Consider the following 250,362-nt stretch of genomic DNA (forward strand, 5'->3'; position numbering starts at 1 on the left):
TGTTTTGTCCTTTAACTTATCATTTTAATTTGGGTAATTTCCCTTTTTGTACAAAAAAATTATAACTGCTTATAATAAACCTCTCAAGACTGGATCACTTCGTATTAATCCATGTCAAATGTGTAGGGTTTATATTTATTTTAACTAACATTTATTTTAAGGTTAAACTATCTTTCCTGTCAAGCCTTACTTTCCCCTGGAACTGCCAATGCCAGAATATGTAAATTTTAGTAGAACGTGCAAGCATTCAAATTATCAGCGGAAGTATTCTGATTTAAATAGAAGGAAACGAGTTCGGTGTGATATTCTTACTTAGCGAGCGCGGAGGTAGTTAGCGAGAATTGAAGAACCCCGCGTTGCGGCCTATGTGCTTGGCGGGAAGTAGTGGTAATTGTTCCAGTGAGCTTCAAGTCTGCTGAATTAGCAGCGGTATTGTAAAACGCGGTGAGTTAGTTATTTTAGAGAGCCTCGTAGTTAGAATCTTGTCTTTACTTTCTTTTCAGGTTATTATTTTTATTTGACTGCCGAGTTGGCACCGTCTGTAAGCGTCAGGAGGACGCAATTGTAATTTTATTACGTTGAATAAAAAGGGACTTAAACCCTTCACAAGGCTCTATCTTTTATACAAGATTTCACAGTCACCTCTTGGTTGCGTGCAAGTTGGAGGCGCGCAACGTTATATTGGCGCCCGAACACTTATCGAACTGAAATGGCCGAAAATTGGATGGAAGCCGCTGGACAACACCAAGAAATGACAACTCAGTTAGAAGGATTTGGATACCTGGTCCAGACTTTGAGAGCATCAATCAAGCCAAACGTCTATTTTGACGGAAAAAATTCGGTGGCGGTATTTTTAGAAGGTCTAGAAAAGCACTTTCAGCTCTACCCTGTGCCTGAAAGACAAAAAGTTGCCATCGCCACATCAGCACTAAGAGGACAGGCCGCGCTATGGTGGAAAATATAGGCAAATTTCTTCTAGGTGAATTTGGAAGCCCGACGTATACATTTGAAAATTTCAAAAAATCGTTAGTAAAGGCCTTCCCCATAGTGAAAGATCGCGCACGGCTGGAAGCCGAGCTATATAGTTTCTATCAACGGGATACAGCACAACTGACGGACTTTATTTTACGAAAAATCAAGCTAACGGATATGCTATATGGGAAAAAACCCGATGCGGAGATAATTGAAATAATATTACCAAGATTGTTACCCGCTGTCCAAGACTACTTTGAAATTAGAAACCCAAGCACATTGCAGGAACTTTTCGAATCGGCGGTGAAGTTTCAAAATCGCAGAATAGCGGAAAAAGCGAGAGGGGAAACATATTCTCAACATACCCGAAGGAAGGAGGAAACCAGAAATGGAAATCGCTCATATGGGGGAAAGAACTGTCAAGCTAACGCATCGAAACTCGAAGGTCAAGGTCCAAAAAGAAAATTTGAAAATAAACATCCGCGTACCCAGAAGACACAGATTGAAAGGAAAGCTTTAAACGAGTAGAGGGGCCTGTGAAAGGGAGGGTCCAGACCCCGGAAGTTTTAAAAAAAAACCTCAAATAGACATTTAAACACGGTCATCGTAAAAAACTCACAGCTACCAAAAATACAAGTCCTGGTTGGCGATGTACCAGTAGAAGCCCTCATCGATACAGGAGCAGAAGGAAATTTTATGAGTGAAAAGTTCTTCAAAAAGAATTTTTATAGGATACGACTATTTAAAACCAGAAATACGGAAATTATAGCGGCGCAAGGAAAAACATGTCACTGCATCGGGAAATTATCATTAAACTTACAGGTAAAAGAGGAAAATCTCAAAGTATTAATTTTTGTGGTGAAAGACCTACAACACTCTCTTATTTTAGGTATGGACTTTTTAAGGGCCGCGAGGGCCAAATTAAATTTTCAAGATAGTTCCGTGGTGTTGGAGATGGACCAGAGGGTGGTGGAACCTGTGGAGACACCTGAATTGGACCTTAGCCATCTGAATGACCAGGAAAGTAAAGCAATACAGCAAGTGGTGAGTAATTTTTCTCATTTGTTTTCAGAAAAACCAGGAAACTGCCAAATCGTGAATCATAAGATTCAATTAAATGCCGAAAAACCTTGTAGGACTAAACCGTATCGTTATGATAAACAAAAAGACCTAATCATCGAAGAACATATTCAGGAGATGTTAAAGAATAAAATAATAACGCCCATAAATAGTGAGTACGCGAGTCCAGTCGTACTATGTAGGAAAAAGAACGAGATTCCTCCTTCGGATAAAAGGGCTTGGAGGTTTGCTATTGATTACAGAAAACTAAATAGCATTACTAAATTTCCAGTTTACACTTTGCCGGTTATAGACGAGATCATTAGACAGATCAAATCGACAAGATATATGTCTACTTTGGACTTAACGTCTGGCTACTATCAAATAGCTATGAGACCCGAAGATATACATAAAACCGCGTTTATAACAAAATCGGGCACTTATGCATTTTTACGCATGCCCTTTGGGTTGTGTGGGGCCCCATCAACATTCCAGAGAGCTATGGACATTGTTCTAAAGCCTGTCCTAGGAAAATCAACTTTAATTTATCTAGATGATATAATTATAACGAGTAGTACGTTGGAACAACACATTAATGACCTCGAACAAGTTTTTAAATTATTAAAAGAGGCCGCTCTTACAATTAACGCCTCAAAATGCAAGTTCGCAACTAAAGAACTTAAATATCTCGGTTATAAAATTTCGCAAAAGGGTATAGAAACGCAAGATTCAAAAATAAAAGCTATTAAGAATTTCCCACCGCCCAACACCGCCAAGAAACTTTCATCTTTCCTTGGATTATGTTCTTACTATCGATCTTTCATAAAAGATTTCGCTAATATTGTTGAACCACTCTTAGTAATCAAAAGAAAAAAGAGTAGATTTACGTGGACAGCGGAAGCTAACACAGCTTTTGAAAGATTAAAAGAAGCGCTTATTAATGCCCCTGTTTTAAAATTCCCTGAGGGGGACGAAAACCTGGAAATTGCAGCAGATGCGTCAGACTATGCGGTGGGTGCGGTTCTTATGCAAAATAACCATCCGCTGGCATTTTTTAGTAAAACATTGAATCAGACACAAAGGAATTATACAGCTACAGAAAGAGAAACATTAGCCGTATTAATGGCTGTACACAAATTTCGAGTTTATTTCGGCAAATCGCCAGTAACAGTCTTTTCGGATCATGCGGCTGTTGGTAGACTTTACTCGGGAAAAAACTTAACGCCCAGGTTAATAAGATGGGCTTTAAAACTCCAAGAATATAATATCACAAGAAAATATAAACCGGGTAAGGAAAACAATGTAGCTGACGCACTTTCTCGTATAAAACTGGACGATGAAGGAAATGAACTTAAATGCGCTGTGTTGACTTCAAAAATTTTAGATTCTAGAGATACGGTTATTACTGAACTGAAAGCTGATCCTGAATTTGGAAATATCTATGCTTATTTGAAAGACCCCGAAAGCTTTGAGCATACAGATATCGATGCGATAAGAAATAGAGCAAAAAACTATGAAATAATAGATAATTTATTATTCTATACGAAAACAACAAACGAAAATCTTGAGTATAAGCCAGTCATCCCAGCCTCGCTTCGATTAAGCATTTTGAAGGAGTTGCACAAAGAAAAAACAGCGGGCCACCTCGGGGTCAGAAAGACTATAAAAAGGGTACGCGAGGCAGTATATTTCCCGCAATTATACAAAATAGTAACGGCGTATGTCAGGTCCTGCAATCAATGTCAGTTAATAAATGATATTAATTACAGCCCGGCCGGGTACTTAAATAGCATTCGCGCTACATTTCCGAATGAAATTTTAGGCATAGATCTCCTTGGTCCCTTCCCCCAGAGCGAGTTAAATAAAAATCGTTTTCTTTTAGTAATAGTAGATCATTTTTCAAAATGGATAGAAATTGTTCCACTTAAACGCGCGTCAGCCAAAACAGTCGCAGATGCATTCTTACACAGATACTTTTTAAAATACGGTGCACCGATAAAAGTCATTAGCGATAACGGAAAACAATTCATTAGTCAAATATTTGGAAACATATGCAATGGACTTGGCATACGCCATATCAAAATGGTTCCGTATAGACCACAGGCTAACATAGCAGAAAGAGCTAATAAAAACATAGTAAAAATAATTCGCAGTTACGTGAGCACACATCACAAGCGCTGGGATGGCTACATAAATGAATTAGCTTATGCTTTAAGAACGGCACATCATGATACTACGGGAAAAACTCCAGCAGAATTATTTTTAGGCAGAAAGTTAATTACTCCTTTAGATAAATTATTCTTTGTGCAACAAAGAGAGCAGGAGTTTAAACAACAAGATGTGCAAAAGTTGATTGATCAGGCGCTTAAAACCTCGGATACGGCAAGAAATAGACAAAAGTTATATTATGACAGAAAACGCCGTGAAGCAGATTTTAAAGTTGGGGATAAAGTATTGAAGCGGAAATTTTCTTTATCAAGTGCCCCAGACAATTTTATGGCAAAGCTAGCTCCAAAGTTTGAAGGCCCCTGTGTAATTCAGGAAATCAAAGGGGTAGTATTATATCTTAAGAACGACAGAGGGGAAATCTGTAAAGCAAGTCCCAACCAGGTGAAAAAATACTATAATCCAAATGATTTTGAAATCCTTAAAAGTTTCTTGCAGGACTCAAGTCTAAACGAAATAGAAGGGCCAGAGACTACAACAACTATTCCACCACCCAAGAAACAGAGAACTGAAGAGAGACCTAGCACTTCTACAACCCGGACGTCGGTATCAAAAAGAAAAAATAATTTTCAAACTCCAGCGTTTAAGAAAAACAAAAATACAGATGCACCGGGTAAAGAAACCGTGGTAAAGAGAAAAACACCACCTACAAAGGATAGCAGGAGAAATTACACATCAAGGAGAACGCGCACACGGCCACAGTGTCAGGTGCCAGCAAGGCCGCCGTTCCGGAAACTGAAACGCCAGCAGGAGGCACAAAAATACGAGGAACAGAAGAAATTCAAGAAAGACTCCAGACCGGAGGACGTCAAGACCAGCCGTCTCAGGCAGAAACGGAAAGGCCAACAACCAGACGATTACTCCGTCAAGAGGCCAGCATGTAGAGGACGCAAAAGAAAAAGCAACGTGGACGACACTCGGAGATCAATAAGGAGAAGATTGACATCCATGAAACCTCTAACTTGGGATCAATTTTGCCAAAAACGGATGACGGAGTTTCAAGCATCGAAAACTCAAAGATAAGTTAAAACCTTCTATAAATTTTTTTCTCTTTTGTTCCGAAATGTTATGCATAAGTACGAAGTTCTATGTTTTGACGAAAGTCAATATGTCTCGGTTGAGACTTAGTTTTATTTTACTTTATTTAGCTAAGGCAAAAGTATTATTTTCTTTAAGTGTAAAAGCTAAAAACAAGCATTTTCTGTTGGTCGAAAGACTAATTCTGTTATGTTAAAGCCAAAATTTGGCCGAAGATAAAAATAACTTCGTATTCTTGTATTAATAAGAATTTTACTTTCAGTGCCGCCAGCTTGGCGAAGAATGAGTAAAGTAAAACGTTATTTTCTCTTATTCATTTTATGGTAAATTGTAAAAAGCATATGTATTAAAAATTTGTAAATGTATGTAAATACTTGAAGGTTATGTAAAAGTAGAATTTAGTCTAGAAGCATAAAAATTGTAGATGCTAAAAGTGAATGCTTAAAAGCAAGGAAGTCAAAATTTAAGTATTAAATTGTAGATAAAGTCATGCTTTAGAGCGAAAGCCTGCATGTTTAAAGATGAATGAGGGGGAAGTTAGAATGAATGTGTTTTGTAGGGTTCTCCACCTACATTTGAATTTTTAAGAATATTAAAGTAGCTCATTGAGTTGGAGAATGTCGAGTAATGTGTCTATTTGGTCGTTGAATTCTAACAAATCATGGTGGTTAGGGGAAGTGTTGTAAGACTAAAACACGAATATTCCCGTTTGACACCACACACGGTGGAGAGCCAGGGTAAAGTTAAATTAATGCTTGAAAAATTGAATGAATGTGAAGTAAGCAATAACTAAGAAAAACGAATCGTTTAAAAACAAAAATTTATTGTGTCAAGAAAGTGTAAATTATAATGTATGTAGAAAGATACTGATACTTATTCCTTCCAGATGCTGGAAGGAAAGACCAAGATTGATTGATGAAGTCCAGGAAAAGTTGCTGTAAGAAGAAAGCTTTGTAACGAGCAACAGAATTTTAGTATATAATTGTTACATAAGATTTTTTTTTTGTGTAAACGAGGTTCTCGCCAGTTAGTTCAGAATTAGAGAAACTTACAACAGGTCGTTTGTAGGACCTGCTTCCAAGTTTTCCAAATTCTGGCAGCAGCAAATGTAGGGTTTATATTTATTTTAACTAACATTTATTTTAAGTTTAAACTATCTTTCCTGTCAAGCCTTACTTTCCCCTGGAACTGCCAATGCCAGAATATGTAAATTTTAGTAGAACGCGCAAGCATTCAAATTATCAGCGGAAGTATTCTGATTTAAATAGAAGGAAACGAGTTCGGTGTGATATTCTTACTTAGCGAGCGCGGAGGTAGTTAGCGAGAATTGAAGAACCCCGCGTTGCGGCCTATGTGCTTGGCTGGAAGTAGTGGTAATTGTTCCAGTGAGCTTCAAGTCTGCTGAATTAGCAGCGGTATTGTAAAATGCGGTGAGTTAGTTATTTTAGAGAGCCTCGTAGTTAGAATCTTGTCTTTACTTTCTTTTCAGGTTATTATTTTTATTTGACTGCCGAGTTGGCACCGTCTGTAAGCGTCAGGAGGACGCAATTGTAATTTTATTACGTTGAATAAAAAGGGACTTAAACCCTTCACAAGGCTCTATCTTTTATACAAGATTTCACAGTCACCTCTTGGTTGCGTGCAAGTTGGAGGCGCGCAACGTTATAAATGATTTCCACATAATGCTGGTGACTTTTTGTGATCTGTAGCTTAACCAGCCAATAATAATTTTAGAGCGCTATTAATCAGTCAATCGAATGGCATCGAAATCGAAATTAATTCACTTTGAATTAAAATTTCGTCCTGATCACATCGTACTTGCTTTCAGCTTCTGTTGCTCGTTATACCTATTAACGACTTCTCTCTCCAAAAATACAAAAAAGATCTTAAACAGGTTCGCTTGCGGCAATTTCATTTATGTTCGTTTATTATGAATATGTTTGTCAACCATAAATAAAAAGGAAATATTATTAGTTTGGCCACAACGCATCATCATGATTTTAGGCATTTCTATAGTATGCTTTAGCTTCTGCGCCATCAGGAACATTTCTAAATTATTACATACATTCATACATATATAGTAAAAAAGAGAATATGTTTTATATTAGAAATCCATTGAAACATTAGATTTTTTTTCTTTCAACAAGTTGGGCTATTAATTTCTCCAACATTATATTTCAACATTATCCTTCATTTATTTTATATGGGCGCACATAAGCATCAAGGATGTCATCTCTATAAACATGAGCATTCACGGTTGCCCTTGGAAAAACACGGAGGTCTGTGCGTCCGCCTAAAGAGATGCCACCCCAAACACAGACACTGCCTCTTCCGTATGCATTTCTTATTACAAGTCCATTCATTATACACTTCTTTATATTACCCTTAATCAATTTTAGTTTTGAAAATTTTCTGCCCTAACAACATTTATAAGAATTTTCGGGAATACAAGAAGAGGTTGTAAATAAATTTAGGTATATTTCACTATGTTTTCATTAATAATCATTTTTAATATTATTCGAGGCCTATTTCCTTGTATATAAAGACTTATCTCTTTTTAAATTTACCTTTAATTTTATACGATTAATATCAGATTTATTACTACGTGACACTATCTTTCCCAAAGTTTAAAAACACTGTTTAATTTTCTGAAGATAAATTTCATATATTCTACCATATAACAGTTTTATGTATAACATATCAACTGGTAAAGGCAGTTGTAGGTTAAGTTAATTGATAAGCACCCGTGCATTCCTGAAAGTACATTACGTATCACGGTCCTTGTTAACTAGTATGCTGCGTCCCAGTTCTTAATGGAACCCCCCCCCTCCCGGGGGTGTTCTGAGGATCCCCAACGTTTCTTCCTCTACTATCACCCTCTCGAGAGAATTTCGGATCGCTATGTATTTTGAGTGCCCGGGTGCTTCACACATGGAGAAGGCACGGATGTTTGTAAATTTATAATGTCTTCGCCTTATAAGCTTTCAGACATCCATGCGTGTGGTGGCTTTTAATGCGAAGAGATTATAAGCTTACAAATATCCCTTTCCGGGATCCCTTTCCGGGATTCGAAGCTAGACCCTTCGATACAGTATTCAGCATATACCAACAGCATAAAAACACAAAATCCATACATAACCCAAGTGGTTTGGGTTTTATTCCTTAAAATACACTATAGGTCGAACTAGGAATCTAGTGGTCTTTTGCATGCGCGCATCTCACACTTAACATAACTGGGCCTGAATATGAGATGGATTCTGATATAAAGATGCAGATATCGACGGTTCAAAAAATTAGATTGTAGTAGAGATTCATAAGAAGATAACAAATACGGTGCTGACCATTAAAATTTCTACACCTTTGGAAGGAAAGCAAACAGCAGAATCTTATTTGTTGTGCGTATTATATTTATTAATATAATGAGAGAAAGATATGATTAAATTAACATGTGGGTTTGGGGTTCATAACATGCGGAATTCAGTACATAAATCTGACACCTCTGGCAGCAGCAACATCTGTAATCCGGCTGGGCATCTAAATCGAACTACGCTCGGATGACAGATACAGGTAGTTCTTTCCATGCAGCTTTAGTTCTATTTTCTGGCGAGTGATGGCATGGCAACCTTCCGATATTCTCAATGATGAGAGATTTGAAGAATGTGCCGATCAGGGCAACAACTCGAAAACATTCTGTCTCAAGGAAGATCAGGACCGCATAGGCAGCAAAAGATCGTGCATCATCTTGTTGAAAGATGGCGTCAAGCAGGCCTTGAAGACAGTGCAAAAGCATTAAGACATCACAAATGTAACGACGTTTGCCCACATTACCGGTCAAGGGAACAAGAGGTGATCAGGATGAGGGCGGAATGGCACCTCATGCCAGCACGCCATCTGCTGGGCCCATATGACTTTCACGAATGCAAGCTGGCAAAGTTTGTTCTTCTTTCATGAATGCAAGTTGGCAAAGCTCGTTCTCCTCGGATTCATTCGTCATCATGCTGTACGCAGAATGGGTTTCGTCTGAATCACGACATGGTGCATTCTTGTGCCCAGTGTCGTCAATAACGTCGACTGTAAATTCACCTGTATCTGTTGTAGCTACAGTGGACGTTATCGACGATACTGGGCACAGGAATGCACCATGTCGTGACGATAACATCCACAGTAGGTGCGCCTGTCTCTGTTGTAGCAGTGGGGCAATACCATTTTTGTCTATGACGATGTTGTGGTGCCCCCTGCACATTTTCCTATCCTGTCTCTGTCGTAGCGTCATGAAAAGCAGCAACAGTGGTTCAGTGGTGCTGCAGACATCGTCGTACTGCCCGCAACGTTCTCTCGGGTTTTAATGCCCCAAGGCCGCTGATATTTTACACGACATTCAGTATGGCTCTCTTGGACCCATTTATCTCATATTCATCTGACAGTTTGATTTTGGACTCTATAAAAGCTGATTTTTGCATTAAAAAATTCTTAGTTACTTCTTGTTTCTTGAAAGGATAATATTTCAGAGATAAACACTATTGCTTAATGTAAGAAAAAATTTGAAAACTTATATTGTCAGTTTATTTATGAACATTTGAAAATCTATTGAAATAATGAATTTAACGTTTACTTTATTTAAAACTTTGCTATCCTGTCTTATTTTCCATTTCCGGCTAGAATAAACACGAACAGATTTGGTTATGCAAATTGAGCTTGCAAACTGCTAAGTTGTGGCTTTCAGCCAACAGAGAAAGAGACTTCTCGCTGCCTTACCACGCGTGCACTTTTCAGTTAGTTCCTCTCTGCCTTTAAGGCCAGAACTTAGTTATCTTTGATACTTCAAGACATACTGTAGTTTCCCGCGACGCGCCGTGGACGCCGAGAGTGAAGGTGGTTACCACGCAGCTCCAATTTAAGCTTTTATAGCAGCGGAAGTTTTAATTTTAGAGCTCCAAAAGCAGTTGCACCGGATAACCAACGTTTAGAGGATTACGAGGATAATCATTTGTGTTTCTACGTGCCTTGGTTTACTAATTACGAGCTAATTAAGCGCTGACCATTGTGTATCCCATTGTTAGCACTGAAGGATGTCTTCTCACGCCCGCCGAGCAGCCGCCGCCACCCGACGTGCCTAGTAATTGGTATCATCGGAGAGGACATTGTCTCAGGACTCTAAGGATACCAGTTTTAAGACATTCCGACAGCTGGATCAAGAGATATGAATTTTTAGATAATTTTCATTTTTTAACCACGAGGTAACAGTGACCTCTGACCTTTCGCGAATCTTAACGGTCGCCCGGAAGCAACAACCCCCTGCTGAGCGACATTCGAAGGGCGACAACAAAAGGATACTTAACGAGAGTGGGGCTTTTTTTTCCAGAGTGCTATCCCCGGATCTAATTGAGTCAGCTAATTAATTCCAGCAGCATTGTCCCTGTCATTAAGAGGGGATTATGAGTATCTAAATTTGGAACTGATCGGACTGGTAGTTAAAGAGTTCTAAATTTCTAGCATATTTATTTTCCATTTCCAACTTAGTGCAAGTGTCAACATCGATCCCAGTGCTACGGTTCATGCTAATGACTAATTAGCGTAGTGTCTTAATTTTGCAATTGTGAAGTGCGTGTGCAGTGTTTAAGCTCTTGTGTTTCCGTAATCTCTGTGCAAATGTTTTACCAATGCTGAGTACAGAAGAACAGAGCCGAGCAAGAGGGTAAGCTCTCTAATTAACTTTCATAATTCGGCTTAATTATCAGGTTAGAAGTCACTAGATTATTTGAATTTGTATGCAGCACATTCTAAGTTGATTCATGTATTCGTTATATATGTCCTGTCACGTTGCTTAGTAATTTGGTTGTTACATGGGCAGGCTTTAAATGTAATTAATTATAAGACAATTCATTGGTCCAACTGACCACTGTATACTGCGCATGAATAACGTGTGTTTCAGCATAAGATTATCTTATTTATCCTAACTGGCACGAGTGGTAAAGCAGCAATAACTGTCAATAACTGTTGGCTAATTACAGACAATGAATTGTTGAATGCAGCTACTGATTAATTGATTTCGGAGATATTGATTACATAATGTGCCTTCATATGTGTTTTTCATCTGATTTTTCTCCCTAATTTGTCTAGCTGATCTTACAAGTTGCAACTACTTGTGTTTTGGTATTTTTAATTAGGTTAATTGCATATACAGACATTTAAAAATACCTTGTGTGTTTTCATATAAGTGTCTTTCAGCATTTGATAACTTTCAACTCTAATCGGTATGAGCATCTCAATTGCAGTAACTGAATTTGTAAATTAATTAGATTAATTACAGATGCGATTCTTATTGAACACAGGTTCTGTTGTTATTGAATGCTTATATTTTATTGAATGTATAGTATGCTTACATTATGTTTTAATTTTTGTGGATTCCCTTGTATACTTACTCTGTATTTGCAATAATTTTTCATAGTGATACTTCTCAGTGTTAATGTGCTCTTGTTTGGTTCAACTACTCAGTGTATATCCATTACTCAGGGTTCAGCACAATTATTTGTATTTTAAGTCTGTATTGTGTTATTGAGGTGCTAATAAGAGAAGTGCAATAAGTGTACGAGCAAATAATGCACAAATGAAGTGCAGTCAGTGAAGTGCAACAAGTGCTTACGTGATATAGTGAAGTGGAAGTTAATCGCGAAGTGTGCAATCTGCCTTTGTGAATTGCGCATAGTGAATAAGCCTTTAAGTGAATTGTACAAATTATGTTAAATGCAAATAGTGCATAAGTGATATAGTGAGTGCAAGTGATAAGTGCAACAAGCGCATAAGCGTTATTGTGAAAGTTAAAATTAGTCGCGAAATGTGCAAATTTGCCTTTGTGAAGTGCACATAGTGATTGAGTTTTGAAGTGAATTGTGCAATTATGTTAAAGGCCTTTTAAGCGATAGTGAAGTGAATTTCTAACATATAAAGTGCTACTGTGCATAGTGGTTTCCGTGAACCACCATTTTTGTGTTTTGTGCATAGTGCCTTAATATTTCTACAGGTGCGTGCTACCGTGCATTGTGCTTCATATGTGAAACAGCATATTCTGTGTGTTCCCATGTATAGTGCATATTAATGCTAAGCGTATTAGTGCTGTGCATCAGTAACATAATCCAGTGCAGTAGTGATAAGTGCAATTGAATGAACCAGTGTTTTTGTGTGTTCCGTGTATAGTGTATTTCAGTACTAAGTACTATATTATCACGTACTCAGTGTCTCTAAGTGGCAACAGAGACTACCTGAGAGACAACGCCAGTGAATACAGGCCAATTAAATGCATCATGCCACGTCAAGCTGTACTACCAATTGACGGGGACGTAACTCTCAGCTGCACAAATTTAACAGTGTTACTGACCTCTGACCTTACCTACGAGAGTAAAGTGGATACAGTTCACGAACATATCAAAAGCGGAGTACTTACGTATAGAGGTGGTAAGTACTGTCTGCCCACCAATCTTAGAGAGGACTTACTACAGGCGTTAGAAGCTCTGCGAAAGTTAGCCCTCGAGGGTCCAACCCCTATAGTCAAGCCACCAACAACCGAAGCAAGTACAAACACTTCAACAGTGCTGTGTTGTGATCTCGCACACGGCAGCAGTCCGAGCACAGTGCAACAGGACAACAGCATACACGAGGAGTCGCAGCAACGGCACGTACAGCAGCAGAAAACCTACGCGGCAGTTACAGCGAAGATAAAAAGTCAACACCAAGTGGCAGCGCCAAGTCACACGCTACTAATATATCCGAAGGAGGCCACCTGCTCTACGAGCCAGGAACTCAAAACTAAACTCAGCGAGGTGTTCCCACTGCCAAAGCTAGGAGTAAAGGTCGCGGCTATAAGAAACATATAAAAAGGAGGACTGGCAGTTGACTGCCACTCAGAGAACGATCTTAATAAGCTGCAAAGCTCACTGACAAGTGATAAAGGCCAAGAGTTAGTGGACATAAAAGTTCCGGCCACACGCCTACCAAGAATTGCCATACACGGAGTCTCAGTTGATATACAGGAGACAGAATTGGAACGTACTTTAGCATCAGAATTCAATGCCACCAAAGCGACAGCCAGAATCCTCTACAAACTCCGGGACAGATGGAACACTGTTAAGTGGGTCATTGAGTGTCAACCATCTATCTTCAAACGCCTCCTGCAGACCCCAAGACTTTACATTGGCTGGCGAGTCTATAGAATCTCGGAGGTTTTTAACACCAAGCGGTGTTATAAGTGTCAGGAATTTGGCCACGTCCAGAAAAACTGCAAAAATAGAAACTACTGCGCGTTCTGTACAGACGACCACGAAGTGCGAAACTGCCGTGCACAACGACCTGCTTGCATTAACTGCGCGGACTACAACTACAGGACCGGCAGAAGCATCTCTTGTAACCACCCTGCCTACGATGTCAACTGCCCGTCGTACGGCAGGTACGTCGCTACAATCAGAAGAGGCACAAAATATGACTGAGCCACAACCGCCTGATCAACAACTGACAGCATCGAGGAACCCCAGGAGACTCTATAAAATGTATTCAAATAAACCAGCAGAAGGCAGAAGCCGCAACGGCGCATCTTGCACAGCACGCAGTAACCCATAAGCCAGATATACTCTTAATACAGGAGCCGTACTGCAGAACTGGAGAGGTGGCATGCCTATCAATTGCCTGGAAGATTTACCAGTGCAAAGCCGCAGCAAATGAACCTGCACCAAGAACTGCAATAGTTTGCTGCAACACAGCCTGGTCGCCTCTCATTATAAAGCAACAGCGAGACCACGTAGCAATACTATTAAGTTTTGCGAGGATGCAGTTAATTATCTCTTCAATTTACAGCCCCCCTCCAGATGACATTCAAGAGACTATTTCAAGCATTGAGGACATTAGCTTTAAGTACCCATCGATCCCGCACTTACTCGGTGGTGATTTCAATGCCCATAGTACCATATGGGGGTATCCCACCACCACCCCTAAAGGGCAACTGCTAGAAGATTTCCTGAATTCTAACGGCCTTCAAATTATCAATGCACCTCATGCACAGCCAACCTTTGATAATACCTACCATCAGGGCTGGCCGGATATCACTATCACTACCCAGGACATCGCCAATAATGTCCATGACTGGCAGGTGGCCGAAGACGAAATTTGTTCGGACCACCGATATATTTACTTCAATATAGAAGGTGATACGAGCATTAGCATACTCAGGAGATTTAAGTTACCAAAGAATAGAATACAGGCACTCACAAGGGCCTTTTCGCAGGCGCTTCAACAAAAGGAGCAAGCGTTGGATTTATGCAATAATCAGAATGACCTTAATGACCATACAGAACAACTTCTAGACACCATTCGATGCATATGTGATCAATACCTGCCCACCAGGACTGCAAAACGACTACAGGGTATTGCGTGGTGGACGAAAGAACTGCGCCAACAACGGCAGAAGTGCAGGGCGTTAAGACGCCGTCTACGCTCTACGACAGACGAGGAAGCAAAGATTACAATCCTCGCAGCATTCAGAAAGGAAAGAGCAGCGTACAAGATTAACCTCCTAAAGGCGAAGATCGCCAGCTGGCGGAAGTTCTGTACGGAGAACTCAAATCCATATGGAATACTGCACAAACTAGCAACCTCCAAAGTCTTCAAGCCGGATCATCTGTACGCCAAGACCACAAATCCACCCTCCACCGGCAACATAGCAGAAGATACTGCTACCACATATCTGAATGCAGCCTTCAGGGAAGATAACCCAGAGGATGACACGCCACAACAAAGACTAACAAGAGACTGTCAAGACGTCCCAGATACCCCGGATGATATCCCTTTCGAAACGGAGGAGATTAAGCAAGTCTTCAAATATCTTCCGCTCAAGAAAGCGCCAGGCCCTGACGGACTGGACTATGCAATCATCAGGGTCGCATACACTGCCTGCCCAACATACTTCAAGGCCTTCTTTAATAAATTGCTAAGACAGCAGATGTTTCCATCGGCCTTCAAAAAGGGCCAAGTCGTATTCTTTCTTAAAAAGAATAAATCACCAGAAGACCCCAGCTCCTACAGACCGATATGTTTATTGTCTGCGCTGGGGAAGGTTTACGAGAAACTTCTGGTGAATAGGCTAAAGTACCACCTTCACCGTACCAAATTCCTTAGCAATAACCAATATGGGTTCAGAACTGGTCTCTCCACAGTACACGCTCTAGATAAGATCAGAAGCCACATTAACGATAATAGAGCCAATAACCGGCACACGGCATTTATATCACTAGATCTTCAGAGTGCCTTTGACTCCCTCTGGTGGCCTGCAATCAAGCAGGCCCTCAGGGAGGCAAAGTGCCCCAGGAATCTATATAACATCTTCAACGATTATCTGGACTCAAGAAGTCTCATAATCGCAAACAATAGTGGTGTCTATACAAAGAAGCAGGAGAGGGGTTGCCCACAAGGCTCTTGCGCGGGGCCCCTGCTTTGGATAATTACGTTCAATGCGCTACTGCAACTCAATTGGCCTGACCACACCAAAGTAGTGGCGTATGGCGATGATGCGGCACTACTAGTTACTGGCCGTACGCGAGACGAACTGGAGAGGAACGGCTCCGCCACTTGCTCCAAATTCTATGACACGTGCCAAAAGCTGAAACTCGTTATCTCAGCCCAGAAATCTACGGCCATGGTCATACCGCGTCCAGGTACAAACCCCACGAGACGACCTTGTATTAAGCTAATGGGCAGAAACTTGAAAATCACCAAAACGTTGAAATACCTTGGAGTCACGTGGGACCAAGGCTTGACCTGGCTACCACATCTACAAGAAGTCAAAGTCAGAACAGCTAACATTGCAAAGAAAGCCAGGCAGTTTCGGGGACAAAACTGGGGGCAGAACCCTTACATTCAAAAACTGCTCTACTTGACGGTTGCAGAAAGGATTGTACTCTATGCCTCAGCTATTTGGGCACTACCAATGAGCAGCCGTAAAATAAAAGCCCTGTCAGCAATTCAAAGACCTTTTGCTCTCAACATTAGCAAGGCATATAGAACAACCGCGACAAATGCAGCACTTGTGCTTACCGGGCTCACACCCCTTCACATCAGGGCCAAGTTAGAAGCAATATATGAGCGGGTAATAAGATTAAAGGAGAATGCTGCACTCGACACCACAGTCTTCAGCACGCTGCAGTACGAAACACCAGGCAGCACACAGCACGTGCACCCAGCACATAAAAACTCGGGCATACACGTCAAAATAGCAAAGAGATCTACGCCGCGAATAGAGGATGTACCAGTCGCCTCGCAATTCTACACAGATGGCTCCAAACATGATAACGGAGTGGGTTGTGCTTATGCTTATTATGAGCATGGTACACTTCACAGTCAATGGAAAGGTCATCTTGCAACTCACAATAGTATCTTCCAGGCGGAGGCCATAGCAATTGAAGCGGCAATACAGTACGCACATGACATACAACTTGCACGAACAGAAATCTGCACAGACAGCATGTCAGTGCTGCAGGCATTAAAGAATCATCATCACACATCTCCCATAATCCTGCAAATCCAACAGACATTGCATAGCAACCAGCAATCTAACATCAAGCTAAAATGGGTAAGAGGCCACTCTGGGATCGCAGGCAATGAGATGGCAGATCAACTGGCCAATGAGGCAGCAATCAACAATAATGCACAGGCTGTCTCAGCACTAATCCCGCCGTCATTTTTAAAAAGACAACTAAGAGACATAGGGAATAAACAATGGCAACACGAATGGGAGAATGGAGATACCGGCAGAAGGACTTTCGAGTTCTACCCTGTAGTAGATAAAGAACGCTTACAGGCCATACCCCCTTTAGTAAACTATATCACGGGGCATGGCCCTTTTCCCACCTTCTTTTATAAGCGTGCTATTTCCATGACAGAAGCGTGTGTGTGTGGGGGAAATTGGCTCCCCCGACCACTACGTGTTCAACTGTAGCCTCACGACGAGCCATCACCTACCATATCCCACTACGGATATAGTACCTTACAAGAGGTTCATCATCAAACACGCACCTGCGATAAGAAATATATGTAAAATTATACAGCAGCTGAGCGCTCTAGGGCAGGATGTCTGCCAACCATCATAGGAATAATAACATACACAGCGCAATAATTCTATGTCTCTATTGTAACTTAGCAGGTGTTATGTCTAAAATTGTAAATATGTAAGTGTATAAGTAACTGTGTAATGTAAGTAATAGTGTAATGTAAGTAATTTAATCAATGAGTGTAATACGTCATACTATGTGTACTTTTAACATAACGTAATCGGTAATGTAGTCATTAGCGCGTGCCCCATGTGTATTATTTTAAGTAACGCATATATGATTATAAGGCAAAGTATGTGTGCCTATCTTGTTATATATCATAATGTCATTTAAGAAGTAATAGCAATAATGTAAACTATAAGTAATCCAGTTATAAAGTAACTTAGCAAGTTCGCAATACCATTAGCTTAACGTAGTATACAGTCAGGTTATAACTCTAATAAGTGTAGATTAATGTCATGCATTATGTATGTGTAGTCTAATGTCATGTGAAGTGTAAGTATGTATGTACTAATTCATGCAAGTATTATGTATAAGTTTAATGTCATGTCATATCATGTATGTAATGTTATGTTTCATGTATGCATTATGGCCTATGAACACCCAGGTCAACCATTAACATAAGAATCTGTACAGAACCAATGTCAAACTGGAATAGCCCTTGTATGGCATACAAGCCTTCATAAAAATGTAAACTTTTTTATGAAGGCTCAGTAACTCCCGGTGCGCCCTTGTGGGACCCCAGGGAGTTCTTGTATCTATATAGGGGAGGGCGTGGGACATATGCCTGTTTACCTCCGTTAAACACCAGGCGTCCCCGTCCTCCGTCACCTGTCACCTGTAGTTTCCCGCATTTTGCTCACTACATACGTAGAGATTGAAAGGCCAATCTTCGTGTTACTAGGCTTTGTAAAGTATCTGAGTTTAGTTCTTATTTAATTTAATTTCTTTTTATTTTTTAAGTTTCAGACTTTAAGTGCTGGTCTTTGTGTCCCGAAGTGCGCGATCGTCTGTACTCTGTAAAAAATAAAGGGTGAACCCTTCCCACTTTAGTCGCTCCTGTTACTACTCAGGCCAATGTAACTGATTTCCGCAGAAATGACGTTCAATTCCGTACGGCAAGAACTAGGACGGATGTCATCTTCGCGGTGTACTCAGGACTCCAGTGATATTCCCAAAGGCAATGAGAAGAAACAGAAGTCCTGACAAGTTCTCGTACGAGTTTTTCACTTTAGATGTACTTCGCCCTGAATTGTGTTGAACGTTCTTAGTAATTTAAAGCGGTAACTATTGATTGCGCTTCGTTGTACTTAGAAGAGCTGTACGAGTACTTTTGTGAAAATTTCCAGAACTGAAAAGTGTTTCTTTTAAGAAAACAAATTTTATCATGGTATTATCGATTTTGTGTGAATTCAGTCTATTAAGAATCCATATACACCTAACAATATTAGTACTAAGCACGTTCATGGTTATCTCAAAAGCACGGCTAATCGAAATCTATTTAAAACTGCAAATGAGAAATAACCCATATTATGGTTTATAGACAACCAGTATTAACAGTTTACTTGGATTTTGAAGCTATTTAATATCGCTACGTAAATTAAATCAGTATTTTAAACAAACAAACAAACAAAAAGAATGGCTTGGTAATAACGGAAGAATAACAATTCGCGTCATTTAGAGCTTCTTGTCATGCTTATATGTTGCGGACTATATACTATTATGCATAATACTATAGCATAAACTTCTGATACTATTGTTATCCCAAGCATTTTTCAACCCACCAGCAAATGAGTAGTAAAGTTGCTGAACACTGGTATTTTGATCCGGGACTCGAATCTCAGAGCACTACATGAGCATTTTCGTAGTTTTCCCCCATGTGTAACATGTATACGTGTGTGTGATTATGGCAAAGCCTCAAGGGATATCTGCCTAAGGGGAGGGATGCCTTCGTGGAAGACTTTCTAAGGGAAACTGGCTCGTATACACGTTACACATGGGGTAAACCACGAAAACGCCCATGCAGCCAACCCGTTCGCGGGATTCGAACCTCGGACTGAACTACCAGTGTTCAGCGACTTTACCGCTCGGCCGCTGGTGGGCCCAACATGTATACGAGCCTGTTTCCTTTAGAAAGTACTCCACGAAGGCATCCTTTCCCATAGGCAGACAGTCCTTCCCTCGAGTGCTTTGCTAGACTCAAATAAAAGAAATCTTTTTTTTTTTTTTTTTTTTTTTTTTTTTTTTTTTTTTACTGTTTTGTACTTTACGAATAGAGTTTTCTTTTGTGATTTGTGTCTATTGCTTTAACCAGATTTATCCGTCTTTTCGCAATAAACAAAAAACTTGACTCATATGCTTCTGGTTAACAGAGAATCGACATTTATAAAAGTATTGTTACGGATTTGGTATTTAAATAGCTTATGCTAGTTGAATTGTAAATTAAATGGTTTTTATTTCACGCGCAGTGCAGCGCGTGGCGAATATTAAAAGAAAGCTAAGCCGGAAAATTGAAAATACAAGAGCGCGTGCATGTAACATTTAATAAATATCTCTTTGTGATTTCGAGAAAGTACTAGAAAATTCTCGCTCGCGATTTTAAAATTTTATAAAAGGAGGAAAAACTCTCAGTTCGTGGTAGTTACTTAGTTTGTTGTTGTTTAGAAAACTGCTCTTGTTGATTGTAGCGAATTCGCGGATTAGCTTTCTTTAGCTGTTTTGAATTACGTTCTATTGGACATTAGAGTAGTTAGAAGATAACTACTGTGAGATATTATAATACTGCATGATAATTTGAGGAAATTTAAGCATTTTTGTTGTGATAATACTAAATTTTTGTTCATTTTTCATCGGACTTGTGCATTCATTTCATAACGAACCCGTACGCACGCAACAGTATTATATTTTTACATATTGTGTACATTTATAAAAGTATTACGTTTTTAACTTAGCATGTTTAACGTATTATAACGTACTGTACGCATTTACCAAAGTATCACTTTTTTATCAAAATGTCATGTTTCTCTTAACGTTATTTGATTTCTTTATCAGGTAATCTGCTTAAGCATGCTGACAAAAGCAAAGATTAGGGGAATAATCATATTTTTTCCACTTTTTTTTTATTTAAACAAACAACGAAATAATATTAATAATGTTATTAAATATGTAGAGCCATTAAGTATTTTTAGAAGCAGGAGACATGAAAAATGTGCAATGCCCTCTCCGGTATTCGAACATGAACCTCTCGAGTGTGCTACCGTTACATCACGAAGGCATGCAGAAAGGAGGGAGAAAATACCTTATATACTCCCCCCTTTTAAAAGGCGACTGGGGGTTAAGGGACTCAATCGCCAAATCCTGGTAGTGAAAAATCATCATCCACCACCTTTTAGCTCGGGCGCCACTGTTGAGACATTAGGATTTTTTAAAGCAGGACTACATGACAAATGAGCATTGCCCTCGCCGGGACTCGAACCTGGACCTCTCGAGTGTGCTACCGTTACATCAAAAGGGCATGCAGAAAGGAAGAAGAAAACACCTTATATTCTTCCTCTTTTAAAAGGCGACTGGGGATTAAGGGACCCAATCGCCAAATGCTGGGAGTGAAGAATCATCATCCATCACCTTTTAGCTCGGGCGCCACTGTTGAGACATTAGGATTTTTTAAAGCAGGACTACATGACAAATGAGCATTGCCATCGCTGGGAATCGAACCTGAACCTCTCCGTTACGTTAACCGTTACACCCTGAAGGCATGCTGAAGGGAGGGAGAAAATACCTCATAACCAAACAACAAAATAATGTTAAAGAAACAAGAGAAAAAGACTGAAATTTGTTGTCGTAATAAATATAAAATTCTACTACAATGAATATTAGTTTTTCCGCTACTATTAAAGAATTATTAGCAACAATTTTTCAGCAACAGTTTTAAGATTTACAATGAGCCATGAATTGTTTTAAGTCTATTTACAATAGAAGATAATACTTTTTTAAGATTATTAATAGATCTGATCAAAGTGCCTGAAAAAAATGCTGCAAATAATTAACGCAAATTATTCGTATTACCCGGTAAATTCTCATACATGTTTGTATAAACCACATCTGTGCAGAGAGTTAGATAATGTTCACTAAGGAATATTCATGTTTTAATAAAATGCATCTGCTACAAGAAAAATGTATGCTAAGCACTTATTGAAAGCATGGCAGCCGAATTTAAAACTATTGTTTATTGTAAATGGCGAAAATGAGTTCTGTTTTGTTTTTAAATGCCGTACCTACACGTAGAATCTGAAAATTCAACACTATACATGCAGTGGAGGGAAGAGTTGTTATAATGTTCCCGTAAACAAAGACTTCTTTGTGTGTCCGTTGCTTTAACTAGTTAATAAACTGGCATCCACCCAGAAAAATGTCGTCCATCTTCTGTCACCTTACCCATCCGATGTGGAGCGCGATGAACGACCGTGTTTTGTCGGCGACCTGACTGTAAACGAATTGGACCACTCTATTTGTCACGTCTGTAACCCCAATTGCAGTGGGTGCTTCTAGACAGCCTGTCGACGTTTATACTCGTGTAACGATGACGTAAAACTTGGAGTAAAATGCGGTTTTATAACACCGCGCCCGCAAAAGTCCTTACCCAGCTTTTATTTCCGCAACCATTTGGTGACAGACATATACTTCCAGTTACAAAAATGTTTTAAATGATGCAAGGATTCCTGTTTTGTGTTTTCAAATTAAAAAAAAAATTAAAAAATCTGAAAGGTTTTTTGAAAGATTTAAACTACGTCCAAAGGGGCGTTTTTTTCTAACATTTTGTGCGCTACCTTTATTTATCAAATATCATGTTCTTCGCACTTAAACCATAAAATTCACTTTAAAAGCAATATCGCAAAAAATTTTTAAAACGAGCGTATGTTTAGAATTTCCGGGCCCACCAGCGGCCGAGCGGTAAAGACGCTGAACACTGGTAGTTCGGTCCAAGGTTCAAATCCCGCAAATGGGCTGGCTATATGGGCGTTCCCCCCCCGGGGGTCGACGTAGAGAACTCTGCGAAGCTACTGGCTAGGATCTGTACCTAGGCAGTCTCGGCCACGGGGGTATAAAATTTATGAACTTGGTGGTTCTGAAGGCTCTGGGAAAGGTCACTTATTGGCCGGCCCCGGAGTCTGGCACGTCTTAGCGCGGCGTGGTTCTAGTAACCCGGGGGTCTTACCCGAGGTCGCTGGGTAATGTCCCGCTGCGACGGGCTCGCCCAAGCGACCAAGCGACTGGTAGGAGCATTAGACGACCGGTGCTGCCTGGGGCCTGACCCCAGGTGGTGCGCTGCTCTCCTGGAGGGTAATAGTGGAGGTTGAACCTCCACGAAGTGCCCAAAGGGAGAGTGGACCTGTAGTGGGCTAAAGTTCCCGGAGCAGGGCAGCCAAAATCGTCTCTCTCTCCTCTATATGGGCGTTTTCGTGGGTTTCTCCATGTGTAACGTGTATACAAGCCAGTTTCCTTAGAAAGTCCTCCACGAAAGGCATCCCTCCGTTTAGGCAGGTAGCCCTCATGTGCTTTGCCATAATTGAATAATCCAATTAGAATTACCGATTCAGAGTCTCGCGCGCAGTTGAATTTCACAGTATGAGGACAGGCACTGAGCTAGTACAAAGGCTTCGTTAAATTTTTGTTGGGTGAATCAGGCATCTTCAACGCATAAAGCATATTCAGTGCGCCGCGCTGAACGCTATTTGCATTTAATAAGCGTTAAAGCTGAAAAATTGTATTATTCGAAATAAATATATTGTTATTTTTTCTTTGAACTCACAAGCTGAGATTGTTTAATTTCTCAAAAATATCTGACAAAAAGCACAGATTTGACAATCATAGGTGACTTGGAAAAAGAGCACCAAAATCAGATTTTCGTTTTAATTTAAATTATACGAATATTGTATTTTAATAAAAATAATACTAAACTTTGTTTGCGTGAAATCTATTTTACTTCTGCGTGTAATAATAAATTTTTGTACTTGGAGTCCCTGGCTTTACAGAGATCTGGAAATAAAAACCTTTTTGTGCAAATTTTATAATTTTGACAGCATCCTGAAGGATATCTTCCAATTCTCTTGCTAAATGTTTTGTTGCAAAGGCGTCTCTACTTAAAAATATATTAGTAAAAGATCCGTTTGTTCTGATAACTTTAAATGGATATGTATTTAGTCTAAGCACTTAAGTTAATTGCTAATTTTATTGACTGTAAATTTAGTTGCAGGCGAAAACATCGCAGGCGAAAATGTCTAGGAGAAAACATCGCCAGGCAAAAACGTCTTTGAACAAAACATCGTGGGATAAAAAGGAAGCAAACTGAAAACATCGCAGTTCTATATAATATCGTGATACAAAGCATCTTCGTCGAAAATAAAGACATTCAAAAACTTCGCAGTTTGAAAACATGCTGGTAAGAAACAAATTACCTACAAATCGTAATTGTTTTGTATTAGCTGAGAAATGCTTGGCGCCAGAGCGGAATCTTAGCTAATGGCGCATGCGCCGCCGGATTTGGCACTGAAATGTATTCTGTGAGAAACTTGATTTTGTGGTACATTGGAAGTTGCGATTCATATGTTACGCTGTAAGGTGAAACCTAGCGCCTGAGTGTCGCTATGGAAAATAAATGTATTGAAACTGTGTAATGTGTGTGGAGTTATTTTATTATGATATACAGCTATCGACAGGAAATAGAATAAGGCAATTCAGTAATCAATACCTAAGGTCGGAAGTGGTGGCCATTTTATTGTGGAGGCACTTAAAAGACAGCCACAGTTGCCTCCTGTGAAGGGATGGGACAATTACAACCATGCAATTTCCGAGATTCGAACCCAGGGTTTCGTACCGTAGTAAGCTTCCCTAACCACTGTACCATTGTGGTCGGTTATTAGAACTTTACATTCTTAAAGTAATCATTGCTCTCAGTGAACATAATCTGGACCAAACAGTGCAGTTTTGAAAGTAGAACTTGCTAAAATTTGAAAAAGATGTATATTTTCAAGGAAAGAATGTTTGCAGCTATGAGTTTGCATTTAAAAACAGGCACTGAAAACAGTAATTACAAATCTCTACAGATTATTTTAAATTTTGAATATAAATCATATGTTAATAAACACTGACTTTATGATGATTTTAAAATTGATGATAACTAAGATAAAACACTATGTGCAATCAATATACATTGAATGGAAATATGAGAAATAATTTTTTCCGTCAGACTGAGAAACTGGAGATATAATGATTCGATCTTGTATCAGAAAGTACCAGAGCAGGGAATATGCAACGAATACACAATAACGGTGCAAAAGTTTTACCTCATCACGAAAGCAAAGCACTTTTCTGGAACTTTTCGAAAGTTTGTAACCGAAATGTCATAGATCGAAAAAACAATTGTCACTAATGCACATAGGAAAGTAGTTTGAACATTCTTATACCTCTCTACCTCTCTCTCCAGAAAGGAGCTTAGATACAAAATATTGCAAAGAATCTAAAAGAATATGAAAGCAACACTGGTCAATTGAGACAACTGGTGGTTCGGTTGCGTGTTCTAAATTATGAACACTTGCAACATTGAACTTTAGCATATTTATTGAAAATCTGCTAAGAATTACTAATATTACGAAAATCCCGAACAATTAAATTAACAATCGAGCATTATTCTGATTAAGGCAGTTCACCTATGGGCTTTCCAAGCTAAATACAGAACTGCCTTCATTGCGCAAAAGCAGTTCTTGCAAGCAGCAACTGAGAGTTTCAGATTGTTCTCCGTGCTTGCTTTGTCTGGTACACTTTGTAAACTAAATTAATGAAGATCCTTTAATTCTTCTATCGCATTTCAAGTCTTCTTATTCGATATGATTAAAAACGATATCGGAGGAGATGTAGAAACATTGATAAATGATCTCTTTGAAATTGAGCCGTTTCGACGACAGACACATATCAGATCATTAGGGCCCCCTGACACTGGTCATGAAGTTATGACTTTCGTGATGTAAAATGGAGACACTGCTGGTGAAGTTTGTAGTGTCAGATCATGCCATCTCACACTTCTTCGTGTGCCTCGACTATCTGGCATCGGTCTTCAAAGTGGTAATCATAAGGTAATTCTCACCTGCTTGTGTATTTGGCGTAATTGGATCACATAAATGTCTGTGTTTATTGAAACGATCGGTTTTGTCTCTCTGCGCCTTTTCTCCTTCTGGTGGCTTAAGTATAAATTTGATAGAATGATTGGGAATTTAGAAGTCTCAGTTCCTTGGGTATAGGACTGGAAAAATAATTAAGTCAACGATGCCTCAAATTAGTACCACTGGTCTTTCGCTAGTGAGGAAACTTCATAGTCAGGCACAAAATCACTGATATATTGTCTACGATTACCGCGATAACCAGAAATTTTATTACTGTTTTGGTTAACGACAAACACTTTTTGATTCTGAAAAATCCCACTGAAACATGGACCTTTTAATAATTTGCTCTGAAATTAATTCGCTGTTCAGAATCTGGCACGAAAGGTACATTTTTTAGATTAATTCAAGCAACACTGGATATTTTGTCAAAACTCTAGCCCAGATCTTTAACATTTGAAGTAGGTGAACGCGAAGCACCCTACTTTAAATGTTCACACTTCCTGGCTCAACTTTTAATCATTTAATTAAATTAATCTCTTTTCTTATTTCTCCCATTCTTCCTCTCTTAATGAACATATCGGCTTACAATCTTTTGCATAATACTTCTTACGTTATCCCGCATCTTTTGATTACCTATCATTTGGCCGGTAAAGTGCAGAATCGCTACTTATTTGTTTGCCGCTTTTTACAAGGGTAAAAACAATTGGATTTTTGTCAATTTTCTTTTACTTTTTAAGTGAAAATAGGTCGATGTGTACATAGATAAAGTCAAGGGTGTGCGCAGTGCCATTTTTGTGCAATTCTAGGATTTTTTTTGAAGTGAAAATAGGTCGATGTGCACATGGATACCGAGTATGCGCAATTCTTAAAAACGCGTCAAGCAGTGGGTGATTCTGCACTTTACCCAAAATTCTATTGCCGAGTTTTCGTCATGGGCAATTCCCAAATTGTTAAATCCATAGGATATCAAAAAAGGATTTAAAAATTAAACTAGTATTTTAATGGCGTCTTAAAAAATATAGAAATATATAAACTTACGCAATCTGAAATCAGCGCGTACGCTAGACTTGGCGCTCTGTTAAATGGGCACGTTTGCTAGATTTGGCGCTTTTGCGCGTACATTTTCGCTGCAATTTTTTTTACGGCCCTCAAAACCGAATAGTACCCATCTCTGTTATATTTGTAACAAAATTTTTTACTTCACAGAAAACTCTTGGTAAATTGTCACATTCTTTGTAAGAGTGTATTAGTTTAACATTCGTTGTAACAGCGTAAAATTTTTGGAACAGTAATTAACATTCTTTGTAAAAGTGTAACAAATTATCTGTAATATTTGTATCGTCACTTATCATCACTATATCGAAATTTTGTATTCAAAGAAATTTTTTTAATACGAGCCACTAAATGAGCAGAAAAAGCTGAAAGTCCTTCAGGCGGAATAGCTGCTCATTCGGTAGTTTGATCCATAAATATTTTGTATTCTTTCATTTTCATAAAATTTTTCATCTCTTTTACCATAACTCAGTTTAATGAAGTACTAGATTGAGTCCAAATCTCTTCCAATTAAGTTTTAATAGACTCGTGTTCCGTTAACTATAAGGAGCTTTATTAATACCTGTTCAATTTTTAATGCAATTAATAATTTTTAATGCTAATTTTTTAACAAATACTAGATAGTCAACAATTGGTTTCAAATCTCTGGTTCCAGTTGATCGCTAATCTGAGACCTTAGGTTCTAAGTGGAGTCAACCTTAATTGCTGTCCATTAGATTAAAGAAAATGGAATTTTTAACTATGAACTTATAATAAATAAATGATAAACTATTATCCAATGATAATAGGGGTCAGAGGTTCCATAGCTGGGCCGTGCATTCTAAGCAAAGAGATTCCTAATGCATTAACTTGATCATCAGGCAATATCATATGTTCAAGCGAGTGAGAATTAAACATAAGAGGATTCCACGAATTTTAGAACTCCCCAGCTGGCATTAGACAGTAAAAAATGTCGTTACATATATCCTTATAATAAAAAATCTGATGTGTACACGGCATGACTTCCTTGTGCGGAATATTAAATTATAAGCATTTTTTCTTGCATTTCATTTAACTTATTAGATTGAATTAAACCTACTTCGCCGACAGCGTATAAACTACAATAGAATAAATGCATTCTTTAAAATTCACTTTGTTTACCATAGCGACACTCTGGCGCTAGGTTTACTTAACAGTATTATATTTCGTTCATATTATAACTCAGAATGCACAAAATTTATATCATTTAAAGAATTATCTAATCGTTGCCACATGTTCTATTCAAATACTATAACAAAGCTAGAACGATGTGTAAAAGAAATTAAGCAAACAAAACAAAAAAGAAACAGTTTTTCACAGACGATTGAGTATTTCTCATTCAATTTATTCAGTTTTCACTTCGCGACAAGGCAAATATAAAAAAAACTCAAAATATCTGTATTAAAAATTACGAAGTAAATCTTAAGTACTTATTTCCTCGAAAAAATTCCAGAAAGGATTAAGCATGATTTAATTCGCAATAATAAATGAAGGCGTTATTTTTGTGTTGCGAAGCTTAGTCTCTCTAGATTGGCAACAAGTCTACAATTCTGCTGTTTCAAATGTAAGCAAATATGTCCGCCATGTTATGTAAAACTTAACCGCACTTAAACAACTTTTAAATTGTTGATAATTGTACAAATATTGCTTCCAGAATTACGAAAGGCATAAAAACTTTAACCGGAAGATAAAAACAACATAATTCAATCATTTTTAAAGCAAAAAATGTACAATTTACAAACATATAAGAGTAAAGAAACTGAGATCACTGAGCCGGGTAACAGAGTGGATATATTTATAAATATATTTATATAAGTTTGCTGCGGCCGATTGAAACCAAAATACGAGGTGCACATCTACATGTTATAGTAGTCTTATATACAAAATTTCAACGTTCTGAGGCTACTCGTTTTTGAGTTATGGGAGATAGTACGTACGCACGTCCGTACATACGTTCGTACAGACGCCACGAAAAATTCTCTTCAGAATTCATTTTAAAGCAGTTTTTTAGTTTTTTGGAGGAAAAGAGTCTTTTATTCTGTCCTTACGTAGAGATATCACGCAAAAACATCGTTAAATTGCATTCGAAAGCGGTCAAAGTGGATATTTTCGTTGAAATATGCTGCCTGAAGCTTTTCGCGATTACAGTACTTCCTTTTTACGTCGTACAAGGAAGTAAAAAGAATGGACAAAAAATTTAATCTAAGGAAAGTCAAACATATTAATTGATTTGTAACTTTTAAAGTTTCAGAAATTCTCGAGGAACACATGGTTAGGAAATTACTAACCTGTATGTTTTTGAACTCAAAAAGATATTTTAATCAAATCAAGAAGTAGTTTCTTTAATTAGAAGCTTATTTAATGCCTTCATCATAGGTGAAGATCCAGCTGTTGAAAGTCATGCAGAGCTCAAATAGATATGTTTAACAAAACTCTCGCTTTTCTGAGTTCATTAGGCTGTTCGCCAGCTCGGCGTTCTAGGAAATATTTCGTTTCTGTTTAAACTTCTGATGCGATACAGCATTTCTTCAACAGATTAGAAACACTTGGTGGCTCGGGTAAACAAATCGATGTCAAAGTACTCTTCCTGTATGTCTGCTTTAAAAAAAACTGCAGCATTACATCTGCCGCATCATCGAGAAAGAGATATTTTGAACAAGTTATGATGTGGCGTTGACCCGAATCCAACATTAGTATTTCTAAAATGAATAACGTATAAAGGAAATAAGCTAAGAGAAGGAAAAGAGACCGAAACGGTTTAATCCTAGTATACGGTGCACAAGGGAGTTGGCTACTTTTGGCGACTTTATGATGAGCACAGGCAGTACCTCCAAGACATATACGATGAGTAGTTAAACGGGACATTTTGGTGTTGGCGATAATTTTAAAAACCGCGCCAAGGCTGCACCGTATACTAGGATTTTACCAAAGAAACTAAACCAAATACCATATTAGAATAGATTTTAATTATTCTGTAGTAATCAAGATTAACAGGTGACGGTTTTTATATTGCTAACGATATCAGAGTCCTCAGTCGCGACATACCGAACTTAATACTGTTATTGGCTGCCCATCGGCGTGAGAAGAGAACAATATACAAGGCGTTTCTAAATGAATATAGGATTTTAGCGATTTGTAGTATTTATTGCGCAAAACTTAAAATTATAATGGCTAATCTTTGGAATTATGGTAACACGTAGTTTGGCGACATTTTGGAGGCGATAAAGGTTACTACCTAGGACTTTGGGAATAATGTGAGAGGTACTCAGTTCCGATTACGCATTATTTTGTGTGAGGGAAATGAGAGATCATGAGATATGTCATGTGACATTAATGGACGAATTACAGTTCTTTAATCGGAAAAGGGGGTAAATTTGGAAAAATATCTGCAGTACTAAGCTTCATTGTGTGTTGTGTGAAATAGTGTTGATTAATTTTTGGATCACATGGCGCTATCTAAAGTGAATTCTAAATTTTTAATGCGTTTATCTGATAATTCAAAAGAATTGGTTGAATGGTGTACGAGTGTAGGATTAATTGCGGATAAGTATGAATGTCCAACATGTGAGAATGAAATGAGATTGTGTGAAAGGAAGGATATTACGGATAAGTTTGAATGGCGGTGCAAGAAATCTGGTGAAAATGGACATTTTGTGATCCGCCATGCACTCAAGATTCTGTAGAAGATTAGGTAAGTTAGTATTTTTAATCATTTCAGGATATTATTTTTATGCATTGTTCTAAACGTAAGGAGTAAATAAATTAATATGGTATTAATGGAAAATTGTTATTAGCAATGATTTAGTTTAAAATAATTAGGATTGTAAGCTAATTTTTTATTAATTTAATGTATGTGCTTATTTATATTTTAAGTAGTGTTATTTAATTTAATTATATTTTAATTTAATGATCGTGATTTTGTGACTTATATGTTTGTAGTATTTTGGAATACGTTTGAGTAGAAGTAAATGTGCATGGTAAGAATTTAAATATTTGACACTAAGTATTTGGAACCATTTTTAATGTTTGCGTTATAAATTGGCAGGTGAGGTTTATAATAGATAATTTAGAGGGAAACGTTTTTGGATATTTTATTTATTTTATACGTGGAAATGTTCATCCTTGGAAAGGGTATATACTTTTTCGCGATCAGGTAATTTCATATATGTCCTTTTTACTGAATTTAAAGATTCACAAAATTTTCATGCATTTTCGTGAAATTTTTGTAATTTATGAGAAAAAAGCAGTGTACATGGATATAGTGAAGAGTGTGCGCAATGCCATTTTTGTGCAATTCTGGGATGGTTTTTTAAGTAAAAATAAATCGACGTGTACATGGTTACTGTGTATGTGCGAATCTGAAAAACGCGGCAAGGAGTTTGCGATTTTGCACTTTTTCCCAATTTTGCAGTTAATATTTGTCATGATTAAGCAGTTATGTTCCATGAAATTTCTAGCATAAGTGTAATTCGGCTAGCAGATTGTTGAAAAAGTGTTGAGTAAATAAAAAGAAAAGAAACATGTCTTTACTTCGTGAAGACAAAATGGCGGCGAAAAAAAAAATAGAGGTTTGCTGTAGCAGAGTTGGTCGCCAGATTTTCGCCAAAAAATCGCCAAGTTACCATAATCCAAAGATTAACCATTATAATTAATGCATGAAATGAAAGAGCAGATCAAGCAGTTATACCTACAAGCTTACAGGTGTTCAATGTGAGCATCTTTCGTCACACGACACACATCAAGTCGATAGTCCAGTTCTTCCCAAACGTTGATTAGTATTTGTGGTATAATTGTTGCAACAGCTGCCTCAATCCTGTTTCTTAGGTTGGGTAGGTCAGCTAGTAGAAAAAGGCACATACACACTATCTTTTATGAACTAACTCACACGATCCTTTATAAACTCAACACTCTCTTGACTAAGCCTTGGTCGTCCCGTACTCTTCCCTTTGCAAAGACAGCGGGTATTTTCAAACTAATGATACCATCTACGGATGTTATTACCACTTGGGGGATTACATCTGAACTTAATTCGGAACGCACGTTGAACAGTAGCTATAGATTCGGTTTCTGCAAAGTGCAGAACACAAAAATGTTTCTGTCAACCAGTCCCATTTTTGCTACTATTGTACGCGCATGCGCCACAACAGAATTGTTTGAGTTGCTCTTTCGTTTCATGTATTAATTATGATTTTAAGTTTTATGTAATAAATACTACAAAACATTAAAACCCCGACATTCATTTATAAACACCCTGTAGGATTAAGAAGGGTTTTCTGTATGGAACAGTACAACTTTATTTTCTTCTGTAAATGTTTCTGTTGAAAACTCTCGCCGTTGAAAGTCTTGCCGAATGATTCACATCACGTGATCCGCGCATGCGCGTCGCCTCGAAACCGGAACTAAACTAGTAATGGCAGAATAGATGTAACCAATAACTTTTCTTCTGTTCTTTTGTGTGTTGTATATATAATTAGTTAGTAATATGTTGTGAATTAAAAATATGTTATTATTGTATAAGTGCCATACATTGCCTTCAGTTAATAAAAAATAATCCCGGTTTCTTTTCGATTAGAAGAAAAGATCTTCTGACAAGGTAAGATTTTTACCTTTTCTTGATATATAAGCAACCGATACTTTCCTCCCCCCTTTTTTTCGAGGGGGGAATAGCTTCCTATTAATCATTTTGCCGGAGCAAACATATTTCACCTTGAATCCAAATGTATTGTTATGCGCGCTCGGGTTCATAATGGATTAAATGCACTAGCTACACAAAATTTATTTTCCCAAAAGCTAAAAAAATTTTATTCTCCACTTTAGAGTTCTGAAATTTTGATGACAACTGATGCTGACTCCGGTTTTATATAGTTCTCCTCCGGCCGAAGAGAAATTTCCAGTACCTTCGATTTCTCGAAACTGCTGGAAAATATATACAGTTGCAGTTTCATATAGGACTGAATACAGTTACATATAGGGATCAGACCAAGTACAGTTATACAGGAATCAGGCCAAAATGCCGCCAAATGGTCGCCTTTATGCGACTTTTGGTGATTTCTCATCAAATTTGGAAGCAAAAATTAGTTGCGAAATCCACTGTCAGCTTGGCGCTACGTCGCCAAATTGGGGAGATAGTTATTTACCTGAATATTAAATGGTTTTGCCCCTGTAACCTTATTTTTTCGGCGAAGCTTCGTGCTCTTGAGGTTTTCCGTGTTACATTATATATTACAATTTCACATGTAAAAATTATTTACATATATTCAAAATTCGTAACAACATGTTTAACATTAGTATTTAGATATAAACTTTTACTTAGTTCACACATGGTATTTATGGCTATGGTCAAAACTCTGCATTTGAGTTTTAAACTATTTCCCGATAAATTATGGGAGTTCAAATTTTGCACACATGTTACCCTCGTTGTGAATGACAATTCAGTGTGAGGAAATGATTTTCTTTTCAGAGATTTGAAAATACCAGAGACTGTATTTTAGTCGTGGGAAAAAAAAGGGAGGAGGTTGTAAAGGAGAAGTTATATCCTTATCCTTGAGTTTGTTACGTCTGAATTATGCTGATTTTGAGCATACATATTTTAGGCAAGGAAAAAAAAAATATCTGGAGGTATTTTTGAAACACTTCGTCTATTTCGTAGACATAACTTTGCAACATGATGCAATACTAAAAGTGCTTTTCTCAACGAAATCTGTTTTATTTTTTCCACGTAAATACCAGTTTAAACTGTAAGAAAATATTACACCATTTATCTGTGATGAATCTTTTGAATCATTAAAATGCTTACAGGATAAATTTCACAACTGTGGCTGGAATCAAACCTTGTGCAGGGGAAGGACCTTATTGACTTTATCTTTTCTCTCAGACTGCTAATTAAGACCCCGATATAATGCTGAAACGAATAAGCCGATCAAATATTAACAAAATAAAAAAAAGGAGGGCTGAAAGGGTTAGATTTTAACGTTTGCCCAAAAGGCTTTGTTAACGTTTTTCAACGCTCTCACTAACCTCGCAGCCCACAAGTCTACTGTTAAATTCATTCCTCTTAATCGATTTCTTTTTGTTACTTAAGCTTTATTAAAAAGCATAATTTTCTTCGCTCATACGCCATATTCGATTCAACAGCAAAATTACAAAAATTTTAAAAGCAACATAGCAGCGTATGTTTAGAATTCCCAATGCAGCGTTAAGTGTTGGCGTAAAAGAAACATTTTTCTATAATTTCACTGTTTTCTCAGTTCATCATAGAGCACTGGTAGTTCGGTCCGAGGTTCGAATCCCGCGAACGGGCTGGCTGCATGGGCATTTTCATGGTTTTCTCCATGTGTAACGTGTTAATACGAGCCAGTTTCCCTTAGAAAGTCCTCCACGAAGGCATTCCTTCCTTTAGGAAGATAGCCCTCGAGGCTTTGCCATATTCACACACACATTGAGTTCATCATATCAGTCTTCAGTTCTCATGGTAAGATGGCTTGCAAAACTTTTTTTATGTCTTTTAATTATAAACATTTTGTGTGTTAACTTTATTTATGAAAAATCCCGTTCTCCGTCCTTACACCTCATAAAATTCAATTCGAAAGGAAAATCACAAAATATTTAAAAGCAGCATATCTTCTGAATTTCCGGGAGACAATCTCGAACGCTGGAGATAAAAATGTTTAATTCCCTACAGTGTTGCCACTACTCGCTTTCAAATCATTGAGTTTGTTAATCAAATACTGAAATTTTATAAAATATGAAATATAAAATTCAAATTATTCAAAATTTGATGTCTCTATGTGCCTTTGTTTTTAGTCCAAAGGGGCTTTGCCCCTGAAGGACTATTGTTTTCGTTTTTCGATTTTGCGTTGAAAACTTTAAAAGTCTATATCACTTTTCAAATCGTTGCCACCCAATACTATCGCCCTGTATTATATTTGAAGAAATTAAATAATGAAGAATCTGCATAAATGTATGTTTATTTCTCGCATTGTGATAAAACAACGGTACCTAGAGCCATCCAATGTTGAATGACGTAAACCTACTGCGAATGTGGGAATCTGAAAGCCCAAATTTGAAATTTGGAATTTGTTTTATCATCGATTTCATATTTCGTAAAACTTTAACGAATTTTTGATTAACAAACTCAACGATTTAAAAGCGAGCAATTGCAACACTCTACGGGGGTGGGGGGGGGAACCTTTTGATCTCCAAAGCGCGGAACTGTGTATCGGAAATTCTAAAGATAGGCTCATTTTAAATTTATTTTGCGACATTGCTGTTGAACTGAATGTTATGGTTTAAGTGCAAAGAACATGATATTTAATAAATAAAGGTAACACACAAAACGTTAAAAAAAAAAAAAAAAAAAAAAAAAAAAAAAAAAAAAAAAAAAACGCCTTTTTGGACGTAATTTTAAAATCTGAAACCTTTCAGATTTTTTTTTTTTTTTTTTTTTATTATTATTTATTTTTTCCAATCCGAGAAACATACATTCATGCCGGTTCTTTATGATTGAATTTCTTTAAAAATAATACAGGGCGATAATATTTGGTGGCAGCAATTAAAAAGTGATTCAACGCTTTTAGTGATTCGACGAAAAATGCCGATTTAGTGATTAGAGAATAATAGGCTTTCTGGGCTAACGCCCCTTTGCGCTAAAAAGAAACTTTACATTTTGTAATAAATGGAAATCCAGTGCGCTTAAATTATTTCAAATATTTAAGGAAATAATAGTAAATTTAAAGTTTAAGTGTTGAGAATTAAATTAAATTAGAGTGAAAAATTTTTACTTTGCTAAGTGTTCTTTGCTGTATCAATTGTAATTTGCCGGCGTTTAAAGGACTGTATCCGGCTCACTAAGGGAAAGCGGCAAAATTGTTTAACACTAATAATTCGAGTTTGGTTTGTGTGTGTGTGTGTGTGTGTGTGTGTGTGTGTGTGATTATGGCAAAGCCTCGAGGGCTATCTGCCTAAGAGGAGGAGTGCCTTCGTGGAGGACTTTCTAAGGGAAACTGGCTCATATACACGTTACACATGGGGAAAACCACCGAGTTTGGCTTTATCCTAGGCGAAAGATATTTGGCTGCATGAATCTTTTTGGTGGTTTTCTTCACGCGTAATGTGGATACAAGCCTTTTTTCCCTCAGAAAGTCCTCCATGAAGGTATCGCTCAGGCAAACAGCCTTGCATGCTTTGCCATAATCAGATAAAGTAAAACAAATCTGAGATAAGTGTCTTATTGTAACTGATCAAATGCCGTATTTCGCCCCTTCTTTTGATAATTTTATCGTCCGAAAATCGAAGAGGGAGATTATGCCAATAATTTAAATTCCCAAGAATGCGGTTACAGTAAGTACATAACAAATGATTAAAATAGTCATTGATAAATTGCAGTTAATTATCACAATAATTATTTCTTCAAAAGAAACCTGTATCCTAAGAAAAAATACATATTGATATTAACATCACAATATCTTATAAGATATCTTCATTTCAACTTCTCTGTAACTTGAATCTTGCTCGTTCATACTTATTGTTATCTCTGTTACTTTTTAAGACTCAAATCATCCATAAGTAATTAGAAAAGATGAATGTTCAGCTGACTCCGCGAAATCGTGGCCTGGATACTGCTGCAAAGATGTGTAGTGAAAGCAAGGTTTACAGAACGGAAGCTGGTTGAAAATTCCGCTCATTCCTTTTTATGTAGTCGATTTATTTACGTTTAGTGTGAAAAGATTGTGCTGGTAGAATCCTGTCAACTGCAACTAGGAATGAAACATTATAGAACTGCCAACTGGAATAATTACAAGCGTTTTTATTATTGATACATTTGTATGGTTGCTAGTTCTATCAGCTCTTAGATTTCGGACCAACATTTGCGTTTGGTTCCAAGTGGTTTGTTTATTAAATTTAATAATTTCCTTCATGGGATATATCTTATAGATTTTTCTAAGCCTAAAGGGCTATTTGCTGAAGGGGAGGGATGGCTTCATGGAGGACTTTCCAAGGAAAATTGGTTCGTATATACGTTACACATACGGTAAACCAAGAAAATGCCCATGCATGCAGATCGTACACGAAATTCGAACCTCGGACCGAACTGCCAGTGTTCAGCGAACTACCACTGCTCGGCCGCTGGTGGCCGCTGGTTGCAACTGGAGTCACGTAAACCGGTAAATAGCCTTATTTACTTATAAATCCATTTTGCACAACACGACAAATGAGCATATTTTACCTATTTCCACACACGTTTTGACCAATTAATTTGGTCACCGTTTGTCAGTTTAACTTGCTTTTTTATGAAAGAACTGATTACAGTCTAATTATGTTAGTTGACACAATGCCAAATCTACTAGATGAGAATGTAAGGGGGGAACACTACGGAGTTTTACTGTACAATAGAACTTCTAAATTATCGGGGAAGCACCGTCGACAACGTGAAAAGTTAACTCAAAATCATGTTTAATCCAGCAGCATTTGTGTGTATGTGTGTGTGTGTGTGTGGGGGGAGATAATAATCCATATTATAATTAACAGAAAAATATGTCTAATAATTTAACTGTATTTTTGAGTAGTTTTAATTTGTAGAATAATTTGACTTAATTATATAAATTAAATCGGCATTTAAAACAAGAACACACTTCAAAACAGAAAGAAAAAAGTATTTGTTTATATTGTTATATTATTTTATTTATATTATTTCGACGGTGATCAATGAAAAACAGAGAGTTATTGGTTATTAGAGCTGTACGCTTAATTTATCATTTAGCAATTTATTTTTAACGGATCTTTTAACAATATTTTTGTACACCAGATAATATATGTTACAGGCAAAATATGCAATCCGGCTTTATATAGAATACCCAGGCATTTTATAGAATGACGAAAACTGGCCAGCAATGTATGAAACGATTAAACATTTCACACATTGCCTACGATTCTGTAAAATGCCAAATGACAATCCGGTATCGTATGAAATACATCTCCGATTCGTTTGGAATAACCGAAACTATTTACCAGAAGTCAATAAAGAATGAAAAACCAAAATGAGTGCTAAGAAGGAACCACGGGACTATTGGTTGCTGAATTGCTAGGATGTGATGCATGTGGAAAACAAAAGTAAGCTCATTTATCATGTTAAAGAAGGCGTCAGTACTATACAGTATTACGTCAGGGACACTTAAGTTATTTCACGTATTTCCATAAAACTCATTCTGCTGTTGGACACGGAGTACGTGACAGAGTGTTGAAAGAAATGAATTTATTGGGGTGTACAAGATTATCTTACTATCCTTTTACGTATATTTGAATAAAAGTTTTTCAATGGAGGTCTTTTATTATTTTCGAAAAAAAAAAATTTTTTTTTGAAGAATGAACGTCTTTTAAATAATAGCCTTATCGTGACTTTTGTTTTCATGCTTTGCCTTTTGCATACTTTGTCATTCTATAGAATGTCTTATACACAATGCCAAGGTAAAGTGTATAGTATATCTCATATTTGCCTAAAAGCGCCACACATTCTACAAAATGGCTAGGTATTCTATAAATTGCTGGCGTTTCGTATATATCCGGTGACAAATACAATTAAATTACGAACTGTTATTGATAAAAATAATTCCTAAATACGGTTCCATCATCTGCTATCACTGCTAGCTTCAAAAATTCATTGCTAGCTTATTCAAAGCGCTTTTTTTTTTTTTTTTTTTTTTTTTACGATTTTCCGTAAAAAATTGCTTTATTCTTGATGGTTTGCGGTATTAGTTTTTTCATCATTCCGGATTAAACAAACTTAACGTTTCTAAAATGTGTCCCGGTTATTTTCCATTTAATCGATAGATGACTTTATCAATATTAGACCGCGGTATTGCTGATAAAACTATCGTAGATTGGAAAAAATTAAATTCAAGAACCTTACATTAAAAAAATAATGAAGGAAGGTACCCGAAGCCATCAGCCCAACAGCTCCTCAGGCAACAACCAAGTCACTGTGCTCCCTTCGAAGCTTTTGACGGCAGACAATACATTAAGTATTACAAGTAAAATGTTTGTACAAAAACTCATAATGACTTTTTGGTACTTGTAATCCATATTGAAGAGGAAAAATAATAACACTCTGTACGAAAATGATTCTTTCACTATTGTATTTATTAGACTTCTTTGCTGTACAGAAACTCATCTGTTTGACACATTCATCTCTGCTATGGCGCGCCTATTGCCTAAATAAGCAAGTTTATGGAAAACTTTTTTTTTGTTTTGTTTTAATGTGATACATATACATATACAAGCAAAGTTTGTTTATTGTTGCAATATGTTAAATTATAAGTTATAATATGATAAACTATAAGAATTTTTGGAAGCAGGGCACTATATATGACGCAAGTTTTGGATGTTCTTGTTTTGCACAGACGGCGGATTTCTTGTCGAACTTTGTGAGAATAACGGTACCCTTCTGTGGTGTGGCTTTTGCTGATACTGCAGTCACTGTATCATCCATTCATTACCAATCCATCGACTAATATAACAGAAGGTAGGGTACGAACTGCGCCAAATTTGATCGAAGACACCCGTTCCCCTCTTATTTAACCCACGAACTGCGCGACGTTTCCTGTCCCCTATTTCTTTCCAAAAAGATTGGGTACTTCAAAAAGTCATTTAACCCCATTAATGAGACATTCTATTGAGACTGCAAGCCTTTATTTTCGTTTAAATATTGTAAAAATTGTGCATGCAAAACAAATATTAATTTAAAGTTTGGCGTGTGCTAAAGTAAAAATAAATTTCTTTTACACTCATTTTAAAGTTTTATGATGCTTAAAGGAATGATGAGCCAGATCTTTTTTATTCTCTGTAAGAATTAAAAACTTTCCAAGTTGTAGATTTTAGTCGCTGATATATATATATCAATCAGTTTTGAACGATAAAATTGATAGACTAATGACATACACAAAACTGATACATAATCAGCGTATCAAATATCGGATTTGTAGCTCAGCTTAAATAAGTTTCTTGTCTAGATAAATATTAACAAATCTTCTTAGATAGCAGAATGGTTTTAACTTTCAAATTTACCAATTTAGGTAAACAGTTCTAATTTAATTTAAAAAATTCTCTTTATTAAATAAAAAAATTGGACTTCTTAAGTCGTTCTAAATTCACACTAATATTATTGCAATATACTCCCGTATTAAGCTTTCCATTTTTAGTCATTGAAGTTATTTTAAGGTTATTTTAAGGTTACAAATTCCATGTTTTAATACTAGAAACGTTTAAAAATTTATTCTGTTTTCCACCTGATGTACTTTGGCATACATTTAATTTCTAATACACATTTAATTAATAAACTAATAATTATGAGCATCAGCAGAATTTTCATAATTAACCCCCCCCCAAAAAAAAAAAAAATCTAACTCCCTTATATTTATATCCTGGAATTTTCAGTTCCCTTTTAGTCCATTCCTTTTTCTCATATTGTTGCACTGTACTCAAGTTTTTCATGTATGTAGAATTTATATACTACTTTGTATTGTATTAATGCGAATTCATATTTAAATGATAATTTTTACAAATTCTTGCATCACAACTCTAGTTAACAGAAGATGTTTCTAACACCTTGGCAAAGCTTAATCTTCAGCATGTAGCTCATTTTCTAGCCTAGTTTCAGGCTGAATTATTTGTAAAATTAATTACTTGAAATTATTTGTTAACAATGATGGTCGCTATGTTGTAATTTATAATGCAACGAGTTCGTGTGATTTATAATATTATTCATTTATAATTTTTTCAGCAGTATTGAAATTAATAGCATATACTGATAATATTATACATTTAAATTACAGTGTTTTAGATTTCCATTGCCTTCTTCATTGATGCTTTTATGCTACATTCCTAATATTTCATTGCCCACCAGCGGCCGAGCGGTAAAGTCGCTGAACACTGGTAGTTCGGTCCGAGGTTCGAATCCCGCGAACGGGCTGGCTGCATGGGTGTTTTCGTGGTTTTCCCCATGTGTAACGTGTATACGAGCCAGTTTCCCTTAGAAAGTCCTCCACGAAGGCATCCCTCCCCTTAGGCGGATAGCCCTAGTGTGCGTTGCCATAATTAAATACACCAACACCTAATATTTCATAATGCCATACTTATTTGTATGGCATACTTATCTATGTTTAACTCATTCACCAAACATGTAAATCTATAATTCAGCCCACTTTTGTTTTTACATGTGCTGTATCTCCTACTTTCTTTAATATATTGTTCAGCTTAATTTCGAAAGATCTTACGATCAAGCGGAAAAGTCACTGAACATTGGTAGTTCGATCAAAGTTTCTAATCCCAGAGATCTTCCAGTTTTTTTTTTTTTTTTTTTTTTACTCTGTAAAAATTTCAGTTCATGAAGTAAAAATACTTTTTAAATTTATTCTTTAACAATATTGCAAAAATTTTCACCTTTACCTTAGCATATCTTTTTACAAATCCCTCTAATAAGAAATAATAAGGAAAGAAATTAACTCGGTTTCGGTGATTGATACCTCGGTGCAAATTATATGTAACATTTTTCCAAAAGCATAGAGTTTATATGGATATCAATAAATTAAGGATTATTTCTCCATCTAATTTTCTTAACATGTTTATTCCAGAATTTTCTTTTCACACTGTAGCGCTTAACTTTATGAGTTTTCTATAACCATTCAATTTCTCTAGCCATAGCAACTTTGCATACCTTCTGACAAGTAGTTATATTTTTAACCACTGTATTTTAATTCCTTTTGACTATCAGTACATTATTCACTTGTTTCACAAGTGCAACTTTTATTTTATACGCAAATCTACGCAAAATAGCATTAAAACTTCAGTTATGCTGAGCTCCTCATCGACTGCTTGTTTTAGATTGAATGAAATTAAGCTTAATGTTACTGTTAATTAGCTTGTCATTAATTTAATTATACATTTCTAATTAATTATATGTTCAGATATTTCCAAGTATATTACTCAAAATTTTGCATCCCAATTTTTAATTTTTGGTTAAAAAAATAAACTTATTGAGAGGCCTGACTGATTATATTAATTTGCAGTATTGTTTAGCTAATTCCTTTCTTCTAGATAAATTTTAGAAAAACTTCTGAGCATAATAATTTAAATTTATTTACAATTTGTACGCCAGTGTTCCAAATGCATAGTAATATTGTTATAATAGATTTCATGCTAAGCTTTTTTTAAATTTAACAAAATTTAATTGCTGCAAACATTTACACGCTTACTTTAATTAACAAAAAATATTTTTAGCACACTTTAACACACTTTGATACGAAATAATTTTTTGCACGCTATTCAACTCTGTTAAATTTTCCAGTCTAGTTCAGACATCTTGACTATTATTGATGTAATTTATTAAAAATATAATTTGTATGCTTTATAATTATTTAATTTATGATATTATTATAATAAATGAAAGATGTTTGTAATGCTAATATGTATGTTTACCAACACCTTTTATTTTCTTTGCTAGCTCTCGCATTTATTACTGTTATTCAAGTAATTAGCCTGCTTGTTAGATAGTTTTTTACTTGGTCTTGTGATATGTAATTCTATTTATTTATTTTTATTTTCCTCTTGGCTACAATTGGCTTCGAAAAGTTAAATTGTAACCCTGTAGGCAGCAGGGGGAAGAAATTCTGGTTGGCGCAGTTTGACTATAGCTCGACCCGGGGGGGGGATTTTCATTAGCGCAGTTGGAGTACACCCATAACGGAAAATAAGAGCTTGAAAGCTGCACGCAGTTTCGTTGCTAGAGTTTAGCAAAGAACGAATGATTTCCTAGAGGAAACATATCTGCGGTTTTTTGTCCATCGATTTTAATGTACAACACAGGCATTAGACATTGTCATATTGGAACGCAGGAGAATAAATTTTCCGTACCATTTTAATGTATTCCTCGATGGCGAGTAGTCAGCTGATCAAGTCTATTGATTCCACAAGCGTACTTGTAATACAAGACACAATGTTGTTTGGGAAAAGATTCGCCTTTTCAATTTCTTCTTTAATTACATTATTCAGTAAACCACAGGCGCACCCTGAAGTAATATGAAAAGACATATTGCAGAACGCGATATCTCATCCGTAACCACATACAAAGTAAATCTTGGGCTAATCTTTGGAATATGGTAACAGGTAGTTTGGCGACATTTTGGTAAGGCGATAAAGGTTACTTGCTAGGACTTTAGCAGTGTACATGGATAAAGTCAAGAGTGTGCGCAATGCCATTTTTGTGCAATTCTGGGATGTGTTTTTAAGTGAAAATAGGTCGACGTGTACATGGATGATACCGTGTATGTACAATTCTTAAAAACGTGGCAAGCAGTTTGCGATTCTGCACTTTCTCCCAATTTCGCACCTAATCTTCGTCATGATTAAGCATTTTTGTTCCATAAAAGTTCTAGTATAAGAGTAATTCGGATAGCAGATTCTTGGAAAAAATGGTGAGAAGGAAAAAAAAAAAAAAAAGCCTTTACTTTGTGAAAACAAAATGGCGTCCCAAAACAAAACTAGCAGATTGCTGTAGCAGGGTTGGTTGCCAAATTTTCGCCAAAAAATCGCCAAGTTACCATAATCTAAAGATTAACCAAATCTTGTTCTGGTCCAAAGCCACCTTTCGAAGATTTCGGTTGATCTTTTTACATTATGGTAACTTGGCGTATTTTTGGCGAAAATTTGGCGACCAACTCTCCTACAGCAACCCTCTATTTTTTTTTCCCGCCGCCATTTTGTCTTCATGAAGTAAAGACATGTTTCTTTTCTTTTTATCTACTGATAACTTCTTCCAATAATCTACTAGCCGAATTACACTTATGCTAGAAATTTTATCTAACAAAACTGCTTAATCATGACAAATATTCACTGCAAAATTGGGAAAAAGTGCACAATACCATACTCCTTACGCGTTTTTCAAAATAACACATACACATAAACCATGTACACGCCGACTTATTTTTACTTAAAAAAACATTCCAGAATTGCACAAAAATGGCATTGCTCACACTCTTCACTATATCCATGTACACTGCTTTTTTCTCATAAATTAGAAAAATTTAACTAAAATACATGACAATTTTCTCAATCTTTAAACCCGGTAAAAAGAACATATATGAAATTACCTGATCGCGAAAAAGTATTTACCCTTTCCAAATATGAACATTTCCACATATAAAATAAATAAAATATCCAAAAACTTTTACCTCTAAATCATCTATTACATTATACACATTACCAACGAATTCATACCGCAACCATTACAAATACTTAGTGTCAGATATTTAAATTATTTCCATGCACGTTTACTTCAACTAAAACGTATACCAAATTCCTACAAACATAAAATTCACAAAATAACTATCATTTAATTAAAATATAATTAAATTCAAAAACACTACTTAAAATATAAATGAGCACATACATTAAATTAATACATACATAAATACCCATTTCGAATTCACTTTAGTTACGGCCATGGGATCCAAAAATTCACGAACACCGTTTCACACAACACAGAATAAAGCCAAATACAAAACTTCCAGATTTTTCCCGATTTCCCCCCTTTTCCGATTAAAGAACCGTAATTCGTCCATTAATATCACATGACATATCCCATGATCTCTCATTTCCCTCACACAAAATAATGCGTAATCGGAACTGAGTACTGCTCACATTATTACCAAAGTCCCAAGTAGTAACCTTTATCGCCTCCAAAATGTCGCCAAACTACCAGTTACCATATTGTAAAGATCAACCAAGATTTCTACCATTTACCTATCATAGCTTCCTACCATTTTTTAAACAGATCAATGTTTCTGAGAACATAAGCAAATATCTTTACTGAACATCACCTTTGTAAGAAGACTATTTCATTAAACAAAGTCTTCTAGAATCGTAGATGGTCATCTTAAAGAAGGTTCACAGTAATTTGTCGACATAAATGGACTTAACGAAATATAAAACTGTTAATACTTCATTCATGTTTCTAGAAAATTACATTTTGGATATATGATACCAAAATGTTCTGATTTATATGTGTCTTAATTCAGAGGAAATTATACTTTCAATGGAATATAGTAGAAATTCTAGTTATCAGGACTCCGTATATCTCAAGACCCAATTAGTTATCCGAAATGCTTCATTTTTACGCCAAATAAAATGTTCTTGTTCATTTATTTGAGCGTTTCTAATTTTTTCATTGAGTTAAAAAGTATAAAAATGTTTCACAAGGAAATATTTCTTGAAAAGTTATTAAATTTAATTTAGATAAATGTTAAGACATGTTAATTAGTTACAAATGTTTGGTAAATACATACCTGTAAAGATTAACGGAAAGAAATAATATACTGTATATATAAGGTTGTTCTTTGTTGTCTCTATGAATCACTGAACTCTTTCAGATGCTGATTTAAAAAAAAATGGACTAAACGAATGTGGTAATGTTATGGCAATTTTGCCTCTGAACAAGAAATTTTTGCCTTACAGTAGGCAGCGTAGTTGCAGTCTCACTTCTTATAACCTAGTGGTCTTTAAATTGAGTTTTGCGAAACCCTGGTATCCATCCAGTGACTCTGTAGTTTCAGCAAATTAAGATGAAAATTCGAAAGAATTTTTATTACCAAGTGGATGGCAATGCTAAACAGCTAAGATTATTAATTAATAATACTTTATTATTTCTGTTGTTATTATTAATTCAAATAATACGAAGATGTTTTATTTTACGAATAAAATTATGGTGAAATGAGATTTCACTTACATTTACCTTTCTGGAAGATAATAAAGATTCCGCAAAACAGTATGTCATAAGTTATACATTACCTGAGCCATCAGTGTTTGAAGGTTAATGTTGTAGCCTTTTAGACGACATTTGTTTCGCTTACATAATTATGTAAATTAATTTTTACTTCCTTGTACGAAGTCGAATGCAATTTAATGATGTTTTTGAGTGACATTTGTGTGTAAGGACAGAATAAAATACAACTTTCCCTCAAAAGAATAATAAAACTGTTTTAAAATGGATTCAGAAGAAAGTGTTTTCGTGGCAATGTACGTAAGTATGCATGTATCTCGCATAACTCAAAAACGAGTAGCCTCAGAACGCTGAAATTTTGTATATAGAACTTCTATTACATGTAGTTGTGCACCTCCCTTTTCGGTTCCAATCGGGCGCACTAAATATATATATATATATAATTATCTTACTTTGCAGCTTTTGCGCAAGTATTAGAAAAACTTGTTTTCGATATCAATGAAATTTAGTTCATTCTCTCTCTCTGTATATATACATGTATACCGACTCTGTTGCTCTTTTTTTATGCCTTTAGTCAATCTTCATGCAATAGTTGCAGAATTATCAACAATATAAAAGTTGTTTAAGTGCGGCTAAGCCTGATTTCTCTTACTATAGCAGCCATATTTGTTTACATTTGAAACTTAACAGAATAGGGAATTAAGTCTTTCTGCACCTCCAGTGTCTTTTTGCCAATTGGTATCAAAAAGAAACTTTTGATTTTGTGCACCGAAAAATCATCCTTCTTGCCTGCTGCCCGAATTGCTTATTTTTGCGTAGAAACTCTAATTTTAATTGTAAAAATTGTTTTAACTGTATTTGGTGTTTTGTGTTTTTCTATATCTTTCAATTGTTAATGAAGATGTTTTGAGTTTTTACATATTTTTGCCTGTCCGCGAAGTGAGAACTGAATTAATTGAATGAGAAATATATCTCTAATGAAATTCGAGGAAATAAGTTTAAATGAAATGCAGGAAAAATGCGTATAATTTAATAATCCGTACAAGGAAGTCATGTGGTATACATAACAGATTTTTTGGTACTATTCGGTTTCGAGGGCCGTAAAAAAATTGCAACGAAAATGTACACGCAAAAGCGCCAAATCTAGCAAACGCGCCTATTTAACACCGCGCCAAATCTAGCATACGCGCTGATTTCAGATTGCGTAAGTTTATATAGTTCTGTATTTCTTAAGACGCCATTGAAATACTAGTTTAATTTTTAAATCCTTTTCTGATATCCTTTGGATTTAACAATTTGGGAATTGCCCATGACGAAAACTCGGCAATAGAGTTTTGGGTAAAGTGCAGAATCACCCACTGCTTGACGCGTTTTTAAGAATTGCACATACTCGGTATCCATGTGCACATCGACCTATTTTCACTTAAAAAAAAAAAAAAAAATGCGAGAATTGCACAAAAATGGCACTGCGCACACCCTTGACTTTATGTATGTGCACATCGATCTATTTTCACTCAAAAAGTAAAAGAAAATTGACAAAAATCCAATTGTTTTGACCCTTGTAAAAAGCGGCAAACAAATAAGTGAGCGATTCTGCACTTTACCGAGAATATTTTCAAAGAAAAGGCCTCATTCATTATAGTAATTACTTTTGAATAACCAACGAGATAAAATTATTCTTTAGCGATACGTCGGTAGCGAAATAGCGATGCAGGCATCCATTCAGTTATGTTCAGCAATTTTTATATAAATTATAATAATGATCTGAAATAGTTATTTACTCTTATGCTTCCATTCATTCACGTTTAGCCTTTTTCATATAAATTATAATAAAGAAAAGTATTACATGAAATTAACCTTTCATCTAAATTAAAACATCAATCTTAAATACTTATTTACTATTATACTTCCTTTCTTGCCGCAATTATTTTTGGCAACATTGTCATCAACATTAGTTTGGCGATTTTTTACGGCCCTCGAAACCGAATACTACTGATATTTTTAATTTAAAATGAAGAATTTAATTTAAAATTAGAAAAATATGCATATTCCATACTTCCCATTATAAGTCAGAAATATTTATGTCAATAAAACAAATCTTAGAAGAAAGTAGAGCATTAAACACGCGCAACAGATAAGTTTTCATGCCGTTAAATCTAAATTGTTTTTCATTCGCTTCAGAAACGTCCTTTTTTAAAAAAGGACCTGTTAGCTGGCACCCAGTTCCGAAAGCAAAACTTCGCAAAATAGAGCAAAAGTTAGCTAAAGAAACATTAATTGTACGATTGATCGATGGTGAAATAACAACACGAAAGTTTACGCGTCATCTCCTTTTTGTTAAAATACAACAAACTCATTGTTATTAAGTTGGCCTCATGTGCAAAGTAATCCTTTTGTTGAAATAACTCTTATACAAGATGATACCGAAGTTTTAGCCTCGGCTGGAAGCTCAGCGAACATTGCGTTAATTTCAAAATATCGTTTTCTGGTAGCGCGAACGTTTGTGTTGCCAAACAGAAAAACGTTATAAAACTTAGAGTTTGCCATAGGAGAATCTCAATAAAATAAAATTTAGCAACGGAACAATCGAGTCCAAGAACTTGAAAGATTGCCGATACAATCGGATACGGCGGCGTGGAGGTTGGGAAAAGTTCTAAAATAGCATCTGCGGGGTGAGCCCCGGCAATCACTCTTATTTTAGCATAGGTGTGGGTGCGCTCACTTTTTAGACGGTGTTCTTTCTTTAAAGAAAGTCAGCGATATGGTAAATGCTTAGTTGGAGACGGAGTAACAATCGTGACATAACCGTGTGCACGTGGCACTCGAAAATTGTGGAAAACAGAAGGTAAGTGCATACATACATCCTACGACATAAGAGACTTGCATTGCTTATGAAAAACAAAATAATGTTTTTATGCATTAACTTTAAAAATAGTACGATTATTTTCTAGGATCTATATGTGATTAATCTCTGCATTTTAATAGCAAAATGCTTTGACAACGAAACACTACATAAAGGTTTTGCAAGCAATTATTTTATAAATTCAGGTTTTTGAAAGTAAACTTGCAACTTCTTTTGTTTTGTAAAATGAGCAGAACTTTCTTATTGTTTTACCATCCCTTTCTTAAGAATTTTATTTCTACATTAGAAAATTATTGCATGCATTTCAGCATGTAATGCAGTATTTATTTATGTAAACATACGAATGCAGCTATATACACCACGTTAAGATGAGCAGGTCGCAAAACAGCAAAAATCCTTTTCAAATTGAACTGTCAGAATGTAAAAATAAATCATCATTTCCAAAAAAGAAGCATTTTATCATTTCATTCAAGTAAATAACTCATTCATTTTATCTGTTAATGTAGGAGCTGAAAAAGTAAAAACATTTAATCTTCCCTTTTTAATCATTTTACTTGAACATTTATACATTTAATACTTCAAATTCTGGACACGTATGCATTATTATAATTTTGCCGCCAATATTTGTTGCAGGGTTCGTGAATATTACTGACATATTTATAAAAAGCGTAAGCTGACTGTTTATATGAATAAAAAGTACTAATGCTTCATCAGATTTCATTACGCAGAATTGCTTAAACAGTAACTTGAACAAAATATATAAATGCGATCTCTGACTTTTTTCCGTCTGGACAACAAGCATCAAACAACATTTACAGACATATATACGAGCCAGTTTCATACATCTAGCGAGAAAACATTATTTTCGCAATCGGCTCATTTCGTCTGTGATGAGATTTCTTTAAACTTAAGAAATGTATCTCCTACACTAGTTACTTTGATCAGCAAAAGACGACATGCTAGAAATAGAGTGACACACTTAAAAAATTTAGACGTTATTTTTACTTGAAAACAGAACTACTGTTATAATTGATAAGAATGCCAAACGTACGCAAAAAGATTTTTAATTCCATTAAAAACTTTCTTCTTTAGCTAACATTTTAATTTAATATAATTTATGTTAACGTTGGTTACGGCTATACAATGAACTCTGAATTCTCCAGGAGTCTTTTCGTGTTATTTTATCTTCTTTAAATACATTCATAACTTCGTGTCTGCCTCTTACTAACTATTACCAGGAAAAAAGGTTTTCAAAAAATAATAAAGGAGGATTAGATAAAATATGTCAGTTCAAAACTTAAAAAATTCTCACTTCAAAAATTTCAAAATTTTTATACATTTCTGAGCTAAGCTGCAATATTAATGGGCTAATTTTTCACAAATATGATAGATATGTGCGGAATTTTATTAGTCCAAGGGGGCAATTTGTCCTGAAGGACTATTAATTTCATTTTAGCGTTTTGCGTTGAAAACTATAAACGGCGAATCACTTTTCAAATTGATGCTACCAAATAATATCGACCTGTATTATATTTAAAGAAATTAAATGATGAAGAATCTGCATGAATGTATGTATGTTTCTCGCATTGTGATAAAACAACGGTACCCAGAGCCATCAAAATTTGAATAAAGTAATCTTTCATAGAATATGGGCATGTGGAAGCCCTAATTTAAATTTGAAATTTATTTTATTATCGATTTCATACTTTGTAAGATGTCCGTTTTTTCTTTGGATACTTGTTTGGAATTTTTGTCCCACTTGAGGCTCCAATTTGACGGTTTTTTTTCCTTTCTTGTTGATGATATTACCTATCGACGCTTTAGATATCACAAAACCATGACTCTCACATCGTTTTTGGATAACTGAGTATGCATATTTCTCTTCGGAAAGAGCGTAAATGTAGTCTTCGAATTACTTTTTTGTTAAATTCGCCATTTTGAATAAAAACAAAACTTTCGAGCCACAGACGATAATTTTGACTTTTAAAAACATAGTACAATTGCAATTACTTCTTTTACAGCAAACGATTTTTTATTACCGCTTACCAAAATCGTCTAAAAAATGTGCAAACAGCTTCTGTACAAGATGATACGGAAGTTTTATCCTCGGCTGGGAAGTCAGCGAACATTGCGTTTATTTCAAAATATCGTTTTCTGGTAGCGCGAATGTTTGTATCCAAACAGAAAAACGTTATAAGACTTCAAGTTTTGTAACGCTTCAACGAATTTTTCATTAAAAATCTAAACGATACCAAAGCGAGCAATGGCAACACTGTACGAAAAATAAAAAAAAAAAAAAAAAAAAAAAAAAATCTGAAATGTTTCAGATTTTAAATTACGTCCAAAGGGGCGTTTTTTAACATTTTGTGTGTTACCTTTCTTTATTAAATATCAAGTTCCTCGCACTTAAACCATAAGATCCAGTGCAACAGCAATATCGCAAAATAGTTTTAAAACGAGCATATCTTTAGAATTTCCGATACAGAGACTCACGCGCTGGAGATAAAAATGTTTTTTCTGCACAACGTTGCCATTGCTCGCTTTGAAATCCTTGAGTTTGTTAATCAAAAATTCGTCAAAGTTTTAAAAAATAGGAAATCGATCATAAAACAAATTTCAAATTTCAAATTTCAAGTTTGGTCTTCCACATGCTCATATTCGTTGGAGGATTACGTTATTCAAAATTCGATGACTCTATGTACCGTTGTTTTATCACAATACGAGAAATATACATACATTTATGCAGATTTTTCATTATTTAATTTCTTCAAATATAATGCAGGACTCTAACATTTTGTGGCAACAGTTTGAAAAGTGAACCGACATTTATGAGTCCGACGCAAAATGCCAAAACGAAACTAATAGTCCTTCGGGATTCAAATCCCTTTGGACTAAAAAAAAGATTTTCATCTCTAGCGCGCGAGACTCTGTATCGGAAATTCTAAAGATATGCTCATTTTAAAATTATTTTGCGATAGTGCTGTTGAACTGAATTTTATGGTTTGAGTGCGTAGAACATGATATTTAATAAGTAAAGATAACGCACAAAATGTTGAAAAAACGCCCCTTTGGACGTAATTTATAATCTGAAACCTTTCATATTAAAACAAAATTTTAAGTGGATTTTTCATCTTTTATGCTTTTTTTTTTAAACTCGTAGCTTTTTCTTACCTTTAAGAATGTTACTTTTCGTACTGAAATCGATGATCCATAACTTCGAGCCAAAATAACCCTCAGTTAGATAAGAATACGGTGATGTATCACATGCAGACCACTGCGAAGAAAATTTTAGTGAGGCAGTCTTAAATTAGTATACATCATCATAATACCTGTGAGATTTAACTATGACTTACTGCGCAATCATTTATATAGTAATAGTTTCTTGTATAACGATTTTTGAACCAGAAAGTAAGATATAACGAAAGCTTTGTGTATTTTCTTAAATTCCTGGTTTTCAATGCCTCATTTTTAAGCTTACCTGTTCAAAAATTTAATTTTAATAAAAATGTTCTTTGATATGACCTCAAATCACATTTTATCTTTTGTAGTTCCCCTTTATTTTCAGGAACATTACGAACATGTAGATTTTGTGTTATTTGAGCTATACTTCATTGACTATCAAAACATACTATCTTTGAAAATATCGAATTCATTATATTCTTTGTTTAGCGAAATGACAAGTTCTACTATGGTTGAATAAATGGAAATGATAATTTTTTTACTTCTTTTGTAATACATATGTAAAACAAATACACTGTAGCCTTGACTGTTCAAATCTCTGGTTTTCTTCAACTAGGAATGCAAAGGAACTATATAACTATACTTTCATTGAGGGTTTTTCTTTCGGATGAAATCCGAAGTTCATACAAAACTTGAAGCTTTAATTAAGGCAACGAATGAACTTTAGAACACTTGAGGATAAAAGTTCAGAAGGTTTCAAAGAAAATTGAGTCATATTCACTTTTTACATCGGAAAATCAATGAAAATAGTCCATGCAGCCATCTCACTTTCTGTAAATTCAACACGGCCGAGCGGTAAAGACGCTGAACACTGGTAGTTATTTTTTATTTTAATATTGTTTAAAATTTTGTAAAAAAGCCAATAAATAAACACAATAAATTTGCAAAAAGACATTAATTTAGCAATTTACTAAAATTGCTAAATTAATAAACTGCTTTCGTGGTTCAACATCCTGATTCGCCGGTTCGTATCACGTGACCCTAAGTGATCTCATCTCACGTAAACTACGCTACAAAAATCTAATTCTCTCAACTACATTAATTTCAAGTTAAATCTTAATTTGGAATACAAGTTTAAATGCGAGAATTATATCAATTCATACGAATAGCTCACTCAGAAATTGTGAATAGCTCACTCAGTGAATAGCTCACTCAGAAAAGAATTGATGAATTTAAGCCTTAATTTTGCCTTTTCTGTATTTTCGCCTTCGGATGAGCCATATGATTGCATCCTAATTGACTTAATTATCGCGAATAGTTTTAGGGCATAAAATTGAACTATCTGATAAAAATTCTATGTAATTGTATGCCAGTATTGAAAGAAACAATCAATATGATAAGAAATAGCTGCGAATTGTTTTGAAAACGAGGCGTAAAGTTTAACCATAATATTAATATTCCGTTTAGCATCAATTTTACCAATACTGGCGATTTTATCGTCTGCGCTGGCAAAATGGAAAAGTTCTTCTCAAAAAAATATCTCTAGAATATGTATGAGCAGCTAAGTTACCCATTTGGATGTATTTCTCCACGCAGATGGTTATTTGCCTCTAGTTCATGTATGATGTTTGGACTATGAGCGATTGAAATAAGAAACATGTTGTTGGCATTATTGTGTACTTTTAGTAAACGTATGCTCAACAAACAGGAATGCAAAGGAACTATATAACTATACTTTCATTGAGGGTTTTTCTTTCGGATGAAATCCGAAGTTCATACAAAACTTGAAGCTTTAATTAAGGCAACGAATGAACTTGAGAACACTTGAGGATGAAAGTTCAGAAGGTTTCAAAGAAAACTGAGTCATATTCACTTTTTACATCGGAAAATCAATGAAAATGGTCCATGCAGCCATTCCAGAGAAGCGTATTCCTCTTTTGTATCTTAATTATATCTCTCTGCGCAACTTGCATACCAAGATGATTTAATGGTACATAAGTTTAGAGGATGAGAAGGGGTATATATTTCATTCCCTTCCACTAAATTTTGGATATCTATTATTCGGCGTTTCTTGTTACTTTATTTATAAATGCGTTGTTCATGATCTTGCAGAATTGTTCCAAATTGTGAGAACAGTTGAGTAATTTAAACATCTGGAAGACTCTACCTATTTGATATCTTATAAAAAATACACTGCAGATTTTAAAAGAAATATAATATACATTTTAAATTGGAGGCTTGAACTGCGAATAAAATGTTTTATCACGTCGATAAAAAAGATACTGTAATTTCTTCGCATGCATCAAAAATCGCTAAGCATATTACTGAAAATTGTAATAATCTCTGGTTTAGGAAAAAGCAGTATTAACCCTAGAAATGTATGCAGTCGAGGCGCACAATTCTAACGCTTTTTAAATTTGACGCTTGTTTCACGGCTTTGATGTACGCAGCTGTCCAAAGTTAAGATTGCAAACACAAAGCAATCTTAACTTTACGAGCCAGTTCCATTAGAAAATCCTCCACCAAGGCATCCCTTTCCTTAGGCAGACTGCCCTCGAGGCTTTGCCATAATCACATAAACCAAAGCATGCGATATCTCAGGAAATAATTGGTTCATTGCAATGAAATTTTGTTCACAGATGCCCAATATTATGAGACAGCTAATAGTGTCATAACAAAATAATCAAAGGAAAAGGTTTTGCGATATGCAAATGACTTACAGAACGGCCAAAAACATGACACCTTATATTTTTGGAACGGTCCGGCTGATAAAAAGTGTGAATATCCAGCACAAATTTACATGCCTAACAATGGACCCTAATAATTAAAAATGAAATTGAAAATTAGGTTATCGATCACAGCTTGTGGCAGCAAATCCTTTCGTTCTAAAAGCGAAGATTTTAATGCGTGGAGGATCCTGGGAGGGTATTGACATCATGTAAGTTTCCTTCGTATGGATTTAGTTCCGTTGACTTCTCTGGCCAACCCACATAGAGAAGGAAGGACCCTCTTCATTCATAAAATCCTCGACCAGTTGAGTTTTTTGTAGTCTGTCGTATCATAAGAAGACCCACCAGCGGCTGAGCGGTAAAGTCGCTAAATACTGGTAGTTTGCTCTGAGGTTCGAATACCGGAAAACGGGTTGGCTGTATGCGCGTTTACGGGTTTTTTCAAGTGTATAACGTGTATACGACACAGTTTCCCTTAGAAAATCTCCCACGAAGACATTCCTCTTCTTAGGCAGATAGCCCTCGAGCCTTTTGCCGTAATCAAATAAACCAAAACAAACCAAACGTATCATTAGAATAAAGTCCTCTTCAACAGACTCATAAAAACAAATTCCTCTTTGAAAAGCCTCACACAAGTTTCAAGAACCACTTCTGGCCTTTGTAGTGGCCAAAGCCTAAAATGGCTAGTACCCCCCTGACATAAAAATAATAGTAATGTCGTGTGGTCATAGTGCCCCACATTGGCCATCAGTGATGATGCCTCCCCACTCACAGTCATGATGGCTCTGGCTACGAGCAATGCTAGAAGAAACGAATTTCTCCTACCATTGAGTTTAAACGGGAGGATTCATAGACCAAATAGTTCCGTTGGAAGCTATGTTCCGGCTACGTACGCGGAACATTCTACGAGGCAGGCGAAGATATTCCACTTGCAGCTCTGTCCCGAATAGGTTTTTGAGTTTAGTCAACTAACTGATCGGATATCCCGAAAGCGAAAATTCTCGAAGATGTCCTTTGGACGCACAGTCATAGATAGCTTGCAGATCTCGCAACGGTTTTACGTTAGAGGGAGACCCGGGCTTGTCTTCAGGTGGAAACACGTCGAGCATCCCTCTGTGTACTGAATCTCGACTCATCACTGAACAGGGCATGGTCCCAATCTTGCTGTGTTCAAGAATGGTGTGTCTGGTTCCACGGGAAATGTGTTCTGTTTTGTGATCTCCTCAGGGGAACATATCACCGCGCATCGATTCTTCGCAAGTGTCGTGATTCTTGAATGGGCTCGCCGAGACACTCGTTGATAGTACCCTTAGTTTAGAATTGGTATTATCCTGTATATTACCAGAGACACTCCTAACTATCGAGCGACATGAGCATCGAAAGGCCATCCTCAAGTATACCTGGGACTCTCCATCTCAATCCATTGTCTAAACATTTGTGAGAACTTATTTTAACTGAAATTACATAATAAACACCATTCAGAAAACGGAGTTCTTGCAAGAAATACTATTCGAATAAACGTTACTTTTTTGTTTTCCTAAATTAACTAAATAATTAACCCCTTGGGTACATTTGACGTCTGAGACACGTCATTTACTTTTTTTCCCCTAGGAGCGGTTGACGTGTCTAAGACGTCAAACCAAAAAATAAACTCTTGGGTACATTTGACGTCTGAGAGACGACATTCACTTGTTTTCCCTAGGAGCGGATGACATGTCTAAAACGTTATTTGAGGTTATGCACAGTTCTGTTCATTTCATTGTAGCTTGTCAGTCATGATAGAAGAGGCAATTACAGTATTTCGGTGAACATTTTTTGCGATACACTGCCCCATTACGTCAAAAACAAGGAATATATTTTATGATAGTGATAGCGAAAGTGACTTTGAGAAATCTAAAGAAGAATTGTTTAGTGAACCTGAAATTGACAATTACAATGAAATACAAAGCGAAGGTGACGAAGACGATATTGAACTAGAAAATGATGACAAGTGTACTATAATATCAAGGTTTCGAAGACGCACAAGACGTCTATCGAGCAGTGATAGTGAATCTTCTCGTGAACCAGTATCAGAGGAATAGACTTGGGAAGAAGAAGAAAACGTAGCCGATATAAAAAGATTTTCTGAAATATCTGGAATTAATCATTTAAGCCTGCGTAGACTAGGTAGTAATCCTACGCCCTTAGATGTTTTGAAAGAAGATTTTTGGGACACTATAATAGAAGAGACGAATAGATATGCCAGACAAGGGATAGAAAAAGATGGTTGTGTAAAAAAAAAAGGTGGTTTCCTGAAAGTTCTGATGAAATGAAAGCTTATATTGCATTATGCATCTTGATGTCGCACATAAAGAAGCCAAAAATGCATATGTATTGGTCAAAACGATATGCAATAAGTACTCCAATTTTTGCCAGCACTATGGCACGCGATAGGCTATTGATATTTCAAGCTTTCTACATTTTACCGGTAATGAAGAGGAAAATAAAGAAGACAGAATAAGAAAGATTAGAAATATAGTGGATTACCTAAATACTAAATTTTGTTACATTTATACTCCTAAAGTGAAGTAGCTATTGATGAATCGCAACTAAAAATTAGTATATCCGTTTCACATGCAAAAAGTTTCTCAAATAAATCCGTACCCAAGGAGTTAAAAAGGGGAGAATCCTTTTAACCATTCTCGACATTACGTACGATATCAATTTTTAAAATACTAGAAGTAACTATTTTTAAGTATTGCAGAAGTTGTTCTAGGAGATTTAATTTTGGGTATTGGTGTACGTAAAAATAAAACAAACAAGAAAAACGACATTTTTATGCTGTTTGATTTTTACTTCCTTGTACGAAGTAAAAAGGAAGTACTGTAATCGCGAAAAGTTTCAGGCAGCATATTTCAACGAAAATATCCATTTTGACCGCTATCGAATGCAATTTAACGATGTTTTTGCGTGATATCTGTACGTAAGGACAGAATAAAATACTCTTTTCCTTCAAAAAAATTATAAAACTGCTTTAAAATGAATTCTGAAGAGAATTTTTCGTGGCGTCTGTACGAACGTATGTGCGTACGTACGTATCTCGCATAACTCAAAAACGAGTAGCCTCAGAACGTTGAAATTTTGTATATAGGACTGCTATAACATGTAGATGTGCACCTCGTATTTTGGTTGCAATCGGCCGCACCAAACGTATATAAATATATTTATATATATATATATCCACTCTGTTACCCGGCTCAGTGATCTCAGTTTCTTTACTCTTATATGTTTGTAAATTGTGCATTTTTTGCTTTAAAAATGATTGTATTATATGTTTGTTTTTATCTTCCGGTTAAGGTTTTTATGCCTTAACCGGAAGATAAAAATAAACAAACATAATTCTAAAAATATTGCATACATGTAAATCTGTATGCAATATTTTTAGAATTATCAACAATTTTAAAGTTGTGTAAGTGCCGCTAAGCCTTTTTTTTATGGCGGCCATTGATGTTTACATTTGAAACAGGAGACTAGTGGATTTGTTGCCAATCTAGAGAAACTTAGCTTCGCAACGACAAAGATAACGCATTCATTTATTATTGCCAATTAAATCATGCTTAATTCTTTCTGGAATTTTTTCGAGGAAATAAGTGTTTAAGATTTACTTCGTAATTTTTAATATATATATTTTGAGTTTTTATGTATTTTTGCCTTCTCGCGAAGTGAGAACTGAAGTAATTAAATGAGAAATACTCAATCGTCTGTAAAAAAACTGTTTCTTTTTTGTTTTGTTTGCTTAATTTCTTTTATACATCGTTTTAGCTTTATTATAGTATTTGAATAGAAGATGTGGCAACGATTAGATAATTCTATTCTTTAAATGATATAAATTTTGTGCATTATGAGTTATAATATGAACGAAGTATATAAGTTAACTGTTATATAATTATTGGATTATATAACAGTTAACTTTTTCCGTTATATAATTATTATATAAGTTAACTGTTATATAATTATTAATACTGTTAAGTGAATCTAGCGCCAGAGTGTCCTATGTTAAACAAATACTAGAGTGAATTTTAAAGAATGCATTTATTCTATTGTGGTTTATGCGCTGTCGGCGAAGTAGATTTAATTCAATCCAATAAGTTTAAATGAATTGCAAGAAAAAATGCGTATAATTTAATATTCCAATACAAGGAAGTCATGGGGTGTACACATCAGATTTTTTATAATGGAATAGCTGACTGTCCCATGCTTTGTAGCTGACTGCCCCGTTCCTGAATGGAAAATATCTATATCACTCTAATAATTCTAAAACTTTGTGCAAGCTTCACAAAAGCTAAAATGGCTTAGATTAAGTGAAGTTCCCCAAATTAGCTATTGGCATGTAAAATTACATACTTTACCTAACTTACATTCGCAGGGTAATTTTATTGAGTGTCACTGTACATTTATTTGCCTTTTTCATCCTTACTGCTCTAATTCGCTTAGTTAGGATGTTGTTTTACTTTTCAATATTTTTACAAATCAATATATAGAATATTTAGGTTACCAAACGAGGAGAAAAATTGGTGGCTTTAGTTGCGGAATAACAGACGTAATTGAATAACTGTTCGAGCTCTGATAATATAAGAAATCTCCTAAATGCGATGTGACTTATGTCCTAAAATATCTGCATAGCCTTTAAAAAGAAAGTAAAAACAAATAAATTCCGTTTAAGAAGATTAGTGGCTCAAATGATAACCTCTTTGTCGTTAGAAATGGAGCATAACAATGGTGTCTCGTATTCTTAATTTAGGTTAGCGTCGAAGACAGACTGTTTATTTCTTCACCTTCTGGTTTGGATCATAATGTGAAACCGACGGGAAAAAATATAATCGACTTATATTTTTTCTAGCTCGACGCTAGAAAGAGAGAAGAGCAATTAGTTAAATAAATAGAAGGGTTAATTTGATGAGCTCTTTTGTTGCTATTTTACTCGAGTTGTGACGCAGTTCTCAGTTATAAATAGCTTTATAGAACTTTCGCGCAGACAATGAGAAGTTTATCAAGCTGTAAATATTGTTACTTTAACAAAAGATTCTAATATATGAACGCATTCAAATACGTTCTCAAATTATATTTGATTTTACTTCAAATTATTTAAAATAATAATTAAAATATTTTACTAAATTGCACAATAAGCAAACAAACAAGAACAACCAAAAAAAAAAAAAAAAAACTTAAAGCTTTTAGATTTTGTATTACTCTCCAAAGGGACGTATATTTTTAATGTTTTGTGCGTTAGCTTTATTTATTAGGTATCATGTTCTTTGCATTTAAGCCATAAAATTCAATTCGACACCAAATCATAAAAATAATTTAAAAAGAGCATATCTTTAGAATTTCCGATACACAGTCTCACTCGCTGGAGATATTTTTTTTTTTTTTTTTTTTTTTTTTTCCGTACAGTGATGCCATGGCTCGCTTTGAAATCGCTGAGTTTGTTGATCAAAAATTCGTTAACATTTTACAAATTATGAAATACATAATAAAACAAATTCCAAGTTCAGACTTCTAGACGCCCATATTTTAGTATTTCAAATATACAATTTGAAAAAGTGAACCTGCTTTTATAATGAACCAACGCAAAATGCCAAAACGAAATTAATAGGCTTTCTGGGCTAACGCCCTTTCGGCTAAATAATGAAGATTGTCTACTGTCCTTTTTTCACGTACAATGTTGCCATTGCTCGCTTTGAAATCTTTGAGTTTTTTAATCAAAGGTTAATTAACGTTTACAAAGTATGATATACATAATAAAACTAATTCAAATTTGGGCTTCCAGACACCCATATTTTACGTAATACGTTATTCAAAAATTGACGGCTCTAGGTACCGTTGCTTTTTCATAGTGCGAGAAAAATACATACATTCATTCAGATTCTTCATTATTTAATTTTTTTAAACATAATACAGGACTCTAATATTTGGTGGCAGCAATTGGAAAAGTGAAACGCCGTTTACAATGAACCGGCGCAAAATGTCAAAACGAAATTAATAGCCCTTTTGGGCAAATTGCCCCTTTGGGCTAATAACTGAATTTTCATTCTAGGAGAATAAGCTAACAGTGAATGATTTCAGAATTTTGATAAAAATTAAAGCGATGTGTTGTACAGGCTTATTCAAAACAGCAGACCTTATATCAGATTACCACCAGGCGGATTTTTACTAACATAGTACAAGATGCTCCAGTTAACTTCTGCAGAGAGATACTATATGCCTCAATGTTGCTCGTTGGCAATCCGTAAATTAAATAAATATCTTGTCTGTTACAACAATATTAATTTTTTTCACAATAAATACTGTCACTAAAAAGAGATTTTAAACGTGTCATTATATTTCGTTCTTTCATTATTGAAATAATTAATATAAAAAAGGTATTTCTTATATTTCGAAATATTTTACCACAGTCGAAATGATGTAGTACCTTTTTCTTGTCCAAGTTTCGTTATCTTGTACTAGTTACCTTTTCTCGTCCAAGCTAGAGCCCTGTTATAGAAATTATTGACATGCGCTTTTATATACAATATAATGGGAGATATCCCCGTAGTTCTGTACCTTCTAATAATATATTATTTTGTGTATTTGAATATTAAACCAGCTTATTAGGTGTTCTGCTATTAGGTGCTTCATTCAGCTTATTAGGTGTGTTATTAGGTGTTCTTAGGCACTACACGAAAAGGAAGGATGTTCCGTGAATGCCTTTTTAAGGGAAACTGGCTAGTATCCACGTTGCATCCAAAAAGCTACGGAAACGCCCAGGCAGCCAGCCTCTGTGCCGGAAATCGAACCCCAGACCGAACTACCACTCTTTCGATATTTTGGTCGTGTGGCAAGGAGCAGAATCCTGCTGAAAAATAAACGAAGCATTGTTGGGAAAGAGATCTCTGATGGAAGGTAGAAGGTTTGGTTCTCGAATAGTGTCAATGTATTTTCTGGCATTCAGTGTCCCATCGATGAGATCAAGGCGAACAATACCATCTGCTGACATGCATGACTAAATCATAACATTAACTGGGTTCTTCATAGTTGCTTGAATGCAGTCAGGATGTAGCTCTTCTCCTATTCTACGTCTTACATATTTTCCCCCATCACTACCGAATAACGATATCTTAGTTTCATCACTCCATATAACTTGTGACCACTGATCATCTGTCCAATTAATGTGTTCCTTTGCCCACTGTAGTCCTTTTTTTCCGTTGCTGAAAATTAAGATAAGGCTTTTTTCGTGGAATTCTACCTCTCAGTCCAATATCTGTTAATCTCCTGATTGTTCTTGAACTGACAGAAACGCCAGCATCATTCAGATCACTTCTGATGGCCGCTGATGACATTTTTCTATCTTGGAGACATAGTCGTTTTATTCTTCTGTCATTAATATATGTGGTGCACCTTTTTCGGCCTTTTCCTTCTTTGTTTTTTACTGAATTTGTCTCCTGATATAGTAAACAAAACTTTCGCACTCCAGATGTAGTCACTGAACCACCCACCTGTCTTGCAATTTCAGCATAGGAAAGTCCACTTTCTCGTAACACAATAATATTACATCTCTTTCGAGGTGTCCAATCTACTCTTTTATTTGATGTCATTGCTTCTTGCCTAAATATTAAAAATTTTACAAAAATTCCTACTTGTAATTGCAGTGTATAAGAAACAGGTCCTCCTTCTACAGAACAAAGCAAAATAATTGTTTTAAGTGTAAACATGATGTCAGCTTCTACTGGCAGTTACTAACATTTGATTGGTTCTCAGAACAAGAACAGTGATTGGCCAGGAAAGCTAGACATTACAAACCACTTCATAACTGTGTTTTTTATTTATATTAAAGTACATATAACTTTTTTTGTATTGCAAATAATTTAATTTTGTGTTTTGTATTGAATTTATTAATAAATTCTCTTTAAAATGATATATACAAGTTTGCATTTTGCGAAACGTAACATTTTCTATAAGTATACAAATTTCAAAAACATAAAAATTTCCAAAAGTGTCCACAATTTTGTCGAGCACTGTATATATGAACTCTGCTAAATAAATGTGAGAGTGACTTCTCTCTAACAATGTTCATATTTTCTATTTTCTGGCAATTTCTTGGCAGTTATTTCAACACTACGTTTCCATGGCATACCTTGCGTCATATACAGCTCATTTGTGGGAGATTTGAGACACCCGAGAGTTTTTGGCAAAATACCACTAGCTTTTAGAAATAAAGCATCGCTTTTATTTAATTTTTGGCAAATATATTAAATGCAAGATGCAAAATGCAGTAAAAGTTATCAGAGAACTAAAAAATAAATAAATAAATAAATAAATAATAAAAATAAAAAAAAAAAAACCCGGAAAGGTGACCCTTTTCTCGTGAAGTGTCGAAACAAAAACTTTCGGCAAAACAAAAGTATAAAAAAGAAAAGACAAGAGAAGCAAAGCAGATTTGCAGTGGTTCTAACTGGTCTGAAGTTGACGTCGAATACAAACGAATATGGATGGCTTTTTCCGTCCTTTCTTAACCCTTCTGTCCCCCCCACAAAAGTCGCATCCTTCTAGAGAAACTGAGAATACTTTCTATGTTTGCCGCAGCCACTGATATTGAAGTAAATCAAATATAAATGTAAAATATATATTGAAGTAAATCAAATATAAAAGGGTTTTACACTGGCTATTTTAGTCACGTGATATATTTGAGCAAAAATGCTGTGAACCCTTCTCTAAGACATCTACAAAAGTTTCAGATGCTTCTGGTCTTCTACGAAGGTGTCTTAGAAAGGTGATGGTTCAACTCTAATGTTAATTAATGGTCTCAGAAATGCTAGTCATATTTAAAGATGATCCTGATCATCTTAGAGAAATGGCCTGTACGAAAAGGTTCATGGCATACAAAAATTAATTTTTTATACGAATTGTGTGGGGTACAAACAAATTTAATTAAACGAGGACTGAAAAGGAGAAAGGTATTATAAGGAACGTATTGCTCCCATGCTTTTATTTTAAATAACCATTTCTTCGGTTAAAAAAATTATACAAAACGGATAGCAGTCATCTGAATGAAATATTATTATATTCCTGTGGAAATTTCCTAAGCTTCTTTGACCATAAAATGTAGATATACGAAGGTCACTGAAGCTTTTTAAATGCAGCTAAATGGTACAATTTAAACTTGCCAAATCTTATGAGTGTTTAAAGTAGTTCTCTTCCATATCAGTGGATTGTAGTAGATGAATTCTCTTAAGGATAAGGATAAGGAACGGGGGACGTGGGCACTATGCCTCTACCATACGGTTAATTAGTATAGCACCACGTCCACCATGATCTAGAGAACCCTTAAGACAACATTAATTCAAATACGTGAGTACATTATTGAAAATGAATGATTGATTACAAACAATTGTGGTATACCTTGGCAGTAAAATTGTTGCATTTGTGTAAATAACAAGTTGCATTTGTGTAAATAACAAGTTACGATAAAGACAAAGATGTAGTGATAGTCTGTAAAGTGCTAACGATTAGTATTCCAGTTGTTACCATTAAAAGAGGATACTTCCTGTTGTAATGGTCACTCCAGGGTCATTTATTCTGCTGCGCAGAGGTCCGTGCCGAGACTGGCTAGCTTCTCCATAATTTTGATGAGCTGCCGGCAGAGGTGTTTCTGTTTGACCATGAGCTTACAGAATGCCTGTGTGTTTGTAGTGGGAATACGTATGTGCATGAATTCTCTTAAGATTAAAAGCCATCCATTTCTTGGAACTGATGAAAAATATGCTTTTAGAGCCTTAGCAAACTCATCTTCGGAATAAAAACGGCGGCCAAGTAAATTTGGGTTAAAAAATAGCCAATAAGTCACACGTAGCAAGAGGGGGAAAATAGGATGGATGGTGCTATCACTTTGAAATATTTTATTCAGGAAATTCGACTATCAGTCTTGTTGAATGAGATGATGCATTACGATGGTGGAACACGAGTCTCCTAGTATTTACTTGATGAATTTCTGTAAGATACTTAATGAAGACTCAATGGTGGCAGAAAGTGGACGAAAATGCAACGAGTTACTCCTTCTGGAGCAAGACAGAAGAAGGGTAGACGTACATATCTGTTTTATTTGTTTGGTTCAAGAACTGAATGCATATTTTCTACAGTTTCAGTATAGTCTAATATGAGATCTGTCAATGTTCTATTTGAAAAGTTATCACTCTGTTACACAGGATGGCTAAATAAGACTTTATTGTTGTTATTATTAAATGGTTAGAGATTTGCAACATGATTTGTCAGGATTGGCTGAATCCATTGGTCATTTATCTATCTCATTGCTGAGGGCGTTGCTTGGGGCAAACGGATAGAAGACCACCGGAAATACACCCACGAGGAAAGGCATATGCAAATAACCAAGACTTACTCGGGATTCGAGCCCGAGTCTTTAGCAACAGCCTTGGGCACCATACAGGAGACAGTACGGCTTTTTTTTTTTTTTGGCCAGTTTTATTTATTATTTTTTTTTCGCCAAGATCCGAGGGTTTCCCATCCCTCATCTCGTATCACCAACCTCTCCAGAGGACTTTCGGCTCGCCGCATGCTTTGAGTGCCCCATGCTGCACAGACTGTACATTTACAAACATCCATGCCTTCTCCGGAATTTGAACCCGCGTCCTTCGATACGATAGTCAAAGCAAAGTTACTAATCACTATCCCGGTTGGCCGGACAACAGTACTAAAATACCATATCAACTAGTCTTTAAATGTTCTGCTCAGGTCATAATTTACTCATGTCAAAGATTGGAATGAATTATTATACCAAGAAGTATTTAAAAATATATGGGGCACTATTCTTTTATGTAAATATCTGGAATGTTTTCCTACTTCAAAATAGTATCTGAAGTTAGAATATAAATTAAACCTTCTACCTGTTGTGGAATTTATGGGTATCTCTAGAAAAAGAAAACAGTTTTCATGTTTTCATAAAAAAATATTGTAATATCTGGTTATCAGTGTGCTAGAAAGTGTTTTACTTAAATGTTTCAAAGAGATAAATTTGAATACTAAAATGAATTTTTCTAGAAATAATCTATATACTTCAGAATAACATAAATTAATTTAGTCCAAACTAAAACTCGTATGTAACAGTATGTGGTGACTATGAAAGCTATTGAAGTATTTAGGGCAAACGTATGAAATTTAACTCGGAGATGAAAATCGATGATATATCATTAAAAATATCGAAGTTTTTTAAAGTGTTAATCAGATATCAAAATGTGAAATTTTTCCAAGGATCTTTAGTAAGATATGCTTCATTTTTTTAATAAAAATGTTTTCCTTTCTGATGAAAGTAGTCTACATCTTCAGAAGGATGAAACATTCTGATTTTCGCCTGCTAGGAGAATTATGTGTGCCTTCACATAGCAAAAAATGAGGGTTTAACTGAATTTTCTTAGTACAAAGAAGGGATTTAGGAAAAAAAAAAAAAAAAAAAAAGAAAGAAATTTTCTCAGAAAAAAAAAGGGGGGGGGGCTGAGAAAGGAAAAAAATTCTGAAAGGTTTCAGATTTTAAATTACGTCCAAAGAGGCGTTTTTTAAAAAAATTTTGTGAGTTACCTTTATTTATTAAATATCATGTTCTTTGCGCTTAAACCATAAAATTCAGTTCAACAGCAATGTCGCAAAATAAATTTAAAATGAGCCTATCTTTAGAATTTCCTACCCACAGTCTCGCGCTGGAGGTAAATATGTTTTTTCTGTATAACGTTGCCAATGCTCACTTTGATATCCTTGAGTTTATTAACCAAAAATTCGTTAAAGTTTTATAAAATATAATGCAGGGCTCTAATATTTTGTGGCAACAATTTGAAAAGTGAAACCCGTTTTATAGTGAACGACGCAAAATGCCAAAACGAAATAAACAGCCCTTCTGGGCAAATTGCTCCTTTAAGCTAATAATAAATAAACAATGCATATATAAATAATTAGGCTTGTAAAATATAACAAGTTTAAAAAAAAATTCGAAATAACGACTTAAATTAAATAAACGTCTTGCGAATCAATGATTAAACTCAGAGCTGAAATTGTTAAATGCAGATACAAATAGGAATTCGAAGTAAAATATAAAAGGTAAATATCCTAAAATTTAAGTTAAAGAAAGTTAACGCTTAAGTAGAAGTAAAAGCTAATCACTTTTCAAAGTGTGACTCCATTTCCCTCTTTTTTCGTTGGTGCTGTCTTTTCTCTTATCAGTTCATTCGCAATCCGCCTGTGGGCTCTTGCACATTGCGCCTCCTGTTGGCGAACCTTCCGTTTTATACTATTATTTAAATTTGCTTTGGTTCACTCTCTTCAGAGCATTTTACATTATTTTTATCTCATTGTCATAGATGTAAGAATATATTAGAGATAGAAGTAATTAAAACATTTCTAACCGCAGCAAATTATTCCCCAGTAGTTGGACAGTTGCCTCACAGCATTGGTCAGGAATGACTGAGTCCATGGGCCACTTAGCTGTCTCATCACCGAGAACGTCACCCAGAGTGCACAGCAGGGGATAGTTAAATAGTTCTCGGTAGCTTAACTGTTATTTAGTAATCCAATAGAATCTGTGGCAGAATTTGTTTGTTTCAGTTGGTTATTGCAAAGCACATAAAGGCCATCACGCCGCTAGAGCCGTTACTAAAATAAACATATCAAAGTTGTAACGACCGCCCCCTGAATTATAACCGTAACATGTGTCATGATTACCGCACAAAAGGGTATTAAGGGATTTTAGTAAGGTACAGGATTCGAATACTTTCCGAAGCAATCGTTACCATAGCTATGAAGCAAGCCAGAAGGCAAAAATGGTCTTAAAGTATTTATTCTGAAGTAGCATACTATAATATTCTACTATGAAATCGAAAAACAAGTACAGTAAGACCCCGCTTAACACGGGGGGGGGGAGGACTACGTTCCAGTGAGTTACAGCGATAAACGAAACAGCGTTAAACGAGATCACATTTTAACATGTAAATAATTGGGATAAATAAAATAGAAAAGAAGATAAGAAAATTTATCAGTTTTCTTTTTGATTTATATTGTACGAGGGTAAGTTGAAAAATAAGTTTTCCCTGTCGACTGTGGTCAGAGTTGTGTATGAAAGTCAAAAAATAGAATGAGACATTAAAGATATGACATACCTTTATTTTTCCACATAGGTACCAAGTACATTGAGACATTTGTCATATCGCTTGATAAGCTTCAAAAAGCCCTCCAGGAAAAAATCAGGGCTTTGCATATGGAAGAAGCGTTGAACGGCTTGTTTCACTTCAGTATTGCTTCCAAAGCGCCTTCCCCCGAGATTTTTCTTCAAAGCCGGAAACAGATGGAAGTCGCTTGGTGCGAGATCAGGACTGTATGGCGGATGGTGTAGGCGCTCCCAACCAAGAGTTGCAATATGGTTTTGCGTTGCCGTCGCCGAATGTGGTCTGGCATTGTCATCCAACAGCAGAACGCCAGATGTGAGTCGAGATCAATTGTCGGGGCACCCATCGTGCTGACACTTTTCTGTATCGAAGAATGTCGTGGATGATGTTCTGAGCTCGCTCATGTGAGATTTTAAGTTCTTCCGCTACTTCATCGATGGTGATACGCCGGTTCGCTCTAATCATGTCATCCACCGTCCTGACATTTGCATCTGTAGTGGCCGTGCGCGTCCGTCCAGCTCTCGGTATGTCCTCCACTTGCTGACGTCCATCACTGAATGTGCGACACCATCTCCGCACCATTTGCTTCGACATCACACCTGGCCCATAGACTTCCACGAGGCGGTTATGAATTTCTGTTCCTGATACTCCACGTGCCCATTCATAGCGGATAAATCTCGGGGGAAGGCGCTTTGGAAGCAATACTGAAGTGAAACAAGCCGTTCAACGCTTCTTCCATATGCAAAGCCCTGATTTTTTTCTGGAGGGCTTTTTGAAGAGCTTATCAAGCGATATGACAAATGTCTTAATATACTTGGTACCTATGTGGAAAAATAAAGGTATGTAATATCTTTAATGTCTCATTCTATTTTTTGACTTTCATACACAACTCTGACCACAGTCGACAGGGGAAACTTATTTTTCAACTTACCTACGTAGCATTTATTGTTAAATACTCTTTATTACATTAATCATAGACTTATGTATTGCCAATATCGATTTGTATTTATAAAACATTTATGAATGTAAAAAAAATGTTCGAATAAAGAAGCTATGTTTGTGATTAGAAAGGTTCTTCCTCATTTGACACTTTCTTTTTAGTCCAAAGGTCTTTGTCCTTGAGGGACTATTGGTTTCGTTTTGCGATTTTGCGTCCACTCACTCTGAATGTCCGTTTCACTTTTCAAACTGTTGCCACCAAATATTATCGCCCTGTATTATATTTGAAGGAATTAAATAATCAAGAATCTTCATAAATGTGTGTATGTTTCTTGCACTGTGATAAAACAACGGTACCTAGAGCCATTCAATTTTGAATGATGTAATCCTACTGCGAATATGGGAATCTGGAAGCCGAAATTTGGAATTTGTTTTATGATCGATTTCATATTTTGTAAACCTTTAACGAATTTTTGGTTAATAAACTCAAGGATTTCAAAGTGAGCAATGGCAACGTTGTACAGGAAAAACACATTTATCTCCAGCGCGCGAGACTGTGTATAGGAAATTTTAAAGATATGCTCATTTTAAAACTGTATTGCTGTAGAATTTAATTTTATGGTTCAAGTGCGAAGAACATATTAAATAAATAAAGGTAACACATAAAATGTAACCTTTCAGATTTTCTTTTTGTTTGTTTGTTTTGTTTTGTTTTGAAAAATTCATTTAGCGTCGTTTGCCTTTTGTTTCGCTCAACAAGTGATTGTCGACAGGAGGACATCTCACCACTTCCATCAAAATGTATCAAAATGGACATGTACTTCTATCAAAATTTAACTGTACAAATACGTAATTTTCATTACAGTGGCTAATCGTTTTTTTTAGAAAATCTGTTGAAAGTTCCTTATGCTCCTCATTTTCAGAAACGCTAATTTCGTTACTTTTGTGCACTTGTTGTTCTACTGATTCTTCAAAATCGTCGTTGAAAAGACTTCCACCAGCTGTAACTTGCAGTAATTCTTTGGCATCGTGCATTTATGTTATCTAAATCTGTTTCATTAGCTAGCTCCTCAATATCGCCGACATAAACAATGGATTTTTCTAGCGGCAACAATCTTACAGCCAGCCCATTCGCAGGTATCCAAACTCCGAGTCGAAGTACCAATATTCAGCGATTTATTACTTGGCCTCCGGTAAGCCATGAAGTTGTGTTTGACAGTCTTCCATACCTCTAGTTGGTTTAGGCTTAACGTATATTCTGAGTGCCCCTATGCGAAGCAGACACAAACGTTTACAAACAGCCATGCCTTCTCCGAGATTCGAAGCCGGGCACTTATGTACAGTATACTGACTATAGTCAGCGTCCCGTTTTTGCATCTAATGGTTCTGTGTGTCTAAAAGTGCATCAAAGAAGCTTTCAAAAACAATAACAACATTTATTTACAGGAAAATATATAAAAAATTCAAATAGACGGAGATATTGTTACGAATTTGGTATTTAAAAAAGCTAATGTTAGTTCAATTATAAATTAAATGGTTTTATTTCTCGCGCAGTGCAGCGCGTGACGAATATTAAAAGAAAGCTAAGCCGGAAAATTGAAAATACAAGAGCGCGTGCATTAAATAAATAAATATGTCTTTTTGATTTCGAGAAAGTACTAGAAAATTCTAGCGCGTGATTTTTAAAATCTTATAAAAGGAGGAAAACATCTCAGTTCGTGGTAGTTGCTTAGTTTGTTGTTGTTTAGAAAACTGCTCTTGTTGATTGTAGCGAATTCGCGGATTAGCGTTCTTTAGCTGTTTTGAATTACGTTCTATTGGACATTTGAGTAGTTAAAAGATAACTACTGTGAGATATTGTAATACTGCATGATAATTTGAGAAAATTTAAGCATTTTTGTTATGATAATAATAAATTTTTTGTTCATTTTTCATCGGACTAGTGCATTCATTTCATAACGAACCCGCACGCAACAATATATTATTAGACATCTCTGCCTTCCATGTCCTACACCTTTTAGTATCCTGCCTGCCACTGGCTATTGGAACGCATACAGCGCCCTCCAGCCGAATGGCGCCAGAAATACGTAACACCCGTCTTTGCGGCTTTTTAATTGCTTGATCGCTTTTAAGTTTTCATAAATGCCACTTCGACATTTAAAGAATATTTCTTCCTGAAAAATTATGAATGAAGAGGATTTTAGCATTTCATCTTAGATTGTTGTAACTGACGGAAACTATGTTGTAAATAGTACGTTTATTTTTCCCACACACGATAGTATTTTATTCCAAATAAATCTCAACGTTTATTCAACTTTCACCGAAGTGAATTCTTTTTTAAAATTTAAAACCAATATTTGAAAAAAAAAAAAATAGCAATCGAGCAGATAAAGTCTTGCTACGGCTACCTTAGACAAATATGATAGATTGCTTTCTTTATCAGATTCTGTTTACGAAAAAAATGGTAGCATTCTTCTGTTATCAGATGATATTTGTAGGGATGGGAGAAGAGGTCTACCGGAATTTGAACAGCATTTATTTATGACGCAGTGTTAAACCCGCTCTATATAATTTTATTATACAAAACCTAGTATCGATGGCTGTTACACGCGAGGATCTTCAACCAAACGAGGAAGACCTTTTAAAACAAAATTGTGTGTTCTTTTTTATAGTGTTGTGTGGGAAAACACCGCAATTTCACGCAACCATGGGACTCACAAAGATTGGAATCTTTCAGTTTACAGGAAAACATGCGCCAAACATTTTTCTGCAGAAAGATATATGCGCCAACATTGTCTACTAGACATATATAAATTATATTATCTCTAAAAGCATTGTTTCGCTTTTCAAAATGTATCGTCAACAAAACATTTTAAAGAATTCCCTTCGGTTTTTTCCTTTGGCGATACTTCCTTTTGCGAAGTAAAGGAAGTACTGTAATCGCGAAAAATTTCGAGTATCATATCTCAAAGAAAATATCCATTTTGACCACTCTTGAATCCACTTGAATAATTTTTTTGCGTGTATTCTGTATATGTATGGACGGAATAAAGGACTTTTTTCTCCAAAACGGATTTTAAAATGGAATGGCAAGATTTGTTTTTTAATAACATCTCTACGCACGAATATATCTCGCATAACTAAAAATGCGTACTCATAAAAAGTTGAAATTTTGTATATGGGACTGCTATAACATGTAGTTGTGCACCTCCCGTTTTCGTTGCAATCTGCCCCTACCCAATATATATTCCCACCCTGTTATCCGGCTCGGTGAGTTCAGTATTTTTATTCTTATATGTTGGTAAACTGTGCATTTTTTCCTTTAAAAGTAGTTGAATTCTGTTGTTCTTATGTTCCAGTTAAGGTTTTTATGCCTTTAACTAACCTACATGCAATAGTCACAGAATTATCAACAATTTAAAAGTTCTCGTGGCGCTATGTCTAACGAAGCTCCATTTTATTTACATTTGAAATTCTTAGTAGAATAGCGAATTATGCCAGTTCGTGCAGAACTTCTGTGTCTTTTTGCTCAGTGGGACAGAAAGTTAACTTTAAATTTTTTCACCAAAAATTTCGTCTTCTTGCCCGTTGGCAAGTTCCCGAGTTCCTATGCAAAAACCAGGAATTCCGTCGGCGGGCAGGAAGACAAAATTTTCGGTAACTGGGCAGAACTTATGACAGCTTTGATAAAATTTATTTTCCCAAAGGAAAGATTTTAATTTTCTGGAACTTTCCACAAAAGTATTCCTTCAGCTTTGCTCAACATGGCGGAACATAATCGGTAGTTACCACTTCAAACTGCTCAGAAATGTTAAACGCAAGTCAATGCAAAGTTCATCTGAAGAGCGAAACGCGCACGGAGATCTATCAGCACTCTGGAGTCAAATTTGAACTAAAAAACTAGGAACTCATGCTCACTTTGGTCTTATATAGTTTATTAGTATTATAGTTTTAAATTAATTTTTAATAGCAACAATGGCAGCGTTGTTAGCAACAGGATATGTTAACTTCCTTAATTTTTACATGTAAAATACCTGTTGATATCAATAACATACAGGGTGAATCTGAACAAGTGAGTCAAACTTTAGGGGGGTAGAAGGCAACTAACGAGCAGTATTCGTCATAGAATGTATGTTCGGAACGTAAACGGAGAGCCACTTGGTGGCATTGTAAATAAATGGTATAAAAAGGGATCGGTCCTCGCACTCAACGGCATTTTCTACCATAGATTGCAAAGAGGATTGCTGGTTATACGAACCACGGAATTTCCAGGGCGATGGATGGGTCGAAGTGATCCCATAGCTTGGCCACTAAGATTACCGGATCTCTTGTGTTTGAGCTTTTTACTGTGGGGCCATATGAAAAGCCTAAGGATCGCCTTTGCTGCCGGCAATATTCGGGAAATGCCTGACGTCTTTGCAAATGTATTTCAATCCTATCTCGCAGGTGTGGAGCCTGCATTACAGCTGGCGAAAGGTCTTTTGAACAATTTCTACGAGCATGTTCTGTTAATAAAATGTTTTCTGGTGTAGCTCCTCTCATTCTTGTGTAATTTCTTTAAATGTGACAGTGGGAAAAAAAAAAAAAAACAACTACCTTTTAACTTATCACCGCTTGTGTTCCGACCATAGATTCTACGACGAATATTGCTCGTATAGCTAACTGCCCTCTTTACTCCCCCAAAGTTTTGTTCACTTGTTCAGATTCACCCTGTATACACAGTATACATACTGATGACTCTTCATGACTCCTAATTCGCACTTTTGATTATGCACATTAAGTATTTTGCACTTGTCTTGGCATTATAACAAAATCTAGTATTTTTACATAAAAAATACACTGGTTATCATAAATTAAGGAAAAATCACAAAAATAGCGATAACTCCCTCAAAAATAAGCCAAACCGTGTAAAATTTGAATATGTTACCAAGTAAGAGTAGCTGAGTAAAACTGCGATATGCAAATTACTGGCGCTGCTTTCGGAATACGTCATCCGCGAGGAGCATAAAAGTCCATGTTTGAGAGTAAGCCCACATATTTCACTGTGACAGTGACATCAGAAATCTGAGATAGCCAATTCATAGCAGTGACCTCCAGGCATCATTTGCCTGCAGAACTGCGATGGAGAGCCATTGGGAGACTAGAGGCAGGACAAAGTCGAACAGAAGTGGCCAGATGGCTAAATGTGAGTCCTTCTGTGGTTCATAGGCTTTGGAGGCAATTTCAAACCACAGATTCGGCATCTAGGAGGTTCAGCCAAGGACGGCCAACTGCTAAGACGAGCGCCGAAGACCGATATTCGACATTATGTGCACGCAGGAATAGAACCGCTACTCCGACTCTTCTTAGATCCTCCCTTGCTGTAGCCACCGGAAGGTTCGTCTCAACGTCAACTGTGCGTAGAAGGCTTCACGAAAGCGGTCTGTATGCGAGGCGACCATCCATTTGTGTGCCACTCACGTCACGCCATAGGAGGGACTGTTTGCAGTGGGCACGACAACATGTCCACTGCACGCCTGATCAATAGAGGGCAGTTTTTCTTTACGAATAAGTTAAGGTTTAGTCTAGAAAGGGATAGCAGGCGTTATTTGATATGCAGAGAACCTAGAACCCGTTATCATCCGTCAAACATCCGTGAAAGAGATGCATACGAAAGGGGCAGTGTCTGTGTTTGGATACGAAAAGCATATACGATGCATACGAAATACGATGCATACGAAAGGCATCTCTTTGGCTGGACGCACAGACCTCCATGTCTTTCCAAGGGGAACCGTGAATGCTCAAGTTTACAGAGATGACATCCTTGATGTTTATGTGCGCCCATATGCCGGGGCAATAGTGGGGTGCTTTCCTGTTACAGGACGACATCGCAAGACCACACAGGGCTCGCATCGTACATGATTATATCTTCAACGAGAAAGAACTATGCGCATGGAGTGGCTAGCTCGATCCCCGGACTTGAATCCTATCGAGCACGTTTGAGATGCTTTAGGGAGACGTCTAGCTGCTCTCAGTCTGCCCCCTCAGACCCTTGTCGCACTTGCAACTGCTTTGCAAGAGCAATGGCTCTCGCTTCCTATTGAATTGATAGAACGCATAATTGAAAGCATCACACATCGCTGGTATGTGCTGTATTGCTTCTAGAGGCGATCATATTCCATATTGAAGGTACTTTTCCTATAGCAAACTGACACCTTCGATTTGTTCATTTTATACATGTGCTAATTTCTATACTACCATATTTGTCTGGTAATTTCTTTTTATGTTATTTGATACCTTACTATGTGTTGTATATTGTGGGTAAGTTTCATTAAATTCTACATGTAACTTTTTCAGTAATCGTAATTTTTGTGATTTTTCCTTAATTTATGATAACCAGTGTATATTTCTAATCAAGCTAATTGGATCAGATTATTGGAACTTACCGAACAGTAAATACTTCGCTGATTTAGAAGAATGGAGGAATTTCACTCGGCTGTCTGAATTTTTCGAATATTTGGATAAGTTGTGATTAGGCCAGCAATTTGATCGCGGAAGAAAGAAAAATTTCGCGTGAATGTTGCGAGTGAGTACAGAACATTCGCGAAATTTTTCGCGACTTGGGAGTTACGCTAACAATTTCGTGGTCAGTGATTCATGTGAACATTCCGAGGAAGGATGCGTATGAGAAATTAAGCAATAATTCGTACACCTAATATGCAACTAAATATTTATAGTATATATTTTTAACTGAAATTTACAAACCAACATATTCAACAACGTTATTTACTTGTGTATTCATATTATCATTTAATGTCATTGTTGTTTCATCAGATGTGTATACATCATTATTTACATCAAGATTACCATTTTAATTCGATAACGTAGTATAATGAATAAAACACCGTAATTGTTTTATACATTATTAGCCCCAGTCCCGAATGGGATATTAGTCTTGAAACAGCATTTTGCGTTGAATCACTATAAACGGCATATCCCTTTTCAAAGTGTTGCCACCAAATGTTATCACCCTGTATTATATTTAAAGAAATTAAATAATGAAGAATCTGCATGAATGTATGCATGTGAAAAAACAACGGTACCTACATCCATCAAATTCTGAAGAACGTAGTCCGTCACCCGAACATGAGTACCTTTAAACCCGAATTTTATATTTCGCAAAACTTTAATGAATTTTTGAGTAACAAACTCAAAGATTTTGAAAGCGAACATTGGCAACACTGTACGGAATAAAAACATTTTACCTCCAGCGCGAGAGACTGTTTATCGAAAATTCTAAGGATATACTGTTTTTTAAATTTTGTGAGTTTCATATGGCGTAACCGCCAAGAAAGGTATATTTAATAAATAAAATGGACACCCAAAACGTTTATAATAAAAGAAAAAAACAAAAGTTTTGTAAAGTCATCTTAGTAAAACGGAAAATTGATATGTTAAACTGCGAAAAGACCTAAAAAAACAGAAAAATGAATGCCAACACTTAACACTGCATCGAGAATTCTAACGTATTCTGCTATGCTACTTTTAAAATTTTTGTAATTTTGCTGTTGAATATTGTATATGGCATAAATGCGAAGAAAATAATACTTAACCAGTCAACTGTGGCACCCTCGTTTAAGAGCGTGCACCGTTTTGTATCGCCAGAAACGAGCCATGACAAGTATATTCGTCCATCACAGAGGAAGTTGCGCTGGTAAGATATTGGATGAAAAAGATGGGTTTATTTTACAAAATTGCAAATTTTATTATTCATATTGACTTATTTGGTTAACGTAAGCATATATTACATACATATTAAACTAAAAACGCAATCAATTAAATTAAATATTATACATATAAAAGTAAGAATTTAAATTCCTGCTGTGGAGTGATATTCGGCGAACTAGGGTACTATACAAAATGGGACTTTGCAAATCGAACACCAGTAACGCGATTCCTTCTTATGTTTGTAGCAATGCGAACACCTTTGCGTAGTTTTTTTTTTCCTTCGATATTCCGGGTATATAATCCGGAACATGATTCCCGCCTAATTGGCTTATTATATTAGGTCTAAATGGCCGGGTTTGTGTCGCTTTATTTCTTTCAATTGCAAAAGTGTCTTCAATAAATTTGAGCAAAAAGTTGATACGCGATAATTTTCCATTATTTTTTTTTTTGTATAATATGAATGCATTCGGATACATAATGCCTAAGAAAAGGAGAAATATCTTTTTGTAGTACTTTTTGAGTCGTTTTCTTGCTGTGGAGTACGCTATGATAATTCCATCGCTCATATCCACTCCATCCATTTTTTTATTATAATCAATCACTAGCTCCGGCTTCTTTGTTATTAATTTTCTTTTTCTCTGTTTCTATTACGTTGTTTTACACGCGCGTTGCTTACACTGCTTTATACGGATGACGAATATACTCGTCAATACACAAAATCGTGCCGCTTTTCCATGACGAGTATACTCGCCAATCACAGTTAACTAGTTAATAATAAAGTTTAGAAAGGGGAGAAAGGGTTAGTAGGAGCGAGATTAACAGCAGGCTGATAGACTACGAGCTCAGCGAGAGAGTAAAACACCATAACAAACCCTTTTGAGTGACCGTTACAATCTGAAACCTTTCCGGGTTTTATTTAGGCCCACCAGCGGCCGAGCGGTAAAGTCGCTGAACACTGGTAGTTCGGTCCGAGGTTCGAATCCCGCGAACGGGCTGGCTGCATGGGCGTTTTCGTGGTTTTCCCCATGTGTAACGTGTATACGAGCCAGTTTCACTTAGAAAGTCCTCCACGAAGGCATCCCTCCTCTTAGGCAGATAGCCCTCGAGGCTTTGCCATAATCACACACGCACGCCCGGGTTTTATTTATCTATTTATTTTTGTATATATAGGCTCACTAGCTGCCGAGCGGTAAAGTCGCTGAACACTGGTAGTTCGGTCCGAGGTTCGAATGCCGCGAACCCGCTGGCTGCATGGGTGTTTTCGTGGTTTTCCCCATGTGTAACGTGTATACGAGCCAGTTTCCCTTATAAAGTCCTCCACGAAGGCATCCCTCCCCTTAGGCAGATAGCCCTAGTGTGCTTTGCCATAATTAAATACACCACTACTTTTGTATATATAGAGCTTCTTCAGTACGCAATTCAGTTTTGTATATATAGAGCACGTTTTTGAAATAGGATTCTTCGGCAACGAAATTGTTTGTTAGTACAGACGTCCATCGAAAGGCCGTTTTATGTAACTTCGGGAAACGAGTTTTTCTTATTGCCAGAAGTTCAGGAAAATTTAGCGTAATTAAATTTTCAATCCTTTTATTTGGATTTACGAATAGAATCATTCTGCGTTATATTTTTGTGCGAGTTAGAGCAGGAAGTATCCAAAACATATTAAAATATAGAAACAGTCTAACAACTGTGATAAAAATTTAAAATAAAAATTTAAAAAAAAAAAAAAAAAAAAAGAACATTTTGAAATTCCCTGATTTGTTAAAAATTTCCGGAAAAAAATCTGTTATCCTCGAAACCTTAGAAAATCTTCTAAATTTCCGAAAGTAACTGCGTTAAAATTACTAGAGTAGCCATAGTCCAGTAAGTCCGGTCATTCGGAATTATGTTTGAGAAAAGTGGAGCATTAGCTTTTCGTCTGTCTTCTGCTACTAAAAATTTATCATCACATAAATTCGCGATCTTCAGAAGGCCATAGTTAAAGAATAATTTTTATCTTTTTTAAGCCAATATTTATTGGTTTTAGACAAACACAAGCATTCTTTCCTTCAGCCGTAAAAGATTTGTAAAGAAAATGATGCTTTCTGTCATCCCTGTCATCCTTCAATTGAGTGATAACGCTCAATTGAAGGTTGTTTTCTGCCAATGGCGATAAGCCATGAGCTACAATTACTGCGATTAGGTTTAATATACCCGCGTCTCGAAGGCAAAAAGCTTAATATTCTCCATCAGAGATTACAACTTGATGTTTGGGTAAATCGAGTACTTCGACGGAAACGGAATTAAGTAAGAAATTCTTTGATTTTTCCTTTTCCTGTGCAGTTTGTGTTAGGAAAGTGTGTTTAGTCCAAAGGGGCTTTGTCTCTGAGGACTATTGTTTTCGTTTTGCGATTTTGCCTTGGTTCACTATAAATGTCCGTTTCAAACTGTTGCCACCAAATGTTAGAGTTCTGCATTATATTTGAAGAAATTAAATAATGAAAAATCTGCATAAATGTATGTATATTTCTCGCACTGTGATAAAACAAAGGTACATCGAATTTTGAATGACGTAATCCTCCTATGAATATGGGCATGTGGAAGACCAAATTTGAAATTTGTTTTATTATCGATTTCATATTTTGTAAAACTTTCACGATTTTTTTTCCAAGTCCAAATGGGTCCCTGAAGGACTATTGTTTTCGTTTTGCGATTTTGCGTTGGAACTCTATAAACGACGTATGACTTTTTAAATCGTTGCCACCAAATAATATCGCCCTGTATTAAATTTGAAGAAATTAAATGATGAAGAATCAACAAATAATTTTATCTCCAACGTCCGAGACTGTTGCCACACGGAAAAATGAGTGCAAAAATTAGCGCTTTAAAGAGTTTTTAATTAATATTTCGGTTGATTAAAGTCGTACGAAGATGGGAATATTTGAAATAGCTTCTTATGAATTTTTGGAATCTGGAATAATGTACTTAATGTTTACCAATGCTATATTTTATTTCATCGTAAAACCTAGGAATTTTTTATTAACAAACTCTAGGATTTGAAAGCGAGCAGTGGCAACAACTTTCGAAATAAAGCAGATTTTCATATGCAGCTTGCGAGACTGTTGCCACTCGAAAAAAATGAGAGCGAAAATTATCGTTTTTCCGTGTTTTTAATTAATATCTCTGATTTTAGCTACTTTTTTTTTTTTTTTTTTTGGAAAAATGTGGATGTGAACCTTTTTCAGGATCCAGAAAAGAATTGTAGAAAGTTTGGTGACGATAGCTATAGTAGTGAAATGCGTAAAAAAAAGTGAATGCGAATGTACATTTGAAATGAATTTGAAATTACAGCTTTAGTCGGCGTGGATTACTAGTATCATTTCGTGGCGGCCCAACTCTTATTTTTCCAGAAAACCTTTAGTGCAGATCTACTTTAATTCTTCAAAGAATTTTCTTCCCTATAGATAAGATAGCTTAGATAGCTCACAAAATGTAAAAAGATTAAACTGCTATTAAAATATTTTTGCTTAATGATAATACTTATATTGAGAAAATTATCCTCAAAACTCCAGAATTTTAACTACGCATTTTATTTGTAAGGACTTACCGCACGCTGTTTCGTGTGCGCCACCAGTGGCCAAATGGTAAAATCGCTGAACGCTGGTAGTTCTGACCTGGCTTCGATTTGGTGGTTTTCCCTATGTGTATATGAGCCAGTTTCTCCCTTTAGAGAGTTTAGTTTAGTTCTAAAGTGCTTCACCATAATCAACTAAACCAAACCCTCTTACGCGCTCTCCTAATGGAAGTGAGTAACACGTCCAACTAAAAAGAGAGGACTTTTTATTTCTACTTTTCTGGGAAGTCTAAAATTATTTACACATTTACTAATTTTTATTCGCATCTTTTAGCAAATACAGGTGCATTTTTTAATTTGTTTTCTCTTAAATAAAGATTTTAAATTTTCTTTAAACAAAAACTTTTGATATAAAGGAAGTTTTCCGCCAAATATTCTTTTTTTTCTTTTTATCCTTATATAAAGGATTTCATTGATTCGACAGATTCGAAAACGTTCTAGAATTCGGATCCAAGAAATGTTGAGAGTCTTGCCATTTCTTTTCTGAAGAAAGCTGTTTCATTAATTACTATGCTATGCTAGAGAAAAAGCATGAAAATTCAGTCTATCTAAAAATCGGAACGAGTCAATAATGCTGAAAATGAGCATGCTTGATTTATACATGCTCCAAGTTTTACACATGACAAATAGAGGAATTTAACATGCAACTGGAAAGAGAAACTGCACTGAGATTCCAACAATGTATAAAGAATTTTTGTGTTTGTATATTTTTAAGCATTTATAATAACATTCGTAACAATTTTAGTGGCAGCGGTGGGATTACGTTACAGCTAACATAGTGGTAAATTACATTTATTCAATTTCAAAACATATTACGATGATAAAGGGACCGTATTTTTTGCGATTTCTTGCTAAATTTGGTGACACCATAATTCGCTAAAACTGTTGTTAGCTTGGCGATATCTCGCCCAATTACTCAATGTTAAATGTACGTGCCCGTACAAAATTCGTAACATTAAGTGAATACATACTCATTCGTTGCTATTTAATTGTCTTCGCGTGGTTCAATACAGGAAATAAGAATTTGAAATTACAGGTATGATAATTCTTTCGAAATGTACGGTCCCCTGGAATGGCTTCGTCGAGGAGGGGATATCAGTTTTAAATACTAGTACAAGTAAATGAAAAAGTCTTTTGAAAAAAAAAAAATAATTTCTCAAAACTAGAGGCCACCAACGGCTGAGGATACGAGATCTCTTACACTGATCTTTCGTTTCGGATTCCAGTCGTGGCGAACGAGATATGTACATTTCATGGTTTTCCCCGTGCGTAACATGAATATCAGTCAATTTCCTTTAAAACGTTCTCCACGAAGGCAGCCCTTTCGTTTAACAAACGCCACGATTTGCCTTGTCATAATCTAACTTAATCCTAATTCTAAGGACTAAATTAAATAACTATCTGCCTCAATAAATGTTGCTTCCTTAACGTAGGCCTGTTTGAAAGAACTTGGATCCTATTTCCATTGTAGATGCGAAAGGCATGAAAAATCAGTCAGTACGTTTGTAGATTTGTAGGTACATTAGGATTTTTTGGAAGCACGAAAGATGAAAAAGGAGCAATGGCCTCGACGGGACTCGAACCACGGACCTCTCGAAATTCGCTTCGAGCGTGCTGACCAGTACACCACGAAGGCATGCTAAGAAGGGGGAAGAAATACCTTATATACTCCCCCTTTTAAAGGACGACTGGGGTTTAGGAGACCTAGTCACCAAATCCTGGTGGTTGAGAATCATCATCCACCACCTTTTTTTTAGTTCGGGCGCCACTGTTAAAACATTAGATATTTTTTTAAGGCAGGAGGTGTGAAAAAGGAGCAATGCCTTCGCCAGGACTCGAACCACGGACCTCTCGAATACGCGTCGAGCGTGCTGACCTTTACACCACGAAGGCATGCTAAGAAGACGGGAGAAATACCTTATACATTCAGTTGCCGCGAATCGAACCCAGGACGAAAACTTCTGTGGCATTGTTTTAATCTTTTGTCCACTGATGGGCCGCGTTCTTCCAAAGATAAATTTCGAACATTTTTTAGTACCAAATACGTAATTGATTGCAGCTCAAAAACAATAAGACGACCAAAAAACAATTCGCGTACTTCAGAAGCCCACCCCTAATGGACAAATGGCTAAAACTGCGGAACCATGCTGGTTTATTATGAGTATAGGTCATACGATGATGTTTGTGTAGTGTTTTCATGATTTTGCTTATGTATAACAAAAATACGAGCAGCACTTTGCTCACAAAAGACTGTATTCTGGCATCCAATTTATTAGAAATCAGCTGTCAAGTACTTTGTCATAATTAAATAACAATAAACGAATAAAAAAAAATTGCAGGTTTTAGCCCAAAAGGGGTATTAATTTCGTTTTGGCATTTTGCGATGGTTCACTAGAAACGGCATTTCATTTTTCAAATTGTTGCCACCAATTATTAGAGTCCTGCATTATATTTAAAGAAATTAAATAATGAAGAATCTGCATGAATGTATGTATGTTTCTCGCCCTGAGAAAAAACAACGGTACCTAGAGATATCTGATTTTGAATAACGTAGTCTTCCACTCGAATATGGGCCTCTGGAAGCCTAAATTTGGAATTTGTTTAATTATCTATTTCCTATTTTGTAAATCTTTAACGAATTTTTGATTAACAAACTCAAGGATTTCAGAGCGAGCAATGGCAACACTGTACGGAAAAAAAAAAAAAAAATGCATTTTTATCTCCAGCGCAGGAGATTGTGTATCGGAAGTTCTAAAGATATGTTTTTTCTAATACTGTAATTTCATGTACTGTAATTACTTATAATTTTATGTACTGTAATTTCTAATACTGTAATATTTTGTGATACTGCTGTTGAATTGAATTCTTTGCTTTGATTTCAAACCATCGAATTGTATTTTATAATTATATTTGATGTTTAGTTATTAACTTGCTGTTTAATTATTAACTTGTTGTTTATTTATTAATAGCGCCCAAACCCGTGTTCATTTCTGAATTAGCTTTTGACGGTCGCTAGTCTTAAAGGTGTTTTTCCTCCCCTCCTTTTTTTTAATGCTGTTTTCAAAGTGAATAAAAGCATCTTAATATGTACCTGTGGGGAGCCCCCGAAATGCCTGTAACGTGCCAGTTAGGTTTGCCAGCTCTGGTCTCGATATTAAAAGAGAGTTATATAATATTCCTTATAGAAAGTCAAAGAGTACACTGGTGTGCAAAAATTAAGAACGAGACGGTTTTTTCAATATAACTTTGTAGATAAGCTTTCCAAATCAACACATTTAATACCGTAAGATCCGCAATACGTAAGGACATGAGTAATGTAAGCAACACTTACTAAAAGAGAAATCAGAGGGATAAAAAGAAGCTTTATTGAAAAAGTAGCATGGAGCGCAATGCGACTGAAGGCCGAAACATCCCTGTGATGGGTATCCAGCGAGAAACATCCGGTCTTTAATAGGGGATATGATCTCCCCTGACTGCTAGGCAGGTTTCACAGCGTCTGCCCATGCTGAGAATGAGGGTGTCAATTAGTTGTTGAGGCATTGCTGCCCATTCGTCTTGCAGCGCCAATCGAAGCTCCGGAATCGTTACTGGTGGTAAAGTACGAGCTGCCAAGCGTCTGCCTAGAAAATCCCATACATGCTCGATGGGATTGAGATCCGGAGATCGTGCCGGCCAATCCATACGTTCAATATCCTCACTCTCTAAGAGCTGTTCGGCAGCTACTGTGCGATGACATGGTGCATTATCGTCCATGAAAAGGAACTGCGAACCCATAGCGCCTCTAAAGAGACGCATATATGGAAGAAGAATCTCTTTAGAATAACGGGTCCCGTTGAATGAACCTGCGTCGAAGATGTGAAGGTCTGTACGACTACCAAGCATGATGCCTCCCCAAACAAGAACACCGCCACCTCCATACCTGTCCCTTTCAATGATGTTCGAGGGATGATTGCGGCTTCCGCGCTCTCTCCAGATGAGTATGCAATGAGAATCGCTACTCAGACTGAATCTGTTCTCATCTGTAAAGAGTACTCGTCCCCATTCATTGTCTCTCCAATTCCGGTGTTCCCGGCACCACAGAGAACGCCTTCTCCGATGGGCAGGCGTTAGAGGTACACACCGTACAGGGCGTCGTGCAAACAGACCACCACCGTGGAGTCTTCTGGCCACGATAAAACGCGATATCGGTCGTTCAGTCACCAGTGTCTTGTGTCTAGCGATTTCTACCGCTGTCTGCCGCCTGTTTTTTCTGGCCTGTAATGCAATATACCGGTCATCTGCGGGTGTGGTTCCTCGTGGACGACCACTATTAAACCCCCGGATAGCTGTTCCTGTAGTTTGAAATTGTCTCGAAAGTCGTGAAACGATGCTGTGAGCAATTCCGAACTCTGCAGCCACACTTGTCACACTGCGACCTTCCTCCAACTACCCAATGATTCGACCTCGGGTAAAAGCATCCAGATGTCGTCTAACAGATTGATTATTCTCCATTTCTCCCTGAGGCAGCAACTCGGTGTGATTTTAACGGCGTGCAATATCTTTGCCAAAAATACTGATCTTACACCGACAACATGCTTTATACTACTCGGACACTCCCCCATTACGTCTACCTGCATATCTGCGCATGTGCTACCGTACATCACCTTACTTAATCTCCTGATTGGTCTTTCTGTCCGCTCTGCCTCTTCGTTCAGCTGATATGCTAATTTTTCGACTTCGTCCTTAATTTTTGCACACCAGTGTATATTCTGCCATTATTGCGTTAATTTTTCTACCATAAAAATCACATTGCCATTAAAAAATCGCATGTTTAACCTTTAAATTCTGCGTTTGTTTATACACTGGTCATCAAAATTAAAGTATAATGACAAAAAATATGCTCACTAATTTAATGTTACAACCATTGCTTATTGCTGCAATTATTTATGCTAATTAAATGCAACTGAACACAAAATTGTACTTCCGCGCATATGTTAGCGCCGGAAATGTTCCAATTCGATGATTGATAATGTGGAGCGCAATGCACTCATTTTCGAATTTCGGTCTTTAGTGCTGTTTAAAATGAATATGGTTTCTGAGAGGAATCAGTATTCAGCAGTTATGGTCCAAAGACATCCTTTAAGTGAAGGCCAAATGTGGGGAATAATTGGAGGTCAAGTACAAATGGAGGTCATACAAGATTTGAATATCTCTCAAAGTGTCATATCAAGAGTTTGAAGCCGCTTTTTAAGCATTGGATTAGAATGAAGAATTTGTCAAAGGACGAATTGGATTAGTTGTCCTGTTCAAGGGACGATCAAGAGCAATAACTGCATCAGAAAACCGGTTTATGTCGCTGTTGGCTCGAAGAAACCACGAAACGACTACAAGAGATTTGGTTTAGACCAGGGGTTCTCAACTGGTGGTACGCAAAAGAAAAATAGGTGATATGCAAAGAAGTAAGATTTAACTATTAAATTCAAAAATTAAAACCCCCAACCTCCTGTTTGAGTTTTTTCTCCAACACTCGTAAATTTCTGCGATCTGAGCTTTCTTCAAGCGTGGTGGTGATAGTAGTACTTTGTAGTGGTGGTACTAAAGGTTTTCAATTTTTGTTTAGATGGTACGTGTTAGTCGAAAGGTTGAGAACCCCTGGTTTAGACGTTCGGGCTGCCAAAGGAACTCTAAGTAGTCGTTCTACTTGTGTATCAAAGCTTAACGAAGTTGGACTCTGTGCGAGAAAACTAATGGTTTGTGTCCCACTCACTCCATCCTCCAGAAGGGACAGTTTAAACTGGTGCCGTCTTCATGTTCAATGGAACCAAGACGACTGGTCTACAGTATTGTTTATTGACGAGTACAGATTATAGTCTAAACAGTGATTCTAAAAGTGTTTTGATCTGCAGAGAAGAAAGAACACGCAATTTGCCTTACCTTGTCTGTAAAATATCCCGTTTCGCGACAGTGGTTTAATGCTTTAAGGAGGAATCGTGTCAAATGCCCGCATATTTTTCAAGGAGCTTCTGTAACCGCTCGGAGATTGTGGACCACGTGGTACTGGAACCACCAAGTTAGACTATTTAGGAGTGTTGTTGGTTCAGAGCTTTTGCTCATGGATGGCAACGCTCGGCCTCATCGAGCGTGTTTGGTGTCAGAATACTTGCAAACAGAAGATGTCAGTCAAACAGACTGGCCACCTTATTCACCCGACTTGAATCCGATTCCCCCCCCCGGGGATCGTCGACGTAGAGTACTCTGCGCAGTACTGGCTAGGATCTGTACCTAGACAGTCTCGGCCACGGGGGTATAATATTTTTGAACTTGGCGGTTCCCGATGGTCCATGGGGTAAGTCTATACTTGCTCTTCATGGGCCGGGAGGTGTTAGTCCCCTCCACCAGAGTATTGGTAGCTAAATAGCAAACTGGACCATTGAGAGTATGGTCACTGCTGTCCTTGGTATTCCATGTAAAGCCTAAGGAGAGGGGCATCCCGTGTAGTGCTGGCAGGTAGCCTCAATCAACGGCCAGTCATCGCACTCTCCAAGTTGTCATCGCACACCCCACCGTGGTCTCGGTCCAGCCGAGACGGTGGTCTTGACTGGTCCGTGTTTAGCGGTGGGTCGGCTGAACGTTGAGCGTTTAGCAGAGGGAGCTTAAAAAGTGTTGGTGACTCGGGGATGTGGGACCCCGGACCCAGCAGGAGTGCTCTATCCATCCTTAGGGTGGTTTCTGACTGATTTTTCAGTCCCTGTAGTGCTAATAATTTAGCGAGGCAGGTAGAAAGTTAGTTAGTTAGTTGAATCCGATTGAGCATGTGTAGGATGCCTTAGGACACCGAATTCCTCCTCGGACCTTACGGAGCTGAAGAGTGCACTTTTCTGAGTGGTGTGCAATTTCACAAAACTTGATCAACACTTTGGTAAAATCTATGAAATCAAGATGTGAGGTATGCATATCTGTCCGAGGTGACCATGCACAATACTAAAGAAAAATTATTTTCAAAAGAGGTGACTTAATGTTTCCATCATTTCCCAGTTTCCATAAATTTTTGTTCTAATTTCAATATTTTGCCAATAATCAGCTACCAATCATGATAATTTATGTAAACTAATGCTTTTGTACGAATTCATATTAATAATTTTTCATTAAGTTGTAAAGTTGCGCGCTTCTAACCTGCACGCAACAAAGTGGTGACTGCTGAAAACTGGAAATTAGACAGAGTCTTGAGAAGGGTTTAAGTTCCTTTTTATTCAACTTTAGAAGTTACAAATGCGTGCTCTTGACGCTCACAAACTACGCCGACCCGGCGGTAAAATAAAAATAAGAAACTGAAAAGAGATACTAACAAGTAACTAACTACGAGGCTCTCTAAACGTAACTAACCTCACCGCATTTTACAATACCGCTGATAATTCAGCAAACTCTGAATATTACGTTGAAAGATTAACAATTTGCCGAGGCAAGCACACAGGCCGAAACGCGTGGTTCTTCAATTTCTAACTAGCCACCTCCACACTCGTGAAGCAAGAAAGCACACCTTGGAACTCGTTTCCTTTCTATTTAACTCAGAATACTTCCGCTGATAATTTTAATCCTTGCGCGTTCTACTAAAATTTACATACTCTGGCATTGGCAGTTCCAGGGGAAAGTAAGGCTTGACAGGAAAGATAGTTTAAACTTAAAATAAATGTTAGTTAAAATAAATATAAACCCTACAAAATAGCAGTTTACGTTTTATTTCTATCATTATCCTTTAATTTTGGTGACCAGTGTATAAACTACTATGGTTACGTTAGTGTGCGTGTGTGTGTTTTAAGATCGCAGTAATGTAAACTTGCAGCTCTTAATTTCTGAACCTTGGAAAGGATTCCAAATGCACACTATGGCTCGTTTCACAATAAGGAAGATTACAGTAATCACGTGTTGCATGGTGTCATCTGAGACTTTTCAGGATGAAAAGTTATCTTTCTAAGAGATGGTTGTGGGCGGTGGGGACGGGTATTAATAGAAAACGCAGCTTGCTCCAACTCGCTGGACCGTATCCAAGTAAGCTCAACGAAGAATACGACAGATGCTAGAGCAATCTGTACGTTATTTTTAAAGTTAAAAAAAAAAAAAAAAAAAAAAAAAAAACTCTAATAATTTTTGTGTTGTTGCTGTTGCTTCCAAGCTGAACTATTTCCAGGTTTTTCTGTCTCAACAAAGCAGTTTCTTGGAGCAGCTTCCTAGCGGAAGCTCAACGCATTTTGACATCTCCTGATTACATAAATTTTTTCTGCAAGATTTACTTTTCTTTGACTTGCTTGTTTTTTTTTAAAAAAAAAGCCTGCCGTAAACAGCTTTAAAAAGCTTTACTAAAGAAGTATCGAATCTAGTTTTTTTTTTTTTTTTTTTTTCCCAACGCTTTAAGCTTGTGCATCACCTAATGCTAGAAACATAAAAGAACTAAACTTGCCGTCCTATGGTTTTCTAATGGTTCCCGTCGCCGTATCGTTGGATTTGCATTCTAATCCAGGAGAAGTCATGGATTCACATTTGTACAGAATCTTTGCTGCAGGGGTGGGAGGGGCATATTCTTATTTACATTAATCTCGTATTATTTCAATATAAATCAATGTGCCGTCCAGACGGTGGTTAGTGACAAGTATCGAACCAATGGCCCCAGGTCTGAATCCAGAAGAAGGCATAGATATTTGTATGTGTATAGTACCTGTGCGGTGCGGGTGCACTGAAAATATACAGGGAGCCGAAAATCCTCTCGAGTGGTTGGTTTTATGAGAAGAGGTGAGGAAGACTTTCGGACGGCCCCACTGGGTGTTTCACCTCAAAACTGAGATATAATTACACAGTTACGATGGTGAAACTATACCTGTACAACTATGGTGAAATTCTAGTGTCTTGCCCACTTATACCTGTTAATCAATGTGAAATAGAAAATAATGGTTGAACATTTGATTTAGTTTCATGACTTAAGCAATTATGTTTAACAGAGATTTAATTACGCTGATAGGGGAAGGTAGCCTAATTTGGACCGCTATGATATACAAAGACTGATGATATCTGCGAGATTTGAGATAGGGTATTTTGTTATACGTATATGTACAAGAGGTTAATGCAATTGTGTTTGTTAAGAAACGCCTCGTGGTTACATTGAGAGAAGTGTTATTCGTTTGGCTAAGAAGAAAATCTGTTATTTCGACATAAGTGTGAAAGCAGTTCATTCGTCTAAACGTAAGTAATTACATGTCTTATTATACCACTACAAAACTTGCTTATTTATCTGCAATTTGCAATTACAATTTTGCGAGGTTATGTTAGTTTGACGTTTCTGTACAATATCAAGCCTTAAATATTCAAGTTTCCCAAGTTGAACCGAAAACAGTTGCCGAAATTGAACCGGTCCAATTTCGGCAACGACATTTTTTTTCATGGATAAATTATAATTAACCCTAGAATGCTACCCTTCGAAAAACTTACGGGAATGGCAACCATTCGTCTCCGAGACGAAGTATGCGTAAGCGTGCTTAAAACTTATTTTAAAAGCTAATTACAGAAATATTTCCGCAAGAAGAAAAATTCTTATCTGTAGTAGCCAAGGTTATACCAAAACTTAAAAAAAAAAAAAAAAAAAAAAAAAAAAAAAAAAAAAAATCCACCAAAGTTTAACAAAATGGCAGAAACATAAAAGAGAAACTGGTGATTCATGGTTTTGTATATTATGTGAAGAAGCCAAGGAAGAAGAAATGATATAATGCATGAAATGTGACGTTTAAATACATACTCGGTGTGCTGGTGCTAGTGCTGCAAAAGGTTCTTTTGTTGTAATTGCCGTTAAGAAAGCTCATGGTCCAATTTAAGAAACTAGCGGTCCAATCAATGAAAAGTTTTTAATTTTGTATATATGTAAATAATCCTAGCGAAATTTTATGTGAAATTGTAGTAGCTTTTGTATAAGGCGATAAGGAAATGCTTCAAAAAGCGAAGCTCTGTCGGAAAAATAAGGTTACAGGCGCAAGTCTATATAACATTGAGGTAAATGGCTATCTCGCTAAATTCGCGAGATATCGCCAAGATGGCGATGGTTTTTGGCAACTTATTTTTGTCACTAAATGTGGCGAGAAAACGCCAATATCCGTTAAAGTTGGCGACATTTTAGTCCGGTCCCTGTATAATTATAATTGCTACTGTAACAATAACTGTTAGTTAATCAAAACAATATTGTCTATTTTAAAATAAAGAATTTTATTATTACTATTTTTATTATTATTGTTTATTTTTCAAAAGTGTGTTTTTGTTTTATTATTGCGTGAAGTTTGTAACTATATTTCTTTTCTTGTGTGGCAACAACGCTTGTGTAATTCTTCGATTTGTTCTTTTGGATGTGTACCAAAGTAGATGGAGTAATGCTTTGAGATTAGGTTAGGTTATTCAATTACGGCAAAGCCTCGAGGGATATCTGCCTAAGGGGAGGGATGCCTTCGTGGAGGACTTTCTAAGGGAAACTGGCTCGCATACACGTTACACATGGAAAAAACCACGAAAACAAAACCACGAAAACACCCATGCAGCCAGCCCGTTCGCGGGACTCGAACCTCGGACCGAACTACCAGTGTTCAGCGACTTTACCGCTCGGCCGCTGGTGGGCGAGTAATGGTTTGATGAGAGCGTCGGTTGATTGTGTAGATGAAACATGATGTTTCAGAATGTTATTTCTTTAAAAGTATGTAAAATAAATGTTTTGTTTTCTGAACTCGTATTATGCAAACGTTATTTAGTTTCAACAATAATTGATCCCTATATGTAACTATAACCATATCCGGCATTCATATGTAACTTTAATCGTATATGTCTTCCAGTTATTTCAATAAATGTAAAGTACTGAAGGAGATTACGAGATCTCATCTCCTTATTTAATTAATGGTAATGAAAACAATGTATGCTCGGACTTGAAATAATTAAAATATTGAAATCTGTGTAATAGTGCATTTGTAACAAATTCATAATTCAAATGTAATCGCAGGCCGCATAAAATTTCTCCAGGAGCCGCCATTTTGAAACAGTGTCCTAGACATTTGTTTTATACGACTGGTCTGTGACTCATTTTTCTGGCCGTCTGCAACAAACCTTTCTTAAGACAGCGTCCGGCTAATCCGCAGTTGGTTAACTCGGCCCCGGTTAATCGGAAGTTGACTATATTTGCAGTAATAACAATCAAAAATAAATACTGAATTAATTTAGTTTTTCAATCATGCGACATAGCGTTATTTTAAAAGAGAGAACCTTGCCAACCTACAGCGGTAAGTACCTCTTTTCCGAAGTCATTTAATCCTTAAGCACAGAGTACGAAAACAATGAGCAGTCTGAAGGAAATACCACAAACACAAGCAGCATGGAAAGCGCGAATAGAAAAAGCAAACATTACTTTTTAAGACCACCTTTATCAGATATCCATTGTGATATGACGTCATTTTAAGAACACACATGGCCAGTTTCAATCATTCCAAGGAGAGTTCTAATCGTGTTCCTGGGTCAAGGCTACTTATCGTCTGCGGCGTGGATGCTCATCAACGCGGTCCTCCAAACTACGCGATGTGGTTTTACTCGTAACATTAAAATAGGAGATGGAGATGGTAACTTGTTTAACTGCTGGATGTCAACAAATTCGACAGCATTTCCGGGATTGTAAAGTTTTATTTTTGTATGAGAGAAGTAAAGCGAAGTTTGCAAGAAGTTTATAACGTCTGTTTATTTTTTTTTTTCTGCACCGTAAGGTAAGAATGTGTTTTCGTTATTTTTTATATGGTTTGCGTTTACGTACATTATGTATAAGGTTTGTGTTTTTTTATACGGAATGTGTTTTCCTTATTAGCCCAAAGAGCCATATTAGCTCAGAAGAGTTATTAATTTCGTTTTGGAATTTTGCGTTGGTTCTCTTTTCAAATTGTTGCCACCAAATATTTGAGCCCTGTGTTATGTCTAAAGAAATTAAATAATGAAGAATCGACTAAAGTGCAGAATCGCCCACTTATCTGATTGGCGTGTGTTTGGCGCTTTTTACAAGAGTAAGAAGAATAGGATTTGGGGAAAGTGCAGAATCGCCCACTGCTTGGCACGTTTTTAAGAATTGCACTAACTCGGTATCCATGTGCACATAGACCTATTTTCACTTAAAAAAAATCCCAGAATTGCACAAAAATGGCATTGCGCACTCCCTTGACTTTATCCCTGTACACATCGAACTATTTTCACTTAAAAAGTCAAAGAATATTGAGAAAAATCCAATTCTTCTTACTCTTGTAAAAAGCGCCAAACAAAGAAGTGGACGATTCTGCACTTTAGCCGAATCGAAGAATCTGCATAAATGTATGCATGTTTTTCGCACTGGGATAAAACAACGGTACCTAGAGCCATTTATAATTTTCCTAAAAGTAATGTGAAACTTCACTCGTGTTCCTAAAGAGAATTATATCCGAAACTCATTAATATTTGTGAGATATATTTACGGAATTTTACTGACAGTCAAAATCTCTATTAACTTTAACATTTTACGCTAGAAGACCCAGCCTGATTTATAAAAATGAAGGCCCCTAAATTTTTGAATGGAATAAATATCTCTGGTTTAAATTATCTTTGCTTTCAAGGTGGTGTGGTGGTGTATTTAATTACGGCAAAGCACATTAGAGCTATCTACCTAAGGGGAGGGATGCCTTCGTGGAGAACTTTCTAAGGGAAACTGGCTCGTATACACGTTACACATGGGGAAAACCACGAAAACACCCATGCAGCCAGCCCGTTCGCGGGATTCGAACCTCGGACCGAACTACCAGTGTTCAGCGACTTTACAGCTCGGCCGCTGGTGGGCCTTTGCTTTCAAGGAAATTTTATGTAAAGCGTTTTGTAAAATTATCTTACATTCCAACATTTTTCATTCAAAATTATTTAAACAAAAAGGTGCATTTCACTTTTTTGTATATTATGTTTTCCTAATTTCAATTCAGTGTGATTTGTGTTAAACTTGCATGCTTTACATACAGATTTTGTTCCCCTGCAGGAAAGGGCCGTAAGAAAATTGAAGCGAAAATGTATGCGCAAAAACGCCAAATCTAGCAAACGCGCCCATTTAACAGCGCGCCAAATCTAGCGTACGCGTTGATTTCAGATTGCGTAAGTTTATATAGTTCTATATTTCTTAAGACGCCATTGACAAACTAGTTTAATTTTTAAATCCTTTTTTGATATCCTATGGATTTAACAATTTGGGAATTGCCCATGACGAAAAGTCGGCAGTAGAATTTTAGGTAAAGTGCAGAATCACCCACTGCTTGACGCGTTTTTAAGAATTACACATGCTCGGTATATGTGCACATCGATCTAATTTCACTTAAAAAAAAAAAATCCTAGAATTGCACAAAAATGGCACTGCGCACACCCTTGACTTTATCTATGTACACATCGACCTATTTTCACTTAAAAAGTAAAAGAAAATTGACAAAAATTCAATTGTTTTGACCCTTGTAAAAAGCGGCAAACAAATAAGTGAGCGATTCTGCACTTTACCGAGAATATTTTCAAAGAAAAGGCATCATTCATTATAGAAAATTACGTTTGAACAACCAACGAGATGAAATTATGCTTTAGCGATAAGTCGGTTGCGAAGTAGCGATGCAGGCATCCATTCCGTTATGTTTAGCAATTTTTATATAAATTATAATAATGATCTGAAATAGTTATTTACTCTTATGCTTCCATTCAGTTATGTTTAACCTTTTTCATATAAATTATAATAATAAAAAAGTATTATATGAAATTAACCTTTCATCTAAATTTAAACATCAATCTTAAATAGTTATTTACTATTATACTTCCTTTCTTGCCGCAATTATTAGGGTTGCCGCAATTCTTTTTGGCAGCATTGGCACCAACGATAATTTGGCGATTTTTTACGGCCCTCGAAACAGAACAGTACCATTATACACAGTATTGTTACCTTTCATTTAAACTTATTTCCTCGAATTATTCTAACTTAATTAACCGATTTCTCAAAAGAAATTGAAAATTACATAAAAATCAAAAATTTTGAAATTAAATATCCCGGTCAATTTTTGTCATACGGGAGTCAAACTTCTTATAATTTTATTTTTTCATAATGAGTATGAAACTTTCTGAATTATAAATATAGGAAACGGGCGACATAACTAAAAGCTGATTTCGTTTATTTGTTGAAAATTATTTTTTAAATTTAAGCATTGCCTGAACGTGAATATTTTTGAAATTTAAAACACTTCTGTAACTTAAAGTATATGACTACGACCAACGATTGCGAATACAAAGGCTGGGTAAGGGGGGTTGGAACGTAATTATGTGTTTGTTCTGTTGATTGATATAAAAAAGGGAAGTGCACAAATACTAGATGTTATAACAGTACCATATACAAAATTTCGACGTTCTACGGCTAATTGGTTTTAAGTTATACGATATATATATATATATATATATATATATATATATGTTACGGTGAAACACCGAAATCTGGAGAATGTGGACTTTCACCGGTAAATGTCAACATTCACATAATCTCTTGACGTATGTCCGAAATATTTTCCAAATACTCTTATTTCTGACTTACACCGGTCAATGTCGACATTCACCATGTACTAATGGTGAATGTTAAACATATCACAATATTATATTTTCTTCTCCGTAATTCAGTCGCGAATAAACGCACTTGAAACTTGAAATAAGAACTTAAGAACATGAGAACCTAAAACACACAATGCATTCAAAATGAGGAAGGAAAATAATAGAAGTTAAAAACTTGTTTAATTACACAGTACGTTCTAAATGAGAAAATAAAATAACAGTAATAAAAAACTTACTAAATTATGCGATTCAAATCTTATTTATTGCAAGAACTTAAACTATTATGGCACTTTATGACCTCTCTTTTCGACTTTCACCGGAGCATATCTGTGATTGTCGACATACACCGGTGAGAGTCCGAATATACAAGAATGTAGTGAAATATTCGGTCTTTCACCGAGGTATTTGGTGAATGTTCATATTCTCCGGTGAAAGTCGACATTCTCCAATTTCGGTCTTTCACGGTAACATATACATATATGTGATGTATCAGCTTTAGTCGTAGCTTAAATAATCAGACGATAAGTTAAAAAAAAAAAAAAAAAAAAAAAAAACAGGATCCATTTATTATTATTCAGGAGAAATAGCAGTTACAAAATCAGATATCCGGAGTAAATAAAAAGAATTACTAATAACTTTTTGTATGAAGTTTACTGCATCGTGACATTTAAGAAAAAGCCCCGATACTCCCCTTGCGAGTACTTTTATAGCCTCTGGAAAGGTGGAGCTTCAAAGAAATGACGTCAGCCTCGTCAGCCAATCCAGTTCGTTTTAAATACTTCCAGAACATTCTACAACTGCACGTGTAGAAAAGGCGGGAAAAACAACCCGACCACGGGGCTGTGGATTTAATTCCACGTACTTTCAAATAAGAGAACGTCGCTATTAAAAATGAAAAGACATACAGTTAGAAATTTAAGCGTATTCTTGACTATGGAATTTTATTATTACAAATATTCCCCCCATCTGAAAAGGCTTGAAGCCGGGCGCCTCGACCACAAGACATAAGGAATTTTATTATTACAAATATATATATATATATATATATATACACGTACGTAACATACTCACAAAAGAAATCCCTTTTGAATCTATTTTAAATCCGTTTTGGAAAAAGAGACCTTTATGCTGTCCATAGGTACAGATGTCAAACAACGTAGAAATCATCTAAATAGATTCCGGAAGGTGAAAGTGGATATTTCCGTTGAAATATGATACCCGATATTTTTCGCGTTCTTTTACTTCGAACGGTGAAGTAAAATTTAAACTCAAAAGTTTTATTTGGTTTATTTGATTATTACAAAGCACTCTAGAGCTAGCTGCCTAAAGGGAGGAATGCCTTCGTGGAGACCTTTCTAAGGGAAACTGCCTCGTATACACGTTACACCACTAATATAGCCATGAAGCCAGTCCGTTGGCCGATTAGAGCCTCGGACCGAAGTACCAGTATTCAGCAGCTCAAAGCTGTAGTTTTATTTACTAGAATTTGACAACGGAAGTTACAAGCTAATTTTTCACCATGCAAACTAAAAGGTCCTAAATGAGCCTGAAGAAAAGGTGTACGCATTCGAATCAGAAAGTTCACAAAAATGCTTTTAAAATTTACGTATTTTTAAAAGTCTGAAACAAAATTATATGTATTCCAGCAGAATAAGGCCATTAATAAGGCTGAGAAGCGAAAACTGCTTGAGAATGGTAGTTCATCGCGAGTTCCAGTCTAGGCAAACCGCCTGGCTGCATAGGGTTTCATGATTTTCTCATCTAATAGGCAAATACAAGCCTCTTTCTTTTCAAATGTATAACAACAGTTACCACAATAGCATCTCCCCTTTATCAGATAATAACAGGTATAGGATTTGTGCATCACTGGTATGGTGTGGTCATCAGCCTGTTAAATAATAGCATATTCTATGCTTTTTTTTTTCAAGCATTTAACAAATATTTAATACGTTAGACATTAAAATGACTGATAATTTTATTTTAAAGGAAAATCACTAAATTTTTGACTGAATTCTGAAAAATGTCGATTTTCTAAAAATTTGTTATAAGGAAAAAAAAGGTGGGATATTTTTAATTAACTTTTTTACTGGTGTCAATAATGCTAAGCTTTTCAAAATTTTCAGTTAAATGTCTAATTTTTTTAACATGGAATTTGATTGGAGTGGCAAAAAAACCGTAACACGTGAATTTCTGAATTTCGAACATTTTGCAAGATCCTTTGGAAAAGATTGGAATGCCAATCCTAGTTAATTTATTAGTGTTTAATGTTTGATATTTATCGTCTTGCACAGTTTCAGCCGCGAAATTGCATTTTCTGTTTGGTTAGGTAAGATTATTTGAATATAGCAAAGCAATATATACCTTAGCAAATATCATAGCATATAAACCTTAGCATTTCATATAGGAATTTTCAAGAGAAAACAGGATCGTATTCATATAACATTCGAGCAAAACGATGCCGATTCAGCGCTGTAATATCGATCACCGTTAATTAAATTGCAATAAAGCACATTAGAGCTACCTGCCCAAAAAAGATGACTTTCTGCAAGATTTTGTAATGGAAACTGCCGGCTCACTAAAATACGAAACTCGTTAAATTGACCGTCCAGTGCCGGATTTACACTGCACAAGCTATAGCTTAGGGCCCCCTCTTTCTTAGAGCCACCCCCAAAAATTGTGCTATATCCCATATAAAAAAATTGACTTGTATATCCCTCATAAAGGGCCCCATATCGCGAATAGCTTAGCATCTCGTCAAATCTAAACCCGGTCCTGTGCCCGTCTGACTGTAGGCCGTTCACCGAGATTTGAAACCGAGTCGAAATGAGTCGGTAATCAAAGTTCTTTTACGTTTTTATTTACCAAGGACCAAACGCGGGACGAATATACAGTGCTCATCAATTTTAGCTGCTTAGATATTGTTACGAAATGCCCAGCTGCGGTAAGATAGCTTTCCCGCAAAGCATATTTAAGGTTGCCAGAGAATAGGGATAAAGGCAGTGTTGCCATATTTGGCGCAAAATCTCTCACTTGGCGACATTTGGTAACAAAATTGGTGATATGCCCTAGACGGAGCGAGAACATCCTAGAATGAATTCTTGCCAGTTTTCTCGAGAATGTTCTCGAACGTAGGTCAAAAGCAATAGATATCCTGCCTGTACGCGGAGTAGGAGAGTATCTTGAGTATTTTGAGTTCAATAGTAGTATTTTGAGTTCAGAGATTAGCTCGAGTGAAACCGAAACGAGTCGGGAGCTGTACTTTAGTGCTTCACCGTTGTAGCGTGAAGGTTGTGTTGTTGATTGTTTCACCCTGTTTTATCATAGTTTCTCGACGACTGTAAATGTGTCTTTAGAACTCTCCTGTGTAATACTGGTGAATAAATTGTGTTTTGATTCTTTACCAAGTGTTGTCATCCAACGAACCACATCCACGAACCCGTAGAACGCCACAATATTATTAGATGATTCAGATGCATTCAGATTGAAAAAGAAGACAAAAAGAAAATGAGAGTTCAAGTGTTTATTTCTTTAAAGCGGTTTAATATAACTTTAAGAATTGAAACAGCATTTGGAATTATTATTTGAAGATACAAATGTTGTTCTCCAGCAAATAAAATTCTCGAGCTCGTAAAAACTTCCAGTTTCGCAAAATGTGTTTTGCCAGGAGTAAAATGAACGTAAGTAATGAACCTCTAAACATTTCGTCTCCTTTTAAAAATGGTAGAAAAAAAGTCAAGAAGGACGCATATTTTTTTTTCAACTCAAACCGTGTATTTCTGAAAGTTTTGGCTAAGTTTAATGAAAATGTCAGCGAGGGAGAGATTTCTCGCTTCTGTGCCCTTCTAAATCAAGGTTGAAAAACTTCAAAATACTACACACCGAACGATTCGGTCTGAAACGGAAACTTTTTAAGTGAAACCACGCAACGGTAAGCAGAAAGGCTAGCGCTGCGTTTATATCTCCCGCCCATCCTCACTTATCTTCCCTAAGACATACAGCTAATAATTTTAACTTAAATCGTTAGCCAAATTCTTTACTGTTCTGTAATCAGAGTGTAAAAGAGATGCGTTGTATACGTCCTCTGTGTGAATAGGGGCTTTAATCTTTTTTTTAAGTGTGTTGACTTCATTAATCTTTCTTCACCAAAAGCAAAGAAAAAATTATTAATGGTACAACTCCTAAATTATTAATGAAAAAATTATTAATGGAACCAATTGTAATACCAGAATTTTTTACAAGAAAACGTTATTCGTCCTAAAATTAGCTGTTTGGTGAAAGATTCAACTGTAAATATTTTTAACAGCTTCTTTAATGCCTTTTCTGTTTATTTTAAAGTACACAAGCATTTCTAGAAGTCGCAAAACAAAGAGGGCCTGTTAGTGTAAAAATGGATTTTCTTTTAAATTGCTTTGAAATTTCATACTCTTTATTTACTGAAATCTTTGAGTTCTTCTTTAAGTTCTGAAGTTTGAATTCCATATTGTAGTTGTATTGTTAGCCCAAAGGCTAATAATTTCCGTTTGGCATTTTGCGTCGAATTACTATAAACAGCGTTTCACTTTTCAAATTGTTGCCCCCAAGTATTGGAACCCTGCATTATATTTAAAGAAATTGAATAATGGAAAAACTGCATGAATGTATGTATGTTTCTCACACTGAGACATCACATTTTGAATAACGTAGTCCTCCATTCGAATATGAGCATCTGGAAGCCCAAATTTGGAATTTGGATTGTGTTTTATTACCTATTTCATATTTTGTCAAACATTAAAGAATTTTTGATTAACAAGCTCAACAATTTCAAATTGAGCAATGGCAACACTACGAAAAAAAAAACATTTTTATCTCCAGTAAGCGAAACTAAATTCTAAAGATGTGCTCATTTAAATGTTTTGTGATATTGCTGTTGAATTGAATTTTATGGTTTAATTGCGAAGAACATAATATTTAATAAATAAATGTAACAGACAAAACGTTAAAAAAAAAAAAAAAAAAAAAAAAAAAAAAAAAGACCCTTTGGGCGTTATATAAAATCTGAAACCTTTTACATTTTATATTTATTCTGTTTTAATTTTAGAAGAACCTATTATAAGATGAAAATTTTCTTATGTTAAAAGGGAAAGGGAACTGGGATTAATGAGACAAATCTTTGTTTCTTCTTTTTCTGTTGGCACGAAAGCCGAAGATAGGCCATCCTAGAACTCTATTCCACTCCATTTTCCATTTGGTCAGAATCCCCTCCCCATCACATTCGGTAATTTTAATAAAAGTCACTGCCGAAGGGGCATTACAGTCAAAGTCACTACAATCCACCCAAGAAGTCTGTCCCTCTCTGTGACTCATTATACCGTTGGTTTGTAATTAACATTTTTAAACGTTAAAGAAGAATTCATTCGGAGAAATGTGGCCAGTAAATTTCATATGCATAATTTTAATGTAATTGATGATCTTGCTTTATATAGCTTCTAATAATTCGTCGTTGTATCTATGTTGCTATAATGTTACAGCACCAACATTTTCCCAAGGACATTTCAGAATCTACGTAAGTATATAAGGTATTTCTCCCGCCTTCTTAGCATGCCTTCGTGGTATGGTGGTCTGCATGCTTGGCGCGTATTCCAGAGGTTCGTGGTTCGATTCCAGGCGAAGACGTTACTTATTTTTCATCTCTCCTGCTTCCAAAATACCTAATGTCTCTACAGTGGCGCCCGAACTAAAAGGGTGGTGGATGATGATTCTCCACACCCAGGATTTGGCGACTGGGTCCCCTAAAACCCTCAGTCACCCTTTAAAAGGGGGAGTATATAGGTATTTCTCCCGCCCTCCTAGCATGCTTTCGTGGTGTAGTGGTCTGCATGGTGGGCGCGTTTTCCAGAGTTCCTCGGTTCGATTCCTGGCGAAGGCATAGCTCATTTTTCATCTCTCCTGCTTCCAAAAAATACCTTATAAGCCGTTTTTTAATTTTGTGTAAAAGTAATTTTTGTCCCTCTCTTAAATAATCTTAATAGTAAAAATTTTCTTAAGCCACAATGACAATGATATGCATCGATAATCCGTTTCTTAATTTCTATATCGATATTGCTTGGAGAGTTTACATCTGAGCCAAGATAAAGCAAACTATTCACTTGCTGAAATTCTTGATTTCCTATTTGAAGATAATGGAGATTACTAATTCTTCTGTGATTGGCATATATCTACTTTAGTTTTTGTTAATATTCAGGCATATTTTAGCTTCCGTCTTTTCCAAAGAAGAAAATTCCTTTGTTCGGGCTTTATCCGTGCAATTGTGACATCATCATTGCCATAGGGAGAATATGAATTATCTTTGTGAAACTACTTTAGTTTGTTTCAAAAACAAACGAGCTGTAAGTAATGATTTTACGAAGTTTCGTTGGTTTTAAATCTTCGCTCCCAAAGATAGTGAAGAATAAAAGACTTATTTTTAGTACAAAACTCATTTTCCATTAATGTGTTTTAGATTACATTATATGTCCAAACACTATGGACTGATTTACATGTCATGCTGTACTCATTACCGATATATTTCTCATTCGATTAATTCAGATCTCACTTCGCGGCAAGGCAAAAATACATAAAAACTCTAAACATCTTCAATAAAAATTGTAAAATACAGAAAAACGTAAAACACCAAGTACAGTTAAAAGAAAACAATTTTTACAATTAAAATTAGAGTTTCTGCGCAAAAACAAACAGTTTGGTCAGTGGGCAAAAAGATAAATTCTTCGGTGCACAAAACTGGAAGTTAACTTTTGGTCCCATTGTGCAAAAAGGCGTTGAAGTTAGTGCACCAATTGACTTAATTCACAGTTCTGCTAAGGTTTTCAAAATGTAAATAAATGGCGGTATCTTTAGCTTTAACTCGCCAATAACTTTTAAAATGTTGACAATTTTTAAAAAAAGCCAAAAAAATAACATAGAAATTTCTTTTTAAACAATTTCTTTTATACCCTAAAAAACATCTGGAAGATTTCTTTGAAAAATGAGGGTCTTAAAAAACTAAACATGGCTAAAATATATTGATTGGTTTGTGTTGAGCTGCCATCTAATATAAATAAAGAAGGTTCAGAGTAACCTATAAATCCTTTTTCATTCAATTTTTCTGTGCGTACAGAAGGAAATTCTTAGGTGTGTTCATACCGGACACACTGTACCGCAAACGGTTAAAAAGTTAGCTCTTAAAATTTTAGCTCCTCCATGTTAATTGAATTTGATATATATTTATTAATATCCCTTTTTTTCATTAAACTTATTTGATTCTTCATTTCACATTTCGAAATTTAGGCTCATTCTAAATAAAATTCGCCCATCTTTTATGATTTATTTTTTAAATTTGTATTTTTAAATAATTTTTATAAATTTTCGAAAAAACATTTGCATTATATAATTTTTATAACCTCTAAAATTTTTACCGTCATCTTAAAGTAGATGTATTTCTAAGCATACCTGCAAAAAAAAAAAAAAAAAAAAAAAAAAAAAAAAAAAAAAAAGAATTTTTTATTCAAAATTCCGTAAGATATATGTGAATTTACATATTGGCGCGTTTTGAAATTTGGCATATTTGTTTTAAGTGTTAATAACGACAAATGTGGTTTAAATACTTTGTTAAAATTATTTGAAAATATGAACGATGGCCCACCAGCGGCCGAGCGGTGAAAACCGCTGAACACTGGTAGTTCGATCCGGGGTTCGAGTCCCGGCGAACAGGCTGGCTGCATGGGCGTTTTCGTGGTTTTCCTCATGTGTAACTAGGATACGAGCCAGTTTCCCTTAAAAAGACCTCCACGGGGCATCCCTCCCTTTCCGTGTAGTGTCTAAGGGCGGAGCACCTAATAAGAAAAAAAAAAAAAAAAGAACGATGACCTTTTTCCTATCGTGTACAATGAAACAAAGGAAAGTTCGCCAAGTGAGTTATCCTTGGCGCAAACTGAAAAAAAAATGCACCAAGATAAATTTTAAAATTTCGTCATAAATTTCTGACTAAAAATTGCAAAATTTTGATATCTAGACGTAATTTGAGTCGTAGAATCGAATTATGGTAAAAAATTGATATGTTATTTCAGAAAAAGTTCGATTTTGTTTGAAAATACCTATGTTAGAACAATGTTATATATAAATCTAATATATATCCTAAGTCGCGCTTTCGAGACATAGAAAACGCAAGTTAAATTTTGACAATCGGTCCAGTAGAACGGAAGATATAGAACTGTCCCCCTTTTTTGGGGGGAGCAAGGTGTACATAAATATATTCCTAGAGGCCCCAAAAATTTTACAGCCTGGCACCACCAACTGGTTTAAGCCGCCTCTGATTGAAAATAAATTTTTTCCTGGAAATTATGGTTTTTGTTCATTTTTGTGACTTTTGCAAAATGTGCGTTTCCCAAGAAGATTTCAGAATAAAATCTAATTATTCCCTACCCAGTATGTAAATTTCTTAAATCGCAGCTCGCAACGCCTACGGGTGATATATTAGCTAACAAAACTTTTTCTCATCGCAAAAAGTTACTAATCAAAATTATAACACCTCTAACTGTTTCAGTATATTAGAATATAAAAGGTCTGAGTGGATGTTTTCGCAATTTGTTTTTAATTTTCTCTCTTTTAAATTCCGTTTTTCTCGGGAGGTTCGAATTCCGCGAACGGGCTGGCTGCATGGGCGTTTTCGTGATTTTCCCCGTGTGTAACGTGTATACGAGCCAGTTTCCCTTAGAAAGTCCTCAACGAAGGCATCCCTTCCTTTAGACAGATAGCCCTCGCGTGCTTTGCCATAATTGAATAAACCAACCAAACCAACCGTTTTTCTCGGAATAAAAGTTTTGCAGATTTGCGATTTTAGCATAGAATAGTTGGTGTGATTAAAAACAGGTAACATTTCTGAGGGGAAAAAAAAACTCGAAAGTTAAGAACTGAGAACATCTGGAATGAGAAGTTTTTCGGATATTTTTATTTCGTTATCCTTTCTGACATATCCCTGCGTCTTCTGAAAAATATTACAAATGAATTTATTTACTTTCTTATGATTGTTTATTCTGAGCTTCTCAGACTATATGGTTCTGATTCGAATGACAGATGATTCCAGTGAAAACGCATTACATTCATACGAAGAACAAGATAACCGTCTGCGGTCGAGACATATTTAACACTGTAACTGCTTCCCGCGAAAGTGTTCTAAGAATCTTTGAAGCTAGTCTTTTACGAGCTATTTTTCGAAACGTAATTATAGAAATTATCTAGCAGCGATTCGAAACTTGGAAGAAAGTTTCTCTAGTATCTCCCCCCCCCTACTCTGGCATCTTATTCCATTAGATTTAGTTCATTCTCGTAGATGCCGTATAACTTCTGCACCAAAATCTCTTTTTTTTTTTTTTTTTCAGGTCTTTCCACAAACTTGTGGAATGTTAGTTGCCCAAGCCAGAGATTCCCAATCTGTCGTACGAAACTTAACCACCAATCGCGTGAATTAGCAAAATATTATATAATAAATAAACGCTGAGGAGAAGTAAAATATTTAAAAAGTTTAAGTTTGTCATTAAAAAGGAAGATACTGAGGTTTCCGATGTGATCGTTATTGAATGCAGTGTGAACAAAAGCAAAGTCATTAGTAATAAAGTAGTCCGATATGACCGTGACTGACTGCAATGTGAACAAAAGCAAAATCATTAGTAATAAAGTAGTCCGATATGACCGTGACTGACTGCAATGTGAACAGAAGCAAAATCATTAGTAATAAAGTAGTCCGATATGACCGTGACTGCAATGTGAACAAAAGCAAAATAATTAGTAATAAAGTAGTCCGATATGACCGTGACTGACTGCAATGTGAACAAAAGCAAAATCATTAGTAATAAAGTAGTCCGATATGACCGTGACTGACTGCAATGTGAACAGAAGCAAAATCATTAGTAATAAAGTAGTCCGATATGACCGTGACTGCAATGTGAACAAAAGCAAAATAATTAGTAATAAAGTAGTCCGATATGACCGTGACTGACTGCAATGTGAACAAAAGCAAAATCATTAGTACTAAAATAGTAACTAAGACAGAACAGAAAACTCCAAAGTAAAACAGAAAATTAGGCAAAGCAACACCCTCATGTTTGGCATCAATTTTAATAAGACTCTTATCAACAAAGGCGAATAGGTATAAGTCCTTCTTCGTCAAGAACAAACATATCTGATACGTAGATACTTCGATACGTTTGTCCTTGCCAGCATTAGCTAGAAATATTTCTTGCTTTTTCCGACGCCTCGGATAATCCCCGTGTGCGGTTACCGCACGCACCAAACCTCTGATAATCTGCAACGTAGAGAAAGCCAAGTTGTATTCATACCCAAAAGGAGTAAAGTGAACGAGAAGGTAGCGCCATCTGTCGGCAGAACAGCAACGAAAATTGAAAAAATTTAAGATTTTAAAAGGACCGCCCGGTGGCAAAGTAGCTATCTCGTCTCGCAGCTGCACCACAATTCCGGGGCTCTATCCCCGGGCTGGACAAGGTTGTCTCTGCCTTTCATCCCTTGAATGGGTCGATAAAATGAGTACCAAGTTCGCTTGGGGACTAAATACTGGGGGTTCTGTGACAAGCAGACCACTTGCCCAGGGCATATGCTGATGCACTTTGGGGTCGAAGGTCAAGAAAACAGATTTTGGGGCACGCAGGCCGTGGCCCACTAGGGCTGTTGCGACACTGAGTTCAGTTTTAAAAAATTTTAAAAGCGTTAGAAAAACTAGACTGGGATTTTAAAGTCATGAACTAATTAAGATATATCATTGTGAATGTGAAAAGCTTCACAAAAATCCAATTCACGAATGGAAGAAGCTTTTTAGATAATTTTTGCAGATCCCAAGTTAAAATTGTGGTTAAATTTCCTTAGCTACCGAAGACTTGCTAGTTTTTGCCTTTTCGGGTATACAGTTTCGTGCTCCTTGATGCGAAACTGTAATGCGGTTTCACTTTGGCCGATATATCTCAAGCAACACTAACATAATGTGCTGTAATTTCCCACAAGAATTAAAGTCGAAAATGGCATCTTTAGGAATCGAACCACGGATTTTAATGATAGGCAAGAAAATGACTTGAAAACAGAATTTCTAGAGAATCCGTGCATTTTTGTAAGTCAAAAAAGGACGTCCTTTCTGTTTTAAATTAGCTTTGGTTCTTTTAATGTTATTAAATGTAGTTTCGGTTACATAAAAGGGGATAAGTAGTTAAAAAGACGAACTGAAACTATCCAGGATAATTCTAACTTGCGGTCTGCGGCAGGCACACTTGTTAAATACCCATTTCAGCTAATCTTGAAATTTCACAATGATGAATAGCTTCAAAGACCTGCGTAACCATCCGATAAATTTGAAAAATTAATCTAAAAACCCAATTTATAATTACAAAACAGTTCCATAATTGTTTTCAAAGAGTCTCACGGAATTGATTTTATGATCAAATAACTATATTTTTGAAAATCGAGTACCGAAAAAATTTCAGGCCGAAATATTTGAGACACTTTATGTTAGAAAAATAACAAGTTGTAATTTAACAGAAGATTCAAAAAGGAGTGTAATAACCCACCTAAAAGGATTACAAAAGTAATTTAAATATTACTTTCCCAAACGAAGTGAAAAAGTACAACTGAACTCTAGATCCTTTCAAGAATATTTCTTTAACACAGCATCGAAATTATCATTCTTTGGGAAAAAATTTAAATAAATAAAACTTATTGATTATATTTTTGTTCTTATTCATTACAGTTTATTAAATTTTAACTAAAAGAATGCAGCAGAAAGATATAATGTGGAACTACACTTGTTCAAACAAACAAACAGTACTCATAAAAGATTTTGTCTCAGATGCGGTCCTATCTGAGACAACATCTTATGAAACACAAGGAGAGAATGACATTAATTATCAGAGAATTACACATGAGTGGAAGTTCGTAGGTTCTGAAGGGGAATATTGAGTAAAATACTGCTTATTTGGGATCCAGTTTTTTCATTTCTTTCCTCATATATTAATATTCAACGAAACCTTAAAACAACTTTCTTTTGAAAACTGTATCTCCCCTTATCATCTCTACCCCATCAGTTTACTTTCCGTTCGTAATTAATGTCATTCTCTCCTTGTCTCAGATGTTGTCTCAGATGCGGTCCTTCTTGACCGCATCTGAGACAACATCTTATGAGTACTGTTTGTTTGTTTGTGGTAGAACAGGCTACACCCTTGACCACAAGTGGTCGTATGGCTCAATTAGGCTATCCCAGTTATAGGTCCAAACATGGCACACACATTAAAATAGAATTCCCATAGCTGATCGATTATTATTGATATAATTCATAATCGTTTGTGATAGACTTGTCGCATTGTTAAAATCTGATAAAATCCATTCCATGTTAAAATTATATTTATGATAAAATTTTTCCTTATACCTTTCAAAAGTGGGCAGGTCTCCACGAAGTATTGAACATCTCCAATTTCATTGCAGCTGCCGCAGAAATTGGAGTTTTGATGATTAAATCTTTTAAAGTACGCGGGAAAACGGCCATAGCCCGTTAAAATTTTATTTAAATTTATGTCACTATATGTGTGTTCTTTTTTATTATTATCAGTCTCATACAGTTTTTATTTTTATCGGGTATTTCCCATTTCTCTTTTCATAATTTGTAGGTATACTGTCATTCTTCATAAGGGTCACGGCCCTTAAGCTTCGTTCAGATGGAGGCGTAAAGGGCATAAGTAGTTAAAGCCGAGCTCCGTTGCCAAGGCAACCAGTCTGTGCAACGTCACAAAATCTGGTTTAGGGCTTGTGGCATAGGGTTCAAAGTTTTCAACTTTACTCAGAGTTTGGGATAAGCGTCGACCAATCAGAATGAAGCTAAAACGAAGCGGCGTTCTACAGAAGATTTCGCTGTCACAAAGCAAGCAGAGCGAACGCGGGAAATCAATCGAGCAGAAGAACAGCGCGGGAAAGTTGTAGACACATCCATGCATGCGCAAATTTAGCTTCTCTCATTGGAAACGGCTTACACCCCGTTCTCGCAAGTGTGAACGGAATTCCCGTATTTTATGCCCTTATGACTACGCCTCTATGTCCTTTACGCCGCCGTCTGAACACAGCCTTATGGCCCTTATGAACCGTCTTTCATAAACGTCATGGCCCTTATGAGGGCTTTGACTCTTGCAGCTCAATGATTTCAGTGTCAATTTGTGTAATAACCTCTTTGGCCAATGCGTACGCTTCCTCATTTCCTACAAAACCGAGTTCAGATTAATTATATGCCTTCCCAGGGCTCAAAATAAAATTCTTTTATATCTAATATCAGTTCATTCGTCTGGTCCTGGCAGGAGAATGCCTGTAAAGTTGATAAACTTTTCTTATATATATATCGGTTGTACTCCCGATTCTTAGAAATGTATTTATCCACATTAAAGAAAAGAAAAAAACAGTAGCCTCCGCCTGAAATACCCAATTATATTCCTTTAAGTTATATTTTCACAGTTTATCTCAGCTCCATCATAAAAAAACTGCAAAGGCGATGTTCTTTCCCCATGCTGGACCCATCAGTATAGACATCATCTCCATCTGCCTGGGAAGGATTTCTATAGCATATAATAGATGCGCAGGGTGTATCTTAATATTGTTACGAAATGCACTGGCGCGGTAAGATGGTTTCGCTGCAAAGCAGTTTTAGGGTTGCTATAAAATAGAAAGGAGGGCAGGGTTATCACATTTGGCGAGAAATCGACCATTTGGCGACAAAATTGGCGATATAACACGGACGGTTGGAGAACCTTTTTAAAATAATTCTTACCCGTTTAGCCCAGAATGTTCTCGAACACAGGCCGAAAGCTATATAAACCCTGCTGGTCCGCAGTCAGTGAGTGTGTGTCTCTCATTGAGAGTGTGTCTCGTCTAGCGAGCTGATAGTCAGTCCTTGAGAGAGTGTCTCTAAATCTAGCACTGAGTTAGTCGTCGAGTGCATCCAGAGAGTCTTTTAGTGCATCGTAGAGTTTCGTCTTAGACTGTGCTGAGTCGAGAGCTATACCCATGTGTATCGTCGAGTGCATCGCGTGGAGAGTCTCGAGAGTACGTGAAGTTCCGAGAACGACCAAACAGAGTCGGAAGCTGTACTCTGGTGCTTTGCAGTGAAGCTGTCTCCACCGTGATAGCCTGATAACCTGGAGGCTGTGTCGCTGATCGTGTCAACGTGTTTATAGTAGTTCATCGACGACTGTAAACGTGTTTTGGAGCTGTCCTGACAATACTGGCCAATAAAGTGTGTTTCGATACTTCATCAAGTAGTGTCGTCGTCATTCACTCCAAATTTACGAACTCCGTACGAACGTGAAGGAAGAATATCACGTAACAACTGGTGTCAGAAGAATGAAAAACGCAACAATATCAAATCAGTGAAAAGCAATGAGTAACGTTATTTCCATCCTATAATTTAAAATTTAGTTCTCATTAATAATGTGTCGTAATAAAATAAGTACTATTCTGAGAGAAGGTTGGTTTATTTTGTTTATTAGATTACGGCAAAGCACTCGAGGGCTGTCTGCCTTAAGGGAGGGATGCCTTCGTGGAGGACTTTCTATGGGAAGCTGGCTCGTATACACGTTACACATGGGGAAAATTACTAAAACGCCCATGCAGCCAGCCCGTTCGTGGGATTCGAACCTCGGACCGAATTACCAGTGTTCAGCGACGTTACCGTTCGGCCGCTGGTGGGCCCTTCTGAGAGAAGGAAACACACCGACCAGTATGCACATTACTTTCGTGGATATATTTCTGAAGCACTTTGTTAACATCAAGAGCCAAGTTCTCGGTTAGTATCCAGTTTCATTCTAAAGCTACGCCCGCGGCGACCTCGTGCACATAATTGTTGGAATAAAGACAGTTTCATATATAACCCTCAGGATGGCATGTGTAATCGACAACACGTCTCTTAAAACCATTTTCCAAAACCAATCATTTTTCGAACCATTTTCATACTAGTCAAAATTCTGTCAGTTTTTCTATGAATTTCTTTTAAAATGTGATATAAAATTGAGATGGCTATCGATTATAACACCTAAATATTCGTTTTTTTTTTTTTTTTTTAACCGAGAATTTCTTGTATTGTGACTACCCGGAGGGGGGGAAATTGTGTTAGTTTTATTTAGTCTTTTAGTTCGTGTTAAGTTCTATGAAAGGTTTTTCTATAGTTTCCAAACACTTTTCTTTAACGAGAACCAGAAGAACATCAACATCGGTAAAAAATTTTATATTTTCATTTAAATTCTTTTTCAATGAGTTATTTGCAGTGAGGTTCCAATACAACAGAGTGTTGCACGATCTCTGTAGGCAGCCCTTGTAAGTTTTCTTTGTAATATAAGGGTACTGTATAATTAATTATAAAGTCTTATGAAATGGTACGCGAAAAAATTATTTTTGAAACAGCTGGCCTAAAGCATCGAGTCCAAAACAAAATTCTAAAAAATCTGTATAAAATAAATAATAAAACAAATTCCGAACTGCAAATTTCAGCTTCCAGATGCCCATATTTGAGTGGAGGATTGCGTTATTCAAAATTTGATGTCTCTATGTACCGTTGTTTTTCCACAGTGCGAGAAACATACATACATTCGCACAGAGTTTTCATTATTTAATTTCTTTAAATATAATGCAGGGTTCTCGTATTTGGTGGCAACAATTTGAAAAGTGAATAGCCGTTTGTAGTGAACCAATGCAAAATGCAAAAATTAAATAAACAGCCCTTCTAGGCAAGTAGCCCCTTTGGGCTAAAACTTTTGAAAAATCTAAAAGGGTTCAGATTTTTAATAGCCAAACACTTTTTTTTTAATATGCTTTATCAGTAAATACAGTACAATCAGTAGTTCCGCATCAAACTACTAAAAAGTTAAACACAGCGCAACGCAAAACACATCTAAAGAGAAAGCTAACTCGGATATCTCGGTTCACGCGGAGCTTACAACTCCCTACAAAAGTAAGTAAGCAACTGAGAGTAGATACTCTGTCTTCGAACTTAAATAGTTTTCAACCGGCCGCAGAGAAATTTCTAGTAATTTCTGCTTCTGGAAATTTCTGGAAAGCAGGAGGATGGAACTACGGTTACAGCTAACATAGTGGTTAATTATATTTATTCGATTTCAATACATATTACGGTGATACAGGGACCGGACCCAAATGTCGCCAAATGTGACGACTTTTGGCGATTTCTCGCCAAATTTGCCGATAAAATAAGTCGCCAGCTTGGGGATATTTCACCAAATTACCAATTACTCAATGTTAAATGTCACTTTCCCGTGTATTCCTTTTCTACGGCATAGCATCTCTTTAGATTTTTCATGTTACAAAAGAAATACAACAGTTTTACTTATAATTCTACTAAAATTAGATCTATCTAAGACTAAAATTAGATCTATCTAAGACTAAAATTAGATCTATCTACTAAAATAATATCTATTATCTAATTAGACCTATCTAAGTACAAATTGGTAACAACAGGTTATTCTATAGTAGTCTAATCATTATATTATAAACGAATATTTATATTCATAATATATAATATGTAAATAATATATATATATAAATAATAATTGTTTCATAAGAATAAATTGAGTTTAATTAAAAAAATTAAATTTAAATACATATTTAATTAAATATTCTTTGCGCCATTACTGCAAGAAATGAAATTTAAATTTAAACAAATTTAAATTCTTAACAAATACGTATAATAGTAAAAAAGTAAAAACGCAAATTTAAATTCTAAAAAAAGGAAAAAAGCCAAATAATTTAAAATAATTTAAAAATATGCAAACATGTAAAAGATTTAATTCTCGAACTAATCTACAATATCATTTAAATTCAGAAGCATAAGCAAATCAAGTGCAAAATCTATCCATGAAAATAAATCTACTAATTTAATAAATTAAAATTAAATTAAACAATTTTTTTAAAAATGCATATGTGAATGATCGTAGAGTAGGCAGGAGACAGACTTATCAAGGGGAAGTTGCCTCCAAACCTAACTCTCCAATCATTCAATTCGTGTTTCGTCATTCATGCAGGCAAGGGTAAAGGTCAAAACCAAAAGTAATTCCAATAAAGTGGTATCCTTAGAAATTTACATTGAAGTATTAACATTTAAGAATTAAAGTTCAAAAAGGAAAATACTAATTAAGTCTGTTGAGAAACAAGCAAGTAAAGTCAAGAATTAAATTTTTCTTAAAAAATTAAATTTTTTAAAAATTAATTTTTTATAAAATAATAAAAAAATCTAGGAACCAATGTATTTTAGAAATCCTTGTCTACAGAACGTCCCCTACACGAATATGCATATCAATGAAAAGAAACTATAAAAGAACTATACATAATCCATATGAACCAATAAGAAACAAAAAGAACTAATTCACATTTTTTTAAAATAATTAATAATTATTATTTAAAATAATTAATTTTTAAAATAATTTTAAAATTTTTTTTAGAATTTAAATTTGCTTTTTTACTTTTTTACTTTTATACGTATTTGTTATGAATTTAAATTTGTTTAAATATATAAATAATAATATATATATAAATAATATATATATATATATGTTGTATGAACTTAAATCCATTTAGTGCGAATACTAGTTATTATTACTTGCGCAATTGCTGCAAAGTTAGTTAATAATAATTTATTTCCTAAACAGTATTGATTAATTGATTATATTATCTCCTAAGTTTAATTAAAGTAGAATTATTTTAAAAGTGTGCATCCATACTGGTAAGTTATATTTTGAAAGATGTTTTGAAGTAATTTAAAAGCAAAATGTTAATAATGTTTTAACGGGGACTGGAGTTAAATCATCACGAAGAATAATATTACAATTGTAAAAGTAAAAATTAAAACATGTAATTATTGTCATTGATCGGAAATTAGTTGACTTTTCAAGGGGAACAAACCAACTCCCGTTCAATGATCGATAATTGATAAAAATACGTAAATATGAAAGTGTTTCGTCTTTACTCGAGTTATAAGTTAAAGCCAAACCGGCAATTCTAGTCAGGCCAAATATTTCCGTGAATAGTTGTTACTCAAAGAACTGCTTCTCATGAAGCATTTTAGTCAATTCAATTTGGAGTAAAAATCAATTACTGTAGAGAAATCTTGTAAAACTCGAGTAATCGTCCCCGACACTATCATCTTTATGTATTTGAGAACTATATTATTTGTAGAAATTAAACATTGGAAATTGTCATTATGAAATCGAAATCAAAGTAAAGTTGAAATAAACATAGAAGATTATAAAAAAGATAAATAATGCAAACTTTGCAAAAACAAATCAAAGAGAACATAAAAATAATATAAAAATAATATAAAAATAAAATAGAAAATAATATAAATAAGATCAGTGAATGTACATGAAGATATAAAGGCCAGAAAGGTATTAAGTAACTTACATTCTTTCTAGTGGGGGAGTTGGCAGTGTGTTCTCTTCGTGTCTGACTCAGAAGTGTAGGGTGTCCGAAAATTCTTAGCGGCAGTAGGGGCTTTGAATTATATCAGTCGGTAAGACTTGGGTGAAGAAATTTATGGTAGTGGGTGGGACTCGGAATTCTTGAGGGATGTATTTTGTGGAGTTCTTATCTGAGAGAGACCGTCTGTTAAGATTTTTTTAAAAATACTAGTGAATGGAAATTAATTAATTTCTGGCTAATTGTCGTGTCGCAATGATTAAGAATTTAAGAAAGGAAAAAGGCATTTTCGCTGTCTAAGAGCTAGTAGACAGTCTAAAGGCAGGAAATAGGCCCATTTTTTTAGTAACAGTATAGTAACAGTATATGTCTGAAGACAATTAGCTTTTTACAATATATACAATTGAGTAATTACACTATATACAAATCTTTCAACTGACAGTCATCCAACTTATACCGCCTTCTCAGGTTTAGGAATAAATGATCATATCCCTATCAGTTAAATGATTTAGAGTGAGTATTTAACGCCTGCTCTTTTAAGGCAATGGTTGATAAATTGAAAGGGAATTAGATTATTTTTGAGAATTTTGATAAGGATCAAAATTTCGCGTTGTAAATCTATTGTATCTGTGCATATAGTTTTAATTCGTTGTATTTGATTAATTATAGTATTGTTAATTACTTTTTTGGATATGTTGGAGTTCCAATTTATTAATTTGTTAGTATTGAAATTGAAGTTTCTTGTTTTGTCAAAAAGTAAAATTTTTTTGTAGTTAATGATTTGAAGATCTAGAAAGTCTATGCTATTTTGTGAATTATTAGTTTTATTAAGTTTAAGACAATTCGGATAAATGTCGGAGTTTTCAATTTTACCAAAATTATTAATTGTAATAAGGTCATCAATAAATCTGTAGGTGTGTTTGTAGTAATTTAACTCTTGTGGTTGTAGATTTTTTTGGAAGTTAAATTCTTTGACAAATAAAAAGATATTACAGATCGAGGTGCTGGAATGTAAGCCCATTGGCAATCCTCTGACTTGTTTAAAAAGTTGATTTTGAAACTTGATGTAGTTATGAAAAAGTGTGCATTTTAGGTAGGTTTTCCATTTGTCAAGAGTCATGATATTGAGTATATTAGGGAAAAGTTTTGGTAGATCAAGTAGACTGGTATAGATTTCTTCTAGAGGAAGTGAGGTATATAAGTTTTCAAAATCATAGCAGTTAATGTTTTGGATGTTAATGGTATGAATGGTATTAATGACAGGAGTGTTATTATGAATGATCCAGCAATAGTTATGATTAGTGTTACAATCATTGAAAATAAATTTACAGATTTTATTAAGTTGAATTGAAAAATAATAGTCTATATTTTTCTTGTAATTATTAGTTCCATTAGCTATAAATCTAAATTTTAATGGTGTTTTATGGAATTTGGGAATCGCATAATAAAGATTAGAAAATCTGTTATAGTTTGCATTGAAAGTAATATTGAGTTTCTTATGAAAAGTTTTAATCCTGTTTATTATAGATGTTTCTGTAAGGTTGGCTGATTGATAAGTAGTTGCGTTGAGAAGTTCTTTATGAATAATCTCAGTGTAGAATTGTTTTCATATAATGCTAAAGTTATTAGTTGCTTTATCTATTTTTGTAATAGTAAAAAGCTGTTTTAATTGACTAATATCAGATGTAAGTTGCCACCAGTTCAGTGCACTTTTAAATTTGAGGTGACTGATTTCTGTGGATATACGTTGAAGAATTTTAGCTTTCCATTTTAAGAAGGTATCTATGGGAAAATTCAGTTGATAGCTTGCTTTAACTATAAATTCGTTGATGTTGTTTTCGAAAGTCTTGTAACAGTAATTTGTAGTCATGTTTCTGACTGGTCTAAATTTTGTACCATAACTCATTAGTGTTTTTAGTTGATGGTTTTGTATGATATTCAGGTTGCCAGTAATTATGTGCTGGTGATGAGAATCTACGTAATTGCTGTAAATTGGTGTCTTACAATGTCATTCTGCAGTTTCATCTATTTTATGGTGGTTAGTAAGCAAGTTGCTTAAAGTCCTTTGATATTTAAATGCAATCATTGGTATTGTGTCAACTGCCGGGAAGTAAAGTAATTAACAATACTATAATTAATCAAATACAACGAATTAAAACTATATGCACAGATGCAATAGATTTACAACGCGAAATTTTGATCCTTATCAAAATTCTCAAAAATAATCTAATTCCCTTTCAATTTATCAACCATTGCCTTAAAAGAGCAGGCGTTAAATACTCACTCTAAATCATTTAACTGATAGGGATATGATAATTTATTCCTAAACCTGAGAAGGCGGTATAAGTTGGATGACTGTCAGTTGAAAGATTTGTATATAGTGTAATTACTCATTTGTATATATTGTAAAAAGCTAATTGTCTTCAGACATATACTGTTACTATACTGTTACTAAAAAAATGGGCCTATTTCCTGCCTTTAGACTGTCTACTAGCTCTTGGATAGCGAAAATGCCTTTTTCCTTTCTTAAATTCTTAATCATTGCGACACGACAATTAGCCAGAAATTAATTAATTTCCATTCACTAGTATTTTTAAAAAAATCTTAACAGACGGTCTCTCTCAGATAAGAACTCCACAAAATACATCCCTCAAGAATTCCGAGTCCCACCCACTACCATAAATTTCTTCACCCAAGTCTTACCGACTGATATAATTCAAAGCCCCTACTGCCGCTAAGAATTTTCGGACACCCTACACTTCCGAGTCAGACACGAAGAGAACAAACACACTGCCAACTCCCCCACTAGAAAGAATGTAAGTTACTTAATAACTTTCTGGCCTTTATATCTTCATGTACATTCACTGATCTTATTTATATTATTTTCTATTTTATTTTTATATTATTTTTATATTATTTTTATGTTCTCTTTGATTTGTTTTTGCAAAGTTTGCATTATTTATCTTTTTCATAATCTTCTATGTTTATTTCAACTTTACTTTGATTTCGATTTCATAATGACAATTTCCAATGTTTAATTTCTACAAATAATATAGTACTCAAATACATAAAGATGATAGTGTCGGGGACAATTACTCGAGTTTTACAAGATTTCTCTACAGTAATTGATTTTTACTCCAAATTGAATTGACTAAAATGCTTCATGAGAATCAGTTCTTTGAGTAACAACTATTCACGGAAATATTTGGCCTGACTAGAATTGCCGGTTTGGTTTTAACTTATAACTTGAGTAAAGACGAAACACTTTCATATTTACGTATTTTTATCAATTATTGATCATTGAACGGGAGTTGGTTTGTTCCCCTTGAAAAGTCAACTAATTTCCGATCAATGACAATAATTACATGTTTTAATTTTTACTTTTACAATTGTAATATTATTCTTCGTGATGATTTAACTCCAGTCCCCGTTAAAACATTATTAACATTTTGCTTTCAAATTACTTCAAAACATCTTTCAAAATATAACTTACCAGTATGGATGCACACTTTTAAAATAATTCTACTTTAATTAAACTTAGGAGATAATATAATCAATTAATCAATACTGTTTAGAAAATAAATTTATATATATATATATATATATATATATATATAATATTATAATATATAAATATAAATGAATATTTATTAATTATAATAATTATTTATAATAATATTATAAATGAATATTTATAATACCTCACAAGTTGATGTGCAATAACGTCATTGCGAATATGATCATATGTCCAAAAATTTGTAAAAATTTTGTAAAGCCATGTTGATAAGAAAACTGAACTTTGATGTGATGAAGCGAGAAAAGACTGACGAAAACAAAAAAATATGTGCCAACACTTAACCCTGCATTGTATTCTAAACGTGTATTGCTATGCTCCTTTTAAAACATTTGTAATTTTACTGTAAAGTCATATATGGCGTATGTGCGAAGAAAATTATGCTTACTAATTAAAGTTAAAAAGGCCTTCCTCCCCAAAATGTGCGTTAGTAGTATAAGGTATTTTCTCTCTCATTTCGGCATCCGTTTGTGATGAGACGGTTAGCACACTCGACCCGTATCCAGGCTAGAGTTCCAGCAAGGCATTGCTTAATTTTCATGTTTCCCGCAACAAAACAATTTTAATGACTCTGCAGTAGGAGTGAGTGTAACAAGAGACGGGAAGACTGTGAGCTCAACGAGAACGTAGCAAACCTTAACAAACTCTTTTGAGTGACCTTTAAAATCTTAAACCTTTCAGTTTTTTTTTTCATTTATTTTGGGTTTAATAAAATTTCATGAAGCTTTACGCATCTTTAGGGTTACCTTTTAGTTAATTTTCATGTTTATATTCTAAACTATGTTTATATCTAAACTATGTTTATATCGCGAATTCTAAACTATGTTTATATCGCGAATTCTAAACTATGTTTATATCGCGAAATTTTTTCATGTTTATATTCTAAACTATGTTTATATCTAAACTATGTTTATATCGCGAATTCTAAACTATGTTTATATCGCGAAATTTTTAAAAATTACATATTCTAAACTATGTTTATATCGGGAAATTTTTAAAAATTTAAGAAGCCCATATTTTCACTTAAGCACAAAAACAGAAAACGTATTTTTCAAACGCATTATCTTAGTCGTCCTCCATCATAAACTTGCCTCAGTTGGGAAATTTTCTATCAACTTCTTTCCCGGATGTTACGAGATGTTAAAGTATAGGTCAGAGTGCAACAACATTTTGCGATAACAATTGCTTTTGTCTTTCTCATGTTTATATTCTAAACTATGTTTATATCTAAACTATGTTTATATCGCGAATTCTAAACTATGTTTATATCGCGAAATTTTTAAAAATTACATATTCTAAACTGTGTTTATATCGCGAAATTTTTAAAAATTTAAGAAGCCCATATTTTCACTTAAGCACAAAAACAGAAAACGTATTTTTCAAACGCTTTATCTTAGTCGTCCTCCATCATAAACTTTCCTCAGTTGGGAAATTTTCTATCAATTTCTTTCCCGGATGTTACGAGATGTTAAAGTATAGGTCAGAGTGCAACAACATTTTGCGATAACAATTGCTTTTGTCTTTCTAGGTGCGTGAAAATTCTACAGAACCATGGGTGAAGTAGTGAACGGTGTTTCTTTGGATTCTCTTACTACTGAAGAATCACTATATAAATTGGTAAGTGATTGGATTTAAAATTTAATCAAAATTCAGTTATAAGTGATTGACAATTTCAGAGAAATACGTTTAACATTTTGAAAGATTTTGACCCGTATATCTGTTATTAAACTAGCAAAAAAATATTTATGATTTTCAAATTTTAGATTTCCGTTCTTCTGTGATGTGCACGAGGGCTTTAATATGTTCACTATATAATATATTTATCATTTAAAAAATATTTAAAAAAAAACATTTTCTGTTGCATTCAGCAAGCTGTTGGTAATTCTTTTAAGAAACAGTAAGAGTTCTGTACACAGGATCTTCGTAAAATGTGGCTGTACACAGAGCCCTATTTACAAATCTGAATCCTCGGGCAAAATCGCTTACACAGAACGTCTAATTTGTTTCGGTGTCATAGATGTAGCTGATGAAAATAATTCTAAAGCATTTCGCACAGCGACCTATTAACTATTTTCTCAGTTGCGTATTAAAAGGCCATATATTTACGTTATATTATGCATCGAAAATAGTGTAGAATACCAGAGACTACTTTTTCAAAGTGGCACTGGTTTGCAAATCTAGGATTCATTAAACTACTATATCAGTCACCAATGTACAAGACATCGGTCCAGTGTTTGTATTTTGGAAGAAAGACATTACAAAGAATAAAATGTTTACTCCTTTATTCAAAATGACAATTTTTAATTTATCATCGAGTGAAAATGAAATTATTGCGTGTTTTCAAGAAAGGGGTATTTTAGCTTTCATGTGAATTCGCCAAAACGGGCATGGAATAAAGTTTTGTACCATCCTGAAAGCCATGATATAGAAAATTAGCTTGCGTGTTTGCGCAAAAGGATTTACAAGTAATTCGAACACAAAAACGAATAGTTAAATCATATTAATAATTGAAATTCACTGAAAAATATTTTATTTATTTATTTCCTATATGTTAATCAAACTTTGCAATATCATTATCCAAATAGGAATTTTCCAGAAGTTCTCGGAAGTCTCTGTCTGCAACAAACAAGTACGGATGTTACACATCGTCTTCCATTTCGCCATTAACATAGTCGTCCATCTGCTTTGTAGATACCTAACCGCCCAGAGCATATAATGATTAGTGACGCTGATTGCCATACCAATGGGCCGGAATTCGTATTATTGGCAATTGGTTATTACGGCAATTAGCGAATCTCGAAGATGGCATGAATGTAGTACATGGCAAGCCGGTAGTCTCCTCAAATGGTTGATAGTAGAGAAAAAGAGGTAGGAGACACTAGTACCGCTCCCGTATTGTTCTCTCTCAAAATTGGGCGGAGCTGCATACTTTATGCAGTGGAACCATACCTATACATTCTATGGTGAAATTCTGCTGTCCCACCCGCTTATAGCTGTACTTCCCTCGTAGGTAATATTATCTTGAACGCGGATGAAGATTTGGTTCTATTCTAGTTATGGTTAGTTCTATTTCAGTTAAGTCTAGTTAAAGCTATGTATGCTGAGGTAGGTAGGTAGGTAGGTAGGTTACGGAGGACTGGAACGCCTGGTGTCTTAACAGAGGTAAACAGGCATGCGTTCCACGCCCTCCTCTAACTACGGTAAAAGCCTCCTGGAGCCACACTAGGCTGCACCAGGAGATTATTGAGGTTGTCAAAGGGAAATACATGGCCTTACAAGGGCATTAGTAGGACTGTATTACAGATTGAAGAGGCAAGCTGTAGTGTTACAGATAGTAGGTAGTTAAACTAAAAATACTTGGAAAATAAGAAGTACGCATAAAAAGACATAAAAATGCATAGGCAACAATAGACAAAGCACAATGCGTAAAATGCATAAACAGAGAGCACACACACACACAAAAAGAACAGGTACATAAACATAGTCACTTAAGGCACAAAAAGACAAATGGAGTACATGAAGTCACATGAAAGCTGGAGCACAATGTTAGTGTAAGGCAGTTCTGTTGTGTATAAATACAGGTACATCTTGAATGATGAATGATGAGTTCATGAATACTCATGTGTGCAAAGAGTGCTGTTAGGCTGCTGTATGCTGAGGTATGCAGACCATTAAGCTGAAGTTGCACTGATGGTCTGACGTTCGTGTAAAACATCCAGCAGTAGGATCCAGTCCCAAAAGAACGTGGCCAACACTTTCCCCATAGAACAATCGGGTTTTAGCTTTCATGAGGTTCCTTCGCTTTTCCCTCTTCGCTGTATGTGTGCAGGTTTTGATGTGGGGAGGGGGTGTAATGATGCACCCACATCTCGTGAAAGGTAACAGTTTTATGCAAAAAAAAAAAAAAAAAAAAAAAAAAAAAAAGCTTAGTCTTCTTCTTCAAAACGTGCTTGAAGCAACTGAGAAATGCGAACTCGTTCTGCTTTTTGATTGTCATTCAGTAACTTTGGAACCGAACGCGCTGAGATTTTTTACTGCTTCCTGATGATTGATTGGATACTTCCAAAGCTGACACCAAATTCTTCTGAAATTTGAAGCACTGTGCAGCATCGATCCCGTTCGATAAGCTCCCAAGCACGTAGAGTGTTTTCATTAGTCACACTGAAGCGAGTAGGACGGGAATGACCTCCATTGGCAACATGTTCACTGTCTTGTTTGCATCAAATTTTCACTTTTGACCATGGATGGGTGGGTTTCTTCCCCGAACTGGGCATGCGGTCTGCGGTAAACTTTGGCTGGTTTCACGTTTTCATGGATAAGGAACTTTATGATTGTGCTTCGCTGAATAGAGACGGGCAAATTCCTCGAACTCATCATAAGGGCTATTAAATAAAGCACGGGATAAGCCGGATGGTGTGCTTCCCTTACTCTAGGCAGATGATAGATGACCGAGGACGAGGATGCCTGGTGTCTAACATAGGTAAACAGGCATGTGTCCCGCGTCCTCGCCTATCTAGAAGCGACAACTCCCTGGAGCCCCTAGAGGTTGCATCGGGAGTTTATTATGATTTAAAACAGAGAGGTTACAGTGTTGTACACAGAGCCGGATTTAGACTTGATAAGGTCCTAAGCTATTTGAGATACAGAGCCCTTTATGTCTGTTATACTATATTTTAATACTATATTTATACTACATTTAAATTTTTTCGGGGGCCCCAAGAAAGTGGGGAGCTATAGATTGTGTAGCTTATACGTAAATCCTGCACTGGTTGTACAGAGGCTGTTTCAACTTTACATAGGTGATAGAATTACATAATTTTGTGATTGTACATAATACATCGTCTTTATTACAAACAATAATATATAAGCGGATAAAGTGTATGTCGCCGATAGTTTATTATTGCCACTCGGAAAAATGAGCGCGGAAATTAACGTTTCTGCAGTTTTTAGTTAATATCTCGGCCGATTAAAGTCATACGAAGATGAGAACGGTATCGATGAATTCGGAGGATACGCGCCTCGAATTTCAATTCGGCGCCGTTCCGTAGATATTCGAGAAAAAAGAATTTGGCGCGTAGCCACATCCCTCTAATAGGGAAAACCCAAGAAAGAAAGTGGAGAATGTAAGGAAAACGTAGGGGGAAATCAGTTTTTAATTAATATCTCGGCTAATTAAAGTCCCAAGGAGACGCGAATGGTGAAAATGGCGTGCCACGGACCTGCGGAATCCAATGGTGTGCTTCGCTAAGCCCGGAAGTCAGCTGTTTCGGAGGAGATAATGTTACTTCACCCCATATATATATATGCGGCTTAAGTGTCTGTTTGTCTCCGATAGTTTATTGGTTGCTTGCGTACTGTACTAGCCAATGGGTTGAAGTTGCCACGGCACAAGGTTGCCGTTTCAATTGAGACGTAGATAATTTCCTGTAAAACTTGCCTTTGCTATGGCCATCCATAAGTCTCAGGGCCAAACGCTTAAGCGTGTTGGCTTACCTGAGCCTGCATTTGAACACGGTCAACTTTATGTTGCCTGTTCAAGAGTTCGTGAAAGAACGGACGTAAAATTAAAAATAATGTATGGTCCTCTGCAAGGCGAGCTTAAAAATGATGGAAAGATCTACACGAGAAATGTTGTGTACAAAGAGATCTTTAACATGTGAATTAACATTTTATTATTTAAATCCCCTTTATTGATTGAGCTAGCGGTGGCTTTTAAGAAATGTACCGCTAGTGGTTTCCTTCATTTCACTCTACTTTAAGCAATTAAGCAAGTAGAAGGGGTAAACCCCGCGGGGCAGTAAGCAAAGGGGCGGCCTCGCCCCCTGTCCTGGGTAATTCAGTTTAAATTAGCACAAATCACTTTAATTACAATTTATAATATCTAAAACAGCGGTCATTTCGTATGATCGCCGGGTGTTTTAATATAACCATAAACAAATATAAGAGAGAAACAGAGAGAGAGAGAGAGAGAAGGAAAAGAAGGGATTTGAAAAAGGGAAGAGAAAAGATGAGAGTAATGAACGTGAGGAAGAGTAGAGGAGAGAGGAGACGTTAAGATAAGACCTTACTGTAGGCCATTTAACGTCTTCAACTGCCCAAATACATACAAGTACCCATCGCGACGCTCAGGCAATAGAGGCTCGTTTATATTTTATCGCCCGACGTAAGATTTAACCTAACCTTTCATTTTCACTTGATGATAAATTAAAAATTGTCATTTTGAATAAAGGAGTAAACATTTTATTGTTTGTAATGTCTTTCTTCAAAAATACAAACACTGGACAGATGTCTTGTACTCTCATTGGCGACTGATATAGTAGTTTAGTGAATCCTCGATTTGCAAACCAGCACCACTTTGAAAAAGTAGTCTCTGATATTGCACACTATTTTCGATGCATAATATAACGTAAATATATGGCATTTTAATACGTAACTTTGTAAAGATCCTAAGTTTTACTAACGTTTATTTTATTTTAAATCTTTACTTTCACTTCTTATTTTCTACTTCCGGCCAGAATTAAACGCCTTTAACTTATTTATGCAAATTGTCTTGCTAACGCCAAGTACTTAAGTTGTGGCCTTTTTGCCAAGCAAAAGAGAGGAAAAAGTTATTGGAAGCAAGCCGCTTGCCATTGTAGTTTTACGAGTTTTCACCCAGTTGCTGGTTGCCTTCAAGGCCAGAGGTTTAGTCCTCTTGATAATTGCCAACGTATCGTAGTTTTAGCAGCTCGGCGTACTACATACGTTCCGGTGTTCCCGGCCTTTGTTAAATAACGGCCAATCTTAAAGCTAGGCACTTGTATACTAATTCAAAGTCAGTTTTAATTAGAGTTTTAGTTAGTAGTTTTTATATTCTTACGTTCAGACCACAAGTTGTTGGTCTCTGTATTCCGAAGTTCCGGAAATACCTGTAAAGATAGAAAAATAAAGGGTTTTGTATACCCTTCCTGCTTGTATTGTCTACTTCACAATTTCTTGAACGTAGCTTGAGTAAGCTCCCTGTTCCGAGTCAGGACATTCATGTTTCCAAAGCAAGTCAAGAGGAATACAAGTCCTGATAGGCTTTCCTTTCGAACCTCTAACTAGATAAATTCTGAAGCAAAAAATGTAGTACTCATTTTTAAACAATCATTTAAAAGCATTTCCAAAATGTAGTACTCATTTTTAAACAATCATTTAAAAGCATTTCCAAAATGTAGTACTCATTTTTAAACAATCATTTAAAAGCATTTCCAAAATGTAGTACTCATTTTTAAACAATCATTTAAAAGCATTTCCTTCGAAACAAGAAAGGCAATATGCAGTTTTAAGCTACGAAATATAGGTGTAATGCTTATTTGTACACTTGTGCAGTACATTGTCATGTCTATGATGTCATCTCTATGACATGTTTTGTTGTAATGTCTGTGATGAAGCCTTTTAAAGTATAGCCATGGAAAAAAGTGACAGCCCTGTGGCAATCTGCAAAATGTTATCGTGGTAGAGGGTCCGTCTTACCCAAGACCCCATTTTTAACAATTCAGCAAGGAGGGCCGGAGAATCAAAAATACACTGGTGTGCAAAAATTAAGGACGAAGTCGAAAAATTAGCATATCAGCTGAACGAAGAGGCAGAGCGGACAGAAAGACCAATCGGGAGATTAAGTAAGGTGATGTACGGTATCACATGCACAGATATGCAGGTAGACGTAATGGGGGAGTGTCTGAGTAGTATAAAGCATGTTGTCGGTGTAAGATCAGTATTTCTGGCAAAGCGATTGAACGCCGTATAGCAGTTAAAATCACACCGAGTTGCTGCCTCAGCGAGAAATGGCGAATAATCAATCTGTTAGACGACATCTGGATGCTTTTATCCGAGGTCGAATCATTGGGAAGTTGGAGGAAGGCCGCAGTGTGACAAGTGGGGCTGCAGAGTCCGGAATTGCTCACAGCATCGTTTCACGACTTTGGAGATAATTTCAAACTACAGGAACAGCTATCCGGGGGTTTAGTAGTGGTCGTCCACGAGGAACCACGCCCGCAGATGACCGGTATATTGCCTTACAGGCCAGAAGAAACAGGCGGTAGACAGCGGGAGAAATCGCTAGACACACGACACAGGCTACTGGACGACCGATATCGCATTTTACCGTGGCCAGAAGACTGCACGGTGGTGGTCTGTTTGCACGACGCCCTGTACGGTGTGTACGCCTGCCCATCGGAGAAGGCGTTCTCTGTGGTGCCGGGAACACTGGAATTGGAGAGACAATGAATGGGGACGAGTACTCTTTACAGATGAGAGCAGATTCAGTCTGAGTAGCGATTCTCATCGCATACTCATCTGGAGAGAGCGGGGAAGCCGCAATCATCCCTCGAACATCATTGAAAGGGACAGGTATGTAGGTGGCGGTGTTCTCGTTTGGGAAGGCATCATGCTTGGTAGTCCTACAGACCTTCACATCTTCGACGCAGGTTCAGTCAACGGGACCCGTTATTGTAACGAGATTCTTCTTCCATATGTGCGTCTTTTTAGAGGCGCTATGGGTCCGCAGTTCCTTTTCATGGACGACAATGCACCATGTCATCGCACAGTAGCTGCCGAACAGCTCTTAGAGAGTGAGGATATTGAACGTATGGATTGGCCGGCACGATCTCTGGATCTCAATCCCATCGAGCATGTATGGGATTTTCTAGGCAGACGCTTGGCAGCTCGTACTTTACCACCAGTAACGATTCCGGAGCTTCGATTGGCGCTGCAAGACGAATGGGCAGCAATGCCTCAACAACTCATTGACACCCTCATTCTCAGCATGGGCAGACGCTGTGAAACCTGCCTAGCAGTCAGGGGAGATCATATCCTCTATTAAAGACCGGATGTTTCTTGCTGGACACCTATCACAGGGATGTTTCGGCCTTCAGTCGCATTGCGCTCCATGCTACTTTTTCAATAAAGCTTCTTTTTATCCCTCTGAGTTCTCTTTTAGTAAGTGTTGCTTACATTACTGATGTCCTTACGTATTGGGGATCTTACCGTATTAAATGTGTTGATTTGGAAAGCTTTTGTACAAAGTTATATTGAAAAAAAACCGTCTCGTCCTTAATTTTTGCACACCAGTGTATGTGCAGTTGTCAGTTCTGTTGTTCGAGCAGTTATCACAGTTTCTGTAGGTTTTTCTACCTTATCTGTCAATTTTCAAACCTCTGTGATGGTCAGTTCTAAGCCTGACGATGGTTTTAATTATAAATTTATATCCACTGATATTATAGAGCTGGTGCTTTATTGGAATTAAATGCTCCTTCAATCTGTAGTTGGACATGGCATTTGCTTCTGAGAATTTGACATTTGCGTTATTATTACTGTTGAGATTTCAAGCCTCTTGCCAGTTTATCTGAGTTCTCGTTACCTGTCCTGCGCTAACAGCCATTGATGAACGCAGACCTTATCTAACTTTTGAATCTCGTTTAGGAAAATATGAATCCGGTTGGTTCCCAGGCAGCTTTCCATCCAGGATTAGAAAGTTTTTCTTTTCCGGTTAGTAACTACTATGTGCAATAGAAGTGTTCGAAAGGAATAAATGTGAATTTATCAATAAACAATGATTAAAAAGAAATTCTGTTAGAACATTATTTGATGCAACTGAAATTAAATTTTTTTATTCTTGCGATTAAACACTTTTAACTGTTTGATTTGTTTTTCCTCCACGCAGCTCGATGCTACAGAAGATTTCGATGAAAGAAAGAAAGTTCGAAGCCGCTTACGGCAGCTGCAAGCCGAATTGCGAGGTATGTTGTTCTTTAATTCCCTCATTGACTTTGTTACTTCTATTTGCGTACTGAAACATATGCATTCGTTTAAAATATTTTTGAATTTCTACACAGTAATAATTAAAACAAATAAAACAAATGTAAAAGCTTAGGTTATTTTCATTACTTATTGTTCTATCTATGTGAAGTAAAATTAAGCATAATTCTGATTCATTTAGCAAAGAAAAATCACATGGTTACATTATGTCAGTTCTCTCTCCAAATAAAGAATTTTCTGCTGACGAAGCACAGCATAACTTGCAATCAGATACTTTCTATTCATCTTTTCGTATCGACAAATAAAATAATGCTTTTGCACAAATCTGGAATACATTGTTAAGATATAGTTAAAATATAGAGTACAATGAAATATAACACGTAACCTCGCTTTTAGAAGGTTTGGGCTCTCTGCAATGAGATCTCAGTTAATCCATACGTTTTCAGTTCTACTGTATATGTCTCCAAGTAAACCCTTATATGGATCCATTCAGAATGTTTAAAAAGATTTATTGCTATCAAAAATTTATAAAAAGTCCTAACTCCCTATTGACAGCAGGGCATGATTACTGTCTAAAGTTAAAAGTTGCGGGCTAGAGCCCTTGCTATTAACCCCTTAATCTACAATGACGGGCATAGCCCGCGTACGATGGTCGGGCCAAACCTAACTTTCACGACATAGCCGGCGTACGATGGTCGGGCCAAACCTAACTTTCACGGGCATAGCCGGCGTACGATGGTCGGGCCAAACCTAACTTTCACGGGCATAGCCGGCGTACGATGGTCGGGCCAAACCTAACTTTCACGGTCGTAGCCGGCGTACGGTGGTCGGGCCAAACCTAACTTTCACGGGCATAGCCGGCGTACGATGGTCGGGCCAAACCTAACTTTCACGGGCATAGCCGGCGTACGATGGTCGGGCCAAACCTAACTTTCACGGTCGTAGCCGGCGTACGATGGTCGGGCCAAACCTAACTTTCACGGGCATAGCCGGCGTACGATGGTCGGGCCAAACCTAACTTTCACGGGCATAGCCGGCGTACGATGGTCGGGCCAAACCTAACTTTCACGGGCATAGCCGGCGTACGATGGTCGGGCCAAACCTAACTTTCACGGTCGTAGCCGGCGTACGATGGTCGGGCCAAACCTAACTTTCACGGTCGTAGCCGGCGTACGATGGTCGGGCCAAACCTAACTTTCACGGGCATAGCCGGCGTACGATGGTCGGGCCAAACCTAACTTTCACGGGTATAGCCGGCATACGATGGTCGGGCCAAACCTAACTTTCACGGGCATAGCCGGCGTACGATGGTCGGGCCAAACCTAACTTTCACGGGCATAGCCCGCGTACGGTGATCGAGTCAGAAATGAATATTACGTGGAATATTTGATACGCAATTACAGTCTGATGCAATAATTGTGGTAGACGCAAGTATTACAAAATGTTTATTTATACAAAACTCCAAAATACAAAATTAATAATCTGTAATGGTATGATATATTTCAAAGCATTTCTGGTACATGTAACGGAACTTTACACTTTTTACACTCGTGTTCTATGTGGATTTTCTCGTACTTTATCTGCATACTGATTCGTTTCGGTTACACTATTTTTCCAAAATATGTCATCAAGTATTAGATTAAATATATCAAATTCTTCTCTACTTCCTCGTAATTGACATAAGACTTCCTCTCTTATGCCAAGAGTCATCGTATAGTCCCAGATTTTTGGACTATTTCTTATTTCTTTTTAAAGCCAGGACTCTGGTAGTTGATCGTCATCGGATGTATCATCAACAATTATTCGCCTATACTTTCTTCGAAAATTGCATAATTCGTCATGTTTATGATTGCCCGTATTAGCGTGTTACACAAGTCGTGCAAATGTCCCGAACGCTGCGCGAGCTTGTATACAATTTCGGCCCAACATCTTCGAATCTAAATCGCAGGTTAAGGGGTTAAGAAACCACAAAATCACTTTGCAGTTTATCAGAATCCTGTTCTTTCACGAAAGAAGAAAAGCGGTTTGTGAGGGCATCTCGGTAGAACCCTATACCTAGAACTTTGGACTAGTTTAATCGGCTCTTGATTGGCAAACAATGTTTAGCACGGATTATTTACCACATATAGCCCCTACAACTTTCAGTTTCAGTTCAGTCTCGTTAAAAAAAATCGATGAAGTTTATCGATAAATCGATGAAGCATCGATGAGACATTAGGATTTTTTCGGAAGCAGGCAAGATGAAAAATGAACAACGCCTTCGCCGGGAATCGAACCGGGGACCACTGAAATACGCTCCCAGCGTGCAGACCACTACACCTCAAAGGCACGCTAAGAAGGCGGCAGAAATACCTTACAAAGTCAAAAGTGATTTGTTGATTTAAAAGTTCTTCTGCATAAAAAATCTACGACATTTGTAGCCCAGTAAAATGGTGTGTATTATTTGAGTATCAAATAGAAAAATGTTGCAAACGAACTTAGTTGATTGATATTTTTCGCCATTTAAATTACCTAAATGAGAACATGTAAGAAAAATTTAAAACAAAAATGTTCAGACGACGATCGATGAACTCTTTATTTTATATCGTCTTCTATTCTTTACAATATTTTCTCTTCATCACTATTATCGAGTGAGGTCTGAGTAGACAGTCCTTTATGTGTTCTTAGAATCCAGCGCCAAACTAGTTAAAAAAAAACTTTTGAAATTTGAAGACAAAGAATTTAACTGAAATCTAAGCTACAAGCTCTTGAGATTTAATTTTTGCGAAGATAACAGAAAAACAGTGAAAGTTAGCACTCAAATACCTATTTGTACAAGTTAGGCTTTTCTGCACTGTTGAACACAGCGCAGATGCCAGCCTTTTTCCAGGCTAATAAGAAATATGTTTTGAAAGTGCAAATTACCATTTGCTATTTGACAATTTTGTTTTCATGCAAAATGGCTCCTTTTAAAGAAGCAGTAGACGGAAGTCTATGTCTGTGCTCTTTTCAAAGAAAAATATTCGTAATTAGTTATTAAAAATGCTGTGAAAGCCATGACTTTTTGATATCTAATGCAACGATAGATAATATATCAATAGGAAATTTTAAAAAGTCAAATATTGGCTTCAAGGAAAAAAATTGTTTAAAATACACATCCAAGAAAAAAAAATTGGAATATTTCGAATGTTGCAAAGGTAAGAACTTTAATTTCAAAAGAAACTCTTCGAAATCAAAGAACAGTTGCATAATCCTTAAAATGTTCAGTGTCAGCTGTAAACAAAGTGCTTAGTGCTGATTTGAATCTTAAAAATGCGAAAAAAACGTAATGTGCATTGTCTTTCTCCACGATATATCTCTGAAAGCAAAACGCGTTGCAGAATTCTCTAAGAGAAACAATTATTTGAACAAAAATGGGAAAATGTTGTCACGATGTATGAATCTTGGGAATATTTAAATTACAACAATATCCATTTAAGAAACTTACATCATGGTTCAAAGGATGTAAATAAAGTTTTTCAAAGGGATTTATGGTTATTTCTGGTTTTTCATATAACAACAAATAAAAATTAAAGAGAGTGTGGGAAACTATTAAGATCAACTCCAGATATTATCAAGAACATATTTTATACCCAATTTTCAAATATGAAATAACTTCTCTCTACCCACAGTGCGATCAGTCAATAGAACTGCATCAAGACAGAGAAAGCAGTCACACGTCAGAATCCATTGTTAATTTCCTGGGAAAATATGGAACAAGAAACAAGTATCAAAACCATATCCTTACCAAATGGGCTTATGTATTATCCACGGATTTTTGCGCTTTTCAACTTTTAAAAAGCGGATCGTCCGGACGTCGAGCTACAACCTTCCTTGGATTTTGGAAAGTTGTTCAAAAGGAATGGGATAAAATACCTCTTCCGCTGCTAAAAAAAGGCCTTTTTTGTCTGAAAATTACGGTGTAGAAAGGTTGTCAAGAATAAGGTTATCAAATGGAACACTTAAAACACAAAACGATTAGGTAAAATATTTCTATAAACACAGTGAAAATTGTCTAAAAAATGTGCGAACAGCCTTAGTATGTTGTTACGTTTTTCTTTTCTGACACCAGTTGTTGCGTTATTTTCTTCCTTCACGTTCGTACGGGGTTTGTAGATTTGGAGTGAATAACGACGACACTTGATGAAGTATCGAAACACACTTTATTTAGCCAATATTAATCAGGACAGCTCCAACAACACTTTTTACAGTCGTCGAAGATCTACTACAAACACGCTGGAACAATCAGCGACACAGCCTTCACACTGTCAGGCAATAACGGTGGAGACAGCTTCCTGAAAAGCACCAGAGTACAGCTCCCGAACCTGCTTGGTCGTTCTCGGAACTCTACGTACTCTCGAGACTCTCCACGCTACAACTCGCGATGCACTCGACGACACACGAGCACGGCTCCCGACTCTACGGTTCAGTCGTTCCCGGAGCTCAACACGCTCTCTCGACATGCACAAACTGCGATACACTAAGAGACTCCTTCGGTGAACTCGACGACCCACTCGGCACTCGCTGCCCGGCTGTCAACTCGATCGACTCCGCAGGGATTGACTCGCTAGACGAGACACCAACTCGATACTGACTAGACGAGGCACACTCACTCGCCCTCTCGATGAAGCACACTGACTGACTGCGGACCAGCAGGGTTTCTTTCGGCTTGTGTTCGAGAACATTCTGGGGTAAACCAGTAAGAATTCGTTCAGGAAGGTTCTCCATCCGTCCATGGCATATCGCCAATTTTGTCGCCAACGGGCGATTTATCGCCAACTGTGGCAACCCTGCCTTTTTCGTTATTTTATGGCAGCCCTAAAACTGCTTTGCGGGGAAGCCATTTTCCCTAGCCTGGACATTTCGTAACAATATTATGCCGTTTAAAATAGTCCTCTATACGAACACATCCATAGTTTTTGTTTATTTCACTTTAGTCGAAGGGACACGTGCATGTTTAAAAAAACCGTTGCAGTAATGAGCATAAAAAGTAATAAAAACGCTGACAGCACTACAGCTAGTGTCTCATGGATTATATAATTTTCTGTTTGTAGTTATATTCTATAAGAATATATTTGTTTGCAGGGACCGATTAAGATTGTTTGATGCCCTAGGCAACTCTGAGCAACCTTTATTTTTTTTTAATATGAAGTATGGTCATAATCATAAAAAAAAATTATAAGATTACTTCGGGGTCCTGTAAAACCCAGCCTAGACGATAACCAAGCCTTGCTTGTCTGAACAGTCAAAGCATATTCCCAGCAGCATCCTAGGAAAATATATTTAAAGGCCATGCAGTCGTACTTAAGGGGTTGATAATGTCAGAGTATCGTCAGGTTTACGTGTCTTTCAGGATGGCTCTTTAAATGCTAATAAATGTAAAGCTGAGATTTTGGATTTATATGCAAAACCTTTTACAAGTGTTTCCGGCAACGAATTCTTCCAAACGGGCAAAAATGTACGACCTCATCAAGCTATATACTTGTCTTTAATTATTTGAAAGTATTCAAACAATGGACTAGCCTGTGCAGTCTCCAAATTAAAACTTGACTGAGCATTTTTTGGGGAAAAGGGGTTATAGCGACCAATACAAGGCTGTAGTGGTGTGCACTACTAGGAGGCGTTGTAATGTGACGATCTAACCAAATATCTATCTAGAAATCCTTAATTAAATTTACCTGTGCCCAATATTTACTGGCCTGAATTCTTAGTGGTATAGTACATTGCAAATTATAAACCCTTAGTGACAAGAATAATTAATTATTTGACTTACCCAATAACCCACATGCATGAGACTTGCAGAGACAAATTTCTTTTTGTTATCTCACATTTATTTGATCAAACACATTTTCTGGATTAAATATGGAACATTTATCACACACATATAAAATATCAAAATATCATAACTTAGAACACAAAACGTGATAAATTAAAATGGAATAGTAGGCTAATGCCGAAACGTGACTATTCGGACATAAATTATAATCCGGTTTCATCGAACATATATGAAGTCACAATTTTCTCATATTAATTTCGTGCAGTGCCCATAATATTGTTACGAATTTGGTATTTAAAAAGCTAATGTTAGTTCAGTTATAAATTAAATGGTTTTATTTCTCGCGCAGTGCAGTGCGTGACGAATATTAAAAGAAAGCTAAGCCGGAAAATTGGAAAATACAAGAGCGCGTGCATTAAATAAATAAATATCTCTCTTTGATTTCGAGAAAGTACTGGAAAATTCTAGCGCGTGATTTTAAAATCTTATAAAAGGAGGAAAACATCTCAGTTCGTGGTAGTTGCTTAGTTTGTTGTTGTTTAGAAAACTGCTCTTGTTGATTGTAGCGAATTTGCGGATTAGCGTTCTTTAGCTGTTTTGAATTACGTTCTATTGGACATTTGAGTAGTTAAAAGATAACTACTGTGAGATATTGTGATACTGCATGATAATTTGAGAAGATTTAAGCATTTTTGTTGTGATAATAATAAATTTTTCTTCATTTTTCATCGGACTTGTGCATTCATTTCATAACGAACCCGTACGCACGCAACAATATTTTTGTACATGTGCAAGAACTTTTTTTTTTTCACTTTCACATACATAAAATAATCACGTGGTCACACACCGCTGGTAATGCACATTCCGGAGTCGAACACCTATACATAATCTGCTTGAGATGTTTTAGAACGGTATCGTGGCAGATGGATTTTAACACTGAGCATTTTCATTTACATAAATCGCAACCTTTAGTTCTGCTTCTTTTTATGCAAAAATATGATGACACTCCATGTGAAAATATCAGGAACGATGAAACTCCATTAGCGCGACATGCTGGGGCAGAGCCCCGCACATCGTGCGGTCTCGCTGATTGCCAAGCGACAACCGGAAGGTCACGAGCGAAAAAGGGAAGAAGGAGAAACCAGTCTGACCGGTGACACGCGCAGTTCCGCGATTACGATTAAAATTTGTGATGCTGGCAAACTACGTGGTGTGAGAAGTTACTATTCTCACAAAGGCGATCCATCGAGAGAAGGGACATTTTAGGAACTTTTAAGAGAAACTACGTATGTATTACCTATGTTACACATGAAAAATGCAGCGAAAACTTCCGTGCAGCCAGCGCGTTAGCCGGGATCCAAACTCAGGTCGAACTACCACTGTTCAACAGCTTTGCAGCTCGGACGCTAGTAAGCCGTGGCGAGATTTCAGAACTCCAGTATGTATACGTATAGTGCTGTTCATATATTCCGGATATATATATAATATCATAATGCAAAATAAAATAAAGTACAAAATATGTTTAACATTCATTTTATATTCAATTCGGAATAAACCACATGCAGAAACCAAAAACAGAAGCACGGTGGCAAACTGCGAGAAATAGAGAAGCGAAATATGCCAAAACCAAAAAACGAAAATGAAATTTATATCTCTTGCTTCATCATCATCCGGGGGTTGGTGAAACGAAAGAAGTAAATAAATAAAGCAGCCTGTTTCTGAACCGACAGACACAAAGTATAAAATTTTAAATTTTAAAATAATCTTAAAAAGACAATCAAAGTAATCTGTGTCTTTATCAGTCCAAAATCTATAGGCCGAAGTAAGCAATGCCAAAAATGCAAAATTATTGCATCAAAAAATTAGACAAATTCAAAAAGGAATTGCAAAATAATAGGCAGAGAAAAAAAAAAAAAAAAAAAAAAAAAAAAAAAAACCTTGAAAAATATTTTGGAGCAGATCGAGTTCATAAACCGAACTTGCAAAATAATAATACAGTACTTGAAAAACAAAACCATATGCATTTTTTTCATCGAGAATTGGAAATAAAAACGCAAATTTTGAAAACATACAGACCAGATTAAAAAATAATAGCATAAATCATAAATAAGCAGAAAAGTTTAAAAATCTAACAAAAATTTTTTAATATGAGTAGATTGAGTCCAAAAACATCAGAAGTAATACAACATATGCAAAATTAAAATAAATAAATTAAAATTTGATCTAAAAAGTGTAAAATAAAAAATACAGAAATAAGTTCTTAAAACCTGTAACACAAAAGCAACAGAAGCTTTGAAATAAGAAATAGATATATGCTTGCATTTCCTAAAATGTGTTAAGTAATGAATTTAGATGATCTACGAATTTTAAACTCGTTAAACTCGATAAAGATAAATAGATTAAACTTCTATTGTGACATAAAATATATATAAGTAAGAATGAATAATTTGAAAAAACAAATGCAGAAAAATGTAGAAATAAAAATGATTAATTTGAATAAAAAATGAAGAAAATGCTAGAAGTAAAAATGATTAATGTGAATGAAACATGCAGAAAAATGTAGAAGTAAAATGAATAATTTGAATAAAAAATGCAGAAGAATGTAGAAGTAAAATGAATAATTTGAATAAAAAATGCAGAAGAATGTAGAAAAAAAATGAATAATTTGAATAAAAAATGCAAAAAAATGTAGAAAAAAATGAATAATTTGAATAGAAAATGCAGAAAAATGTAGAAAAAACTGAATAATTTGAATAAAAAACGCAGAAAAATGTAGAAGTAAAAATGAATCATTTGAATAAAAAGTGTAGAAGTAAAAATGGTTAATTTGAATAAAAATGCAGAAAAATGTGGAAGTAAAAATGAATAATTTGAGTAAAAAGTGTAGAAGTAAAAATGGTTAATTTGAATAAAAAGCGTAGAAAAACTTAGTACAAATGATTAAGTGGAATAAAAAATGCAGAAAAGTGTGGAAGTAAAAATGAATAATGGTGATAAAAAGTGCAGAAGTAAAAGTGATTAATTGGAATAAAAAAAATGCGGAAAAATGTAGAAGTAAAAATGAATAATTTGAATAAAAATGCAGAAAAATGTAAAAGTAAAAATTAATAATTTGATTAACAAGTGAGAAAAATGTAGACGTAAAAATAAATAATTTGAATAAAAAGTGTAGAAGTGAAAATGATTAATATGAATAAAAATGCAGAAAAATGTAGAAGGAAAAATTAATAATTTGAATAAAAAATGCAGCGGAAAATGTAAATTTCACTTTCATTTTTAGTTTTGGTATATTTTGTCTTCCTATGTTTTTGCAGTTTCCCACTGCGCTTCTGTTTTTTTCAGTTTTTGCGCGTAGTTTATTCCGAATTGAATATGGGAGATTAATTTTAAACGTATTTTTTATTTTATTCTGCATTATATATATATATATATACAACCCATTGAACAGTTTTGTTTTACGCTAATGGTTGTGATAGTAATTCTTGCAGCGTTCCGTAATGAACAAACTTTATTTATTTTTATTTTATTTTTTCTAGACATGGCCCGTTTAATTCACAATCAATTAATATATTTCCAGTTAGCCTAGAACTAAATAGGTTGATTTTGATTCATAGGTATAACTAAGGGTTTTTAAATATATTCTTTTGTTTTGATTCATAGATATACCCAAGGGATTTTTAATATAATTTTTTGTGAATATTTCGCTTTGATTGAAGAAGACGGTCTTGTAATATGCAACCTTTCAATCAAAGGCCTTAATATGAGTATAGCAATGACTGTATACCGTCGAGACTAAGTGAAATTGCTCAGGTAGAGGTTAAACGGTACATAAATCATCACTTAAAGCTTTTTCGGTTGTAATTCCTTCATCAATAAAACACTGTGGCCATGAAAGTTTCTATGGCAACACCTTTCACATATACAGTAGCTTAAAAATAGTCTGAACTCGTACATGCATATTATAATATTTTATCGTCAGTTGAATGGTAAGTCGGTGATATATCGACATAACTTCTTGGGAATTATTAATAATTTGAGGGGATGTAATTGAAAGTTGTTCTATTGTTTCGTTTTTCCGATAATTAGCTGTATGTTTAAATACATTTAGAAAGCTACCTTAAAATGCACATAAGCTATTTTATCTAAAAATACGGAAGCTGTTCGTACATTTTTTAGACGCTTTTGCTTTGATGTTAAAAAAAAATCTGATGTGTACACCACATGACTTCCTTGTACGGAATATTAAATTATACGCATTTTTTTCTTGAATTTTAAATTGATTGGATTGAATAAAATCTACTTTGTCGACAGCGCATAAACCACAATAGAATAAATGCACTATTTAAAATTCACTATATTTGTTTACTATAACGACACTCTGGCGCTAGGTTCACTTAACAGTATTATATTTCGTTCATATTACTATAACTAAGAATGCACAAAATTTGTATCATTTAAAGAATTATCTAATCGTTGCCACATGTTCTTTTCAAATACTATAATAAAGCTAGAACGATGTATGAAAGAAATTAAGCAAACAAAACAGAAAAGAGACAGTTTTGCACAGACGATTTAGTATTTCTCATTCACTTAATTCAGTTCTCACTTCGCGACAAGGCAAAAATACATAAAAACTCAAAATATCTGTATTAAAATTTACGAAGTAAATCTTAAACACTTATTTGCTCGAAAAAATTCCAGAAAGGATTAAGCATGATTTAATTCGCAATAATAAATGAAGGCTTTATTTTTGTTGTTGCGAAGCTTAGTCTCTCTAGATTGGCAACAAATCTACAATTCTGCTGTTTCAAATGTAAACATATATGTCCGCCATGTTATTTAAAACTTAACCGCACTTAAACAGCTTTTAAATTGTTGATAATTGTACAAATATTGCTTCCAGAATTACGAAAAGCATAAAACCCTTAACCGGAAGATAAGAACAACATAATTCAATCATTTTTAAAGCAAAAAATGTACAATTTACAAACGTATTAGAGTAAAGAAACTGAGATCACTGTGCCGAGTAACAAAGCGGATATATAATATATAAATATAGTATTTATATACGTTTGGCGCGGCCGATTGCAACCAAAATACGAGGTGCACATCTGCATGTTATAGCAGTCCTATATACAAAATTTCAACGTTCTGAGGCTACTCGTGTTTGAGTTATGCGAGATACGTACGTATGTACGTACCCATGTACGTACATACGTTCGTACAGACTCCACGAAAAATTCTCTTCAGAATTAATTTTAAAGCAGTTTTATACTTTTTTTGAAGGAAAAGAGTATTTTATTCTGTCCTTACGTACAGATATCACGCAAAAACATCGTTAAATTGCATTTGATAGCGGTCAAAATGGATATTTTCGTTAAAATATGCTGCCTGAAACTTTTCGCGATTACAATACTTCCTTTTTACTTAGTACAAGGAAGTAAAAATGAGCTGCTCGGAAATGTTTTAACTGTAACTGTATTTCTGAAAGTATAGATTAGCATTTGCTATTTGTTAGTTTTGTATTCATGCAAAATTACAGAAGCAATGAATGGAAGGCTATGTTTGTGCTCTTTTCGAAGAAAATTATTGATATCCGGTTATTAAAAAATAATGTGAAAGCCATGGTTTTCCGATGTCTAAAGCTACTGTAGTTAATACTGTCAATGAAAAAGGAAGAAATGTCAAAATTTGCCTTCGAGGAGAAAAATTGTTCCTAACACATATCCAAGGGGGGGGGGAACGGAATATTTCGAATATTGCAAAGGATCCTTAATGGTCCTTAATGGTCCTTAATGTCCTTGTAAGATCCTTAATGGTCAAACAAAATCCTTTAAGTCAAAGGAGAGTTGCAAAATCGTTAAAATGCTCAATGTCAACTGCAAACAAAGTAATTAATGTCTATTTGAATCTCAAAAAGACGAAAAGCATAATGTGCATTGCCTTTCTCCACGACACATCGCAGAACGCGCTTCAGAATTCTTTATGGAAAACATTTATCTGGACAAAAATGGAAAAATGTTGTCAAAAGAGATTAATCTTGGATGTATTTAAATGGCTACAATTAAAAAGAGATGTATTTATTATCGTCAAAGAGGAGGGAAAAAAATCTTAAAAATGGTTCAAAGAATGTAAAGAAAGTTTTTCAAAAGAATTTGATTGTCGCTGATTTTTCACATAACGGCAAATTAAAAATAAAGAGAGCGGATAGAAATGCTAAGATGAATTCCACATATTATCAGGAACATATTTTATACGTAATTTTCAAATATGAAATACCTTCTGTTTACCCACAGTGCTATCAATCAGCAGAATTGCAAGCAGCTACACACCAAAATCTACAATTATTTTCCTGAAGAAAATGAAACACCTAATGTATTTTTACACTTTTGGACTTTTAAAAAGTGGATTATCCAAACATCGACCTATTCTCCAAAAAAGCAATTGTACAGATATTCTCAGTATCACAGAGGACATTCTCAGCAGTTGCTACTGAGAACTGAAAGTACTGAGAATATTAAACACAACACACCACAATACAAAGCGGATCCAAAGAGCAATGCTCGTACGATCTTTCAATACTCCAATGTCGGCTCTGAACTTAAAACTGACAGCAAATGATCCCTCCGGTCTTATACAGTTTCCACCAGGTTGCCGAGAGATTTCTAGTACTTTCCATTTCTCGAAATTACTGGATGGCATATGCGATTACATATAAGAGCCGGATACGGTTACAAATACAAGCAGGGATTAATTACATTTATTGAATTACGGTACCAATTGCAGTAATATAGGAACTGGGCCCAAATGCCGCCAAAGGGTCGCCCAAGTTGGCATCTTTTGGTGATTTATCGCCAAATTCGGGGACAAAATTAAGTGGCTAGCTTAACGATATCTAGCCAATTTAGCGAGATAGCCATTAATGTCAATATTAAATGTACTTAGCCCTGTAATCTTACTTTTCCGATTTTTCATGTTACAAAAGATACTACAATTTAATATATAATTTCACTAAAATTATTTACATACACATAAATTCGTAACAGTGCTATACTTGCATAGTGGTTTCCGGGTCAGCAGTTCCAAACAGACAATAAAGTCTTTTGTTGTATCCGCAGAGGTGTTTTATACCATTCCCAGAGTTGCCAACTCTCCCGATTTAGGCGGGAGACTCCCGATTTTCGACCGCTCTCCCGCCAACCCTATTAACAATATATTTCTCCCGAATTTTTCTTATTCTTAAAATTTCTCACGATTTTTATGGAACTTGGCTTAATACTTTGTTATATGAACAACAAAAAAAGTGATTTTGGACGTCTGAAAGCAATTGAATTTTCTTTAGATTATATCTAAAACAAAACCTTGCGAATTAGATAACTTCTGCTTTGTGAGTGAGAGCATATACGTATCCAGAAACGTCATTCTCCAGTTCTCCAATGGGCATCGTGCTCCACTGTGTGTCATCTGGCATATATTAGCCAATGAGGACAAAGCAAGCTGTTATTTGGATGTTCTTTAGTTATTTCGGTCATTTTGTCCTGAGTTGTGTGAGTACACGTGCCTTCGGGAAATAGTTTTAGAAATTATCACCTTTTGTTATGTCTGCGTGAAAGGTGAAATACTCGTGTACGTTTCAAAAATCGTACACAGTTGACTTTCCTTCCATTATTTCCTCAAGGAAATGTAATAAATTTGCGATGTGTACCGCCCGTCGTTGCGATTTTTCGATTTCGCATGGTGGAAGGGCGGATGTTCTCAAACATGTGCGTACACAAAAACACAAGGACAACAGGAGTTGTTTTGAAAAAAACGGAAAATTAAATTTTTCTTCGGAAACAAAGGACCAAAAAGTTATTAATGCAGAATATTTGTTCTCTGCCCTTTTTACTGGAGCACAACCTGCCACTGAATGCATCGGATCACGCTGCAGTTTTATTTAGAAAAATGTTTTCCCGATAGTGAAATCGCTAAGAAATGCTCAAGAATCAAAACAGGTGCAATTGTAAAAGAACTGGATTTGAAAAATAAATCTTCAGTTATTGATTGCATTAAAACAGCTCTGTTCTGCCTCGCTACGGAAGCAATAGTACCGATTCAAAACTGTATCCAATTGTTGTTCAAAACTGTATCCAATTCAGAGTCTTTAGAAATTGAGTGCAGTTTACTTTCTGTCCCCACTTTAGAAGGACATTTGACAGATTTTAATATAGCACAGCTAATTATTAAAACTTTAAAAGAAAATGCAGTTCCTCTGGATAATTGCTTAGCACTTGGTGCCGATGATGCACCAGTATTGGTAGGCTTGAAGACTGGTGTTGCAGGCATCTTGAGAAAGGAAAATTCAGATTTGCAGATTATGAGGTGCACCTGTCACCTCTTAAATTTAGCAGCTGAAAAAGGGGAAGCTTCTTTACCAATAAATGTGGATGAACACGTTGTTGATATTTATTATTATCTTGAAAGGAGTTCTAAGAGGAAGGAAAAATTGAAACAGTTCCAACAACTGCATAACAGCAGTTTACAATTAGAAAACTTGGATGAAGTTATAAAATCAGCTAGGGCTGACACCCAGTGGAGTTTAATTGGAAAACTGAAAGATGCTGATTGAATTTTAAAATATAGTGAACTGTCTAGAATTATGTTGGCCATCTTGACAGTTCCCCATAGTAATGCAGAGTGTGAGAGGATTTTTAGTGTTGTTGGGTAAACGAGGACTAAATTTAGATCTAATATTAGTGATGACAAATTAGAAAAACTTTTTTTTAGCGAAAGCAGGCCTACATGGCAATTGCTATGAACAAAATTATGAAATTTCTTTTTTAAAGAAAGAAAATCTGCCACTGTTTATAACATTTGTACAAAAACTGACTACAGTGTTTTTTTTAAACGATGCAAGTAATAAAAATGTTTTTTATGTGTCGGGTATTTTTGTGTTGCTTGCATTTAAGAATTAGTTACTATTTGAATTCATTATCAAAAACTATATTTTCATCATTTAAAAAGTCTTTTTAACATTGTGAAAAATCTCCTGATTTTTGAGTGTCATAGATTGGCAAGTATGCGATTCCCCTCCAACTGCTTTCCAAAGTCCAAGAATTGTCTTGCAAATTACGGTGTATAAAGACAGTGAATAATAAGGGTTACCAAATGGAACATTTAAAACACAAAAGTTTAGGTAAAATATTTCTGTAAATACAATGAAAATCATCTAAAAAATGTGCGAACACCCTCTGTATATTAGAGCCAGCTTAAAAAATATATAAAATTCTATGTAACGCAAGTGAATTTCCTACCATATTTCTGCAGTTGCAAAGATTTTGAATCTACGTAGCTTAGTATAAATATATGTTGACTGAAGAAAGCAGTAAACTTACTTTAATGAATGTATGAGTTGTGTGAAAAATGTTTAATAAAATGTTTTAGAGATGTTTATTGCATTTGCACTGCATCAAATTAATACTTAAAATTTGCAGTGCTCAGCGGAAACATAACAGTAATGATTAAAGACTTTTCAAACATCGATAGTTATGAGCCTGCAAAACATGTGTTACGTTTTCTTTTTGTGATACCAGTGGTTACGTTATTTTCTTCCTTCACGTTCGTACGGGGTTCGTGTGGATTTGGAGTGAATAACGACAATACTGCTTGATGAAGTATCGAAACACACTTTATTGGCCGGTTTTAATCAGGACAGCCTCCAATAACACTTTTTACAGTCGTCAGAGATCTACTATAAACACGCTGGAACAATCAGCGACACAGCCTTCACACTGTCAGGCAATAACACAGCTTCCTGCAAAGCACCCGACTCTGCTTTCCGGAGTACAGCTCCCGACCCTGCTTGGTCGTTCTCGGAACTCCACGTACTCTCGAGATTCTCCACGCTACAACTCGCGATGCACTCGACGACACACGAGCACAGCTCCCGACTCTTCGGTTCGGTCTTTCCCGGAGCTCAACACGCTCTCTCGACGATACACTAACCGCGATACACTAGGAGGCTCTTTCGATGCACTCGACGACCCACTCGGCTTTCTGCCCGGCTGTCAACTCGATCGACTCCGCAGGGAGTGACTCGCTAGACGAGACACACTCTCGATGAGAGACACACACTAAGACACACTAACTGACTGCGGACCAGCAGGGTTTATATAGCTCTCGGCTTGTGTTCGAGAACATTCTGGGCTAAACCGGTAAGAAGTCGTTCCAGAAGGTTCTCCATCCGTCCATGCTATATCGCAAGTTTTGTCACCAAATGTCGCCAAATGGGCGATTACTCGCCAAATGTGGCAACCCTGCCTTTCCCTTGCCATTTTTGGCAACCCTAAAACTGCTTTGCGGGGAAGCTATCCTACCACGCCTGTACATTTCGTAACACATGCACAGATTTCTGCCATAGCATGCGCAGTGGTATTTTTTGACAGAACATGCTGTTTGGAAGTGCTGACTGTGCAAGTATAGCACTGTTAAAAATTTATGTGTATATAAATAATTTTAATGAAATTATATATTAAATCTTTTGTACAATATAACATGAAAAATCGTAAAAGTAAGATTACAGGAGTAAATAGTATATTTATTATTGACGTTAATGGCTATGTCGCTAAATTGGCTAGATATCGTAAGCTAGCCACTTAATTTTGTCCCCGAATTTGGCGATAAATCACCAAAAGATGCCAACTTGGGCGATCATTTGGCGGCATTTGGGTCCAGTTCCTATATTACTGCAATTTGTACCATAACTGAATAAATATAATTAATCCCTGCTTGTATTTGTAACCGTATCCGGCTCTTATATGTAACCGCATATGCCTGCCAATAATTTCGAGAAATGGAAAGTACTAGAAATCTCTCGGCAACTTGGTGAAAACTGTATAAGACCGGAAGGAGCATTTGCTGTCAGTTTTAAGTTCAGAGCCGACATTGGAGTATTGAAAGATCGTACGAGCATTGCTCTTTGGATCCGCTTTGTATTGTGTTGTGTTTAACATTCTCAGTAGTTTAAGTTCTTATTTCTCAGTAGCAACTGCTGAGAATGTCCTCTGTGATAGTGAGAAGATCTGTACAATTGCTTTTATGGAAAGTTCCAGAACTGACCAATGTTTCTTTTGATAAAATAAATTGTACAAAGCTATCATAGGTTCTTTGTGCATTCAGCCCATTACCAGCCGGTACGCACGCAACAGTTTTTCAGTCACCTTTTAGGATATCAAACTGATAGCTCAGTTCCTATGCCTTGGAATAGAAAAATTACATTATATACACTGACTACCAATAAATATTTGGACACCTATGCAAATGATGATATATGCGGTCCTAAGATACGTCACGGACTCCGCCGGTGTATATCGTGTAGGAAACAGCATCGGCTTTAGTCGCATGCAAGATGCCTCGCAATTCGGAGCTCTCTGATTTCGAGAAAGGTATAATTATAGGGTATCACAAATGTGGCCGATCCTTAAGGGACATATCTACCGATCTGAAGTACCCAAAATCGACAGTGGCCTATGTGATTAAGAAGTGGAAGGTGAGCGGTGATTGTCGGAATGTGCCCCGAGTCGGCAGACCAACGAAACTGGGAGATAGAGACCGACGAGTGCTGTCCGGAGAAATTCGGAAGAACCGCACCCAACCGATGACTCTCATCCGCGAGGAGTTTCAACGGGCATCCGGGAGTATTGTTTCAATGAATACCATCCGTAAGGAAGCACATCTGCTTGGTTTTCATGGTCGTGCTGCTGCCCATAAGCCTTTGATCACAAAGTCCAACCGCGTTGCTCGGTTAATGTGGTACAAAGCACATCGAAATTGAACCGTAGATCAGTTTAAACGGGTTCTTTGGAGTGCCGAATCAAGATTCGCCCTTTACCGTTCAGATGGCAGGGTCTGGGTCTGGCGTCTACCTGGAGAACGTCTCCTGCCAGAATGCATTGTGCCAACAGTCAAGTTCGGCGGAGGTGGAATTATGGTCTGGGGGTGTTTCTCCTGGTATGGGCTGGGACTCTTGGTCCCCATTCATGGTAAGCTCAACTCCGATGCCTACTGCACTATTTTGGATGACAATGTGCTTCCTACGTTGTGGCAGTTTTACGGGTTGGACCCCTGTTACTTTCAGGACGACAATGCCAGTTGTCATGTTTCGACGTTAACCAAGGCTTGGTTTGGTGCCAATGGAGTTCATCGAATGGACTGGCCTGCCCAGAGTCCAGACCTGAACCCTATCGAGAACGTCTGGGACGAGTTGCATCGCCGAATTCAGGAGTGCACTACCCGTGCAAAATCGATGAAGGAATTTATGTCTTCTTCAAGCCGAGTGGAAGAAAATACCACTAGCTGTCATACAAAGACTTGTGGAAAGTATGCCCCGGAGGGTCCACGCTGTAATTACCTCTCGTGGAGGCTCTACCAACTATTGATTTTGAATAAAGTTAGTTTTTCTTTTCTATCACAGGTGTCCAAATACTTATTGGTAGTCAATGTACAACTTCGACCAACTTGTATTGGCATAACTTCGTATCAGTCTTGCAAAGGTGCATGATTGCAATATTTTTACAGTAAAATATTTCGTAGGAAATGTATTTATTCGTAATTACTAAACACCCGAGTATTACCTATCCAGCATGGGATGCCTTGGCGGAGGGAAACAAACTAGCTTATATTAATTTTTTACAAAAGAAATATCATATGCAAGTCATTTCGGACGTTAAGCATGAACGCTACCAGTATTTTGTGATTTCATGTATTTATCACAAGGGTCCATGACATTTGGGCGACAACCACTTAGCCGACGATATACTTAACCTACACCAGTTGTAATACATTGGGGGTACACTCAGACCGTCCTGGCCACGAAATGGTCTCATGGTAAAAAAAAAAGAGTGACTCCTTAGCCGACAGGACATTTAGCCGATACGAACACTTAGCCGACAAGAACACTTAGCCGACAGGACATTTAGCCGACACGGACAGTTAGCCGGCGGCGACGCTTAGCCGACAGAACATTCAGCCGACACAGTTAGCCCTCAGGACATTTAGTTAAGGGACATTTAACTGTCAAGACATTTAGTCAACAGAACATTAAGCCGCCATTGACGTCTCCCTGACACCTACCCAATAATTATTTAATCTTACTATCAATTACAAAATTTTTCGACTTCTCCGTAAGTTCAATATTTAAGACATTTTTTTTTTCATCTATCAGTAAAATTCATTTTTCGATTCTTAAAGATCCTATATGTGCTTTTAATTCTTGTGTAATTTAGCATAGTCTGATATATATCATGCTGTTTGGAGAATATTGGCCAAATTGAAAAAGCACTGAAATTTTTCTTCAGGGGATATGAATTAATTTTCGAAAGCAAAAAAGAATTTTTTCAGCTAAGTACGACGGTCACTCAGTTACATTTACTGCAAAAATTGTTCATTTTATCAACTAGGTTCCTTTGAACACTTTCACCAATATTTCCTTTAAAAGCATTGTTCAAGAATAATAGTGAATTTTTCTTCGGTATTCAGATTTGGAACATTCTTCTCATTTTCTATCAACGCATTTATAAAGGTCTAGCCTAAAAAAGCAATTTTCATTGGAAGAGAATAGCTATATATTAAGTCAAACGGTGACTCTATTTCTGCTAGGCCCGGCGGTAAAGTCGCTGAGTACTGGTAGTTCGGTCCGAATCCCGCGAACGGACTGGCTGCATGGGTGTTCTCGTGGTCTTCCCCATGTGTAACGTGTATACGAACCAGTTTTTCCTTAGAAGGTCGACGAAGGTATCCATCCCTTTAGACAGATAGCCCTCTGGTTTTGCCAACCTACTTCTGTTAGGTGGCCGCAGGCCACGAGGCACGAAATCCTGGGGTCGAGTAGCCCACCAGCGGCCGAGCGGTAAAGTCGCTGAACACTGGTAGTTCGGTCCGAGGTTCGAATCCCACAATCGGGCTGGCTGCATGGGTATTTTCGTGGTTTTCCCCATGTGTAACGTGTATACGAGCCAGTTTCCCTTAGAAAGTCCTCCACGGAGGCATCCCTCCCCTTAGGCAGATAGCCCTCGAGGCTTTGCCGTAATTAAATAACCTAACCTAACCTGGGCTCGAGCCCTATCCCAGATTAATAAATATACAATACCTAACATCTAAATAGCATTCTGAAGGTGTAAATAGTTATACAATACCTAACATCTAAATAGCATTCTGAGGGTGTAAATAGTATTTCAGAAAAAAAAAAGTGGTTCCAGTGTGGCGTAGGGCGAATCGCTCTACTTCCTGACAAGGAAAGGAAATTTCAATAGTGGGAGGAGCGAAACTACTTTATATGGGAAAGAATGTAGCATAATGTGTTGAGTAAAGTAATGAAATGTGAAAATATTAGAACTCTGAAAGCATTGGGAAGAGCGAGATTCGTCGGATTAATGTCCTGTCGGCTAGCTGCCCGTGTCAGCAAAATGTCCTGTTGGCTAAATGTCCTTTTCGACTAAATGTCCTGTCGGCTAAGTGCCCTTGTCGACTAAATGTCCTGTCGGCTAAGTGTCCTTGTCGGCTAAATGTCCTGTCGGCTAACTGGTGTCGGTTAAGTGTCTCGTCGGCTAAGTGTCCGCGACCGTTATCACACAACTTATTAATACACGTAAGAGATGTAATTAAAGTACAGCGAACTATCTCTAAGATATCATCCACACGTCAGATGATTTGGGTCATCTGTAGATGTGGTCGTCTTAGAGATGTAACGTTTAATATCGCTCTTTACAGGTGTTCATATATATGTCGATAATTAAAAGAGGATGTCGCTACAAATAAAAATATTCCAAAATTTAAATAAATTTTTCTTAAGTAACGTAGCAGAAAAAGTACCTGAATGAGAAAATTAGGAAAATGGTCACCTCAGAGAGATGAGATTCAGTATCACTGTTTTAAAACGTTTATTGCATGGCTATTTTAAAAAATTTTGTCTCGGGTAGGTGATTGTTACGGAGTGGTTTATCATATGTTAATAAACGTTCAAAAATATGAAATACAGATAGTCCTCATTCCTTTTTATGTTCTCAAATCATTATGCGAATATATATTTACAACATTACATTTATACTTATATTTACAAAGTCTGAAAAACATATGTCTGCAGTGTTATCGTCGTGCGATGATTTGTAGATGCTCTGTTTGTTATCATGATATTTACCTCGAAGATGCTTTAAAACTGCATTGTTTTTGAACCGCTTTATTTTCGATGACGATGTTTTAGAATCGCGATGTTTTCTGCTTGCTTATTTTCCTTCCACGTTATTTTGCATAATAGTGTTTTCGCCTTGCGTAGTTTTTTACGCGACGTTCTTGCCTGTAACCAAAATGCCCCATGAAATAATTGATTTCTGTTGCACGACAGTTTCTCCTCAAGTAGTGCCTTACGAAGAAAAGTGTCCCATTTCTCAACCAACCCTTTATTCATTAGATTTAGCATTTGTAGACAACTTTCTCTTCCCTAAAGTTGTAAGGATCCTAAGTTTTACTAACGTTTATTTTATTTTAAAACTGTACTATCACTTCTTATTTTCTACTTCCTTTCAGAATTAAATGCTAACTTGTTTATGCAAATTTGCTAACGCCCAAGTACTTAAGTTGTGGATTTTTGCCAAGAGAGAGAAGGAGTTTTAGGAAGCAAGCTGCTTGCCACTGTAGTTTTACGAGTTTTCACTCGGTTACTAGTTGCTTTTAAGGCCAGAGGTTTAGCCCTCTTGATATTTGCAGACGTATCGTAGTTTTAGCAGCTCGGCGTACTACATACGTATCTTTTTTTTAAATAAAGGCCAGTCTTAGTGCTAGGCATTTGTATATTAATTCAAAGTTAACTTTTAGTTAGAGTTTTAGTTAGTAGTTTTTATATTCTTACGTTCCGACCACAAGTGGTTGGTGTTCCGAAGTTCGGAAATACCTGTAAAGTATTGAAAATAAAGGGTTTTGTATACCCTTCCTGCTTGTATTGTCTACTTCACACCTTCTTGAACATAGCTTGAGTAAGCTCCCTGTTCCTATTCAGGATCATTCGTGTTTCCAGCGCAAATAAAGAGCAACACAAGTCCTGACAAAGTGAAGTTTCACTTGAAAGGTTTTTATTTTAATATATAGGAAATCGTAATATTGACTGAAACAGTGTACTAAAACACGAGTTCTGCGAAGAAACACTATTCCAAAACACGAGTTATACGAAGGAGTAAAGTCAGAAACATGTCAAGCATTTTATAGTTCGACAAAGATTTTATATTAAAAGCTAGGAAATAAGAGTGTTTTTTTCTTCAATTATGGATTTTATATGGAATTTGTCCTACAAAATCCAATCTTAGATTGATGTCCTTAATCAACATCAATCCTAAGGTTGGATTTTTCTTAGTTATAAAACATAAGTACGACATCTGTACCTCAGCCATCGTTAAACTTTGATTACAAAAATCACCGAACAGACTTTTTCATTTTCTTTAACGTCAAAAGTTCATTCTGTCCTTATAAATATCACATTTACTGACGTTAATCTTTGTCCATTTCAGCTCAGCGTGAAGAAGCAATGCGAAAGCGGGAACAGGAACGGGAGGAGATGATCCTTCAACGGAAGAGAGATGCTGAGGAGCAGAAGCGTAGAATGCTTGCCATGTACGACCAAATGGCCAAATCGGCACCCGCTGGAGCTCCAAAGGTTATGGATATTAACATCTACAAAAATGCAGAAAGTGAGTTACTTTCTTAATTGAAAATGGTTCTAAGAAAGACTACCGTGTTTCCCCGAAAACAAGGTCTGGTCGTTTATTAATTTTTGATGCCAAAGACACGTTGGAGCTTATTTTCAGGGGGTGCCTTATTTTTATGCACAGCAACTAATATTTGTTCATGTTCAAGAAACACATTTATTTACGTGTAAATATTCAAAAATAAACAGAATCATTCATTCTAATTCAGCCATTCATGTTTTTTCCCTCATTTTTTCAATGACCATCGGCCCTACCCTCTCATGCTGAGCACGTGCGCAGAGGGTCTTCAAATGACTTGTTTATTGCAATGTTAAGAGTTTGGAGACATGTAGTAATTCCTGCGGGAATCATTATTTGATAAATTCTTCTTTTTTGCAAGGGAGTTCTTCGTGGTTTTAGCGCATAAGTGCTGGCAGAAAGCAATACCTCTTTGGCCACGTCGCAAAACAAGTGTTTAAAATAAATCAACTCATTTTCTTATTCCTGCTTGTGTGCACCAAGCTTTTTCAATCTTAAGAACATAAATACTTGAAACACGTTCAGTTTCCTCTTTATTTTACAGATGATTCGGAGGAAGGCTTTTTCCATCGACACGAATTACCGAAGTACATGTAATGCGTGCACTTTCGTAAACAGTAGAGGGAATGTATATCTATGAGGCACCCCTCCTGATCAATGGTACTCGGAAACCTTTGACACATAAACACTACAGTTTCATCCATAGCAATCATGTTCGAGAATTGGTACTTAGAGACACCGATGCCATCAACGAAACACTTTAATGCATGTTCACGTTTAATCTCTTCAGTATTTTCCAGTTTCAACAGTATTATCGATTTTCTCAGAAACAGTTCATATCCATGAAGAAAGCCATCCACCAGAGTCTTCTTGATGCTTTGTCTTCGTCTGACGATGTCGAGCTGTGGTGCCACTGCAAGAGCAAAAGCTTGAATGTCAGCCCCGCGAACAACCAAACACTTCGCCCTTCTGTCAGCAATTCCATTCACAGAAGATATGCTCTAATTCAGGAAATAATGGTTGCCAATTTGATCTACACTTCTTGGCATTTCCTTCATAGACCTATTGACTGAAGTTATTGTACTCAGATCTCCATTTTCGGACCATTCGTAGATCCAACTTCTTCTCTTCGCAGAAAGCTGTAAGACTTTTATCCTTGGAGTCTTCCATATTTTTTTCTTCCACTCGACGTAATACCTCTATCGTTTTGCACTAATTTTATCCGAGCATCAAAATTTGTTATTAAATCAAGTGCTAAATATCCGATGCTAACCCACCGTACTGAGGACTGAAGATTCTAATTTGTCCAACCACATTCTTTTGTTTCAAATGTGCATGTGTGTTGAGTCTGCACTTGGTTCATTCAGCTATAAGGCTCCGTCTGGGTGATGATCTTGAGTAGGGGAAGGGATCTTGATTAGGAGAAGGGCTTATGTTAGAAGTACCCTAAAATATCATGTTATGTCTTATTTTGTGATCAGGTCTTGTTTTCGAGGAAACACAGTATGCATTGGTTGTAGTTAGTTATTTGTTTTATTTGTTTGCTGCATCTTATGAAATATTTTTGTTGTGTATATTTTTAATCGAATTTGGGGCTATTTATTGTGTCTGTAAATTTTTGTTCCGTGCATTATGTTGCAGATCTTGTAATTCTGAATCATCGTTTGAATTATGAAGCTAGCTCAATTGAATCCTGAGATATGAATAAAAAATCTCATAAAGAACCTTGACGATAATTGTTTTCGCTAAGGACAATTTATGCCAACTTGGTGAAATTCTAGAAGTTCTTAGAAAACGCAGTTTCGAAGCCCTGTCAGCAAGTTTTCGAAAATGTTCCAGATATCTCGACACTGCAATTTTGCTCTGATACTCCAGTAAAAGATGCAGCTCTTTCTAGGAAAACCTAAATGAATTCCATTTACTGCCTGACATTTGAAATATCCAAAGTTAACTTTCTCCAGGGGGGGGAACATATGATGTAGTGGTATTGCTGTCTGAAGTAGGCAAAATATTAGTGAAGGGATAAAGTATCGGCTCTCAGAGTATGAAAAGTCCGGTCACGAATCGTCTTCTAGCATTTAAAAATATTGGAAATAATTATTCAATTCAGCTTTCTAAATAACTTTCACCGGAAACAGTGTAAGTTTTAACTTCTTTATGAAAGATTTTGTCCTTTTGGATTTATTTTCAATGTCAATGATATCACGAAGGGCAGCGATGAGTCTTGAAACTCTAAAAAGCTTTTTTATAATATCCTTACACTTCTCGTTCTGCGCATACGTATAAGGATACGTATAAGAATACGTATAAGGATACTCATCAGTCAATTTTGCCAAGGTGAAATTTCGTTATGGAATTTTTCCTTCTGATTTTTCTGTACACAGGGCTGCTTTGGAAAGAAGGCAAATGCTTAGCTTTATACCTGAATGTAGGCTTTTCTTCTACTTCGCATTATAGGTCAGAGGGTCTTGCACCTGAGACAACGCCTGTCTTTATGGCAACCCATCTGGGGGTGATCAAAGCGTTCACAGTGAAAACGCATCATGGGACTTTTTTCTGATCTGTATTTTCAGTTCCTCATCGTCAGTGGAGAGAGAGTCTTGAGTTAATAAATTATTTTTCGAGCATTTGCACATCTTAAAAAAGTATGAAGTAGCTTGACAAAGCTTTTTGCCTTGAAAATTGGATGATTTTTGTGATTGACGAAACTCTTGTCCATCCAACATTTCTTTATCCACAATATCGAAGGGCAATCCACGAATAAATTATAGTAATACAATCATGGGCTTTCTTTCTGAGCTACCTAAATTCCTAGCTATTCGATTGTTGACTACTGGACTAATATATTAATTTCAATATTAATTAGTTCAATAAGTTACAAATTCTGGTTTTTAATACTTTATAAAAATTTTATACATTGACTGAAAAGAGAATTTAGTATTCATTTTCATAAAGCTTTAAAATCTGCCATATGCACTGGATAAGTCAGCTTGCAGCCCACGTGACAACTGGTCACTACCCTTCGCCATTAGCTCCTGCCCTTCTGGACCCGCACTTCGAACTTATCCTCTTCTCAGCGCCCAAAGAGCAAACATCTGATGACAGCCGGAACACATCAAGCAGAATGCTTGATAATCTCGACATAAGTGTAACTTGGAACTTGAAAATCTCTCTCCCTATGCTTTCGGAGGATACTGCGGAGGTAGTCTTCTTAGAAAGATAATGCTCGATAATGATGTCTATTTATGTCCAAAGAAATGCTGGTTACTTTTAAAGGTTGCCTTCGTGATAGGTTTACGTATTTTAACGTACATATTCGTTTATTCAAAATATACGTAAACTTTTATAATTTAAGCGTCATTTAACTCGAAAAATGATTTCTTGTACATTTAAATAGCAACAGCTTCTTCTGTTTCAATGCAGATCTCGTTATGTAAATTTCTCAAGACTTTTATACATATCTCGTAAATGTAGCTTCAAAAAGGGAGAAAATATTTCATTTTATATTTTCAGCCTCACCTGCGCCGGTGGAACCACCCCCTAAACGAGATTTGGTAGAAGAAGCAATTCAGCAGCGGCAGAAAGAAGCAATAGAAAGAAAACGCAAAATGCTGGCAGCGTACGATGCTGCGGCAAAATCTGGACAACCCGGTCCCAAGACGGCGGATTTCGATGCCATCAATGAATCTACCTCAGGTATGTTTATAGGGTTATTATTATTATAATTAACCAGTTATTATGATTTAGATCTTTATTATAACTTCTCCGTTTCCTCACCAGAAATGTAAATCAGTTGGTCAGTAGTGATGTTTGGGGATTGTAGCACAGAACGCGTTTCAGCCTCTCGAAGCCATGTTACTTAGTTTGACTAAGTCAAGATTACAATTATTCCACTTTGCGTTATAGCTGCCGTTATTTAAACTACGATGCTGGCTAGAAGTTCTGAGCCATCTTAGATTTAAAGGTAAAAGTATAGTTTAGGGTACCCCTTGGCGAAACTTGGCGATTTTTGGCAGTACACAGTATGCTGTACACAGTATACAGTATGCCGATTAGTTACAGTTAAACAATAGTTACTTTTGGCAGTACACAGTATACAGTATGCCGATTTTGTGCAATTCTTTGACTCGTTATTTTGGCTTGCGAAGCGGCGATTTTTGCCGCTACACAAAGCCAAAATAACAAGACAAACAATTGCACAAACTCGGTATCCATGTACACATCGACTTATTTTCACTTAAAAAAAATCCTCGAATTGCACAAAAATGGCATTGCGCACTCCTTTGACTTTATCCATGTACACGTCGACCTATTTTCACTTAAAAAAAATCTCAGAATTGCACAAACTTGCATTGCGCACTCCCTTTACTTTGTCCATGTACACATCGATGTATTTTCACTTAAAAAGTCAAAGGAGCACCCAATTCTACAATATAGGCAAACAAAAAATACATAATCTCAATAAACTACATTTGAAACCAAACAATAAAATAACATAAAAAAAGGAAAAACACGTTATACATTTAAGCACTACTAAAATCAAATATTCACTGACCATGATTTTTGAGTTCCCATAGCCACGTAGAAATCAAAATATCAATCATACTCAAATGACATTTTTCAAACCAGGTACTCTTTCTGATCGAACGTTTCACATAGTGACCATCTGAACCTTTCTTCCTACAAACCCATTCAAATCCATCTAAACGGTTTTTACGTTCGACTAGACGCATATCCTTCCTAAATACAGGACACTTATAATGGCTACTAAGTAAACCTTCATTTACACACACCAGTCAATTAAAACTCTTTTCCCCTTTCGCTCTAAATCGTACTGAAACGTCAAATTAATCTTACTACATTAGGCCATTCTACCGTCTAAAGAATCAAACCAACACACACCCACAAAAATGCTTACAAAACATCCCATGATTCAAAATTTCCCAGAATCGTGCACCCGATTACGTCTTAAAAGGTTTCCATAACATTCAACTACTCAGGCTGCCATAAATGAAACAACAACTTGGCGATAAATCAAATAACAACTTCGCCACAATACAAGGGGTACCTTAAAGTTTACTCTACCCGATTTAAATTAAACTGTGTGGTCTTTCGCTGCAAAATTAAGTTCTAAATTTGAATTTGAATGCTACTTTAAGGTACGACGCCACAAGGTGTGGCTTATCTTGTCGAGCATGAAAAGTACGTTTATGTTAAATTGCTGTTTGTAATAAAAAGGTTATTTCAAATACTTTTCGAAGACTTTAAATTAAGACACAGCAATAATTCGCCTTACGTCCGTTGAGTTTGAATCTAGTTTATGCCACCAGAATGAGTCAGAGACTCTGTATGTTATCTGGCCTGATTTGGATACATCTGGGTTACAACTGCTGCATTTAGAAAGACAGCCATTAAAAAGTAGGAATTTGCATTCTGTCATTTAATTAATTTTAATTAATAGCCCTCAAACAGAATTTTATAACTTCTTATGTCCAGATTAGCTCAGTCTGCCTACATAAAATGACTAAAACATCTTTCTATTACTACTAGTCCGAAACAGTTGAAACAATAGTTACTTTCTATTTACAAATATCATAATTCAAATATTTAAAATATAATCAAATCATTTTTATTAGAATGTAATCTCTTCTGAGAATTTTTTACTCATTCTTGGGCTAGTGAATTCAGCAGTTTTTAGAGAAGGAGGTAAATTTGTAGACATTAGTTTTTTTTTTGTTTTTTTTGGGGGGGGGTATCAGGAGTCATGAAAAATGAGCATTGCCTTCATCGGGACTCGAATCACGGACCTCTCGAATACGCGACGAGCCTGCTGACCACTACACTACGAAGGCATGCTAAGAAGGCGGGAGAAATAATTTATATACTCCCCTTTTTAAAAGGCGACTGGGGATTAGGGGACTCAATCGCCAAATCCTGGGTGGTGGAGAATCATCATCCACCACCCTTTTAGTTCGGGCGCCACTTTATAGACATTGGGTTATTTGGAAGCAGGAACCTTGAAAAATGAGCATTGCCCTCGCCGGGACTCGAACCACGGACCTCTCGAATACGCACCGAGCGTGCTTACCGCTACACTACGAAGGTTATGCTAAGAAGGCGAGAGAAATACCTTATAAATTAATCGAGAATATTTCATCTGAAATTTATATCATACTGATAATCAAAATCTATAGCAAAAAATACTTTTTATTACTAGGCTGTTAGGTCCGGCCATTTCAGTTGTTTTACATTCTTGTTTGACAACGCGTAAACACACAAAAACTCCGAAATGGAAATTTGTACAAACATAAGGAGCAAAAAAGGAGGCAAAGAATCATTTTTCTTAATATTACTGGATTGTTGCGAATGAAATGGCCGATTGCAAAGACGATGGAACGATAAGAGCAGAGCTTAAATTGGACCGGAGCCCGGCTCCGGTACTTCTCAATTTTCAAGATAAATTACAATTCTAGCCGGAGCGCACCGGAGCCCTAAATAAGATGAGCTCCGGTAATAAGATGAGCAACTTCTTTTTATAAAACTGAACTACAATTTAAAAGGAAAAAATTTAGAATTCCTAACGTTTTAGTTTAACAATAAGCAGAGCTTGCAATACTCTATTTCCCTAGAAATACGAACTCATGAGAACATGAGACGTTCAAGTAAAGTCCTCTCACTCACTTCAAGTAAAGTCCTCTCCTTTTCCTTTAAGAAGGGATTTCTCGCCATGCCATCGTATCTAATGTATTGTTATCGATGCTTACAGTTAGTTATCCTCGCAGGGAGGAAAATTTGTGTTCTTAAATGTGCGTTAATTGACAGCGAGTACAATAAGAGTGAAATACTGAGATAAACTGCTTAAGCACGTCCTATACATCGTCTTTCCATAGTATTCACTAATGTAACCGAATACGGGGGGGGCGAAACGTGTAACCAGCAACTTTATATTCATCCTTAGGAGTCAGATTCAGGACTCAATTTATCTCTGACACACATGTGCTTGGTGGCTATAATTATATCAGCAGAGAGCCGCGGTCAAAGAGAACGTTCTCTCTCACCAAGATTCTCCTCATTTTTTGTTTCCACCCACTCATACCCTCATTCTGTTTCGCCCTGGAATTTTCATCAGCTATACTTTAACTATATTTAATTTTTGTGATGATAAAAGAACTTCCCCCCCCTACGATCAGAGCTTAAATTGGGCCGGAGCCTACCGGATATCGGCTACGGAGCTTCTTAGTTTTTGTAATAAATCATAATTCTAGCCGGAACGCACCGGAGCCCTGAATGCGGCACTTCTTTTATGTAATTGAATAACAATTTCAGTAGAAATTTTATCTCGAAAATTTTATTTTAATAATAAAATTATATTAAAAATAGCTTATTAAATTTCAATTTATCTCTTCACATTTTATTTAATTTTAATTATTTAATTACTTCAATCTTTAATTATTTCAATAAATAATAATTATCAATTAAATTATAAATTAATTATATAATAATTATTGATTAAATAACAATTTATGAACATCAATTAAATACCTATTAATTAATTTGATAATAAATAACTATTTAATTTAAAAATTATTAATGAGTTTAATTGTCATTTTATTTATTTATTTACTCTTATTCTTCTTTGTTGACTGTCCTCCATAGAGCTCCGGCACTTCTAATTTTAGAAATTAAGGACACCTATTTAACCAAAGTAATCTCGCATTGCTGCCAACATGTGGCAATGTCATTTACATCAATCATATTCGTAAAAAGCACTGTTTCTGGAAATGTGTCCAGAAGTGAAATTCTGCACTGTGTGCTTAATTCGTTCTTCGCTGGCAAGGCATTTCCTGGATCAAAAAGAGCTTCAACTGCCGGGAAAAATAGTCATCTGTTGGGAAAATGTGAGTAGAGTAAGAAGGATGAGGCAAATTTAGTATCCTATATTACTGGTTTGGTTGACACTGCTGTATGTGGTTAGGCGTTAGCCTGAAGCAACATTGACCCGACAAGTGCTTGTTGCTTAAGACACAGTTTGTCATACATTTACCGTATATCTGTACGATATACAGGTAGTCAATAAAGTCTGCGTACGTCAAGAAAAGAAATATCAAATCCAAATTTTAAGGTGCGAAAAGGGTAGTTTCTTAAAGTTTTATTTTTTAAATATTTAGTTTCAATAAGGGACTTTGAAATTATTTGACTGTAATATTTTCATATCTGATAATTTATGCACACTAATTTTTAAAAGATAAGTGGCCAGAAATCAAAGCCAATAAAGTTTGCGTACAACGCCAAGAAGGCGGAGGATTTCTTATCTAACTTTTAAACTTCAAACTTGAGCATGCAAAGATGGTTACACTTTCGAGGTCATTGACTTCTGAAGCAAATTTCACGTTGATTGGAAGTTGTTATTTCTATTGTTTTTGACGAAAATGACAACCAATAAAGAAATTCCTTTAGTTACGAGACAACTAATTATCAAATTGAGAGATGAAGGTAAAACTCTTCGTTATATTGGTGAAACCATTGGAAAACATTTTCTAGTGTGCAAAGAGTTATTCAAAACTATCTTGACACTGGTAGTCTTGCTGTAAAACCAAGACGTGGGAGACCGAAGAAGCTAACGCAGAGAGAAGAAAGAAAAATTCTTTTACGAATTAAACAAAATCCTTAACTTTCTGCTGCAAGCATTGCAAAAGCCATTTTTTTAACTAGCAACAAGGAAATTTCTCCTGATACTGTACGAAAAGTGCTGCGAAAGGCCGATTATCATGGACGCAAACCTACACTTGTGTGCAAAAATTAAGGACGAAGTCGAAAAATTAGCATATCAGCTGAACGAAGAGGCAGAGCGGACAGAAAGACCAGTCAGGAGATTAAGTAAGGTGATGTACGGTAGCACATGCGCAGATATGCAGGTAGACGTAATAGGGGAGTGTCTGAGTAGTATAAAGCATGTTGTCGGTGTAAGATCAGTATTTCTTGCAAAGAGATTGCACGCCGTATAGCAGTTAAAATCACACCGAGTTGCTGCCTCAGCGAGAAATGGCGAATAATCAATCTGTTAGACGACATCTTGATGCTTTTACCCGAGGTCGAATCATTGGGAAGTTGGAGGAAGGCCGCAGTGCGACAAGTGTGGCTACAGAGTTCGGAATTGCTCACAGCATCGTTTCACGACTTTGGAGACAATTTCAAACTACAGGAACAGCTATCCGGGGGTTTAGTAGGGGTCGTCCACGAGGAACCACACCCGCAGATGACCGGCATATTGCCTTACAGGCCAGAAGAAACAGGCGGTAGACAGCGGGAGAAATCGCTAGACACACGACACAGGCGACTGGACGACCGATATCGCGTTTTACCGTGGCCAGAAGACTGCACGGTGGTGGTCTGTTTGCACGACGCCCTGTACGGTGTGTACCTCTAACGCCTGCCCATCGGAGAAGGCGTTCTCTGTGGTGCCGGGAACACCGGAATTGGAGAGACAGTGAATGGGGACGAGTACTCTTTACAGATGAGAGCAGATTCAGTCTGAGTAGCGATTTTCATCGCATACTCATCTGGAGAGAGCGGAGAAGCCGCAATCATCCCTCGAACATCATTGAAAGGGACAGGTATGGAGGTGGCGGTGTTCTCGTTTGCGGAGGCATCATGCTTGGTAGTCGTACAGACCTTCACATCTTCGAGCAGGTTCAGTCAACGGGACCCGTTATTGTAACGAGATTCTTCTTCCATATGTGCGTCTTTTTAGAGGCGCTATGGGTTCGCAGTTCCTTTTCATGGACGATAATGCACCATGTCATCGCACAGTAGCTGCCGAACAGCTCTTAGAGAGTGAGGATATTGAACGTATGGATTGGCTGGCACGATCTCCGGATTTCAATCCCATCGAGCATGTATGGTATTTTCTAGGCAGACGCTTGGCAGCTCGTACCTTACCACCAGTAACGATTCCTGAGCTTCGATTGGCGCTGCAAGACGAATGGGCAGCAATGCCTCAACAACTCATTGACACCCTCATTCTCATCATGGGCAGACGCTGTGAAACCTGCCTAGCAGTCAGGAGAGATCATATCCCCTATTAAAGACCGGATGTTTCTTGCTGGACACCCATCACAGGGATGTTTCGGCCTTCAGTCGCATTGCGCTCCATGCTACTTTTTCAATAAAGCTTCTATCCCTATGATTTCTCTTTTAGTAAGTGTTGCTTACATTACTCATGTCCTTACGTATTGGGGATCTTACGGTATTAAATGTGTTGATTTGGAAAGCTTTTGTACAAAGTTATATTGAAAAAACTGTCTTGTCCTTAACTTTTGCACAAAAGTGTAGGTCTAAGCCATACATTTCCGAGACAAATAGAAAGAAAAGAATTTCTTTTGCCAAAACATATTTAAACTCTTCGCAGGACTTCTGGAACAATGTAATTTGGTCAGATGAAAGTAAATTTATAATATTTAAAGCTAATGGCCACCCTATTGTAAGGAGAAAACCAGGAACAGAACTGAATCTGAGAAATTTAAATCCAACTGTCAAACATGGAGCTGGCGGTGTGATGGTATGGGGGTGTATGTCGTCGAAAGGAGTTGGAAATTTTCACATTATTGATAAAGTCATGGATAAGTATGTTTATCTGGATATTCTGAAGAAAAATATACGAGACAATGCCCGAAATTTAAACCTTTCTAATACCTTTATTTTCCAACAAGACAACGACCCGAAACATACAGCTAAAAGTGTGAAGGAATATCTCCTCTATCACACTCCAAGACAGTTGCGTACTCCTCCACAGTCACCAGACCTCAATCTAATCGAACATTTGTGGGCAAAATTGGAGAAACGAATTCGAAAACACAATATTACGTCGCGAAATGAGCTAATTAGTAAATTGCAGGAAGAATGGGCGAAATTTACATCGGACGACACTGAAAAACTAGTTCAGTCAATGCCCAGACGTCTGCAAGCTGTTTTGAAGAATAAAGGATATCCTACAAAGTGTTGAAGTAATCTAAAAAACTTTTTTTAAGTTTATGCAGACTTATTGGAGGGAATTTCTGAGTTTTTTTTTGACAAAATATATTTGTGAAAAAATGTAAAATGTATTACACTGATATTATTTACTTTTTATTTAAGCTTACAATTTTAGCTAATAGAAGAAAAAAATGCAATGATTAAAATACATTTTCTATGTTTTAAGTGTTTTTTTTTAATTTAAAATTAAAACGTCTGCGTCTGTACGCAGACGTTTGTGGCTAACTGTATTTATCGTTTTACGTCGTGGGAGGAATGGGTAGGGAATATCAGCAGCAGAAGAATATCGTACAGTAAGTAACATGCTGTTAGGATGTCAAAGTGGTTTGGAATCCTACCTGGAAAGTCTTTCATTTCCAACCACAACGACAAACGTGTTGGACTGTTGTCAGATATTCACTTTTCATATACAATCAAGGTTTGTGGACAGAACTTTTCATCTTTATTTCTTATTAAGACAGAAAAGCAAAATTCCAGACGCCGCGCTTTCTTTTCATCAGAGAGTTCATGAGACATCTACTTGTCAAGCTTTCTTCCTGTCCCTGTTACCGTCAGGTGCCATGAAACAGTTGAAAAGTATACGTTTAGTGTCTGAGCAATCTTTTGTATAGTTTGTTGTGGATCTGATTCAATTAAATCCTTTCATTCAATCGAGTCAATACAACTAACCAATAATCTTCTGAAAATCTAGACGCGTGATGGAAACCATGCTTTTTAAAGCGAAGGTTTATTTGATTAGAAGGAAGAGGTCAAGCAGTGGCACTCCAGCGAGATGAGTTGAAAGGAATGGCTGATGAATACAGTGACAGTGAGTGCCATGGGTCACCAGCAGCCGAGCGGTAAAATCGCTGAACACTGGTAGTTCCGACTCGGATTAGAATCCAAAAACACGGGCTGGCTGCATGGGCATTTTTGTGGTTTTCCCCACGTGTAATACGTATATAAACCAGCTTCCCTTAGAAAGTCTTCCACGAAGGTCCCCCTTGGGCAGACAGGCCTAGTGTAATTTCCTATAGTAAACTAAACCACACCAAACCAGTGAGTGCCATGCACAACTTTCACGTCGTCCTAAAGATAAAGAAGACCGACGTAAAATTTCAAAACTGCGTTTAACATTTTACTGTAAACTAGGCCTCCTAAAAAACCAAAGACACATATTCGTAAACGCAAAAGACTGCTGAATCTTCCACTTGCATTCGCAGATTGAGAAAAAGTAAATTAAATTATAAAAGGATTTGTGAAACACTTTACACGTATAGTGCGCGTAAATTTTTTTTTATAACTGATAACTAGAAAATTCCTAGCGTATCCAATGCTGGTGGTTTTGTTCATTACGCTCTGAATGGTTTTTACTATCTTTCACGATTTTGGACCGGGCTCGGGAAAGGATTAATATAATTCTCATTGTAACCTATGAGGAATGGTGTCTCACATAATGAACACCAACACGAAATGCATTACATTCGTTACGTAAGACATCATGCAGCGAGAAGTCTTATTCTGGAATACGAGGCGATGGATGTCGGCGTTTCCAATTAAAAGGCGTCAAGAATGTAAATTTTATGTCAGCGACAATTTTTCCTAGACTGAACACAGGAAGCCAAAGCACAATGCCGAATTTGGTAACGCCTACGCAAATATGCCGTTCTTTAGTAGCCATTTTGTTTATGTTTGTTTAAATTTATACGTATTGCAACGAATTTTGTACATACATAGATATTTTAGTTCAATTATATGTGACTCTTATCGTCATGCGCCTTTTAGGCTTCATTCTCACTGAGACGGCAAAATTACACTTTTGTGTAATAGTTCCGGTGATATGTTTATAAGTTGAAGTTGCTGTCAGTAGTTGTTGTTCAAGTTGCTCTCAGTAGTTGTTGCTCACGCTGAACTAACAGTTCAGTTATGTTTACTCTGAACTGTTAGTTCAGCGTGAACTGAGATATCTCGGCTTTCTCGATATAGTTTTCTCTTTAGGTGCGCTTTGCGTTCTGTTGAACGTTCTTAGTAACTTGAAGTATACACTGACTACCAATAGTATTTGGACACCTATGCAAATGACGATATCTCGGTCCTAAGGTACGTCACGGACTCTGCCGGTATATATCGTGTAGGAAACAGCATCGGCTTTAGTCGCATGCAAGATGCCTCGCAGTTGAGCTCTCTGATTTCGAGAAAGGTGTAATTATCGGATATCACGAATGTGGCCAATCCTTAAGGGACATATTTAGCGATCTGAAGTACCCAATATCGACAGTGGCCTATGTGATCGTACATTTAAGTTAATCGTAGACGTCGTTCCCGATATTACTTCGGTAAATCGAAAGTTGACTGATTTGATGTAAAATTTTTAATTTATAAAATACAGTCAGCTTTCGATCTGTTTGTTTCTCTTTCGCAAGTTAATAAACTTTTGGAAGGTGAAAGTGGAAGTGGAAGGTGAGCGGTGATTGTCGAAATGTGCCCCGAGTCGCAGACCAACGAAACTGGGAGATAGAAACCGACGAGTGCTGTCCAGAGAAATTCGGAAGAACCGCACCCAACCGATGGCCCTCATCCGCGAGAAGGTTCAACAGGCATCCGGGAGTATTGTTTCAATGAATACCATCCATAAGGAAGCACATCTGTTTGGTTTTCATGGTCGTGCTGCTGCCCATAAGCCTTTGATCACAAATTCCAACCGCGCTGCTCGGTTAATGTGGTGCAAAGCACATCGAAATTGGACCGTAGATCAGTGGAAACGGGTTCGTTGGAGTGACGAATAAAGGTTCACCCTTTACCGTTCGGATGGCAGGGTCTGGGTCTGGCGTCTGCCTGGAGAACGTCTCCTGCCAGAATGCATTGTGCCAACAGTCAAGTTCGGTTGAGGGGGAATTATGGTCTGGAGGTGTTTCTCCTGGTATGGGCTGGGACCCTTGGTCCCCATTCATGGTAAGCTCAACTCCGACGCCTACTGCACTATTTTGGATGACAATGTGCTTCCTACGTTGTGCAGTTTTACGGGTTGGACCCCTGTTACCTTCAGGACGACAATGCCAGTTGTCATGTTTCGACTTTAACCAAGGCTTGGTATGGTGCCAATGGAGTTCATCGAATGGACTGGCCTGCCCAGAGTCCAGACCTGTGTTTAGTTGAAGTGTTTTTATCTGATAAAATTAAATGTTATTAATCTGTCATCGGACCTGTGTGCATTCGATCTATTAGGGGCCAGTACGCACGCAACAGTATGATCGATTCTCGATAAATCGAAAGTCGGATTAAATTAAGTTAAAATTTTAAGTTTAAGAATGAATTTTTTTATTGGGAATGATTGAAAAATTATGATCATATTATCAGCGTAAAACAATACTGTGTCTGCAAAATATGAAAATTTTAAAAAAAGTGCATGGTTAATAGAAGTGATAGCAGAATGATGTTGAGAACTGATTTTACCCACAGCGCGTGTAATTAATTTATTAGCCGATCTTTTACACAAGTTTGAATTAGGTGACATTTTTAAAAGTTTTTTTGTGAATGCTGTTCTGTAAAATCATCTACAACTTAATTTCTTCACTTTTAATTATATTTACTGTCCCATTATTTACAATGTATTCTCTTTGTTTTGAGTACTGATTTAATTTACGTAACGAAATTAACTTATTATATCTAGTAATACATATTTGAAAATATAGATGAATTATTAATAGCAATTTTCTGTTAATTTTAATATGGCTTCATGAGGCATTTTAACTATCATTGAATTAATCGTACATTTAAGTTAATCGTAGACGTCGTTCCCGATATTACTTCGGTAAATCGAAAGTTGACTGATTTGATGTAAAATTTTTAATTTATAAAATACAGTCAGCTTTCGATCTGTTTGTTTCTCTTTCGCAAGTTGATAAACTTTTTCTTCTATTTCTAGCCCCTGTGACTCCAGTCGAGAAAAAGCCAGTAGATTGTACGTTTGGAAGCATCATACCAAAACCCGCTCAAAGTAATAATAATTTTACGTATAAGTTATTCATAAATTTTTGTTTCTTTGTTAAAAAATCTTTTAGAGAATAAATAAATTTTGCACGTAATTCAAGAAAATATTTTACACTTCTCAGTAACGTAAACAATTATGAAATATGAACAGCATTAAGCATTCTCTCACAGAAAACGAATTCAAATTGCTGATAACAACCAAACATTTGATTACATTTATCGCATTAGCTGCCAATATTAAACATTTTATTTGAAAATTCCGTGTGTATTATTTACTCTGACAAAGTAAAAAACAACAACAGCAAGTAAAAAACAATTTTTCAAACAGTATACTCAGTTATAAAGTATGGGCAGATGATAAGTAACAGTTCAAGAGAAGTTTCATAATCAAGACTGCATTTTAATAAGATATGAAATTAATATTCAAAATGTATAGTTAACTACTATTATCAATGACGAAAAAAAGTTTTTGTAAAAAATTTAATTTCTCAAAACTAGATTATAATTTTTGAATTTTTTAAAATACAGGATCATCTTTGACAACAGTGTGATGCATTTTAATATTAGGAATTAAATTAGAAGTGGCAAACTTTGCTCGCTTACTAATGTAGGTTTTCAGTATCTCGGAACGCCAGATCTTAAAAATATAAAAATGACTTAAAAATGTGCAACTGATCAGCGTTGCCAGAAATTTTTCAACTAAAGTAGCAAACGAAGACTCAAATTCGCAAGAAGGCGCAAATGACGTTGGAGATCACGTGATTTTTAATAACTTCGATCCTTAGTCGGTTTAATTACGTATCTTAGCTTTAACGAAAATTATAAAACTATATTGCTCATTTTCAATTGTTAAAATATCCATTCCTTTTGTAATTAATTCTCATTTAATTAAGATTTCTGTTTTTAATTTAATTTGTAAGATATTCTTCACGTTTAGATTGTTAGCGCTTTTTGTACTAAACTTTTTGAGTTGGCAGTTACTTTTTTTAATCCAGTGTGAATTTTTTTTTTCGTTTGTGTGTGTGTGTGTGTGTATCTTTTATTGGGAACATTTTAATTGAGGAATGCTTTTTAGTGAGTTTTCCGTTCTGGGTGGTGGGCGTATTTAAGATTATGATTACTTAAGAAAGCCTTTGTTCTTTCACTGCTAAATTTATTCGTGTTGTTAGAAAACGCAGGTGCTTTGATTTTTAAGTCATTTCTACTCCTTAGTTCTAAGCAATATTATAATGAGGATGAATTTTATTTATTTCTCTGTTTGGGTACCCAATATATGGCGCACAAGCTGCAAGTTCTTTTGTTCGATTTGTTATCACCATAGAAATGAAGGGATGGGGGACAGTCTTAAAAACAAAATTTGTAGAGCACTAAAATCATGAATATTTGTATTAAGGTACATAATTCTGTGTTTTACAAAGCATTTTACGATATACTAAAAAAATCTTTGAAGTCTCAAAACGTAGCATAAGGGAAGGATGAAAGTCGCAAAATAGCAAATACTAAAATTTTAGGAGCACAAGTAGTAGTCAAAAAACGCAAATTTGCGAAAAATCGCACGATCTGGCAACACTGCAACTGATTTATAATCGGCATATAGCAAAAACTGTTCATAAGTGCCTTCAAGATACAATATGCTGTTCATGATTGAAATCTGCAGATTTGGCTCTGCATTATTCATTAAATATCCTCGTTTTCTCGAGACATTCATTCAATCGATTAATCCCGCGTAGACGCACATAGTAAAACTGAAAATTTTATTTGCCCTTTAAAAATATGGGTACTATTCCGTTTTGAGGACCGTAAAAAATTGCAGCGAAAATATATGCACAAAAGCGCCAAATCTAGCAAACGCGCCCATTTAACAGCGCGCCAAATCTAGCGTACGCGCTGATTTCAGATTGCGTAAGTTTATATAGTTCTATATTTCTTATGACGCCATAGAAATAATAGTTTAATTTTTAAATCCTCTTTTAATATCCTATGGATTTAACAATTTGGGAATTGCCCATGAGGAAAAGTCGGCAATAGAATTTTGGGTAAAGTGCAGAATCACCCACTGTTTGACGCGTTTTTAAGAATTGCACGTATTCGGTATCCATGTGCACATCGACCTATTTTCACATTAAAAAAGAATCCCAGAATTGCACAAAAATGGCACTGCTCACGCCCTTGGCTTTATCTATGTACACGTCGACCTATCTGCTCTTAAAAAGTAAAAGAAAATTGACAAAAAACCAATTTTTTTTAGCCTTTGTAAAAAGCGGCAAACAAATAAGTGAGCGATTCTGCACTTTACCGAGAATATTTTCAAAGAAAAAGCATCATTCATTGTAGAAAATTACGTTTGAACAACCAACGAGATGAAATTATGCTTTAGCGATAAGTCGGTAGCGAAATAGCGATGCAGGCATTCATTCAGTTATGTTTAGCAATTTTTATATAAATTATAAAGAAATTATAATAATGATCTGAAATAGTTATTTACTCTTTTGCTTCCATTCAGTCATGTTTAGCCTTTTTCATATAAATTATAATAATAAAAAAGTATTATATGAAATTAACCTTTCATCTAAATTTAAACATCAATCTTAAATAGTTATTTACTATTATACTTCCTTTCTTGCCGCAATTATTAGGGTTGCCGCAATTATTTTTGGCAGTATTGGCATCAACAATAGTTTGGCGATTTTTTATGGCCCTCGAAACCGAATAGTACCAAAATATGTTATCCTAGAAATCTAAAAATCCTTTTCTAAGTGCAAATTATACTACTTGCAAATGACTGAGTAAAGATGCCCATAAATTCAGGATTGTCTTTTTGGACATAAATTTGCGTTAAGCTCGATGATCTGTTGTCCTCGGATTACTTGTTAACTGTATATGTAATCCTAAACTGTCCCATTGCAGGCAATCAAAAGCTTTCAGCCAAGGCCAAGTTCCAACAGATGGATGCCGTCCAAAACAAGCAAACTCCATCCAGACCCAAGTGAGTCTTTTCTGTTATCTCTTTTACTGGGGGAAATGTTTCAACACGGGGAATATTTTTTAAAAGTTGGACAGCAGCACTTAAATATGTGATGAGCTCTACCAGATGTTTAACTTCTCCAATTTGGCGCAATGTAGCTTCGAAAGATGAGTTACAAAGAGAGAGCGATGGTGTGTCTGTGAAGCACACAGGTGATTCTGCAAAGCTACCGAGTCGCAAAAGACGGCTTCTCTTTCCATTTTTATTTATATGCTTGAATCTTGGCTTAAACTAAAGCTACCAGGAAGTTTCTAAAATAACACAAGCGCTTATTATTTTACCAACCAAAAAGCAGCTATAAGTTTTCTAACTGGAGGATGAAAATTTCCTGCTTAACTGTTCTTACAGATTCACAAGTAAAACTACCTTTCCTGACAAACATTTTTCCAGATATGTAACTATTTGTACCTTTAAACAATCAGTAATTTACGAAAAAAAATGCATTCGGCATTTTAATTGAAAATGATGAAAATACCGACAGATACCTGATATTCTCAAAGATTTTTTTTTTAGCCCAAAATGGCAATTTGCCGAGAAGGGCTATTAATTTAGTTTTGGCATTTTGCATTGGTTCACGACAAACGGCGTTTTACTTTTCAAATTGTTGCCACTAAATATTAGACCCTTGCATTATATTTAAAGAAGTCAAATAATGAAGAATCTGCATGAATGTATGTATTTTTCTCACACTGTGAAAAAACAGCGGTGCCTAGAAATATCAAATTTTGAATAACGTAGTCCTCCACTCAAATATGGGCATCTGAAAGCCCAAATCTAGAATTTGTTTTATTATCTATTTCATATTTTGTAAAACTTTAACGAATTTTTGATTAGCAGACTCAACGATTTCAAAACGAGCAATGGCAACGGGAAGGGAAAAAAAAAAACATTTTTATCTCCAGCGCGTGAGACTGTGTATCGGAAATTCTAAAGATATGCTATTTTTAAATATTTTTATGATATTCCTGTTGAATTTAATTTTATGGTTTAAGTGCAAAGAATATGATATTGTTACGAAATGTACAGGCGCGCTAAGATAGCTTCCCCGCAAAGCAGTTTTAGGGTTGTCATAAATGGCAACAGAAGGCAGGGTTGCCACATTTGGCGAGAAATCGCCCATCTGGCAACAAAATTGGCGGTATACCATGGACGGTTGGAGAACCTTTTGGAACGAATTCTTACCGGTTTAGCCCAGAATGTTCTCGAACACCAGTCAAAAGCTATATAAACCCTGCTGGTCCGCAGTCAGTTAGCGTTTGTGTGTGTGCCTCGTCTAGAGTGCGAGCTAGTTAGTATCGAGTGTGCCTCTCCTCTAGCGAGTCAATCCGTGCGGAGTCGATCGAGTTGACAGCCGGGCAGCGAGTGCCGAGTGGGTCGTCGAGTGCACCGAAGGAGTCTCTTAGTGTATCGCGGTTGGTGCATCGTCGAGAGAGCTTATTGAGCTCCGGTAACGACTGAACCGAAGGGTCGGGAGCTGTGCTCGTGTGTCGTCGAGTGCATCGCGAGTTGTAGCGTGAAGAGTCTCGAGAGCACGTGGAGTTCCGACAACGACCAAGTAGAGTCGGGTGCTTTGCATGAAGCTGTCTCCACCTAATAGCCTGATAACCGGAAGGCTGTGTCGCTGATCGTGTCAGCGTGTTTATAGTAGTTCATCGACGACTGTAAACGTGTTTTGGAACTGTCCTGACAATAATTGCAAATAAAGTGTGTTTTGATACTTCATCAAGTGTCGTCGTTATTCACTCCAAATCTACGAACCCCGTACGAACGTGAAAGAAGAAATAACGTAACAACTGGTGACAGAAAAGAAAAACGCAACAATATTTAATAAATAAAGGTAACGCACAAAACGTAAAAAAAAAAAAAAAAAAAAAAAAAAAGCGGGGGGCCGCTTTGGGCGTAATAAAAAATCTGAAAAACCTTCAGACGCTGTACTTGTTTACTTTAGAAATAGTGTGTGTATGTCGATCGTTTAACGGAATATCAACGAAAATACTTAAGAGCTGATGATTCTTCACTATTTCAAAAGAACTTATTCACAGTTTCTACGAAAAACTGATTAAAATATGAAAAGTGTTACCAAGAAGCATAATTTTATGAGTTCGTAACACCTATGAAATTATGGCCTATAAATATTGAAGCACTTTTAGTATTGTAATCAGTTATTCGTAGAAATTATGAATCTAGTTGTGCATGCATTTTTAACCACAGTAGAATGAATCTAGTTATGAACGCATTTTTAACCATACGAGTTAAGTTGAATAAATTAATTCTTATCTAAAAGTAACAAGTTAGGTTTAATTTATTAGTTGTAGCCGTAAGGAAGGTGAGAGCTTTAATCAGGCGTTGTCCTGTAACAAAATCCAAGTGCACAAGGGTCATTTACAACTACTAATATTTGATTGTAATTATCTTAGAGTAGGCGATTTTAGATATCTGCTGGAGCTGAAAAAGGTACACCATAGACAGAAAAGCTTTGATTTCGGAAATACTGAGCGAAAACGAAGCATATAGTGGCATTAGTGATTGAAAAGTATAATTAACAAGGAAATTTTTCCTGACGAACAGATGGCAAACTCTATATTCTACAGAAAGACACCAAAGATAGATTTCTGAAGAAAATTCAACGCATTAGGCCTGAAACAGCTCAGTCGAATAATTGGTTTCTGCTGCATGAAAATGCGCCGTCGCACAATTCTGTTCTTAAGCAGAGTCTAGCAAAGAAAAGTGTCAGAATTCTCAACCACCCACCTCGCATATCAATGGGCAGATCCGGTAGCTACAAAATTCTTTCTTTTCTATGAAGTAAAATCTCACGTTAGATTACTTTGACGGCAATGAAGAGATTCGGAAAACCATAATCAGTTTTGCATCTAATGGTTCCGTTGTCTAAAGGTGCATCAAAAAGACTTTCGGAAACAACAAAATTTATTTACAAGAAGAATATCAAAAATTCAAATAGTTGAAGATACAGTGTCTCACAAAAGTGATGGGATACTTGTCCTTTACAAAAGAAAACTATGATAAAATAAATTAAAAAAACATGTAAAAATTTTTTGGTGGTGTATTTCATACTTAAATTTAGTAACAATTATTACATAACATACATTTTCTCAAAATATAAAACTATTAATTCAGAAGTCAAACAACAAAAATCAGCGTTATACCTACAAAATTTTCACAGGACTAGTTTCGATGGTGTTTTGCAGCTGAAGATGATGGTTCGGTAAAACCATCGAAACTAGTCCTGTGAAAATTTTGTAGGTATAACGCTGATTTTTGTTGTTTGACTTCTGAATTAGTATTTATTCGGCGTGTTATTGTGTCTTAATTATAAAACTATTAATTTAATCAAAATACAATTGTTTAGAACGGAGCAAAAAATGGCTCACATAAGTGATGGGACACCATTAGATACTACTACATACTACAATAAAAATATTTTGGGGGGTTTTATTTTTACTCAAAAGCAATTGGCAATAATTTATAAAATCGTCTGCAGTATTTCTCTCCAGTTTGTTTTCGAATTTTTGTTTTTTTTTTAGCTCTGTGCAGCCATGAATGCTAAACGAAAAGAAACTTTGCCTGAAATTAAAACATTAGTTATTAATTTGCATATTGAACGTGGAAAATCTATTAGAGAAACTGCTGAAACAGTTAACTTGAGTTATTCATCAGTTTTCAATATCATTAAAAGATATAAAAAGAATCATATGATTCAGGATAAAAGAAGACCTGGCCGACCATCAAAGCTATCCAATGGAATAAAGCGAATTATCGTTCGAAATATTAAACAAAATCCAAGAATGAGTGCTCCTAAAGTTGCTGCTGATTTACAAGCGTTATATGGAGTAATTGTCAATCCTGAGACTATTAGAAGAGTAATTCGATCTGCTGGATATCACGGTAGAGCAGCCAGGAAAAATTCTTCGTAACTGAAAAGAATAGAAAACTCAGACTGGCTTTCGCAAAATCCAGCATAAATAAGAATTCTGATTACTGGAATGAAGTTATATTTGCTGATGAGAGTAAATTTAATATATTTGGTTCTGACTGTAGAATCTTGTTGTGGAGAAAACCCAGGGAAGAATTTCGCAAACAGAACTTGGTGCCAACAATAAAACATGGTGGAGGAGGAGTTATGGTATGGGGGTGTATGTCGTCCGCTGGAGTTGGTAATCTTGTTTTTATTGACAGTATAATGGATCAGTACAAGTATATTGACATTTTAAATCAAAATTTGAAATCTTCGGCACGAAAATTGAACCTTCATAACGATTTTAAATTCTGCCAGGACAATGACCCCAAGCACACTGTTTTGAAAGTTAGACTCTGGCTGCTGTATAACTGTCCTGAAATAATAAAAACACCACCACAATCTCCAGACTTAAATCCCATAGAGAATATTTGGCAAGAATTGGAATCAAGAATTCGCAAACACGCCATTTCTTCAAAGCAACAATTAAAATCGGTGCTTCAAGAAGAATGAGGTAAAATCGCTCCAGAAATAATAAAAAAATTAGTCGAATCCATACCAAGAAGATTAAATCACGTTTTAAAAGTAAAAGGAAATCCAACAAAATATTAAAACATTTTAAAAAGTAAAATTTATGGATAATGTATTTGATGGAAAAGTAAGTGTCCCATCACTTATGTGAGCCATTTTTTGCTCCGTTCTAAACAATTGTATTTTCATTAAATTAATATTTTAATATTTTGAGAAAATGTGTGTTATGTAATAATTGTTACTAAATTTAAGTATGAAACACACCCACAAAAAATTTTTACGTGTTTTTTAAATTTATTTTACTACAGTTCCTTTTGTAAAACACAACTGTCCCATCACTTTTGTGAGACACTGTATATTATTATGTATCTCTGCCTTCCATGTCCTACACCTTTAGTATTTTGCCTGCCACTGGCTATTGAAACGTACACAATGCCCTCTAGCCGAATGGAGCGGGAAATAAGTATATAACTATCCCAGCTTTCCAAAAGAGGAATTTCACAAAGGAATCAAGCAGCTTTTTTGAAAGTGCCAAACGTTTTACAGACATACAAAATATGCAGAATGACATCTAAAAAGTAAGAATGTCGATTTCTTCAGCTTTCGATTTTGTATGAACTTCAGACGCTTTATGTTATATAGCAGTGGTTCCAAAACTGTACGCCGCGGTAGCCCGGAGGCGTAATGGCAGACCGCACATTGCGTTGAACAGTGTTAAACGAATGTCGCATACTGCGCATACCCAGAAAAAAAGTTGGCGTAATTATTATGTTGGCGCGATTTGAAAAAAAGATAAATACGATATATGGTAAATGTACCGCCATCTGATTGTAATCAAATCTAGCGTTTAAATCTTCGTAGAGTATAATGTAAATGTAAAGTAATTACTGTGTTAAAATACGATTTTTTCCTGTACTGCTCGAACAACTGGAAAGCTGAATGATACGATCAAGTATGAATTCGATTGAAGAGTGCAAAAAATGGGTAAATGAAATCAGCGTAAATACAAATGCCCAGGGCAAAGACTGCAAACCAAATGCTATTGCAAGATTGCTTTCAGTTATGTATTTTCCCATTTCAGTAAATTTGATATGTTAAAAATACAAGTATGTTTATGTACTATGTCACAGTATCATCTTTCTTAATACACATACAGTTCATTAGCTTTTTTTTTTTTTAAACATTTCCTAAATTTCTATATATTGTAACATTAAGAAAAAAGTTTTAAGGAATGATTTGCTTCCTTCAGAGGAATATAGCAAGTGTTTCTAAATAACACTGAAGAATTTTACAGTTACTTAATGCTGTTTACTTAATTCTTTGAAATAAGAAAAAAAAAAAAAAACCCGCCAACATACATTACCAAACTAGGAGAGAAAATACAGTTTACATTACTGAATTATAACATGTAAACAAATTAAATCTAAATAACGAACTATTACGAACATATGTTAACAAATATTAAATGCACCGTTATCAGCAAATTAGCCTAAATTAAAATGAAACATATATTAATAAAAAAAATGCAAATTCAATCAGTAAGGACGTTAAAATAACGAGTAATAACGAGTAAGTTCCATAATATTGCAATTGTAAACATCACTGAACCACACTGGACAGCAACGGACATCACGAATATGTTAATGTAGGGTTGCTTACTCGCCAATATTTCTCCCCGCGCCAAATGTACACCATCAAGCATGCGCAGTAAGCGAAATTCGCTTAACACTATCAATTCAATGTGCGGTTTGCCATTACGCAGCTCGTAGCGCCACGAAATATTGTAAAAGCTTCATTAATTAATTGAACCAAAACATTTGGCTTAACTTAATAAGGTATTTTCTTTCTCATTTCCGGCATGCCTTCGTTTTGTAACGGTTAGCACGGCGCGAATTCAAGATGTCCAGATTCGAATGCCGACGAGGGCGTTGCTCATTTTCCACCCCTCCTGTTTAAAATAAATAAATAAATAAAAAATTTAAAAAAAAAACATAATGACTGTACAGTGGCGCCCGAATAAAAATGTGGTCGCTGATGATTCTTCACTACCAGGATTTGGTGATTGGGTCTCTTAATCCCCAGTCGCCCTTTAAAAGGGGAAGCTTAAAAAGTATTTTCTCCATCCTTTCCGGCATGCCTTTCGTGGTATAACAGTTAGTACACTCGGCACGTATTCGAGAGGTCCAGGTTTGAGTCCCGTCGAGGGCATTGCTCATTTTTTACCCCTCCTGTTTTTAAAAAAAATCTTAATGTCTCTACAAACTAAACAAAAAACAAAGCTAAAAACATCTAGATTTATTTTTTCTTTACCCTATATAAAAGTAACATCGCCGGCGTAGAATATTCTCGCATTTGCGAGCCGGCAACGCTGCGTCTTTTCAATAGCACCAAATGATCGCGCCATACATTATGCTATACTGAGAATACATATAAGGCTAGAACAAGCTTGCACGTCTCGCTTTGTAAATAGAAACCGTGAACTTTTCTTTGTATTGTTGCTAAAGTTAACTCATTTATGTCCTTTCATTCGGGTTTGAGTGTACCGACTTTCTTAGATCTTTTTTTTTTTTTTTTTTTTTTTTTTCTTACCCGAAGTCGAAAATCCACCATTTTCTTTCCCATCGGATTTCGTACGATTTAAATGCTTGTCACGAAACCGACAGTCGTCGAATCAGCAGCAAAAAGTAACAATTTTGTTACCGGATTTAATGAAGAAAGATTTCATTTAAATTTATTTCTTCGAATTTCATTAGATAGATTTCTCATTCAATTAAGTCAGTTCTCAATACGCCGCTAGTCAAAAGTGAAAAACATTAAAAAATTAAAAATCATTAAAAATCGAAAAATGTAAAAAAACGGTAAAACACCAAATGCAGTTAAAATTATTTTTTAAAAAAAATTTCTTTTAAAATTACATTAAAAATCGAAAAATGTAGAAAAACGTAAAACACCGAATGCAGTTAACATAATTTTTTTTTTTTTTAATTTTCCATTAAAATTAATTAGAGTTCCTACGCAAAACAAGCTTTTCGGACAGCAGGAAAGTAGGCAGACTTTTCGGTGGGCAAAACCGAAAGTTTCCTTTTGATCCCACTCGACAAAAAGGACCCTGAAGGTGCAGAAACTGACTTAATTCACTATTCTGCTAACTTTCAAGTGTAAACAAATATCGGTGCTATGGTAAAAAAAAAAAAAAAAAAAAATTAGGGTTAGCCGCACTGAAACAACTTTTAAATTGTTGATAATTCTACAACTATAAGATGCAGGGTAACTAAAGGCATAAAAACCTTAACCGGAAGATAACAACAACATAATTCAATCAGTTTTAAAGCAAGAAGTGCACAATTTACTAACATATAGGAGTTAGAAAAAAAATTCAGCTCTCCGAGTTGAGTAACAGAGTGAGTATATATATATATGTAATAATAAAATTCCATAGTCAAGAATATACTTAAAATTCTAACTGTATGTTCTTTTCATTTTTAATGGCGATGTTCTCTTATTTGAAAGTACGTGGAATTAAATTCACAGCCCCGTAGTCAAGTTGTTTTTCCCGCCTTTTCTACACGTACAGTTTTAGAATGTTCTGGAAATATTTCAAGCGAACTGGATTGGCTGACGAGGCTGACGTCACTTCTTGGAAGCTCCGCCTTTCCAGAGGCTATAAAATAACTCGGAAGAAGAATATCGGGGCTTTTTCTTAAATGTCACGAAGCAGTAAACTTCATACAAAAAGTTATTAGTAATTCTTTTTATTTACTCCGGATATCTGATATTTGTAACTGCTATTTTCCCTGACCAATAATAAATGGATCCTGTTTTTTAAACTTATCGTCTGATTTTTTAAGCTACGACTACATCTATGATTCTTCACCAATCTATTTATTCCGGAGAAAAGCTGGTACATCATATATATATATATAGTACTTTTGTTTCGGCCGATTGCAACTCAAAAAAAAAGGTGCGCAACTACTTGTTATAGCAGTCTTATATACAAAATTTCAACATTCTAAGGCTACTCATTTTTGAGTTATGCGAGATACATACGTATGTACAAACATCACGAAAAATTCTTTTCTGAATAGATTTCAAAACAATTTTATAATCCGTTTGGGAAAAAACAGTCCTTTGTTCTGTCCTTACGTACAGATGTCTCGCAAAAACATCCTTAAATTGAAATCGATAGCGGTCAAAATGGATATATTCGTTGAAATATGATAACCGGAATTTTTCGTGAATACTTCCTTTACTTCGTACAAGGAAGTAAAAACAGATGTTAAATAATTAAAATAAGCGAGTTGTCTATTTATATTTATCTCTCACGTAAGATGTCTCACATTTTTACTTAGGATAGGGCGCTATGGAAAAGTATTAATTGAAAAATGGCACGGTGACTTGGAAAAGTTTGGAAGTCACTATTATATAGGATTCTTTAGATGTTAAACAGAAACATCAAAATGTCTTTTTTACTTCCTTGTACGAAGTAAACAGGAAGTATTGTAATCGCGAAAAGCTTCAGGCAGCATATTTCAACGAAAATATGCATTTTGACCGCTTTCGAATGCAATTTAACGATGTTTTTGCGTGATATCTGTACGTAAGGACAGAATAAAAGACTCTTTTCCTCCAAAAAAAACTAAAAACTGCTTTAAAATGAATTCTGAAGAGAAATTTTCGTGGCATCTGTACGAACGTACCTACGTATCTCGCATAACTCAAAAACGAGTAGCCTCAGAACGTTAAAATTTGTATATAAGACTACTATAACATGTAGATGTGCGCCTCGTATTTTGGTTTTAATCGGCCGCGCCAAACGTATATAAATATATTTATAAATATATCCACTCTGTTACCCGGCTCAGTGATCTCAGTTTCTTTACTCTTATATGTTTATAAATTGTACATTTTTTGCTTTAAAAATGATTGAATTATGTTGTTTTTATCTTCCGGTTAAGGGTTTTATGCCTTTAGTAAATCTGTATATATATTTTTAGAATTATCAACAATTTTAAAATTGTTTAAGTGCCGCTAAGCCTAATTTGATGGCGGCCATTGCTCTTGTTTACATTTGAAACAGCTGAGTAGCGGATTTGTTGCCAATCTAGAGAACATATCTTCGCAACAACAAAGATAACGCCTTCATTTATTATTTAAATCATGCTTAATCCTTTCTGGAATTTTTTCGAGGAAATAAGCGTTTAAGATTTACTTCGTAATTTTTAATACAGATATTTTGAGTTTTTATGTATTTTTGCCTTGTCGCGAAATGTAAACTGAATTAATTGAATGAGAAATACTCAATCGTCTGTGAAAAACTGTTTCTTTTTTGTTTTGTTTGCTTAATTTCTTTCATACATCGTTCTAGCTTTATTATAGTATTTGAAAAGAACATGTGGCAACGATTAGATAATTCTTTAAATGATATAAATTTTGTGCATTCTGAGTTATAATATGAACGAAATATAATACTGTTAAGTGAATCTAGCGCCAGAGTGTCGCTATGGTAAACAAAGTGAATTTTAAAGAATGCATTTATTCTGTTGTAGTTTACGCGCTGTCGACGAAGTATATTTAATTCAATCCAATAAGTTTAAAGGAAATGCAAGAAAAAATGCGTATAATTTAATATTCCGTACAAGGAAGTCATGTGGTGTACACATCAGATTTTTTCAGTCTAGAGTTCGCAACAGAGATGAATATTTCGTAATTTAAAATAATAATGAATGCCCCCATTTTGCTCATATTTATTTATTCTCTAAAAATAAATAGTGGAACACGAAAGTAAAAATCTGCTAATTTAAAACCCCTGAGTTGAGGAAAGTTTCATGTGCCGACTTCTAGAAAAGATTTCAGAAAGTAATGAATAGTCTCAGTGTTTTTCTTTAGAATTCTAAGAAAGGTTTCTGACGTCAAGATGTAACTTCCACTGGCAACCACCTCAGCCTTTTCTTTAGGTTATACAAATGGAGAAGTCGGTAATGCGCATTTGTCACTTGTCAGAGTGAAAATGGCTATTCTGAAACTCTGGAAGTGTAAAATTTAATAACGCCAAATTTCAGTTACATGGGAAACTTACATTAAAAAAAAAAAAAAAAAAAAAGAAAAATCCTCATGTTTCATAAATTAGAATAAAATAAAGAAAAAGCAAAGGAAAATCTGAAAGTTTATATTGCGCCTAAAAGAGCGTTTTTTAACATTTCTTGTGTTCCCTTTATTTATTAAATATCATGTTCTTCGCACGTAAACCACATAAAATTCAATTCAATAGCAATATCACAAAATATTTAAAAATAAGTAAACAGTATATCTTCAGAGTTTCCGATACACAGTATCGAGCGTTCGACATTAAAATTATTTTTTCCCGTACAGTACTGCCATTGCTCGCTTTGAAATCATTGAGTTTGTTAATCAAAAATTAATAATAACAATTTCGAAATTCAAAGTTCGGGCTTGCAAGTGCCCATGTTCGGTTGGAGGACTACGTTATTCAAAATTTGATGGCTCTAGGTACCGCTATTTTTTCATAATGCGAGAAACATTCATGCAAATTCTTCAATATTTAATTTCTTTAAATATAATACATAGCGATAATATTTGGTGGCAACACTTTGAAAAACGAACCAACGCAGAAAAAAAAAAGAAAAAAAAAAAAAAGATTGGGTTATTTAAATATGACTAACATCATGAAGGCTACCTGTCTAAGGAGAGGATTGCCTTCGTGGAGGATCTTTCTAAGGGAACCGGCTGGTATTCACATTACACATACAAAAAAATCACGAAAACCAACTATGCAGCCGACCAGCTTCGCCAGGTTTGGTTTGGTTTATTGAGATTATGGCAAAGCACACTAGGGCTATCTGCCTAAGGGGAGGGATGCCTTCGTGGAGGACGTTCTAAGGGAAATTGGCTCGTATACACGTTACACATGGGGAAAACCACGAAAACACCCATGCAGCCAGCCCGTTCGCGGGACTCGAACCTCGGACCGAACTACCAGTGTTCAGCGACTTTACCGCTCGGCCGCTGGTGGGCCCAGCTTCGCCAGGAATCGAACCTGTATCTCACTCCCAGCATCTAGCAGTTCGGCCACTGTTGGGGCTTATATACTACGTGATCTGGAAAGTTGTTTGTGTGTTTGTTTTTTTTTTTTTTTTTGATGATGGTAAATGCAAATAAGCACTGAAAAAACATAAGAAGATTTTATTGAACCACATAAGCCCATTTTACTGTATTTTGACCCCCCCCATTTACTGGCAGCTGAAAAATCAATTTCTTACTTCCTTGTATGAAGTAAACGAAGTATTGTAATCGCGAAAAATTTCGGGTGTCGCATTTCAACGGAAATATGAAATTTGGCCTTTCCCAAATCCATTTGGACGATTTTTTAAAGTGAACGCCTGCACGCATGGACAGAATAGACGACTCTTTTTTTTTTTTTTTTTTTTCCAAAACGGATTGTAAAATGAATATAAAATGTATTCAGAAGGGATAGTTACGTATCTCGCATGACTCAAAAATAATCGGCCGTAGAACGTTGAAATTTTGTATATGGAACTGCTATGATATCTAGTTGTGCACTTCCTCTTTTTTATTGCAATTGGCAGTACAAAACGTATGTATATATTGTTGCGAATTTTGTATTTAGTCAGGTATTTTTAAAAACTCGAACTCTAAGCCTAAAGAATTAGAAATTACAGTGAGTTACGACTCTACTGATTACGCTCAGTTAGAACTTTTTTAATCTAAATTGAGTAATGTGATGACTGGAATTTCGGATATTTTTAGTAACATTTTTGTAGTTTGTTAAGAGAAAGACATTGATACGTTTATTGAAGAACAACAAGATATGAAAGATACTATTGTTGAGTTATTTTTAATGCTAACCAAAGTTAAGAATGTTAAAGATATCACTGTGGAAGCTAAATATTGTGAAATAGCGAGCATTCACTTACCTAAGCTTGTAGAGACAGCAGGTATTTTTGGAAGTAGGCAAGATGAAAAATTAACAAAGTCTTCGCCGGGAATCGAACCGCGGACCTCTGGAATACCGACCCAGTGTGCAGACCACCACACCACGAAGGCACGCCAAGAAGGAGGGAGAAATACCTTATAAGCTAACTCTTCCTGTATTTAGTGGTAGTGCTGAAGAATGGTTATCATCTTTTGATTTATTTAAAACAGCGATGATAAATTATTTGGTGCACAAAATTACAATATTTAAAGTGTCCTTTAAGGGAGATGCATTAAGGATAGTTCAAGCTCTAATCATTTCTGATAGAAATTTTGAAATCGCATGGAATTTAATGTGTCAAAGATCTTCACATAAGAGAGAATTACTTTCATTGTTGTTAAAGAAAATCTTATATTCAGCAAATGTACAAACTGAAAATTCCAGTCAGTTATTAGCGTTCGTAGACACCGTGAGAGAATGTGTATGTCCATTTGAGAATTTGGGATTCAAAGTAGAACAATTCGCGAATACTATTTTGATGTTAATAGCACAATTTAAACTAGATTCTTCTACGAGAGGATGGTGGGAAAGAACGTAAAAGCGTGAGTAAATATCAACTCTTAATGACCTGCTAGAATTCTTAAAATCTCATGCCAGAACTCTTCCCAGCAGCGAAGCAATAAACGTGTTAGAAAACAAACTGTGAAAGACTTATTAACCTGATTGGCTTCAGACATTCACGCGCAGTGTACGTATCCAGTATTAAAATAAGTTTTTTAATCTGAATGTTCAGGAGCATGTTAAATTTTTCAAGAAAAACAATCTGTGTTTTAATTGTTTAGTTTCAAATCACAAAGCTTTCGCTTGCAGAAGTATTCATAAATGTAAAACGTGCTTTAAAAATCATCATACTTTACTGCATTTCGAACGAGTTTAAAAAGAGCCGTAAAGGAGTTGCGAACAATTCGAACGAATTATCGGCGACGGCTAAGCCATTTTACCCGGAACGGAACCTCGTACTCACTCGGCTAGGTCAGGTTTAGAGCGCAAAATGCAACTCAACTGATGGCAAATTTACCTGCTCCAAGGGTTACTCAAAGTAAAGGGTTTTCTCGTGTAGGAGTCGATTTTGTAGGACCATTTAAAGTCAAATATCGTTCTGGTAGAGGAGTTAAAAATCTTTTAAGTGTCATGCACGTCTATTTCTTTGTTTTACTACCAGAGCAATGCATTTAGAATTAGTTGCAGATCTTTCAACAAAATCATTCCTTGCGACACTTGAGAGGTTTATAACTCGTAGAGGCAAACAGTGTGAAATTCATAGTGATTGTGCAACGAACTTTATAGGAGCTAATAAAGAATTAAAGAAAGCTTTTTCTGATGCTGAACGTGATGAACAGCTTCAGGGTTACATTTCTTCAGAGAATATTGCGTGGCTATTTAATCCATCCTCTGCCCCTCATTTTGGAGGACTTTGGGAAGCAGGAACCAAGTCTATGAAACATCACTTAAAAAGATGTGTAGGAACAATTATTTTAACATACGAGGAATTTTTGACATTAATAACCCAAATTGAATCCTGTCTTAATTCTAGGCCTTTGGTACCAGCTTCAAGTGATTGCTGTAACCTGGAGGCCATAACACCAGGTCAATGTTTAACAGGAGCGGCTTTAAATGCACTTCCAGAAGCTAACCAGATTCAAGAAAACCTGAGTTATAGTGATCGGTGGAAAAACGTACAAAGTTTGTTTCAACACTTCTGAAAGAAATGGAGTAGTGAGTATTTGTCCAGATTTGCAGCAGAGACTTACAACGTACAAGTTACAGCAAGAACGGAAAGTGGGCGATATGGTCCTCATTAAGAACGATAAACTACCTCCGCCATGCTGGAAATTAGGTAGAATTAATTAAAGTGTATCCTGGTTTGGATGACAGAGCTGGAGTGGTGATTTTACGCACTTCCAATGGTGACCTTATCAGGTTCAATGTTCCGCCTTACTTGCTTTGGGAACATTCCAAAAACCTGACTCGGAACAGGGAGATTACTAAAGCTATGTTCAATAAATGTGGGAAGTAGACAAGATACACAGGAAGGGTATACGAAACCCTTTATTTTTCACTCTTTACAATGATTTCCGGACTTCGGAATACAGAGACCAACCACTTGTGGTCTGAAGAATATAAAAATATTAACTAAACTCTAACTTAACCTTGGAATAACAAACAAGGGCCTCCGAGAAGATTGGCCGTATATTAACAGGAAGCCGTATGTAGTACAGAGAACTGTTAACACTACAATACGTTTATAATTATCAAGAGGATTAAACCTCTGGCCTGGAAGGCAACCAGCAACCGAGTAAAACTGCTAAGGCAAGCGGCCTGCTTCTACTAACTCCTTCCTCTCTTGCTTGGCAAAAAGCCTCAACTTAAGTACTTGGCGTTCGCCAGACAATTTTGCATAAATAAGTTAAAGCTTTTAATTCTGGCCGGAAGTAAAAAATAAGAAGTGATAGTAAAGATTTAAAATAAAATAAACGTTAGTAAAACTTAAGATCCTTACAACCTTCCAAGAAACTATGCCTTCCAAGAGACTCCAAAGCTATGCCGTTTGCCATTTAAATCATGATATTAAAGACTTCCATTTTTGTATTTTTCAAGTCTATTCAGTTTGATAATATACAGTTTATTGTTTGAACCCCCCCCTTGGGATTTTAAGGCTGGAGGTATGTTTGTTGTTATGCAAATTGTATTTCTAGTCGCTGAACTGACGAGCGGCGAAAATGCAAATTAATTAGGGTTTTTAAGCGTGAGCTTGGATCTTTAGGGGTTACTGGAGTTCCAAAGACGCAGATGTTCTTTTGAGATGCATTTCCATCTTTAGCTATTAATATTTATAGCTGGGTAAGAAAACTGCAAATTTTTAAATTAGCTGCAAATAATAAAAATTTCAGAATGCGTACAGTTAATTGTAAGCTATCTCTGTAACGGGGCTATGCTAAATTTGTAGCTTTATTCAGAGTACTAAAGTTAAGCTAAGTTAAACTGAAAGGAGCCGTTACACTATTTTTTCTGTCTATAAATGGGAAGAATAAAAAAAAAAAAAAAAAAAATTCGGGCCAGAAGCAAAACAAATAATTTAAAGCTTCAAAAAAAAGTGAGCTAACATAAAAATATAATACAGGCTTTCGCAAGGACATGAATAAAGAATGTACCTTGAAAGAAGACGTAAGCAGGCTGAGTGAAGTGGGATAAAAACGAGAAGTCGTTATTCTTGTGAAGAACTGGTTGTTCGTTTTTGAACTTTGTCCTTTATTTTTCAATGAAACTATGTTTTTAAGAAGGAAAGATCTGGCAACATTTCCTAAAAAAAAAAAAATTATTGCTTGAGATTTCAGACAAGCTGCTGTAATTTTCTCCCAGAAACCACAGAATTATTATTTTTTTTTAAATTGGGGATGCGTTTTCTGTAATACAATACCGTTTGACAAGTTTCCAAACAAAAAATTCTTTCGCTTAAGAAGCCGATTTCCAAATATTTTCATGTTTACAAAATATTAAATATCTTCATATAATACGTTCCATCTTGAAAGATTTTGCCGCTTAAGAATTATGCTGTAATTTTTCAAGACACTCCCCCCTTTCGAAAAATCATTTTTTATCCCTTTATTTTTTTAAAGGAATTGTTATTGAATATATATATATATTTCATTTTGAATTACAAACAGAAATCATCAATTAGATTTTCAGAACCGTAACGTCGTCTTCTCTTATTGTCAATACTTCTTTCTCAGCTGGACACATATCACTTACTCGCACTGTAAATATTATTTAAAATCCCCAGGAGAATTAACCACTTAAGGGGGAAAAAAAGACTTTATTTTTCATATTCTTCTTCATCGGTTATCTCATGAAAAACAGAACCGCTTAGAATAAGAGAAAGAAGACCAATAGTCTGTCTTTCTCTTTTAAAATAGTATCGTCCATTTCTGAAACATTATACTTTAAAAAATTTAAAAAAAAAAAAAAAAATGGTGAATTTTTTAATTAATGAAAGGTTTCAAGAAAAGCATGTTAAAAAAATCTATATAGAAAAGCGGATTCTGTATTTAATATTAAAATACAGTTTTATGAATTAAATTCTAAAATAATTTGGTTCAAATTATAAGCAGTAATTTAAAATGAATTATTTTAATTCTATTTTAAAATAAATATCTGATGTGGACACCGCATGACTTCTTTGTATGGCCTATTAAATTATACACATTTCTGCTGCATTTCATTTAAAATTATTTCCTCGAATTTTTCATAAGAGATATATTTCTCATTCAATTAATTCAATTCTCACTTCGCGGAAATACAAAAAAAACATAAAAACTCAAAACATTTTCATTAAAAATTGTAAAATGCATAAAAACATAAATACAATTAAAGCAGATAAGATTTTTATCTGCTTTAATTGTATTTATGTTTTTATTATTAAAAATTAATTTAAATTTAATAATAAAAATTTATTATTAAAAGATAAAATTAAAGCAGAAAAGATTTTTTTTATTTTTATTTTTATTTTTACAATTAAAATTAGAGTTTCGACGCGAAAAGAAGCAGTTAGGCCAGCGGGCAAGAAGGCAGATTTTTCGGTGAACAAAACTTAAAGTTTACTTTTAGTCTCACTCGGCAAAAAGACGCTAAAGTTGGTGCAGAAATTGACTTAATTCACTGTTCTATTAAGAGCTTCAAATGTAAACATTTGTTTACATAGTTTGTTTCATAGCGGCCTCGTTAGGCTTGACTCGCCACTTAACTTATACAAAACTGAAAGTTTACTTTTGGTGTCACTCGGCAAAAAGGCGCTAAAGTTGGTGCAGAAATTGACTTAATTCACTGTTCTATTAAGAGCTTCAAATGTAAACATTTGTTTACATAGTTTGTTTCATAGCGGCCTCGTTAGGCTTGACTCGCCACTTAACTTATACAAAACTGAAAGTTTACTTTTGGTGTCACTCGGCAAAAAGGCGCTAAAGTTGGTGCAGAAACTGACTTAATTCACTGTTCTATTAAGAGCTTCAAATGTAAACAAATAGGCTTGACTCGCCACTTAAAACTTATATACGCTATATACGAAGTTTCCGATATACGAAATGTCAACGTTCTACCTTCGTTCTTGAGTTATGCGAGATACGTACGTACGTACGTATACAGACGTCAAGAAAAGATCTCTTCTGAATGCATTTTAAATCCATTTTATAATCCTTTTTGGCAAAAACAGTTCTTTATTTTGTCCGTACGTACAGATGTCATGCAAACCCATCGTTTAAAATAGTTTCGAGAGCAGTTGAAATGAATATTTTCGTCAAAATATAACACGCGAAATTTTTCGCGATTACAATACTTCCTCTGCTTCTTACTAGGAAGTAAAAAGAGACCTTTATTTTGTTGGTGCGTACAGATGTAACGCAAAAACATTATTCCGATGAATTAGTGAGCTGTCAAAATGGATATTTTCGTTGAAATATACCCGAAATTTTTTGACAGCTCAGTTTCGCGCGCTGGAGATAAAAATGTTGTTTTTTTTTCGTACAGTGTTGCCATAGCTCGCTTTGAAATCGTTGAGTTTGTTAATCAAAAATTCGTTAAAGTGTTACAAAATATGAAATTTTAACAAATTTAATATAAAAAATTAAAAATAAAAATTACATTATAACATATTAAAAATAAAATAAATTTCAAATTCCAACTTTGGGCCTCTAGATGACCATATTCGGTAGAAGGTTACGTTATTCAAAATTTGACGGCTCTAGGTACCGTTGTTTTATCCCAATGCAAAAACCTGCATACATTTATGGAGATTCTTCATTATTTAATTTCTTTAAATATAACGCAGGGCGATAATATTTGGTGGCAACAATTTGAAAAGTGAACCGACGCAAAATACCAAAACGAAATTAACGGTCCTTCAGGGCAAATTGCCCCTTTGGACTAAAACATCTTGGTCGAGTAATTTATGCTTTGCACGCATCTGGAAAACTAGCTTCGTAATATAAATTTTATTAAATTACTTCGATATTTTTTATTTCTGTGGGTAATTAATTTAAACCTTGCGCCGAGTCATTCAAGAATGTTTACAGTAATTTTCTAGACAGTAAGGCAGAGAACTAGTGAAACGGTAAGAATTATGCCCAGCATAGCCAAGAGATAAGTTTTGCATATCCACCCACTGTCAATCTCAAAACAATGAGAAATAACCGCATTGAGCCCCCCCTTTCCGGGACATTTCTAATATTTAGGAATCATATCTATTCTCAACATATTTACGAATGAGTTATTCAATCTGCTACACGATTTTCTTCCTTGAGATTATAAATTTATTCATATTGATTTAATATATGCTGACTTATATTTAATATATACTAAACTTATAAGTTTAAACTACGAGTCCTAAAAATTTTTCCCTTTGAAATCGTTTAGTTAAAATTCGTTGAAGTGCTACAAAATATGAGAATCAGATAACCATGTAATTGCAGAAAAGGGGTTCTTGCTATCAATACAATGAACACGCAATTCAGTAGAAAGGTCATGCATATGCAAATGTCAGGAAAAAAACGTCACAGGCTACGTGATCGTATGCAAAACGCGTGCGGTCGGCGCGCTCCACTCGAGACTACCATAAAAGGAAGGACGGAGACGCAATTAAAGACATTCGCTGCAAATACAAGTAAAATCTTTCGTGAAATATGGCTAGAAGAAATCATCTGGATGACTTCACGAATGGAAGAATGATCGGAAAGCTGGAGGAGGGGCGTAGTGTGACCAGTGTGGCTGAAGATTTCGAAGTCAACAAAAGTGTCGTTTCGCGGGATTGGAAAGCCTTCCAAACCATAGGTACAGTTATTAGAAAGGTTGGTGGTAGCCGCTCTAGGACAACAACTGCAGCAGATAACCGATATATCGCCCTACAGGTGAAAAGAGCCCAAAACCAGTCAGCAAGTTCCACAGCTCAGCAACTGTGTACAGCAACCGGCGACCATTGTCGTGGTTTACTGTGTCCAGACACCTTCACAAAGATGGCCTATTCGCCCGCCGTCCTGAACGCTGCTTTCCTTTGAAAGTTGTCCATCGGCGCCACCGTTTAGAGTGGTACAAGGAGCGCGAAAACTAGGCATCTCATCAATGGAGTCGTGTCCTCCTTACGGATGACAGTCGTTTTAGTGCCTAAGCGATTCTCAACGCCAACTTATTTGGAGAGAGGTAAAGACACGGTTTAATCTCAGTAACATCACGGAAAGAGACCATTACGGTGTCCTGGAGATCTCGTCTGGGGTGGCATTATGCTGAACGGGCGGACAGAGCTCCACGTTTTCGACAGAAGAAGTTCAGTAACCAGAGCTCGCTATTGTCAGGAGGTGATCCTTCCCTATGTGCGTCTGTTCCGAGGTGCAATTGGACCAGACTTCGTTTTTATGGATGACAATGCACGGCCACACCGAACTCCTGCTGTTCAGAAGCTACTGAAAAGTGAAAATATCACTGGAATGGATTGGAAAGTGTATTCCCCTGATTTAAGTCATATAGAAATCCCATAGAACATATATGGGATGCTTCGGGGAGACGCCTTGAGGCACGATTACATCCTCCGGGGAACACCCAACAACTGAAACAGATGCTATGCTGATTGAGGAATGGGAACTCTCATCTCAAGATCTGTTGGACAATCTGGTGTGGGGAGACGGTGAAAAGCAACCATTGCAGTAAAGCCGTTATCACATTAGCTGTTTGTTGCCGGGACAAAACGTTTGTAGCAACAGTTCTGAGAAACGGCCTTTGGCGAAATAGGGTTACCATCTTCACTTGGCAAACAGGCTGAAAGCCAAACAAGAATCAGTTATCGCTCAGATTGGCGAAAGTGACGTTTCCTTTCAAGTGACATTCGCTTCTTCGTGTTGTTTTGTATCGCTCACACGCTTTTCGTTTTAAACTTTATTGTTAATAATGGAAGATAATAGAAAGGTGATTGCTATTAAGTTAATCACTTTGATCTCCACTCTGGCACTTCATGTAACAGATAAACACACTTCTGGTTATAGCAATCAATTACATCAGTAATAGCCAAATTCTGTATACACTCTAAGAATAGTTTAAAAACGTGTGATGGATATGTCTATTTATCACACATCGCTTATGTGTATTTTCTGTTGTCTGCATTTCAATGAAAATTTGATGGCTCACTGGAAAATTTGTGACCTGGTGAAAGCATTTTCTGACTAACTTTATGGCTCATAATTACTGTTTTGTCCATTCAAATGACAAAAATCTATATGGCTGATATTTACTTCCTCACAGCCAGCAGATACTATTTATCAAAATGAAGATCAAATAAAGCATATGAATACATGAGCAATCAAACATGTGCGAGTTGTTTACTGTCCCATAGAACACTCGGTAATATACCTAAAACACATTAATTATACCAACTCTAGAAATTAGGTGTTCACATCATGAGTTTGTTTTATGGTTTGATTTATTGAGATTACAGCAAAGCACACTAGGGCTATCTGCCTAAGGGAAAGGATGCCTTCGGGGAGGACTTTCTAAGGGAAACTGGCTCGTATACACGTTACACATGGGGGAAACCACGAAAGCTTCCATTCAGCCAGCCCGTTCGCGGGATTCGAACCTCGGACCGAACTACCAGTGTTCAGCGACTTTACCGCTCGGCCGCTGGTGGGCTCAGTTGGTTTTATGTGATTACCGCAAAGCCTCGAGGGCTAACAACAGGAGGGATCTTTTTGTAGAAGATTTTTTAAAACTGGCTCGTATACCAGTTACAAATGGGGCAAACCAAGGAAACGTCATGTAGCCAGCCCGTTCGCGGCATTCTAACCTGAGACAAAACTACCAGTGTTCAACGACGCTTCGGCCACTAGTAGGCCCGTGCAGTTAATTGGAAAGTGCAATTCATTGTGTAAACAGACATGAAGGTGATAATCAGTTGTGCGCTGTTTTAAGTAATCAAATGTTATAAATGCACAGCTGTTACATTTCTTATTATTTATTAGTCATGTTTTTATTACGTAGATCATACGTATGATATAATTATGAATTAACCCAATAACAAAATGTGTACACTCTTTAGTACTCAAATACTCATCAATTATTTTTCAACTGATTATTACATACCCATAATAATTTGCAAAGAACTGATAACTATAGTTCTGCCAATTACATAATCGTTATCTGAATTAAAAGTAACTTCAAATAAACTTCTTGGTAATGTTCATTTTTGTATTCATACATACATATATATATACACACATCTAATAAGTCATATATTTACATACAGATAGAGAGATGCGATGTTTTAGAAGTTGTTAATATATATTTATTAGTATTAATGTAATGAATAAGATTTATATTAATGAATGTATATACAAATGTTTTTCATCATACATAATAATAAATGCATAAATTTTCAATGTTTCAATAGGTAGCATTTCCAATAAAAGTATAGTTTCTAATGTATTTATAATTCAAAAAGTATTTCATTAATAACATGAAAATAATAGACAAATTTAATGAGTATTCTCATTATTACATAAGCTATGCTTTTCTTTTTATGCATCTTTTATGCTGTTTAAAATGTGTCACTGATTATGCAGTTAACAATTTAAAAGATAAGTAATTAGGAGAAAAGCCGCGCATATACAAACGGATTTTAAAAAATTATTCAACTTAAATTTAAGAAATAAAATTCTATTATATAACAGTGTTATAATACACGATCAGCACGAAATACGACAAATTTGGCGAACTTTTGGCTACGAACAATTTGTAAACAAATCCGAAATGCAAGAACGTCGTAAAATAATGTCAACTCTGAAATTTCTACGATTACATATTTAATGAATATATACACATTTAAAAAATGACTCAGGCAGTTGTATTACAACAAAACAGCAATAATTAAATCGGCCTCTATTTCCACCGTCCATCACTTCACAGTGAGAGCCATCGCCATATTGAAAGTTACCTAGATCCTTCAGAAGCTGACCTTTCGTCTGATTGGTTGAACGTTCGAGGAACACGTCTCCGGCCGGAACATTTTGGGAAAAGTTCTAAAATGTTGCTCGTAGCCGGGACACGTTCCTCCTAGCTAGACGAAACATTTCTCGGAAGCCTGCAGCTTAAAGCCGTGCTACTAGAAACTCGTTTCTCGGAATTGTCCCGGGTAAGCGCGCGCGTCTATAGATGTGATAACAGCCTAAGGGGAGGGCATATCCCATACTAAGGAACATCTGCTTTTCGTTCTTCCTCTTATACAGACAATCATGTGTAACGATACTATGAGTTCAATAAAGCCTATTTTTGTTTAATTCCATACTGTATGCATTGTATTCATTTTTGCGCAATTATGCTTTCGTCATCGTTTAAATACAAAATGCTGTCTCTTATTTCTGAATTTCCTGTCTCTCAGATGATATCTCGTGGATTTATGTCAAAAGGAACACCTGTTGCTTAAGTTTTGCACACCAATGTAAAACAAATTTCGAATTCAGGGCTTCCACGTGCCCATATTCTATGGAAGATTACGTTATTCAAATTTTGGATGGCTCTAGGGCGATAATATTTGGTGGCAACTATTTGAAAAGTGAAACAACGCTTATCGTGAATCGACGCTAAATGGCAAAACGAAATTAATAGTCCTTGTGGGCTAATTGCACCCAGTGGCGTAGCTAGGGTGGGGCAAGGGGGGACATCTGTCCCCGGGCGCAACATCCAAAGGGCGCCAAATTGATGCTACGAAATTTTTTAATGAAATGTTTTCCATTCTTGGTACACAGAAAGGGGCACAAATTCTTCAGTTGTCCCCGGGCGCTGGAAACTCTAGCTACGCTCCTGATTGCCCCTTTGGACTAAAAATATTGTTGAGCTCACATATTACTTTTCTTGTGACAAGTGAAAAGTAAAAATTTGCTCCTCAATTTAATTAATGAAATTGCAATGACAACATTACAAAATTATGTCATTTTAATCGCATTTTATAGTTATATGCTTATATTAATTGGGAGGATTAACCATATTACAGCCGAATTCAATTTTTTTTTTTTTTTTTTTTTTTTTTTTTTTTTTTTTTGTGTCGTTTCATTTTAGTTTCCAACGTGGTGGTGGTGTGACTCGAAGTGCAAGTGATATAAAGGATATGCTACTTCAGTGGTGCAAAAGCAAGACTCGGGAATACGAGGTATTACTATGTCTTTTATTTTAATTTTGAATCTATTCTTAATTTTCATAGCTCAAAACATTTGAACTGAACCTAATTGTCATGCTAAAACACTGCTACTTTCGCGAAATGATTAGTTTTCAATAAATTACTGTGAATTCTCTCAAATTGAGAAACACAAAAATCTGAAAAAATTCTTCTCTGCAAGAGTTTGTTGGCTTTGCGTACGGCTCTTGTTCTCGGGAATCTGTAAATTTCAACAGATCTCGCAGAAGCTATCCTTATATCAACTCATCTGCAGGATAATTTGGAGTACTGCCAAATTACCCATTGAGTTGATTGAACTTTACGATGACGGTGGTAATGCTGTAATCTGCATTTGCCGTGACATTCAAATCGCAGAGAAATATTTATTTTGATGATACGCAGACGATTCAAATGGCATCAGTGAGCCCACTGGCATTTGGTAGCTGATATTGCCTTCAATTCGATAACTGTGTAAAGACAGTTTTATTCTGGTCATATTTATTTAAATGAAACAATTACATGCTGAATATTTTCAACTCTGCAGAATAATGATAATTTGTTTTCGTTATTTTTATCTGAATAAAAAAAATCACATGCCAAATTTTTCAAATCTATTGCAATTGCCTGTTCATTTTCATTCATGCAAATACAGTGTCTCACAGAAGTGATGGGACACTTGTGCTTTACAAAAGGAAACTGTAGTAAAATAAATTTAAAAAACATGTAAAAATTTTTTGTGGGTGTGTTTCATACTTAAATTTAGCTACAATTATTACATAAGATACATTTTCTCAAAATATTAAAATATTAATTTAATAAAAATACAATTGTTTAGAGCGGAGCAAAAAATGGCTCACATAAGTGATGGGACACTTACTTTTCCATCAAATACATTATCCATAAATTTTACTTTTTAAAATGTTTTAATATTTTGTTGGATTTCCTTTTACTTTTAAAACGTGATTTAATCTTCTTGGTATGGATTCGACTAATTTTTTTATTATTTCTGGAGCGATTTTACCTCATTCTTCTTGAAGCACCGATTTTAATTGTTGCTTTGAAGAAATGGCGTGTTTGCGAATTCTTGATTCCAATTCTTGCCAAATATTCTCTATGGGATTTAAGTCTGGAGATTGTGGTGGTGTTTTTATTATTTCAGGACAGTTATACAGCAGCCAGAGTCTAACTTTCAAAGCAGTATGCTTGGGGTCATTGTCCTGGTAGAATTTAAAATCGTTATGAAGATTCAATTTTCAGGCTGAAGATTTCAAATTTTGATTTAAAATGTCAATATACTTGTATTGATCCATTATACTGTCAATATAAACGAGATTACCAACTCCAGCGAACGACATACACCCCCATACCATAACTCCTTCTCCACCATGTTTTACTGTTGGCACCAAGTTCTGTTTGCGAAATTCTTCCCTGGGTTTTCTCCACACCAAGATTCTACCGTCAGAACCAAATATATTAAATTTACTCTCATCAGCAAATATAACTTCATTCCAGTAATCAGAATTCTTATTTATGTTGGATTTTGCGAAAGCCAGTCTGAGTTTTCTATTCTTTTCACTTACGAAGAATTTTTTCCTGGCTGCTCTACCGTGATATCCAGCAGATCGAATTACTCTTCTAATAGTCTCAGGATTAACAATTACTCCATATAATGCTTGTAAATCAGCAGCAACTTTAGGAGCACTCATTCTTGGATTTTTTTTAATATTTCAAACGATAATTCGCTTTATTCCACTGGATAGCTTTGATGGTCGACCAGGTCTTCTTTTATCCTGAATCATATGATTCTTTTTATATAATTTAATGATTTAACTTGTAAACAGTTAACTTGAATAACTCAAGTTAACTGTTTCAGCAGTTTCTCTAATAGATTTTCCACGTTCAATATGCAAATTAATAACTAATTTTCGAATTTCAGGCAAAATTTCTTTTCGTTTAGCATTCATGGCTGCACAGAGCTGAAAAACACAAAATTTCCAAAATAAACTGGAGAGAAATACTGCAGACGATTTTATAAATTATTGCCAATTGCTTTTGAGTAAAAATAAAAACCCCAAAAAATATTTTTATTGTAGTACATAGTAGTATCTAATGGTGTCCCATCACTTATTTTGCCATTTTTTGCTCCGTTCTGAACAACTGTATTTTTATTAAATTAATATTTTAATATTTTGAGAAAATGTATCTTATGTAATAATTGTTACTAAATTTAAGTATGAAACACACCCACAAAAAATGTTTACATGTTTTTTTAATTTATTTTATTACAGTTTCCTTTTGTAAAGCACAAGTGTCCCATCACTTTTGTGAGACACTGTATTTCTTCGTTAAAATAATCTTTTTGCAATCTCATTCTTCTCTCCTTTTGTTAGTTAAATAATTGTGATGATTCTTCAGATCTGACCTGCAATTCTTTTTTTCTCTTTTCTGTCAAACAAAATTCGATCGTCAATCCTTTAAAAATACTGCATCCGAGTTTAGTACTTGTGGCATTTATAATATTGCACATAAGTGTAGTTTCAATGTCGATTACTCAGATTGAGAGAGCTTTAAGATTTCGCAAGAACAAATTTTAACTCAAAAAAGGAAAAAAATTAATAAATCTTTTATCGTTAATTGTTAATTCTTTTACGATTCGTTTAAGACTGATTTTGTAAAATTATTCAAAACACTTTAAGTTCTCAGTTAGGATACCTGAAAACCTTTCACAGACGTCGAATTCTGTAAACTTCAATTAATGATTTTAATTCTAATTTTCTTCTGTTCAGTCTGTCTTGCCTCTTACAGTGATCTTCAGAATCATCAAGAGCATTCGATAAGCCCTGTTTTTTTTTTTTTTTTTCTTTTCTCTATTTTTGCTTCTTTAATTATGAATCCATTTGTAGGCAACCTAAGGAATGATCCTGCTGGCTCACCTAAATAAACCTTCATAGTTAAAGATAAACAACTTTCTTCAGATTCTTCTGTAGCGAATGCTTTTGCACAGCATTTCTGTAGAGCTAATAAGAAAAACACTTACGCAAAAATACATTCGTCAAGAATTAAGCAAAAAACTACATTCTTGCAATCGGAATTTGAATCTTCTACTGATTCAGTTTTTGAGGCACCCATTACTCGAGAAGACTTGACCTATGCTTTGGGAAGCCTTCCTTCTGGAAAATCACCTGGTGGAGATAGAATCCATTCTGAATTTCTCCACCATCTTGGTCTTGGAACATTTGAGACTGTTTGGAACTTTTACAATCTAATTTGGAACACTGGTACTGTACCAGCTGAATGGCGAACTTCTATCATTATTCCCATACATAAGAAAGACAAAGATCGGAATAGTCTCCGTAACTATAGACCAATATCGCTTACTAGTATTATGGGGAAGTAATTGTGAGAAGACTTAATTATCACTTAGAAACTTGAGGACTTCTTGCCGAGGAGCAGGCGGGGTTTAGAAGCGTCAGATCAACTAACCAACATGTTGCCCTCCTGAATCAATATGTCAAGGACGCCCTGGATGATAGACAGGTCCTGACTGCAGTTTTTATTGACCTCAAGTCCACCTACGACAAAGTATGGCGGGAGTGCCTTCTACCGAAACTATCTGGGCTAGGCATTAGAGCAAATCTTTTTAATTGGATTAAAGGCTTCCTGTTCCAGCGCTCTTTCAGAGTCAGATACGGCAACGCTCTATGGAAATCTAAGATCTTAATAACAGGTCTCCCACAGGGAGCTGTTAGTAGCTGCTGCCTTTTTAACATCTATATTAATGATTTGATTTATAAAATACGAGAGATTTCTGGCGTCAAGTGTCTCTTATACGCTGATGATTTAGTTTTCTGGAATGTTTCTAAAAATGAAAATGCAGTGAGAAACATAGAGACCAAACTCTCTGCTGCCTTGAATGCTTTGGAAGTTTTGTGTGATACTAATACTATGGAGGTGAACTTAAATAAATCATACTGCCTGACTTTCTCACTTATGCACCAATCTTTGGATCTTCAGCTGACGTATAAGGGTACGCAAATCCTCTTGTGCGATAAATTTAAATATTTGGGTGTGACGCAAATTAACATGGAAGCCACATGTTGAGGACTTGTACAACCGTGCTACGAAGAGACTCGTTGTCCTTAAACGCCTTGATGAGGCAAGGTGGGGTTGCACTGGACAAACCCTGCACCAAACTTATCATTCGTTTATCCTCCCCCTTCTGACTTATTGCTGTGAACCACTTGTTGTGGCCGTAAAAATGTACTCTAGAAAAAATCCAAAATCAGTGCTTACGTATTGTTTCTGGAGCTGGGAAGACCACCCCGATTGACGCCATGTTCATGTTAACTGGTGATAAACCCTTAAAAACCGTAATCCAAGACAAGGCCTTAATTCTCTGGGAAAAGATCATTAGGGTTCCTGGATGTCTTTCACACTGAAATGAAGTCAGTCAAGATCTGACTAGAAATGTAAAGACCCAGATGGGCTTTCTACAGAGAGTTTTTCAGTTAAAAAATTCACTTGGTTTAATGAATGAACCAGAATTACTTGTTTCACTAGAAAATCCAATAAATTTGAAATCTTCCTGGATTAATCTTGACCTGGGTCAAAAAGTAACGAAACGTAATATGGAACCGTCTATTTTGAGAGCCCTCGCTTTCGATGTATTAAATAATTTTTACCCTGAGCCAGAGTGGTTTCGGATCTTCACTGATGGATCCCTCCTGTCTGATGGCCCTAATGCAGGTGCCGGAGTTTTCTCCGAAATTTTCCATTTCTACATCCCTGTGGGCCGAGGTTCTGCATTTGACGGTGAAATTGCTGCGATTCGTACAGCTCTGCACCAGCTACCATGCCACTTTGAAAAATTCTCAAAAGCTGTTATACTCAGTGATTCCCGAGCTGCTGTGTTGGTTATCGTTTCAGATAAAAATCCCATATCACAGGACATATTGGATTGTCGACTTTATCTACAAAACCTGGCTTCACTTGAGAAAACTATTGTTCTCCAGTGGGATTCCGGGTAACGAGAAAGCCGACTTCTTTGCAAAAACGGGTGCTTTAATCATGCAGAATATTTTTCGTCCTTTTCCTTTCCATACTGTTAGGAACCTTATTAAAAGACCTATCAAAGTACATGCTCAGAAAGATCTCTATCATCGTGTTTCTCATAGGTCTTGGAAGAATGCTATCCCGAATTTGTGTAATGGCTCAACGCGTAGAGCGGTCGCTGAATTCCGCCTTGCCACCGGACATGACTGCCTACAATATCATCTTCAAAGATTCAAAATTGTCCCTTCTCCGATATGCACTCTATGCAGCTCTGGAGAGGTGATGGATGCCGCACATCTACCCCACTGTCCTGGTCTGCGCAAGACTTCTCTCGCCGAGCGTTACTGAGAGGCAAAAGATATGTTAGATTAATGGACTCTGTTGCAGCTGTTTTTTTCTCATTGTGTTGCTGTATTCTATGTTCTTGTATTTTTGCTTTAACTGTTCATAATATGCCATTGGAAAAAAATAATAATTATGAATCCAAAATCCATGAGAAAATCAATTATTAAGATAAAAACACCACAACGTGTACAATTTCGTTTTAAAATTTAAGGAAGTTCATTTTTTGAACGCCTTGAAGATGCTGAAAATTACGAGAATAGTTAAAAATTTCAATATGCTGTGCTAACGTGCTAAGGGGAAAATATGCGAGTAAATAACGGTAAATATAAATACACTGGTGTGCAAATATTAAGGACGAGACGTTTTTTCAATATAACTTTGTACAAAAGCTTTCCAAATCAACACATTTAATACCGTAAGATCCCCAATACGAAAGGACATGAGTAATGTAAGCAACACTTCCTAAAAGAGAAATCAGAGGGATATAAAGAAGCTTTATTGAAAAAGTAGCATGGAGCGCAATGCGACTGAAGGCCGAAACATCCCTGTGATGGGTGTCCAGCAAGAAACATCCGGTCTTTAATAGGGGATATGATCTCCCCTGACTGCTAGGCAGGTTTCACAGCGTCTGCCCATGCTGAGAATGAGGGTGTCAATGAGTTGTTGAGGCATTGCTGCCCATTCGTCTTGCAGCGCCAATCGAAGCTCCGGAATCATTACTGGTGGTAAGGTGCTGCCAAGCGTCTGCTTAGAAAATCCCATACATGCTCGATGGGATTGAGATCCGGAGATCGTGCCGGCCAATCCATACGTTCAATATCCTCACTCTCTAAGAGCTGTTCGGCAGCTACTGTGCGATGACATGGTGCATTGTCGTCCATGAAAAGGAACTGCGGACCCATAGCGCCTCTAAAAAGACGCACATATGGAAGAAGAATCTCGTTACAATAACGGGTCCCGTTGACTGAACCTGCATCGAAGATGTGAAGGTCTGTACGACTACCAAGCATGATGCCTCCCCAAACGAGAACACCGCCACCTCCATACCTGTCCCTTTCAATGATGTTCGAGGGATGATTGCGGCTTCCGCGCTCTCTCCAGATGAGTATGCAAAGAGAATCGCTACTCAGACTGAATCTGCTCTCATCTGTAAAGAGTACTCGTCCCCATTCATTGTCTCTCCAATTCTGGTGTTCCAGGCACCACAGAGAACGCCTTCTCCGATGGGCAGGCGTTAGAGGTACACACCGTACAGGGCCGTGATTTGAACCGTGATAGAAAAGGAAAAACAAAATTGATTCATATTCAATAGTTGGTAGAGCCTCTACGAGCGGCAATCACAGCCTCAAACCTGCGGGGCATGCTTTCCTCAAGTCCTTGTATGACAGTTTCCACTCAGCTTGAAGAAGACATGCAAGTTCCTTCATCAATGTTGGACGGTTGTTGCATCTCTTAATTCTGTGATCCGACTCGTTCCAGAGGTTGTCGATAGGGCTCGATAGGGCCGGTCTGGGCTCAAGGCTGCCCAGTCCATTATTTTTGAAAATAACATGTATCCAACCCTTAAAGCTGCCACAAAGTAGGAAGCACTCTGTCATGTGTTGACCTTACCATGAATTTAGACCACGTGTCCATTCGTTCTGAAAGTAACATGTGTCCAACCGGTTAAACTGTGTCAGCGTAGAAAGCACTCTGCCATGCAAAATAGTGCAGCAAGTGTCGGCGTTGACCTCACCATGAAACAACCCCAGACCATAATTTCACCTCTGCTGAACTTTCCGAATACTTACTCAAACTCTTAGAGTATGTGAGCCATCAGTTCGTTTCGGTTCTTCCGAATTTCTCGGACAGCACCCGTCGGTCTGTATCCGCCGGTTTCATGGATCCGCTGATTCAGTGCACATTTCATTAATCACCGCTCGATTTTGGGTAATCCACCTCTCTAGGTATACTTCTTAAAAATCGCCCGTTTCTGTAATACCCGACTATTAAACATTTCTCGAAATCAGATAGTTCTGCACTTCGTGGCATCTTGCATGCGACAATTTTGTTTCCTACGCGATATGTAGCGGCGGTTGGTGTGATGTATATCATCACCGCCGATATCTGCATTTGCATGGATGTCCAAATACTTAATGGTAGATAGTATTATAAGGTATTTTTCTAGTCACCTTAGCATGCCTTCGTGGTGTAGTGGTCATCGAGAGGAAGTCCCGGCGATGGCATTTCTCACTTTTCATCTCTCCTGCTTTCAAAAATATACTTAATGTCTCTAACCGTGTATATGTATATTTATTATTAAGTACATTATACACTTATTATTTAACAAAATGTTAATTTCAAGACCTCATAAACAGTGCCTGGTTCAAATTCAATAAGCTTATGTAGCTCATATACGAAGTTATGCTCATTACGTACAATGTATGAATATGTAAATATGGTAGATCGTTAACAGCTTTTGTTTTTTGCAGCAAGTAGACATAACAAATTTTTCAACGTCATGGAACGACGGAATGGCTTTCTGCGCTCTCATTCATCACTTCTATCCCGATGCTTTCGAGTTTGAATCTCTAAATCCCAAGAACAGGAGATACAATTTCGATCTTGCCTTCAGGACTGCAGAGTGAGTATATTCTGGAATTTGCTGCTGACACCAAAACTTCTATAATAATAGCGTTCATTAACTAAAACATTCATGTGCGGTAAACATCTTAAATAAGCGCTTTCTGGTGGTTAGGAAGGACTCCATATTTTGATTCTGAAATATTTTATAGACAGTTGTTATCTATAGACAATCCTAATGCCTGCAAATTTCTAATCACAAAATTACTAACTTGCCTTGCTCAAATTTGTACAGCAAAATCACACACCTTACAGACTCGCAGTACTTTCCTTACACTCTTATCATTTTTGTTCCTCCTGTAAACGTCAAACAACCTATCTTTCTGACATTTTTTCTGCCAGATGGTCTGCGTCCTTTTATCTAGCAAAGCCACTGACTGGATTCTGTTTAACATCAGTTCGGTTTGTGGCGATTGAGCAAAAATCATCATATCATTGCTTTGGGTTCTGATATTTATCGTTTGCTCCCCTTATTTAATTTTAAAGTTAACCCTTTCCGGCACGCTACCTTTTAAAGTCGGAGTTTTGACTTTTTTTTAAAAAAAAAAAAGGTAGGCAGTCTAATTAGGCCTAGAGGAGTACACAAGTAAAATTTTATGAAGATAGCACTTATCGTGCCCAAAGTGACACACTGATTCAATAGAGCTTCAAAAAGAGTGCTGAAACGAGCATTGTTGTCAATGAACTGACCGATGAGATGCGGAGAAACAAAGAATACAGACTCTCAGTTGTCATAGATTATCGGTGAGCCCGGTCTGAGCACACCTAGGGTTCGCCGTTTGATTTTAGGCAAGATTTCAAGGTAAAGATTTAAAACTAATATAGAATAAGAAGATTAGCATACAGCCAAAAAAATAACATAGAAATTTCTTTTTAAACAATTCCTTTTATACCCTAAAAATAATCTGGAAGATTTCTTTGAAAAATGAGGGTCCTAAAAAACTAAATATGGCTAAAATATATGAACTGGTTTGTGTTGAGCTGCCATCTACTATAAATAAAGAAGGTTCAGAGTAACCTATAAATCCTTTTTCATTAACCATAACTTCATTCCGTTGAATCTGAGAGGCTTTTTCTTTATTTTGGAAACCTCCGTCACCCTCAGCACCCACTTCATTATTATTTTTTTTAAATACACTGGTTATCATAAATTAAGGAAAAATCACAAAAATACCGACAACTCCCCCAAAATAAGCCCAACCGTGTAAAATTTGAATATGTGCCAATTAAGAGTAGCTGAGTAAAACTGCAATATGCAAATGAGTGGCGCTGCACTCGGAATACATCATCTGCGAGGAGAATAAAAGTCCATGTTTGAGAAGAAGCCAACATATTTCACTGTGAGAGTGACATCAGAAATTTGGGATAGCCAATTCGTAACAATGACCCCAAGGCATCATTTGCCTGCAGAACTAAGATGGAAAGCCATTCGGAGACTAGAGGTAGGATAAAGTCATCATTTGCCTGCAGAACTAAGATGGAAAGCCATTGGGAGACTAGAGGTAGGATAAAGTCAAACAGAATTGGCCAAATGGCTAAGTGTGAGTCCTTCTATGGTTCATTGACTTTGGAGGTGATTTCAAACCACAGATTCGGCATCTAGGAGGTTAAGCCAACCATCTAGGAGGACGGCCAACTGCTACGACGAGCGCCGATGACTGATATTTGACATTATGTGCACGCAGGAATAGAACCGCTACTCCGACTTTTCTTAGATCCTCCCTTGCTGCAGCCACCAGAAGGTTGGTGTCAACCTCAACTGTGCGTAGAAGGCTTCATGAAGGTGGTCTGTATGCGAGATGACCAGCCATTTGCGTGCCGCTCACGTCACGCCATAGGAGGGACCGTTTGCAGTGGGCACGACAACATGTCCACTGGACGCCTGATCAGTAGAGGGCTTGTGCTCTTTATGGATGAGTCCAGGTTTAGTCTAGAAAGCGATAGTAGGCGTTATTTGATATGGAGAGAACTGGAACCCGTTACCATCTGTCAAACATCCGTTAAAGAGAAGCATGTGGAAGAGACAGTGTCTGTGTTTGGGGTGGCATCTCTTTGGACGCACAGACCTCCATGTCTTTCCGACGGAAACCGTGAATGCTCCGGTTTATAGAGATGACATCCTTGATGCTTATGTGCGCCCATGTGCCGGGGCAATAGATGATGTTTTTTGTTACAGGACGATAACGCAGGGCTCGCATCGTAGATGATTATTTTCAACAGGAAGCAATTATGCGCATGGAGTGGCCAGCTCGATCCCCAGACTTGAATCCTATCGAGCACGTTTGGGATGCTTTAGGGAGACGTCTAGCTGCTCTCAGTCCGCCCCCTCAGACCCTTGCCGCACTTGCAACTGCTTTGCAAGAGCAATGGCTCTCGCTTCCTATGGAACTGATAGACCGCATAATTGAAAGCATCACGCATCGCTGAATGTGCTGTATTGCTTCTAGAGGCGATTATATTCCATATTGAAGGTACTTTTACAATAGCAAACTGACACCTTCGATATGGTCATTTTATACATGTGCTAATTTCTTTACTACCGTAATTGTCTGGTAATTTATTTATTTTTATTTTTATTTTTATTTTTATTTTATTTATTTATTTTTTTTTTTTTGTTATTTGATACCTTACTATATGTTGTATATTGTGGGCAAGTTTCATAAAATTCTACATGTAACCTTTTCAGTAATCGTGATTTTTCCTTAATTTATGATAACCAGTGTAGTTTAACATTATCTTCTTAGCAATATCCACTTTCTTCTTATTGAAACGTTTTTTATTTTAATCTTCTCAATCGCCATTTTGTTATTATTATTTTACGTGATCTGCATTGCGCACTACACGTAAAGGGAGGGATGCCCAATGAAGACCTTTTAAGAAAAACATCCACTTTAAACATGAAGAAAACCACGAAAACACCCATGCAGCCAGCCTGTTCACTTGAACTCTACTGAACTACCTGTATTCAGTGGCTTTTACAGCTCGGCTGCTGGTGGACCTAGTGATCGCCATTAGCGGACAAATATTCAGTCACCTACCAAAATTTTGTCTTTCGTGAAATGTTTCACCCCTTTCGACCACAGGCTTCATTAAGTTTTCACTCCATATTTCATCATACTTCCACCTATGCATATTTACTGAAACATGTGCATTTTCAAATTTCACAGCTAATCCTAACAATTCGCAACTCGACTTGGGAATCTTGGATATGCCGCTATAATCGGAGCAATATTATTTCAATGATCTCCGCATCGAGTTTCCTCCCATATGACAAGTTTTATAACTTGGTCCTTAACCGTTCCTGGTTTACTTTGCTGTACAATTCTTACTCAAATTTCGCCATGTCTGTAACCTCAGGAGACGCTCTTAACAGTGCAGCTTTAAATACATCAAATTTATAATTTTCACTACTTATGAGAAATTTACCAGCAGCATTGTGCCAGCTCAACGCTTGACATCGCTGTGTGGCGGTTGCTATAGCAACCTCACCATTAAAACCCTAAGGCTCATCGATGTTGCAGTAACTTCAAGCCTTGAGAGACTGGGATGAATGTCACGCCTTTTCCAGGCATAATCCGGGACTGTGTAATGCCAGTTGTCGCGCTTAAAGTCTCTAATGCTAAAAAAAATTACCTTCAGAAAGTATTAGACTGCCCAGCGAATTATCCCTCCGTCTGTGTAATACAAATGTGACAAAATATGGTAAAGTTTGTTATTAAACTTGGAATTTAACCTTTTGAAGACGGGATGGCCATTATAGTGGCCATAGAGTCCTTTCTTTGAAAAGACGGGGTCGTCTACTTTAGTAGCCATGTTTTTGTTCCCCATTTTCCAGGCTGAAAAGTGGGGTGAAATGTTAAATTGGACGTACCTGGGGTTTTAACCACTTATCTCTTTAAAAGGTCTTCCTTTTGCGACATAGATGCACCCCTCTGAGAATCCATTAAACTACACTGGTGTGCAAAAATTAAGGACGAAGTCGAAAAATTAGCATATCAGCTGAACGAAGAGGCAGAGCGGACAGAAAGACCAATCGGGAGATTAAGTAAGGTGATGTACGGTAGCACATGCGCAGATATGCAGGTAGACGTAATGGGAGAGTGTCTGAGTAGTGTAAAGCATGTTGTCGGTGTAAGATCAGTATTTCTGGCAAAGACAGTGCACGCCGTATAGCAGTTAAAATTACACCGAGTTGCTGCCTCAGCAAGAAATGGCGAATAATCAATCTGTTAGACGACATCTGGATGCTTTTACCCGAGGTCGAATCATTGGGAAGTTGGAGGAAGGTCGCAGTGTGACAAGTGTGGCTGCAGAGTTCGGAATTGCTCACAGCATCGTTTCACGACTTTGGAGACAATTTCAAACTACAGGAACAGCTATCCGGGGGTTTAGTAGTGGTCGTCCACGAGGAACCACACCCGCAGATGACCGGTATATTGCCTTACAGGCCAGAAGAAACAGGCGGCAGACAGCGGGAGAAATCGCTAGACACATGGACACAGGCGACTGGACGACCGATATCGCGTTTTACCGTGGCCAGAAGACTGCACGGTGGGGGTCTGTTTGCCCGACGCCCTGTACGGTGTGTACCTCTAACTCCTGGACATCGGAGAAGGCGTTCTCTGTGGTGCCGGGAACACCAGAATTAGAGAGACAGTGAATGGGGACGAGTACTCTTTACAGATGAGAGCAGATCCAGTCTGAGCAGCGATTCTCATCGCATACTCATCTGGAGAGAGCGGGGAAGCCGCAATCATCCCTCGAACATCATTGAAAGGGACAGGTATGGAGGTGGCGGTGTTCTCGTTTGGGGAGGCATCATGCTTGGTAGTCGTACAGACCTTCACATCTTCAACGCAGGTTCAGTCGACTGGACCCGTTATTGTAATGAGATTTTTTTTCCATATGTGCGTTTTTTTAGAGGCGCTATGGGTCCGCAGTCCCTTTTCATGGACGACAATGCACCATGTCATCGCACAGTAGCTGCCGAACAGCCCTTAGAGAGTGAGGCTATTGAACGTATGGATTGGCCGGCACGATCTCCGGATCTCAATCCCATCGAGCATGTATGGGATTTTCTAGGCAGACGCTTGGCAGCTCGTACCTTACCACCAATAACGATTCCGGAGCTTCGATTGGCGCTGCAAGACGAATGGGCAGCAATGCCTCAACAACTCATTGACACCCTCATTCTCAGCATGGGCAGACGCTGTGAAACCTGCCTAGCAGTCAGGGGAGATCATATCCCCTATTAAAGACCGGATGTTTCTTGCTGGACACCCATCAGAGGGATGTTTCGGCCTTCAGTCGCATTGCGCTCCATGCTACTTTTTCAATAAATCTTCTTTTTATCCCTCTGATTTCTCTTTTAGTAAGTGTTGCTTACATTACTCATGTCCTTACGTATTGGGGATCTTACGGTATTAAATGCGTTGATTTGGAAAGCTTTTGTACAAAGTTATATTGAAAAAACCGTCTCGTCCTTAATTTTTGCACACCAGTGTACACACAATAATCTTCGTTGCAAATAAGAGGTGATTTCTTAAAGGGGGGAGAGCATTCGCTTAAAGATTCCCCGTCCTTCGGTAGCCTTTACTGCTACCAAAGCCCGGGCCTCAACAGGTTAAACAGAAGCCACAGCTTTTGGCTGCAATCAAACTTGCGGGTTTAAAACAGACGACTGAAAATAAGGTTGAAAGCAAGGATCGCAGCCGAAGAATACACAATTTGTCCTAACCTAGCCGGCTCAAATTTTAATACGAGTAAAACTACGAGCATCGCTGCCAAAAGCAGTTTTTCTCAAGCATTCAAAACCTTCGCCAGTAGACAGATTTATACTCATTTGCATTTTGGGAAGGGCTAACGAAAAGGAGAAGCAATAGTACAGATCCATATCACTAAAGTTTTGGTTAGTTAACATGAAACACTTTATAATCTTCTTTGGTAATATGTATATGTATATTTTTGCACTTGTTTTGAAGTCTGTTTTCAGGTCAATTTATTACAGTAACTGAAATAGAAAGTAGCATAATCATTTAGAAAAGAACAGAAAACTAAATTGTATTTGTTATGAAAGTGTTAAATAAACACAGAGTTAAGAAAAAAAAAATGTCTGTATATTTCCAGTTCACAAAATTCAGCTTGCATTCATATCTTGAAAGAAAGACTTAGGATATACGTTAGATTTATATATAGCATTCCTCTGATATTTGTATTTTGCTACAAAAGCGGGCTTTTTCTGAAATGATGTGCCTCTTTTATATATTTCTTATCAGAGGCCAAATAGAACTTTTTTGTTTGTTTGACTCGGTGTACATCGTAAATGTATATGCAGTGTATATGCAATGTATATGTTACCGTGAAAGACCGATATTGGAGAATGTCGACTTTCACCGGAGAATATCAACATTCACCAAATACGTCCGTGAAAGACCGAATATTTCACTACATTCTTGTATATTCGGACCCTCACCGGTGTATGTCGACAATCACAGATATGCTCTGGTGAAAGTCGAAAAGAAAGCTCATAAAGTGCCATAATAGTTTAAGTTGTTGCAATAAATAAGATTTGAATTACATAATTTAGTAAGTTTTTATGACTGTTATTTTATTTTCTCATTTAGAACGTACTGTATAATTAAGTACGTTTTTAACTTCTATTATTTTCCTTTCTCATTTTGAATGTATTGTGTGTTTTAGGTTCTCATGGTCTTAAGTTCTTATTTCAAGTTTCAAGTGCGTTTATTCGCGACTGAATTACGCAGAAGAAAATATAATATTGTTATATGTTTAACATTCACCATTAGTACATGGTGAATGTCGACATTGACCGGTGTAAGTCAGAAATAAGAGTATTTGGAAAATATTTCGGACATACACCAACAGACTATGTGAATGTTGACATTCACCGGTGAAAGTCGACGTTCTCCAGATTTCGGTGTTTCACCGTAACATATGTACTGTAACAAAATGAAACTTTTTAATGTTGTATGCTATAATATATTTTGCAATTTTCAATAGATAATTTTGTTACAAAAACTGGTGGAGCTTCTTTTGCCAAGAGCTACCAATTAAAAGAAAAAGGATAAAGTACTGGAGCAAGAAAATAAAAAATATATATATTGAATAGATCGGGGCATGCGTTAAGCATGGAAATATTATTAAAAACTCTTACTTTAATACACAAATTTAAAAAAAAAATTAATTAATTTTTAAAATCTTAAATTGTAATGATCGTTTTCTTATTGGACCAGAGAAATATCGAAGTAAGAAAATAAGAAGTCTGCTTAATTGATTGCTAGATTTGTTTTAGGAAAAATTATCTGTTTCCCCTATGATTTCAGATATAATCAAATATTTACTTTCGATTAAGTTAAACATTTATTAATAATTTGTCTTCTTTGGCATCCATCAAGTGCATCCTTGTCAATTTTTCCAATTTCCTTTCATCTTTTCCCAGTTTCGTCCAAATGGAAGGAACAGAGATGCGCTTAAATCCATTTAAATATTTTGTACATAAAAGTGAAATTTTATTTAAACTTCAAGCATTCATAAATGAAATTATCTGCATGTTTGTAGTACTCTAAGAGAGAAAATTGCATTTATAATATTCATATGTCATTTTGTTCGCAGAGAAAAAGCCGACATTGCGCCACTGCTTGATGTTGAAGACATGGTTATAATGAAGAAACCTGACTGGAAGTGTGTCTTCACTTACGTCCAGAGTTTCTACAGAAAACTCCACGACAAAGACTAATGCAGAAATATTTTGTTCTATACAGAAACTCTAGAATAACTGTTTGAAGTTGTAAATGCGTTGGAAGATTTGTAAATTGGTAATTCCAGATTTGCGTATGACAAGTATTTTACGTGTGTCTATTAGGCACTATTGTTCTAAAAAAGAGATATTGAGGTAATGTACAAATTTGTTTTTAAACCGTATGGAGGTGAATTAATTATCTGCAACGGTTAATGCATTTATCCCGTGTGACATCTGTACCAAGCACATCAAACTTTATCGTCTGCTACTGCTTGTGGTGTAAATTTGAACTATGTCACATAATTATCTTGTCATTATACATATATATATTCTTTTCTGCTTACATCAAAGCAAATTAGATACGATTTTTAGAAGGTCTTTAGAGAAACCTGATACAGAGTACACTGGATATTTTCAACGAAATGCAAAGACAGTGGTTTCCAGTAATGAATAACTTATCAAGAGAAAAATACCATGTTTGCAGAGAGAAACCTGGATTCATACTTAGCATGCATAAGTATACATCATGTTTCTGCTGATGGCTAGTGAAAAGGTAAAATATATGAGATTGTCCAGTCATCTGAATGTTAATGAATCACAACACCTAAAGGATTCTTTAATATTTTACCGCCCACAGTATTTAAAACATCCTATAATTAAAAGAAAAATAAAGTGATTCTTATAAGAGGTAGTAGATTTTCCACAAGGATAAAAAGTTGAAGCTTTTATATTGCGGAAAATTAATTTGTTTAATTATACATATTTCTACCTTCTTTTTACAATGAAACAACCATTTCTTTAAATTAGAGGATCGACGATGAACTAATTTTCTTCTGAAATATATAAAATTTTAAGTTCTTGGAATGCTTTACAATAATTATTGATGAAGTTCTTGTATAATGCTAGTTTTGTCCGTAGCTATAAATATAATGACAGAATGAAAAAGAGATGTGTATTTTTTCTAGATATGGAATTCAGTTTCTAGTCTCCTGAACATGCAGTTAACGTTTGTTACCAATTTCGGAATCGCTTTGAGTAATTATTTATAAAATAGAAGCGTATTTAAAATTACTGGATATGCTAACTGAAAAATCAAACTGAACATTGTGGCCTAAAAATGCAAATTTTAAGCATCGACGTTTCATACAATACTAAAATAGATAACAAAGATACTAATGTACAAGATTAATTATTCTACAAAATTTATAAATTATGAGCATTTCATTTGTTTGTATAATTTCAGAGTATGAAATTCTGAGCAGAATCAGGAATCCAAAATTACATATTTAAAATAACAGCTAAAGGAGAAAGTTTTATATAATGGCATGTAGCTGACTGAAATGTTATTCTGGACGACGAGAAATAAAATTGTCTAATTCTGAAAAGACAACTTGCTGAATGTAAAATGCAAACTCATACGTTGACTGGAAAGGAGATATAATTTCGGCAGTTCGATGTAGATTGTTAAGTGTATTAGGATTGTATTTTATATATTTTTAATGTATATTTTTCATGCTGGTATATCGCATCTTGTTGGAATATCCTGTGTTTGAATGATTTTATGTGTATATATATGTAATGAATGAAAGAATTTTATGTATTATTTCGGAAACCATGTAATTCACTGCTGCATTTGAAAGTCCTGTAGCTCTCAGCATTTAGATAGCATATTTTATTAATTAACATTCTCTGAAAATTCTACTTTTGATTTCCTGATGTACCGAGCGTACATATGTACGTTTAGTACTTTGACTGTCGCGTCACACATATTAGGGGGGCAGTTCTTTAAGGACTTACAAGCTAAAGCGTGTATTTGAAAAAAAGATTGTTGAAAGAAAGATATGAAAAGTACTTAAAAGGTAAAGCAAGCATTTGAAAAAAAATGATTGCTGAAGGAAAGATGAAAATGATTTTTTTCCGACAGGTAAATAAATTCATTCCGTTCGTTTACTAAAACTGAATTGTGCTTTCTTCTCTATCAACTTTCCTTTCTTTCTACACAACCAGTTCTCGTAAAATATAATCAGTAGTATCTACTTCACATTTATTACCACTGCATTTATCAGTATTCGAATCAGAATATGAAGATGTAATTTTGCTCATAATGATATTTCTGAGAGATCTAAACTCTTCCTTACAGCTACTATTCGAATGTTCGTAAGCCTCACAACAGATTTCTCCTTCGCTTCTAAATTCACTTGGTTAAAGCCGAAAAAACATTGCGTAGAAAACAACGCTAGGTACAAAACGTCGCAAGAGAAAACATCGCATTTCTAAAACATCGTGGTACAAAATTTCGTCGTCGAGAATAAAGTGGCTCAAAACCTTCGCTGTTTAAAAACATCGTTGTCGAAAAATGCCGTGGTAAAAAATAACTTAACTACAAATCATCGCATGACGATAACATCGCAGACATGCATTTTTCGGGCTTTAATAATTGTAAATAGATATTCGCGTAACGATTTATGAGCGCAAGATGGAAAGAAGGATAGTTTTTAATTTCATATTATTGATAAACTAATAAACGTTTAAAAAACAGAACAAGAAATACTTTTCAATCTAAGAGTATCAGATTAACAAAAGTGTAGAAAATAATCTCATAATTAACTTTACATTTGTTTTTATAGATAAGGTCATGCAGTTACTTATTCTTTTACAGATTAAACTTTTCATGAAAAATTACCAGTAAAACATTATAAAAAATAATTTATTAATGACCTCTGTTAGTTAACTATGTCAGTTTAAAATTAAGTGATATACGTTGCATTAATTTTCTATGCTTGAGTTTCCATTTTATGTTTTAAGCAAATATTTTAGTTCATTAAAAAATATGAAAGTAAAAAATTATCCTTCTTTTCATCTTGCGCTCACAAATCATTATGCGAGTATCCTTTTACAATCATTAAAGCCTGAAAAATGCATGTCTGCTATGCTATCGTCATGCGATGATTTGTAGGTACTTTAATTTTTACCATGATATTTTCAAAGACGATGTTTTTAAATTGCGAAGTTTTCGAACCGCTTTATTTTCGAGACGATATTTTGTACCATGATGTTTTCTCTTTACTTTTCTCCCTCCATGTTTTGTACCACGACATTTTCGCCTTGCGTTGTTTTCTCCACGATGTTTTCAGCGGACTTAAAAATCACTTACATTTTTCTTTTATGCACTGCGAAAAGCTGGGCAACAGTTTTAACACAAAAAACTTTCAACCATTTGTCACTACAGTTACCTCTACACTGTTAACCTCTGTTAAACTTCAGGCGTCCCCGTCCTCCGTCGCCGGTCACCTGTCACTACAGAGAAAATATTTGGAAAAGAAGAAATAATTTTCGAATCTCACCTTTCTTAGGCATTGAGGAAATATTTTAAACTGAATGCATGTCCCAAATGTTTTGTTCTGGATGTAACCTCTACTATCAGAAAAAATTATTAACACTTGTTCGGCCTGTTATCCTAAAAAACAGTTAAAACAAATGCTGATTTAATTTGATGACAATGGAAAACCTCATTCTACTCATACACTGTTTGAAACTTCAAATATTTTTATACCGTTTTAATTACCTATACTGTGGTTTTAAATTTTGGTTATAATGTAATTCACACTTTTGATAACATTAATTAAAAAATTTGTACTTTGATATCAAGTTTGCTAAGTACTTTTTCAAGTGGGAAGTGATGTGTTATCAATATATGTAGATTCCTATATAGTTTTATTTGCATTAGCTGAAAGTCGTGCAGTAGTAAAATAAATAACTACTGTGTAAAAATATTCAAATATCATCTGCAAACATGTGCTTGTAATTAGCCAAAGACTGCCTATGATAATAACGCATAGCATTCATACTAGTCACCCAAGAATGTTCGAGCTTATAACTTTGATGCTGCATTTTTTTTCCATCTATTTCTGGTGTAATTTTAATGTTCTGTTATGCATGCTTTGTTAGTTTTATATATGTATGCGTTTGACTGTTAAAAACAGTTATGTGAACTATGTTTCATTTGTTAAAAGCAGTTAGAGCTATGTTTCTAACAGCCCATGACTGTTAGAATAAGTTATATGAGTATTTTTGTTATGAATAAATGATGACTGCGTTGTACTTGTTTTTCTTTCGTTAAACATGCTTTTCTCTTTCTCATGCATAAAATGCTAGTACATCTTACTGTCACAAGTACCATTTTAAGTAGTTATATAGGTTTGAACCCTTATTTCTAAAGCAAACAGGATGTCCCATAATCCACTCGTCTCAAACTGAAAATGAACGCAGGATGAATGCACAATCTAAAAGCATCTGACGAGTTTTTTTTTTAAACCCAAATTAAAAGTACTTTTTTTTAATAAAATTGAACTCATTTTTTTATTAAATACTTACCAAATCATACATAAATAGTAAAAAACGAAAGTCTGAAAGATTTCAGATTTTATATTACACCCAAAAGAGCTTTCCTTAATGTTTCGTGTGTTATCTTATTAAATATCATTAATATTAAATATTATGTTTCATTAAATATCATGTTCTTCGCACTTAAACCACATAAAATTCAACAGCAATTTAACAAAATATTTAAAAACAACAAAATTGCATATCCTTATAATTTCTGGTGCACAGTCTCGCGCGCTGGAAATGAAATTTTTTTTTCCCCTTACAGTGTTGCCATTGTTCGCTTTGAAATTGTCGAGTTTGTAAATCAAAAATTCGTTACACTTTTACAAAATTTGACATAGATGATAAATTCAAAATTCGGGCTTCTAAGTACCCATGTTCGCTTGGGGAACTGCGTTATTTAAAATTGGGTCTCTCTAGATACTGTTATTTTTTCCTTAATGTGGGAAACATTCATGCAGATTCTTCATTATTTAGTTCCTAATACATGGCGATAATATTTGGTGGCAACAGTGTGAAAAACGAACCAATGCAGAAAGTGAAACGACGCAAAATGCCATTTTGAGACTAATAGCCCTCTGGGTCTAATAATAATGACACAAAGGAAAAATTTCCATTTTCTATTTATTTCTTTGAAATCTGAAGGTTAGTAGCCAAAAGAAATTTCTGATGGTTGTACTTTCTTATTCAAACGTCTTGACAGCTAAAGATTAAAATTTCAGACCCGAACATTTATTTCAAATTAACTCTAATGTGCACATAACTTAATCAAAATAAACAAATTATGAAAGCTTGCCAAGTGAAACAAAACTTCAAGACAAAGCCAAAATATTCTTTCTTTTATTCATTAAATTTTTCTTCGATCCTTACATAAAAATTACATACATTTGTATGTAAATAACTGGAAACTTCTTTATTTCTTACAGCTTTCGACTATAAGATATCACTGCGTTTCGGTTCTGACAAAGTTATCGTGGAAAAAATTACTAGAAACTAATTTCATCACGAGTTGAAGATGCTCATCGGTCATTCTGGTTCTTTTCTTAGGTTTATTTATTTTCAACTGTGAGAACTAACTGTTCACTCACAAAAAGTCTTTACACCTTTATAGAACGATATCGATAAAATACTTATACACTGCAAGAAGAGGTGGTCAGAAAGAGATGAAATTTGGAAAAAAGACAGAGACAGCAAGCAGCAATAAGTGATCTTTATTTCAAAATGATAGTCAGAATACAGAGCGGGCGTTGGCTCAGTAGTATGTAGGATCACCGCGGACAGCGATGCACGAAGAAACACATCTATTATAGAGTCAATAAGAGTGCGGATGGTGTCCTGAGGGATGCCTCTCCATTCCCTTTCAACCATTTGCCACAGTTCGTCTTCTGAACGAGGCAGGGGCAGAGTCTGCAAATGGCGTCCAATCACATACCACACATGTTCGATTGGTGACAGGTCAGGAGAGTACGGTGGCCAGGGAAGCATCTGTATACCTTGCAGAGCATGTTGACAGATGCGAGCACTGTCTGGTCGGGCGTTATCCTGCTGAAAAATTACATACTGAAGGTAGGGGATTGCCACCGGCCACAGTACATTATCCAAGTATCATTGGGCCGTCATAGTGCCCTGAATATGAATTAGAGGTGACCTGGAATCGTAGGCAATAGCGCCCCAAACCTTTATGCCACGCTGTTGCGCGGTGGAGCGTTCCACAGTTACTGTCATCCGTCTCCACGTCGACGCCACACACGTATGCGGCGACTGTCACTGGATAAACAGAAGCGTGACTCATCTGAGAACACGACGTTTCGTCATTCTGTCATCCACATCGCTCTAGTCCGGCACCATTCTAAACGTTGGCGTCTATGCTGTGGGGTCAATGGCAATCTCCTTAATGAACGCCGTGAGTGCAGGCCACGTTCAACCAATCGAAGGGAAATGGTTCTGGTCGACACAGCTTATCGGCGGATGCATCGATCCACGCACGCTGACGTCACTCTAGCTGCACCTGCACCCCTCCTTCTTTCCACATTTCCTTGTTCCAACCATGTTCCCCATAGCCGATGCACCGTGCTTGCATCCATGTGGGTATCAGCTGCGATTTGACGTAAGGACCAACCCGCCCTTCTCAGTCTGATCACCATACCCCTCGCAAAATTGTCTATCTGCAAGAAGTGCCTTCTTTGACGGCGACCTGGCATTCTTTCCTATTACACGTATCCTCCGGGACAAAAACCAACGTTCTGCGATAATTCATCTGGCACAAATAACGACACAAATTGCCCATTCTGCACGTTACTTCCCTTATATCTTACTTCATGTGCGTCGGAGAGCTGCGCATTTTGCATCATTCGCATAACTCAGTGACGTGAGTCTACTCTAAAATTTACATAAATTTCTGACCACCCCTTCTTGGTGTTGCATTTTCAATGTCGAGCAGTGTATATGATACGATATATACTTGTAACATGAAATACGTACATATGATGAGGACACCACGTGACTTCTTTGTACGGCTTATTAAACACTTTTTTTTACTGTATTTCATTTTTAAACTTATTTCTTCGAATTTCACTAGAGATATACAGTCGATTCCGGTTAATCAGAACACATCGGGAAGCGATCATTTTGGTCCTAATAACCGGCTAGTCTGATTACACGAACATGTCCTATGTTGTAAGACGGGACGTGCTATATGTAGCAGACAGTAAATATACATGTACATCATATACTAAAATGTAATTATGACCTTTATTGTGTGGTACACACGTATGGCGAACATACATGTAAAAACAAGAACTACAGTCGAACGTTTTTCATTGAGAAAATTTAGAAACGAATTCTAAGAAATGATCTCCGATACTCAGCATGCGAAGCACAATAAAAACAAGTACTTACCAAGTTCCAGTCAACATTTGAAGAACTTATCCAATGTGATCTGACGCGTTCTCTTGACGAATTTCACGTGACCGAAATCGCCACAAACATCTAACGCAGAAATGGGACTACTTTAATTTCCCCTATGCATGAAATACCGATGTAAAGTTTCAATGCATTTCCTCGCATCCTGTGTTGTCACTTGCACCAACTTATTAGCGCATCATCATCATCATCCCTTTCTCGGTCTTCCGATGCTGTCGTGTGTTTTGCTGCAACTCGAGCAACGACTGCAGCGTCATAATCTTCATTTTCATCGTAGCATTGAAGCTCATTGTTGACGGATAAAAATTCTTCACAATTTTGTACCTGTTGAAGTTCCACATGTCCGTCATCATTTTCACTTTCAATGAACATGTCCACATCCATCTCCAAAACTAAGTGCTTAAAGCTACAGTGAGAAAAGCAGTTCTGAATTTTTTCACTGCTCCCTTTTCGCTAGCTGTCGGCCACAGATGTAACTGCTTGGAAGATGTTAACCTTTGCATGGACTTCACTGGCTTTTGACTATGAGGTCAGCAAACTTTCTTCAATTGTTTCAAGGATGTAATTAACCAACCTTGCACGATAAAGGGTCTTCAAATTTGTGATGATGCCCATGTCCATTAACTGGACCAAAGCTCTGTGGTTCTGGGAGGTAGAAATTCCAGTTGGATGTTCTTCAAGCAATCTAAACGAAGATGTGCTGCACAATTGTCAAGAAGAAGTAGCATTTTTCTCAACTGATGTTATATCTCTCTGTTCCAATCCTTCAGCCATTCTTTAAAAAGTTTAGAGGTCATGCACGCATTTTTGTTTTGTTCTCACGATACACAACTGGTAAATTGTCCATCCTAAGTCCTTCAAAGCAGTGAGACTTAGTGCTTTTTCCTATCACCAATAGCTTCCTCTTGTCCGTTCCTGACATGATTTAGCAGCACAAGACAGTTACGTGATCCATCGCTCTTTTGGAGCCAGAGAGTGCAACGTGTTTGAAACTTAACGATCCGTCCGGTGTAGCGCGATAATACAGCCCAGTTTCATCAGTAACGTAGATGTCATCTGCTGAAACATTTTCAAGAAGCTCGGGCAGTTTTGTTGATACCATTCTTTATCATCTGCACTATCAGCACTTTCTTTCTCGCCATGTGCTCTCTTGAATTTTATGTCATGTCTAGATTTCCATCGAGACAACAAACCGTCCATAGCTTTAAAGTCATCGTGGCCCAGCTTTATAGCGAGTTGTTCTGCTTTGCATTTTAACATTGAGTCGCTTACTCGCACAGCTCATCCAGTAACAATGGCAAACCATTCATAAAGGGCCTCATCGACGTCTGGATCATTGCCTTTATGCTTCCGTTTTTTGGAAGTCCCCCCTCGTCCTTCACGTTGTACCCATTCTTCTCTCAGCTCATTCTCCTGTTTTATCAAGAGCGAAATTGTAGTCTTTGCCAATCCGGTAATTTCCACCAACCAACGCTGACTAGTGTTTCGTGTTTGTTGCTTGATCTTATCCAGGAAACCAATTTTTTTAGCTAACGTCAAGTCCCATCGTGGCATTTTGGCAGGGGAGACAAGTCACACGCACAGTTCACTGACTAAAGAGGTCTGAAGAAACCTTGGTGTTTCGGGGTCAAGATGTTGAGGTCAAGAAGGAGATAAAATGCTCGCCATTCAAAGCTTTGGCACTAAAATTATCCCTAAAGGGTGGTGAAATGATAGTAAACTTTAATCATGATTGACAGGCGGGAATTCCTTCTGGTGGAGCCGGAAACTATATTGTTCATTTCTTCGAAAATCGGAGACGAAGTGGGACCAATAACCTCGCTGGCGGCTACTGGTAACTCTGTTTTAAGAAAGGTCAAAGAAAATGGTGCGCGTGTTCACCTCCCACTGGTTTTGCTCTTGTCATGCACTTTAAGATATTCCTGACCTTTGATAAAGCATTCTCCCGGGTATCACAGCTACAGATCCTCCCGTATGTCGCGGACCACCTGTACATCCGCTGTACGCGGCAGACTTGTGGCTTCTGTTTCTTATTCGCTCTCACGTTTTTGTCCGATTAAACGGAATTTTGGTCCAAATAAGCGAATAATATTAGGCTTATGTACATAGGATTTGTTTCGGTTCTTTAGGATTCGGTCCGAAAAAGCGGCTGGTCCAATTAACCGGATTCGACTGTATTTCTAATTCAATCGAATCAATTCTCACTTCGCGGCAAGGGGAAAATGCATAAAAATTCGCTTTTCATTAAAAATCTATATTCGAGGTTACATTTTGGTCACACAGCAAAAAGACACTGAATTGGTGCAGACTAACTTAATTGACTATTATACTAAGAGTTTCGAAAGTAAACAAATGGCGGTCTTAACGTAGGCTTAAGCAACACTTTTAAAATGTTGACAATTTTCAATTATTGCATGCGGATGAACTAAAAGCATAAAAACCGTAACCGGAAGATAAAAACAAAAATTCTCGAGCAATTTTAAAGCAAAACATGTACACTTACCAACATAAGAATAAAAAACTGGACTCGCCGAGCCGGTAACAGAGTAGTAATATATATGTAATTTTTTTAATTAAATTTATATTTAATTTATGTTCCGACTTTTTACTTTACAATGAAATTATATGCATATATACAGCTTATTAAAATATTTTTAGTACAACAGAAATCTACGTAACTTATACTTAAAATACAGATTCAAATTAATTTTAATAATTCATCGCGTTAACTAAATTTATATTCCTTGGAGATGATACATTAAAAACGTTTCTTATATATATATATATATACATATGTGTGTGTGTGTAAGATAAAAAATATGAAAGCAAACTTCCAATTTTAATTGGCTGTAATCTTTTAGTTTTCTTTAATTTGAGGACTTCGTATCTCTGTCTTAGAAACAGCGCCATTCAAATTAATCATGCGATCTTACGTAACTCTTAATGCAAATGTCTCTTGCCCAATCAAAGTAATTGTAAACCAAAACTCGGAACTGAAACTTTTCCGACTCCCTCCCTACTTCCTTTGAAGAACTGCGACACTCTTCGCTTATGCTTTCATCATGTTAAGCCTGCTGCAATCGTCTATTTTTGCTTCTGTTGCTATAGTATCGAAATTGTTTTGGAAATAGGCACGATTGGCGTGCCAAGTGAATTGTGGCCACACATGTGAATTTAAATAAAAGAAAAAGGAATTTAATCTGGCTCGACTCGTTTTCTCTTCAGTATGGGTGAACGCTTTAAGCATCAAGTATCTACGCCACCAGTATTTCTGCGCATGTACATCTCAGTGTTTACTTCAGTGCTTCCAAAATTGTGCTTTTGTTACATTTTTATTGGATTATATGTTACTAATCTCAATGGAACAGTTATTCCTCAGTTAAATTTCTATAAAATAGTATCTGCAAATACATAATCCTAAAAGTTAAATATCATCAAGTATTCAAATAGATTGTGCTATCATTGCATATACATACACGTTTGGTGGGGGCGATTGCAACGAGATGGCGAGGTGCAGCCTAGCCAGGCCTCTACATGTATCAATTGCCACACTCCACACCCCGCGACAATATCTAGTATATTCACATACTAAACGCTATATAATTAACTTACATATATACTTAGTTTAAGTTTTATTTCTTATTTAAAGTTTTGCCTAAGGGCCCAAATTTCTAGCTATATCAGTGCTTTCTACAGCATACTGCAATGCTTTCCCTGTAACTTAAAATAATCCACATTAGGATTCTCGCAGCAGATGATGGAGATAGAATTCCGGTAAGCTAACCGCGGAGATTAGTTAGCACATAAGTTAGCTTGTTCCGCTCGATGAGATATACCGTCTTTTTCCGAAAATAAGACACTGTCTTACTTTCTTTTTTGGTCCAAAATACGCGCTAGGGCTTATTTTCGGGGAAGGGGAAAAATAAAAGTATACTTATTTATTTTTATTTAATATTTATTTTACACAGAATACAGAAATTTAAATTTTTTCAATTACAGTCATGTCATCTTCTGGAACGTCGTCATAAATAAAATTCTGAATTATATTCTGATTTTCTTCTAAATCCATTTCCTGTTGAATCATTGGTCCGAATTTCTCATGTCTTGCGATATAGATATATATCTTGTCTAAGTAGCCTGTTCGTAGGGCATTGGAAACATCACTACCAGTTATTTTGTCCCATGAATTTTTTACCCATCAATCACCCCTTTTGATTTTCGACTCATTCTGTGGGGGTTGGAAAAAGGTCACTGATCGTATGTGTCTCGGGGGTTACGGTTCAGCCCAAATTTCAACCCGAAGAGAGTCTGCCAACGCTAACAGATGACGATACCTTTCCTGTGAACCTCTCTCTCTTGGGGCAAACAGTGAACTGGTTAAGATAAATTCCAAGAATTAATTTGAAACAAACTGTACCGGTAAACAATTTCTCGGAATATTTTGTTTCAAACATTTCTCTGAAATACGAGTATTAGGAAAGCTAAACATATTATTACTTAATAAATCTACAGCATTTTTTACCGAATTCTTTTTGTCACATTATTTTAACTAGGGATTATTTTCGGGGCATGTCTTATTTTACAAAAAGTTCCGAAAATCACGATAGGGCTTATTTTCGGAGGATGTCTTATTTTACAAAAAGTTCCGAAAATCACAATAAGGCTTATTTTCGGAGGATGTTTTATTTTCAGAAAAAGACGTAGTGCTCATAACGGCGATGAAAGAGATTTCCAAACTGGGTAGATCTCGAGGGGTGAATCATGACATGTATCACAAAACTTAGAGACGAATTTAGGGGTGGTGCCATCTAATTTACCCGAAAGAAGTTAGAATTTTCAAGGATTTTTATGAAAACTCAAGTTTTAAGTTTGAATCGCTGGATACGAATTCAGGGTTCCTACACATTTCTTAACACAGAAATTAAGTACTTTTAAGGACCATTAATGAAAAAAAAAAAAAAAAAAAAATTAAGGACCTATGAGCAAATGGGAACTGAATAAATTCAGTTAAAAATATTATCTATGGCTAACTTCACTTTTGTAATGCCATCTTAAAAATAAAATAGATCTAAGTAGGATGCATTATTATTATTAAACATACCTTAATTAATACGTTTGAGAATAAAGTAACCTTTATGAAATTTATCAAGCAGTACTAAATATTTTACACGTATAATAGTTGGACATATTTGGAAGAACATAAGTGACATTATATTTATGTTTTACTAACAGCTTTATGCTGATTTTTTTTTGTCTTTCTCGGTTTAATAAATAAGCAGGTAGATTTTATGTCAAGCAGCATAGATTAAAGTGAGAAGTAAAATCATAATCAGCATGATTCATAACAAAAGTCAATCTGTTGTCACCGCTGCTGCTTACCTAAAGAAAGACTTGCTGATCAGAACAAACCTGAAAGGCATGATGTGGGCACGGTTGGGCAAGTTTTGAAAGTAATTTCGGCTCTGTCTGACATGCATTAAGACATATTAGATAAATTTAGTTTTCAATTTCTTTATTAATAAAAAAATCCTTTCTACGATTCCTGTCCATGTGATACAATTAAAAGCATTTTTGATATTTTTTATGCTTGTGTCTAATAATAAGTAGCGAAGATAAACATGTTAAGAAAAAGATTCTAGGATCAGAAGTAAAATATTATGTATTCCCTGTTTTTCCAGATGTCCTCCAAAAAGTAAAAAATTCATCGCAAACTTTCTGCAAAATACATTCATTACGTGTTAATACCATGGAGACATTTTTCTGGAATCTTCTACAATCATGAGTCTATAAAGCTTGCCTTCAAATCCTTCTACACTTTCAAAGGCGCAATGTCTAAAATCCTAAAGAAAAATTACCCCTACCAATTCTGTAACAGCAAAAAGGCAGAAATTTTTTGGAGGGGGGAAGTGTAAAATTTCATAGAGAAAACTAATGCATATTCTGAAACAATGAGAAAAACTCTTACTATGAAAAAATTAAAAAGGAGACATTTTTAATTACATAGTTATTTGGCTTTTGCCAAGAACTGTTTCGTAAACTGTGTATATCTTGTTTACTTTTTCAGATTCAAAATATTGTATAATAAGTGGCCAAAATGGATTTTTATAATACGACAGAGAAAAATAATGTTTTATTTTAATGTTATTTTTCAAGTATAACTTCAGTATATTACCATTATTTTATGGAATTTATCAATATTGCAGTTTAAAAAAAAAAATAGCCAAAAAATTCCCAGATCTCTGAATTACAAATTTTCTATAGAAACTGATCTTAAAATTGCCAAAATGTTGATAAGTTGCCAAATTTAGAACTGTAAAAGAATTCACATCCCCAAAAGCAAAAAGTTGTTCAAGAGCTCTTTATTAGAAAAAATGAAATAATTTCAAAATGCTTGTTGTTTCCCTTCTTGCTCAGAAATTCAAGTATTCCACCATTTATATTAAAAATGGGAACAAATTATAACACATGAACTCATTCAAAAGATTATTATTATTCAAAAGATCATATTCACCAGTGAATTGCCAAAATGCTAATTCACACTAAAAATCGTAAAACACTAAAGTCACTAAACACTAAAAGTCACACACTAAAAGTCGTAAAAACAGAAATTTCAGATGATTAAAATTAAGGACCTTCTGCAAATTTTGGACAAAATTGCAGACTTTTTAAGACCAAAAATCGATTCAAAAAACCTAAAGACTCTTAAGGACCATACGAACACTGAAATTCCTATTGCACTTTATATAACAGGTAGTTAATCTCATTAATATTAATTAATGTAACTTTTTTAGAAGTATTACGAATACTGGAAGCTTTCAACTGGGAGTCGTGTGTATTTTTGTTTACATAATGGTAATCATGAGATTTTCTCTAAGCAATTTTCTTAGCACTAGTCGTTATAAAATATTAGAATTATAAAGTAATTTTCCATGTATATTAAGTAAGAATGCGGGAATTTAGTTACGGAATGTCAAGTAATATTGGATTCTTCAGTAACCTGAGGTAAGAATTTTATCTATGTAATATTACTTTGGTAAGAAATCAATTTACTCTTGAGTCTAGTTATAATCATTTGAATAAGTCTTTTTATTAGTTTATAGTCTATTAGCAGTAGTTAGAAATTGTGTAACAAAATTATTTATAAAAAAAAAATGCTTAAATTTTGAAAAAGCACCAATTCCATTATTTAAAATTTTCTTTAGTACTTGAATTTGAACAATTTATACAAGTATCAGCAATTACGGTTTTAGAAGCAAAAGTCCATATATATCGAGTAGCATGATATAGTCTATACATAACAAGTAGCACTTTTAGTAGAATTATAATAACTTTAACCACCTCCAGTATCATTGATAAGAGTTCAGGTTCCCATGCTGATGGTAAAGTTTGCATTAAATCAAATTTCTTTTGTTCACTTTTGTTATTAAAGTGACAAACTTCGCACAGGGACGTAGCTAGAGGGGGGCAAAGGGGGACATCTGTCCCCGGGCGCAGAATCCAAGGGGTGCCAAATTGATGTTAAGACATTTTAGAATTAAATGTTTTTATTCCTTGGCAAACAGTAGGGAGCACGAAATCTTCAGTTGCCCCTGGGCGCTGAAGACCCTAGCTACGACTCTGACTTCACAATCTAATATCTTGCACTATTCCTGCCCAATAATACTGAGGTGACAACAAATTTAACATTGAGGAGACACCAATATAATCAAATACAACATGAACTTTCTCAAGTAATTATGCAAAGAAATACAAGTATTACAATTTTGTACAAACAAATCTTCCTTTTTTAAACTTAACTCATCATTAATTCTTACACTTATTAAAACATTCTTACAAACATTACTACCTAAATTCCATTTAATAAGTTAGCGTGTACACGTAAATGTTTACAAAGCATATCAACTTCAACATTAGTAGCCTTTTGTTAATTTTATATCAAAATCATACAAACTTTAACAACTATCGAGATAGTCTACCTGTAGGATGCTTTATACAGTCAAAAGTCGTTAATCCGGACTTCGATTCCGGATTATAGATCATCAGTTTAAATCTCTTAAGATGGCATGCAGAAATTATAAAATTAAAAATATGAAACCGTAATTTATGAAATAAAGAACAATTATGATCTAAAGGGTATCAAAATTTACAGAAAAAAAAAAGCTTAATATTTATTTGTTTACTTTATTATACATTTCTTTCAATGCAAGGTGTTTAAGTTGCTTCGTTTTATGTGATAATACTTTCTCTTTAATTCTATGAACAGACATAATTTCTTGTTCAGTTGCAAAGTCCCGTAATTGCTGTGCCGAGAATACGGACTAACTTGTCAATCGAAATTTTTTCGTTTTCACTAACCTCTCTGTAACCTTCTTCATGTCTTTATCCATTTTTTGCAGCAATTCCACTTTTTGTTTAATGGACATCGAAACATACTTTCGTTTTGTAGATCCTTTGGGGGAGCTCCAGCATCGGAAATTCTATTTGACATAATCGAAAGTTCAAGTTCACTTTTATAAAATTGCTCTTACAGTCTGCAGAAAATAATAAGACGGATTTAATTCGAAGATTAAGGAACAATGCAATCATCAACATTAACTGAAATACATAATTGGAGAATTTTAGCTTATACCGTCCGTTATACACAAAACGCGCACACGAAAACGTATTCTGCGCTTGTGCACACGCATATGCGCAGTCGTAAAGGTCTTGTGCGCACGCGTAAACGCCTATGCGCAGAAAGTTTTTAGTTTTGAGGTAAGTTTTTAGCTTTGAGGTCCGGATTATGGGTGTCCGAATTAACGACTTTTGACTGTATTTATAAACCAAACTAGGCCAACATGATCAGTACGGCCAGTAAAATGATTACCATGGAAATAGTAATAAAATTTATCCATAGCATCTACAATAACTAACCATTCTAAATCAGTAATTGTATTATTTCTTTTATAAGATCTTAATTTTCAAAAAATCACAAGCTATAGGATGTAAATTACCATTGGAATGTTCTCGTTTTAGAATTACACCAAAAACTTCTTTAGATGCACCTACAAATAACAATTTAAATACAAATGCATGATACATATTTTGGATTAAATAAATTAAGATAGGTCTGGAAATTAAAGGGTCTTAAATTTTTAAAAGGCTGTTTAGCATTCTGGTGTCCATTTATATCGAAGTATTTTTTGAGCAAATTCATAAAAGGGTTCTAATTCTTGTATGATTTGTAATAAATTTTTGATACACATTAATACTTCCAAGAAATCTTGCCAATTCTTTGAGTTTTCGGGGGGTTATAAATTTAATATTTGCATTACTGGACTCTTGTTTTCCTGCTTGAACTTCATATCCAAAAAAAAATTTTTTTTCTGCAAAATGTCACTTTTTTAGTGTCTTTTTCACATATGTCAAATATATTAAGATGTTCTAAACACACTTTAAAATTTTGGAAAAATACAATTGTCATCAAAATAATTTTTTAAATATTGAACTTTACAATTTGCATAAGTTCTCGTTGAAAAACAGCTAGAGAATTTCTCCAACTAAAATGGTAATCCTATAAAAATCAAAATTAGTTGTAAATACTTATTTCTCATTATCTTTTTTCTTTCACTTGTTTTGCCAATAATCACAAATGCCAGGTTTCACGTAGAAACGTTTGCAGTTGCTAACCGGTCCATTACTGCATCTACTTTATGCATGGGTTCAGAATTGGTAATTTATTTTAGTTATTAGTTAATAATTTATTTTTCTAACACATAAGTTTTTCTTCATATTTTTATCTTATTACAAAATTAAACTTGAACTTTCCTTTAAATTCAAGGTTCCATATTGCACCATGTTAAAAATCGCACTTCCCCGTTCACTAACCGCAATGCGAAATATTTTCACCCATTCGCTGCTCAGGATAGACTTACTACTGCAGTTATTATGCATAACTCTTTTGCTGCTATATTGCATTTACAGAAATTCTGGGGTGCATTTAGTACCCTATTGTTATACCAATTTAAGAGGAAATGTATTTATACATAATTATTCCACTTCAAAATAAAATGTTTTAAACCATCACGCCAGTTGTGATTTTCACTCTAGTCTGACCTATGCAGTTTTTCTCAGCCATGAACTAGAAAGTGAACTGATTTCATCTGCCAAAAACTCAACACTGAGCCAGTAGTACTTTAAAATTATGTGGCTGACCCTAGTAAAGAAACAGAAAGTTCAGAAGTAAATAAATAATATGTTGACATAAATTTATTTATATTGGGGTTCTACTACCTAAGTAGTAATTCCCAGTAACCTCAGATAAATCCACAAATGGCCTTATGAGAATTCCACGGGTAAAACTGTGAGAGATCACGAATGAGTAAATGAGTGAAATGCATCCCGAAAGTTATCTATCATTCCATATGTGTTGATTCCACTGTATCAATAAGTGTTTCAAGAGGAAAAAAAAAAATTCGCAGGTCAGCTGAAAACAAGTCTCACACACAATCATGAGGGTGTACTTCAAAGAAAGTTGGCCAAGGTCGTTGCATGAAAATTATGCAATGTTTATGATAAAATACGTCACTGAAAGTGTCTGCTAAAAGTAATGTCGCTCCTTTCATTCTTCTGTATGATATAAAAATTAAGTGTGTTTAATGCATAAATACCTGGCATTGTTGAGGCAATAAGCTCTGTTAATATACCAAACGTTTTGAAACCAATCAAGGCAAAGTTCATATAAGAAAGAATAACTGGTTCCAAAAAACTGTTTCTCCGTCTTTCAATAAAATGCGACTAATGAATTCAAATGTTCACTAGCATTAATATTTTAAAATACATGTATTTCACATTTCATTTTTTATTCTCTAGAAATTGCAATATTAACAATTTTCTTTTTCTCGTCAGACATTTTTCATTAACAAACTGCACTGTTCAGTTAACTGTAAAAGCTATGTTCAATATTGGGACCATATTTGCTCTGACAAGATTTCAATTTTTTCCAGATAGCTCTTGCTTCTCATGTAGGCTCTTCAACAAAGTCATTGTCCAAGCTGCCCTTTGTTCATATACATCGTTTCATTACATAATTATGTCATTAATGAACTCAGCGAAACAAATTTCAAAACCAATGAAATTATTTCCACAATATGTTATGATAAATTTCCATGGGGAAGAACTAGTTAAAACATGTAACTAGACTTAGCGCTGCCATTTGCACTGCTAACAAAATCAATTTTAGACAATGAGTCTTGGTCACCTATTTTCAAACCTTTGCTAAGCTATAAATTTCAATTACCAAACTAAGTATGGTGGCTCTCAAGGAGACAAATTTGGGGCAGTAGAAGAGCACCCAAATGGCACTGCAACATCCAGCTACCTGAACACCTAGAATCTGCCTCACACCAGATCAGAAAAGAACTTCCAGAAGTCAACCACACAACAGACTTCATGCACTAAATTTTGTTCACACTATGTTAAGCTAAACTTACGTAATTGAAACTAGTCAATATGTAGTTAGATTTCTGACAGCAAGCATGTATTTATAGCTTCAAACAAAACATTGCATAATATCAATCTGTTCCAAATGGACAACTTCCACTGTTTTTACTGTGCCATAACAGATTATCCAATGTCATATTAAAGCTATATTGATTGCAAGAACATCCTTCTACAAAAGCATCCAAATGACAGGCCTACTGAATATTTTCAAGAAATATATAAAAATCATTACATCATTTAAGAAACTACATACAAAGGATTAATTGCCACTTATCACATTTTACAATTAACTGCAGAAAGTGCTAAAATATTAGAGAAACTGCAATACCATCTATAAAAGAATGTTTCAACAGTAACGCATCAGAATACAACCTCAAATTTTAAAAACAATAGCACAGTGAAGTGATGAATTGACCAAACAGCAGAAAATATTGAAAATAAAACTTGCATAAACATTCTCCTTAACTCTTTTTCCATGCAGTTGGTCAAATCTACCATTGTGAACAATGCTTTGATAGCAAATATTATTAGGATGCAAACGATATAAGAAATGCTATTCACAATATATCTCATTACAGATACAACAGGGACGAGAATCAAGGACCATTAATGAAAAAAGTCAAGGACCTACTATCACATGAAGACTGAATAAATTCAATTAAAAATATTATCTATGCCTGAATTTCACTTTTGTAATACCATTCTAAAAACAAAATAGATCCTTAAGTATGACACATTATTATAAACACGTTGAGCACGGCACCAGCAGTGAACCTTGTGGCCGGCGTTGATCCACGGAACCAACAGTTTTTAAAAAATATAGTCTCGATGAAATGTGATCAAATTTAGTTTTAATGAAATGTATTGAAACATTCTAAAGAAAAATACAGCTTAGCTCACTGACGGCTGAACGGAAAGGACAGCAAATTCGGCGCCGTGCTCAACATGTTAAACACGAATTAACATTGAAAGTTTGCAATTAACTCAAAGTTTGAGAATAGAATAAACTTTATGCAATTTATCAAATAGCATTAAATATTTTGCACTTCTAACAGTTGGACATATTTGAAAGAAGATAAGTGACATTGACGTTTTACCAACAGTTAGCTTTACGTTGATTTATTTTTTTTTTTTTTAATGCATCATTTTATCACATACTTGTTCAGTTTAGAGGTTTAGTAAATAGCTGGTAGATTTTATGTTAAGCGTCATAGGTTACAATGAGATGTAAGATCATAATCAGCATGATTCATAACCCAAGAGTTAACGTTGTCACCACTACTGGTTCTCTAGAGAGACATGTTGATTAGAACAAATCTGAAAGGCCTGCTGTAGGCACAGTTGGCAAGTTTTGAAAGTTATTTGGGCTCTGTTAGATGCAGTTAGGGGTTGTAACCCAGCTAATATACTTTAAGGTTTCAATAAACCATTAAAAACCAGTTATTTTGTATTAAGTCATGCTAGATGCAAAAATTTTACCTGAATTTTCTGTTTTATTTTGTAATCACTGTGAGGGTTAATGAAAGGCAATTACTTGCTTTTTTATATGCAGACTAATTTTTAAGGGCAAGCAGATGGTTCTAATTAATTAAAATTAGGTAGTTAGATAACCATCATTATGGATTTACATGATCACTATATTTTATTCCTCTAACAATATTCATTATTTGTTAAAAAAGCCATATTAAAATTTAATAAAATTTCAGCTTAAAATATATCTAAATTATGACATTGAATCATTACACAATATTAGGATAATTACACATTAAAAGCTACAAAACTATACGCATCATTTTAATTTCTGGCTAATTTTTATCAATTTCTTTCTCTTTAAGCATCTCTTCTAACAATCAGAAATTTGTCTCATTATATGCAAAAGAATATTCTGATTACTTTCTGCATGCTTTAATTAACTTGTCAACCTCTCCACAATATACCTATAAAGGGCCTTTTCCCACTAGGGTTTATCTGAGCTAACCAACACAACTCCCCATAGGGCAGCAAGTTGAAAATTCTCAACTGCAGGCACGGCAGAGCTACTCGACACACAAAACAGACATTAGCTCAAATAAACTGCAGTGGGAACAGCACTTAAGGGTTTTTAATGAAATAATTTCAAAATGCTTGTTGTTTCACTTCTTGCTTAGAAATTTAAGTATCCCACCATTTACATTAAAAATGGGAACAAATTGTAACACATGAACCCATTCAAAAGATAACCATATATGTCAGCGAAGTACCAAATATACTCCTCCAAAATGGCAGTTGTAAAACAAGATAACCATATATGTCAGTGAAGCACCAAATGTACTCCTCCAAAATGGCAGTTGTAAAAACAGACTTATCTGATGACAAAAATTAAGGACATTCTGCCAAAATCAAGGAATTTTAAGGACTGCATGAACCTTGCACATAAGGATATTTAATATTGTGAAAATCTACTTAAAAAAGTAGCTATTTCTTGCAGGAAGTGCCAAATGCTTTAAATGCATTCACTGTTGGAGGTGCACAGACATCTCAAGTTTCCATTTTCATCATTAACTTATTCTAGTAATAAACAAGATCAAATCCAATGCAAAGAATTCCTTTTACTCTAAATATTAGAACAGGCTTTTGCAACTTATCAAGAATTAATAGAAATCGGATATGATGGTGAAAATAATGAAATTCGACAGCAGTGGATACGAAAAAAACCTATGGCAAAATAAAAATAGCATCTTGCAGTCAAACACGTGGAGAAATTGAGATCAACTCTCTCCTACCTCACAGAATCAGGATTTAGTGGATATTATAGCCAAAGAAACAGCCTGAATATCTCCAATAGAGGAAAGCTTCACTCCCAATATCAGCCTTGAGGACTCCACTAATAATTTTACTAATATTGTAATTTCTGTGTATTGAACTATTATCTTCATAACTATAGTAAATTATTTTATAAAGATTGATCTTCATAAAGTTTGGCAGAATGAACCTGAATTACCTATAAAAAGAATCACTTGATAATGTTGCTACACTGAAGGGAAATTTCAAAATCTTATAATAAATGGTATAAAACAGCTTTTTAAAACTTTTGAGTCATTGTGTAATTCTTACATCAATTACATATAGACTAATTAACATAAATACCAAGTGTGAGGCAAGACAGTAAGAGGCAGTCCAGTTCCTTTAAACGCAGCATTAATGAAAATCTTGCTTGACTGAAAAACTCCCAAATTTTGCACACACTGCTGAAAGTTTTATATATCAGACCATTTTCAATTCTTTGTAGTGTTTTAATAACATTAAAAATTCATCAATTAATACAGACTAAATTTTTCGAAAAATAAAAACTAGCAAGAATTTTAAATGCATCTGATGATTATTTTGCAATATGAATAGAAAAACACGAGATGAAAATTCTTAAAAAGGTGTAACAGGAAATTTATGAAGGAAAGAACAACTTAACAATGGGGATAATACTGTTAAATAAGCCCAAATCTAGTTTTCTAAATAACAAAGAATTTTTTAAGAATGAACACTTGTTAGGAATCAATGTGACAAAATAAGCAAAAAATTAATTAGAAAATGAACGTGCACCTTAAAATAGTAGAAATATACGAATTGTAAGGAAAAAAGATATGAGCTAATTCAGAAATTAAAATTTTTTGTCAATGTCAATGCTGTTCATTTTCTTCAAATAACATCAAATCCAAAAAAATTCTTCTGCTTGTTTTATATCCTTGAAATCATAAATCCATTACTTACTTGCCTGACCAACCTCACTTATTCAGTCAGTTTTGCAGTTAAAATCATGTTCATCAGTTTTAGTTAGCAAGTTGATCAGTATTGTGCTTGTGATTAACATTACAGAAAAACTTAACAGTAGAAATATTTAAAAAATAATTTATTTGTGCTTATTTGTTGTGCAAATAAATGGTTGTCAATGTGTCAAGCTGCTAAGTACATCCAATGAAAACAAATTTTACAACTTCAAAAATTTTATTTTACAATTTTTTTAAAAATATATACAATGTTTTATATATACAAAGCCCTTTTTTGACAATGACAGGCTTTACAAGAAAAACCCCAGATATTAACAAAGATCAATAGACAACTTTCATACATTTTACAATGCTGTAGAGTAGATGCTTTTACATACATTAGCAATTTACAATGCTGTAGATGTGATTCTCTAAACTTGTTTACAATAGGTACTTGTTTATAACACATACACCTATAATAACTTGTTTTGCTGAAAACAATTTTCACCACCTGAAACTAGTCACCTTACCAATGACATTTGAGTCACCTTACCAATGACTTACCAAACATTAATTAAATTACACATGAAAATACTACTTTAAAAATAAAAAAAGAAAGCCAACTCACCATAAATATATGTATCCTCTTCTCTTGATTAAGTTGTCTTCTCTTGCACGGAATTCCGCAATAGCGAAGCGGACGGGTTTAACGACAGTGATCGGATTTTACTGAAAAGTCTCATCGCTCGAAAGCAATTAGTATCGCAAATAAACTGATTACACATAACGCACAAGGAACATTTTTTTTAAATATACATATCTAATACATACATGAGTACACTTAATCAAAAAATTTAACTATTTTACAACTAAAATACTTACCTTTCAACATAATACTCAGTTATGTGAGCACATCTTCAACAACAGATTTGAAATATTTGCTTTTTCATCAATATTTTAAAAATTTCTTACATCTTGTAGAACAGAGATGTGCTCACACGCACTGTTCCAAATAAAACTCCATTACCAACAGAGGCAAGCATTCAATTATTCTACAATGATAAAGTATTCAATAGATTACTTAGTTTAATATAACATGAAAATGGATAACCTGATATTTAAACCAACTTTCTGCAATTCAAATGCAGAAACTGCTACTAAGATTTGAAGTGCAGTTTTTGCACAACTAAGAATTTATACCTTTTTCAAAAATGGAACATGAATGCTTACCTTTGGCTTCGTAACAAACGAGTTCAGAAAATGGCTTTATATGTAAAATGTCGATTTTTTTTAGACAAATGGAAAGATACAAGGCTGGTTCAGCCAAATGAACAAGTTTGCATTTACATTAACTTTCTTTTTAATCAAATTTTAATTTCAAACAATTAGTATTTATTTTAAACAATTGGTAGTTGATTCAATCTAAAATAATGGAACTGTTAACTGGGCGACATATTTGGTCCTCAGATAAATTATCATCATGATTCAAAACTATTAATTTTAGGAAATTTATCTTTCTGGATCTTAATAACCATTTCCTGATCTCATTTGAATATCTTAATACCAAAATAATATACAAAACCTTATATTTACCTTGAGGTTGTGAATCCTGTGAAACAAGTGCTGAATTATCTTGATAACCACTTGGCCCTGGAAGTGATGATACGGTTGACTGATCCATATACATCATCATGGAATTGTCCGAGCTATGAGATGGTCCAGCCACAGGTGACATTGGCGGATCCAACTCAAGTAGCTCTGGTTTGATATCTGCGTATATATAAACACAAATTAGATATAATGAGTTAAATTTTACCATTGTCAAAATTATGTAGAACCACAAAACAGTTGTAAATAGGAACAAAGTACACAAGCCTTACATATGATGTCAATACAGTGGGAGAGATGACATACACAATATTGAATTTATAAAGTTCTACAATACATCTAGATAATTCACACGGAAAATGTAATAATAGTATGCTCATATACCACTATGGGTATTGGGATGAAATCTGAAGTTTCATTTTAATTGTTAGGGTATATTTTCATTAATAAAGGATAAAAAATTAAAAACCACAAGATGTGAGGAAATACTGAAAATCAGGTTTACTAATGAGAAAGCATACAGAAGCTGTCCACGTAAAGTATGCATTTCTGATGAAAACTAGGGTTAATCTTCGGATTATGGAAACCTGGCAATTTTTTGGCAACCAACCCTGCTGGTCGAATTACGCTTATTCTAGAACTTTTATTGAACAAAAGTGCTTAGACATGATGAAGATTAGGTGCAAAATTGAGAGAAAGTGCAGAATCACCCACTGCTTGCTGCCTTTTTAAGAATTGCACATACACGGTATCCATGTACATGTTGGCCTAAATTGCACAAAAATGGCATTGCGCACACTCGACCTTATCTATGTACACTGCTAATGTACCACCTTTATCGCCTTGCCTAAATGTTCTACACTGCCTGTTACCATATTCCAAAATATTACACAAAATGAGCTTTAACATATCAGGAAAATCACTAAAATCATCAACCCATTCACTTGAACTAAATTTGACCGATTAGCTCAAAAACTGGAAAAGTTTCTGGCTATGCAAATATTCAAGTTTCTTTTTTATATATTCAAGTTGCTTTTAAAGCCAGTTTATTTCACAAACTACCAAAAATTCTGCAGGATCAATCTTATTTTTGAGTTACATATATCCATACTGATCATTTCAAAATTTATAACTAATCTTCGAGTACTCACCTGGAGGGCTTTCTGGTTGTGTATTTGAACCTAAGGCTTCTGATGGCATTGATGTAGGGACTAAGTTTGAGGAATGATCTGTGCTACTCCTAGGCCTCCTCTGCATCTCCATGCCAGAGGAAGGAACAGAAGATCTACCACTTCGACGTGCATTTGACAACTAAAATAAGGAAATTAGACCGTTCAATAAATACAACTCAAAGCACAATGTTCTCAGGTCTTCATGAATTGAGACAATTGAATTCATTTTATTGACATACAATAAGTTAAACATACCACTGATATAAAAAAATGTCAATACAGTCCAAAAAGTATTCTTTAACTATTCTTAGTGAAACATACTAGACTAGGGATTTTGTAAGTTGAAAAATGTCATACCAAGACAACACATAAAATGGATAATTTAAAGCAAGACTTTATAAGGAACCAGAACCAAGAAACATGTAACAGATTATAAAGGCTTTATGAATTTACTAAATATAAAAAATAAGCAAAAGTTATAAGTATAGAAAATAAGAAAACATTATTCATTAGTTTTTTTTTGTTCTTAAATTAAATGGTTAAAAGTTAAAAAAAGTTTGCTACTCAATCTAGCTTGGGTTATAAAACACTGCACTTTCACAAGCTTACTTTTAATTCATAGAGATTCTGAAAATTTAGGTCAAGAATTTTCAATCAATCACAAATTTTCCAATTATTTAACATTTCTGAATATATGTAGATTCAAAAATTGCCATTAGAAATTAACAAACCAAATTTGCTCCTTTACATTCACATAATACACAACTGAACACTGAAAACAAATCACTTTATTATCTCACTTACATCATCTGTTGTCAAAGTTTGTTCTAATAATTTAGCAGGTTCCACCCCAAATTCACTTTCATCAGCTGATGCTGGCTCCTCAATCTGAGCATCTTGAGCTATAGATGATGATTTATGAAAAGAGTTTGTGTTATGGGATGGTAAAGTCTGCATAGGCACCTGAGATTGTAAATTAGAATACTGTCCTCCACTAGAACCCTCCATAGTTAAATCACCTGATATTTCTTCAATATCAGGAGAATCTGGCTGTTTGATCTTTGGTTCAATAGAATCTTCATCACTACGGTTAGAGTCACTTAGCGACCGCTTTCTTGTTCGGCCACGTCTTCGTTTATTTTGTGGAGGCGGTGTATCTGTCCTTTGCTGCACAGTTCTATGACTAGAATCCTCTTGTGCAGGTGTAGTAGTATTAGAGGATTCAGAGTTCTTTTCATTTGTTACCTCTGCCAGCCCTTTTACTCTAAGAGTCTCTGCTGTTTTCATAAGGGCTGAGAGTTGATCTTGTGCAACATTCACTTCACCATGATACATGAATTCTATTATAGCTTTCAGTTCACTGTATTTCATATCTTTAAGTATCACAATTGGATGCTTACAGGGATTCTCTAAAAACAGAGACTGGAAGAATGGACTGCAAGCTGAAAGAACCATTTTGTGCGCTTTTAAGCTCAACCCATCACAGGCAAGAGTTACGTCGACTAGCGCTTCTGTCGACAGTAAGTTTTTAAACACATCCATCATGTTATTCATGTGGTTGTTCCACTTTAAACAAAATTGTTGAGACATTGTAGCACAGATGATAACAATGACTAGTAACCTGGAAAGAAAAAAAAAATCTGAGGAATCGACATAATTTATTCATCAATTATTTCACATGAGTTAAAGCATTCTAAATTACATACATTGATTTACATAACTATGAGCTCCAATATGCTCAGTACCTTCCTAGTTTAATATTTATGAAAGCCACATCCTGCATTTTAGAAATTCAATATCCTTAATTGCAATCATAATACTTGCATATCTGTTAGAAAATGCATTCAAGCAACACAGCTTGATAAGGCTGTTACAATTACATACTCATACCACTCTTGCCTTATTTAGTGATTAATGAATGGCAATGCAATGTGAAAAATTAATACAATGAATATCATTTGTATATACAAAAATTCGATTCTCACAGCTGGTTGAGATAACTATTGAATGGACGACCAATAATTTAATATATTATTCTTTTAAATTTTTCCACATTTCTTATAAATACTTCTTTAAAATTTTTTTGATTCGTTTCACTGCTGCAAATCTCACCAAGCAGACTTGGCAACAACATACAGTATACACATGAAAATGTTAACGATACTTTGAAGGCACATCTTAATGTGGTTTAAAATTTTGTAAAAAGCCAATTTCAATTTTTACGAATAGCTTACTCAGAAATTATGTAAAACCACAGTTTTTTAATGCATTCTAATTAGAATTGGTGAATCTGAAGATCAATTTCAGTTTTAAAGGCTGTGGATACATGTAGCTTTCAGCAGCAGTTCAAAAACTTACTAGACCCTCCCAGCAGGTAAGCCTTCGTGGAAATCAAGAAGCTTTACTGTACGGAATGCAGATTAAAAAAGATCAATATTTCAGTTTATTATGCAACTCATAGACAGAAGACAAGAAGGTTACCAGGGAAAAGTCAACTAACACACTTCTATAAATAACAATCCTGATCAGTACATAGTGTTGCAAGCAAGAGTGCATGTTTGAGTCTACACAACAGCTACAAAACCACATCCACACATTAGAGACTTGGCTCTTTAGATGGAAAATTAAGGTTAATGTTAAAAAAACTCATGCTATCCTACTCACACACACAAAAAAAAAAAAAAAAAAAAAAAAAACCCACTAAATTCAACAAAAACCTACAGTTCTATGGAGTGAAGAAACATAAAACAAGAACTTAATGTTACACAAAAAAATTATTGAAATGAATTTAGTGTATTTTTTGGCTTCAGCCAAAAATTCTTTGGAAAATTTCCTGCCATTAACAATTAGTTTCCTCATAACATTTAGCAATTAAAATGTTTTCTAGAGTTTTTGGTGAAATTGAAGAACAAAACAGTTTTGTTTTACTTCACAACACTGAAGACTCTCGCACTCAGCATTACTGTGTGGAATTACAGCTGCAACTTTTTCTGCTGCCAAATTAAGTGGCATGGCCATCCAATAACAATTAATTCATTTTATTCTTTTTTGAGGAAAGAGGCTACACCCTTTTTGTCACCCACCATGACATGAGCATTATCTGCACCAAATGAAATGCAGTTTGATATTGGGATGTTAAGTTTTTTCAACTCATTAATTACCCAATATTTTCCCCCGTAGTGTCTCCATTTAACAATGGGAGACGCAAAAGACGAGTTTTCATTTCATTAGAAACATCACAGAAATATGTCACAACGATGGCATAAAGCTTAAACACTTGAAAAAGGGAAAAAATTGTAAAAAATGGATTACAATCATAAAAACAAATGAATTTTCATAAAAGTTGGCAGGTATGTTACCAGAAAAGTTGAGCACACAAACATACACTATTTCCCTTAATAGCTTGAACCAGTGTTCTAATGCTGCAAACTGCACAGATCAGGGTTTTGAGACAACAAATGAATTTTCATAAAAGTTGGCAGGTATGTTACCAGAAAAGTTGAGCACACAAACATACACTATTTCCCTTAATAGCTTGAACCAGTGTTCTAATGCTGCAAACTGCACAGATTGGGGTTTTGAGACAAATTGTCAAAGCCCAATGGTATGTTCAAAATAACACACTACATACTGAACTGAAAATACATTATATTAGAACTTTGGCCTGAGCCTATTGGCACCTACGTGTCAATGATAAATGCAACATCAAAAGGCCTATGGCCAGTCTTAGGGATGCTGTTGACTAACTTATGTATGCCATGTTTTCTGTTGTGCATTAATGTTACATCTTACCTAAAATGTTTTAAAAGAGCAATGCAGACCAATACTAACAGGATATCTTATCAGTCTTTAATACATACAACTCTAATATAACAATTTGCATAGCAAAAATTTTTTCATATATTTTGTGTAATAGGCACATTAAATTAAGTTTCATTAGATTTGACTTTATTATCTATATTCACAATATGTGCAGCTAAAATTTTCAAGCGTTTCCTTTGTTAGCCACTATAATCAATCACAGGCAATTCCTAGTATCTTTTTTGGGTCGGAGATTTTACTATGGTGCATCTCCTACAAATATATCTAAAACTTAAGCTATTTTCAAAAGAGTGCTGGCTTACCCAAGTGCTGCTCTGCTACAGCTTGACATTTGCAAAATGTATAGAAAGCTCATTAAAATAAATGGCAGCTTTTACTAACACTAGGAACTTTTCAAAAATATAATAAAAATTTTGGATACTTACCTGGCATGGTAGGTTTGGCTACGTGTAATCGATTTAGTACACTGACAAAAATTCAATTACACGCAAGATGTTACATCTTTGTTTAATTAAAACTAAAATTTTCTTGAGAGTTTTAGATCTGAACCATCGCCAACTCTGGCGATAATAGTTCAAACCAGGTAACCCAGCCAATTTATCGTTTTCGCTTGTTCGAAGTTTGCAACCCTTTCTCTTGCGTTCACTTTCTTGAAATATCACTGTTCGCATTTGCAGATTTACATTATTCTTCTCTTATTATTTTTTCTGAAATTTTAACAACGAATAGATAGAAATATTTTCATAGATAGAGACCAGTTCTCGGTTCGGGATGAAAGGAAGAAAATACGGCGGGAGGGGGTGAATGCTAATTTATAACACGGCTGTTCACGTTGTGTGTTCTCAATTATTAACGGCTCTAAGAACCATGAGGTTTCCAACCTCTAAAATAATTTGTTTCTGTAGGCCAGAAAAATATGCATGTGCATTTTAAATAATGCTTTTATTTTTATTATTGGTTATTGTCATCTAAAATTATGAGAATAAATCAATTTTTATGGCGTAAAATTTTAACAAGATGATATATTGTTAATGCTTTTTTAACAACCTTTCAGAGGATGGTAGGTGTGACATAAATAGATGATTAAATTAAAATAAAAAAATTTTATTGATTATCTAAGATGACAGAATAGTTTGATGCATCATCACCATGGTCATCAAAATTAGCAAACCACTGCTGATGTAAGGAATATATAGTTCTGTGTTAATTGGAATTTAAGACAAATTTTTTTTCATTTCTCACGTTTAACCGGTTAATTTCAATACATTAATACTAATTTATAATTTTAAATGAATTTTTATTTCCGTTATAAATGCTTAATATATTCTTTTCTGTGCTAACTTGAATTTAATTCAAATTTATTTTCGTATATCACGTTTAACCGGTTAGTTTTACATCTACATGCTTATTATCTGTGAATTTTTACTACCATATGCTTGTTTTGTCTGCTAACTTGAATTTACATGCACTAAAAATCACGTTTACAAAATATCACATTTACGGCTCGGCTCATCGGAACCGCGAGCTTGGCGAGTAAAAATGCAACGGCGCCAATGGATTCTTTACCGAAGCGCCAACGGGTCCTCTGCGGATGAAAATCCCTGATTTTTATTTGCTATCAGGTATTGAGTATGATTTTTTTCAGTTACCTTGATCGCAGTGCAAAGACAAAAGACTTCTCTTTACATATTTTAACAATCGATCAACTCGCATTAAGCAAAATTTCGTGTACCTCGCTTGATGCACATTTTAGGGATCAGTCTTAAGCAAATTTGATATTTAAAATAATCGAACATACTTTTCATAAAAAATGTTAAAAAAACACCAGTTTCAACTGCTAACTTGAAAATGAGTTTCTATGATTTTGTACTTGCTGGATTTCAAAAGGTTCCGAAATTCAAAAATGCAGAAGCTACAGAGGAAATCATTTTCGATTTGTTCTAAAACTTAATTAGGTGGTAATGATTTGGGATAAAGACAACCTCCTTTTCATCAGATAAGAATTATGATTGTTCGAACAATAAATTTTTTATTAGCAATTTCGAGTAGAGAATTACTATTTTTTAAAGCAAGTCAGATTTTAAAAAGAAAATTTCAGTAAATGATCTCAGCCAATCTGAATTGAAAATACAAAATATTTAAATCGCTTAATATAAAATACTTATACCAACCGCATTGACCACAATCTTACATACCACCATTTTCTCGCGAGAATACCAGTTTATAAATTGATTTTACATAATTTGCTTTTTTAAAATAACTTAATTTTTTAAATTTTAAATCGTTAAATAAAATGTGAAAAATACGTTATTGATCTTGATTCAGTTTCAGCTCTGAAGTACACACCACAACGCTCAGAGCAGTAATGGCGTCCAAAGACGCCAAGCAAGCAATGGTCTAATGGCGTTAGAAGACGACGCAATGCGCCATTTTGCAGTTAAGAGAAAACATTTAAATACATAACCTAAAACTGCTTTCGACAGCACATTGGTTCGTTAGGTAGTCCTAAATAATAAACAGATATAGTATACATTCATCAGTTACTCACTTTTTTTTTCACTTATTAACTGCAGTGTGTGTCGCATTGCGCCATTTTCAAACTGCTGCCCTCTAACCGATTTCCACCGTGCATACTTTTACTGCAGAACAACGCGCAAGAACTGAATTTTCATTAAAGCGTACAATTTTAGGCATTTTGTAACTTTGATTTGTTCAAACTGTTCAATTAAAATTAAACATTTTTCAGCTCCTCGGAGAATCATTCCTCACTCCTACCGCTGAGTTAGCACACTAAAAAGAAGCAACAAGCAGAAAAAAATTACCGGCATATAATAAAATAACATCAGATTATTTTTTTAATACGGCTACTTTACTTTTAGATACTGCAGAACTTCTATCACAAATCGATTTAGTACGGAACTACTACCAGTAAATTTTGTACTCCATATCCTACCATAACTATGAGAACACAATCAGAGCTGACAAATCTCGAAATTAATGTCATAAATCTTAACATACTTTAGTATTACAGATAAAAATTTAATATTTAAACAAATTACTTCAAATATAAAAAATCTTTACATTAATTCTAAATCTCGTACAATTTTACACAACGTCTGCTGCGATTACTCCTCTCAGCGCCATTTTGCTACCACTACCAGGATTCTACTGCGCCATTTTCAGTTACCAAAATTAATGCATAATTTCGGTTACAAAACTGAAGACATTTACTTTAAACAGTTATTTTACTTAAAACTGCTTCACAATCCTTCTTCAGATTTCAACAACTATTCCTCAATAGACATTATTTCATGTCTCGGTCATTTTCGGCTTTTGCACCGAGCATAACTAATCAGAGTCCATCGTCAATTCTTTTCTAATAAATTTCAAAAATTTACGTAAAACATGTAATTTTACTTAAATTAGTCCAATCTCTCAAAACATTTTACAAAAATAATACTTACTTAAAAATGTTGATAATGAAATCTTTTACCGACAGTGATTCGATAAGCGAATATTTACAACGATGTTTCACTGTCGAGAGCCGATGATAAAATGGCACTAGAACGCTAACGTACGTAGAACGAAAGGTAGCTGTTGCCATACTTGAATAAAACATTTATATATATTTTTTTGTAACTCATTTTAAAAAAATGGATAATGATTGTTTAATTTTTTTTACTTTGTGTATTCTGTTAAATAAAAATATTATTATTATTTCTATTATTATTATTATGAAAGAGGTGAAACTATGATTCTTTGAATTTTGAAAATAGATACACATGTTATTTTTCCCCCGACATCAATATGGAATTAATACTTTACGTAAAGATATAAAATTTATCAAACGTGAACTTATTTTAGCTCTTTAATTTGGAATGTATTTGAGAATTTTTCTCATTTGTGTCACTTTTGAAGAAGACAACCAACAAATTTCTCTCCTGACTCAAAATTGTTTTTACCTCACGGACTGGAGGAAACGGCGTTCGCCAAAGTCCTCACCTCCTTTGTTCTTGCTCAAAAGCAAGATTGCTACAGATTGCTACAGAAAATTGTTTTTGCTTAAAATGAACTTGAAGTTACCGTTGGTTTTAAATATAATTCATCTAATTTGGAATCTTCTTAAAAAAAAAAAAAAAAAAAACTATAGATAGATGCAGTTGCAGAGTCCAAAATTAAAAGGGTCCTCCAAAATTTTTTGCATTAAATAATTTTGCAGAATGCCCCACTTATTTGGCGCTTTTTACAAGAGTAAGAAGAATTGGAGTTTTGTCAATTTTCAATGGCTTTTTAAGTGAAAATAGGTCGATGTGTACATGGCTGAAGACAATAAGTGTGTACATGGCTGAAGACAAGAAGAAGAGTGCGCAATGCCATTTTTGTGCATTTCTGAGATTTTTTTTTTAAGTGAAAATAGGACGATGTGTACATGGATGCCAAGTTAGTGCAATTCTTAAAAACGTGTCAAGCAGTGGGTGATTCTACGCTTTTCCCATAATTTTAATGCATTTCTATTCGTGCAGAGTTCCTTATGGTAAAAGTTACAATTGGGTGCTCCTTGTTTTTTGGCGATTCTTTTTGACGCCAGGAAGGCACAATTTCAAGATGGCCGCTACACAAAACCAAAATAAGAAGTCAAAGAATTGCACAAACTCTGCGTCCATGTACACATCGATCTGTTTTCACTTAAAAAAACATCCTAGAATTGCACAAACTAGGCATTGAACACTGAAATAAATTTGTCCATGTACACATCAATTTATTTTCATTTAAATAACATCAGGAAGTTAAAACTATCAGGGTAGCCAGAAGTGAGATTTCATCGCCTAAATTTTAAACAAATTGTCGCTACTCGAAGGGGCACCCAATTTTACACTAGAGCCTTTCTTATTTTCCGGGTGACATTTTTTCCGCACACTCTGCAAATTTGCACAATACCTATCAAAAATTATGTTGCTAGTAGTTAGTTTGTAGAAGAAATAAAAGATGAATGCCTTTGGCCAAAAACCGCAATAAGGCATAAGTAAAAATCAATGAAAAGCATAATTTCTCATTGAAATTGTACTTCTGTATTTTAAATTTTTGAAATGAAAATTGTTAATCAACACAGTTGTCAAAATGTGGCTGTGTTTGCTTTATAGAAATCCAGTGACAATTGCTGCCTTTTCTTTTGGTCTGGTTTATGTCAATGCTGAATTGCCTTTCTTTAGAAAAGCAGGAGAGAGTATGGGATTATTGCCAGTGGCATAAATAAGGGTAAATGTAGAGGGAAGCTATGGGAAACTTTAATTAAAAAATATATTCCACAAATACTTACAATTTTTGTTTTCGAAATGAAATGATTAGGAATCACAAATTTGTAATAATGTATAGGAAACTGCTATATATATATAATATATGATCATTAAAGATGTAAAGTAAGAAATTATCTGGACATTATTCAAGATCAAGAGATCAGACTGCTTATGAAAAAGGGAACGAAGTTTAGACCTATTAAATTCATTAATAAATTACATTGCATAGAAAGTATTTCTACAGATATTGATAATTTGGCTAATGTGCAGAATCGCCCACTTATTTGTTTGGCACTTTTTACAAGAGTAAGAAGAACTGGATTTTTGTCAATTTTCTTTGACTTTTTAAAAGAAAATAGGTTGATGTGTACATGGATAAAAAGTCAAGAGTGTGCGGAATGCCATTTTTGTGCAATTCTGGGATGTTTTTTTAAGTTAAAATAGGTCGACGTGTACATGGATACCACATATGTGCAATTTTTAAAAACATGCCAAGTAGTTGTCAATTCTGCACTTTCACTGATAATTTTATCTTGAAAGTTATTTCTCAGCTTATCTACACATCTGTTTAAAGAATGGAAAAATGAAATTATTACTCAAAGCAAAAAGAAAATTGAGAAAATTCAAGGATTTAAAGGAATTAAAAACTGGAAAATTTTACTTTTTAAATTTTCCCTATTAAAAAAGCAATTTATCATAACTAAAATTGTTAAAGCAAACAATAGTTTAAATATTTTATGAAAAAATTCTACAATGATATAATTGAAAATGAGCTAAAAAGTTCTTCTATGTATAGCATCTGCAAAAATAAAGAAAGAACTGTTATTAACAAAATTTCTGCCTTTCACCAAAAATGGAGAATTCTCTCTTCACTACAAATAACATATTTGCCAGTCTTTATGCCTTACCAAAATTTCATAAAAATCCTGTAAAATTTAGATTTATCACTAATAGAACCAGAAACTTCAAGAAGAATTTTGATAATTTTTTTACACATCTACTTAAGACTGTTTGTAAAGTAGTTTTTGAACAAGTTAAAGAAGAAACTTCTGCTGGATTATTTATGACAACTTGAAATCACTGAAGAAGTTAAAAATCTTAAAATTTACAATTAACTGCTATGACTTTGAAAGCCTCTACACGAACCTGCCACTCCAAGAAATCGACGAAAGTCTTATAGAAATGACAGAATTGTTTCCTGAAATACTTAATATTCTGGATTTACAAAAATGGAAAGAATTTCTACATTTTTTGTTGTACAATAACTATATTAAACATTCAAACTTTCTTTATCTGCAAACACAATTAAGTTCATAATTCTACTCATATTTGTAACCTATTTCTATTTTCTAAAGAATTTAAGTTCCTTAAGAGCCTTTCTGATAAAGATTTCAGTAAATTTAAACACACTTATTGATTGACATTCTTACTTTCAACAATTTTAACCTCTCTGAAAACAGCAACATCTACCCAAATTGTCCAAAACTAAATAAGACCAATAAAACCAAACAGAAATAGTTTATCTTGATCTAAGTATTCATAAACTAACGGAAATTAAACTTTTTGATAAACGAAAAGATTTTAATTTTTCTACTAATATGCATATTAATTGGAATTCTAACATATCTAAAAAATGTTATTGCAAATACTTTTTTTAACCAAATTAGTACAATTAAAAAGGTTTACACTGAAATAGAAGAAATTCTAATTCTCACCAAAATTTTAAAAGATAATGAAATTCTTTAAAATTTATTAATAATATATTAATGAATTCTGGAGTAGTCTACACCCTATAATACTTTTTAAAAGTATGAATTTTTGATCTCAAATCTCCTGAAGAGAAGGATAGGATTCTTTTATTTATTTTTTTATCATTTTTTATTTTAATTATTTTTTTGTTACTAACCATAGCCTTATATATATTCAAAGTCATCATAAGAAGCCCATATGAAGACTTTTTACTTTTCTAACATAGTTTCTTTACTTCCTTTGTCAACTTTTTTCTGTAATTTTAAATTAAAAAATTAAAAAACTACAATTTAACTTGATAGATTTTTTTACTCGTATCTACAAAACAATTATTAAAAACTATTTGATCACTTTTGGGGCAACTTTTTTAGTCTATTTTTTAGGGATTAATTGGGTTTCAAACTTAATTAAAGTTTTATACTAAATAATGTTCTTTTTTTCCCTTTTTTGTTTTACAAGAGTCAGAATTTACATAAATATCATTCGATTAATATGCAAATGTTTTCTTTGAGTAAAAAATAAAAATAAATTTGCATTGAAATATTTAAAAGTTTGTTTGGTTTAAAAATTACACATTGCATACCAGATTTTAGCCTTTTGAATGATTACTTTCTCGCAAAGGCTTTTTAGTTTCATCAATGAAGCGAAAATGGCAAACTTGTACCTCTCTACTGTTTCGCATCTCATAGTTTAGACTGGCGTCTGATGAGAGTGCTCAAAGTTCTTAATTACTTCTTGTGTGTTCTAATTAGGTTTTTTTCAACTGTGTTTTATAAATTCACTCACATCTTAATTCGTTGAATTATCTGTTTAAAGGTAAACATTTTGATTTAAAATTTTTCACTGAAGTATTTTGTTTTTTCACTTTTGTTTTCAATTTTTTTAATAAAATAGAATTATCTTTATTTAAGGTTATTCTAATTAGAATTTACTTTGTTTTTTCCTTGCTTTGGGGAAGAAATTCAGAATTTTTGGGTGAACTATTATAATTAAAATATATTGAAATGGTTCATTGGCTAATTCTGGATACAAAAAAGCAAGGATTTTTGTAAAAAAGAGATTTCAATTGATTTCAGTGTTCCTCACCCCCTGACGAAATAGCATTCGTCAGGGGGTTACACCTGTTAATTCCTCTTTTGTTTTTGTTCATTTTTCTTTAAATTTCATTATTTTTTAATGGAATTTTGCCATTTTTTAAATTCTTTGTTGCATTTATAAGGTTATTTGAAATTTATTAATTATGAATTTCAATTTTTGGTCTTTGTGAAATATTAGTTCTCAATTTCTTACTTTATGCTTTTAATGATTATTTTTCTGCAGCTTAATGCACAAAAATACCAGACATGTTTATATTTTGTTTTCAAAAGTATTGTTTTGTAATTATGATATATATATATATATAATGTTGTATGAACTTAAATCCATTTGTGATGATAAGATTTAGTTCATTGTAGTAAATTGATAGGAGATTAGTACTTGACTAGGGAAGACACTATTTGCAGTCGAGAGTGGATTGAGGATTAGCAGATCACTGAAAATATCAGTTATGTATCAGAAGGTGCTGGGAACTTTTGAAGAATCACAAAATCACTTGATATTCCAAATATATCTTTATTACTTGTTGCACTACATAATGGGGCCAATCTGCACCTACAAGTTTAATGGTGGTGCATTACATTTTTAACCAAGCAAGAGACATCCTTTAGTTAGCAAGCATAGGCAGAGAAAGAACGAGCATATTTGGGTTACAACGGTATTTATAGTAAATATTTTCATTAATCTCATTGGTTATAGAAGTTTTAAGATGACATAATGCGAAATTAGTTTTCAGATTAATTTAAGGTACCCAAATTAAAAATGAGCAATCAAGAGGCCGTTTTAAATTGTAATTTTGATTTGCATATTTTTATCTTTCATTGTATATATATTGCAAACAAGAAAGTTAATTTTAATTTCCTTTCTGGCATCAATTTGTACCTAAATTCATATTTAAATACCTACTTTTGATTTTGTGTTTAAATCTAAAAGAATTTGTACATATTTCTATTGTTTTCAAATATCTTCTTTTGTACATATTTCAATTATTTTATAATTATTTGTACAGATCTTAATCCTTTTTTATTGTTTTTATTGTAGTGTGAGAGTGTCAGGGAATATTTTTGCTAAAGTGAGGATCTCACTGAATTCAGTTTTTGACAAGTACCTTAAATTAAAAAGAAAATTTTATTCCTTTTTGTTTCTGTTTATGGCAAGTATTTTGATCAAACAGACTAATTATCTTTCTCATTTTTGAGTTTTGTTTGTAGCTTATGATTTAACTCAGCAGAATAACTAATTTGACGCTTACATAGAAAAAAAAAAGAAAACACTCTAATTTGGTTATTGTTAATTTGTAGTGGATTGGTTTCTTCCCCTTGGCAAGTCAATTAATCTACGGTCAGTAACAATGGCTACCTTTTTAGTACTTTAAATTTTACTATTTAGAATTTTTCCAGTTTAAAATAATATATCTATGCAGCTTATTAAAATATTTTTACTACAATAAAAATCTAAATAACATATACTTAAAATACTGACTCAAATTTATTCCAGTAATTCATCGCATTAATTAAATTTATGTTCCTTGGAGATGATATATAAAAAAACTTTTCTAATAATAAATTATTAAGTAGAGTCGTTAACTAGAACAGAAATATTTTTTTTAATGTGAAACACCTCTAGAAAATCTAATTCAGCAATATTGTAAAGATGTTTTTTTAATAAATTTGGCTGCAGAAAAATCGAAAGTGTGATTTTCGGACCATCAATGCTGGGCAACAGAGGACTTCTAAGTTCGGGTTTTTCTAACATATGCCTCATGTTCCTTAGCATGAAATTTTAAAGCTCTCTTAATTTGACCAATGTAAATTAAACCACACTGGCAAGAAATCCTGTAACTATCCCAGTAATTCATATCCAGAATGGGGTCCTTGAGTATGGAATTCGGAATTTTATTGATGGGAGAATAAATTACCTGTTAAATTACCTGAATAAAAGTTAAATTTCTGTAAAATACATGCAGTTTTATAGCTAATTGACGGAAAGAAAGGAATGAAAACAGAATTCTTATAATTTCCTAAAACAAGCGTGTGCCTTTTAGTGTGTTAAAGTGAGAATTTTTTAACTGCTTGATTAATAATGTTGGATGAAAAGCCCCTGTCAATAACTACTGCTTTTAAATAATTTAGTTCTTGATATCAAGAGTCAATTTGGAGGAGCAAAATTGAAGTTTACGGAAATTATAGGAATAAAATGAAGCTAACTGTTGCTTAGTCGGATGACATGGTGTGAAGTGTGGTGGAAGGCAAACCGATGAAGGTTTACAGTAAACCGTAGTACTGCAGTTGGATGTGTTATGTGTGACCAAAATGGCGAGGAACGGAAGAGAATTGCATGTCTCATGTTCAAAAGTGAACTGAATAGCAAGATCAGTGAAATTCATTGTTGAAAGGACTTTATTTAAATCATCTTTATTACTTCAAACAGGGTAAAAGTATCGTCTACATCTACCATACCGGGAAGTGTCAAGTTTCATATGATTTTGAAATTTAACTTTCGGGTCATTTATTCTCCTATCAAGAAAATTTCCTGTTCCATACTCAGGAACCCCCAATCTGGATATGAATGATTATGAATTTGTGGGGGTATTTACAGGATTAAACCAAATTAAACCAAATTTACATTGGTCAAACTAATAGGGCCTTAAAATTCTGCGTTAAGGAAGACGAAGCATATGTTAGAAAAAAGAAAACACAGAAGTCCTGTGTTGCCTGAAAATCACACTTTCAATTTTTCTGCAGCCAAAATTATTCAAAAGACATCTTCCACTGGTGAATTAGACTTTCTAGAGGCATTTCACATTTAAAAAAATCTTTCTGTTCTAGTTAGCAACTCTAATTCCAATCCATCTTTGCCTTCAGCCTTTATGGAAATTATTGTTACTTTTTTTTTTTCATGTACGGGTTCATAGATTTGGAGTGAAGAACGACGACACTTGATGAAGTATCGCAACATTTTATTTAGCCAATATTAATCAGAACAGCTCCAAAATCATGTTACAGTTGTCAAAACATACAATATACACGCTGGCACAATCAGAGACACAGCCTTCAGGCTATAACATTGAAGACAGCTACATGGCAAATTACCAGAGTACAGTTCTCAACTCAGTTCAGTCGTTCTCGGAACTTCATGTACTCTCAAGACTCTCCACGCTACAACTCACGATACTCTAAGATACACTAAAGTATAGCTTCTGACTCAGTTCAGTTGTTCTCGGAACTCAACACACTCTAAGATGAAACTCGACAATGCACTCAACGGCCAACTCGGCACCAGACTTCAAGAGACTCGTTCCCTCACTGAGTGATTGTCAGCTCGCTAGATGAGATACTAACTCTCTGCATACCAGCAGGGTTTATATAGCTTTTGGCTTTATTGAAGAACATTCTGGCTAAACCATTAATTCGTTCCAGAAGGTTCTCCATCGGTCTATGACATATTGCCAATTTTGTTGCCAAATGTGGCAATCCTGCCTTCCCTTGCCATTTTCTGGACACCCTAAACCTGCTTTGCGGGGAAGCTATCTTACCATGCCTGAACATTTTGTAACATTATGTTTTAGTTCTCGTTTCATCAATAGATGGCACCAGTAGCCATTATTATCTTATCTAATCACTATATCTTGTATCATTCATTTGTGCTTTGGCAGCTGAGGATGATGGTTCAATAAAACCATCAAAACTAGCCCTATGAAAATTTGCAAATATAAGCTGATTGTTGTTGTTTGACTTCTAAATTAATACTTGTTCGGCGGGTTATTTTATCTTAATTAATGAGTCAGAGAGCTAGGGAGTTCAGTTGCAAATCATCTGTGAGACTATATGCTTAGCTAAGCTACAAGTTAGGGTTTACCTTGAGAGTGTTTTGAAGAACTTTGATTTATTTCATGTGTTAAGGAGGAATTGCTACACATCCACATTCTGTAGGTGTTATTTCCAAATATTATTGTGCTGTGTGTGCTATTCACTCAGCCCATTTTCCTAATAAATTGTTCATTTCCTCCTGCTTATCTGCACTCATTATTTAAAGAAACATCAGTGACCTCATAGCTCACAACAATAAGTATATTCTAATGACTATCTGTGTGTTATTTAGTCCCTGACTATATTATTAGAACTTAACCTTTAGGACCTGATGTTGCATCTTAAGATCATTAGTATAATGTTTCTGAGCTAGTTGCTACCTTTCTGATGTTTAAGAAAGAATGTGCTTTGAGTTTATGTACAAGCAGTGTGTTAGAAGATTGAAATTTAATTTGAGATATTTTTTTTACCCACATCAAAAAATTATATATTATTTTCCTAACAACAGTTATTTTGTGACATCTAGGCTCTTATACCATATGTTCTGTATTAATTCCAAAAAGTACCCTCCATGTGTTTTACAGTATTCCTCAATTAATTAATTAAATTAAAATTATTAAATTAAAATTTTCCAGTGCAGTCCAAATAATTATCATCTGTATAGAATCATTTAAAAAGTAATGGAGTGAATTCACCCAGAAAAAGTAAACCAGAAAATATTAACAATTTAAGTCTTACTACAAAAATTATCAGCAAAATATATTATTTGACACCTATGAAGACTGTAGCAAATCTGGCAGAGTGCAAAATTCTTTTTTTTTTTTTTTTTTTTTAATTCAAGCAGTCTCTGATTAAGGTATTACTTTCATCAGAGATGACTCAAAGACATATCTGAAACATCTGTAAGAGATAAATTAAGAATGAAGTTAATGTAAGCCAAATTGGAGTTGTTTTCCATTCATCTAATGAAAGAAAAATATCCCATGGATAACTGTGCTGACTGAAGAATTAAAATAAGAAAATGTATGGCTGAAAACCTCAAAGTCAGGATATTATATTAAAAAAGTTTGTTTGGAAAGCATGCTCATAAATGTTACAGAAATACTGAACAGCAGTGCTTTTAAAGCATCTGAAAAAGAGCATATTCCAAGAGTCCGATATTTTGGTGTTGTTGCTTATGCTCATTTGTCTGACATTGTCAGGTCAAGCCCACGAAATGCCTCGTGGCAAGGAGCACAAGATTACTCCTGGTGTTGGCAACAGCCTTGAGCACCTAACAGGTACAGTGCAATTTGGCTCAATTCTGTCCCCAATTTTGATGAAGAGCACCCTAGGGTTTAAGGTCCGAAGGTCTCCCACCCCTTTCCTCTTCCACCAAACTATATGAGAGGACTTTCGGCTCGCCGCATATTTAAAGTGCCGCCATGCTGCACTGACATTTACAAACACCTATACCTTCTCCGGGATTCAAAACCGGGCCCTTCGGCACAGCAGTCAGCGAAGCTAACCACTATACCGGCTGGGCGGCTCTGATATTTTTACGATAATAAATGTTTTAAAATCTATTCAGGGTTGCCACGCTACCTGGAAATGTGGAAAAAGTCAGGGAATTTGAAAATTGACCAAAAAAGTCACGGAATTTAAATATTTTAGTCAAAATCTGGAAAAGTCAGGGAATTTCATACTTCGATCCCCAAAAAAGTGATTTTCGCGCCAATGTTGGAAGTGATCACTTGCTTGGCAAATTATGCATTGCAAAAGCATCATTCAAGCAACTGTCAAAGAGCCAATTTTCACAGTTCCTATCATATTGTCTTTTAGAAAGTCAAAGCAAGTTCCCAGCAACCTCGAGAATCGAAAGACTCGCATGTACATGTGCAGTGCATGTTGAACAAAAGAAAAATACCTTCTCATTCTCATATAAAACAAAATAGGTTTAATCCTAGTATGTGGTACACATGGGATTTGATTATCTTTATTTGTATCATTTAATGTGGCTTCCTCCTCCTAAATTTATTTATTATTAATTAATAATACTTTCAAATTTCAGGCAATTTCCTCTGGCATACTCCTGAAACTAATTCTAGCAGTATAACATACCATCATGAAAATTTATGCACATATTTTTTTGCTTATGTATTCTGCTAAATAAATATAAAATACCTGAATTTATTAAAAAATATCATTGATTGCTGTGGTAAGTTAGTAGGAATTGGAGTTCTGAAACCCCCACCCACCCCCGGGGAGGGTAGGAGTTGTGACGATTACCCATATGCACCCCTCGGATTTCCAGGTGCTTAATGAGAACTTCCTGTTTTGTTCAGAGACAAAACGGACAGCAGAACTTTGAAGAAATGTGCAGCGGAAACCCTCTCATGTGGTTTCCAGCAATAAGGGACTAATTAATTCTCTTCCAGGTTTCTTAACAAAACGAAGATAGAGCTTTGTGTAACAAGTTTTTGATGCTGTAAACGAGAGGAAGTGAACGCATTTTGGCGTCCTCGCCGCGCTAGTGGCTTTTGTTTAATTTATGGCTGTAATGATTCAGTTATCTTACTATTTAATCAAGAATTTCTAATCAAGGTTTTAAAATAAATATTTTAGATGACAAGCTGTCTTTTCTTGCACCCAACCCGGGTGTTCTGACATTACAGCTTACAGTCACTTCTTTTTATAATAAAATTGCCAAAAATTTATACTTTTCCCCTTTTACTGCTTATTTGCAGTTGCTCTTCAATATATGCATTATAAGCTGCTTAAGAATACCAATTTTAAAATTTTAATCATATATTTGATTCCATAATTGCATTTAAGCTCATGCACAAACAAAGTATTAAATTTCCTGCATACACCAAACTTTTAATTTAGAAATAAGATGCCAAACAATTAACATGTCATTGCCAACAGCTAGATGTGATAACAAAGCTAAATTATTTTTAGTTTCTGAAATGACAGTACTACTACTGTAGCTTTTAATAATAGCCTTTTTCTGCAATATGCATCTTTAAGATACTGCATAATTGAATACGAGATCATAAAATTTCCTCCAATGAATTTGAAAGTTTTTTCATATTTAAACAAATCATATTTAGTTGAAAATACAATCCTCCTGGACTGCAAGTATCACTTTATAATTTAAAGATAAAATTACAGGTGAATTGCTTTGTTTTGCAATAATTCTGACATAGAATTGTAAGATTTTATTTTTCTTC

At 35.5% G+C, this 250,362-nt stretch overlaps 2 protein-coding genes across 3 annotated transcripts; one reads left to right on the forward strand and one right to left on the reverse strand.

The window, feature by feature from the left end:
- The first annotated feature begins 48,067 nt into the window (after positions 1-48,067).
- On the forward strand, positions 48,068-210,173 carry LOC118183526 (uncharacterized). Of its 2 annotated transcripts, none has more exons than XM_035353109.2 (10): positions 48,068-48,222; positions 117,776-117,864; positions 125,933-126,008; positions 148,354-148,533; positions 152,083-152,265; positions 163,505-163,576; positions 166,477-166,555; positions 190,198-190,288; positions 198,163-198,314; positions 205,946-210,173. In XM_035353109.2, exons 2-10 carry the CDS (start codon positions 117,799-117,801, stop codon positions 206,067-206,069), a joined length of 1,023 nt encoding a protein of 340 aa, XP_035209000.1. In that variant the 5' UTR covers positions 48,068-48,222; positions 117,776-117,798; the 3' UTR covers positions 206,070-210,173. The 2 variants fall into 2 exon arrangements, with proteins under 2 accessions (XP_035209000.1, XP_035209001.1); XM_035353110.2 differs by lacking the exon at positions 48,068-48,222 and adding an exon at positions 91,177-91,336.
- Positions 210,174-228,820: 18,647 nt separating this feature from the next.
- LOC118197067 (uncharacterized) lies at positions 228,821-238,793 on the reverse strand. The gene is made up of 4 exons (XM_035368551.2): positions 238,668-238,793; positions 232,186-233,002; positions 231,361-231,520; positions 228,821-230,371 (listed from the first exon to the last, which is right to left on the reverse strand). The coding sequence occupies exons 2-4, from the start codon at positions 232,969-232,971 to the stop codon at positions 230,019-230,021; spliced, it is 1,299 nt and encodes a 432-aa protein (XP_035224442.2). The 5' UTR covers positions 232,972-233,002; positions 238,668-238,793; the 3' UTR covers positions 228,821-230,018.
- Positions 238,794-250,362: the final 11,569 nt, after the last annotated feature.

This window comes from Stegodyphus dumicola, chromosome 5, assembly GCF_044657685.1.
Source record: "Stegodyphus dumicola isolate Sdum_Otavi_A_Nest chromosome 5, ASM4465768v1".
NCBI classification, from domain to species: domain Eukaryota; kingdom Metazoa; phylum Arthropoda; class Arachnida; order Araneae; family Eresidae; genus Stegodyphus; species Stegodyphus dumicola.

Excerpts from the sequence above, each read along its gene's own strand:
- LOC118183526 (XM_035353109.2), top strand. The coding sequence starts at position 117,799 with ATGGGTGAAGTAGTGAACGGTGTTTCTTTGGATTCTCTTACTACTGAA. Across the intron at positions 148,534-152,082 it reads CATCTACAAAAATGCAGAAA|CCTCACCTGCGCCGGTGGAA; the intron begins GTGAGTTACTTT and ends TTATATTTTCAG. Across the intron at positions 163,577-166,476 it reads CATACCAAAACCCGCTCAAA|GCAATCAAAAGCTTTCAGCC; the intron begins GTAATAATAATT and ends GTCCCATTGCAG.
- LOC118197067 (XM_035368551.2), bottom strand. The coding sequence starts at position 232,971 with ATGTCTCAACAATTTTGTTTAAAGTGGAACAACCACATGAATAACATG. Across the intron at positions 231,521-232,185 it reads AAACTTTGACAACAGATGAT|TTGTCAAATGCACGTCGAAG; the intron begins GTAAGTGAGATA and ends TCCTTATTTTAG. Across the intron at positions 230,372-231,360 it reads ACAACCAGAAAGCCCTCCAG|ATATCAAACCAGAGCTACTT; the intron begins GTGAGTACTCGA and ends ATATATACGCAG.